Consider the following 288,358-nt stretch of genomic DNA (forward strand, 5'->3'; position numbering starts at 1 on the left):
GCAAAATGATGTCTCTGCTGTTTTAATATGCTGTCTTGATTTGTCATAGCTTTTCTTCCAACTAGCAGGCATTTTTAAATTTTGTGGCTGCCATCACCATCCATAGTGATTTTGCAGCCCAAGAAAATAAAACCTGTAACTGTTTTCCATTTTCCCCCATCTATTTGCCATGAGGTGATGGGACTGGATGCCATGATGTTCATTCTTTGAATGTTGAGTTTTAAGCCAGCTTTTTCACTCTCCTCTTTCACCTTCATCAAGAGGTTCTTTAGTTACATCACTTACATAGGCTTAATTCTTTTTTATTTTTCATACAGTTTTAAAGGTTACTTTCCATTTACAGTTATTACAAAATATTGACTATATCCCATCTTGTACAATACATCCTTGAGCCTATCTTACACCCAACAGTTTGTTTCTCTCACTCCCCGACTCCTGTATTGCCCACTACTGGTAACCACTAGTTTGTTCTCTATATCTGTGAGTCTGCTTCTTTTTGTGTTCCATTCATTAGTTTGTTGTGTTTTTTAGATTTCACATGTAAGTGATATCACATACCGTTTGTCTTTTCTCTGATTTATTTCATCAGGCATAATGTCCTCCAAGTCCATCCACATTGCTGCATATAGAAAAAATTTCTTTCTTCTCTATGACTGTGTACTCTTTTTATATATGTATGTATATGTCTATATATCACATCTTCTTCATCCATTCATTTGTTGATGGAGTCTTAGGTTGCTTCATATCTTGACAACTGTAAATAATGCTGCTAAGAACATTGAGGTGCATGTATCATTTTGAATTTGTGCTTTTTTCCAGATATATACCCAGGAGCAGGATTTCTGGGTCATATGGTAATTCTGGGTGGTTTTTTTTTTTTCCAAGCAATTTCTACACTGTTTTCCACAGTGTCTGCAGCAATTTACATTCCCACCAACAATATATGAAAGTTCCCTTTCCTGCACATCCTCAACAATATTTCTCTTTGTTGATGGCCATTCTAACAGGTGAGAGGTGATATCTCATTGTGGTTTTGCTTAGTTTCCTTGATGACTGGTCATGTTTTTCATCACCAAACCAGAACCTAAGAGTCCTTCTGGATTCCTTCCACTCTTCCATTTTCACATCCAATCCATCAGCATCCAATCCCTTTTTCATCTCCAAAGTGTGTCCTAGAATGTCCACATTCACTTCCCTCTATCCAAGTCTAAGAATTCACAATCAGTTCTCTCCTGTACTTTTTAAAAATGAATTAGTTAATTAATTAATTTTTAAATGAAACCAAGCTGCTTCCAGTGCCTCTAGCCCTGTGGTGAGCCCTTGCCAAACCACGCCTCCACAGGAGACCCTCCAACACTAGCAGGTAGTTCTGGTTCGGTCTCCTGTGGAGTCCACTGCTCCTTTCCTGAGGCTTGGCACATGCAAGGTTCTTGTTTGTGCCCTCCAAGATGGGAGTCTCCGTTTCTCCCAGTCCTGTGGAAGTCTTCTAATCAAATCTAGATGCCCTGGGGAAGCCCAGTTCCTTTGTCGGGTCCCCAGGCTGGGAAGCCTGCCTGACATGGGGTTCAGAAACCTTCACAACAGTAGGAGAACTTCTTTGGTATTATTGTTCTCCAGTTTGTGGGTCACCCACCCGACGGGTATGGGATTTGATTTTCTCGTGATTGTCCCCCTCCTACCCTCTTGCTGTGGCTTCTTCTTTGTTTTTGGATATGGGGTAACTTTTTTTGGTGGATTCCAGTGTCCTCCTGTCAACGATTATTCAACAGCTAGTTGTGATTTTGGTGCTCTCGCAGGAGATGAGCGCATGTCCTTCTGCTCCGCCATCTTGAACCGGAAGCCTCTCTCCTATAACTTTAACAAGAACCTTTCGAGAGCTCTTTTCATTTTGCCTCTTACCCACCTCCAATTTATTTTCCATATAAATGCCTTATTTTATTTTTCTTCCAAATTTTGAGTAATAATTGATATTTAGCAATAAGTTTAAGGTGTTCAGCATAATGCTTTGACTAACATATATGAAATGAATACCACAATGTTTAGTTGATATCTATCATTCCATATTGATACAAAATAAAAAGGAAAAAAATTTTTCCTTGTGATGAAAGCTATTAGAACCTACTCTCTTAGCAACTTTTATATAGAGCATACAGCAGTGTTAATTATATTAATTGTGCTGTTCATCTCTAGTACTTATTTATCTTATAACTGGAAGTTGATACAGTATAATTAGGGTAGGCTAACTGTTGTAGCAAAGGGATCCAAAAATATATAACAGCTCATACACAATAGTTATGACCTAAATGACCAAATATATCAGCAAGGTAGCCCCTGCTACCTCTAAGGAATCATTCAGACCTTTTTAAATACATGGTTTCAAAGATATGCTAGGTTGCATTTCCTGGAAGCAGACCCTGAAACCAGGATTTATATGAAAGTGATCTATTAGAAAGTTTTCCTGGGAAAAAAAATTTGATATAGAAATGGAGAAGTGGGACCATGCGTGGAAGGAAATTAAGCAAGTGTGTGATATCAAGCAAGGTACCAGGGAGATAACTTTAGCCTCACCCTACAAGGGAAGATCTAAAGATGCCATAACCCCCACCTCACAAGTGCCCCATCAGGAGACAGGAGCTGGAATACGAGCCCATGCCTGTCATTCATTGGCAAAGGCCTGCCTCTAGGCCTTCCCCAGGTACTCCTGGCAACCTGTGTGTGCAGAAAGAGGGGTTCTGACACCCTGAAGACAGTCGACTGATTAGGGGATGCAGGTGCTGGCATTTGGGAGAGAAAGACCACTCAGAGTTAGTGTGTAGGAAAATGATAAAGGGATCCAGGGGCAGATGGGTGGAGCCCTGACTGCAACTGCTACGCAAAGGCATCCCAGGAGCTTCTTGCCAGCAAGAAGCAGCAGGAATGGGAAGTGTCAATGGGCCCATGTTCAGTTACAGTGTGCTGGCTGTATCTTCTGCTTACAGGTGGCATGGCTGTATCTAACTACAGGGGAGGCTGGCAAGGGTGGTACAGCCGTGTGCCCCAGAAGCAAAAGAGAACACAGATGTTCTAGCATAGATGATCACTCTTCATAGTGGAATAAAGTTCCAACCTCCCTACCAGGACCTACAAATCTCTCCAGGCCTGCTTCTCAGTCCATGTCACCTGCTACTCTCATTGCATCCCACCCTACTTCAGCTGCACCAAGCACTGCTTTATCCTATGCTGGGCTTTATTAGCACAGAGTGTGGAGAAAATTAGCAAAAGCTTTTGGCCTAGAATTACAATGTTTTATGATGTTGATAAAAGTGTTCATTTGACCTTTGAATAAAGGTATTCAATGGATGGCCATAAAGTGGATAATGAAACAACTGGTGACTTTTAGTGGAGGCTGTGTGAACCATAGCTAGTCTCAGATAAACTCACAAAAAGAAGAGTGTGTGCAGCCCAGAGTGGCCAGACACGCTGGGCCAGCTGCATCATTGCATCATCACTACTGCAAAGGCAGAGCCTCTGACCCTGGGCTGGCTCTCTCTGGCTACCAGATAGTAGCATGACCTTGGGCAAGGTAGTTAACCTATACTTGCCTTGCTTTCCTTATCTGTAAATCAGGGCTAATAATTGTTTCTAATTCATGAAATTGTTGGGAAGGTTAAATGGGTTAATACAACAGAAAATGCTAAGCTCTTGAGATGGTTGGATGGCATCACCGAATCAATGAACATGAGTTTGAGCAAACTCCTGGAGATAGTGGACAGAGGAGGCTGACATGCTGCAGTCCTCAGGGTCACAAAGAGTCAGACACAGCTTAGTGACTGAATAACAACAAAGCTCTTGATAACTTCTATTATTACTATTAGGGAGCCCGGACAGTCTACCCGGACAGGCTTCTCTCCAGCTCCCCTGCCCTCTCACTGGAGTGAGACTCTGAAGGACATTCACCTGTTGGCAATTTCTTTTCTTCTACTTCTTGCAGCCCCACTCCAGGCTAAGGGATATTTGGGGGTAACAAATAAAAGCAAGCTCCTGTATACCATGAATCTTGTGTGTACGTGCATCTTCCTAGTCATTGGGCACAACTTAAATCAAAATCACATTAGAACAGCTCCAGCATTAGTAGGAATCTGCTGTTACCCTGGGAATAGGGGTAACCCAACCCCTTTCTTTATCATCCTAAGACTATCCCAGGCTTACACAGCCCCACTGTAGATTAAAAGAGACCCAAGAGAAAAATAAATAAGATATATAGTATGTCAGATGGTGAACATGATTAGGAGAAAAGCAGAAACGATGGCTAGGAAGTTGGGAGGATTAAGGGAAAAGTGAGAGGAAACTAGATCTTCCAATTATGATGTGCTCTCTGTAAGATAAGCTTAGGTAGGTCACTGTCAATCCATTTTTGTATTGATAAACCATAAGCAGACATAGGACCTGAAATGATGCCCACATCTTTTCCCAGAGTTGCCATTTTCCTTAGCCCACCTATCCCTTGAAAACAAAGCTCATGTTTCCCCATTGGCCAGGGGTTTGCTTTTCTTTCATCCCCCCAGGTCCTAGGGCTGGTGCTATCTTTGACTGTGCGTCTCACAACTCAGTAGGTGCCATCCTCCTAGACTACGATGACAGCCCTGAACTGGGCACAACCTCACTATCTCAGTGTCGGATGCAAAGTACACATGTTTTAGAGTCATAAGGTTTAGGATGTGAATTCTGATTCTCATGATTCATGTGACCTTTTATACATTATAAATCACCTTGTATGCATAACCTAGCTTCTCTGGGTCTCTGTTTCTTCATCTTCAAGAGGGTGAAAATACCCATCTCACAGAGTTGACTTTGAAGGACTCTAGGGAGTATAGGTGAAAAATCTAGATAAGTGCCAACCAACATCACAACTCTTCAGGGTTCTGGTTGTCAATTGCCATGTAAGAAATCACCCTAACACTTGCTGGCTTAAAGTAGAAAAGATCATTTCTTTGCTTGTGATTCTGTAGTTGAGACAGGGTTCATTGGAAACAGCTCCTGTTTCTCTGTGTGGTGTTGGTTGGGGTAGTTTATCTGAGGCTTGAAGATCAAAGACAGCTTCTTTCACATGACTTATACTGCAGTTGGGTGTCTCGAGTGGGTGGTTCCCACTGCCCCCGCCACCCCCCCCCACCACAACCCAGTCCCTCTCTGTAATCTTTCATCTACTACAGCCTCTTCCTTTTCACATGCCCTCCCTCTCCCCTCTCCAGAAAGGTGATCAGACTTCTTAACATGGCATCTCAGAGCTCCCAAGAACACAAAACTAAATCCCACCATGCCTCTTAAGGCCCAGGCCTGGCACCAGCATAGTGTCATTTCTGCCACATTCTGTTGATCAGAGTAAGACATGAGGTTCAAGGTGGGGTAGACTCTCCTTGTTGATTGGAGAAGGAGCATGCATAGACAAGATGGAGGGGATCGTTGAGGGGTCATTGTGTGGATAATCTGTCACACTAAGTGGCTCTTTCTTAATGTTATTGGATTGATATGGGGGACGAGGGACAGGGGCTGTAAAATCACATCACCTTTTAGACAAAAAGCAAGCCCTCAGGCCCAGGAGGACTCAGGTCAGCTAGATAGAGTGATGTCCTTGGATTTCTTCTTTGGAATGGGAAGACATTATTTCTGGGCTAAGTGCTACTAGAAAAAAACTGTAATTTACAAATGTTCAGCACTTTTCTCTATTTCCCTTTTCATTTTCTCATTCAAACTGTGGCGTCTGGTAGACAAGAACTATGTCACTGATATTTAAGTTGTAGAAACTCCTTTATTAGCTGTCTATTATCGCATAGCAAATTATCCCCAAACTTAGTGGTTTCAAGTAGCAACATTTAGTATCTCACAACTTCTCTGGATCAGGAATCTGGGGGTGGTTTAGCTGGGCTTTCTGGGTTCTGGGTTCTGGCTAGGGCTCCAGTATTAGACAGGGCTGGAGTCACCTCCAGGTTTGGCTGGAGTCACCTCCGGGTTTGACTGGAGCAGGACCCATTTTCAGATTCACTCAGTGGATATTGTTTATTCGGCTACTGGCTGCCAATGAGACTGAGGGCTCAGTTCCCCTGGCTGTTGGGGAGAGATTGCCCTTGTTCCTTACCATGTGGGTCCCTCCATAGGTAGCTTGCTTCATCAGAGCAAGCAAGCAAGAGAGCCAGGGATAGCAAGTGACTGCCAGCAAGACAGAAGTCACATTTGGAAACAAATGGCTGGAGCAACAGTCTATCATTTTTGCTGCATTCTGTTTGTTAGAAGCAGTTGCTAGAGCCAGGCTACAGTCAGGTGGAGGGTATGACACAGGTGCATGCAGTCCTGGAGGGATTATGGTGGTCACACAAGAATCCCAACACTTACCCTTCTTCAGCAATTTTAGAGTCTTTGAATTTCACTCTATACCTGGATGTCACACCATCATGTGTGTGGGTTCCAATTATGGTGATTGTGTGTCCCGGTTTTTTGGATTAGGCCCAGGCTAAGTGAGTTTTTTTTTAAAGGTCACTCCAAGCATACAGTAACAATGTAAAAAAAGTGAAAGTGTTAGTCACTCAGTCATGTCTGACTCTTTGCATCCATGGACTGTAGCACGCCAGGCCTCTGTGCATGGAATTCACCAGGCAAGAATACTGGAGTAGGTAGCCATCCCCTTCTCCAGGAAATCTTCCCAACCTAGGGATTGAACCCAGGTCTCCTGCATTGCAGGAAGATTCTTTTACTGTCTGAGCTATCAGGGAAGCCACATAACAATGCTTGAATTTTTTTTTTTTTTAAGCCAGTAGAAATTTCTTCATTTTAAGGCTGATTAACTTTTTCATTCTTGACTGATGCAACAGAAATTTATAGAGTGCTTTTCAGATGCCAGGGCTACAAAGTAGAATAAAAATACCATCCTTTTCCTTGAAGAGGTCAGATGAGAACAGGCACACTATTAATACCATGAAAAAATGGTATGAGTGGAAAGCCCAAGGTGTCCCAGAATCAGAGACAGTAATGCTGGACTGTTCTGAAAGATGAATAGGAGTTGGCTGGATGAAGAATACTGCAGTGAGAAACAAGTGGTATACTAAAACAGGACCATTGAAAGAGGGTTTTTTCCCAAAGGTGAGAATATAAGAAAACCAGAAGGAAGAGGGTAGGCATGTGGTACTCAGCTAATACCACCCAGACCCTGAGATGAAGAAAGTAAGTAAAGCACTACTCAGTCAGTCATGTCCGACTCTTTGTGACCCCATGGACTGTACTCCACCAGGCTCCTCTGTCCATGGAGTTCTCCAGGCAAGAATACTGGAGTGGGTTGCCATTTCCTTCTCCAGGGGATCTTTCTGACCCAAGGATCAAACCCACATCTCCTGTGTCTCCTGCATTGCAGGAAGGTTCTTTACCTACTGAGCCATCAGGGAAGCCGAGATGAAAGGAGGCTGCAGTTACCAGAATTGGGAACTGTATAGCCTTGGTCTCCTTGAGAGGTAAGAATCTTCCGTAAAGGGTTAGCTTTACAGAAGCTCTCATTAGACATTTTAGGAAAGAGCCAGGGGAATAAATACTCGACATCACTCCCTTCTTTGTCTTCATTCCCTGCCAAATCCAGCTGGAAACCAGAGGACCTGAGGACTCTCACTGTGACCCAGATAGATCAGCCTCCAGGGGTGCAGGGCAGAGTGGAAAGGTTGAAAGTGGTCCTGAAAGGACAAACAGAATCTGGCTGATGCAACAGAGTTAGGCAAACCCATTCCAGAGAAAAGGGTGCTAGTAAATTGAGGCGGGTGTAAAATGTCTGGATACTTTGGTCTGCAGTGAAGAAAGTGAAAATGAAAGTTGCTCAGTTGTGTCCATTCTTTGCGACCCCATGGACTATACAGTCCATGGAATTCTCCAGGCCAGAATACTGGACTGGGTAGCCTTTCCCTTCTCCAGGGGATCTTCCCAACCCAGAGATCAAACCCAGGTCTCCCACATTGCGGGCAGATTCTTTACCAGCTGAGCCACCAGGGAAGCCCAAGAATACTGGAATGGGTAGCCTATCCCTTCTCCACGGATCTTCCTGACCCAGGAATCAAACCAGGGTCTCCTGTATTGCAGGCAGATTCTTAACCATCGGAGCCACCAGGGAAGCCCTTACCATATCCTAGGGGATATGGAGGTAAGGAAGAAATAGTCCTGACCTTTAGGAGATTATAATTATGAATGCTTAGGTCACCTAGATCAGGACTGTTTATGATAACTTGCACTCGAATCACCCACCTGGTCTCTTGTTAAAATGCAGATTCTGCCTCTTGTCCTGGAGTCTGGCTAGTGATTCTGCAATCCTAACTTTTTCACAGATGATGTGGATGCTGCTGGTTGGTGGACCATACATTGAAAAGCAGAGTTTATAGGGTCAGATTCAGCACAAACACATACTCACACACACACACACACCCTTTTATCAATACTTGCAGTCATGATAAATTGATGCAGAGGGAAGCTCTCTTTAGCAATTCCAACTTTAGGAGACAGAAAGCAAAAGGGAAAAACCATATGTCCTAATATTTAACTGAACCGCAGCTTCTAAGGCCTGGCATTCTGCTCCAGAGTCTAAACCTCCCCTTGTTTGGGCTGAGCAGGATATTGTTTTTCTGCCCCTTGGATATATCCCATTATGAGCTTTGATCAAAGCAAACCTTTCCCTTTGAGGCTTAGGGCACATGTTAATGGCTTTGTTACTCGCATGTATCTGCATATATTTGCAAAGCAATTCAGCTGCTTCTGAGAGGGAGGGGGGCAGCATGTGGTTGAGCCTAGGGTTTAAGCATCTCTCTAATGCTTAGTCCTTAGCATCCCAACTTAAAAGAAATGCAGCATCAGAGAGCTGGAGTTTTTAGCTGCTGAGCTGGTTGGGTATTCCCAGCTCCCAGCACTTCATGGGTGATCTTTGCCATGGAGAATTTTGCCCCATTTCAGGTCCTGCACCCTCCCTTTCCCATCCACTTTACCCACTGCTGCCCAAGTGTTAAAGCACTTCTCTGCACAGGGAACTCTCCTACCAAAGACTTCCCATTGTTTCATTGTATCTATAGCTTCTGCCTCCCTTCCACTACCTTCCTGAGGTCTAACCAAACTGAAGTATTGGTTATTTTCTCAAAGCCTTATAAAGTCCCTCCTTTAAGGCTTTGCTTATGTTGTCACCTTCATAAGATGCCTTTTCACTTTTCTTACTCATATCCATCCTTCAAATGAAAAGTATCTGTCGCTTAGTTGTGTCCAACCCTTTGTGTTCCTATGGACTATAACCCACCAGACTCCTCCTCTGTCCATGGAATTCTCCAGGCAAGAATACTGGAGTGGGTAGCCATTCCCTTCTCCAGGGGATCTTCCCAACCCAGGGAAACCTAGCTCAAATCCTACTTTCTCCAGGGCGCCTTCTCAGGACTTCCTACTTGAGGAAATTCTTTACTCTTCTGAACTCCCTTAGATTTTATCCATAACTTGTTTTTAATTGTATGATGTTGTTTGTTTGTGTTAGAGGACTCTCATGGATCATTGCATGTCTTGAAAGTAGACTGTCCATGCCTACTCATATATATGTGTATGTGTGTATACATATATACTTAATGAAATTTTGAATGAAATGAATGAATGAGATATAAGACAGATGACTTCTGAACTGTGATTTTACGGCAGCAGATTTCCCCATGCATTCATCCTTTCCATACATATTTCTTGGGCTCCTGCCCTGTTGCAGGCACAAGGTTCTGTCTGTACAAAGGTGAACAGAGGAGAGCCCTGGTCCCCCAGGGGCTTTACTGGGGATGGGGCCATCTCATGTTCTTTGTTTAATTAAGTTGGCTACACTCCAACTAGTTGCTTAATAATAAATGATTTGAAAAATCTGAAAACATCTGATATTTTTACAGATCAGTGGCCTGTTAGATGAACAGGCTAAATCTTGTTTAATCTGTGCTTCTGTTCATCAAAGCAGTCTTTTGGTGTGGAATGTGACAGCAAATTGGATCGTACTTTCATTGTGCTATTTGCCTCCCCATCTTAAAAATAATAATAGTATATGTTTATGATGGAAACATTGTAAATTAAGAAAAATGAATACAAACCATCATACTCTCACAAATAATCAGTGATTGTTAACATTTGGCCTTTTGATTTTTTGTTTGTTTTTTGGAATACACACATACAGAAAGACAGTTTGAGTCATGCTTTTTGTACTCTGCTTTTACTTTTTTAAACTTAATATTGCACTTATTGCATATTTTTGCAGGTTGTTAAAAAATTCTTTAAAATTATTAAGATTACATTTAGTATCTTATTGTATGGATATATCATAATTTTAAAACCAATTCCCCATTACTTATAAAAGCTAAAAATTGAAAATAAGTACACTGTAAACATTTTTGTGTATTAATATTTTACTTTATTTGATCATTTTCTTAGCATTCTTGAAGTGGAATTAGTGACTAAAAGGGTATGAGTGTTTTTAAATCCTTTCTGTCCCATTTACAAGTTCTTTTTATCAGAGATGGTTAATTATTTTGATCTTCTTTGGATGAGTCTGTTCTCAATTATTAAACACCCTTTTGTAATTAACACGAAATCAGTGGGCTCCAAGCCCCCTCCCTCATTAAGGCACAGCAAGTAGCTTGAAGATGGTTTTGGAGACAATACCCTCACTCATTATATCCACACTGCTGGCTAATGCTCCTGCTGTTTATTTTTTGTGGTCTTGGGTGATGGATTTTTGCAATAGCAACTGTAAATGAACTTGACATCAAAAAAACTTTTTTATTTTTATTTTTTTTTAGTGCATACAACCTGCATTTTGATCTTTTAACTAAAATATACTGTAAGTACTTCTTTTGCTCTTGAAACCCTGGAAGAGCAGCCCCATTGAGGCTACATTGAATTAGTTTGAATCCCCCGCTTCTCATCACTTGCTGGGATAAGGGTTACCCAGCCATGGACCTGTCAAGGTCCTGTTTCTATTCTTGGTCTCTTTCCACTGTAGGAGAAAAAGGAAGTTCATTTTAGTTGACCTTAATGCTAGGTAGTGTAACTTCACTTTAATTGAACCTACTTATAAAACTTTCTCACATTTGTATAATGCTCTACAGTTTACAAAGCACCTTCTAAGGCATCAGCTAATTTGATCTTCAAAATCTTTCTGTGAGTTAGCTATTCACACCCCTCCTGTTTCATAGAGTAACTAGGACACAGGCTGTTCTAGGTGCTCGAGTTAGTAAGGAGAGAACATGGGTCTTTGGAGATGTATACATCCAATTTCAAATTAACTTAGCCATTAAGTAATTGTATGACATAAATTCTTTGAGCATTAGGTTCCTCACTTGTGAAGGGAAGAACACAGTTGATTTTTATTTTTACAAATTATTTATTTAGGAACATGACTACTTACTAAAATTTAATTATAATCCCAAACTCTATGCTCATGACACTTTGGGGTGGTCATTAGCAGAGCAAGATGCACAGAGCAACAAAAATCTGAGTTACCCAACATGTATATTTCCAGATGAGGTCCAACAAGGTGAGGCCTTGCCTTCTTGTCTCAGCTCTTATGCTGTGAACAAGTGTCCTTTGCATGGTTTGTTTAGTGTCACGTGTTTTATGTTTTTGTGCATTTTTTAAAATATAATTTCACTGTTTAACATGGCCCCAAGTATAGTGCTGAAGTGCTGTCTGGTGTCTTTAGCTCAGGAAGGCTGTGATGGGCTTTATGGAGTAAATATATGGAGTTAGAGAAGTTTCATTGAAGATCGTGTTACAGTGCTATCGGGGTGGTGAGTTCAATGTTATGAAGTCAATGCTATATATTAAATAAGGTGTCTTTAGACAGAAATACACAGAAAACAAAATGTTTATTGATTGGTTGATGGAAATGTTATGACCAGAGACTCACAGGAACCTAACCCTGTGCTTCCCTTAGGAGCAATGGTTCAGCATTCACATGGCTTTATACAACATCACTGTTACAAATGATAATTGACTATATCTATTTCATGAGATTGCTGCGTATGTTAGGTAAGGACGTGTTTAAAATGTGTAGAATGCTAGTGTTCTAAAATGGGAGACTGTATTCTACCATATGTGGAAACAGAAGCTCAGAGAAGTCGGCTGTCTTATTTAAAATTATTAGACCAGAAAATGGCTCAGGTGAGTAGCATCTCAACCCAGTCTGTCTGAATCCAAAAGCAGTAGACCTCATGGTAAAAGCATACCATGTCTAGGAAGAATCCCACATGGGGAAATTAAGTGCTTCTTAGTTCCATCTGAGTTTGCTCTTCATTTAAACATTTTATCTACATGACTGAATTCTTGAAAACCTCTTTAACCATCCACCATTCCCATCATTGTTCCAGGCTCAGTGCTAACTACATCCCTTCTGATATCTCTTTCCATCACAAGAGGATCCTGCAAAGTGAGCATTTATTGTCATTGTTTCCATTTTAGAGACAGAGAGAAGTTATATAAATTCCTCAAAGTTATACAACGTGGAGAAAGAGCAATGATATTCTGGCTTTCCTGATTTCAGAGCCTCTGTTCTAATCTTGATATTCAGTTCAGTTCAGTTCAGTCGCTCAGTCGTGTCTGACTCTTTGCGACCCCATGAACCGCAGCACGTCAGGCCTCCCTGTCCATCACCAACTCCCTGAGTCCACCCAAACCCATGTCCATCGAGTCGATGATGCCATCCAGCCATCTCATCCTCTGTCGTCCCCTTCTCTTCCTGTCCTCAATCTTTCCCAGCATCAGGGTCTTTTCCAATGAGTCAGCTGTTCGCATGAGGTGGCCAAAGTATTGGAGTTTCAGCTTCAACATCAGTCCTTCCAATGAACACCCAGGACAGATCTCCTTTAGGATGGACTGGTTGGATCTCCTTGCAGTCCAAGGGACTCTCAAGAGTCTTCTCCAGCACCGCAGTTCAAAAGCATCAATTCTTCAGTGCTCAGCTTTCTTTATAGTCCAACTCTCACATCCATACATGACTACTAGAATCTTGATATTAGAGAGTCCCAAATTCTTACTGATTAATATAGATCAGTAAGGAAAAAAACAAACAGACAAACAAAAGACATGCAGAAGGACCAAGAGTTGTCAGCTACAGTTGTCCTTTACCTGCATAAGGATATTAAAAATTTGGTAATGTCTATCATCATTGTATAAAGAAAAGTAATCTTAAATCATAATAGTATAAAGAACTTAACCTCAGATTTGGGAAATCCAACCCAGTCATCTTTATTCACCTTTATGAGAACCTCACCACGGTGACTTCTTTTTCTCATTTCACCCAGAACAGGGCTGCTGTCTTTGTCACAGGCAAGCGGCCCTTGGCAGCCACAGCTCTGTACTTGATTCTACATTATTTCCCCCGATCTAGGCCTGGGAGCATTGTCATGCGTCCAGGGCAGTGGATTAGATCAAATGGCATCTAAAATCACTTTTTCAATTCCAAGGATGACTTTAGAATTTGGTCCATTTCTCCTTCCAGCCCAGAGACAGAGGGGAGGCCGAGTCCAGTGCACTGGCTGTCAAGTCAGTGGCCGCTGGTCCATCAATCTTGTCCTCGACAGGAGCAGGCACCTTGCGAATTGACCTCCAGGAAAAAGAAAGAATGCTTAGCAGTGGCAAATAAGTTGCTCTAACTATTGGGAAACAGAGCACACACATAAATCTCCTTTGGATCTATATTCCTTAAGGAAATTCATCAGGGGAGAGAGGCAACCCATGGAAGGTGAGGGCATAACTCTTGGGCTTTCTCTCTTTCCTCCCTCCCCCGCCCAGGTGGATACCCTTCCGAAATGGAAATAGGTACGAGATAAGTTAGCTTGAGGATACTCTCACTTTTCTACTTACTCATAAAGCAGGAATCTTTTATCGTCCAGGTGGCTGGTGTTCGGTGCCAAGTTCGTGGTCTCTGAAGGAGAAGATTTAACCCCGGAACCAAAGATGGCTCTCAGTCTTTCAGAGCTTTGTGTAGATACTTATTTAAAGTGAAAGTGACAGAAAAAACTTCTGACATAGACATTAGAATCGGGTAGGAGAGTACCCACCCTCCCTAGTTTAAGCAGGGCCTTATGTACTCCCCAACTGGCTACTGAGAATAGATAAAAAGAATACCTCAAGGTTTGTAAAAGTTCCACCAGACTCTTTCCCAAGGCATGCATCCTGAGATAACTTTGGCACAAGATTAGCCAGGGAGAACAATTTCCACTGCATTCTCTGGGCTAGATATACTGTCACTGTGTGATCAGGGGTACAATTTGAGAAACAGGTTCCCAGGCAAGATTTGTTACAATTATAATCATTAACATAGAGCCTAAGAAGAGCATTTCCACCAGTAAGACATTGTGCTGTTCAGTCATTAGTTCTGAACCTAAAGAAAGGCCAGTTCTCAGGTAAGATACATTGTTGCACAAGGCTTAAGGAAGGCATGAGAGAGAATGTTCACCTCCTCCTTAAAGGGCCTCGGACTGACTGTCCAAGCTTTAACTCTTTCACAGGCCTGTGCTTATTTGCTAAAACACTGATAAAATAATAAGAAGGAGCTAATAACTAGTACAGCTTATTAAGTAAATATGATACATTCTGATGACATGCTAAGTTCTTGGCATATTTAATCCTCCTAACAGCCTCGTGAAGTTATTCCATCAGCATCTTCACTTACAGATGAAGAAGTGAGACTCTGAAGGTGAAGGAGCTTGACCCTCTGGGTTACTAATAAATAGGAGAAGCTTGAATTGAAGACCAGACTTCACTTTCACTTTTCCCTTTCATGCACTGGAGAAGGAAATGGCAACCCACTCCAGTATTCTTGCCTGGAGAATCCTAGGGACGGCGGAGCCTGGTGGGCTGCCGTCTATGGGGTCGCACAGAGTCGGACACGACTGAAGTGACTTAGCAGCAGCAGCAGCATGTCTTTCCAAAGCTTCTGCTTCTAACTGATATACTCTGCTGTCTGACCTACAGTCTATACCCTCTTTCTGTATCATTTCCAAATTTTTCAACTTTTTCATTTATCTTTTTTGGTAACCAAGTAGGAAAATAGCCTGGATCAACTCAGTTCATGTATGTGAACCTTACCGTGTGCCAGATCAGAGGTCTGGGGGCACAGATGTGAAGGGTAGACCTCTGGTTTCAAGAAGTTCCCATTGTATGAAGGAGACATGAGCACAGTGACTTTGTTAGGAAACAGTCTGTAGGAGGGGTATTAGAGAAGCTGCATGAATAAAATACCATTTGAGCTAAAACTTAGAGGATAAGGGTTAGGAGTTACCACGCCCTCCAGGTGGAGATGAGAGCAGGAGCAGTGCATGGTGTGAGAAAGGGACCCATGAGACCTTTGTGCTAGTTGGACTGTGAGATGGATGTGGGTGATTGTCATGAAGGATGATGCTCTATTTATCCAGGGGTCACATTATGAAGGGACTTGGATGCTATTCAAGGGATATTGGATTTTATTAAGCAGGTGATGGGGTGACCCCAAAGTTGTTTAGGCTGAGAAGAAATATTATCAGAGCTGAAATTTAGGGGCTTCCCCGGTGGCTCAGTGGTGAAGAATCTGCCTGCCAATGTAGGAGATGCAGGAGACATGTCTTCGATCCCTGTGTCAAGAAGAGCCCCTGGAGGAGGAAATGACAGCCCACTCCAGTATTCTTGCCTGGAAAATTCCATGGACAGAGGAGTCTGGCAGGCTACAGCCCATGGGGCCGCAGAGAGTCGGACACAACTGAGCACACAGGTGGGCATATTTTAAATTTATGGTTAAAGGCTTTGTGCATTATCTCTCCAGCTCATCTGCATTTAACAAGAGACAAGAGAGAGAAACCAAATCTGCGAACCTCGGGTGATGGAATTTCAGACACCAGGGCAGACCTATGATTCCTAGTTCCCTCAGTCAAACCAATTAGATGTGTTGTTTCCAGATGTGGTTGGTCACTTAGCTATTAAGAAGATGGTTAGAAATCCAGATTCCTGGGGTCTACCTTCTCCAGGTGCTAATTCAGAAGATCTGGTCTTGGGACTTGGAATCAATCTTTTTAAATCTAGCCAGCTGAGACTAGTAAGCACTGGCTTACATAGCTACTTCTCACATTGGTTGATTTAGTCATTAAGTCATGCCTGCCTCTTTGCGACCCTCTGGACTCTAGCCCACCAGGCTGCTCTGTGCATGGGATTTCCCATGCAAGAATACTGGAGTGGGTTGTCATTTCCTACTCTAGAATTAGTTTTCATGTATGCGCTGAAAATACTGCTACCAACATCAGTAATTTTATTTAAAGAGAATTATCTCTGAAACCCCTCTCCTCCCAAAGAAAAGGTTTATGTTGCTAGAGGCATGTATTAGCCAGAGAAGCAGAACCAATAGATGTGTGAGTTTAGGCATATGTGTAAATATATATTTAAACCTATATATATATAAACAAAACCAATACGATGTGTATACGCACACACACATCCTATTGCTTCTGTTTACATATCAATATATAAAGAGATTTTTATATCTACTTGTATATAAATATTCATTTCTATTTATATATACAAAGATATTTATTAATTTTATAAGGAAATGGCTCATGGAATTATGGAAGCTGTTAAGTCTCAAGATCTGTAGTCGGCAAGCCAGAGTCCCAGCGAACTGATGGTCAGGTTCCAGTCTGAAAGCTGGCTGGGCTGAAACCGTGTTTCAGTTCAAGTCTGAAGGCAGTGGAGAAAAAAAAAAAAGAATATTCAAACTCAGGAAGTCAGGCAGAGAGAAGTGCCCTCCCCCTCAGCCTTTTTGTTCTCTTTGTTGTATTCAGGTCTTCACCTGATTGGATGAAACCCACCCACATTAAGGAGGGCAAAATTTGCTTTACTCAGTCTACCAATTCGAATGTTAATTTCATCCAGAAACATCCTCACAGACATATCTAGAAAACATTTGACCAAATATCTGGGCACCCCATGGCCCAGTCAAGATGACACATAAAATTAACCATCAGGAGATACCAAAAGGACTTCATATTAATAACACGATCCCTATGATAACAACAAGAACAGGAATCATTATTATTTGTACCCCTTTAGAACCTGACAAGATAGATGTATAACCAGTGTTTGAAAGTGAATGAATGAAACAAGCATATTAGCATCAATGTTTATTAAGTATTTTTCTCAACCTATTATTTTATTTCACACATAATAACTCTGCTGGGCAATTGAAATAGATTTCACTATAACCTGCCATTTTTGAGAGGGTTTGTGCAGGGCACAGAGAGGTAAGCTTACCTGTCCAAGGACACAGAGTAAGTGACAGGGACAAACTCAAGCCCAGAGCCTCCTTTGTGATCTTTCTACCCTCATTCATGGCAGATTAATTCCCAGCAAAAGCATGCAAAGGCCTTCATATCTTCTCCCCTGACCACCAGCAATTTTCTGATCTACATCTATTGCTAGCTCTAAATATAGGAGAGGCGCAAATTAACAAGCGAAAACCAAGAGATATGTTTGCACTTAACGCTACTAACAGGCAGGATAATTACAAGAGTGCTGCTTGACAACAAATTAATAAAAAAAAAAAACTCTCCTGCCAGTCTCAAGTACAAATTACACAGCAGAAGGCAAGGAGAACCTGGGTTTGACAGTTGTAGGATAACAACCTTGAAATATATCTACATTATACAAGGGGTCTTTGGAGGTCTGTCTTATGTACTTGGTTGCAGGCCATGCTAATGAACTGTCTAAATGTTCATCTTTCTGTAGGACCCATCTGTATATCTTTTAGGGTCAAGTTTTGCCATGATTAGGAAAACTGCTTAGTTAGTTGTGGGCTTCTAGTCATTTTATGTGTTTCATATGGTTAAATAAACCTGTCCAATTAATCAGAAGGCATTATATTAATATATAGCTGTTTATCTCACAACCGTTTCTAAGAAACTTCTATGAATAGACTTACATAAATTATTCTTTATTTTCCTATTATGCTTCATAGTTCATTCACTTGACAACTATTTATTCCACGGTAATTTTTGCCAATAACTACAGAGTTGCAGAGACAAACTATAGTCCTTGCTTTGTAGCAGCTCACTATTATAATATGGTGGTTCTCAATTCTGCTTTGTATTAGATCACCAAAGAGCCTGATGCCCAGGCCCCAACCTGGAGATTTTTATTTGCTTGGTCTGAAATGGAGCCCAGATATCAGTATATTTATTTTTTATTATTTTTTAAAAATTTTTGTTTTTTTATTTGGCTGCACCAGGTCTTAGTTGCAGCATGTGGGATCTTTGTTGAGCATGCAGGATCTTTAGTTGTAGCATGCACACTCTTTAGTTGCTGCTTGTAAGATCTGGTTCCCTGACCAGGAATCTAACCCCAGCCCCCTGCATTAGGAGCAGGGAGCCTCGGCCACTGGACCACCAGGGAAGCCCTATCAGTATATTTTAAAGCTTCCCCAAGTGATTGTAACATTCAGAGTCCAGGTCTGGTGAGAGAAACAATTACACAGCCAGATAAGGTGTACCACTTAAAGTAAAAGAAGAGAGATACTGTACATGTAACTGGGTGTGGGATGAGAATGCTAAATGCTTCAGGGAGGGTCTGGAAAGGTCTTGCTGGGGCTGTTAATTTATGTTTGAGGATATCAGAGAGGTTTATTTTTAACTTTTAATACAGTTTTATTATCGTATTATTTGAACTGCATCCTGGAGAATGTAGATGAAAAGGGAAGGGAAAAGAATATAAGGTAGTATTGGTGCAAAGGTTCTTGGGGAAATGATGTCTGTGTCTTCAGAGAATTTTGAGTTGTTTAGTTGAGCTGAGCTTCCCTCATAGCTCAGTTGGTAAAGAATCTGCCTGCAATGCAGGAGACCCCGGTTCGATTCCTGGATGGGCAAGATCTGCAGGAGAAGGGATAGGCTACTCACTCTAGTATTCTTGGTCTTCCCTTGTGGCTCAGCTGGTAAAAGAAGCTGACTGCAATGTAGGATACCTGGGTTCGATCCCTGGGTTGGGAAGATCCCCTGGAGAAGGGAAAGGCTACTCACTCCCGTATTCTGACCTGGAGAATTCCATGGACTGTATTGTCCATGGGGTCGCAAAGAGTCGGACACGACTGAGCGACTTCCACTCACTCACTCACTCAGTTGAGCTCAAGTGTTGAGTGTATGAATTCATTGTCATTAATTCTTTCATTCAAGCACTGTTTATTGTGGATCTCTGCTGTTTGAGGCATTGTGTTAAGTGCTGCCAGGGATTCGAAAATAAGACAAAAGAGATCCCACCACCAGACAAACTCGTAGGCTATTCAAGGAAACACATTGTGAATGATGAAGATGTTGACTATGGTAATGGTGATGATGGTAATATAGAGTGTTCAGTCACGTCTGACTCTTTGCCACCCCATGGACTGTAGCCCACCAGGCTCCTATGTCCATGGGATTCTCCAGGCAAGAATACTGGAGTGAGTTGCCATTTCCTCCTCCAGGGGATCTTCCCAACCCAGGGATTGAATCCACGTCTCCTGCGTCTTTCGCACTGCAGGCAGATTTGTTACCACTGAGCCACTTGGGGGGCCCCAGTAGTACAGTAACCAGAGCTTAAAATTTAAACTTCGACCAGTTACTAAGTTATAATACAAATGAAAATTTAAAGTGAAGCGCCGAATTGTATTATTGCAGATGTATAGAGGAAATGGCCTAAAGTTGAGAGAGTGGAAAGGGAGATGAATAATGAGATATCCTTTAAGGATGTTCTTGGAGAATCTCCACTTTGCAATAAGAGAGGAAGAAAGGGGGAACTGGTCTGCCTCCAACTTTCGCACCAAGTGAGACGGAAAGGACCTGCCTCCACACCCAGTCTCAAAGAGAACAGCCTGTGGTGGAAGCTTTGAGAACTGGGAACTGGCCTCCTTTCTCCCCCAGAAGATAGAGAATAGGGATGAGCACATATATACTGCAATGGATCAGGTAGCAAATTAGACTTTGCAGGAGGCATGTTAACTCTGTCACATATTTGTTTTTTCCATCTTTCAAAAATGTAAAAACCACTCTTAGCTTTGGGGGCTGTAGTTTGCTGACCCTTGTTCTAGGGAAAAAATGGCCTGACCCTTAGAGTAGGAAGCCTGGAAGCAAGGATGGGGATAGGGCCATTATCTCCCATCCAGAATAGAGAGGTACAGCCAGGGTGACCATTTGATTCACTAACCAAGCAGGGATGCTTGGAAGAGTGAAAGGGAGCACTAATAACCAAGTAAGTTAATGAATGATAAGTCATGGCAGTAGGACTAAACCAGAACTCCCCAGGAAAACTGGAGTGTCTGGTCTGGTCACCAAGTGTTTGGGCAATGGCACTGTAAGCCTGACATCTCCAGGCAGTGGGGCCTCTAAACAGTGCTGTCCAGTATGGTAGCCACTAGTCACATCCAATATGGTAGCCACTAGCCAACATCCAGTATGGTCACCACTAGCCATATCCAGTATGGTTGTCACCAGCCACATGTGTCTAATGGGCACTTGAAATTTGGTAGCTGAATTGAAATGTGCTGAAAATGTAAAATATAACCTTGGTTTCATACTAAACACTTAGTTTGAAAAAAGAGTATAAAATATTAATATTTTTATATTGGTTACATACTGAAATGATAATATTTTAGATACATTGGGTTGAATAAATTATTTATGCTAATTTCACATGTTTCCTTTTACTGTTTAATGTGTAGCTACTAGAAAACAGTAAAATTTTCATATGTGGCTCATGTATGTGACCTGCGTTATATTTCTACTGGACAGCACTGCTCTGAAGAGTTCTTCTCAAAACTGTTCATTAGACCAAGAGGCAGCCTTAAACATCTGCCAGACCCAGAGCCCCTAAAGCCAGTTTGCCTTGCTCTGACAAGTCCAAGTAAGACCGTCCCTAACTCTTCTCCCTCCTCCTTTCTCACTTGCAGCTCCTGTGGGTGAGGGGGTGGGTGGGCATGAGAACCCGTATTTATTTAGCTCACAAGCAGAGGCATATCAGAGAAACCAGAGGGCAGTTCTATCAGTCATGCCCTCTCCCTTCCCTCTGTGTGCCTCCATCCGCAAATGGCCAGAACTGGGAGACACGGGATAGGCATGAAATCATGGTGGGGTTTGGTTTATACCTTGTACTGACATTCTCATTTCTGAAGTGGAACTGTGCTTGTGACTTAAAGATCCTATAGAACTGTTTGTTTTCTAAGAATAAGCAGCAAAGTCATGGAGTTTTAATCTGGGGGCAGGGAAAGACTACCCCCATTGAATATATTTATTTTCTATTCCATTATTTATTTAATGTTTTACTGTGAAGACTTTAAAGCCTGAATTAAGGTGGAGAGATTACTGTAACAAACTCTCATTTACCCATTACCCAGAATCAACAATTTCAACTTTTTGCAAATCTTATTTTATCCATTATAGGAGGAGGGACTCAAGTATTTTAAAGCAAATCCTGGACATTATGTTATTATACTCATAAACACTTCAGTATATAAAGGATAAAGATTATGCTTTTAATGTAGCTGATTTTATTTTAAGAGGACAGCAGGAAACTTACAAGTATGTATATTTCAAATATATCATGAATCATGCCTATCAGCACACTAGTATCAATAACAATAATAGGTAAACTGCAGGAACTTTAGAGGTCATTTAATCCTGTATTCTTGTGGAAGTTCACAGTGAGGAAAGGACTTTGCCTCGGGGGCCCAGGAGGCAGATCTGGGACTCAGACCCAGGTCCATCCTCACAAAGTACAAGCTTGCTCATTTGAATCTCACTTGGAGAGATCTGAACCTGGCTTCCTGAGGGCCTCAGCTGAGTCTCTCTAGCATCTCCAAGACATTCCCTTTGCATTTCTATTCTGCAAACCGAGAATCCAAGAGAAACGTCTCTAATATCAGTTGTAATTTAATCAGCAGATTAAATTTGGAGGTCTGCATGGAGCAATAGTTTGACACTTAATGTCTTGGAGAGCCCTTGAGTGATACTTCAGAGAAAAGTCAAGAGCAAACAGATCCTCAAGGTATCCAGGTGCTTTGAGGTTAGAGAGTTGACTTGTGAGGAAGGGTTTTATTAAGGGTTTTGCCCGTGGGCTCTCTGTAGATCCCAGGTCAACTGATAGTCTGAATTCTCTAGCAAGAAGAACCCTTCTGCCAACTTCTTGGAAGCTATCTTTCCCTGACTGTCGGGAATGCTTTGCTTTTTAAGAGGAGAACAAAGACTATCTAAACCAACTATTCTATGCCCCTGGTCCCCAGCCCCTTAACTGCTTCTGAGCATAATGGCAGCCTCAGCTCCTGGGTTCACATCATCTCAATTTAATTGGATGCCTCATATTGCTTAGAATTGATCCAGATCATTCCCTGTTGCTCCTTTAAATCCACTGCTCCCTGTTTCCATTTTACGTGATTTTTCAGTCTTTCCACTGTACCCACCCCTAAATTTGCCTCCAAACTTCCATTTTCTTAAGTCAGTTCTGCTCTGATGGTTCAAGTTGCTCTCTTGTCATCATTCTCTGTTTTGGTCTTTCAGTCACATTCCATAGTTTTCCCATTTTCCAGCTATCAGTGTCATATACACACACCCCTCTCATTTTTCCACTTAATCCCTTGGGGCTCTATTCTTATTGGTATGCATTTCCTTATTTTCCTTTAGAAGTCTCCCTTCCAGCAGTTTTATCTGAAATGTCTAGAGGTCTGTCTAGATATCCGCCCCTTGTTAGTCATGGGAACTTGGGCAAATTACTCCACTATCTTCAGTTTCCTCATCCTTAGAAATCGTGATAATCAAGTGACTCCCTCATAGGGTGGAAAGTCAATGCATGAAACACATTTATAACAGTGACTAGCACATAACAAATGATCATGTGGATTATACACACGTGCTCAGCTCTTGTGGCCAAGAAACGACCTCCATACTAGGAAGATTAAGCCTGGAGGGACTCAGGCTTTCCACCACGTGCTGGGTTCAAACCAATGTTTCCTGTAAGCCTCCAAGCTGTGGATTTGAGCTTAGGCCACAGGCTCAAATGATCTTTTTTGAACTTCATTTCTGCAAAACTTGTTTTGTTGGTTGACATCATTTGGGAACTGGCAGGATCCTGGCCTTTTAATCTCAGGAGACCCCTTGACCCCAGCAGTTTTACCCAGTTTCTCAATGGAAACCAGCTGGGCTTTCAGGGCACCTTGAAGAGGAAAGCTTTGTCTACAAGGTCTGCTATCCTCCTTCCCTGAGAGGAACCATTTGTAGAAGTCAACGTTGAAGTCACCCATTTACTGCAGAAATAGCTGGCATTTCTCTTGATTAAATACTAATAATGATGAAGACAATGGTGCTGAGTTAATCTCATGAAGCAGGCTGTTACACAAAGTTCCTCGTATGGAGATGTAATCTCTGTCCGTGGTTTATCGTTGAGTGAGGAAGCTCAAATATATTCAAAGCTCCTTACAAGAATTCTAGCAATAACAGCTGTAAAAAGCAGAAGAAAGAGTTATTTTAGGTGATTAGTGGCCATGCTTCATGTAGAAGTGGTATTTAAGCACTTTCTTGAACACTTCCAGTTAAAAGGAGAGAACTCATTATTAAGCAGGGTAACCCAGTTTAATGTTGCCTGGGATTACAGGTGGCTATTTCCTATGCTGTTGAATTAAATTTCACATTCCTCATTCTCCCTCATGAGATTATATAGACAGGTCTTAATGCAGAATAATAATTCTATGATTCTAGTGCCTCATCAGAAGAATGGAATAATGATAGCATTTGCTGGGGGACTGGTTGTGGACTTTTTGGAATCTAAGAGAGCTGTTATTCTTCTTGGAAGAAATGTGGTCATGATAAACATTAAAAAGAAAAACAGATCACACATTGCAACTTTTCCGGAAAGGGGGGCTTAGTAATCTGTGCTTCTTCTTATTCTGCTTGCAGTGACTTCAGGTCATAGAATCATTGACTCTTTAAGTTGAAGGGCATTTAAGAGATTTAAATCCAGTTTAATCACTCAGGAGCTACTCCAGAATGGTGATTCCTCTTAGAGCATGTCTAACTGATGCTTGATTAGTTTCACCAATGGGGAGCTCTCTGCTCAGTAGGCATATTTCAGAAATGGTACAATAGGGAAAATATTGGTCAGAGTATCAGACAGAACTGGGCTCAAATTTACTTTACTGTTTATATCGGGAAAGTCATATCATGTTGGTTCTCAGATGTGTCATCTGTAAAATGGGGAAAACATTGCCTATCTCATGGTGCCGTTATATATATGAAATGTTAATGGAAGAAATCTCTCTAATCTCATATCTAGCTTATGGTGGTATTGGATAAATAGTAATTAAAAGTATGTAGGCAATAAATTTTATTTATTATCTTCTTCCTGGGCTGAATATTTTCTTGCCTTCTGAGACTGAAAAATGGACCACATTACTGATGACGTAAAATTGTTAATAAGGCTATAAATGGGAAAGCACACTTTTATTCCCTTTCTATTTTCTAAATTTAATACCTAGTGTTATAGCTTTGAAGTCATGGGCATTTGTTCCAGAAGTGAATGGGGCCTCTGTTGCTGGCCAAAAGAACTTTCCCATAATTTAAAAATAAATAAAATATGAATTGCTCTTGTAGTATGAATCACCTGTCATTTTTTTGGCCATCAGAATGTCCTGAGCTATTTTAACATCCCAGAATATTAGAGCCGGGAGTCATCTTGGAGGTTGTTATACCTAGGGCATTCATTTTATGGATGGAGAAACTGAGGCCCAGACAGACTGTGACTTGTTCAAGGTCTTGCAACCAATATGCGGGGAAGCTGAGATTTAAGAAGAGGACTTCTAACTCCAAATGCCATGACCTGTCCATTGTATCACATTGCTGCTCCCTGGAACAAGACTATTTTCAGGAGACAGTTTTGGTCTCTGCCCAATTGTCAAGACAGTCATTACACATTGCAGTTTTTTCTCTCCTTTATGCATCATCTCTTACCCTGAAGCCTGCCCATAGGAATTTGACAACTGAGTACTGCTTTGAATTTCTCAGGGAAGACAAGAAAGGGTCTGGAGAAGGGAGAAATGTCAGTGGGGATTTGGAAATTGGAAATGATTATAAAACCAATTAACACCTTTTGATTCCAGAAAAGTGATTAAGAAGAATTTAGATAGAGATTGAAGGTCAAGTGAAATGTGTACTAACATGTTTGCAAAGATATGTTGACTCAAATATTCTGGAACATGTTTCATTCTCTTAGAGAAACACATAACTATATTGTAAGGCTTAAGACTCCATGTCATTTAACCAAGGCAACCTGAGACCTTGCTAGTCTGTGTGCAATGCAGCAAACATCAGCTTATTGAGTAATGTTTAAAAATGCCTCCACTTGCTTTGAGATCCAGGCAGGGGGTGGGGGACAAGAATGACAATTTGAGATGATGATGAAGGCCCTGTTGAAATTTGCTCATTCAACACATGTTTACCTACTCTGGGCTAGGCATTGGAGTGGGTATCAAGAATCACACTGTTCTCATTCCTTTAGTCATTTGATAATCATGTAGCATGCCTGTGAGATGCTCGAAATAAGATCCTGTATTCTTTAATCATACTATGCTCTAACCTATTTATTCCATAAAAATTCACCATCTGCTATGTGCCAAGAACTGTGCTAAGCAGTGTACACATCATACATTGCAGGCTTTCAAGATAAGATTGTAGGAATGAAGGATCTATCTACTTAAGCCATGTTTAGCCTGGCTCTAACCTCATCACTGTCACCAAATCTGGAGGAGGATGTTGATGCTACCACCAACTGGGTTTAAAACCAGCTCCTGCCATATATAGGCACAGTGTCCCAAGTTGGGATTCATGACTTTTTTCCAGTTCACAGAACTCCAAACTCTCTTTATCACTCCCCAACTTTGTCTCTCTGAGGAGATTGTGAACTCTCTTAGAATAAGGACTTGGTCTTATTCATCTCCGTTGCCCCCTCCTATAAGACCCAGGGCAGTAGATTACACACACTTCTTTCCTCTGCTTTATTTTACTCATCCTCCAATCTTTCCTCATTCTTTCCCTTCTTCTCTAACTTATTTCCTCTTTCTTTTTTCCCTCCCTCCTTTTCTTTCTTTCCCTTTTTCTATTCCTTCTCTCTCTTACGTCTTTTCCTCTGTTGCCTTTCTATCTGAAAACACTCACTGGGTTCTATGCATTGTACTACGACCTGTGGAATCCATACTACTTGCCCTTGCTGAACTTATAGACTTATAGAAGAGACAGCCGTGAGCATAGGAAAGTCCAGCACTATCTAATGAGTAGTTGATGGAAGCAGCACTCGATATAAGAGCACAAAGATCAACTCAACCCTGAGATAGGGTATGGGGACTGTCAAAATTTCTTATGGAATGAAGGCCCAAGAGTGAGAGTTCACCAGACACACCAAAAAGTTGGAGTGTAGTCAAGGTGGGATGGGCCCAGGCAGAGGACACCATGTCCCCAAACCCATAGAGGAGTGCTCCTTAGGGGAGCTACAAATGTACATTATGCCTGGAGTCTGAATACTAGTGAACACTGGCGAAGTAAATTCCTGATTCTGGAAATTCCATGTCAGCTGGCCCCTAGGCCTTTCCTTACCAGCTATATCTCTAAGGTCTTAGCCTTGGGCAAATGCCCATTCTGAGTCCCTGACTCCAATGGCCAGAAACTTTATACTAAGTGGTTAAAAGGACATCCTAGAAGGGTAAGGGAAGTGACTGAAAGTTTACTGCAAACAGCCTGGGGAGGGACTTATGGGTCCGGGAAGGGGATTGGGAGATAGGGATAAAACCAGGGTTTGAGAACTCAGCATATTAAGATCTGTGGTCATTAGGACAGGCTGGATTCAGACATGCCAGCAGCTAGAAAAGAGCCCCAGCTACTGAAGTGAAGCTAGAAAGAGAAAAGGAGGGAGAGGGAGATAGGGGCAAGAGAAGGAGGCAAGAACCAAGAGAGAAGAAAAGACAGACAGAAAGAAAGAGAATATGAGTGTTGAGTTGGGGGTGAAAGCACTTGGAATGGACGCATTATGATCATCAGTTTTACTTTTGAAATTCCACCTGTGTACACAAGAGCTGTGGTTTCTGAGCCTTGGTCTTATCTGAAAAATGGCTTGATGATGCCTAAAACTAGGCATTATTATGTGGAGTAAATAAGTTATATTAAAGTGCCAAGCAAATTGTCTGACTATTAGTTGCCTTGTAAGTGGGAGTCCTTTAAAGTTTTAGCTAAACAGATAAGTGGGCAGACATTGGCTAGGGAGGCGGGATGCTGCTGATAAGAATGAGGAAGAGCCTCAAATTTCTCCAAATTACCTGGTAAATTAAATAGGTTGGGGATACACATGGCAAAGACAGGGACTACTCTTGGTGGTTAAGAGTACCATCAACTACCCACCTGATAATAAGCAGGGCAGGGATTGAAGATGGGAGCCAGAGTGGTGGCATGGTTAAATGCCTCAGCTCTGGAGCCAGAAAAGCTGCGCTCAAATGCTAACTCCACTGCTGGTAGAGATGGCAGGTTACCTAACCTCTCTGAGTTCAGTATCTTTACCCATAAGGTAGGGATGATTACCCTGTGTGTTAGTCGCTCACTTGTGTTTGACTCTTTGAGACCCCATGGAATGTAGCCTGCCAGGCTCCTCTGCCAGGCAAGAATACTGGAGTGGGTAGCCATTCCCTTCTCCGGGGGATCTTCCTGACCTAGGGATCAAGCCCAGGTCTCCCACACTACAGGCGGATTCTTTACCATCTGAGCCACCAGGGATTACCCTGTAGGACAATAATAAATTCAGTATCATGTGCCTGGGAAGCAGTTAGCAGAATATACAGAAAGGAGAAGGCAGCAGCCTCAAGGAGGACTGGAGCTCCAACTGCATTGGGCTGAGACTCCTGAGCTTCTACGAGATCCTCCACATATATACTCTTCTCAGCCAGGCCCACCTGGCCTCCAAGAGGGCACCACCAGTTGGGAGCCTATTACCCTGGTGACCACAGCAAGGAAGATGACTGCCACTTACTGAGCCCCGGCTCAGGTCTGCGCCATGCTCTCCTTTCTTCACAAACCTCATTGACTCCTACATCCTGGGTCACCCAGGTAGGTAGCATAATTCCAGTTTAGAGGTAAGGCAGGAGCAAGGGGAGACTTGCTGACTTGCCGAGGCCTCAGCGGGATTTAAACCTAGATCTGCCAGGTTCTAGAGTTGTGCTTCTTTAATCAATCTCCCATCTCCAAATTGGCAGTGTGACAGAGGATGGCAGGGCAGAAGCCTTTTCAAAGAGCATCTTGTTGAGACTCTCCAGCCCCCCCATCTCCTGTAACTTAGGTTTTTGTTGTTTTCTGGGAGAAAGCTCTGGCTGGGCACAGGTGGCAGTCCTATTTGGCAGAGAGTGACGGGTTTCCAACATGAGTGGTTTAACAGCCTGTCCCTAATTGCACAGATCTTCTGATGAGATGTTTGTCATGGGCATTTTGCTAAAGTGTGATCCAGGTGTCATCTTAGGTACTCGCTGATCAAGAATTCCCGAAGTGACAATGTGGTCTAGAAAGCCACTCCAGTCCAAGGGTGGACAAGCAGTGGGCAGGGGTAGTGAGGAGATCCTGGGCTTTGGTGTGAAGACGTATCTACCTCCCATTCTGGTGCTGCCACGCTGGGCCACTATGACCACAGCTCTTAACCTCAATTCCTTCATCAACTGTGAATAAGAGAAAATTCTGTGTGCATACAGGTGTGCCTTGAAGATCAGAGGTCTAGCTGCAGAATGTCTCGTACAGACCCTGGTACATAGGAGGTTCTGAGTAACAGTGGGTACCTGCTGTTATTTACTATACATCAAGAACCTTATCCTAAGCTCTGTGAGGGCAGGGATGGCACCTGCTCTGTGCACTGTTATATTCTCAGCTCCTGGAATTGTGCCTGGCACATAGGAATGACTTTGGATGGATAGAGGATTGAAGAATGTTGATATTTTGTAGGTAGTTTGGACAGAACATGTGGCTGGTTGACTAATGATGACAGAGGCAATGAAGATAATGGGGGAGTGGTTAGTTTGAGCAGCTCAGGGTGATGGTGCCACTTGCTACGCGGGGAATGCAGGAGGTAAAGCAGACCCGGAGATGGATGAGGGAAAGATGAGATCATGCTTTTTGTTGTTGTTGTTGTTTACATGTTACTTTTTTTTATTGAAATATAGTTCAGTTTAGTCGTTCAGTCGTGTCTAACTCTTTGCGACCCCATGAACGGCAGCACGCCAGGCCTCCCTGTCCATCACTAACTCCCTAAGTCCACCCAAACCCCTGTCCATCGAGTTGGTGATGCCATCCAGCCACCTCATCCTCTGTCATCCCCTTCTTGTCCTGCCCCCAATCCTTCCCAGCATTAGGGTCTTTTCTAATGAGTCAACTCTTCGCATGAGGTGACCAAAGTATTGGAGTTTCAGCTTCAACATCAGTCCTTCCAATGAACACCCAGGACTGATCTCCTTTAAGATGGACTGGTTGGATCTCCTTGCAGTCCAAGGGACTCTCAAGAGTCTTCTCCAACACCACAGTTCAAAAGCATCAATTCTTTGGCGCTCAGCTTTCTTCACAGTCCAACTGTCACATCCATACATGACCACTAGAAAAACCATAGCCTTGACTATATGGACCTTTGTTGGCAAAGTAATGTCTCTGCTTTTTAATATGCTATCTAGGTTGGTCATAACTTTCCTTCCAAGGAGTAAGCGTCTGTTAATTTCATGGCTACAGTCACCATCTGCAGTGATTTTGGAGCCCAGAAAAATAAAGTCAGCCACTGTTTCCACTGTTTCCCCATCTATCTGCCATGAAGTGATGGGACCAGATGCCATGATCTTAGTTTTCTGAATGTTGAGCTTGAAGCCAACTTTTTCACTCTCCTCTTTCACTTTCATCAAGAGGCTCTTTAGGTCTTCTTCACTTTGGGAAATGGCAACCCACTCCAGTATTCTTGCCTGGAGAATCCCATGGAGAGAGGAGCCTGGTGGGTTACAGTCCATGGGGTCGCAAAGAGTCAGGCATGACTGAGCAACTGAACAACAACAACATAGTTGTCTTACAATGTTGTGCTAGTCTCTGCTGTACAGTGAAATGAATCAGCTCTATGTATATATATATCCCCTTCCTCTTGGACCTCCCTCCCACCCCGCCCACCATCCCAGCCATCTCAGTCATCACAGAGCACTGAGCTGAGCTTGCTGTGCCATGCAACAGCTTCCCACTAGGTATCTATTTTACACATGATAGTGTATATATGTCAGTCCTATTCTCCCAATTCACCCCACCCTTCCCTACCCCTCCTATGCCCACATGTCAAGATGAGATCAATTTTAAGTAAGTGTCTGCAGGACATTAAAGAGAATATGACTAGTAGATACAGAAAAATGTTCATATGGGATTTAGCTGGGTAGAGGGGGCTAGTATTGCAGCCTTAACTTCAGGAAGTCATCTTTGTGTCTCAAGACACCATCAGGTGCAAAGAACAAAACACAGTGACTCAGGATGACTTCAACTACAGATGGGCAAACTGGGGCCCACGGGCAATATCCAACCCAACTGCCTACTTTTGCAAGTCATGTTTTATTGGAACACAGCCAAGCCATGCCCATTCATTTATGTGTCATTATGGCTGTTTTCATGATCCAGGGGCAGAGTAGCTATTTCAGAGACTATATGACTGGCACAGCCTGAAATATTTACTCTTTGGCCCTTTACAGGAAAAAAAATGTGCTGATTCCTAACTTAAACAATGTATTATCTCAACTGAGTGTTTTCTCTCATTTGCATCATGTTTTTAGATTCTAAATATAAGTGATATCATATGATAACTTACCCTTCTCTGTCTGACTTACTTCACTTAATATGATAAGGTCCATCCATGTTGCTATAAAACAGAAACAGACTCACAGACATAGAAAACAAACTTGTGGTTATCAAAGGGGATAGTGGGGGTTGTGGGGAGATAACTCAGGAGTTTGGAATTAACATATCCACACTACTATATATAAAATAGGTAAACAACAAGTCCTACTATATAACACAGGCAACTGTATTCAGTGTCTTGTAGTAACCTGTAATAGAAAAGAATCTGAAAAATTATATATATATATATATATGTATGAATGAATCACTTTGCTATACACTTGAAACAAATACAATGTTGTTAGTTAACTATACTTCAATAAAAACAAAACAAAACAAAAAACCCCAGTATATTTCCTCATTAAATACCAAGGCTCAGGTTGGTTCCTTGGTTCAAGGATGTGATGGGGATCCAGGGTCTTTCCGTTTCACTTGACCTTGTGTCCATCTCAGTGTTCAGTTTCCATCTCACTCTGCATCCTCAGTGTATCAGCTCTGTCCCATCATTACACGGTGGCAGCAGCAGTTCCCTGCTTTATATCTGGACATGACGTATCCTGATGCTGAGGAAGGACCATCTGTTTTTCCTTGTGTCCTTCTTGCAGACATCCTCCTCCTCCTCCTTCAGTAGGGCAGATCCGTTCCCTCAGTTCAATGACATGTATCAGTCAGTCATTAAACAAACATTTATAAAATGTCCACCACGTGCCAGGCGTCTACACACTTTTCCTCCTGTCTCTTGCTCCAGGGTTTCCTCTGCGGTCCCTTCCCTAGCAAGGGAAATGGGATTGACAGGCTGGTGTAGACCAGTGATTCTCAATGCTGGCAGTCCATTAAGTGACCCCTGAGACTTTTAACAAGAGAAATGCAGCAAGCCTACACATATTGGATTTTTTAAAAGCATCCTGGGTGATTTTTAGGTGTAGCCAGGATGGAGTGAAACCTGCCTCAGACAAATCATTTTAGAAAGGAATAGATGTTGGGAACACAGATGTTATGACCAAACACAGTCTCCATGGAGAAAAAAATAGAGGCCATGGAGACTAGGTCTCTGCTCAGGACAGGCTTGTCAGGAGTAGCCTTGGCAGGAAGGCTGGAGCAAACAAGATGTTAGTCCAAACAAGATGTTAAGACCAAAGGCAGCATAATCAGAAATATACAGTGTGACCAAGGAGTAAAGCCAGACTTTAGAGCTAAGAAACAGAATTAAGTAGGAAGTTCAGGGGACAAAATGGAAACTGAAAGTGGGAAAATGAGCCAAGAGTGTGAAGAAGTATGGAGGGCTAAGGAGGATGGTAGAGAGGTTCAGAGGCATATGAACAATAGTGGGCCAGAGTCCAGAAGTGATGCCAGGCGGACTGTGAGTGGAAAGACGGTTGTTCTACAGAGTCAAAGGGATGGCGCTGGACCAGAATGGCCAGGACATATGTCTCTCTCAGGCCCTTGGGCTCCATTTGGCCTCTATCAGGCCTGTATAGCTGAGGTCAAGCTACCAATGGGCAGCTGCCAACAAAATTCCTTCTTATTTGACGCTGGATTTATAAAGGGAGCCTGCAGTTTTATTAATTAAAAGCATCAAATTCACAATAGGTTTGTGAGGGCTGAACTTAGCATAGACCCAGCAAATGCTGAAGAGAGGCTGAAGTTGTTCTTTGATGTCCAGTGCTTACCTGTCCTGTGTCCCCTTCCTTCCTCCTCTTTTCTGTTGTCCCTTCTTTTCTTGGAGGCTTTCTCTGCCAGCATCTGTGTTCCATCCCTAGCTTCTTCAGTCGGGCAGCTCTGTTCCCTCAGTTCAGTGACATCCATCAGTCAGTCATTAAACAAACATTTATAAAACGTCCACCACGTGCCAGGCACCTACATGCTGTACTCCAGAGGCAACAAGACGGAAGACTGCTATATCAGCTGTCAGGAGACTCGTGCTGGATGGACCGAGGCAGATTCATAAACAAGCAATCATAATTTATGGGGACAAGATATGGCCACTGTGTGATTCTTCAAGTCCTAAAACCAAGCAGTGGCTGGAAGACCCAGGGTCCAGGAGTCGTAACTATACCTGCTATCTTTGTTTGGTGCAGGACAAATCACCCAACTGCATGAACTCAGCCTCCTGATCCTGCCAAAATAGCAGGGCAATGACTGCTTAGAATCACTCACTGTGACTGCTAGTGGATTGATAGCTATAGCATGTGAGTATTTTTACAAAATCATGTATCCTTAGACAAAAACAGTGGTATTTTGGTATTTTATTATTCTTACCCATCCTGGGTAGAAATAAACTTACAATAACTCTTAAGAATTTAATTTTGAAGCTCAAGCTCTCCTTTTGTCTAATGTAATAGCATAGGAATAATATAAGCCTTGAGTTAGGACTATGTTAAAAACCTGATTCTCCCGATTCATTGCTCTGTGTACTTCAGCAAGTTGCTTAGCTTCTCTGAACTTCCGTTTTCATGTTAGAGGAGCTATAACACAGTAACATCTATTTGCATGGGTGTTATGAGGAATAAGTAAAGTTATACACGTTTCATTTATTTTTATTTTATTTATTTATTTTGGGGGTACTCCATGTGGCATGTGAGGTCTTAGTACCCCCGTGCTATTCTGCATTTAGTCGCTCAGTCATGTCTAACTCTTTGCAACCCCTTGGACTATAGTCCGCCAGGCTCCTCTGTCCATGGGGATTCTCCAGGCAAGAATACTGAAGTGGTTTGCTGTGCCCTCCTCCAGGGGATCTTGCCAACCCAGAGAACAAAACTAGGTCTCCCGCGTTGCAGGCAGATTCTTTACCTTCTGAGCCACCAGGGAAGCCCCTTAGTACCCCCTACCAGGGATCAAACCTGCACTCCCTGCAGTGGAAGCACAAAGTCTTAACTACTGGACCACTGGGGAAGTCCCTGTATTTCTTTGTTAAGTCTGAAACTCTGGCACATAGTGAGCATTCAGGAAATGATAACCACTATTATTATTATTATCGTTATTATTATTAATTGCATTATTATCAGTGCTGGTCCAATTTTACACTACAGCCTTCTTGCCAAAAGGGAAAAAAAAAGAATGAATAAAGCTTGATTTGCACATTTGTTGATTTCCATGTTATAACCCTGCCCCTATGGCTGGTTTCAAGCTAATAGGAGGTGGGAAGCGATGTACACAACTGAACCCAGTGTCTGCTCTCTTGACCTGGTGTGTGAGCTGCCTCCAGGACACTACTGATGGTTATTAACATTATTTACATAAATAAGGGCAATGGGACAGAAGCTGGGAAAAGCTGTGGGTTGGAAACAACCATCCGGACGTATGGGAAGGAGTCTTACCGGGACTTTATCTGACATTTACCATCTGACATGCTTTGCTCAGGATGATCAGTCATATCTTAATTAAGGAATCAATGCATGTGTATGTACAGGGTCATTATTATTAAAGGAAGCTCAAGAAAAACTCCATTGCCTTTATGGAGTATGTGATTCAGGTCAACACTGCTCTGGTTTCTGGAAGAGCCCGAATCTCCCATCCAGCAGCCCCCCATGAATCAGAGAAGTTTTCCTTGCTGTCTCTATTCCTGGGATCCCAACTTCTTCTAGGGTCAAATAAGTAATGGTAACCATACTACTTTAGATCATTGGGAGTTTTCACATCCATTTTATTATTTGATCCTCATGGCTGCTGCTGCTGCTGCTAAGTCGCTTCAGTCGTGTCCGACTCTGTGCGACCCCATAGACGGCAGCCCACCAGGCTCCGCCGTCCCTGGGATTCTCCAGGCAAGAACACTGGAGTGGGTTGCCGTTTCCTTCTCCAGTGCATTAAAGGGAACAGTGAAAGTGAAGTCGCTCAGTCGTCTGACTCTTAGCGACCCCATGGACTGTATGTAGCCTACCAGGCGCCTCCGTCCATGGGATTTTCCAGGCAAGAGTACTGGAGTGGGGTGCCATTGCCTTCTCCGATCCTCATGGCAGAGTACTGTTTATTTCCACTTTGAAGGAAATGAGATCTCTATTAGCCAGGATAATTTAGCAAAAGCTACTGTAACAAATAATTCTCAAATCCCAATGGCTTAATATAACAAATGTTGATTTCTTACATTATAGTCAGAGGTGGGTTAGGTGACTCTCCTCCAAGGGGAGACCCAGGGGCATTCCATTGGCCAGAACCCAACTACATGGCCTGTGCCTCTAAGGAAAGCTGAGAAATGTAGTCCTCTTGTGCACCAAAGAAGAAGCACAGTAGGCATATAGTCAGTCTACACCCCAGAGGTGAGCCTAGCTACATAGCCAGTGGCAAGTGGCATGTACTCCTCATCCCGGCCTGGCTCTAAACCTTCTCATACTATCTTCCATACCCCCTTTCTTCCTGCTCACTGTGGGCCAGATGGGGGGACCCAGAAGAGGACTCTGAAGAGGTTCCAGGGGTGGCAGAGATAGAAGCTGTAAAAGCCTGAGTCCCCGAGTCACCCCATGGAATACGGCACCCTCCTAACACATTTCTGATTGTGATGTGAGAAGTAAACCTTTGCTGGGCTAAGCCACTGAGGTGTGAGAGTTGTTTATTTCAGCAGCTATGTTGATGGCCCTGGTTAATTCCTAGTAGATCCAGAACTCAGCTATTGTACTTCCCCAACCCCCTGTGTCACTGCTGTCAGAACCACATTGTGTTTTAATTGTTTTCTTACTCATCAGTCCTCTTCACAGCAAACCATAACCTCCTGGAGGCAGAAGCTGTGATTTGTTTCTTATCTCACAGTCCCTGTATCAGGCTCGGAGAACATTTGTTAAATATTAAACACGCAGTCTTATATTTGTTAAAAACATAGATATGTGCTCAACAAAATATTTTTAAGAGGAAGTAAGAAAGGAAGAATGTGACATAAGAAATCAATTATTTTTGGTTGACTACCTTAAATATTTGTTCTAGAGGGAAAAGAGAGAGGAGATCAGGAAAAAAAATATTCAATAAATATTCAGGCTTATGATGTAGGAAGACCTGAGTTTGTATCTTGAATGTCACTAAACTAGCTGTGTGACCTTGGGCAGATCACAGAACCACTCTGTGCCTTAGCTTCCTGGTAAAATGAGGACAATAATGGCTACCTCAAAGATTAGCAGTGTAGGATTAAATGAGATGATGTTGGACCTTGATTTAAAATGAAGAGCTTGAGGGACTTCCCTGGTGGTCCAGTGGGTAAGGCACTGCACTTCCAGTGCAGGGGGCCTGGATTCGATCCCCCGTCAGAGGACTAGATCCCACATGCTGCAACTAAGACCCGGCATAGCCAAAAAAAATTTTTAAGTGAAAAATAAAGCTTAAATAAATAAAATTAAGAGATTGGACTAGCTAATCACTTGGACTCCTTCCAGATCTGCCCATTTCATTTATAAAATACAGACTAAAGGTTGCTCTGCAGAATAATGTGAAAATGATTATCACTCAGGATTAACCTGGTAGAGACTGTTTTTTCCTACTCCCTTTTGCATTTTCCTTTTGAGGCTAGAGGGCTTCCCTGGTGGCTCAGATGGTAAAGAATCTGCCTGGAATGCAGGAGGAAAGGAGGAAAGCAGATCCAGGCTGGGCCAGGCACGTAAGCCCTCAGAAAGCGACGTCTGGGTGAAGGTTATACTAAATGTAAGAAGACAGGGAGACTCGGCAATTAGTGTGATATCTAGCATTTGGGTAGGAAATGGCAACCCACTCCAGTGTTCTTGCCTGGAGAATCCCAGGGACGGGGGAGCCTGGTGGGCTGCCGTCTACGGGGTCACACAGAGTCGGACACGACTGAAGCGACTTAGCAGCAGCAGCTAGCATTTGGGTAGGACTCTTCACTTCTGTGAGCAGGTTACCTTGTGTGTAAAAACAGAGATACCACTGCCTCAAGAGAATTAAAAGAAGGAAATTTGCAAGAAAATGTCAAGTGTTAGGATGGCAGACAGTTTTTATTTTCCCCATGTCAGCTTCAATCAATTGATAGCGATTGTTTCAAAGAAAGGTTCTGCAGTTTCCCCTTCACAGGCTGGGCGTGCAGTGGGGGAGGTACACTGACCAGGAACCATGTTTGTGATGGACCCTGGGTGGGGGCCGGGGAGAGGTAGTGGAAGCCTGTGGGCCGTGTTGCCGAAGGCCAGAGCAGGATGGAACACCAGTAAATGTTAGTTGAGTCGAATGGAATTTGAACACAGTCATTGTGCCTCTCTCAATTTTTAAGCAAATAATTGAAGTGGAGTATAAAGAAACTGAAATGGAATATGGGGACATTAACATGGAAATCACATTGCAGGCACTTGACAAAACTAATTAAACTAGGAAATGCAGCTAGATTTTTTTTTTTTTTTTTGGTGCATAAACATTCTTCTTCTCTTGCAACAAGGGGGTAAAACCGACAAGTGTTCAAATTACGCTTTTATGTGTGCACTCTTCCAAGCATGCGTGGCACTTTGAAGAAGGTTCTGTTGTGTTTGTACCAAGAGATTCTGTAATTGCTCTGAGGATTCCTGGGATTTTTCAGATACATATATATATATATAGTTTTTTCCCTGAGTGAAGGCAAAACCTAATGCTTCTTTCTGTAATAAAAGAATACAGCTGCTTTCCAATCAAGTATGTGGCCTGGAGCCTTGGTTCTTTCATCTCTAAGGTAGGAATAATCCTGCCTACGTTATAGGGTTGTTATGAGCATCAGATGAGGGAAGGGGTGTGATGGAGCTTATGAACCATACCGGACTGTTCACACTTTCTGGATAAGGGTTGTTAACAGGGTGTAGCTCTTGGGACACATGACAGACTGCCAAACCTGGAATCCCAGTTCTGCTACTGACTAGCAATCCACATCACTTCTCCCTGTCTGTTACATTATCGGGAAAATGGGGGAAATAATAGTACCTCCAAGGTTTATTACATTAACAGAAATCTTAAGAATTAATAAATATCAAACATTTAACATAATGCCTGGCATATAGTCAGTGCTCCACAAATTTTAGCAGTCCTTATCAGCATCACTATTAAACACGATGGATTATCATTTAATTAACTGACCTGAGTTCCTTGGAAATATCTGCTCTTCTGGCTGCTATGACAATGTCAAAGACAAGGACACCATGTGTTCAGCTGTCAGGAAACTTCTATCATAGTAGTGGGAAGCAGAGAGCAAGTGAGCTAAAAGCTAATTTATCTTACAGATGTTTTTAACTTTTCCTCTGAAAGGGGAATAGAGGCTTTTTTCTTAAAATAATTTGTATTACCCAAAGATCTTAACATGCATTGTCTCATTTTATCCTCCTAATAACACTTTACTCCTGGGGTCCCCGACCCCCAGGCCACTGACCTCTACCAGTCTGTGGCCTGTTAGGAACCCGACCACACAGCAGGAAGTGAGCAGCAAGCTTCATCTGTATTTACAGGTGCTCCCCATCACTTGCATTACCACCCGAGCTCCTCCTCCCGTCAGATCTCATTAGATTCTCATAGGAACACCAACCCTACTGTGAAGTGTACACGTGAGGCATCTAGGTTGCGTGCTCCTTTGAGAATCATCCCGAAACCACCTCCCTCCCCTGGTCCATGGAAAATGTCTTCCACAAAACTGGTCCCTGGTGTCAAAAAATATGGAGATTGCATCTTTATCCTATAAACAAGCATATACCCTGTAAAATACGTGGGCTGAATCTCAATGATATGTGACACTTTGCACAATGCCCTTATTTTAGCATTCCTCTGACAGTTTGGAGTGTATAACAAAAATGAAGCTGGGATATTGTTTAGTTGGACACTTCTGCAATGTTCCAGAGTACACAGGTTGAGAATCACTAGAAATTTAAATGGCTATGGTACTAAGTCAATGGTAACATATTAGAAAACACTAGATTTCAGATAACTGTATTTTCCCCACTTCCTAGAAATATGATCTTGGACTTAGTATCAAATTCTTGGATTCTCAGTTTCCTCATCTGAAAAGTGGTGTAAATGCTATCTAACTTTCTGAGTTGTTCTGACATTGAAATGAGAGAGGCTTTGTGTGTTTCTGGCCTTAGCACGTATTTGTAGGTGTGTACACGTCGTTCCAATTCCAAAGAAAGGCAATGCCAAAGAATGCTCAAACTACCGCACAATTGCACTCATGTCACATGCTAGTAAAGTAATGCTCAAAATTCTCCAAGCCAGGCTTCAGCAATATGTGAACCGTGAACTTCCAGATGTTGAAGCTGGTTTTAGAAAAGGCAGAGGAACCAGAGATCAAATTGCCAATATCCGCTGGATCATCGAGAAAGCAAGAGAGTTCCAGAAAAACATCTATTTCTACTTTATTGACTATGCCAAAGCCTTTGAGTGTGTGGATCACAATAAACTGTAGAAAATTCTTCAAGAGATGGGAATACCAGACCATCTGACCTGTCTCTTGATCAGGAAGCAACAGTTAGAACTGGACATGGAACAACAGACTGGTTCCAAATAGGAAAAGGAGTACGTCAAGGCTGTATATTGTCACCCTGCTTATTTAACTTATATGCAGAGTACATCATGAGAAATGCTGGGCTGGAAGAAACACAAGCTGGAATCAAGATTGCCGGGAGAAATATCAATAACCTCAGATATGCAGATGACACCACCCTTATGGCAGAAAGTGAAGAAGAACTAAAGAGTCTCTTGATGAAAGTGAAAGAGAAGAGTGAAAAAGTTGGCTTAAAGCTCAATGTTCAGAAAACTAAGATCATGGCATCTGGTCCCATCACTTCATGGGAAATAGATGGGGAAACAGTGGAAACAGTGTCAGAGTTTATTTTGGGGGACTCCAAAATCACTGCAGATGGTGATTGCAGCCATAAAATGAAAAGACGCTTACTCCTTGGAAGGAAGGTTATGGCCAACCTAGATAGCATATTTAAAAGCAGAGACATTACTTTGCCAACAAAAGTCCGTCTGGTCAAGGCTATGGTTTTTCCAGTGGTCATGTATGGATGTGAGAGTTGGACGGTGAAGAAAGCTGAGCGCCGAAGAATTGATGCTTTTGAACTGTGGTGTTGGAGAAGACTCTTGAGAGTCCCTTGGACTGCAAGGAGATCCAATCAATCCATCCTAAAGATCAATCCTGGGTATTCATTGGAAAGACTGATGTTGAAGCTGAAACTCCAATACTTTGGCCACCTCATGCGAAGAGCTGACTCATTGGAAAAGACCCTAATGCTGGGTAGGATTGGGGGCAGGAGGAGAAGGGGACGACAGAGGATGAGATGGTTGGATGGCATCACCGACTCGATGGACATGGGTTTGGGTAGACTCCGGGAGTTGGTGATGGACAGTTAGGCCTGGCGTGCTGCAATTCATGGGCTCGCAAAGAGTCGGACATGACTGAGTGACTGAACTGAACTGACACATCGTTTCTGGAATACATGTGGACAAATAATACACAATAGGTATTATTTAAAGGTTCCCATTAATAGTCCTACCATGTGACCTGCTCATGATACATAACCTGGCCAATCTTTACTGCTGTGAATCTTTTGGAAGAATGTAAGCTATCAAGCACCACCACCTGGCTGTAACAAAATAAGGTGACATGTTCAGGGCTGAGTTGATAAACTCGAGAACTGGAACTTGAACTCAAGTCTTCTGATCCTGGATTCCCTTCTGGGACTTGAATAGATACAACAAGGAGATTTGGCTTGAGGTGCATTAAAATGTCTCAGATTGGTATAAAACTATGCCTTTCTTTAAGTCTACTCTAGGTGGAAGATAGAACCAATTTTCTTTGGCCTTTCTTTTTTCTCATGAAAAATACTTCATGTAAAATTGGAAGGTCTGAAATCTGATTCCTTACTTCATTTCTACACTTATTTTTTATCGTCTGTCTTCATTCACACTGAGAAGTATTTAGATTTCCTTAAATGTAATCCATGCTTACTACCTCCATGTTTTTTGCTCAGTCTGCTCTCTATCCTATAAATGTCCTTTTTAATGTAAATCCCTAGATGCTTAACCATTTTAAGGCCTAGATAAACTGTTTCCTCCTCTAGAGATCCTTTCCGAACCCTCCTAGGTCCATAAACCGGTCACATGCTTTCTTTCCTCCAACTTTCCAAATGCATTATCCACTTGTTGTTTAAGCAATGTTTACTTTCACCTTGCATTACAAGTGTATGTTCCACAAATCCTATGAATTTCTAATTTGGGATTGGAAAAGATCTTGCATTAGGATTATGCTGATTCTGGATTTGAATTTTCTCCACTACATCCTCTCTGTGTAATCGCTGGCAAGTTAGTCAGACTTTCCATGCTTCAGATTTCTTATCTGCTAATGAAGTTTATATCTACTTCTCAGGGTAGGAGAGTTACTGAGAGTTCTCTGGACAGTATCTAACACATAGTAGGCACTCAGTACATGGTGATTCTTCTTCTTCCTTCTCCTAAAGAATAGGATATTTGTATGTTACTTGCTAAGTCCTCTACACAGTGCTTGACACAGAGTAGGTACTCCATACCTACTATATAGGTATTATCATTATAAAGTAATATAATTTATTCAATTACAAGTGCATAAATGGATGGGCAGATACATGAAAGAGTGAAATAGAGTATGGCCTTCAAAAGATACAAGTAAATCTGAACTTTATAAGTGCATAGCTTCCAGGTAATTGTTATTTTATTGAAGTGTCTATTTTACTGTTTTTCTTTTGGATCCACCATGAGAAATGAACATCACCTAGGTCCTTATGTAGGAGAGGGTGTTATATATCACTATTGCTTTTATTCCTCCTTCACCTGTCTCTTTCCCTTTGAGCAACTCTCCAATGACTCCACACCATTCTGTCTTGAGTTCATTGGCCAGGAGATGCTGAAGACAGGTTTTCTCCTGAAAGGATAATGCCAAACATGATTGACATGTTTTCCATTTCTGAGCCCAGTCTACATCACCCACCCTTGAGCGACAAACACCAAAGATGCAGCTGACACACTGAACTTAAACAAGTTCTGTAGCTTACTCACTGAATTAAGTCTACATCTGCAGCTGGTAAAGTGGGGAAAGATTAATAAAGTACATGTTGAAGCTTGAAAGAATAATTAGCGGGATGTTATATGTTTTGGCTGCAAATCCGTCTCCACATTTAGTCTAAAGTAAAACCTTTCTTCTAATCCTTCTGTGGATGAAGGATTGGCTTGAACTAAATTGGTTTCCTTTGAGCATCTTGAGATTTTTTTTTAGCGTTATCATTTTTAAAAATTATTATTTTCCAAATTTCAAGTAAGCTTTTAATCAGCCTCTTTGTGGGATCTGCGTTGTTTCTGGATTTGCCATCACTCTGCCACGCGATTAGCTGCCTCTTGGGCCCTGATAAAAGAAAGCGCTTGAATTGTGGGCTGCAAAGAGCTTAAATCATATCTTTCATGGGGGCGCATTCCGTCACTATCTGGGCTGCTAGGGTGGCTGCCAGCAGCCCACCTCACCGAGATGGAGGGTGAGTTATTGGTGTACATAATAAACTAACATCTGTACAGTGCATCTCAGAATGGGTGTCAGGGAAACTGGAAGACAAAGCAGGATGGCATCATTAGGGCCAGATTTAAGACTCCAATTTGTGTAACATTTGCATAACAATGCACAAGAGCAAGGATTCACTGTTCTCTTTCAGAATTCACGTGTTTCACCTTCACAAGAACATTCCTGAGGGAGGAGAGGCAGAGATGGGGTGCTTGCCAGAGGGATTCAGTCTGAGAGAGCATCCTTTCTGGAGGCCTGGGATTCACAGAGTAGGTTAGGAGTCCCCTGTGCCCTGGATGCACTGAACTGCCCCATGAAATCTCTTCTTTGGCCCTCATGGATGCTCTGGGACTTCCTTTGTACTGGTACATCTTTTCTGGCTCTGAATTAGTGCCTGTCAGTCAACAAACATGCCATGAGCATCATAAGGCCAAGAAAAAGCCTTGAAGTCCCTTGAGGTCCAGAGATAGGAATCCAGATCGTGTTTCAACCACTTTCTCCTTTCGACCCTTTGCTAAGGTGATTCCCTTCTATGAACTGAAATCTCTGGGGTAGGAATGCTCTTAATACTTGTATGAGTTAACAGTTACCGAGAGCTGATTTTATGACATAAGACACTAAGCGTGTTTCATTCTCACAACAGTCCTCTGAAGTTGATGATTTTGGTTTTTTTCCATTTTTTTTTGTTTTGTTTTAGCTGACATATAAGGTGTTAACTGAAAAAAAAAGCACAGTGTGAGAGTTGTGAGTTAAGTTTTATTGGGGGCAAAATGAGGGCTATAGTTTGGGAGACAGCATTTCAGATAGCTCTGAGAAACCGTTCCACAGAGATAGAGGATACACTGTTCCACAGTGTTATAGACGGATTTTAGTGAAGGGAGTATGTGCAGTCAAGCACACATTTTAACAGAGGCTTGCTGCTAGTGATGAGGAGCAGATGTCCCCGTTAGTGATTTTTAATGGCTTTCTAGGTACAAGGAAATGCAGGAATTGGGCTCATAAAATCATCTCCTGAAAATATCTCTCTGAAGGCCTGTCCTGCCAGTTTTTCCCAGCACAGAGTGCCTCATTCCTGATCTCCACCGTGAACTCCTCTCAGGGGCTGCTGAAGGTCAGCAGCTGCAGGACCTTGTGATTTCATGATTTAATCCTTGTAGAGGTAGATGGCAAGTACAGTTTGTGGTCAACAGAGGAAACAGAAGCACCAAGAAGTAACCTATCACTCACACAACCTCTGAGTGACAAAGCCAGGGTATTTGAGCATCTTTTTATCTCTCATGGCGGAGGCTCAATAATGTCAAATTGGTAAATGCTTACTGAGACCTCTGGGTGCTAGGCACTGTGACAGCAGGTACTGGGGACTCAGTTGTGCAGGGAAGAGAGCACAGGCTTTGACTTCCAGGGCCTCCCAGAGGAATTAAGGGTGAAGGGAAATAGGACACAAACCCCAAGTGCCAACGTTCTGATTCTGGGCTCCCTGCCACAGCTTCACCACTGCTGTGGTTATGTAGGGAGAACACAGGCTTTGGAGCTAAATAAATTTGGTTTTGAATACTGGCTTGGTCAGAATTCTCCTTACTTGTGTGTATTTGGGCAAGTCTCTCAACCTCGCTGAGCCTTAGTTTTCTCCTGGAAAAAATAGCAACTACAAGTGTTTCAAAGAGCTGTTGTGAGAGTTAAGTGATGTGCTTGGCCCATAGATTTCTTAGCATACTGTCTTGCCATAGATTAATTTCTCAACAATGGTAGCTATTATTATTAATCAACCACTATGACTCACATGAGGCTGAACTCCAGTAACCTGAAAGGTCAAAAGGGATCTGCTTTTTGTATCTTCTTCAGTATTCTTGGATCTTGAAGCACCGATTTGTTTTTTCCTTTCTCACCAAGGCCAGGTACACAGAGTTCCTCCTGGCCATAGCCAGCTGTCAGGGCATCCTGACCGAGGACCCCCAGGAGGCTGTAGTCTGTTTGCTGATTCCTCTTCAAAGCAGCCTCCCTTGAAGTTGTAGATGTAGCAGAGTAAGTGTCCTCTGGCCAAACACTCAGCAGGCACTCGGCACTGTGAAGGGATGCGCCTCCTAAATGACAATGCTCTGCCCCAACCCCAGACACTGGCCCTGGGTCCTGTGTCTCAAACTCTGGCCTGGGCCTTTAGACAGACTCACGAGTTTCTGCTGTACCTATAATGCCAACTCCTTCCCCCAACCCTTCCAACTCTGGTACCAACCGTGCCAGGTTAGAAGGGCAGGAACATGAGAGATCTTACAGGGTGATGCAAATGTTTTAAAGTTGATTCATGGTGATGGTTCCACAACTGGGCAAACTGACTAGGAATCATTGAATCGTTGTGCAGATAAAGTGGGTAAATTCTATCATATATATTGGGTTGGCCACAAAGTTCGTTGGGGTTTTTCTATAACATCTTACAGAAAAACCTGAACAAAATTTTGACCAACCGAATAAAACAGTGTGATAAAGTTATAAACTAAACAGCATGTGGGGATGCTAAAACTCTCTCTAATCAGACCAAAAAAAAAGTCTGTTTCCTCATCTGGAAAACAGGGTAGCCAATGTCTTACAGGTGGCTGAAGATGCTGATATAAATTTTATTTTCAGTGAGAGGAAGTATGACTGTGTTAGAAGAGAAAAAAAGCTAGGTTGTTCATAGGGGGAGACACTATAAATGTGTTTATCTTCCATGCCTCAGGAGACTGGTTTTAAGTTTGAAATGCATGTAGCATTTCCTGAAGAGACTTTTTGAGCACCTCTCTGCAATAGGGCCTGGCTGCCTCCACCCTCCTCACAAGTCTTCTGTGAAATGGTAATGGAAGAGCAGTCTGATTGAATATATGTGAAATGTTCACCAAGCTCCAGGCATGTGTAGACACTTTCCCCCAGATAATCTCTTTCAGGTCTCACAACAGCTCTGCCAGGAAGCTTCCACTCTATAGATGGCGAAACTGAGGCTCAGGGGTAAGCAGTACCCCCTGGCTAGGAGGAAGCAGAAACAGATCTCCTAGGCCTTTCTCCCCTCTGCAGGTGGATGGCTGGGGGGCACAGCTGTTAGAAATGCAGATTCTCAGGCCCCACACAGATCTAGCAGATCAGGAACTCTGGGAATGAGGCTCAGAAACCTAATGTACATGACAGTTTCAGAACCACTGCCTCAGCCTTGCCACTCAGTCCTGTGCTCAGATGGCATCACCAACTAAAGAAAATTCCCCCATGACTGCTGACTTTGGCTAGTTTCCCCCATAGGGAGAGGAGTAGGTCTCTGTTCCCTAGAGCACCCCCAGTGTGCCAGGCCTGTGCCCCAATAGCAGGTCTTGGGCAGCCTATAGGATGGCATCTCTGCCTGAAGCTAGACCAGTCCTAAAGGAAACTCTTTATAAAAAACAACCTTGGCATAGAAGAGTTGGTCTGCTGCAAGCAAGCTCTAAGGACTTTAGATGCATTATTTAATCATCCTATCAACTCTAGGAGGATAGTCCTTTTTTAAAATTATTTGTTGTTCAGTCACTCAGTTGTGTCTGACTCTTTGTGATCCCATGGACTGCAACACGCCAGTCTTCCCTGTCCTTCAACATTTCCCAGAGTTTGCTGAAACTTATATCCATTGAGTCAGCGATGCCATCCAACCATCTCACCCTCTGTCATCCCCTTCTTCTCCTGCCTTCAATCTCTCCTAGCATCAGGAAATCTTTCCTAGCATCTTTTCCAATGAATCGGCTCTTCACATCAAGTAGCCAAATTATCGAAGCTTCAGCTTCAGCATCAGCCCTTCCAATGAATATCCAGGGTTGATTTCCTTTAGGATTGACTGGTTTGATCTCCTTTTGGTCCAAGGGACTCTCAAAAGTCTTCTCTAACACCACAGTTCAAAAGCATCAATTCTTTGGTGCTCAGCCTTCTTTATGGTCCAACTCTCATATCCATACATGACTACTGGAAAACCGTAGCTTTGACTAGACAGACCTTTGTCACCAAAGTAATGTCTTTGCTTTTTAATATGCTCTCTAGGTTTGTCATAGCTTTTCTTCCAAGGAGCAAGCATCTTTTAATTTCATGTCTGCAGTGACCATCTGCAGTGATTTTGGAGTCCAAGAAAATAAGATCTGTCACTGTTTCCATTGTTATTTCCCCCATTTTACAGGTGAGGACATTGAGGCAGAGAGAGCTAAAGTAGCTTGCAGTGTTGGTTAGTGGAAAAACCAGGAGGTGAATCCAAACAACCTAGCTTCCTCTGCTCCACTGCCTCTGCCCCGAGCATCTGTCTCTATCTCAGCCAATGGAAGCCACCGAGGAACTGCAATTCAGTTGTTTTTTCTTTGAACTTGTCTCAAAGCCCCTCCATCCTTATTAATAACATGCTTCATCCAGAAATTACTGAGTCCTCTGCTTTACACTATGTGTCCAGTGAACTCCACCTGTGTCCTTTTGCTGGCCCATGGGTTGAGGTCAGGGACTTCGAGCTAAAACAAGAGCTTCCAATGGCAAGTGGCACAATATCCCCAGCCCTGGCCCACTCTGGAGTCTGAGCTGTATTTGAATCCCAGCTCTGCCATGAACCATCTGTGTGACCTCGGTCAGGGCACTTAGTCTCAATTTCTGCAACTGGATGGTATATTTGTATTTGTATAATGGGCATGCATTGACACATATACATGTCTGATATATGAAAAAGAATACATATTGCTACTGATCTCTGTGGTAAAGGCAATGGCAACCCACTACAGGATTCTTGCCTGGGAAATCCCATGGACAGAGGAGCCTAGCAGGCTACAGTCTATGGGGTCGCAAAGCACCAGACATGATTTCGGGGCTGAGCATGCATGCACTGACCTCTCTGGGGTGATTGTGAAGAATGAATGTAAGGATGTAAGGGAGAGGGGCTTTCAGAAAACTGAGAATTGCTCTAAATCATGAGTGAAGCCTTACTTCTGGTTTCCCCTGCCTGTTTCTCCCAGCTCCTAGGTTCTGATTCTTTTTGTGGCTCCTCTGCCTTGGCAGGAATCTATCTCCATTTCAAAAGCAGAGTTCTGGATGGCCTAGCACCAGGTCTTGGATGAATTACATATGCTAATTTAGTCCTCAGGTCTTTTGACACCCACCTCCCACTTTCCAGAGTTGAGCTGGGGGTGACCAAGGAAGACAGAGGCTGGCATAAAAGAGAGATGGTTTCTGGACTTAGAACCAGGGAGAGCGAAACACCCAGGCAGAGCAAAACTAGACAGTAGCTTGAGAAGGGGCCGCGTCAGTTTCTGCTTCCTGTTTGTAAACTTCAAAGCCAACAGGTGCTCGGAGCAGTCATCTGACAGTGATGACCGGCAACATCTCCCCTGTGGCCACCCTGTACGGGAAGCATCCACAGATGCCAGTCAGAAAGCAATGACCCAGTGGAATTTCAATCTAAGTTGAAGGCACTGACATGAACCCAGGGTGCGGGAGAGACAGCTTGGATGCTGAAGCTGACACACAAAGAGCAGAGCAGTCCGGACCCACGCAGGTGAAATTCACAAATCAAAGAGGGCTAACAAGTCGGGTTAATGACAATTTCTTCATTTGAGTCTTATGTTAGAAGAAAATAGTGAATGGCATGTTTAAAGAAAAGCTTGAGCACTTTGGCTAAATGAAGAATTGCCTGGTAAAATGAAGTTTCTCCCATTCACAATGCATGTTTTAAGGAATGTCAATTAGATTTCCATAAAATTGAGGGCTGACTATCCAAAACATGTCAGGATAGGGAAACCATTAAGCTGAGGCTTCTTCTTTGAGGTTTCTTTCATCAGTGAAGCAGAGAGGCACACGATATACTCACAGTTGGAAGAAGAAAGGAGTTAGATGATGCTCACTGTGCTGTGGTCCTGATGCCAACCACTGGCACACATGTGACTTCATCAAACCCCTAACATTACCCAGAGATGGAGGGACAGGTGTACCTGTGTCACAGTTGGGCCCTGTAAGTCTCCCAGGTTTTAAGAGATTTTTTCCAAGAAGATAGAGATAATAAAATGAACACAAATATGATGAGGTTTGTTAATTACACTCATAGGCAAACACGTCTTATGTGTCAGACACTGTCATGAGCACTTCCATGTATCTTAATTAATTCTTCCAACAGTAATCTAATACACTTGATAGTATTATCCCCATTTTACAGATAAGGAAAAAGATTCAAAGGTTACATAACTAGCCCAAACTTAGAGAACTTGTAAGTGGTTGAGTTAGGATTCAAACCTAGGTCGGTCTGATCAGTGGCTTTGGCCTGCAATGCCTTAGAGCAGGTCTTGGCTTCCCAGCCAGAGATGGGCTGGGTCACAGTGGAAAAGCACCAGATCCTAGCCGCTAGACCAGTGGTCAGTGACAAGGACCCTGGTCCTTCAGTTTTGCAGAAAAGATTTTCTACAAATACGGAAATTAGTGAAGCAAATATTTATTCCTAATTAGAGTACAGTACATGTGGAGAGACACATGGGTGGACTCAGAGGAATAATCCCTGAGTTGCTCCCGTGTGGCAGTTTAAATCACTTATGTGGGGCATTTCCTCCAGACTTCCTTTGGCCAGACATTTTTATTTGCCTAGTTCACAGTCCATGTTTGGTATATCTCAGCATCCTCCCTTCTGTGCTCACACATCTCTTAGCAAAGATGGATCCTACTGAAAAGGCGTCTGGGTAGAACATCCCTTGACATGACTCCCCTTTGGCCTCCAAGGAGCCTCTTCTGCACATGTGTGGTTGGGGAGGTCTCCTGACTTTGGGACCAAGAAATATGTGGTCTGTGCAGGGTCCAGCCTCCTCCCTTAATTGCCCTGTATCCTTCTCTTGGAGTTTTAGTCAATAGAGAATGAATCTCCGATTGTTTTACCCTGGGGGGTCCATCTGCCTCCTGCCTCATATCTTGGTCCAAACTTTCTTATTTTTGTGTGTCTGTCTGTTTGCTAGATATATGCTCTCTAATGTTCTCTGTATTATCTGTGTCATTTGGTGTCAGGACATTCATTTATTTAAGGTGCTGTGGGTCCCTCTGTATAAGATGCCTTGCGTTTTATCTGCTGATTTCTTTGCCTCAGGTGCTCAAAAAGAAGCTGTTATCCCTGCTTTATAGATAATGATTCTGAGACTCAGAGAGATGTAATATTAATAACTGTGCAAATCTCATAGATGATGATCCATAAGCCGGGCCTCTCGGACCCAAAGCTACATCCTTGTAGAGACCAGAAAAGAAAAGGATGTGGATTTCAGGCTGATGGACATGTATAAAGTGGCTGGAAATAGGTAGGTTTAGAAGCATACTATATTTCAGAACTATAAAATTAATTCATAACCTACAGATACCAAAATATGCATAGTATCCACAAGTTTAAAAGAAAAGTCTCCTAAGATCAGAACGGAGGGCCTTGTCAATTCATCAGCTAAGGAGGGAGTCACAGACTAATAGGAAAAAAAAGAGACAAACTGGGACCTAAGTGTTTTGGATGACTTAAGACAAGGTCAGCGTATAAGTTTCCTGTGCATGCTACAACAAATAACCACAACAATAGTGGCATAAAACAACAATAGTTTATTCTCTTACAGTTGTGGACATCAAAAATAGAAAGCAAGGTGTGAGCAGGGCAGCACTCCTTATAGAGACTGTTACAAGAGAATTGGTTCCTTGCATCTTCTAGCTCCTGGTGGTTGCTGACCTTCCTTGGCTTATAGACATATCATTTCACTCTCTGCCTCCATCTTCCCATTTCCTCCTCCTCTGGGTTTTTGTTGATCTCTCTCTGTCACCTTCTTATAAAGACAGAATGATTGCATTTAGGGCCCACAAAGATAATCTCCCTATTTCCATGTCCTTAACTTAATCACGTTGCAAAGAGCCCTTTTCCTTATAAGGTAGCATTTGCAGGTTCCAGAGATTAATGCTTGATGTCTTTGGGGTCATCGTTCTGCCCACCACCATCAGAAACAAGGCCATAGTTCTCCTTGACAGTGGAGGGATCATCTCCAGTCTTTATGCTTTCATATTTGGGGGTACCCCTCTTCCCCCAACAAAGTGATAATACTCCCTTCCCAAAATCACACATCCTCACAGCTGCTTCTCACACTTTTCCTGGAAGGCAAGGTGCTGGCTAAGACTTTACTGAGACAGATAAAAGTGGACGTAGGGGATGGAGAGAGCAAATGAGGGGCTGAGGCAAGGACTGGAACACTGAGGGGGCAAGGAGAGGAGAGAGAGAGAAATTAAGGAACAAAGAGAAAAGGGAAGAGAGGACAGGATCAAGAGCAGGAAACAAAGAATGACTTAGACAAAACTGAAGAAACATACAATAGAAAGTTTGAGAAACTGGTGAAGAAGAAAAGAGGGAGGGCAAAGAGAAGCTGATGGGGGAAAATATTGAGAAAAGGTGGGAGAGAAAGAGATTTGACAAGAGCTGGAGAGATAAAAGACCTAAGACAGACGGAAGAGAGAAACGAAGAAGGTGGGAAGGCAATAAATAGGAGAGGAGAGAAGCACTGAGAGAGGAGAGAGAGACTGAGGGTGTGGATGGAGCAGGCAGAGAGGGGAGAGAAGGACAGCCGACTCGAGCTCACGCTGTGAAGGAAAATATTAAAGGCGTTTGGTAAGGTGACAAACGTCTCGATGTTAATATGCTACAATAAATATAGCAGCTGCAAGTTACAAATCACATTCATCGGCTGTTACAGTCTGGTAATTGTCCATACAGATATTTTCTTTCTGGTTCCAGACCCTGGCTTATCAGAGGACAACATGCTTTTGAAACGCCACATTATTTTGTAAGTACATTTCACGTCCAAAAGTTCCACTAAGTATGATATACTGAAGACTTATTTACTTTCCATTCTGCGTAGCTCCCAGGCTCCAGCACAATGATTTTAAAATGGCCATTTTGATCATCAGTTTCCTGACATGCAAGGGCAGCACAGGCCTTCCCACTGGCTGCTCTCCAAATCCATCATTTAGCCCCTGCGCTCCCTTTCTTCCTTCCTCCTTCTCTCAATATTCCCCCTCTTTCTTTCTTCCTCTTTCCCCTCCCCTCTTTGCCTCTCTTTGTTTCTCTCTCTTCCTCTTCTCCTTCATTTCTCCCCTCTTTTAAGTGCCTTTTAACCATGAGAAGTGTCTTTTCAATGTGAAACTGTAGACCAGCTTTTCTCAACCTCAGCATGACTAACATTTTGTGCTGGGTAATTCTTTGTTGTGAGGGCTGTCCTGTGCTCAGAAGGATTTTAGCAGTCTCCATGGCCTCTACCCTTAGATGGCAGTAGCATCTCCATCCCCTAACTGTGACCACCAGAAATGTCTCCAGACTTCACCGAAGGACTGCTGCAGGTCAGGGAGCAAAATCATCTTTCATTGAGCAAGACCCTATTCTGTAGTCAGATAGATTCAAACTCTAATACCACCCCACCATTCCCTGGCTGATCATAGGCAAATCCTTTAAACTTTTAAATGCAACAGAATCACCTGCAGGGTTTGTTAAACCATAGAGTACTGGACCCCACCAGTAGGACTGGGCTGGGACCCAGTCCCAGGTGCCATGGATGCTAGAACAGGATTGCATTTTGAGAACCTATGCCCTGCCTCTAACCAAGCAGGTCTTTACTATCTTCAACAAAATTTGTTCTACAGATTAGGAGAAATAATGTGTCTAAGATACCTAGCACAAGATTCTGGTCCACCCTAAGTGATAAATAAACGATAGCTCATAAAGAAAGTTTCCTTAAAGGAGGGTTGGTCTTTGACAGGAACTGTGAGGATTAAAAATCTATATGGATATATTCACAGCAGCACATAGATATTAACCATTTTTTAAAAGAGGCTCACTGGCTTTTTAGCAACAAAGCACATGTGCTTATTAATAAATCTCTCTCGGTGGGATTACTCCCCTGCAGTGATGGAAGATTAAATGATGCGAGCCAGCATTGCACCTTGGATCCTGGGAATCTAAAATTGATATACCCACACACATACTTGTTAAGTCCAAGGAGGAGTATCTGTGATTAGTGTTGCCTAAAATTCCTCTAATTTCCTCTCTCCAGTGAAAGATAGTGAGCATTTCTTGTATCTACTATATGCCAGGCAATATGCTAGATTACAGGTGTATGTACATTTGTCCCTCAAACAAGGAGAAAGTTGTCTCCTTATTAAGAATAAAGAAACTGGGGTGCACAGAGAGGTCAAGTAATTTGCCTGATGCCATCCAGCTAGCAAATGCAGTGCCAAGATTGCACCTCTGCTCCACATGACTGCCTCCTGTACTCTGTCCACTGCTACAGGCGCTGGTGGGCACAGATAAGCGCCTTGCTGTTGAATGCTATAAGCTATAAAAATGCTAGAAGCCCAGTGTCTTGAGACTCTTGTTCTCATGCCTGTTTCTCTAGTTAGAATCTTAGTTTCCTTTTTGAGAGTAAAGGCTGTGCTCTCTCTGTCATCCTGGAGCCTAGTCTAGCATAGTGAAATCATAATCAGCACTCAGTGCCTGGAGGGTAAATGAATGAATAAAGGACTCGGCCAATCAATGGATCAGGCAATCAGTCAGTCAGGAAATGCCACTGAAGCACCATCACACTACATGCCGGGAGTTTTGAGTTCTGGTTTCAATTTCCTGCAAGTTTATGTGCAATCTTAGTGAAGAAATCACTTTTTCTTCCTGAAATTTACATGTTGAAGCCCTAACACCAAAGTGAAGTGAAGTGAAGTGAAGTTGCTCAGTCGTGACCGACTCTTTGTGACCCCATGGACTGTAGCCTATCAGGCTTCTCTGTCCATGGGATTTTCCAGGCAAGAGTACTGGAGTGGGTTGCCATTTCCTTCTCCAGGGGATCTTCCCGACCCAGGGATCGAACCCGGGTCTCCCGCATTGCAGGCAGACGCTTTTACCCTCTGAGCCAAAGTTATGTAAGGACCTCATCTCCAAATATAGACATGTGTCTATATTTGGAGATGAGGTCCTTACATAATTATGGTTAAATGATGTCCTAATCTTAAAAGTAGGGATCCTGATCTGATAGGACTTGTGGCCTAATAACACAAGGAAGAGAGAGAGAGGAAGGAGAGACAGACAGATGGAAACAGAGAGATAGAGGCAGAGAGAGAGAGATGTCTGTTTCCTTGTATGCACAAGTAAAAGGCCATGTGAAGATACAGCAAGAGGGCGGCCAGCTACAAGCCAGAAAGAGAGCCCTTACCAGAAATAGAAATCTGCTAGTACCTGCATCTGGGACTCTAGCCTATAGAAATGTGAGAAATTAGACTTCTGTTCTTCAAATTGCCCACCCTATGGTATTTTGTTATGGCAGCCCAAGCAAACTAATAGACTCCCCCAGCCATATTTTTCTCATTTGTGAAACAAGAAGAATTTAAATTAGATTAAACTATTTCCAAAGAATTTTTTCAACAGCATGTCAGTTTACAGCAAATATTAATATGTATGCCATCAAAAAGAGTTCTATGGTTAAAAGAGTTAGGAAATCCCCTTCCTGAAAAAACCATGAGTGTATATAAAGTCGGTTGTAAGAAGTCCTCTGAAAAGTGAAAGTGTTAGTTGCTCAGTCGTGTCCAGCTCAAAAGAAACCAAAAGCAGAAACTCTTTGATCTATTTAACCCAACAGTTTTCTACCTTGTTAAGCAGGTAGTATATTATCCCCCCATCTATCTCCTTCTTTGTTTGTTATTTTTTGTTTGTTGTTAATAGAAGAGGGAATTGAGGTTAAGACATATTGAAAATCTGCCCCCGGCACATAACCACAGGTGGCAAGTTCAAACTTGTGTCCAACTGTCTTGGAAACCTAGGCTCTTTTCAATGTATAATTTAGCATCTGATTTCAAGCATCGAATCCAGATGCTTCTCCTGTGAAGGATCAGAAATGGCAGGTTGGGGCAAATGAGTACAGTGTTAATAATATTATTTGCTACCATTTACTGAGCATTTGTTATATTACAGGCACTGTTCTGAGTACTTTAGACATATGAACTCATTTGAAATTCACAAATAGTAAGGAAGGTACTATTATTATCTCAGATTTACAGCTGAGGAAACTGAAGGATCCGGTGTTAAATAAGTTGTTCAAAGTCACATGGAAGGCTAGAAAATGGTGAGATCTACATCTGAACCCAGCCTGTGCTGGTTCCAGGTCTGACCCCATCATATATGTATATATGTGTGTGTGTGTGTGTGTGTGTGTGTGTGTGTGTGTGTGTATACATACATATATATATATATATACACTTCCTCTGGCAGTATGCATAGCATTTCTACAAGGGCCAAGGAGAAGTTATAAAGAGTCAACTCAGAATAGGCAAGAACTTTCTAAGAGAGTCTATGAAGGACTCCCATTCTTCTCCTACATTCATTTTTCAGAGGACAGACCAGATAAAGGGTTTTGCAAAGATACCATTTTGTTTCTCTTCTGGCACTGATCATATTTAATACAATGATTTGCTCACTTGCAAGGTTCAAGAGAGAAGAAATGATGTATTCATCCCTATATTCCCCTGCCTAGCTTGGTGCCTGGTAGACAGCATACACATGGAGGTGTTGAATTGAATTAGAGACCTATGCCAGCCGTGGGGTCCTTATCTGGGAACTAAATGAGATCGGAATGACCCTGATTCTGCATTCCATCTCCCCCAATGGCTCAGCAGGTAAAGAATTAACCTGCTAATGCAGGAGATGCAGGAGACAGGGGTTTGATCCCTGGGTTGGGACAATCCCCTGGAGGAGGAAATAGCAACCCGTTCCAGTGTTCTTGCCTGGAGAATCCCATGGACAGAGGGGCCTGGTGGGCTGAAGTCTATGGGGTTGCGAAGAGTCAGACACGGCTAAGCAACCAACACACACACACTAGTATTCTTGCCTGAAAAATCCCATGGACAGAAGAATCTGACAGGCTACAGTCCATGAGTTCACAGAGAGCTGGACACGGCTGAGCACGCATGCACACTGCATTCTGTCTGCTCTCAGGGTCAGATTTTTCTGCTGGTTGGAAATTCCTACATCCTTCTGCCCTCAGCCCCCAGCCCTGCTCTCCTCAACCCTCACCCCCAGCTCAGCAATATTTCTCAACTTTGAGTTGCATTAAGCTAATCACTGGGGGTCTCCTACCCCCGTCTTGATTCTTTGAACTCTCCAGGGTCACCAGTAGCACTGTTCTTCCCAAGAATAGCTTGCCTTTAAAATAAATCTGTAAAGAAGAGAAAATACTAAGAACTCTCTGTTTAAGAAAAAAAGGGCTGTAAAATACTTACATGCGAATAGTGAGAGAATCCTAGAAATTATTTGTCCCAACCTATGATAAGACTGAAGCCCAGTGAGGTGAATGATTGACAGAAGCTTATGCAGGGCTGGAATGGGAATTCACTTTTCTGAATTCTCTGATGTACGGTTTTCTACTCTTCTGTGTTATTGTCACGATCAGAAGTAAGATGCTGTCAAAGTGATTTGACATCTATGAAAACAGCTTGGATCTGCCAGAAAGGAACAATGTAACGACTCTTAAGTGATAGTCATGATTTTGAGTAAAGATGAGGAACATGAATTTCAATCCAACAAGTGAAATTAAGTTTCTGAAATTTCGGATCCTTAAGAAACAGGACTTCTCTACGTTAATAGAATACACTTTGTTATTGATGGAATTTAGCCTGAACTCTCATTTATCAAACATCTATTATGTGCTAGGAACAGCCCTAGGTTTTTAAAAAATAGATAATCTCATTTAATTCTCACTACAACTTTTAATGGGAGGCAGCATTATCCTCATTTTTCAAAGGAAGGAAGTAGGGTGTGTAGAAACTCAATGACTTTGCCAAGGTCACTCTACATAGTTATGGTTAAATTCAAGCTTCTATCTCAGATCCTCCAGGTGCTTGGGCTTCTGTTCCTTTTTATCCCTGAAATATCTGATACTCTTAATAACAGTTTGATGATATCTTCTAGCCTCAATTTCCAGTCTTTAAACTTCCAAAGTTTTCAAGGTTACACTCTAACTCCCTAGTCCCTTTCCCCAGAGGGTCTTGATTTTGATAACTGCGAGTTAAGGTTTGTTTGAATAATCCATTACCGTAGAGAAAATTACCTTCTCATTATGAAGTATTCTGTGTCACTTTCATACTAATTACTCTAACAGTATTTATTGAGGATTAATGACTGAGCAATATTTTATTAATAACCAACTGGCATTTATTATTGCATAAATAATAAATAGACAGAGTGCCTCATTAAATATAAATGCATTTTTTATTTGGGCACCTTCATCAAAAGTGTTGCCCAAAAATGTTTGCATTGATTAAAAATCTCATTAAAATGGTTGAGTAATCTTGCCTTTGTGCCTCAACCCCAACCCCAAAATAGAGTCCCTGGCAATTCTTACACAATAGGTAGACTTTACGATTATTCATCAGCCTGTTAGGAGAGGCCCCTTTAACAGTGCAAGGCTCCTATGCATCAGTTGCCATGAGAACCTTAACTTTTTGCCCATCTCTCATTTTGTTATAGTTACATCTGCAGTGCTCACCTGGTGTGAAGGGGTTCCTGTATTTACAACCTTGAGGAACTATAAGTTGTTCCTCTGAGATCATGGACTTAAAGAAGAAATATACTGGTGAAATGGTCTTGCCTCTCATTTATAGCCAAGGAAACAAGTCCAGGGAGGGGTAGTAACTTCACAGATGTCACCCAGACTATTATCAGCAAAGCAGGTCCTCTGACCCACAGGGTTCTTCCCACTGTTCCACACTGCTCGGTTCCAATAGTTCTTCTGGCATAGTCTCTGCTTGAACCAAGGGGCTTAGCCATCTGCCAGGTTTTTCTGAGTTCTTTCCTTTTTCCTTTTCTTTTTTGATTTATGGCTGTGCTGAGTCGTCGTTGCTGTGTGGGCTTTTCTCTAGTTGTAGTGAATGAGGGCTACTCTTCGGTATGATGCTCGTGCTCCTCATTGCAGTGGCTTCTCTTATTGCAGAACACAGGCTCTCGGGCGTGTGGGCTTCAGTAGCTGTGGCTCCCCGGCTCTAGAGCACAGGTTCAGTGGTTGTGGTGCTCGGGCTTAGCTGCCCCACAGCATGTGGAATCTTCCCAGATCAGGTTTTGAACCTGTGTCTCCTGCACTGGCAGGCAGATTCTTTACCACTGGCCCACCAGGGAAGACTTTCTTTCTTTCTTTCTTTTTTTCCTTTAATCACTAAATAATCCAAATATCACATAGCTGCCTTACCTTGTTAATAGTTACATTCAAAATTTTCAGGTTGAAAGCCTCTCCCGCCAATTCCATCACCTTTCAGGGTTGCCCACCCTGAGAATCTCCAGGTATACTGAAGGGACACCCACTTGTTCTCATAAAACTAGTCTATCTGCTACACCTGTTGTATCTGCCCCCCCTCTCTCGCTGGTCCAAACCCTACCTTGTTGCTCTCCAGTCTCCAAGCCCTGTGAAGAACCCTCTCTACAGCTTCCACAGTCAGGCCTATTAGGAGAAGGCAAGTGTCCATGAACAGCTGCTTCCTTCCCATGCCCCAGATCTGCTGGTCCTGCAGATGGTGGAGCGAGCTGGGCATCTGTGAAAGAGCAAGGCCTGTATCCCAACTCCTGCCTCACTCTGAGCATCTGGGCCCCATGCCAGCTTAGCCCACATTCCAAGTCTCACAGTCTCTTACAGACACAACTGCTTAGCTTCTGCCTCTGCTTTCTGCCCACATGGACTCCAACCAAGGCTGGAAATTAAGTGCAGGGCAGATACCATCCTTTTCCACTTTTGTCCTCCTCCTCACCCCAAAGGCTCTGGTTCCAGATTCCTTTCTCTCTCAAGGAAAAACAATAAAAGCTTTTACAGATATAGAGAACAAGCTAGTGATTACCAGTGTAGAGAAGGAAAGGGGAAAGGGGCACTATAGGGGAGGAGGGTGGTAAGAGGTCCAAACTATTAGGTATAAAATAAGCTATAAGGATACAATGTACAGCATGAGGAATATAACCAATATTCTATAATAACTACAAATAGAGTATAATCTTTGAAAATTGTGACACACTAGACTGTATACCTGTAAGTTACAGAATATTGTACAGTAACTATACTTTAAGAAAAGTTCTTGTATATGTTATCAAAATCAGTGGATGCCCAGAGAAATCTCCAGCCCATCACTTCCCCGTCCAAACTATGCATCACTTTTGTCTTGACTGAGATGCCTTGCTCTACATACACTTCAGTCCCTTTACCCTATACCTTTAGCTGCTAGTCTTTCCTTAATAATCAGAGGCCCTGCAGCTTCAGCTGTTACTATTGTTAGTTTACACCGGGAATTAAAGCATGCTTCCTCTAGTAGTAGGCTTGCCTGTGTTCCCCAATAGACTGTGATTTTTTTTTAAAGCGGAGATTGCTTTGATTTTAAATATTATTTGTATTATTTAAATTCTGTAACTTCAGTACTTAGCCCAGGTCCTGGTACATAGTAAGACTTTCAGCAATACCAGTTAAATATTATTGAACGAATGACTAAATGCCTGTTTCCACTGGAGTTGAGATGGTATGAGTCAGTCCAGCCAAGCTTTCTTTGACCTAAGCAATGGGCTGAGCTGTTGAATAAAGGTCTAGTCCAATTTCCAGCTTGAACCAGCACAATGAGCTCTAAAACGTGACATTTGCATCTATTTCACTAAGAATCTTTCACTCTCCCTATCTCCCCAAATCCTGTAACAATAGAAGCCCTCATTCCACTAAAACTGTGTCATTTCTTTAGCGTTTTGAGGGTTAGAAACTAGGACAAGACTATCAGCCAAATGCAGCGGGTACCAGTGTACTGGCTGTATATCTTATCAGATATTCAAGAATGCGGCAAGAAATGTCACGGGGAGCTTTCAACAAAAATATTTAATTAATAGCAACAGCTACAGAAATGAATAACAGCATCCAGGCAATTACAGCGTTCAATAAAGCAGCTCTCCGAGGATGGGGTGGCAGCAGATTACTGACTGATGGACTGCATTTAAATATGTTATCTGCTCATTGGAAAGACCCCGGTGAGTCCCTCCCCTCCAAGACATGGCCAGCAGTAGTATTATTATTATATCTTTCTTCTTTTTAATGGAGTAACAAATTGAATTATCTGGGAGAGTGGTCAGAGATTTCTGACCCTCTCAGAAATATCCATAGATTCTGTGGTCCTCCCAAACAATATTGGGGTGACTGGAAGAATAATAAAAAATACCCTAGGGCTTCCCTTGTGGCTCATTGGTAAAGAATCTGCCTGCCAATGCAGGAGACACAGGTTCTATCCCTGGTGCAAGAAGATCCCATATGCTGTGGAGCAACTAAGCCTGTGTCCCACAGCTACTGAGACTGTTTTCTAGAGCCTGGGAGCCACAGATGCTGAGCCCATGTACCACAGCTACTGGAGCCTGCAGGCCATAGAGCCCATGCTCAGCAACAAGAGAAGCTACCACAATGAGAAGCCCACACCTGAAGAGTAGCCCCCAGTCACTGCCAACTAGAGAAAAGCTTGCACAGCAATGAAGACCCAGCAAGCCAAAAATTTTTTTTAAAAATAATTATTTTATAAGCACTCTAAATGTGGTGGCTTAGTGGTAAAGAATCCACCTGCAATGCAGGAGACACAGGAGACGCGGGTTCGATCCCTGCGTTGGGAAGATCCCCTGGAGGAGGGCATGGCAACTCACTCCAGTATACTTGCCTGGAGAATCCCATGGACAGAGGAACCTGGTGGGCTGCAGTCCATGGGGTCGCAAAGAGTCAGACACAACTGAAGTGACTGAGCACACATACACGCAAATGTGTTTGCTTTAAGGTATGTTCAGTTTAGTTCAGTTCAGTCACTCAGTCATGTCCGACTCTTTGCCCGTGGACCCCGTGGACCCCAGGGAAGCAGCATATTAAGGTATGAGTGCTCATCAAGTGTTAACTGAGAGTCAGTAGGGAAACTTAAAGTTCCAGTCCTCGGTATATAACCTTGGATAAGTTTTGTAAATTTTAGCGTATTTTTCTTACTTGTAAAATGATATAGTCCAGGTTTGCATGTGTGGGGAGAGGGGAAAAAGTATTTAACGGAACTTCTAATAGTGATACACTGGCCACCAGGACACCTTGGTTTTACTCATGATATGGTAACAGAACCTTACTTCATATTTCGCATCACCCTTTCCATAAGCATTTTTTTAAGGTCTCAAAACAGCCAGACAGAGTTGCAAAGGCACTTCCAAGAAATCTGAGGAAACTGATGGATGGGTGACTGTAAAGTCTCTAAGCCTCAACTTGTTGTTGTTTAGTTGCTAAATTGTGTCTGACTCTTTTTGTGACTCCATGACCTGTAGCCCACTAAGCTCTACTCCTCTATCCATGGGATTTCCCAGGCAAGGATACTGTAGTAGGTTGCCATTTCCTTCTCCAGGGGATCTTCCTGACCCAGGGATGGAATCAGCATCTCCTGCATTGGCAGGTGGATTCTTTACCACTGAGCCACCAGGAGTCAAGGAAATCAACCCTGAATATTCATTGGAAGGACTGTCGCTAAAGTTGAAGCTCCAGTAATTTGGCAACCGGATGCAAAGAACTGACTCATTGGAAAACACCCTGGTGCAAGGAAAGATTGCAGGCAAAAGGAGAAGAGGGTGATAGAGGATGAGATGTTTAGATAGCATCACCAATTCAATGGACATGAGTTTGAGCAAACTCCAGGAGATAGTGGAGGACAGAGGTGCCTGGCATGCTACAGTCCATGGGGTTACAAAGATTTGGATACCACTTAGCAACTGAACAACAACAATCAATGACAAAAACGTATACTGAGGTTTACCTAGTGTGTGATTGAAATGATGAAGGATGTTCTTGCATATGGTAGCAGTTCAATATCTGTAACCCTTTCTCTCTTAGGTAACTCAATCAGGGGTGGGGAGATAAAATTTGATTTCCTGATCACTGGAGGCTCCAGGATTAGGACATGGACCTATGTCCTGGATAAATAAGAGGAAGGCCAGTCTAGCAAGGAGAACACAGCATCTAGAACTATAGTAAAATATTTTTATAAGGATCCAAGGGAGTCTAAAGCCTCCATGTGAAATGCAGAGTTGTATTATTGTAAGGTTGACATGATGCCCAGGATATGTGTCCTACAGAGAATGAACCAACCACCAATCATTGTCTAGCTCGATTTGCATTCCATGGGACACATTGTTGTAGGATGTTACTGTAAAGGAAGTGTTAACTGGTAGGAGTTCTAGAAAGTCTCTGGCACCAGGAGATTGTAGGTGGTCCAAATATAGTACATTAACACTTGGGGGACTGGTGAATTTCTCTGGATAAGGACGTAGGTTTAGAGTGTCCATCAGCAGTCTTTGTACTGAAACATGTTCATTTGTGTCTGTCATCTGCTCAGTTGTAGTTTTCTCCTAGTCATTCAACAAACATTGAGTGGGAAAGATATAGTATGCCAAGCAAAATATTAAGCAGTAGGGATATTAGGGTATGTAATGACCTAGCAGGAGCCACAGATATTAAACAAAATTTTGTACAAATAATTAAATGTCATAAAATCCTTGAAGGGAAAGTAAAGTATGCTGGAGCACATAGAATAGGGCAAGGCTATAAGCCTTGGTCCAGATGAGTCTCTCCTATCTAGAACTCATACATAGTAAGTGCTTAGTGAATTCTCATTGACCTGAATTAAATGGAAGCTCCCCTGTTGTCTATAAGAGAGTGAATTTGCTCTCACAGTACTTCTTGTAGACACAATTCTGAGAGTTATTTGGGTGATGACCCAAATCAAATTCTAAACAAGAGACTACAAAGAAATATAGGAGGGTTGCTAGACATGTATATTCTATTCTAACAGCAGGAAGAAGCATCTGCCTGAAGTCAATGTGATGGTGAGGGATGTAACAGACAAACTATAAGAAACAAGACACAGGACCTATAAGCCTAGTAGGGTTATTCACTTAGTATATATCAAACATATCCTTGTGTCATATACTAAGTATATGTGCCTACATATCGTCATGAGTCCTAAGTGCCTCTCCCTGAATACCACGATTCACAATTCATGACAAAGACCTATCAAGTTTAAACTATTTGCATTGGTTTCAAAGCAAATGGAAATACAGTAAGTTTGGTTCTGTTCCAGGCATCACTGCTTACTCCTCACGTGGCTGATATGAGACACTCAGCCACTTTGAACCTCAGTTTCTTCATCCAGGGGAACAGACTATTCAGTTATAATCAAATGGGTGGTGAGAGAAAAGTGGAGTAGCAAATGTGAAAGTACTTTGTATGCAATAATACTTCAATTACATCTCTCCATTCTGGAGCATTCCTCTAATCTTCAGATTTGGACTTCCAGCTGCCTTCTGCCTGTTTCCATGTGGATGTTGCCCAAGTATCTCATATTAGCATGTTTGAAACTGATTTCCAAGTTCCCACTCACAGTGAGTTTTTACTCAACCTTCCCACTGAATCTGCTTAATTGCTTAACAATTCTTCCCCATCCCTCATCTCCTATTTCCAATCTACCAGCTAGTCCAAGCCACTGTCTTGACCCTGTTCTGTTCTTTCCATCTCCTTTGCCTCCTTCTCAATTCAAGCCATCTTAATCACTCTCCTGGACCATTGCAATGGCATCCTAAGTGGTCCTTCTATTTTCCAGCTTGTATTCCCCCCACAGACTCTCTTTACAACAGATAAGATGATCTTTTTAAAACATCAACCCATTTATGTCACTTCTCTTCAAAAGCCTACAATGACTTCTTACTATACTTAAAATCTAAACTCCTTCCCAAGGTGTCTGAGGCCCTGTGGCACCAGGGTCCTGCCTGCCTCACTTGCCAAGTCTCCACTCCCCCCCTGCATTCACCTGGCTGCGGCCAGCAGCCTTCCTGTGGCTTCGTCTACCTGCCAGGCTCACCCCTTCCTAATCAGGGTTTCTGGAGCATGGAAGGGAGCTCACTCTCTCTAGGATAGGTTAGGACAAGAAGTGGGAGAATCCACTCAATGGAAGCTGGTCCTTTCCCTGAAAACCATGATTCTCCTCCTTATAAAGGAAACTATTCAAGGGCAAATAATTAAACTCAGAGGCCAGTTCTCACCACCTTCCTCTGGGCTTGACTGAGAAACACAGGGAGCAAAATAGTCTCTTTGATATTCCTGCGTAGTCAAATTATACTTTCTACTTCATCTATCTGCACTGCTTTAATTATTTTTCAATATTTCACATTCTTTTTTTGAGTTAAGATTTACTTTGAAGTATTACACGTACATCCAGCTGTTGCTGCTGCTGCTAAGTCACTTCAGTCGTGTCCGACTCTGTGCAACCCTATAGATAGCAGCCCACCAGGCTCCCCCGTCCCTGGGATTCTCTAGGCAAGAACACTGGAGTGGGTTGCCATTCCCTTCTCCAATGCATGAAAGTGAAAAGTGAAACCGAAGTTGCTCAGTCGTGTCTGACTCTTCGCGACCCCATGGACTGCAGCCTACCAGGCTCCTCCGTCCATGGGACTTTCCAGGCAAGAGTACTGGAGTGGGTTGCCATTTCCTTCTCCACATACATCCAGAGGAGTACACAAATCATATCTATAGAACTGGGTAAATTTTCTCTGATGGACACACCCTTGTCACCAGTATACCCTTGTCACCAGTAAGAAGCAGAGCATTCCAGGCACCCCTGAAGCCCAGACTAGCAACTGCCAGTCCACACCCCACCAAGGTGACCACAATGCCAATGCCGTCTTCTAATAGGATGGGCTAAATTTGTCTGTCTCGAAGTTTATATGCATGGAATCATCATCCAGTATGAAATATGGAAATAACAGCTTTCATTTAACATTATTTTTTAAATTTATTATCAGAAAAAAGCTATTCCCAGCATTATTTACAAAATTGCCAAGATATGAAAGCAATCTAAATATCCAGCAACAGATGAATGAATAAATAAGATGTGGTACATGTACACAATGGGATACTACTCAGCTGTGAAAAAGAATGAAATTTTGCCATTCACAGCAACATGGATGGACTTGGAGGGTATTATGCTAGGTGAAATAAGTCAGAGAAAGACAAATACTATATGATATCACTTATATGTAGAATCTAAAAAATATAGCAAACTGGTGAATCGAGCAATATGAAGCAGATTCACACATATAGAGAACAGACTAGTGGTTACCAGTGAGGAGAAGAAAGAGGGAGGGCAATACACAGGTAGGGGACTAAGGGATACAAACTATTACGTATAAAATAAGCTAAAAGAATCTATTGTACAGCACAGGAATGTTGTACATAGTTTATAATAACTCTAAATAGGCTATACTTTTTAAAAATTATGAATCACTGTATTGTACACCTATAAAGGACTTCCCTGGTAGTTCAATTGTAAAGAATATACTTGCCAATGCAGGAGACATGGGTTCAATTCCTGGGTTGTGACGATAACCTAGAAATGGAAATGGCAACCTATTCCAGTATTCTTGCCTAGAAAATCCCATGGACAGAGGAGTCTTGCAGGCTGCGGTCTATGGGATCACAAAAAGAGTGGGTCACAACTTAGCCACTAAGACAACAGCAATGTATATAATATTCCATATCAACTGTACTTCAATTAAAAAGAAATACTTTCTTAGTGATTGATTATATTCTTTGCAGCCAAAGATGGAGAAGCTCTATACAGTCAGCAAAAACAAGACCAGGAGCTGACTGTGGCTTAGATCATGAACTCCTTATTGCAAAATTCAGACTTAAATTGAAGAAAGTAGGGAAAACCACTAGTCCATTCAGTTCAGTTCAGTTCAGTTCAGTCGCTCAGTCATGTCCAACTCTTTGCGACCCCATGAATTGCAGCATGCCAGGCCTCTCTGTCCATCACCAACTCCCAGAGTCTACCCAAACCCATGTCCATCGAGTTGGTGATGCCATCCAACCATCTCATCCTCTGTTGTCCCCTTCTCCTCCTGCCCCCAATCCTACCCAGCATTAGGGTCTTTTCCAATGAGTCAACTCTTCGCATGAAGTGGCCAAAGTATTGGAGTTTCAGCTTCAACATCGGTCCTTCCAATGAACACCCAGGATTGACCTCTTTTAGGATGGATTGACTGGATCTCCTTACAGTCCAAGGGACTCTCAAGAGTCTTCTCCAACACCACAGTTCAAAAGCATCAATTCTGCAGCGCTCAGGTTTCTTCACCGTCCAACTCTCACATCCATTCAGGTATGACCTAAATAAAATCCCTTATGATTGCACAGTGGAAGTGTCAAATAGGTTCAAGGGATTAGATCTGATAGAGTACGTGAAGAACTACGGACAGAGGTTCAAAACATTAAACAAAAAGTGGTCATCAAAACCATCCTCAAGAATAAGAAATGCAAAAAAAGGCAAAGTGGCTGTCTGAGGAGGCCTTACAAATAGCTATGAAAAGAAGAGAAGCAAAAGGCAAAAGAGAAAAGGAAAGATATCCCCATCTGAATGCAGAGTTCCAAAGAATAGCAAGGGAAGATAAGAAAGCCTTCCTCAGTGATCAATGCAAAGAAATAGAGGAAAACAATTGAATGGTGAAGACTAGAGATCTCTTCAAGAAAAGTAGAGATATCAAGCGAACATTTCATGCAAAGATGCACACAATAAAGGACAGAAATGGTATGGACCTAACAGAAGCAGAAGATATTAAGAAGAGGTGGTAAGAATACACAGAAGAACTATACAAAAAAGATCTTCATGACCCAGACAACCATTATGGTGTGATCACTCACGTAGAGCCAGACATCATGGAGTGTGAAGTCAAGTGGGCTTTAGGAAGCATCACTATGAACAAATCTAGTGGAGGTGATGGAATTCCAACTGAACTATTTCAAATCCTAAAAGATGATGCTATGAAAGTGCTGCACTCAATATGCCAGCAAATTTGGAAATCACTGCAGTGGCCACAGAACTGGAAAAGGTCAGCTTTCATTCTAATCCCAAAGAAGGGCAATGCCAAAGGATGTTCAAACTACCACACAACTGCACTCATTTCACATGCTAGCAAAGTAATGCTCAGAATCCTTCAAGCTAGGCTTTAACAGTATGTGAAATCAAATTGCCAAGATCTGTTGGATCATAGAAAAAGCAAGAGAATTCCAGAAGAACATCTATTTCTGCTTCACTAACAATGCTAATGCCTTTGACTGTATGGATCACAACAAACTGTAGAAAATTCTTAAAGAGATGGAAATACCAGACCACCTTAGCTGCCTGCTGAGAAATCTGTATGCAGATCAAGAAGCAACAGTTAGAACTGGACATGGAACAACAGATGGTTCCAAATTGGGAAAGCAGTATGTCAAGGCTGTATATTCTCATGCTGCTTATTTAATTTATATGCAGAGTACATCATGCGAAATGCCAGGCTATATGAAGCACAAGCTCAAATCAAAATTGCTGGGAGAAATATCAATAACCTCAGATATGCAGATGACTCCACCCTAATAGCAGAAAGTGAAGAGGAACTACAGAGCCTCTTGATGAAGGTGAAAAAGCTGCCTTAAAACTCAACATTCAAAAAACAAAGATCATGGCGTCCGGTCCCATCACTTCATGGCAAATAGATGGGGAAACAATGGAAACAGTTACAGACTTCATTTTCTTGTGCTCTGAAATCACTGCAGATAGTGACTGCAGCCATGAAATTGAAAGACATTTCCTCCTTGGAAGAAAAGTTATGACCAACCTAGATAGCATATTAAAAAGCAGAGACATTACCCTGCCAGCAAAGGTATGTCTAGTCAAAGCTATGATTTTTCCAGTAGTCATGTATGGATATGAGATTTGGACCATAATGAAGCCTGAGCACCAAAGAATTGATACTTTTGAACTGTGGTTTTTGAGAAGACTCTTGAGAGTCCCTTGGACTTCAAGGAGATCAAACCAGTCTATTCTAAAAGAAATCAACCATGAATATTCATTGGAAGGACTAACGCTGAAGCTGAAGCTCCAATTCTTTGGCCACCTGATGCAAAGAGCTGACTCATTGGAAAAGACCCTGATGCTGGGAAAGATTAGAGGCAGGAGGAGAAGGGGATGACAGAGGATGAGATGATTGGATAGCATCACCAACTCAATGGACATGAGTTTGAGCAAGCTCTGGGAGATGGTGTAGTACAGGGAAGCCTAGTGTGCTGCAGTCGATGGGCTTGCAAAGAGTTGGATATGACTGAGTGACTGAACAGCACAACTCTGGTAAAGGGACAGTGACTCCTCACAGGGGGCTTGGACTGACTACTTATAAATCCCCTCTCTGCCTTATATCTCTTTGCTTCTCTACCTAGAAGTCTCTCTGCCCAGGATGCCTTTCCAACTTTATGTTCTCATTTGGTGCACATCCAAGTCCCTGTTTAGCCACCAACTCATCTAGCGTCCAGTCCTTTCACCTCTGGGCTTCCCTCCCACAGTTCCTGTGATTGATTCCTCCATCTCTGTGCTGCTCACACTGTGGTGTCCTGACTGTTACAAGTTCACCTAGCCCACAATGGATGACTGACTCAGAGACAGGAAACTTATTTTATTTGTGTCCCCAGCGCTATGACCCACAAAAGGTATATAATAGTTAATGCTTGTGGAACTTAACTCATTGAATTAAAGCAAGGTAACAATGATATCTACAAGACCAACTCATGTAAGACCAACTTTCAACTAAATGTAAGACCAGAAACTATAAAACTCTTAGAGGAAAACATAGGCAGAGCACTCAATGACACAAATCAAAGCAAGATCCTCTATGACACACCTCCTAGACTAATGGAAATAAAAACAAAAGTAAACAAGTAGGACCTGGTTAAACTTAAAGGCTTTTGCACAGCAAAGGAAACTATAAGCAAGGTGAAAAGACAATCCTCAGAACAGGAGAAAATAATATCAAATGAAACAACTGACAAAGGATTAATTTCCAAAATATACAAGCAGCTCATACAACTCAATACCAGAAAAACAAACAACCCAATCAAAAAGTGGGAAAAAGACCTAAACAGACATTTCCCCAAAGAAGACATACAGATGGCTAACAAACACAAGAAAAGATGCTCAACATCACTCATTATTAGAGAAATGCAAATCAAAACTACAATGAGATATCACCTCACACTGGTCAGAATGGCCCTCATCAAGAAGTCTACAAACAATAAATGCTGGAGAGGGTGTGGAGAAAAGGGAATGCTCTTGCACTGTTGGTGGGAGTGTAAATTGATACAGCCACTATGGAAGATGGTATGGAGATTCCTTAAAAAACTAGGAATAAAACCACCACATGACCCAGCAATCCCACTCCTAGGCATATACCCTGAGGAAACCAAGATTGAAAGAGACACATGTATCCCATTGTCCACTGCAGCATTATTTACAACAGCTACAACATGGAAGCTACTTAGATGTCCATTGACAGATGAATGGATAAAGAAGTTGTGGCACCTCTACACAATGGAATATTACTCAGCCATAAAAAGGAACATGCTTGAGTCAGTTCTAATGAGGTAGATGAACCTAGAACCTATTATACCGAGTGAAGTGAGTCAGAAAGAGAAAGATAAATACCGTATTCTAATGCATATATACGGAATCTAGAAAAATGGTACTGAAGAATTTATTTACAGGGCAACAATAGAGAAACAGACATAGAGAACAGACTTATGGACATGGAGGGGAGGAGAGGGTGAGATGTATGGAAAGAGTAAGAAAAAAAAGACCAACTCAAATATAGCTCAAGTCTTAGCTTATTAGAAAAGTTACTGATTGTTAATACTTTGGGGATGTGTTCAATACTCGCTGGAGGTAAGGCAATGCTTCAGTAACAGCTTCAGTTTCTATTAATTTCTCCCTGGCCAGCAGAACTGAAAATGGTTGAATTAATTAAATCCACATGTTATTATGATACATGTATGCGTACCAAACACTGTGCTAGACATGAAGAAGTCAAAGAGTGAAGGGAAGGTAACAGATTTGCTTTGTAGAGTTGTTTTAAGAATTAAATATGACAACATAGAGAGCACGGTGCTTGATCACAGCAGACCCTCCATCAATACTTCCCCTCCTTTCTTCCCAGCACCAGGCATGTCCTGGAATAATGTTGTGACCCTGGTGTCCAAAGAGCCTGGTATGAGCCCTAGGCACATATCTGGGTATCCTAAGCCCTGATATGAATTAGTACGAATAATTGAGTGGGAGTAACTGACCTCATTTGTCTCTTGGGAATTCCTCCTGGGTTTGCCTTACCAGAGGCCCCATAGTCTGACAGTCTGTTTCTGAGCCCTTCCTCGAGAACTTGATCATGGACCTCCTCCCTGAATGTGTGTTGTGCGTATACATATATGTGTGTGTGTGTGTTAGCCATTCAGTCATGTCCGACTCTTTCTGACTCCACAGACTGTATGTAGCCCTCCAGGCTCCTCTGTCCATGGAATTCTGTAGGCAAGAATACTGGGGTGGGTAGCCATTCCCTTATCCAGGGAGTCTTCCTGACCCAGGGATCAAACCTGGATCTCCCAGATTGAAGGAAGATTCTTTACCATCTGTGTCACCCCATATTCTCCAGACTGTCCACTTCCTTCCCTCCTGCTGTTTGTCCTGTCTTCAGTCTGTACCTCTGGGGAAAGGCATCGGGTCTTGTAGATGGAACATCACTTCATTGCTCAGAAACACCTGTGTTTGGGTTTTCCTTTGTTTCTTAGGGCTGGATTCCCTTCATGAGTGGATTGATTGCCCTAAGCTCAATTTCCTCCTCTGTGTATGGTCCTGCTAGGCTTGTTGTAAATATAGAAACAATGAACATATGTAAGACTCCTAGAGTTGAATCAGAAGAGGATCTAACTATGCTTGAGAAAGAAAGTGAAGTCACTCAGTCGTGTCCAACTCTTTGTGACCCCATGGACTATAGCCTACCAGGCTTCTCCATCCATAGGATTTTCCAGACAAGAGTACCAGAGTGGGTTGCCATTTCCTTCTCCAGGGGATCTTCCCAACCCAGGGATCGAACCCGGGTCTCCCGCATTGCAGGCAGAGGCTTTACCCTCTGAGCCACCGTGAGGCTATGCTTAGACCTAATATAACTATGTTATGCTTTGGAGGATGGTGAACAAAAGGAGGCTTTGATAGTGTTAAAGAGCATGGTGTTTGTAAGGAAATATTCATGGAGTTGAATCCCATTTCTGTCATTTTGGGCAAGTCACTTATCTTCTCTAAGTCTACCTTATAGAGTTGTTGTAAAGATACATGTGACGACATGTGTATGGAGTAAGAATTTAGTAAGTGCTGTCTCCACATCAGCATTGCCGCTATTTTGGACTCACATGAAGTCTCAATTTACCATCACCCTTGGGCACCAGCTTCTGGGAACCGATAAGATACCTCTGCCATCCAACCAGCTCCACATTCTTGGCCTTGGTTTCCTCCTTCCACATCCTCACATTCCCGAGGTATGTTGCAGCCTGGCTTGGTTGAATTTTAACAGTCAGAGTTGCAAATGACAGATAAAGGTCCTGTCACATTATGGAGAAATGGCACATCATTTGTCTCATTCCCACCAATACTTTGAATTTTGTGGGGGAAGAAGGTAGAAGAGGAGGGTGTGAATGATAATGCAAAGTCCCAGAAATGAATGAGGTAATGGGTGAGCACATCTCCATCCCAGTGAGTTGGGTCATGTTCCTGAGAAGCAGCGACAAAGAGGAATAGCTGATGAAACAAGCTCAGAGTGGAAATCAAGCAAACAGGCTGAATAAATCAATGTCCAGTTGAGTCTTATTTGTGGCAATTACTTCTCAGAGCCTCCGGTCCCCAGTGCTCCATATGTGGGCTACAGATGCTCATTTAGCTGCCCGGAGGTTGACATCCTAATGGTTTCCTTCCCACATCAAAAATGGAGATCTGTTTCAAAACTCATATATGTCGTTACTGGTTCCATCCACATCTTGCCATTCAAAGAAACGGAGTAAGAAGAAGGTCAAAGATGAGGGAGGGTATGCTGGTGTGAGGGAAGGGCAGCTACCCTAGGAGTCAGCATTCAGCCCAGAGGTCTGGTTTCATCTTTACTAGCTGTGCGACCAAGGGCAGGACACATCACTCATCTGAGTCAAAAGAAAAATGGATTTCATCATCCCTGCCCATTTGTTCTTTCTGTCATTTGTATCTCATATGTTTGTTAAAGTGCTTCCTTTCCAAAACACAGTGAATGAGGCATGTTGGCAGGTACTACCGAGTGTGAGGGGATAAGAGGACAACTACATGCTAGAGCTGTACTAAGCACTTGGCTTATACTAACCCTCTAATCCTCGTGTCTACACTATCAGGTATTAGCCTCGTTATCTTATTTGTATATAGGGGGAAACTGAGGCATAAAGAATTTAAGTAACCTGTTACTGGTAAGTAACGGAGCTAAGATTTGGAGGCAGGCTCATCTGACTCTGGAATCTGTCTTACCCTCATAGACAGGTGACCTCTGAAAAAGCTTTGAGCAGAGGAAACCGGGCTCTTAAGACGTGCGGCGATCGAAGGGCCCAGCACTGAGGCTGTTGAGGTCCCTTCTGCTTCTCAGCTGCCCTGAGCAGAGCCAATTTGGGAAACCTCTGGTGATTCTAAAACAGCATCTGTATGTATTTAACTTTGTGAGGACTTTGGCTGTTTAGCCATTGGAAGTCTTGGGAATGCTGATTGCCTGAAGTCTCCCAACTCATCCCTCTCAGTTCCCCTCTATCCTACCAGGAAACCTGTGGACTCCAACAGTCTAGCCAGCACTGTGCTGTGCTTGAGTTACATTCGTGGGGCTTGTGGGCTCTGGGGATTCAACCTCACTGGAGGCCAAGGAGAACTCGAGGGAAAAATGAGTCTTGGTGACAGGAACCTCTCCTAGCTCAGTATGAGAGTGTCTCCCAAGAGGAAGGAATTCGGGTTTCTTAAATACCTTTCATGTGCCAGGAATTATATGTACATAGTCATCTATGAGGAGAAGGAAATGGCAACCCACTCCAGTATTCTCGCCTGGAGAATTCCATGGACAGAGGAGGCTGGCAGGTTACATACAGTCTATAGGGTTGCAAGAGTTGGACACAACTGAGCAACTAAGTACACACCCACAGTCATCTGTGATAATCAAATCACCTACCTGAGATGCATTTCATTGGAAGGAAATGAAGCTCAGAGAGGTTAAGCGACTTGCCCAAGATGACACAGACACAGGTGAATGAGGATTCAGAAGTGGATCCCAGGCTTGTGTGATGGCAAACACTCTGAGTTTTTCGCTGTGGCATCCTGCCTCTCCTTGGGTAATCTCGGGGCTCTTCTTCCCTGGCAAGCTGAGTCTGGATAGGAGCAAGCTTTTGGTTTTCTCACTGCATTGCTTGCAACACTGAAATGGGCCAGTTGCTTCACATATTGACTCCCTCTAGGGCATCTTTGGGGCTTTCCAGGTGGCACTAGGGATAAAGAACCCGCCTGCCAAAGCAGAAGACATAAAAGATACAGGTTCGATCCCTGGGTCAGGAAGATCCCCTGAGGGTGGAAATGGCAACCCACTCCAGTATTCTTGCCTGGAGAATCCCATAGACAGAGGAGCCTGGCGGGCTACAGTCTGTAGGGTCGCAAAGAGTTGGACATGACTGAAGCGACTTAGCATGCACGCAGGCAGGGTATCTTCATTTTTAACACGATGAGTCTCTTTTGGGTGGAACTGGACTTGTAAGTATTCACCTGGCCCCAAGCTCAGTGGGACAGCCGGATTGTCAGTTTTCTCTCATATTAGCTACTTAATTGCAATCTCAGGAATGAAAGGACAAGCAAATGCTACCCACCAGATGCTCCAGGCGTGCAGTCGCATCCCAAGTATACTTGTTATCTTTGTGGTCTGTTTTTTTTTTTTCCCCCCTCCCAGTTACTAACCTCAGTGTTTCTCTGCACAGAAATCTCTCTGCTTTGGAGAGGACACTTCACAGCACTCCCCATTCCCTCCCCCAGCTCTTTCACTGGCAAATTAAAACTTCTCTCAGCACCAGCAGAGGCAGCAGGCATCTTATATAAATGGTAATTAGTGCAGCCTCACTAACGGTGGGAGAGACAAGGCAGCTCTTTCTGAACTGAGTGCACTTCATGTTTGTTTGGACCTTTCTTAAGTTGCTTATTGCACTCTGCCATATAGATTTCATTTTTTCATTCATTCGTTCATTTAGAAATGTTTCATAGCACAGTGAAAGGAGAACATGCCTTGCCTTTATTTTTTTAATATTTATTTTTATTATTACTTATTTGGTTGTGTCAGGTCTTATTTGCAGCACACGGGATAATTCATTGCATCTCGTGAGCTCTCCAGTTGTGACATGACAGCTCAGTTGCTCCATGGCATGTGGGAATATCAGTTCCATGGCCAGGGATCAAACCTAGGTCCGCTGCATTACAAGGCAGATCCTTTTTTTTTTTTTAAAGAAACTCTCCATTTTCTGTCCACTGAATCTCCATTTTAAGAGTTTGTGGAAGAACAGCTTAAGACCACTCAGTGGTTGTTCCTACTCATTCAGTGGCCTGAGCAGTGGGAGCTGCAGACCAGTCCTCAGTGGCAGGCTGAGCACTCCAGTCTTCAGTGGGGAACTGCTGAACAGGCACAGCAGGCATCTGCACACCTGCAGACAAGTCGGCCTCCTGAGGTTGAGGAGCAGTGAACTCCAGAGCTGGGGCAGTCCATTCACCCTGAAATTCCTCCTTGGTCACAGCTTTCTCAGCTGCCAGCAATGCAGATTCTTAACCACTGGAATGTCAGGGAAGTCCCTGCCTTGACTTTACATATAGCCCAATTGGAATCCTGGGATTCTCAGCTCTGGTCTTTGAACAATAGACTTCTCCTTTCTGAACCTCATTTCTATAACTAGGGAACCAATGTATGTATGTGCTGTATGTTTAGTCACTCAGTAGTGTCTGACTCTATGCTGTCCCATGGACTGTAGCCAGCCAGGCTCCTCTGCCCACGGAATTTTCCAGGCAAGAATGCTGGAGTGGGTTGCCATTTCCTACTCCAGGATTTCTTCCCGATCCAGGGATGAAACCTGTGTCTCTTGCGTCTTCTGCATTGCAGGTGGATTCTTTTTTATTTTTATTTTTTTCAGGTGGATTCTTTACCACTAGCACCACCTGGGAACCAATGTTGTTATTCAGTTGCTAAGTCGTATCTGACTCTTTGTGACTCCATTCAACATTGTAGTGGAATTGAATGGGATCAGGTCAATGGAATGAACTGTGTGAAAGGTAAACCAAAATCTCCCAAAACAAATGTAACTGTGAGTTACCATTATAGAAAATAAAATCCATATACATCTGTGTGGTTGGATGGAATTGTCTGCTGGAAGGAGCTGGAGTTCCCATTATCTGAAGATCATCCTCTAAACCAACTTGTTTTGTATGGGTCCAGAGGGAAAACCATGGCAAGGAGATGGAAGCTCCGGAAAGACAGATATTAGTTCCACTAACAAAATGTTTTATAATAACCAGAGTCAGAGGTGATGTTGAACAGTTCCTGTATGGGATCTGCAGGTAGAAAACCTGATATGGAACCTTAACTCTACCTTTTTCAAGCTGAGTGACCTTCATAGATTGCTTTAAACTCTGATCTTCAGTATCCTTATCTATGAGTTAGAGATAATAATAACCATCTCATGAATTTTTTTGGTGATAAGGTCATACATGTAAAGCCCAGTGTCTAGCATAGAGTAAATATTCAATAAATGGTAGCTAAGTACAACATGAATAATAATTTTGGAGGTACTAAGCTCCCTGCAGAGCCTTGGAGAGAATGTGGCTTTGGACTCAACCTCAGGATATGGCTTTGGAAGATGACATCCTGATGAAGTCACAAATAGAAACTTTCAGAATTTGGGTGTGCCACCGCTGTGGACCCTATTCCACACTGGAAAGGAAAATGACACGAGAGAACATGTGGTCCTCTGCCAGGGAGACTGCATAAAAGATGGGGTGGAAGGCATACTAGGGATTTCCTTCCCTTCCCCCTCATTCAATGTCCAGGCTTCCTTGGGGAGCTGTGCCCCAATCAGAGTACAGCTTTATACATCCTGTACAGGTCTCAGTGCCAAGCACAAGGGGTGCTGCCCAGAAACACATATGATTAACTGGTGTCAGTTTGACCAAACTGGCTCATCTCTGAACCTCAGTTTCCCCATCTATTAAAAGAAAGGATAACAATCTCTACCTTACAGCATTGTTAGGATACCACATGTGTGTATATGTTACGTTTGTAGATGGATGGGAGTTACGTTTGTAGATGGACGGGACTCCCCAAACCCCAAATGCCTCCCCAGCCCATGCAGTCTCTGGTCTGTGGCTTAACATCCTCTCTGACTACACTGAGCACCCTGGGTCACAGGCAGCATTTGAGTCTCTGAGCTGATGCAGCAAATGAGGAACTCTGGCCACATTCACCCAGTCTTTTGAAATTACTAAGTTCCACTTAGTATACTTATTAAGCACATATTGTGTTTCAGGCACAATGGTAGGTAGTAGAATATGGGGATTCTACTACCTGTATCCTGTATCCTGTATCCTCTGCCACCCTCTAAAGGAGTTCAACTAGTAAACACAAAAACTGTAATACGAATGTTGTTATTTCCATATTACAGACGCAGAAACAAAGACTTAGAGAGATACAAAGATACTAAAGCAGAGTTTCAATCCAGTTTCTACTCTGCCTCCTCTAACTCTGCCCTGAAAACTGGAGTTTCCAAAACCCTTCTCCTGAACTATATGCTCTCCAGGTTGGACAACTGCATTGGGGAAGAAAAGAAAGAGACAGGGAGGGAGAGAGTAGACAAAGAACAGAGAGATGCAATTTAATTGACTTACGGACCCTTTTAAGCAACTGACCTCCATGCTTTTCGCAAAACCTGTTGAGCTAATAGCATGTTGGGGTGCCCAAATTATTAACATCTAGTTGGAAAATGTGTCTCAAATGCAAAGTAAAAGTACCTTGCCTCCAAACTCTAAGATCTCATTAAATGAGCTAATTCACCTACTGCTTAATTTGCTGGAAGCCCTATGAGTAATTAGGCTGCTGACACCTTCCAAAATTATATTCTTAATTGTTGCATTCTTTTGCATCACAATGAAGCTGCCCAGCCTTCCTCCTTGAGAGCCTTCCTCCTCTCCCTGCCAGAGCTCAGTGCTGGAACAGGAGTGAGTTTGCATTTAGCACACTACCATCCAGAATGTAATTAGTGGGAAATATTAATTAGAAACACAAGACCACCCTGGAGATCCAGCAGAATATTTGAAGCAATGGATTTAGTAGTTTTCATGTTTTTTTTCTTTCTTTCTTCTCTCAGGCTGGTCCTGAGCCCTGAAATCATGCAGCTATTATTTCACCAGGGTGAGCTCCTATTTCTTGATATTGTTTGCAACAATTTATAAGTGTTTACTGGAGCGGTGCTGCCTGGCTTTGGCTGGTAACCCACAATACTATATTTCATTCTCGATATGTTGCATCCATTTGTCATGGTAAGAGTGTGTGTGTGTGTGTGTGTGTGTGTGTGTGTGTATTTTTGTACTTTGGGAAAGAGCAGCATTTTCCTTACTCTTCATTACATAAATAACAGTATTCCGAGGAAAATGTCCACCAAGCCATTTCCCAGAGAACCACCACAAACAAATATTTTGTTCGCTGGAACTAGACTCCCTAATTGCTTTGAATGTACTTTAGTACTTTACTGGGGATGGCTTTGAGGTAATTATCAAAGAATAAGGAGGCTTCTGCAAGGAGAATTTAGGAAGAAGATGCTTAGGAGACATTCTGTTTTTAAGTTTTTATATGAGCAAGCCTCCACTTGCTGAATAGTGACAGTGGTAGCCCTTCCACCTGGAATCATGAGGGCTGGGGTCCTCCGTGCTGACTCTTATTTTTGTATGACAAGTTCTACTGTGCCCTCACTGCCTTGCTCTTTCATTGCCTGGGAACCTCTGTTACTCTTGCTGTCAAGGCAGCTGGAGGGCTGTTTGGCATTCGTGTTTGTACTTTGGAAGGCAGCTCTGTGCCCAGGCTGTGCTCTCTTCCTCTACTCTGTTCAGTGAGCTCACTGGCTGCCTGGGATTCTCATTATTCAATGCCCAGAATATGTTGGCCAGATTCTTCCCCATCCCAACCCCTCCCCCTGAATTTTTCAAAATGGCTTTAAGAGGTTGCTCCTGTGTTTGGGAAAGTCCCTTTCTGGTTGTTACTCCACCACAAGCTTTCTGTCTGGGTTCAAACTAGTCTTTGAAGTCCTCAAGCCTTTTCTTTTCATTTAATATGTTAAAGGTCCAGGCTCTTCTCAGTTACAAATTGTAGAGAAGGTGTGAAATCTGACTCAGAAATCTGACTCAGATAGACTGAGCATTTGAAGACTTATCTCTCTGTCTGCATTCTGTTTTCCTAAGACAGAAAAACCAATGACCTAACTGAGTAAGAGAATGGGCAAGAGGCTTCAGGGCACAATGAAAGAACTGGAGTTTGTATTCAAACAGACTTGGCTGCAAACCAGCTTCACAATTTAAAAGCTCTTCGACCTCAGGCCCCTCTCCATCTCTGAGCTTCCATCTCCAAATCCTGGCAAAGCAGGGCCATAATACCTACCTGAAGCCCAGCTGCAGAAATTAAGTGAGAAAATGTTGGTAAAAGGTATGAAGACAATGCCTGGCAGACACAAGACTTTCAAGAAAGGTTAACTTCCATCTCACACTCTGCTCCATCCTCTTTGAGGGAGGAGATAACAGAATTAAAGTCATTAAAGAGTGGAATTTTGAGATGTCTTTGGAAATGTAGGGATGGTTTACTGGGGCCTTAGATGGTATAGCGGAGAAGGCAATAGCATCCCACTCCAATACTCTTGCCTGGAAAATCCCATGGATGGGGGAGCCTGGGGGGCTACCGTCTATGGGATCGCACAGAGTCGGACATGACTGAAGCGACTTAGCAGTAGCAGCAGTAGCAGTAGATGGTGTAGTGGGATTCAGTTGGTGAGGTGTTAACAGAAGGGCCACAACCTGTGCTTCTTCTGTGGACAATGGGAGCAATGAATACTCATAGCAGGGCAGTGGTCAGAGCTGGAGTTGGCATGGCAAGCTTAGGCAAGACCTCAAGAACCTTGAATATCAGTCCAAGAAAATTGAACTTGACTTGTAGGTAAATTGATTCCATCAACGTTTGCTCCCACTCATGATTTGAGGGGAGTGACTTGATCAGATTTATATTTTAAGAGCATCTCTGGGTAAAGGCAACTAGGGAACAAGACTGGACAGAGAGTCAATAATTAGGTAAAGTCAAAATGATCTAGGCAAGATAGAAGAAACTGCTGACTTTTACTTCAGAAAATAGAGAGACTGTAGCTGTAATAGTAGTACATATATTTTAGGCGGGCCCAACATACAGATTAATCAATTTCTACATATAGGAAGGGTAAAGGGAAAATGTTTTGGAGAACTGACATGTTCTCAGGTGAGTGAAATGAGACTCAGGTGGGTCAATCAACCTATCAACATTATGCAGATAGAAAGTGAAAGTGTTGCAGTTAAAGCCAAGTATAGTCAGACCCTTGGGACTTCCAAATATGGCTCAGACAGTAAAGAATCTGCCTGCAATGCAGGAGATCCAGGTTTGATCCCTGGGTTAGGAAGATCCCCTGGAGAAGGAAATAGCAACCCACTCCAGTATTCTTGCCTGGAGAATTTCATGGACAGAGGAGCCAGGTGGGCTATAGTCCATGGGGTTGCAAAGAGTTGGACACAACTGAGCAACTAACACACACACATAGTCAGACCCTAAATCCCACTCTGCTTCACTATCTGTCAAGGCATCATAAAGGAAGTAGCCTTTCAGCTTAACCTTGAAGAAGACACAGTCTTTCTCCAGATAGACAATGATGGGTGAAGAGAATTCCAGGGAAAATGGCCTGAGCCAAGGCATTGCATGGTGAGAGTCTGTGGTCTCTTTAAGAATGTGCAAATCTGTCTTCAGAGAGATTTATGCGCTGGAGTTGGTACTCAGTTACTGAATATTTACTGTGTTCCTAGTATTATCCTCAGCACTCAACATTTACTGAATCTTTCAATCTTACCTGTAGTTTCTATGTAGAAATTTATGCTACCTTAGGATGCCCACTTTAGAGAGGATCAACCTGAAAACACAAAGCCCTTAAGTGGATTTCCTAGATTCTTAGAGATAATAAGAGATGGAGCCAAACTTTCGCCTAAGATGCCCTGGCTCAAGAGTTCTTAGCCACTTTGCATCCTTGCCTTTTACTTACAGTGTGGAGGCTAGGAGCCATTCTTCTGTGGCACCAAAGTGGAAGGAAACAGTGGAATCAATTTGTTTTTTCTTCCCCCCAAAAGTTGTGGATGCCTTTGATGAAGACAGAGATCAACCAGGGTGACCCGGATAGCATTCTATCTTTTATAATGAGTATGACAATAACAATGATGGATCCCATTCCTAGAACCATGCTGCTGGCCAGACACCATGTGGGATCCACTCTCTCCTGTGCAAACCCCACTGGGATCAGAAGATGTGTTGCAGCAACAAAATGAAGACTGACTGGCATATAGGATGCTGATGTGGAAAGTGTGAAAGTAGAGTGTTAAGTTGCTCAGTCATGTCTGACTCTTTTGTGACCCCATGGACTGTAGCCTGCCAGACTCTTCTGTCTATGGAATTTTCCAGGCAAGAATACTGGCGTGGGTTGCCATGTCCTTATCCGGGGGATCTTCCCCATCCAGGCCTCCCACATGGCAGGCAGATTCTTTATCATCTGAGCCACCAGCGAAGCCCAAAGCTGATGTGGAAACAGAGGGAAAAAATAGGCATTCTTAACCATGCTAAACAACGTGGACCTCATCTTTAGGGCAGTGAGGAGCACAGGAAGGCAGTGACTGAAAAAATCCTGCAGGGAGTTGAAACTCCATCTCTGTTATAGTTTGGGAGAGGAAAGGGAAATTGATTAAGGAGCATTAAGAGGTCAGAGGCAGCTCATGCTAATCCAGACTTCCTATCCTGGAAAAGGCCTGGACTAAAACAGTGGCAGTGGGAATGAAGAGAAGGGAATGAACTCAGAGTCAATAGGACTTAATGTCAAGTTGCATGTGAAGAGTGAGGGAAAGAGGCTTTAGGGATGGTACCTGACTTTCCATCCTATCTCACTCAAATCCACAGACTACTTGCTTTCTTGCTTGAATGGAAAACTGTCTTTCTATAAAGAAGTGTATCTCATGTTGGGGCCAGTAGCAATATGCTTGTTTTCTCTTTCCGAAGCAGAGAAAGCTAAAAGTGTCACTTAGTGATATGCACAAGTAATAAAATCCAGATTCCCTCCTCCCCCGTCCCGCTTAAGGAGAAAAATTATTTTGCTCATAACTTTGATGAGCTTGATGAATGTTTGGATATTATCCCAAGCACACAAACTGCCCAGGCGCTGGGGAAATTATTAATATTTTACTGATGGCCTAGGTTGAGCAAACACAATAAAAACAGGCCCGGTGTCACTGCGCATTGGAAAAGCAGATGGCAGTCGGAAGCAAAGCTGCATCCGGCAGTTTGAAATTTCAAATTACATCAATTTGAAGCTTTGCTTGTGCCTCAGGCAAGATTTCCCCTCAAATGAAGGAGACGGGGGAGGCGAACCCTTTATTCCTGGGCTGGTTGGCAGTAGCTACTGATTTTCTGCAATTTCTGTAATGCTGTGACCTGAGAGAAGAGAAGGAGATGGGTTACTTCTTCTTGTTGCAAGTTCCAGAGTATGATCCAGGGGAGTGAAAAACAAGAGAAGTCCTTGGGTCCCTAGTATCTCATTTACCCAGACCCCGTGGTTTGGAGCATATCAAGACTATAAGGACCTCTATCTGGGGAGGCTTGGTGCTCGCTGACTTGGTCTTGCCAAGAAGTGGCCCCAACTTGCCCAGGTCAGGAATTAATAGTGACACAAATGAAGCAAAGAAATCCATGATGTTATCAGTGTGATGGTTCTCAGAACTATTATTGACTATCAGAGTAGATAAGAATGTAATGATGATTGTCTTTGGAGTCCTTAAACTTGTCCACATTTTCAGTTTTGAAGACTGGCTAGCTTGGCTTCTGTTCCTTCAGTGCCTTTATATCTTTTTTTCTGGAAATTAGCAGCATGAGTTCATGTAGATGAGTGGTTCTTAAGTTTGGCTGGTTAATCATCTCAGGAAATGGAAGGCAGCTTATAATAATACATTTATTAGAGATTTCAGTACCATTAGTTTGAGATTTCATTCTCAGCTGTATTCTTAGGGACCAGTACAGTTCTTGAGCCATGATAAGCAGTGACATTTACTTATTGCAAAAACAAATAGAGTGAGTAACAGCAGGTCCCTGTACAAACCATATATTCAATATATTCATGCGTATTTTGTTCCCATACCACAAATACTCTTATTTTTTTCATTCCCTCCTCCCAATCTATATAACTTGTATCCTTTGGATATACACTTTAGATCATACAAAGTGTTGTAGGAAATAATTAGAAAATTTATTAGAAATGATTGAGAAACCATATTAAAAGGGTTTAAAGTAGGAAAGTGACATAATACCATTTGTTGTCGTTGTTGTTGTCCAGTTGCTAAGTCATGTCTGACTCTTTTTGACCCCATGGACTGCGGCATGCCAGGCTTCCCTGTCCTTCACTGTCTCCTGGAGTTTTCTCCTTCGTGTCCATTGAGTCAGTGATCTCCATAATCCTATTAAGGATTTTAAAGATCACTATGGGTGTTGTCAGAAACCACAGGGAGATAAGAAAGACAGCAGAAAGACTGGAGGCTAATTTAGTTGTCTGGGAAGCATGTAGCAGTGAGTTGAAGTGGATGGGGCAGGGGAGGTGGAGAGAAGTGAATGGATTGGGGTGTTTTGCAGGTAGATCTTGCAAGACTTGTTCATAGACTAAGCAGGTTTGAGGGGAAAAGAGAGATTGAGTATAACACCTGGATTTTGCTCCAGGAGTTGGTGATGGACAGGGAAGCCTGGCATGCTGCAATCCATGGGGTCACAAAGAGTTGGGCACAACTGAGCAACTGAACTGAACTGAACTGAGGTGAATGGTGGAATAGTGATGCTATTTTCTAGGCTATTTATAAGAGGGGGCCATTTCAGGGAGATGTGTTTATTGTATATAAGGGTTTTGTGCACTTAAAGTTGATGTACATGTGTAAAATACGTATTGAGGAGAGATATATTGTATTGTATATTGTATTAGTTTCCTGTAGCTGCTGTAATAAATTGCAACAGGTTTTTAGGCTTTAAAACCACAAAAATATATTCTCTCAACAGTTTTCAAGGCCATAAGTCTGAAATCATTTTCACTGGGTGGGAATCAAGGTGTTGGCTGGTCTGCAGTCTGCTGGAGGCTTAGCTTCTAGCAGTTGTTGGCATTCCTTGGCTTGTGGCTGCATCATTCCAGTTTTCAAAGCCACCACCTTCCCTCTGTTCTGTCTTTATATCACGTTGGTGTGTGTATGTGTGTGAAGTCTCCCTCTTCTTCCATTTTATTGGGATTTATGTGATTGCATTTAGGGTCCACATAGATAATCCAAAATAATCTTCCCATCTCAAAATCTTTAACTTAATCACATCTCAGAGACCCTTTTCCCAAATAAAAGAAACATTTACAGATTCCAGGAATTAGAGCCTGTATACTTTGGGGTTCATATCATACAGGAAGAGTACAAACTATAGAAATGATTCCTGAAAGTATACTCTTCAGAGAAGAATACAGATTATAGATCCATGGTGTGTGTGTATACACAGGTCACATGTACACATGCTGTCTAGGACTGTATGTGAAGGCCTGGCCCTCTGTGTGTGGTATATACCTCTTCTTTCCTATGTCCCTGCATCAGGAGACTCTGGCAGTCACATGGTTACTGTTAAGAAAGTGTTTATAAATATCATAGATCTTTGTTGCTTTCCCTACAAATCCAGGTTAGTGTTATATCCTCAGGCTATCTCAAGAGGAAGCCTTCTATTTTGACTATATAACTGGTTATGCTAACTTATAACCTTTAGGTATCTAATTTGACTTTGAAAATGGATTTGTTTTCCAACATCTAAGCTTAGAAGCCCCCCCTTTAAAGTAAAAAAAATAATGTGTTGCCCTCTGCTACCATAAGAATAGTTATATGTGCTTAGAGTCCATTGATCAAGACCTATACACTAACAAAAAGTTAATATGAATTTGCTTACACTCTAAAATATATGTATACTTTATTAATTAATCCCAATATCATCTACCTACATTTTAAAATGCTACTATCTGGATGTACATGGCATTTACAGGTGATAGGTGATGCTTAGGACATATTATAGTGGAAATGGGATACACAAATTATTGTTCTACAGATCCAATTTGACCAGCAGATGTGTTTGGATTGACTAGCAGGTTATTATTATTGTGTAATGAAAGCATAATGCCTTTGGTGGGACCAGCAGTCTCCTATGAATTCTGGTCCCACCATTCACAGTTTTACTAAACCTACCAGTTCCATCCCTTTATAACCCACATGGCCCTTGAAGATATTTGATTTGTGATCCCAGGTATAAAAATGATTTATACCTTTGACAGAATGCAGCTATCTACAGTTGGTACTATTTGATATCTCTGACTTCATTTCAGCTTCATAACTCCCCCCCCACCCCTAACTACCACCCTTTGATAGAGATGGATACATCATTTCCTGCCTTAAGATGAGTTAATTGAGACTCAACAGTTTTAACTCCTTGCCCAGTGTCACCCAGATCATAACTAGAATTGCTAGGGCTGGAATCTCGGCCTCTTGACTCCTAGAAAGATGTTCTCTTTTCCTCACACTATACTGTCTTCTTTGTAATTTGCCTGAACTCTGGACAAACCAGCTGTTACTTCGAGTGGATAGCCATAAAATCAAATCTGAGCAAATAGTGGTAAACAGCTGACTTCCAAAAAAGCAAGGGAGAAAATCTGTTCAATTTCTGTTCAAAACACTTGTAAGTGGAGATAGGTAACATACAAGGAAACAGATAGGGAGTTAGTTGGTAAACAGCAGAAAAATTCTATCCACGCCATGAGTAAATCAGAGATTGCTGAAGGCAGAGAGCAAATAATAGTATAAAAAAATACAATTGAAGAAGCCAGAAGATCTAAGCCTTTACTTGCTTGTATCTAGACAGAATCACCTCTCACAGTATCTGTTCTGTTTTGTTTTTCATCTTTAAATAGGGATGATCATATAATACACACTTCTTTGGGTTGCCATCATGAAGATCAAACAGAATCATGGAGGCAGAAATGTTCTGAAATCATATAGTGAATAATAACTCTATGGTCTGAAGCCCAGGAGGCTTTCAGATAACTTTTTTTTCCTCCATGGGGATTAATTTTCAATATATGCAGTCACTGAAGATTTTCTTGTTGCTCATAGAAAATTGTGGGTTTCTTGGAAGGCTCTGGATGTCTGTGACAGACCTCAAGGACACTGGTAATTTGAAAATTGCATAGTGAGTTTCCCTAAAGACCATTGGGCCAGACATCTAATATATCCAAATTCCTAATGGATAAAGAATTATAAATGTTTACTTTAGGCAGTTAGGTTCTGGGAGGTTTGATTTGAAACTGAATGACTGTCTCAGTCCATTCAAGCTGCTACAACAGACTACCACAGACTGGGTGGCCTAAACAACAAACCTTTATGTATCATAGTTCTGGAGGCTGAGCAGTTCAAGATCAAGGCACTGGCAGATTCAGTGTCTGGCGAAGGGCCACTTTCTGGTTCATAGATGGTTCATTGCACTATGTCCTCACATGTCTAAAGGGCTGATGGATCTCTCTGAAACCTATTTTATAGGGTGCACATCCCATTCATGAGATCTCTGCCCTCATGACCTAGTCACTTCCCAAAGGCTCCACCTCATAATACCAATCACAATGGGAATGAGACTTGAACATCAGTTCACTTCAGTTCAGTCGCGTGGTCGTGTCCGACTCTTTCGCAACCCCATGAGCAGCACTCCAGGCCTCCCTGTCCAACACTAACTCCTGGAGCCCACCCAAACTCATGTCCATTGAGTCGATGATGCCATCCAACCATCTCATCCTCTATCATCCCCTTCTCCTCCTGCCCTCAATCTTACCCAGTATCAGGGTCTTTTCTAATAAGTCAGCTCTTCACATCAGGTGGCCAAAGTATTGGAGTTTCAGCTTCAACATCAGACCTTCCAATGAACACCCAGGACTGATCTCCTTTAGGATGGACTGGTTGGATCTCCTTGCATTCCAAGGGATTCTCAAGAGTCTTCTCCAACACCACAGTTCAAAAGCATCAATTCTTCAGTGCTCAGCTTTCTTTATAGTCCAACTCTCACACCATACGTGACCACTGGAAAAACAATAGCCTTGACTAGACGGACCTTTGTTGGCAAAGTAATGTCTCTGCTTTTTAATATGCTGTCTAGGTTGGTCATAACTTCCCTTCCAAGGAGTAAGCGTCTCTTAATTTCATGGCTGTAGTCACCATCTGCGGTGATTTTGGAGCCCCCCAAAATAAAGTTTCTCACTGTTTCCACTGTTTCCCCATCTATTTGCCATGAGGTGATGGGACCAGATGCCATGATCTTAGTTTTCTGAATGTTGAGCTTGAAGCCAACTTTTTCACTCTTCTCTTTCACTTTCATCAAGATGCTCTTTAGTTCTTCTTCACTTTTTGCCATAAGGGTGGTGTCATCTGCATATCTGAGGTTATTGATATTTCTCCTGGCAATCTTGATTCCAGCTTGTACTTCCTCCAGCCCAGAGTTTCTCATGATGTACTCTGCATATAAGTTAAATAAGCAGGGTGACAATATACAGCCTTGACGTACTCCTTTTCCTATTTGGAACCAGTCTGTTGTTCCATGTCCAGTTCTAACTGTTGCTTCCTGACCTGCATACAGGTTTTTCAAGAGGCAGGTCAGGTGGTCTGGTATTCCCATCTCTTTCAGAATTTTCCACAATTTATTGTAATCCACACAGTCAAAGGCTTTGGCTTCAACATATTGGGACACAAATGTTCAGTCTATAGCAGTGATTACGTGCTCTGGATCTGAAAGGACTGTATTTCTTGTTCATACTGAGGAAGCTCCAGTATCTTCTGGGTAGTCTATTGGTTTTAGCTGAAATGCTTTCCAAAGTTAACAGTTAAGACCATGTTGCTGAAGCGCATGGATATCCTTTTTTCATGCTCTGGTTTCTAGATTTTATTGTGGTTTCAGAATACCTCAGTAAGGAGCCTTGGAAAAATCAGTGAAAAACATGGTGGAAGTTTCTGTGTGTTGCATGGGTTTATGGGTAATCTGACTGGCTAAGCTGAGCCTCTGAAAGAGAGGAACATGGGTGGCTGTGATATTGTCTGCCCATGATTTTTTTTTTGCTATTTCTTAAGCAAAACTCGCTCACCTCTACCTGGGAATCTATTTTTCTTAACAGTCTTAGGATTTATTGTCTATAGTCGCAAAGCACAAGCCTGATCTAACATGAAAGGTAGTAAATTCCCATTTTTCCAGCATCCAACCAGGCAGAAAGGCAATTCAGTGCTCCATGATTATTGTTGGTTTGATTGCAAAAAATTGAAAGAGACAACATATTTTTATGTACCTTGTAATCTTGTATGTTAAGAGCGGTTCTAACCCATCTTAGACTGAGGACTCCTTTTAACATCAAGAAAAGATGTGATACATAGCAACTATTTGATATTTATTAGATGAGAAAAGACATGATGACTAAAACTCACAATAAATAGCATGGTGCCATTTTTAATGAATTCAGATGTTAAGTACATACAAATATTAGATAAAGAAACATCTACACATTAATATTTATGGAACTATGCACACACATTTGAAAAAATATCAATTTATGTATTGCGAAGATTTCCTTTTTTTCAACTTACAGAAATATTTGATGGATATTCAGAGACTTGAACTCACTGTAAAAATTCATGACTTCTGGGTTCCATTGCTACTTGTTGAGAAATACTGAATACTTAAAATAGTTTTTCTAACTCTTGAAAAGTGAACATTCATGTAAAATATGTACAATTATTAAATGATCAGATTATTCAGCTTATTCCTCAATTATTCCAGATCAACGGGAATGATGGAGACAGGTTTAAGAACTTATATGTGGCATTTCTTTGCCTCTGAGCAGCCAACGGTTCAACAGCATGCAAATGACACAACACTTATGGCATTGAAAGGGGTTTTAAAGATGAGAGGTCTTATTATGGAGCAGAAGAATTTAGAAAGAATTAGATACATGACTGCTTGAGTTCCACTGTTTCCAAGCTGTGCATCCTTGAGGAAACTGAGCCTTCTAAGTCTCAGTTTCCTGAGGTGAAGTTTGAGTATAAAAATACCCATTTCACAACATCGCTGTAAGGCTTTTCATGTGACAGGCATTTGACAAAGTGTAGCTCTATTCTGATACAACCTCCATGTTATACGTAAGAAAATTATGAGTCAGAAAGATTGAGACTTAATGGAGATTTTAAAAAACTAATTTGTTACACCTTAAAGGAAAGACCTCTTGACTCATGCATCCATATTCTACCACAATTGTAAAATATATATTTTCATGCCAATTTTCTAAGCTGTAATTGGCAATGGGACAACAGAGAGAGGTTTGTTTTTAAAAGAAAAACTTGCAGCATCCTTTATCCAGATTCTCAGAATGGTTTCCAGTAAATGCTACTTTATCCCAAGAACTGAAATGGTAGGTTTCTGTTTTTCCTGCCTTCTCTGATTCTGTTACTACTTGAAAAGCCCTAAGGTTCACAACTAATTAAAGACAGATGAAAGAAAATTATACCTCTGTTGATGCTATTGTTTTAATCTATCTCAAAAGCTTCTTAACAGCAAAGGCAACAAACAGTGGACTGAGAAGGAGTTCTCTCTGACAGATAGGACACAGGAGACCCTAGAATGATATTTATGAATCCATTATCATTTCATTAAGTGATTCATACTTTCTGTTGTTACACATTCATATACACACACACACACACTCTTTTAGATAATGTTCCAGGATTTTCCAAGTCTTAGGAGAACAGGGACATCCAGAAGAGAATAAATAACATTTATATTATGTATTAATTATATGACTTGCACTGTGTTTTCTTTTTATTTGTTCATCTAATCACCACACCAAGTGTCCCCATTTTATACAAGAAAATACCAAAACTTTGTGAAATTAAGATCATATAGCTAATAAGTGTCAGAGCTGAAATTCAAAACTATATCTTTATTCTCATCATTACAGTCATCATTCACTATCCTCATTGAAATGATTAACATTTATTGGGCACTTATATGGATTGGCATTTATATGGTTCCAAATTGGGAAAGGAGTACATCAAGGCTGTATGTTGTAACCCTGTTTATGTAACTTATCTCCAGAGTACATCATGAGAAACAATGGGCTGGATGAAGCACAAGCTGGAATCAAGATTGCAGGGAGAAATATCAATAACCTGAGATATGCAGGTGACACCACCTTTATGGCAGAAAGCGAAGAGGAACTGAAGAGCCTCTTGATGAAAGTGAAAGAGGAGAGTAAAAAGTTGGCTTAAAACTCAACATTCAAAAAATGAAGATCATGGCATCTAGTTCCATCACTTCATGGCAAATAGATGGGGAAACAGTGGAAACAGTGAGAGACTTTATTTTCTTGGGCTCCAAAATCAATGCAGGTGGTGACTGCAGCCATGAAATTAAAAGATGCTTGCTCCTTGGAAGAAAAGCTATGACCAACCTAGACAGCATATTAAAAAGCAGAGACATTATTTGCCGATAAAGATTTGTCTAGTCAAAGTGATAGGTTTTTCCAATAGTCATGTATGGATTTGAGAGTTGGACCATAAAGAAATTTGAGTACCAAAGAATTGATGCTTTTGAACTGTGGTGTTGTAGAAGACTCTTGAGAGTCCCTTGGACTCCAAGGAGATCAAACCAGTCAATCATGAAGGATATCAGTCCTGAATATTCATTGGAAGAACTGATGCAGAAGCTGAAGCCGAAGCTGCAGTACCTTTGCTAATTGATGGGAAGAATTGACTCATTGGAAAAGACCCCGATGCTGGGAAAGACTGAAGGCAGGGGGGATGACAGAGGATGAGATGTTTAGATAGCATTACTGACTCGATAGACATGAGTTTGCGTAAGCTCAGGAAGTTGGTAATGGACAGGGAAGCCTAGTGTGCTGCAGTCCAAGGGGTCACAAAGAGTCAGACACAACTGAGCAACTGTACTGAACTGACTATATGGATTGAGCCCTCTTCTAAATGTTTTCACTATATTAACTTATTTATATTATGTATGTATTTAACAGTTTACTCCTCACAAAAACCCTGTGAGGTGGTTATTATTATTAGTATTCCAAATTTTTCTAAGGTGATGTAGCTGATAACCTAGCTAGTTTAATTCCTAAGCTTCGCTCTGAATCACACTGCTCTTTTTAAATCCAAACCAGGTATTTCCCAACTCTGTCCCTTGCCTCACTAGGGCTTTCAGGACTAAGAGGTCTTACTTATTCCCTCATGGGAATAAGGAAGCGCATCTGCTTGAGAATATGATCCAGTTTAGATATACCTGGATTAAAATCTTCCCATATTTATCACAGTGGTCAATATAGTAGATAGTGACAATAGTATAGGTACTGTTCAGGATCAAACAGATGAGCATTATTAGGTCATTGTGTTCTTTGTCGCTTTGAAAAGCAAGACATTTTAATGTGATTTAGCAGTGTGAACAAGTATTAATAGCTACCTATAAGGGAGTGAGTGAAGTAAAAGTCACAGTCATGTCCAACTCTTTGCAACACTGTGGGCTGTAGCTTGCTAGACTCCTCTGTCCTTGGAATTCTTCAGGCAAGAATACTGGAATGGCTTGCCATGCCTTCCTCCAGGGACTCTTCCTGACACAGGGATTGAACCCGAGTCTTCAGCATTACGGGCAGATTGTTAACCATCTGAGCCACCAGGGAAGCCCTATAAGAAAGGACAGTGCCTATTATCTAGAGATGGGCAACACAATCCGCACCTAGGACACGTAGTGATGCTGTTCTCCCAGACAAAGGTGAACTGCAACTGGCAGCTTTCTGCGATGCAATTCAGTTCAGCTGCTCAGTCCTATCTGACTCTTTGTGACCCCATGGACTACAGCACACTAGGCTTCCATGTCCATCACCAACTTCCGGAGCTTGCTCAAACTCATATCCATCGAGTCGGTGATGCCATCCAGTCATCTCATCCTCTGTCGTCCCCTTCTCCTACTGCCTTCAATCTTTCCCAGAATCAGAGTCTTTTCCAATGAGTCAGTTCTTCCCATTAGGTGGCCAAACTATTGGAGCTTCAGCTTCAGCATCAGTCCTTCCAATGAATATTCATGACTGGTTTCCTTTAGGATTGACTTGTTTGATCTCCTTTCAGTCCAAGGGACTCTCAAGAGTCTTCTCCAACACCACAGTTCAAAAACATCAATTCTTAATTGCTCAGCTTACTTTATGGTCCAAATCTCACATCCATACATGACTATTGGAAGAACCATAGCTTTGACTAGACGAACCTTTGTTAGCAAAGTAATATCTCTGCTTTTTAATATGCTATCTTTGTTGGTCATAGCTTTTCTGCCAAGGAGCAGCTCAGTTCAGTTCAGTGGCTCAGTTGTGTCCGACTCTGCGACCCCATGGACTGCAGCACGCCAGGCCTTCATGTCCATCACCAACTCCCAGAGTTTACTCAAATTCATGTCCATTGAGTCGGTGATGCCATCCAACCATCTCATCCTCTGTTGTCTCCTTCTCCTCACATCTTCAATCTTTCCCAGCATCAGGGTCTTTTCAAATGAGTCAGTTCTTTGCATCAGGTGGCCAAAGTATTGGAGTTTCAGCTTCAGCATCAGTTCTTCCAATGAACACTCCGGACTGATCTCCTTTAGGATGGATTGGTTGGATCTCCTTGCAGTCCAAGGGACTCTCAAGAGTCTTCTCCAACACCACAGTTCAAAAGCATCAATTCTTTGGTGCTCAGCTTTCTTTATAGTCCAAGTCTCACATTCATACATGACTACTGGATAAAACCAAGGAGCAAGCATTTTAATTTCATGGCTGCAGTTACCACCTGCATTGATTTTGAAGCCCAAGGAAATAAAGTCTCTCACTGTTTCCATTATTTCCCCATCTATTTGCCATGAAGTGATGAGACTGGATGTTGTGATCTTTGTTTTGTGAATGATGAGTTTTAAGCCAGCTTTTTCACTCTTCTCTTTCACTTTCATCAAGGGGCTCTTCAGTTCATCTTTGCTTTCTATCATAAGAGTGGTGTCATCTATATATCTGAGGTTACTGATATTTCTCCTGGCGATCTTGATTCCAGTTTGTGCTTCATCCAGCCTGCATTTTCCCATGATGTACTCTGCATATAAGTTAAATAAGCAAGGTGGCAATATGCAGCCTTGATGTACTCCTTTCCCAATTTCGAACTAGTCCTTTGTTCCATGTCCGGTTATAACTGTTTGCTTCTTGACCTGCAAACAGATTTTCTCAAGAGGCAGGTAAGGTGGTCTGATAGTCCCATCTCTTTCAGAATTTTCCAGTTTGTTGTGATCCACACAGTCAAAGGCTTTAGCATAGTCAATGAAGCGGAAGTAGATGTTTTTCTGGAACTCCCTTGTTTTTTCAATGATCCAACGGATGTTGGCAGTTTGATCTCTGGTTCCTCTGCCTTTTCTAAATCCAAGTTGAACATCTGGAAGTTCTGGTTCATGTACTGTTGAAGCCTAGCTTGGAGAATTTTGAGCATTACTTTGCTAGTATGTGAGATGAGTGCAATTGTGCAGTAGTTTGAACGTTCTTTGGCATCACCTTTCTTTGGGATTTGAATGAAAGCTGACCTTTTCCAGTCCTGTGGCCACTGCTGAGTTTTCCAAATTTGCTGGCATATTGAGTGAACCACTATAACATCACCTTTTAGGGTTTGAAATAGCTCAGTTGGAATTCCATCACCTCCACTAGCTTTGTTCATAGTGATGCTTCCTAATGTCACTTGACCTAAAGCTAGAACCTTGAAAGCATTTGACATTCTTGCCCTAGACTTAAAACCATGATTATTCACTTTATTTGTGTATACAATGACCTAAAGTGGCAACAATGTATTATTTATCATGATTTTATGCTTGGTTGAGCAGTTCCTCTACTGGTTTCCACTGGCTCATTCATGAAGCTGCATTTGGCTGAAGGGTCACGGAGGCGAAGATTCACAGTGGCTTTCCTCATGGGTGCAGTAGTTAGTACTGTGTGTTGGCTGGGCCGCCTCATTTCTCCTCCAGGTGGTTTGTTAGTCTACAATAAGCCACACCAGCTTCTTTACATGGTGGTGATAGAATAGCTTTCCTCCTCTTGAGATCTCATCTCCAGAACTCACAAAAAGCCATTTCTCACACATTCTAATGGTCAAAGTCCATTCTAGTGGCAAGTTTGTCACAAATTCAAGAGGTCAGAAAATTGACTTCACTTCTTAATGAAATAAATTTCAAAGAATTTGTAGCCTTATTTAATTTATCATGGCCTCCTTAACCGCTTGAGATAGACAACAGTTAGAAGCAGCAAAGATTTTCCCTGATATTTCAATACAATCCCATCCTAGAACATTCTCCAAGTAGCACTGCTATGCTTTTCTATGTACCTCTATTATAATACTAATCCATTTGTGCACTGAATAAGCAATTATTGAAGATCGTTTGTGAGCCAGGAAAAGTGCCAGGTTTTTTTTTTTTTTTACATTAGCTCATTAGGTTATTATAGGAATCTATCAGATTTTATCTTTCCCCTCCACCCACATTTAAAGATGAAGACACAATCTCAGAAAGATGAAGAAATTTGCTCTATGCACTGTCAGCACATGGCAGTCTTCCATTTTAGTAGTTTATCTGTTTCTCATTTGTACTTAGTCTACAGTATTACAGTTTTCCATATACCTATCTACCTCCCCTAGAGACTGTGAACTTCCTGAAGACAGACTGTCTATTTCTCCTTTGTATATTATCAGTTCACAGAATACTGCTAGAGATGATTTGTTGTTTCACAATAAATGTTGTTGGATAGAAGACTGAATGGACTCCCAAATTGTGGGTACTTTGTTCTTTCCTCTATAAGTGTCTCTCGTTTTTGTTATCTGAGTTCATGTGGCTGAGAATAATATGATGGGAAAAATAATCAACAACATCAATCAAAATGTATTTTATGCCAGAAAATATTAAGAATCTTTGCCTATGTATTTCATATATTCTCACCACTTCTGAGGTACATACTATCATCTTGATTTTACATGTGAGGAGCCAAGGGGTTAGAGAACAGATTTAGATTGCCCAAGGTGATACAATTATTCAAACTTGTACTCAAAACTGTCTGACCTGTTGCCTTTCTGCCTTATTTTCTAAAAGGAAAGTTTAAAAGTTTATGTGAAAGAAAAGTTTATGTAATAGAAGGAAGCTCAAGATTCTCCATGATCTGGCCCCAAACTGCTTTTCCAGCCTTATTTCCTACTCTGAATTATAGAATCAATAGATTCTATATGTCTACCATCTTACTAACTCTTCCTATGACTTGGACTTCACCACCACGTCTCTTTGCCATTGCTGATAACGTGCCTTCCATTAATCACACACTGAAATTCTCCTTAGTCTTTATGAATAGCTAAAGTGATTTTTCTCTGGTAAAACATTCTTTTTATTCCTCTAGTTGCCATTAGCCACCTGTTTGTCAATGTTTACCCAAGCAAATAACGTGTACCTTTATTTAGCCCAGTTCACTGTGTACATGTCTGTCTGCCACTAGACACTCATTCCTGCCTCCATCTCTCCTCCCTTTCTCTTTTTTCCAGTAGATTTCACATTTCTGCTCTTGTCCCAGGCACTATACTGTAGCCTAGGACTATAGAAATAGCTATAGATATAGCTGATGCCTATAGTAAGAGTTCAATATATTTTAACATACTAGTATTTTTTTAAATGCATTTGGCCGTGCCAGGTCTTAGTTGCAGCAGGCATGATCTAGTTCCTTGGCTAGGGATTGAACCCAGGCTCCCTGCATTGGGCCACTAGGAAAGTCCTTAGTTTAGCATTCTAAACTCATCCCTAACTTAAATCCAGAAAGAATATGTATCTGATGAACCCTGTGGGACAAAAAGGCATCAACTCCCTTCTTAGGAGCTCTGAGTCACTAAAGCCCAGGAAAACACCCTCTTCTGTCCCCCTTACCTCTCCTAAGGGTCATGTCATTGCTCCTCCCCTTCACAGGGGGCCCAAACAGCCTGTTTTTCTCTTCTTTGTGTGTTGCAGATATGTGATTTTACTGTCAGCATGGTGTTTCTAATGAAAGGCAAATGGTGTCCAATGTGACTTGGAAAAAAACGTACAAACAACAACAAAATTATATGTTCTTTTTTCCTGTAGTGTTCGCAGGGAGAATATGTGACTTGTTTGCTGTCAATACGGCTTATAATGACATGGTGCACAGAAGCACTGCCAAATGTGTGCGGCATTCATTATACACATGTATTAAATGTAATGTGATACGGGTTTGGTGGCAGAGCAGATGAGAGCTGCCCTGGGGCTAATTTGGAGTTATAGCACTTCTTCCCATGGGATGATTAAGGGGGAAAGGGGAAGTGGGCAGCAGCATAGGCATGTCACAGGGTGTCCTGAATTTTCTGGACTGATTCTGGGCTGGGTTGAGAGTAAAATGTTGTTGCTCAAAGCATCCTTAAAGATTTATCTTCTTTCGGCAACAACGGCAGCAGAATCAGTTCTTGAGCTTCTACTAAGTGCCAGGCTTATAACAGCCTCTGGGAATAAGATGTTCACCAGGTTTCAAACAGTTCAAACGGGTTTCAAAAAGTTCACAGGTTGGTAGAAGAGAGAAGCAAGTAGATAGAATAACAATGAAAGCATTAGTTACTCAGTCATGTCCAACTCTTTGGGACCCCATAGACTGTACCCCACCAGGTTCCTCTGTCCATGGGATTCTCCAGGTGAGAATACTGGAGTGAGTTACCATTTCCTTCTCCAGGGGAGCTTCCTGACCCAGGGATGAACCCGGGTCTCCTGCATTGCAGGCAGATTCTTTATACCACGATCAGTGTGGTAACAGCTACAAGATAAGTATAACATCAAACTGCAGAGGAGGACATCTCAACCAGCATGATGTCGCTTGTGCTGAGATGCCTTCCCTGACCCCTCCTCTAGGGCCAGGTCACCCTGTGATGTGCTCTTGAGGCACCCTTGGCATTTCCTTAATGTCATTTATCATGGTAGCTCAGCTGGTAAATAATCCACGTGCAATTCAGGAGACCTCGGTTAGATTCCTGGGTCAGGAAGATCCCCTAGAGAAGAGATAGGCTACCCACTCCAGTATTCTTGCCTGGAGAATCCCCTTGGACAGAGGAGCCTGCAAAGCTACAGTCCAAGGGGTTGCAAAGAGTTGGACATGACCGAGCAACTAAGCACAAAGTTTCTTGTGTGTGTGTGATAATTTCATTAATGTCTGGATCCGAGACTCTAAGCCTCATGAAGTCAGGGACCCCTTTTATTTTGCTTACCTTATATCTCTGGCACCTAGAACAGTATCTGGCACATAGGAGTTGTTCCAATAATGCTGTGGTTGCATGAATGGATATAGTTGTATAGGAAGTTAATCTTGAAAGACATGATAGAAATAAGCCAGGTAAAGAGGGCGTGGGGAAAGGTGAACCAGAAAGTTGAAACATGAAACATTTACAGAGGTATATAAAAGCATGGAAGTGAAAAAGTGCAGGGCAGAATTGAGAGAAAGGAAGTAGGAGTGAACTTTTGAGATTCTTAACTGTATTATTCATATTTTCTCTTGTAAGGCAAAAACTTACATGAGAGGCCAAATGTCACTGATAATGTCTGGGAGGAAACACTGGACTTAATGGAGATGTAATTTGGGAGGCCGATGGGAGACGAGACAAGTATTTTGGTGATGAACGAGACAGTAAAGGCATAGTATGGCTGTTGAACAAACCATGTGAGAATGAGAGTTTAGCTAAAGAATGTTTAAGAAATTCTTCTCTAAGTGGTGAGATGGTAATAGGAAGGGGCATATCTCTTGCCTAGTTGATGAAGGTTATTGGAGGAAATAGCTAGACAACATTGTCCTGAATGAAAATGTCTCATTAAATGTACATCCAGATCTATGGACTAAGAAGAGGAATAACATGAACAGTGACTAATGTTTCTGAGAAATGATTATGTGCCAGAAAGGTACAGTAATACTCAGCTTCCGTGTGCTAGTCCATGGAATATTCATAACAAAACCATAAGATAGGTACTAGGAATGTCCCACTTAGAGACGAGATAAGTAGTAGAGCTAGTGAGGTTAAGTAATTTGTTCAAGGTCATCTAGCCAAGCAGAGGTATAGCCAGAACTTGATCTGAGATCATTTGACTTCTGAATCCACTCTTTTAACTACCAAGTTGCTGAACCAGGCTTTAAGACAGCCACAACAGATTGAGTCCTTCATTGTCTGGACTTAAATTTGAGCCTGTAATCTCAGCATTCTAAGACTATGTCTTACCCATTTTTTGACCTTTTTGGAAAATAATTTGGGTCTTAGTTCCATGGCGGCTCAGATGGTAACACGTCTGCTTGCAATACCGGAGACCCAGGTTTGATCCCTGGGTCAGGAAGATCCCTTGGAGAAAGAAATGGCAACCCACTCCAGTACTCCTGCCTGAAAAATTCCATGGACAGAGGAGCCTGGGGGGGCTATAGTCAGTCCATGGGGTCACAAAGAGTCGGACACGACTGAGTGACTTCACTTTCACTTCCAGTTCTTTATGGACTTTGGATGTCCTTGCTGTCATATCACGGAGAAGGCAATGGCACCGCACTCCAGTACTCTTGCCTGGAAAATCCCATGGACGGAGGAGCCTGGTAGGCTACAGTCCATGGGGTCGCTAAGAGTCGGACAACTGAGCGACTTCACTTTCACTTTTCCCTTTCACGCACTGGAGAAGGAAATGGCAACCCACTCCAGTATTCTTGTCTGGAGAATCCCAGGGACGGCGGAGCCTGGTGGGCTGCCGTCTATGGGGTCGCACGGAGTCGGACACGACTGAAGCGACTTAGCAGCAGCGGCAGCAGCAGCTGTCATATCAACCCTCATGATTTGGAGATTTGAAAAAGTTCCAGGAAGTGACTCTTGGGAACATTCAGGTCTACTATGATTCAGCATGATGGTTGAGGGGGTGGGGATTCAGTTGGTCATAGATAGTACTGTCAGTGGGTGAGTCAGATCATGGGGAGCCTTATATGTCACAGGGAGGAGGCTGACCCAACTGATAACTTAAAAAAAGGGAAACTGAAAAGTTTAGAAGTTAAGGGTTTTCCACAGTACTTTGTAAAATCTATATGTGTTTGTATACATTACATACATATGTATATCATATACACACATATACACATGTATTTATACATATATACACATAAAATATATATTATATGTGCTCACACATAATATATGTTTTTGTTGTTGTTTAGTTGGCAAGTCCTGTCCAACTTTTTGTGACACCAAGGACTGCAGCACCCCAGGCTCCTCTGTCCTTCACTGCCTCCTGGAGATTGCTCAAATCCATGTCTATTGAGTTGGTGATGTTATATTTACCTGTCTATCTATCTAATATGTAATGTATATGGTATAAATGTATAATATATAATATATATTACAAAGATATTATATACAAATATACATTATATACTGGGCTTCCCTGATGGCTCAGTTGGTAAAGAATTCACCTGCAATGTAGGAGATCCAAGTTCAATCCCTGGGTTGAGTCCCTGGAGAAGGAAATGCCAACCCATTCCAGTATTCTTGCCTGAGAAATCCCATGGACAGAGGATCCTGGTGGGCTACAGTCCATCGAGTCACAAGAGTCAGACATGACTTAGAGACTAACCCACCACCATACATTTATATGCTCATGCATATGTTATCATTATTAAAACATATGTATGCATATATTTACCTTGAATTATGCCAGCTAATCTTTATTGACTTTTATGGACCAATGCTACCTTGTCTTCTCAAGCATTGTCATTTAACCATCACCACATCCCAAGAAAGTAATCATTTTTGTTTTAGTTTTTCTAATATGGAAAACAAGGCTCAGAGAACTTAGGACACTTGGCAAGACCTCAGTGTTAGTTAGTAGCTGAGCTACTTATTTGGTCCCCAGTCTTTCCAGCTCCCCCAGGCCTATTCCATTAAAGGCCATGTGATTCTGTCTCTCTTACCTGCCACTACCTCTTTGCAGATAGCTCTGCCAAAAGCTGCTCCTTTGCGACTTCTGAAGGTCAAGGCTGGCATCTACTCATCTGTGATTCCATGGCTTAGCCCAAGCCCATGTCAACACCTGTGAATGTTTGTGGAGTGAATGAAGGAATGAATTGCCTCAGGGTACCCAGATGTTAAGTCACAGAGTTGGGCTAGAACCAGACTCCCTAAGCAGAGCCTGAGGATCTGTCTTCCAAAAGTCTCTCTCCCCTGTGAAATCTAGTATCTAGTACCATTTCCTCTTTCTGAGCGCATCACCAGATTCTGTCCTGTGCCATCTTTCACACTACTCTATTGCTTAATATTTAACACTTGCGTGAATTTGCTTCTTTCTCTTAATGGATCAAGAGCACCTCAGTAGTTAAAGGGAGATAAAGGAAATTCACATTTGTTTAGCTTGTATAGCATGCCAAGCATCATATCAAGGCTGTCACATGTATGAGTTTATTTGATCTTCATGACAATTCTTAGAAACAGTTATTATCTGCCTTTTACAGGAGAACCAGTTTGGGCTCAGAGAGTAACGTGATTTGAATGATAACACACAGCAATAATACAGCAAGCTGGGATTCAAACCCAGTTCTTTCTGACTCCAAAGTCCATGACACAGGCACCGACTTTCCCACCTTCACCTTAATTGCCACATGGCCCAGGCTTTCTCTGCCAAAGACACCCTCCACCCCTCCTTTCCCACACGCCTCCCCATAGCAGGACCTGATGGCAGTGAGCCCGGGCAGCATGGAGGGCTGCAGAAAAAACGCGCTCTGGCATCTTAGAACGTGGTACAAGGTATGCCAGCAAGAGGAAGAACAGTTGGTGAACAGTTGGTGAATGGATATTTTTATGCAAGGGTTGCCTAGAGAGAGGGGGAAAAGAGTGAAAAAAAATTGTTTATAAAGGAGCCACAATTAATAAGGTCTTTGTTAGCTTTTTTGATTTTGATTTTCAAGTCCATTGCTTTGGGTTTGAAAAGGAACAGAAAGGTCCCTGAGGAGTCAAGCTCCCCAGCTTCCAAAGCGTGAAAGCATTTAGGAAACCAGTTCAAGCCTGTGTGTGTTGAAGATTTTAGTTATTCAGCAAGGAGTGCAAAGATGCTCTGAATTCCTTTGGACAGCTTCTCATCTGAATTGTTTATGTTATGGCATGTTCGGTATGTGGGCTTAAGAGCTGCAGAATGACAAAGGAGGAAAAAAAAGGGGGAAGGATTATAGAGCATCATGTTTAGGATATCTGAGACACTGCAGCTACTCTAATCCCTTGCCTACCATTTTACATCCCTCTCCGTGCCTCAATGTTCTCATCAGTAAAATGGGAATAATAGTATTCATCAAAGGGGTTATTGTGAAGACGTGAAACATGCCATGTAGACCTTGAAACTGTTTAGAAATAAGAATATTGGGTTTTATAGAGCACTTTTTGATATACAGACCTTCACATCTCTTTTTGCACATAAATTTATTTTGCAACTATTTATAATACAGACTGATGGCTACCATTTATCAAGAAGTAAATATGCAAGGTCCATATTTTGCTTTATTTGATCTTGCAATAATCCTATGAGGTAGATTCCATCCCTGCATCCCTCCCACCCCCCATTTTCCAATTGACGTAACTGCTGAGAAAGGTTAAGTAATAAAACCCAGGTCTGTGAGAAGCAGCATCAGCACTCAGAGACTGTTCTGGAGGCACAAGTTGATTCAGTGTGAGTGCCAACCACTCTGCTGTCCAGAGCCCCAGAGCCATCCTTAGAGCTGGCACAAGGCCAGGTATTCTGTTGTGGATTGAATTGTATCACCCCAAAAAACAATATATGCTGAAGTCCTCACCCCCAGGACCTCAGAGTCACAGAGACAGCTACGTACAGAGGGAGGAAGCACAAGGAGAAGATAGCCATCTACAAGTGAAGCGGAAAGGCCTGGACAAATCCTCCGCCTTGTCACCTTCAGAAGGAACCAACTCTGCTCACTCCTTGGTTTTGGACTTCCAGGCCCACCCCCAACCCCTGAGAGCTTTCTTTCTAGCAACCCACACGTGGGAGTGAAAGGAGAAATGGGGTGAATGACCATGGGGTTTCTCAGGCAACCATCCAACCATCTCATTCTCTGTTGCCCCCTTCTCTTGGTGGCTCAGATGGTAAAGAATCTGCCTGCAATGTGGGAGACCTGGATTTGATCCCTGGGTTGGGAAATACCCTAGAGATGGGAACAGCTACCCACTCCAGTATTCTGGCCTGGAGAATTCCATGGACAGAGGAGCCTGGCAGGCTACAGTTCATGGGGTCGCAAAGAGTCAGACATGACTGAGCGACTTTCACAGCACAGCACAGTGTCCAGACTCGTAAGACAATATATTTCTGTTGTTTAAGCCACCCAGCCAGTGATCCTTGGTTATGGTCATTCTAGAAAATTAATGCATATTCTGGAGCCCCTCTTCTGGATGAGACAGTGGGAAAGGAAGGTGACTTGCTCAGGTTGGTAAGTGGGATTCCGAGATTTTCACCCCATTCCTCCTTTTACTCCCATGCATGGGTCGCTGGAAAGAAAGCTCTTAGGGGTGGCGGGGGCCTGAAATTTCTCTTGTTCATTGCTGTATCCCCAGCATTTATATCAGTACCTGGCATGTCATTAACTGATACTTGTTGGATGGATGAATGAATGAATGGATGTCCTTTCTAATTACTTCCCCAGAATATCACAATTAACTTAAGATGATTAAATACAGAAAAAGTGCCTCACATTGGAAAAAGAGTTCTGACCACTCAAGGTAATTGTCACAGCGAAGCATTTTATGCTTTGTATTCAAATATTCTTCCAACAGTCAGACACAATTATGACCAAGTTTTCAAACCAATGCCTCAGAAGTCTGGTTTTATACAGTCAGGTACAAAACTCCAAGATCCTAATTCTTCTTTATATTTGGAAGCCATGGACTTCCGTAGCTTCCTTCATCTCAGGTTACTGCCCATGTAAGAGTGTTACCAGGCGATTTCCTTTCCCCCTCATCAGCTACTCCTTGGTTTTCCTTTATCGGGTCTTCCTCAGTTTCCCAGATTCTAAACTCTGGAGTGCTCCGGGATTCTGCTGTTCTCTGTCAGCTCACTCTTTTGGCAGCTTCATCCTGTCTGTGGGTTTAAATACTACCCGTGTGCTCTGTCTTTGCTGTTGTTTAGTCGCTAAGCTGTGTCCAACTCTTTTGTGACCCCCTGGACTGTGGTCCACCAGCCTACTCTGACCATGGGAGATTTCCCAGGCAAGAATACTGAAGGGAGTTGCCATTTCCTTCTTCAGGGGATCTTCCTGACCCAGGGAATCAAACCCGTGTCTCTTATGTCTCCTGCACTGGCAGACAAGTTTCTTTTTTTTTTTTTTTTTAACCACTGAGCCATCAAGGAAGCCCTTCTGAGGGTGAAGTCTCAGTTTAATCTTGTGAATAACCAAGCTCTTCTCCACATCCTTGTGCCAATGCTTCCCCAAATCTGCCAGGCTCTCTCCCAAGACAGGGTTTAACTAGATCTCATGTAGCTCCACACCTCATTAAAATATCCACTTCATTTGCATGTGATTTTTAGAATCATCATATTGCTAACAGGAGGAATAAGCCAACTTAAAGTGGCACAGTATCCTTCAAGCCTCTTACACTTCATCTCAGTGAAGCTTACCTCATTCTTAAGTTTTCAAGAAGGTACATCAGCTGCAGTCTCCTCCTTACCTTGTCTGTTTCTCTGAACTTCTTGGTGTGCTGGATGTCCTCTCTTAAGTAAATCGCCTCTCAATCCTTCTCTGCTCTGTCCCCTGCCCCCAGGAGACTGACCTACAAGAAGCACACCAGTGAGCTCCAGTGACCTAAGGTTTATGGACGAAGTGGGGAGAGAAGAGAATCAGTGTCAGTATTTTTTTCTGGTTCCCTCCCTGTGAGGTCACCTTGATCAGGCTGTGTCCCAGATGCCACTAATCCTTCCTGGGGGGGCTGCTCTACAGAACACCCTCACACTTAGGTTCTGATAATGGCTCTCTCCCACCTCTTCCCTTCTAGCCTGGGGGTGGTAACCTCTGGGTTTCTTCCCTCCTACTCCTTAGGGTTCCCGTCCCTTGCCTACATCTTTATAATTAGTTCCTCACTGAGCTATGCTCATATGAATGTGCTACCAGTTTCTTGCTGGGACCCTGACAGAGATACCTAGTGATCTGTAAACGTTTCCCTAACTTAACGCATTTTGTCTATGGTAATCAGATCTGATACATGCCCTTCCTTTAACACACAGATTCTTTTTCTGAGTCACACTACTCAGCTGAATAACAGAAAAGTCAATCTCACCTTTGGGGATTAGAGTAATGTGGCCAAATTGATCCATTTTGTAATCTTGGATTAAACCATGTCCAAGTGCTGCATGGACAGAGGAGCCTGGTGAGCTACAGTTCATAGTGTCACAAAGAGTCGGGCACAACTAAAGTGACTTAGTATGTGTACACACAAGTGCCATAACTTCTTGATGTTTCATTTTCCATCTGATCTTGAACTCTTTTAAATGGAATTTATGTGAGTGATATAGACTGGTGCATAGTAGGCAATTTAAAAATATTAATTTATATTCCTTCTTCTTCACCTTGATGCCTTTGTTTTCCTAGCTTTTTTTTTTTTTTTCTGTTTCATTTTGATTAATGTAATACCTTAAACTTAAGTGGAGCTGGTGGAGTAGCACAGCGTGTAATTTGCAGTCAGATAATTTCCTCATCAGTGGGAGTTGCGCTGGTGCTAATTCGGGCTGTATCCTCTATTTCAGTCCTTTGTCTCATTTGTAAAGAGCACGCTGTATTGTTCCAACTTCTACAGTTTTCTGTATGAGATTCTACATCGTGACTGAAAGTGAGACGAGAAAATCCATTCCACCCTCAGACTCTTTGATTGCAGGGCACATGTACAAAAAGGCATCCTTATTAGGGAAAATCTAAGTGCACCAATTTCTGAACACAGGGTCTTTCTCTGTTCTTAGTTACAGCCTTGATTTGTGTTCAGTGGAGTCATTGTGGAAAGGACACTGGACGAAGGTTAAGTGGGATCCCCGATTCCATGACATTCTGGGGCTGCAGCACTAGTTCACACCAAGCAGTGCCCGTTAAGCCTGCTCAGAAGAGTGGTTTAAAGAGGGAGATGGATGAGCTGATGCAAGAGAGGTGAAATCAGGAGGGAGAAAACCAGTTACAAGCCTCAAGGTCAACAGCACATCACAGAGGCTAAAATGTGGAACACTGAGTGCCAGAGTTCAGGCTGGAGATTTTTGTAGACCAGATTGTATAGCCTAAAGGTCAAAAGCATAAAAATAGTTTCAAACCTAGAGAAGAGAGTGGCAAAATAAGGTGTGGATATAAGCAAGGTCTACCTGGGAACAAATTGTCTGAACACAGTCATGTGCCTCTCTAAGGGAAGGCTTCGCATGGTCCCACCAAGTCAGAGACCAGAGCTGAAAGCGGCTTTACCTTTGGGACCTTGACGTCTCTGAACCCTTGGACTCATGTAGGTTACAAGGGGGTAATGCTCTCTGCCCTATTCATCACCCAGGATTGTTGTGAGGACAAAATGAGAGAATAGATGTGAAAGCATTTCATAAACCCCAAAACACTACACAAAAGTGAGGATCCAGCAGACATTTCACCATGTAGAACTGAACTCTTTTTAAGAGGTCCCATACCTGATCAGTTGGAGTTAGACCAATCCTGAACTCCATCTTCATTAGGAATGCATTCATTGGGAAATAAACTATACTCAAAGAAATTGAAACAACAAAGCCAACCAAAGGCAAATTGCAGGAAGATTGGAGTGGGCTTGACTTTGGGATGAGAGGAGCCTGGTCTTCAAACACGAACCAAACTTGCTCCTTGTGAACTTTCTACTTCTTCCTATGGTTCAACTTCACCGGGTTCCTATTGCAGCCCAACTTTCTCCTTGAGGCTGAAACTCAGTCATAGCAACTCCCCATGGATGCTGCCACTTCCTAGCATCACCAACTGAAAGGAGAAATCCCTCATTTCCATTTCTGAAAAACCCTAAGAGACCTTCTGCTGCCTTGGGGCACATGTCCATCTATGACCAGGGCAAGGGGGCACTGTGATTTGTCCTTCGACATATTTTGGATCAAGGAAGCAGCTATTGTTCAATTATGCCTGGAAGGTGGGGTGTTAAAAGGACATAAAAATAGATGACCATTATAAGCGTGTAATTAACATGATATCCCATAAACTAGGTTTTGGAGACCAAAGCATCTGGACTTTTCAGAACAGACCCCTCTCCTCCCATTGGAAGCACATCAGGAAGAGGGTTGATAGTGAGTTAGTCTGTGTCCCCACAGCGGGCATGGTATACTCAGAAGGGGGATCTTAGGAGGCTTTACAGAAGGCTCTGCTTACAGAGGTGTGGGAAGAATGAAGAAAAACCAAAAAGGATGGTGAAGTATCCAAAGGCTGTCACCAGTGGGAAGGTATTTCTGTTCTTGGCCTGAAAGGGAAAGGATGAGGGAGGGGAACCTGAACCCACTGAGACAGGTAGCTTAGGGAAGGAAGGGCCCTCCACACAGGGACTTAGCTGTACCTGATGGACAAGTTGGGAAGGAGCAGGGAATACAACCACCTTCCTCTCCTTCCACCTGCCCATTCCCTGCTGTGCACCTCCTTGGCCAGTCCCAACTAGAAGTCAGAAGTCAAGGCACTCAGTTTGACACAGTCTTTAACAGATCCCCAGGGTGAGGTGGAAAGAGACGGCAAGGGAACCTGGAGGGGCATATGGAGGACATCCAGCATGGGGTACCTCTGCTCCCTTTGGCCCAAGAGAAGCTCATTCTGTAAAACGGGGCAGTTTTAAAAGAGCCATGGGAGTTTAGGGTTTATAAGGGCTGTGAGGCTCATTCAGACCTGAAGTCACAGACTTGTCTATATCTAGCCTCAGAAGTGTTTCACACATCTGACATAGCTTTAAGGGCAAAACAAGACAACAATGGGCAAACAAGCTCATATCTTCAAACTAGCATCCTTAAGGTAAGGATGCACCTTCCAGCTCCCCACAGACATCACCATTCCTAACTGTCTACTGCCTGCCAATGTGTACATTGATGTTTCCTAGAGTACTTGATTTGAGAACTAGTCAAGGCTATGGTTTTTCCAATAGTCATGTATGGATGTGAGAGTTGGATTATAAAGAAAGCTGAGCGTAGAAGAATTGATGCTTTTGAACTGTGGTGTTGGAGAAGACTCTTGAGAGTCCCTTGAACTGCAAGGAGATCCAACCAGTCCATCCTAAAGGAAATCAGTCCTGGGTGTTCATTGGAAGGACTGATGTTGAAGCTGAAACTCCAATATTTTGGCCACCTCATGTGAAGAACTGACTCATTTGAAAAGACCCTGATGTTGGGAAAGATTGAAGGCAGGAGGAGAAGGGGATGACAGAGGATGAGATGGTTAGATGGCATCACCTACTCAATGGACATGAGTTTGGGTAAACTCCAGGAGTCGGTGATGGCCAGGGAGGCCTGGCGTGCTGCGATCATGGGGTCGCAAAGAGTCGAACATGACTGAGCGACTGAACTGAACTGAATTAGAAAAGTCAGATTTCTTCATTTTTCAGATAAAGAAATTGGGCCTAAAAAGGAAAAGTAGTTTGCCCATGGAAACACAGCCTTGGCAGTAATTCTGTCTGCACAGACAAAAATAGGAATATGTAAATAGGAGGAGTGAATGAAAGAGTGGTCCATATCCATTAAGTGGTATTTCCAAAATCCGCTCTGTATATTGGTACTGAATTGAATCTCAGAGAGTTTGAGGTGAAGTAGAAAAGAATAGCTTTATTGCTTTGACAGGGAAGAGGGCCACAGCAGGCTTGGTTCAGTTCAGTTCAGTCGATCAGTGGTGTCCAACTCTTTGTGACCCCAGGGACTGCAGCATTCCAGGCGTCCCTGTCCATCACTAACTCCCGGAGCTTGTGCAAACTCACGTCCATCAAGTCAGTGGTGCCATCCAATCATCTCATCCCCTATCGTCCCCTTCTCCTCCTGTCTTCAATCTTTCCCAGCGTTAGAGTCTTTTCCAATGAGTTAGTTCTTTGCATCAAATACTTCAGCCAAAGTATTGGAACTTCAGCTTCAGCATCAGTCCTTCTAATGAATATTCAGGACTGATTTCCTTTAGCTAACACCTTCAAAACCGTGGGTCCCAACCTGGAGGGAGTAGTGAGGAGTTACATAGTAATTGTTCAAAAAGGAGGGCATGATTAGCTTGTGACCATTCTTCTGATTGGTTGGTGGTGAGGTAATTGGGAGTCAGCATTTAAAACCTTCCGATTCCAGCTAGTCTGGTGATTCTGCTTGTGGGAAGCAAACAGTTAACTTCTCCCACCAACTGGGGATTTCAGTATCTGCAAAACAGCTAAAAGATATTGTTCTGTCTATCTCTTGAGGGGGAAACCAGGACCCTGCCCCAAGGTTGCACTATCATTTCTTGACTGCTCATCCTTTGTATGTACATCCCTCTCCTTCCCTGAATAGCAACTGTTTGAACTTGTCCTTGGCTTCCCAGGTAGCTTAGTGGCAAAGAATCTGCTTGCTAATGCAGGAGACTCAGAAGACAGAGGTTGGATTCCTGGGTCTGGAAGATCCCCTGGAGGAGGAAATGGCAACCCACTCCAGTGTTCTTGCTTGGAAAACCCCATGGGCAGAGGAGCCTGATGGGCTATGGTCCATGGGGTTGCAAAGAGTTGGGCACAACTTAGTGACTGAGTATGCATGCACATGAACTTGCCCTTTGGAACTCAGGAAAGCTCTTGCAGGCTGAATGAAGCCTATTTCCTACAAGCAAGAAAAGGGGGACACAGAAAGACTTTTGTGCCCAGCAGCCCCACAGAGTCCTGCTAGGTTTCAATGGGAGCTACCTTCACACGTGGAAGCATGGATAATGCAAAGATTCTTCTCCCTCTGTGTGGCCCCAGGAGGTAGAGAGCTAGGACAGTAGGGTGATGATGGTCAGTGCAGGTCAGAGCTTGCAGAGGGCTCTTCAGAATGGACTGAGCTGCCTCTCTTCATCCTGATTTCCCATCTGTGCAGATGGTCCATTAATAGAAGCGGACTGCCCCTTGGTGAGGACGCATTGGACTCTGTCCTCCGAGCCCCCCTCCTACTCTATGAATTGAGCTGATGCTGAGTTGAATTGGAATGAGAGGAATGTGTCTGGTTGGCTCTTTTTCCTGGATTATCTTTAATTTGATTCCATTCTTTTTTGGTGGCAGGTGGGTGGGGAGGTTTTATTTTACCCTCAATTCAAAATTCCTAGCCTTCCTCCCTTCCTTTCTGTGTGAAGGTAGAGATGAGCCTGAATGTGTGGGGACAGAGGAAACTGGTCTGAGTGGAGGAGGAATGAGATCTACTGGTGGTGACTTAACAGAAAGAAAGGTGTGCTGCTCTCATGTGTAGTGTTGGAGCTCTTCGCCTGTCCAAATGGGAAGGGTGGCTGTGTTCCACAGGGTCACCAGGAACTCAGTTCCTTCTGTCCTATTGCTTTACCATCCCTTATTGTCTGCATAAATGTTCAAAGAATGACTCTCCTCTACAACACCCTCATGCCAGTTCTCACAAAGGTGGAAGAAGACTTGCAGTACAAGCAAATTCATTTTAGGAAGTGCTCCATAGCAACTTCTTATCATGTCCCATCATTCGTAAATTACTCGTGTGGTCATATCTAGTCAGAGGGAAGGCAGGAAACAGTTTCTAGCTGGAAGCCACAGGTCCATGTAAATAAAGGAAGAAGTATATTAGTTATGGGAAGTCAGAATTAATAGATGTTAGGAGCCTGGTAACACATTCAAGACATATTTTATAGCCAGAAGTTCCTCCTTTTGCCCTCTATGAAACCAAAGCTCATCATCTTCCAAATATCAGTTTAAATCTGCCCTCTCTTAAAGCTTTCCCAAGAAAGCCATCCTTCAAGACTGTCTTCAGCATTCTAAGAAGATCAAGCTAATATTGTGCCTCCACTCAAGGAATACATGAAGTGTTGATTCAGATGCAAACCCCACCACCACCACTACCTTTGCCATTATCCCCAGTTCAGCAAAGGTGAGGAATGATACTACAAGCTAACATTTACTAGGTACCACCTATCAAGTACCAGGTAATCTGCTGTGTTATGAGCATCATTTCATTCAATCATCATAACTGCTCTTTGAGTTAGATACTGTTGTCAATTGCCAGATAAGGAAACTAACACACTATGAAGTTTCTTTCCCAAATTCTCCAGCTACAAAGTGCCAGATTTAGAATTCAAATATAAGACCTCTGGCTCCAAGGTTTATTGCTCTTTTCATCACATTTCAACTTTCTATAAAGAGCTTTGCAATAGGGGAGCTTCCCAGAACTGAAACAGCTGGATAACTCAGAGTTGATACACTGATCAGGCTGATAACTTGAATATGATACACAAGGCAACACATTCTAGCTAACTGTCCACTGTGCTCCTTTAACTTTCTAGGTGAGTGTATGTTGCCTCACAAATCAGGCCATTTCTTTGCTCTTGTTGTTTTTTGTTGTTTAGTTGCAAGTTGTATCCAACACTTTTCCCGTGTACTGTAGCCCACCAGGCTACTCTGTCCGTGGGATTTCACAGGCAAGACTACCTGAGCTGGTTGCCGTTTCCTTCTCCAGGGAATCTTTGTGACCCAGGGATTGAACTTGTGTCTCCTGCTTGCCAGACACCTTCTTTACCACTGAGGCACCTGGGAAGCCCTTCTCTCTGTTTCAGAGGACTTACTTCTCCCCTCTGTTTCCATCCTTTCTTGATTTCTTCAGTGACTTTCTCTTGGGGGAAAGGAGCAGATTGAAAACTGTGGCTATGTATGTAACCATTAAAATAGATGCTCTGCCCATAAAAACGAGCTTGTGCCAGGGTCTAATAAATTATGTGCTAACATGCCAGCTCCCCAGTCTACAAGGGAATTGCAATCATTTCTGATCAGAGTAGCATACTTCCAGCCTCTCCATTTGTTAGTTCCTCAACCCAGCACAGCTGAGGACTTCATCTGCATTCAGTTCAACATTCTTGACTACCACAAGGTGCTTGGTTATAAACTAGAAATTGCAGATCAGAAGTGGAGGAAACACAGGGTTTGCCCTCAGGGAGGTAAGAGTCTATAGTGGGAGAACAAAATAAAGGCAACAAGTAATTGTAGTGCCGTGAGATTACCCAAGTTGCTGTTGGTTTAAAAGAGCCTCTTAAGTTAAAAGGAGGAGGGAAGGTAAGGTCTGAGCTGAATTTTGAAACCTAGGATGTAATAAGAGGCAGCATTCTGGAAAGAATGTTCCAGGCAGAGGGAACAGAGTATGCAAAGAAGGCAGGAAACACATCATGTGCTTCAGGAACCAGAAGCAGATAGAGAATTTTGCAGTATCAAATTATCATTCCAGTTTAAGGACCTTATTTGATTGAAGCCAAGGAGTTTTAATATAACTATAATAACTTTGGGCTTCCCTGATAGCTCAGTTGGTAAAGAATCCGCCTGCAGTGCAGGAGACCCCAGTTCGATTCCTGGGTCGTGAAGATCCGCTGGAGAAGGGGTAGGCTACCCATACTCCAATATTCTTGGGCTTCCCTTGTGGCTCAGCTGATAAAGAGTCTGGCTGCAGTGTGAGAGACCTGGGTTCGATCCCTGGGTTGGGAAGATTCCCCTGGAAAAGGGAAAGGCTACACACTCCAGTATTCTGACCTAGAGAATTCCAGCAATTTTTAAGGGGCTTCCCTGGTGGCTCAGACAGTAAAGAAACTGCCTGCAATGCAGGAGACCCAGGTTCGATCCCTGAATCAGGAGGATCCCCTGGAGAAGAGAATGGCAACCCTCTCTAGTATTCTTGCCTGGAGAATGCCATGGACAGAGGAACCTGGAGGGATACAGTCCATGGGGTGCAAAGAATTGGACATGACTGAGCAACTAATACATATCATACCAAGGAATTTTAAGTAGGAGAGTGAAGTGGCAACATCTACGTTTAGAAATATCCCACCTGGTGATATCAGGAGAGCCTGGAGAAATCAGAGAGGCACGTTAAAAAGCAGTTGTAATTATCATAGAGGAGAGATGATAAAATGTAAGTGTGTGATGTCTCAGAAATAAAACTGGAGAATCAGCTGACATGTGTTAAGGATTTATTAAGTGCCAGGTATTATTCTATGTTCTTTGTTATAATAACTTATGTCATCCTCACACGACTCCAAGGAGGTGGATACTATTATTGTCCCTGTTTTAAAGATGATGAAACTAGGTGTTGAACCCAGATAAGAAATGATAGAACTAGGATTTGAACTGGCCTAGCCCCAGAGCCTACTCTCTTAAGCACTGAAGGGAATGCTTTCATTTTATTTTCTTACTGAAATATGAGGTTTCCTAAGTTTCTTTTTGAAGGTGATAAGAAGAGCAGTCTGGCAGTGAATTAGGAAGAAGACTGAGAAGTTGACTAGCTTGATAATCTTGAAAGCATGGTAATCTATGTTCCCGTCTGTGACATGGAGATAATCATATACACTTCATAGGATTTTTCTGCAGATTTAAGGGACAGTGTACATACTGTGACTAGCACAGGGCCTTAGAAAACAGTTCTCAAATGTTAGTTTCTTTTTTTTCCTTCCCCTTGGAGGATGCTGGCAATTTGCAACTCCTATTAAGATTCTTTATAAACAGAGATGAAAATCCTTAAAGTGCTGGAGATAAATGAACTACCACTACATGTAACAATATAGATGAATCTTGGAAAACTAATATTGGATAAGAAAAGCAATTCTCAGAAGACTACATATGGCATTCTATTCCATTTTTATGAAGCCCAAAACAACAAAATCTAAATAATGTATTGTTTAGGGACATGTGGATATGTGGCAAATTTTTTAAAAGAAAAGGACTACTTAACACAACATTAAATAGAGTTGCAAAGAGTCAAGACACGACTGAGCACACACACACACACACACAACGCAACATTAAGGAGGGCTGTTCTTACTGGAGAGGAAAGCAGGGAAACAGGACAAGGAGGGGCACATGGTTGGTGCAGTGCTAAAGACAATGGTGTTGGTGGTGAATTTATCATCATTTATTTTATTATCATTATTAATCTCTTATGGGCATTAAATACCACATATATTTAAACAGGTAATGAAGGGAACAGAGAATAGGCTTCAGGCTTGGTTTGACTCAGGACTCAAACAAAAACGTAGGGCTCTGTCTCTTGGCTCTGCTTCCTCTAGATTAAAAACTTCCTTACTCTGGACAGTGTGGCTTTACTGGCAACTGCAGTCATATCATTCTGGCACTCAGTTCAGCAGAAAGCATCTTCTTCTCCATTAGCTCAAGTAAGAGACTCAGAACTGAACCTCGTCTTTCCTACTGGCCTGCTGGGTCATGCTCAGTGTTGGAATTAATCCCTGAGGCTAAGGTTTGCGCTGATTGATTTAGTCAGGGTCATATGCTGGAATCATACAGCCTGGACTGGAATAGACTCAAAGCACAATGGTTAAGAATAAGAGCAGCACTGGCTCCTTCAGAGTCAGACCGGGATATTCATGACACGCCAAGGATGGATGTCAGTGGTAAACATAGTAAATGGCCAGAGGAACTATTTAAAATACCTATGATTACATTACATGTGTTGACTATAAACTTTTTGGAAGGTTGAGAAAATTATAAAGGCACAAATAGAAGTCACCAGCCATCTCACAACTCTGAGAAAACCAATGTTAGCATTCAAACCTAATTCTTTCCTGTCTTTTTTTTAATTTCTTTCATTGCATTGATGATTGTAAATTCAATTATGTAACCTGTCTTCATTTAACAAATATATTGTTGATGTTTTATTAGGCTAATAAAACTTTAAGTGCTCCTTTTAGCCATTTAGGTTTTATTTATCAGCCATTAGTGAGCACCTCTTAAATTCTGGGTACTTTATGAAGTGTTTGGAATACTGAAATGATTGTCATATTTCTTGTCCTCAATTATCAAGATAAACTCATAAGCTACTACTAAATAAGTAGTTAATGGGGGAATATATATATGTATAATATATATACACACATATATAGTGGATGTGTGTATATAGTATAATATACATGTTTTAATACATATGTTATATATATATATACACATATATATAAATTATGAAAGCCTTAAGCAGGGCCTCATTTGAAAAGACCCTGATGCTGGGAAAGATTGAGGGCAGGAGGAGAAGGGGACGACAGAGGATGAGATGGTTGGATGGCATCACCGACTCGATGGACATGGGTTTGGGTGGACTCCGGGAGTTGGTGATGGACAGGGAGGCCTGGTGTGCTGCGGTTCATGGGGTCGCAAAGAGTCGGACATGACTGAGTGACTGAACTGAACTAAGCAGGTCCTCCTACCTAAGCAAGGGTTTCTAGCCATATGTCTGAGCTCAGTCACTAAGGAGGTATAGGATTTCAGTAAGCCTGGGAAACAGCTGACAGGCTGAGGTTGCAGAGTAAAGGTCCAGGCAAAGATGATAGTATAAGCAAGGACACAGGTGAAGTCACCATAGTGTTTCTTGAGCCGAAGATGCAGGGCACAGAGTGAAGGGAGATGAAGCTGGAGAGAAGGGAGCTGGAAGGCCTTACACTCTCTGCAGGAGAAGCTGGACTTCTCAGAGGGAGGCCACAGTTTATTCTAGTTTGGGGATGCAGTCTGTGCTCCTGCTTGGGACACACCACAATCTGAATTGCCTTTCTTTCAGGCTCTCTATATGCCTGGCTGAGTCTTACATATTCTTCAGGGCAGAGTAATGGACTGCCCACTCCATATAGCCTCCTTCCCCCAGCTAAGGGGAAGCCAATTCCCTCCAGCCTCCATGGGTACCACCCTTCCTCTGCTGTCATCTTGGGCACTTTGATGGTGATGTGTTAAGGCATGTATGAAAGTTGGTTCTGTGCACACCTCTAGATTGCCCTCCCTGGACGGAAGGCGTGCTGAGGTCCTGGTTTGAATCATCTTTGTGTTTCCTGCTCTGTCTAACACATGGAATGTGAGTTAGTTAAACATTGTGGAACTGAACTACATACGAGGAACTTTCAACTGAGAGAGATTTTTCCCTCCATGAGGCATCTGGAGAGGTTTAGAAACATCTTTAGGTGTCATAACTGATGAGGGAGGAGATACTGGACATGTAAATGGGTATAGCCAGGGATGCTGCTAAACATTCTACTATGCACAAGATAGCCCCCGCAACAAGGAATTATCTAGTCCTAAATGTCAATCATTTTGAGATTGAGAAACCCTGAAATATACTGAGTGAGGTATAGGGGTTATTGGTTGGGTTGTCCAGAGCACTCATTTTTTTTTTGTCCTAGCTCTGTAGCTTTTTCCTTAGGTGACCATGAGCAAGTAAGTACTCTCTGGGTCTCTGGGTCATCTTTTGTAGGATGTGTAGACAGCATACTAAAAAACAGAGACATTACTTTGCCAACAAAGGTCCGTCTGGTCAAAGCTATGGTTTTTCCAGTAATTATGTATGGATGTGACAGTTGGACCATAAAGAAAGCTGAGCGCCGAAGAATTGATGCTTTTGAATTGTGGTGTTGGAGAAGACTCTTGAGAGTCCCTTGAACTGCAAGCAGATCAAACCAGTCAACCCTAAAGGAAATCAGTCCTGAATATTCGTTGGAAGGATTGATGCTAATGCTGAAACTTCAATATTTTGGCCACCTAGTGCAAAGAACTGACTCACTGAAAAAGACTCTGAGGCTGGTAAAGATTGAAGGCAGGAGGAGAAGGGGATGAGATGATTGAATGGCATAAAGTCCATCACGGACTTGATGGACATGAGTTTGAGCAAGCTCTGGGAGTTGGTGATGGACATGGAGGCCTGGCGTGCTGCAGTCCATGGGGTCACAAAGAGTCAGACGTGACTGAACAACTGAACTGACTGAACTGATAGTACGGAGACCATATGCTTGAATCAGTTAAAGGTGAACTCAAAGTTTCACTCAACTGTCTACCCTCTATGAGGTCCTGGGCAAATTAGTCTTTCTGTCTCTGTTTCCTCTTTTATAAACAGGGATTATGGTGCTTACCTTGGAAAAGTTTGAGGAATTTTATGCAAACCCTTATATAAAATTTTATGTAATTTTATGTAAATTACATGAGGAACTTTATGTAAATAAGATAATTTATGTAAACCAAGACCCATAGCACTTGACCCATAGAAGATGCTCAATAGTAAATATTGTTATGATACCACTACCATTGCTGTTAATAGAATAAAGGGCTTAGTAATGGACTCTAGGGTCTTTTCCAACTCTAACAGATTTTGGAGGACTCCTGCATCTGTTTTCTCTGCATGGAAACATTCAGTGTTTTTGCTCAGCTGGAATAAAGGTGGTGGCCAGGCATGGGTATCTGATGGGGTTTCAGCAAGTAACATATCGCATGCTCAAACTGGGAAACTTGCGTTTATGAGTAGTTAGTTGCTCAGTCATGTCCAATGCTTTGCAACCCCATGGACTGTAGCCTGCTGGGCTCCTTTGTCCATGGGGGGATTCTCCAGGCAAGAATACTGGCATGGGTTGCCATGCCCTCCTCCAGGGGATCTTCCTAACCCAGGGATTGAACCCAGGTCACCTGTATTGCAGGCAGATTCTTTGCCATCTGAGCCACCAGGGAAATTTTGAGGACAGTTTATTAAAGGGATTATTATGAAGAGGTAGGCAGTTTTAAGAAGCCAACAAAGAGTAATTCAGGGTTACACTGTCCACCTAAAAGACTTAAGGAGAAAAATAGTTATCAGGACCCAGGGAAGGTAATTCTGGGGAGATGGGCCCCTTATAGTAGCTACAGTGAAGCTTCGTGGAGAGAGCCAGGGAATAAATGTTAGGCTTCCTCTTCTTTCCTCTCCATCTCTCGCCTGTGCCTCCCATTGTCCGAATCCAGCAGGAAGCCAGAGGGCAGAAAGCCTGTTGATGCAGCTGTTTTGTCAGTTTCCAAGTTCATGGGTCCTGTTAAGAAGGTGTGTAGAGTGGACCTGAAGAGGCAAAAAAAATATCAGTTACAGCATAGTCTTAGAGTCTGTGGAGTAGCAGTAGTCTGGGGTTTGAGCATCATGACCTGCTGTCAGATCAAAATGTTATTACTGTAGCTCTTGGCGGGGGAGAGATAGCACCAGGTGTGACCATCTGTCCCACTCTGAGTGCATCTCACTCCCCAGAGTCAGGGGGAAATACAATTCTGATCTGATAAAGATGTCTGTGACTTCTTTGAGTAATGCCTGCCTCAGAGAAGAGAAAGACACAGAGACTTTACATGCTGGGATGTGGAACATGATGGCGGCTGCTTTGGGAAACAGCATGACTTGGTGGAACCCTGGTGACCTGTGTCCCAGTTTTGACTCTGTCCCTTGCTGGCTTTGTGATCTCTGGGACTCAGTTTTTTTGCCAGTAAAATAGGATAGCAGTCTCTAGTTTACAAACCTGTTTTGTGGATTAGGAAGACTTGAAAGAGTGTAGAGCCCATCCTTGACACCTTGTCAGGCTCACTAAGATCAGATTTCATTTATTTAACATTTATTGAATGACCAGTTACTGGGTGCCAGTCTTGTGCTTGAAGTAAAATCAGGATGACTAAGGTAAGGCCCCAAACTTTAAGAAAATTGCAGTCTAGAATAAGAGTTTCTATCCTGGGATGGATAGGTAAACTTTGGAGATTCTGTACGCTTGAAACCAAATGCAGAAAATTGTACATATATTATATAGGTCTGTGCATTTATCTAGAAAGATATCATTAGGTTCTCCAAGTTAAGAATCACTGAAGGAGAACTTTTAGGCGAGAATTCCTAAGAGAGCAAATTACAAGCCTGTGATTCAGCAGAACAATTAAATAAACAAAAACCCCAAACAGTACTCAATGTTGGGAAAATGCAATTAGAGGATGCCTCCATAATCACGTCTTTGGTGGCCCTATCTGGAAGTGTTTGGGCTTCAGATGGAAATTTCAGGAAGGAGATGAAAGCTCCACGTAATAGATTACTTTCCAGTAGTCAGATGTCAGGAAGTTGATTGGGAGTATCTGACACAGTTAAGAAGATGCTGAAAGATTACTTACAAAACATTCTATATAGGAGTATGTGACCTGGAAGGCCCCTCGCAACTCTCAGGTTTCACTATCTCACCAGGAGAGCATGTAAAGATAATGGTGGTGAACTCGTAAACCACAGACACATAGAAACACATACCTCTTCTCTTTTGAGACATGTGTTTCTATGTGTCTGTGGTTGCGGTGCTCTGTGTGTGAGGTCTCATGATTACATGTAAAGTGAGATGTAACAAGCTGGGGAAGTAGGTCGCTGATAAGGTACGGGAAGATAGATGAGATAGTGCTTTTTGGAGTGTCTTGTTGAGCTCACAGGTGTGTCCATGTGGAAAAGTTGTTTACACAAGCATATATTATTAGATACTTTCCAAGCCAACTGGAGAACTCTAATCTGACCAAGGCTAGATTCCAAGATTAGGTTCCATGGAAGTTTCTCTTCTCTAGTTCCAAGGGCTGAGGGCAATGATGAGTAATATCTTTAAAACATCTTTACAGCACACATTCCAAAATCACAGATGACTATTGATGTATTCACTCATTGGATATTTATTGAGCACATTTCATGTGTCCAAAAGTGTACCAAGCATTAGAGATACAGGTGTGGATATGAGTGAGGGATTGAGCTAAATTTACTGAATGAAAGGTACTTAATAATCATTATCTGACTTAACCCAGATACTACTCTTGCAAGATGGATATCGTATGCATTTTAGCATTTATAGGAAACAGACTAAGCAACTTGTCCAAGGGTTTTGAAGTTGTTAGATGTTAGACTCAAGGCAGAATCACTCCAAAGCCTGTGCCTTCCCCCTTCCATTGAGTCTCTGCCCTTACGGTGCTTACAGCATCCCGTGGGCCCCACATGCCATAAAGAAGTACCTGCTGGCCAATGGGGAGTGGTGTAGCACGATGGGTGGGCTGAGTGAGTGCTGAGGAGCCCGCCAGTTCTAGTGTTACCCCATCTCTCAGGCAGGAGCAAGCTGGGTCCCTATCGGCCTTCTTCTTTTTCTTGGCAGAACTCTCACTGGCCCTTTCTCTCATTCTGAATGTCTCCTAATAAATCAGGAGAAAATGCCCTAGGGCCCACACATGGCTCTCTTGTTACCATAAATCTCGGGTGTGAGTGTGGTGAATGGTGGGTTTAGGTAATTACATAATATAAAATGGCTCTTGCCTTTCTCAAGTCTGAAGAATTGTTATCTGTGTATCTCCTTCTGCAATTTATGGCCATTCTGGACAAGCGGGAGCATTCTCACTGCCATTGCCTGTAAATTATGTGCTTTCCCACTGGTGAATATTCCTGATGGTTAATGACTATTATTTCTATTTCTATAGGCTGTACTCATATGTACATAATAAATATAGGCATGTTAGATGATGAGAGCCAATTTATCATGACTCCTGATTTAGAGGGGAGGGGTAGTGGGGGCAGAGATAGGATTTGCGCTTCTCTAAACATCCCCTTCCGATGGAACAGGGGCTTGTTTCGAGGGGACTTCTGGGAACTTTTGCCTTCCAACACATACCAGCTTATTTCAAGGTGGTTCGGCTGTAACAGCTCAAATAATAATTGCTTGTGTTGATTTTACCACATAATTAACTGTGTAATTGGGTTTACTCTTGCATTATACTCTCATTGTTTCTTGATTCTTAATCACAGCATCATTTCTCAAAATGAGGACAATGTCTTCATGTCTCCTGATTCAATATCCCAAGCTCTTGTTTGGTGTTCTGTAGACACAGTGGAAGGAGTGTAATTTTTTTAGGCAGTCAGTCAGTCTCCATTTTGTCCCTGATCAGCCCTTTATTAGCTGTGTGTGTGTGACCTCCAGCAATTTACTGTATGTCTACTGAGCATTACCATCTCCTCATCTGTATATGAGGATGGCAGGAACCTTTGGCTTCCTTCTGTGGACATTTCAATATTTGTTTTCATCATTACTATGGAGGGATCGGTCTTCTGTATAAATAATTGTAATAGTCCAACCTTTCATGGTGTTGTGTTAGTTTTGCTTAAGGTGGATGAAGTTTCTTACAGTAGGTTCTGAGGCTGTTTGTTCATCTAGCACTTACTGGAGCCCTAATGTGTTTCCCAGACACAGTGCCAGGTGGATGGGACAGAGCCATTAGAAACGCACAAGCCTGGCCCCAAACCAGACCTCAGCGCAAAAGTTGGCTCCTGTATTTACCAGATGTACACCAGGCATGTTCCATGGCCTCATGTGGCCCTGCCTCCCACATCTGTATAAAAGGACGATGAAAAAAGAAAAAAAGGGTGGGAGGGGACTTCCCCGGTGTTCAGTGGTTAAGACTTCACCTCCCACTGCAGAAGGCGCAGGTTCGATCCCACATCCCACAATGTAGAGGATTCTGATGCTTTGTGGAGAACCATACAAGTTCATTCATCACCTTCCAGGAGCTTGCAGAGGTGGGGAGACAAGACCAGTGGGGGAACAAGACTATAGGTTCAGCCCTTTCCTGACCTGCAGTGTTAAGGTTTCCTGGAAGAAATGACCTGAAGGCTGAGACCCCCAGGGACAATGAAAAGCTGGCTAGATGAAGGCAAGAGTGGAGAGCAGGTGGGGCAGAAGGGAGACGTTTTCTGAAAGAATGCTCAGCATTTCAAAGTTTTGAAGATGAGCCAGAACATGGTGGATTGAGTAGCACCAAATTCCTAAATATATACCTGGCTTGTTAGATAGATCTTATGGGACACTGACTGCTATGAACTGAATGCTTGCAGCCCAACAGATTTCTATGTTGAAGCTTAAATCTCGAGAGTACTAGCCTTTGGAGATGTGGCCTATGGGAGATAATTCGGTTATAAAGGTGGAGCCCTTGTAAATGGGATTAGTGTCCTTATAAGGAGTTTCCCAGGTGACTCACTGGTAAAGAACCCATCTGCCAATGCAGAGACATAGGAGATAAAGTTCAATCCCCAGGTCAGGAAGATTCCCTGGAGAAGGAAATGGCAACCCACTCCAGTATTCTTGCTTGGAGAATCCCATGGACAGAGGAGCCTGGTCCGCTATAGTCTATGGGGTTGCAGAGAGTCGGACACGCCTGAGCATGCAACACTCAAGAGGATGACGAGACCAGAGCTCTGTCTGTCATAAGAGGATACAAGAGAAGACAGCCATCCAGCGATCTGTAAATCAGCAAGAGGGCTTTGGTCAAAAACCCAGCCATGCTGGTACCCTGGTCTCAGACTTCCAGCCTCTGGAACTGCAAGAAAGAAGCATTTATTGTGTAAAAACCAGTCTATGATAGAGATCCTGTTAGAGCAGCCAAACTAAGACATTCACCTCATTGGAATTTATTTGAATAATACTGTTTGAATACTGAAAAGTGATGAGTAATTAGGGGGCACTGAAAAGATTTAATAACAATCTGTTTGGCCCAGCATTGAGGAAGCAAAGGGAAGCAGCAAGAGCAAGAGCTGGGACCTGCCCTCCCCCTCCCTCAGGCAGGTGTTAACCCTTCAGTCACTGGGTGTGAAGAGGTCCTAGGGAGGGACAGTGGCTGCCCCCTGGCCACTGGGGGCAAGTAGGGGCTTGTGTCAGTGGCTGTGAAATGGATGATATGAAAATATTTCAATGTTGTAAGAACCAGTGTGATTCCTACCAGTATTTACTGCCTGGATCAGTCCTGATTGTAGCTATATTTCACGTTAGTTTAAATCCCTATACTGAGCATGACTTAACTACAACCCATTGTCCTGAGAAATTGCTCCTGTCCTCAAGAATCTCATAATTCAATAGAGAAGACAGATTTGAGAGAGAATATTTCAGGAGCAATGTGATACATTCAATAACAGAGCACTTCCCATCTCACGACCACTGGGGGAAGCGAGTGTACAAAGTGTCATCCTGCTTATACAGCAAGAAGCAGGGGAAGTTCAGGAGCATCCTGCGCCATGCCTGGAGTTACACAGCCAACAAGAGCTGGAGCCTAAATACCTCTAACTCTAAATCCAGAAGATCCCATGAAAAGGGATTTCCATGACAGGAGGAGCTGATTAATTCTGCTTAATCACAGCCAGAGGCCCAGACTGTTCTCTGGACACAGCACAGTCAGCTGGCCCTCACTCTGGGACCATCTGAACAGGAGCTCATCTCTGCCCATGGGCAATGTCATGCACAGGTCCCATGGCCACTGAACCAGCTGACCTTGAGGCTTGACAGCAGTAGGGAGGGCCCTGGTGTCCTCCTTTTCCCAAGAGAGAAGGGCACTTGGGAAGGGCATCAGACTGGAAAGGGCAGGTCCTGCTCTGTGACATCAGAAGCCAGTAAGGCATGGCCACTGAGAAGCAGGAAAGAAAGATTCGAAATCTTCAGGCCACTGATCTGGCCTGGGTACTTTTACATGATCAGCAGCAACCTTTAAAGCTTTTGGTATTTTAGGTTGGAGATGCTGTTTTGCTCAAAGCACTTGATGTGGCCAGGGGATATAAAAACTACACCTCTGATTTCTGGCTCTTGTCCTGTTATTTCTCTAGACCACCTCCCATCTCCTTTTCTCCAGCCTCCTCTCTGCATCATCCTCACCTGCCTCTTTTGGTATCTGGATTCCCAGGAGTCACCAAAGACTCTGCTGTAGAATCTGATGGCTTGTTATGGACATGCAACTCTAGCTCATTTTCCCCCTTCTTTCATGAGCAGTTTTGCTATTTGTCTTTTGGTACTTGTGGGATGCTAGCTAAGAGGCTCCAGGCTGGATTGGTTTGGCAGGCGTGACTGATTAAATTGATTTCAGGCAAGCCCTTCTCTCATCCCCATTTCTCCCACCCCCAGCAATCAGAGAGATCATTTAAGAGAGGCTTGCTGTGTTCCTTCTCCATGTGGCTGCCCCCATTATCTCACAGTTCCATAATTAGAAATATTTATTTGTACCTTTCATAAATATTGACCAAATGCCAACTATGTGCCAGACCTGTTTTTAAGCCTGGGAATACTGAGATATTAAGGTAAGGCCTCTACTCTCCTGGAATTTACACTGTAGTCAGGCAAGACAGCCATCAGAAAGTAAAAGAAAAAATGACCAACCCTGAACAGTATCAAATAGTGACCACAAAGAAATGAATCAAGGTGATGGAGTTCAGGGCAAACTGGGGGCATTCACCAGGGAGATTCTTTCTAAATAGATATTTGGGCCAAGATTGAAAATGAGAAGGAGTAGCCATGTGAAAATTTACAGGGAGTGCATCATGGATGAAGGGAAGAGCTGGTGCAAGAGCCCTGAGGTAGGGGCAGCATGGCTGAGTTACAAAGAGAAGGAGGGCCGTGTGGCAAAGATGAGGAGCAAAGGCAGTCAGCAGCAAAGGCAGTCAGCAGCAGAGGGAAGGGTATTGGATGAGGTTGGTGGGGTCCGCAGGGCCCTGAACATGATGGTGCTTTAGGCCCTTTGCAGAGAGTTTGGATTTAACTGTAAACGCAACTGTAAACAACTAATAGATTCCGAGCAGGTAAGTGACATAATCTACCTTGTAGTGGGGTAAAGAAGCAAAGAAAAAAGCAGGAAGACTGGTTGGAGTCTAAATGAGTGACCTGGTCAAGAATTGATAGTGGCTTGGACTGAGAGAGGCAGGGGAATGGATCCATTCAGAATATAGTGTGAGTTAAATATGACAGAGGTCCAAGTTCCAGCCAATGATCACAGACTATAAGTCAATTAGCAAATGTGAGTTACAGCTGTGAAGCCTTTCTTTCTCAAGGCTGATTATGTATTTAAGGGCTGCTGTCTTCGTGGGATTAATGTGCCTATAAGGCTTTAGATTTCACTATATAGTTGCCTTTGGGATCCTCCAAAAATGTGCTCACTTTTTAGATAAGAAAACCAAGGTTCAGGATGGTTAAGCAACTGTCCCAGGGTCACTTGTTTAGATAGCATCACTGACTCAATGGACATGAATTTGAGCTGGAAGATAGTGGAAGACAGAGGAGCCTGGAGTGCTGCTGTCCATGGGGTCACAAAGAGTTAGACTGTTAACTGTTGTTCAGTTAGTGACTGAACAACAACAACAACAACCAAGATCACCCTTCAGGAAAGATATGAAACCTGAAATTAAAAGCAGATCTTTTAATGATTGAAGGCATCCTTTGATTTATACATGTTTCTTTCACATTACTTTCCATCCACTACAAAACCAGATCCGTTTCAAGTTTCCTTCTCCACCTACCAAGTGAAACAGAGTTAGTCCCCAGAATTTCCAGCAGCTGTGGATAGCCCAATATAGCATCCGCCTAGGGCCCTTTCTTATGAAGTCTTTTTTTTTTTTTTTTCTGATGATGATCCATCCTGACTCTGACCTCCTTATTGCCCTTGGTAATGTTATTTAGGGCTTCTCTGGTTGTTCAGTGGTAAAGAAACCACCTACCAATGCAGGAGAGCAGGTTAGATCTCTGAGTTGGGAAGATCCCCTGGAGAAAGAAATAGCAGCCCACTCTGTTATTCTTGGCTGGGAAATCCCATGAACAGAGGAGCCTGGCAGGCTACAGTACATGCAGTCACAAAAGAGTCAGATATGATTTAGAAACTAAACAACAAATGTTTCTTAACCACTTCATGACTTGCTTTTCTCATCTGTAAAATGGGAATGTTAACCTCCCTCCTGGAATCATTATAAACATGAATATAGTTCAATATTTTGCTGGTGATGGATAATTGATTGTTCTCTTTTACTTCTGCTACATTCACCTGTAGACTGCTCTCTACCCCAGCAGTAATGCTTTCATTTGTTAATAATCTCAGGTGAAGACGGAAAACATTAGACAGTCATCATAATAATCATCAACATTTCTTGAGCACTAGGTCATGCACTGTGATGAATAGTTTAATCATTACCTCAATTAATCCTCAGAAGAGCTCCATGATGTATGTATTAGGATTATTATGCGCATTTTACAAAAGCCAAAAGTGAGGTTCAGCAAAGTAAAACAACCTACCAGGAGTTACACAGATAGAATGTGATAGAGTCAGGGATCAAATGCAGGTCCCTCTGACTCTAGGAGAGATGGTCCTAACTGCTGAGCTCTCCCGCCTTCCATGCAAGGCTCGCTGTGCTGTGTTAAGTGCCAGGTTGCTTTACTAATTATCCTCTGTAGCCGATATTAGTCAGCGTAGGGCCTGAAGCCGCTGGCAGGGGATGTATGTCTCAATTCCACTTTGAGTTTAACTTCCAGAGAAGGAACAGGAGATTGAGTCTCAGAAGTTGCTAAGTGAATGAAATTGAAACAGCCAGAAATGACTTGCCTTAAGGGAGACTGACTTCTTGGGTCATAGAAATTTTGTTTCCTCTCTGGTAGTGTGCTGAGTTAGCAAAAGTCATACCCCTGTCTTACGGTTTGCTCAGATGGAAACTTTAAGGAAGCTTGGAAATCTGGGCAGAGAGAAGGATCCAGCACAATGTCCCGCATCTCAGGGTGACTCTAAGGCAGAGTGAGGCAGTACCAAGCCCCCAGCATGGGTCTTAGGTGGATGTGGGTTCTAGTCCTGTACCCACCATTTACTGGTCTTGAGTGAGCCAGATTCTTTATCTATGAAAAAAAATGGCACCCAAAACTGACCGGCAAGGCTGTAGAGAAGATTAAGTTAGATTAAGTTAGTAAAGTGCTGGGTACTTAGCACATAGTAATCACTTGATACATCCTAGTTACTGGGAATTTATGCATGTAAAGAGCTTAGAAGGGTGTTCTTAGAACATAAGCATATTATATCAGCTATACTTATTATCTTTGTGCTTTCAACATTGACAGAACATGATTTTTTTTTTTTTCCTCTAACCCTCTAGTTCTGCACATCCAAAAATAATACAATTAGAAATAAAACTCCTTGAAAACTTCTGGCTTGAAGATGTTTCATTTATTTTCACACAATTTTGAGTCTTTTAAAAAATCTGTTTTCTCACAAGACATCACTAGACACCCACCCAAATGGCTAAAATTAAAAAGACTGACAATGCCAAATGCTAGCAAGCATTACAGCTACTACTGCTTGTTGGTAGGAGTGGAAAATGGCACCAAAAGACAGGGAAAAGGGCCTGTTAGCTTCTTATAAGACTGAACATACACTAACCTGTGACCCAGCAGATCTGCAAGGTGCCAATTACCAAAGAGAAGAAAAACACACATCTGGAAAAGACTTGTATAAAAATATTCATAGCAAACTTGTTCATTCTAGCCAGAAATTAGAAATAGGTGCCCATCAGTGAGAGAATGGATATTCAAAGAGAGGTGTATCTATACAAATAAACACTGGCCAGCAATTAAAAGGAACAACTTATTGATACATACAATATCAAGGGGGAGTCTCAAACACATGCTGAATGAAAGAAGCCTTGCATAAGACTACATATTATATGATCCCATTTATATGAAGTTCTAGAACAGGTTAAACCTGCTATGAAAATTAAAAAGGAAGCATTGCTGCCTCTGGGGTCTGAATGATAATGGGCTTCTGGGGTGATTGCATTGTTTCGTATTTCAGTCAAGACCTTGATTGTACAAGTATATGCATTTGTCAACACTTATTTAGTTAGAATGTTCATGTAAGATTTGAGCATTTCATTGTCTCTAATTTTTCTTCAGGAGATTAAAAAAAACAAAAACAAATGTTCCACTCTAGTTAATGATATTCATGCTAAAGTATTTAGGGAGAAAGTATACAGATGTCTTCAATTTAATTTAAAATGCATCAAAAAATAAGATTGGTGGTTGGCAATAAGAATGTATAGATGGATATCTAATGTGATAAAATAAGCATAGGAAAATGTTAAGTGGGAGGTACATGGGTGTTCATTATAAAACTAATCTGTATGCTTTGAAAGTTATAGTACTGTTGGAAAAAAATAAATCCTTCAACATTTACTAGCCTTCCGAATAAAAAGAGAATTCTAATGCTCATGTTGTTCAGTCGCTAAGTTGTGTCTGACTCTTTGCAAGCCTCTGAACTGCAGCACGCCAGGCTCATCCCTACTGGTCATACTGGTAGCCCCAAACATGTGCGCTGTGCATTGAAAGGAATGCACTTTCAGGTTTGCTGTTAACTTTTAAGTTGGTAAACCTTGATTTATAGGGCACTTAAAATCAGAATGAAATGTGATTTAGTGAAAGAATTGAATGAACAGTTCACAATCCCACATTCTAGCACTGCTAGAAAAAAATTTAAGACTTCTTCTGAGTAGTTTTAGAGTAGTTTTCAGTAAAACTGAGTGTAAGGTACAGATTTCCCATATAACCCATGCCCTATGCATGTATAAACTCCCCCGTCATCAGCATCACTCACCAGAGTGGTGCATTCATTGCATTGATCTACCTACACGGACCCATCATTATCACCCAAAATCTATAATATACATTAGGATTTATTCTTAGTGTTGTACATTCTGTGAGTTTGGACGAATGTGTAGTGACATATGTGTGTGCGCTAATTCACTTCAGTCATGTCCAACTCTGTGTGATGCTATGGACTGCAGCCTGCCAGGCTCCTCTGTCTATGAGATTCTCCAGTTGAGAATACTGGAGTGGGTTGCTATGCCCTCCTCCAGGGGATCTTCCCAAACCAGAGATTAAACCCATGTCTCTTATGTTTAACCTGCATTGGCAGGTGGGTTCTTTACCGCTAGTGCTACCTGGGAAGCCCATTTATCCACCATTATAGTATCATACAGAGTAGTTTCACTGCACTAGAGAAGTTTTTGCCACTGATTTGCTCCTGTTAAATCAGGAGAGGACTCTGGTAGCTATGCATGGTTTCTTTAAGCCTGACGATTATGACTCACTTGCCCATATGAATAGTCATGGAGGGGGACTGAGGCTGGAGCTCTCAGCCAATGGGGAAGCTGACCTCTATCCCCACATCTCAGACTCTTCAGGAGAGGTTGCTGTAAAGCTGAAGGAAATTTGCCTTCTTTATGGAAACGAAAAGAGTTAGCAAATTCTTCATGTATAAAAAGGGAGCCATTCTGGATGTAGTGCTTACTCTGAGCTTCATTTACTAACCACGAGGTGGTCATCATCAATTGCATTTCACAGATAAGTAAACTGGAGATCAGAGAGGTTAATTCATTTGCCTGTAGTCAATTAACTATGGAGTATCAAAGGTGGGACTTGAATCCAGCCTTTGTGGTTCCCAAGTTTGTGACCCTCTTTCATTTAAGGCTGTTGGGAAGGAAAATGTCTTCTGGGGGATTTAGAATCCAGAATATATTTTTCTTGAGAAACTGTGTTTGAAGGTGATTAAGTATAATGCAATAGTGCCTTTAATACTGTTGTTTTGTTTTTAGTTTTCAGTTTTGTGCAATTTGGGGCTAAGTGGGATTCTCTAAGCTTGCCTGGGAATCTAACTCCTAAACATGACATTATTTTGAACGGTGTTGGTGCCCCAAGATTTCACTCTATGAGTTACAAACTTTGGAGACAAGTTTTCCATAACTAGAAACCATCTGTAATAGTCACATCTGATGCTCATACCTGGCTGTGCTATTTGGAAATTACCTTCATGTCTGTGTCTTGTGTGAGTCTCACATCCATACTGCAAGGCAGGGAAAACAAGGATAGGATCATTATTTCCATTCAATGAGGGTCAGGGAGACCAGGAGAGAGGTCCAGAAGTTTGTCCAAGGTCACACAGCAGGGAAAGGGTTTAAGCTAAGTTGAGAACCCAAGCCCCTTGACACCTCATTCACCAATGCCTCACACCTCCCCTACTTTGCATCTCATTTTGGCTCCTAGACCCAGGCTAATTTACATGTGAAATCTTGCAAATTCTTGGTAGGTGACCAATATATAATGTGTAGCTAATGAGATAAAGTACAGTTTCACTTTGGTTACAAAGGAAGGGGAACTCTCGGAGGGATCATAATAATCGGGCCTTTCTCAGCGGAACTCAGAATTTTATAGGCCTGGTGAAACGATCCATCCTCTCAATGGACCAGTGTGTCTGGGACCTCCCATTGTCCCCGCCATTCTGCGGAGGAGGAAAGAACATTAAGAGATTTGGTCCAGGGTCACCAACACCCAGGTCGTCAATCACACAGTCTCAGTGGCAGAGCAGGGAGTGGACCCAGGACTCTGTGTAACCATCCGTGAGAATGTGCTCCAGCCAGTACATCGTGTGATGTATTTTTAAATACCCCAAAGAGCTCTTGTCAAGGAGCAGAAATGGACATCCCCTACGATAGCCTTGAGACTCATCAGCAAGCCCCATGTCCAAGGTCAAAAGGAAATCAGGGTCAGCCCCAGAGAAACCTGCACCGCTTTATATCACTAACATATGAGCATTTGTACTTTCTATGATCATGCTTTTGCTTAAGACATCTAGTCAAGCCCGCTGTTTACTTACTCTGTGACCTTGGATGAGTCACGTGACATTTGGGGGCCTCAGTTTATGCCTCTGGAAAAAGACAGTTGGACAAGATGGGCTATATTTTTTAGAACCAGGAGGAAAGAACAGTTTTACCCATAGAACTTATTTTTCTAGTCTGAAACTCTGAGAACAAGGACGGTGTTCTGTTCTCTGTGGCCCCAGCATTCAACTCCATTCCTGACACGTAAAGGCTGTCTGATGAATGTTGAGTGAGTGAATAAAAATGGCACAGCCCCTTTGCTTAGGATGAGCAATGTTTCCATAAATTCTGTACATTGCTGGCAGTGTATTTCAAGTGTGGCACATTTCATGCTGGAAACACAGCTTGTTAATCATCCCAGAGACGTGTCAGAATATAATCACTGGCTCCAAAAGGTCCTCGTGGCACAGAAGGCCAAAGCTTGCTCTTGGTGACTCTAGAGGTCTGAACAGTGACTCAGAGTGACTGTGAGATCCAACTCAGGGCACACTTTTCTAACTGTCCTGAAGGGTTAATGTTTTTAAATATTTATTTATTTGTTTGGCTGTACCGGATCTTAACTGAGGCACTCAGAATCTTCAGTCTTTGTTGTGGCATGAGAACTCTTGCATTCAGGATCTTCAATCTTCATTGCAGCATGCAAACTCTTAGTTGCAGCATGTGGGATCTAGTTTCCTTATCAGGGATTAAACTCGGGCCCTCTGCATTGGGAATTTGGAGTCTTAGCTATTGGACCACCAGGGAAGTCCCAGGGTTAATTTTTAAAGTAGGGAGTAAAAATCTTGATGAGAAGCAGGATGACCACTAGATTACTTGGAGAAACCTGAAATTGATGGTAGCTGAGTTTCCTTCTAGACCTATGATCTTATGTTTCTCAACCTATTCTCTATTTTGACATGGAAAGTACACAGATATTCATCTGAAAGGATATGGCTTTGAATCTCATTCTGAAATGTATTGATCATATGACTTAAAGTAAATCTAATATTGGCACTCAATAATAGCATTAATTAAAGTTATAATGTACCAGCATTTAGCTTTACCTGTCAAGAGCTTTGTTGGTGTTTTTTTAACTTTATATTAACTCACTTAATCCATTTGAAGAAGGCTCATTGTTACTATCCATCAGATGAGTAAACTGGGACACAGAGAATCTAAGGCATCCATGCTCCCAGGTCTCCTAGTGAGAAGTGGCAGGCCTGGAGACTCACTCTCCTGTCTATGTGGCTCCAGGTTTGGAGTCCTCAATAAGTAAATCTCTGTTCGTCAGTTTGTTCAACTGTAAAATTGACATTGTGATGTCTCAGCATTCTTACAGGTAGTTACAAAAATCAAATGAGATAGGTTTCCAATTGTTTTTCTCTTACATCAGACAGTCAGCTCATGAAGGTGCAGGTTTCATATAGGTCCCCTTCAAAGTGGAGGATTCCTAAATAGCACCCATTAAATACTGTCTGAATAAATGCATGAATTAATGAAGAGAATACTTACAAACTGCCTGATGAAGAGTCAAGGTACTATATGAGGGTTATTTGCTTATTTTTTGGTGTTTCAAACTTGTATTCAACCTTGTTTGACATTTTTAAATTTGCAAGGTAACCATAGACAGAAAGCTGCTGGACTTCCCTGGTGGTTCCGTGGTTGAGAGCTTGCCTGCCAGTGCAGGGGACAGGGGTTCAATCCCTGGTCTGGGAAAATCCCATATGCCACAGGATGGTGGGCCACAGCTACTGAGCCCATATGCCCTAGATCCCATGCTCTGGAACAAGAGAAACTACTTCAGTGAGAAGTCAGCACACCGCAACTAGAGAGTAGCCTCTGCTCCCCACAGCTAGAGAAAAGCCTGAGCAGCAACAAAGACCCAGCACAGCCAAAACTAAATAAAAATTTTTAAAAAAGAAAGTTACCTGTTGGTTCAGTGACTTTAATGCCCAAATGTTACTCCGTTAGGAACGTTTCTAATTCTTCTCATATCACTTGAATTGTGTTTGATTTGCATCTGATGAAATTTGAAAGTGAAAATTATGACCTGTGTTTGCACTTTATTCATTCCTACTAAAATCCCATTCCTATTTGGGAAGTGTTTATTATTAATGCTATATCTAAGTAAACAGAAGGGTTTAATACTTAACCTATAAAACTTCTCGGAATAACCCTGTGAGGTTGATAGTTTAGCTCACTATACACTGGCTGACCCTGAGATTGAGATTCCTTCAGTCCTATTGTTGATTCTTTCATTCATTCATCCTCAGGGTCTGTACTGAGGTCCAGGGTTTGTACTAGGGTCTAGCATATGAAGTCACTTCAGACTCCTCTGCCCTAAAGGATTTTTTGTGGAGAATAGCTTAGAGTTCAGTGAGGGAGCAATTTTTACCTGTCTAATGGATTGCTAATTGCCGGTTGTAGATCCAGGACTACACAGAAGACTATGGCTTGATGTTTGTGATTATTGGTGCCTCCAGGTCATAAACATTAAAATGGAGAAGTGTGACTTGCTTAACCTATGCGATCAATCCGGTTGTCCTTCCCTTCTCATGAAGTGGCTCATGGATGTTTGATCACATATAGCCAACCTATTTATGGCTTCCTAGGTGGCAGTAGTGATAAAGAATCCACCTGCCAATCATGGGTTTGATCCCTGGGTTGGGAAGATCCCCTGGAGTAGGATCCACCCACTGGCATCCCACTCCAGTATTCTTGCCTGGGAAATTCCATAGGCATAGGCGCCTGGCAGGCTACAGTCCTAGGGGCCACAAAGAGTTGGACACAACCGAGTGACTGAGCGCACAACACAGCCAACCCATGTAGACAGTGCACATCCACTCACCACCGGGAGATACGCTTCCTCACTCTGACCTTATTTTCAGGCATCATCATTTTTCACTTCTGTTTGATAACTGTGGGACAAACCTGTTTCAGTTTCTGTATGCAAAACTGACAGAGGTCCATAGATCTCTCTTATTCTTCTTGTTCCACTTCCTTATAGACGGGGGAGGCATGCTGAAAGCTTCAGGAGATGGTGACTGGTTGGGCCTGTGATTGGTCTAGAGTTTCAGCCTGAGTTTCCGCTCTCTCTATTCTCTTAATGGTCTTTTCTTTTTCCGTTCAGACAAGAGAGAAGGAAGGAAAGAAAGAGGAAGGAAGGGAGGGAGGGAGGGAGGGAAAGAGGAAGTAAAAGAAAGGAAGAAACGCTATAGTCAAAAGAAAGCTTGGAGCATATAGATAACAGAACCCTTCACTGAAAAACTTCCCAGAACTGTATTATGCTTGTGCGTGAGCATCATTATTTCCACAAAGGTTTAATCGTGATGAGCATTTCTCAGCTTCTGATTCATGGAAATTCTTTAATGGGACAAACAGGACCATTTGTTGGAATGGTGGTTCCTCAGAGCAAAGCTTCCCTAGACATCAGGCTTCCGGGCTATTCACTCTACTCAGCATCTGTTTTTTTGTCTTTAATTTCTTTCTCCATATTTTTCAGTAATTCCTGAACATTTTCCTTTTTTCCTTCCTTCCTACCTCTCTCCCTCACTCTGTCTTTCCCTCCTTCCCTATCTTTAACTGCAAGCCTATACCATTTTCTAAAGAGACACATGATTGACACGAAGCCTATGACTTTGAGGGGTTCATGGTCAATGCAGGGGACAGACACATAAGGAATACATGATGTGCATTGTTTGGGGTGTTGTAGTAGAGGAGTATGGGGTATGGTCAAAATAGAAAGGAGGAATGAAAAAGGGTTGAAGGAGATTAATTTTTTAGCTGTCTTGAGAAATGAGTAGAGGGTATTAAATGAAAATGGGGACAAGTTCATTTCTGTCCATGGAAACAAACAAACAAACAAAAAACCAAGAAGTTGTGCATCATAGAACAGCCTGGGATATCTGGAAAAGAGCAAGTTTGACTGGAGTGTAGGGCTCAAGGTGTGGATGGAGCAGTGGACGAGTGATAACTTGAGAACCTCAGGAGTGGGAACCTCAGGAGTGTTTGAAGACATGATTAAGTCCTTTCTCCATGTATCATAACAAAAACTTTTCTAACTGCCTTTGTTCCACGTGAAGAAATTAGTATTATCCACTGACTTTGTCATAGCTAGATAATAATCTAGCCTTTTCCAGTGTATAATGTGTTGAATACCCGTCTTTTGAAATGAACCACACCCATGCACCCACACATGCGTGCAAACACATGTGTATGAAATTTATCTGAGAAAAAATAAATTTGGAAAATGGCCCATTGGCACATTAAAAACTGAAAGAAATGTTTTACCTTGGCACTCATTTTTTGTTGAGGAACGTATATTAGTATTCCATAGCACACACTTTAGGAAAATATTTCTAACTCTTTGGAATTCTGATAATGGTGCCTTGTGTCAACCTTCTGAAACCACCAGAGGCCTAGAAACCCTGGGCTGGCAGCCATTACTACCATCTGAGGCTTAGAGAAGGGAAGAGATCTGCTTGATGTCATCAGGCATAACTGAGCAAGAACAAGAGTTCAGGTTTAGGTCTCCTTTTTCTGGTCCAGTTCTCATTTTATTGTGCTAATAAATGGCCCATCTAAAGTCCACAGGCATTTATCAGTGACTCCACATGTCTACCATTGTGCTTTGTGCTAATAACACATGTCGAAATTCTCACTAGTGGGGGGAATGATACTACACAAACCAATGAACAGATAGTGCCAGGGGGAATGTTGCCATGGAGAAGAACAAGGCAGGAGGAGAGAGTGATGAGTAATAGGGGTGTTATTTTGCAAAAGTGAGGAAGGAAGAGATAGGGTGACATTTAGGGAAGTGAGAGCCAGACATGAGGATCTATGTGGGGAGTACCTTCCAGGCCAAGAAGAAGTTAGTGTAAAGGTAGGAAAATGTTCTAGAAATGCCAACGGGACGGTGTGGTTGGAGCAGAATGAGCAGGGGAATGAAGTTAGGAGATGCAGTCAGTGGGGTGGCTGGGGCCATAGCCATGTGGGTCCTCAGGGGCCATGGTAGGGATATCCGTGCCGTTTGTGGGTTCTGAGCAAAGAATTCAGTTCAGTTCAGTTCAGTCACTCAGTTGTGTCCAACTCGTTGCAACCCCATGGATTGTAGCATGCCAGGCCTCCCTGTCCATCACCAACTCCCGGAGTTTACTCAAACTCATGTCCATTGAGTCGGTGATGCCATCCAACCATCTCATCCTCTGTGTCCCCTTCTCCTCCCACCTTCAATCTTTCCCAACATCAGGGTCTTTTCAAATGAGTCAGTTCTTCGCATCAGGTGGTCAAAGTATTGGAGTTTCAGTTTCAACATCAGTCCTTCCAAATGAACACTCAGGACTGATCTCCTTTAGGATGGACTAGTTGGATCTCTTTGCAGTCCAAGGGACTCTCAAGAGTCTTCTCCAACACCACAGTTCAAAAGCATCAATTCTTCAGTGCTCAGCTTTCTTTATAGTCCAACTCTCACATCCACACATGACTACTGGAAAAACCATAGCCTTGACTAGACAGACCTTTGTTGGCAAAGTGATGTCTCTGCTTTTTAATATGCTATCTAGGTGGGTCATAACTTTCCTTCCAAGGAGTAAGCATCTTTTAATTTCATGGCTGCAGTCACCATCTGCAGTGATTTTGGAGCCCAAAAAAGTAAAGTCAGCCACTGTTTCCCCATCTATTTGCCATGAAGTGAGGGGAACAGATGCCATGATCTTAGTTTTCTGAATGTTGAGCTTTAAGCCAACTTTTTCACTCTCTTCTTTCACTTTCATCAAGAGGCTCTTTAGCAGAGAATTGGTCTGATCCAAATTAGTTTTTCAGGAAGTTCAGATGGGCTCTTTCTCTGTTCAGGAAGAGACTACAGAGTGAGAATGGAAGCTGGGGACCAGTGGGGACGTGAGCACAGATTCTGATTCTGGATCCGTGTGAAAAGTGCAATGGATAGAAGTTGTAGATAGTTGTATCTGAGAGGAGGAAAAGACATGACGGTTCTGAGGATAGACACAGAGTGGCCATGTTTTGAAACAAGGAGACAGATGTGCTTCTGCTCCCTTGGAACTTGATTTATAATTTGAGAATCAGCATCTTTATTGTACTTTTATTACTGTTCCTATAAAAGACATATATCTACTGGCAAAGACAGTTTAAATGTACCAAATTCATCCAGTAAATATCATTTCCCTGGTTTCTTTCCCAAGAAGCAACCACTGTTACCAACCTCTTGTGTATTTTTCTAGACCAAGAGTACAGATGTGTATATGTGTGTGCATATTATATTCACTTTTCTTTTTTAATACAGTGGTCCAGATGGCATATCCTGTACTGTAGCTTACCTTTTCCACTAAATAATTTATCTTAGAGATTAGTCCATACCAGTATATATAGAAAGACTTCTATATATGTTAACAATGCCACAGTGTATTTCATTGTACTACCATATTATGATATTTAATTAATAGTGAATTAATTCCCTACTGAAGGACCTTGTTTACAGTGTTTTTAAATTACTAATGATAAAGTGATGAATAATATTATATTACAATAATATCTTTGAACATATTATATACATGTAGATGTGGATCTGTAGAATAAATCCCTAGAAGTAGAATCTGTGACTCAAGAAGAATGTGTATATTTAAATGTTGGTTGATAGAGCCACTTTGTCCATCAAGTTCAGTTCAGTTCAGTTCTGTTCAGTCACTCAGTCGTGTCCGACTCTTTGCGACCCCGTGAATCACAGCACACCAGGCCTCCCTGTCCATCACCAGCTCCCGGAGTTTACCCAAACCCATGTCCATCGAGTCGGTGATGCCATCCAACCATCTCATCCTCTGTCGTCCCCTTCTCCTCCTGCCCCCAATCCTTCCCAGCATTAGGGTCTTTTCCAATGAGTCAACTCTTCGCATGAGGTGGCCAAAGTATTGGAGTTTGAACTTCAACTTCAGTCCTTCCAGTAAACACCCAGGATTGATCTCCTTTAGGATGGACTGGTTGGATCTCCTTGCAGTCCAAGGGACTCTCAAGAGTCTTCTCCAACACCACAGTTCAAAAGTATCAATTCTGTGGCGCTCAGCTTTCTTCACCGTCCAACTCTCACATCCATACATGACCACTGGGTTGTGCTAATTTATAGGCCAGCAATAATGCATGATGGTACCTGCCAAAGTGAAAGCCTTTGTAGTAGTGAAGTTAATGGTAACTTACAAGTAAGTGGGTTGCTTTATATTTGCCAGAAGTGCCTTGTTACTCATTATTTATTTATTTACCAAAATAGCTCTTGGAAGTAAATCTTTTGTATTCTAATTTTATACATAAGGATAGGGAACTTAGATTGATATTTGCCCAACTAGTGAATAGCGGGTCTGGGATTTGAACCCAGGTCTCTCAGACATCCAAGACCATACTGCCTGCAATTTAGCCTTGTCAGATAAAGGTTTCTCCAAGTCCACACTTAGATTCCTCTCTCTTACAGACTACATTCCCCACCCCTGGAAACATTCAGGTATTTGCTGGATAGGGCCTTGGCAAAATGCTGTTGAAAGCATTATGGCCCCAGCACGAGGATCTGACTATAACCTTTAAGGCCCGTTTCTGCCCCATCACATCCATGGAATAAACTGCTTTCCTCTCAGGCTTAATAGCTGCATTAACAAAATGAAAATAATATCACCTGCCTCTAACTGCATTGGAATGTCATAAAGGTAAATCAGATAGTACACCTGAAGCACTTAGAGCAACTGAAGAAAAATAAACTCTATAAATCTGTGTTAGAGTGACTGCAGTGCCATGGAGATGCTCAGCCCACCCAGCCTCTCCTGGACCTTTATTAGGAGCAAGTTCCCTTAACTGGATTTGTTTTAAATGCAAATACAAGTATGCACATGTGCTCACACTCACACACTGAAATACTTCTTCCAATTCCCTGGCCCATTATTAGAGATTCACAATTTTTTTTTAATTAAAGTATAGTTGATTTACAATATTATGTTAGTTTCAGGTGTACAGCTAAGTGAATCAGTTATACATATACATATATCCATTTTTTTTTCAGATTCTTTTCCCATACAGGTTATTACAAAATATTGGGTATAACTCCCTGTGCTCTACAGTATATCCTTGTTGGTCACAGATCTTTTCATTTGTGTATTTAAAACTCCTCCTAATCTGACATCTAGTGTAGTCCCTAAATTCATTTCAAGCTTAACCGTCAAAACAAGTTTGTTCATTATCTCTTGTAAACATCAAAACAATACTGCAAGCAAAGTGTATTTGCTGTGCTATGCTTAGTCATTCAGTCGTGTCCAACTCTTTGCAACCCCATGGACTGTAGCCCACTAGGCTCCTCTTTCCATGGGATTCTTCAGGCAAGAATACTGGAGTGGATTGCCATGCCTTCCTCCAGAAGATATTCCCAACCCAGGAATCGAACCAATGTCTCCCACATTGCAGGTGGATTCTTTACCATCTGAGCCACCAGTTATTATCGCTTTTTTTCTGGACAGACATCAAAGCTCAGAGAGGTGAGGTTCCTTTGTCAAGATCACACAGCACATTGGGGGTGGAGCAGGGACTCGAACCAGGTTGTCTGATATGGAGTCTGTCCTTTCATTTGCCAAGGCTTCACTCAAGCTATATGCCCTCTGGCCTCTGGGAGGACACCCCTGACTGCCCTTCCCCCCATGTTGTGAATGGTACCCCATTCACATGCTTTGCTAGACCTATTTAGGTGTCCGAGGATGCTGTGTATGTTCATATAGAAATGTACATTTTCATAAGCTCCAGTGAACTGGAAAGCTCCTTGAGGGGAGGGATACTGGCTACTCCATTTCCTAAGCGACCATGCTTGCATAGGAAGGAAGTGCCAATTTTAAGTGCCTCTTTGTGTCAGGCATTTGTGAATGTCTTGAATTTTAACCCTCCCACCGAAAAGAGGCAGTCCCATCAGTATTTCCCAACAGGGGAAATTGAGACTTAGAGAGCAAAGTCACATGTCCAGGGACACACAGTGAGTGAAAGGACTCAGAATTCAAACTGAGGTCTGTCTTTCTCCAAGTCCTGGGCTCTTGCCAAGACACCATCACCCCCACAACCACCCCATGTGATTAGCATGAAGCCTGAAATTAGTTATAGATTGTTTTTGCCTTTGTATGTAGGCTTTTGTTGGAGCATAGCCACATCTACTTGTTTACACATTGTTTGTGGCTGCTTTCTTTTATGTTAAAAGCAGTTCTATTGAGAGACAATTCACATAACACTCAATTCAGCCATTTAAACTGTAAATCTAGTTTTTAAAAATTATATCCCACTCTTTCAGGACAGGAGGACGGTAGGAGACTTTCTCCTGATGGGTGTCTAGAGACTGAAGCCATGTTCCCTGGCATATCTGTGGTATTGAATAGGACAGAGCATGTAGGGAAGGGAAGGCCAGGTGCAGCACAGTCAGCTCCTGAGCCAGCCTTTCATCCTAAAGACTCGAGGACAACAGCAGATGAGTTCTCGGAAGTACACGGACAGCTAATTTCAGAGCATCCAAGGCCTCCCCTCTTTGAAAGAAAATATACTAACACAAGTCACTTACCTAGGTGCCTGCCTCTTTAGTATGCAGCTAGGGAGAGGCTGTGGAGAGGAACCAAGGATGCAAATAGGCATAGAGAAGGGAAGAGAAGGTTTCAGTAAAGCATGCTCTGGGAGTTCAAAGGAAGAGGACATTGCACAAGTTGCTAACACCTTTACATCCTTTTCTCATTGAACCTTGTTTCCAACTGTACGGGGCAGGACTATTCTCCTCAATTTACAGACGAGGAGCCTAAATGAACCCTCCTCTTTCAAAACTTAATGGACTCTAAGCCCAGAGCCCTGAAGCACTGTCAAACACTGTTCCCTCTGGGTTCCCGTGGGGACACCTCCCTCCATCCAAGGTTGCCCTAGGCTCAGATTTGGCCATGGACCTGGGGACCAACACATCATGTTTACTCAGTGGGGGGAGGGAGCACAAAGGAGAAGAAGGGGGGTCGGGCAGACCCATTTAGAGAAAAGAGTTCAGACCAGTCTGGTTGGTAGGGACCATGCTTTCTAGGGGTGACTGGGGAGCACGGTGGTTACAGGTGTGCATGTGGAGTCACATTGCCTGGTTCCAACTCTGATTCTCCCACTTATTAGCTGTATAATCTCAGGTGAGTTCCTTGACTATTCAATCTGTCTGTACCTAAGTTTCCTCATCTGTAAAATGGGGCTCATTATTGATTTCTCATGTTTTTTTATTGAAGTATAGTTGATTTACGATGTTGCATTTGTTTCAAGTGATTCAAATATATGTGTGTGTGCTTGTGTGTGTGTGTATGTGTGTGTGTGTGTGACACATGCATGCACACTCAGTTACTCAGTTGTGTCCAACTCTTTGTGACCCCCTTGGACTGCAATCTGCCAGGCTCATCTGTCTGGGATTTTCTTGGCAAGAATACGGAAATGGGTTGCCATTTCCTTCTCCAGGGAATCTTCCCAACCCAGGCATCAAACCTGTGTCTCTTGTGTCTCCTGAGTCTCCTACTTGACAGGAGGATTCTTTACCCTGAGCCACGGGAGAAGGTATAGATGGAGATATTCAGATTCTTTTCCACTATAGATTATATAAGATATTGAATATAGTTCCCTGTGCTTTTTTTATTTTATTTTATTTTATTTTATTTTAATAAATTTATTTATTTTAGTTGGGGACTAATTACTTTACAATATTGTAATAGTTTTTGCCATACATTGACATGAATCAGCCATGGGTTTACATGTGTTCCCCTTCCTGGACCCCCCACCCACCTCCCTCCCCATCCCATCCCTCTGGGTCATCCCATTGCCCCGGCCCTGAGCCCTTGTCTCATGTATCGAACATGGAATGGTGTTCTGTTTCACATACGATAATATACATGTTTCAATGCTATTCTCCCAGAACGTCCCACCCTGTGCTTTATAGTAGGTCCTTGTTGTTTATCTATTTTACAAATAATGGTGTGTATCTGTTAATCATCATAGGGTTATTTTGAAAACTAAATGAACTACTTTGTTTTAAAGCACTAAGAATATTGCCTCGTACCTAGTGAGCACTTGAGACAAGTTGGTTGCTATTATTATTACACTGTAAAAATTATTGGTTGGAGCTAGAATATGAAAGGACTTGGATCCCAGGCCGTGGCATTCTTGATTTTGTAGCTCTTGGTTTTTGAACCAGATGAAATCTGGCTTTAGGAGAGGTTTACCTATGTTAGAATGAATTAAAGTAGTAGGAAAATTGGAGTCGAGAGACTGGCGAAGGGGTTGCTGCCAAGGTGTTTATGGTAATTTCATTGTCTGAGAGGGAGGCTGGCCTGCTGACTGCACCTGGGCTTTGTCAATGCCTGTCAGATCATCTGCTCCAAGGTGGTGGTTTGGCTGTTATGGCCCGATTCCACTGTCGGGGAGCACTTTTGCCTATTACCTTATCAGAGATTGGGAGCATTCTCTTTCACCTGCCTGGGAAAGGGACTGTCTTTATGGAGCCTTGAGGACTGCAGGCCTTTGGCCTCTGTGTGGAGTTGCCAGCTCAGGAACTGGCAGCAGGCTGGAAGCATCATCCCCTACCAGCAGCTCAGCTCAGCTGGTCTCTATTTTAAGGACGTTAGAGGGCTCACCTAAAATTTTCCTCTTGGGAGACAGCCTAACAGCGTACCATTATGCTGTTCCTAGGTAATGGTAGGCTCTGGGCTTGGCTGCAATGAGAGGGTCTCTCCCAAGATCAATTCCAGCCACACTTGCCATCCTCTCGCTTCCTCCTCTGGCAGTAATTGTTGCAGCCTGTTGGGGATTGGACTCTAAGGGCTCAGAGCTGATCGACTGCTTGGTTTCTTTTTTCCCCTCCTGGTTACTCGCATAATATATTTATATATTTAATATATTGTGCATGGGTTCTCTCCTACTTTGCCTCTCTAGTCTGAGCGGGACTTTGGCTGAATGTGGTGCCCAATAACTTCAAGGGATCAAGTGCTTTTGAGAAATTTTTCTCCTAAGAAGATGAGCTGGCGGGAATTGAAAGCAGGGCTGCTGGCTTTGATGTCTTAAGTATGAAATTTCAATGGCTTATCAGCTTCCAAGCTCTGGTTTTTGTGCAGACGGGGTAAGATTTGAGGAAATGATCACATCACAAGCCCGATGGGTGACAAATAATGATTGGGAAACTGCCCAAGGAACCCAGGGAAGGAGAATTCAGAGAGCCTAACCTGGAGTTTTCAGCTGGAATGGGTGCTCTGATGAAAATCTCTTTTCTTTTTTTCTTTTACAGAGATGATTTGGATTCGTATTTTTCCATTTTAAAATACTTGCTTATTTTCAGATATTCGGACACTATGAAAAATCAGGTGGCTCAGACAGTAAAGAATCTGCCTGCAATGTGGGAGACCTGGCTTTGATCCCTGGGTTGGGAAGATCCCCTGGAAGAGGGTATGACAACCCACTGCAGTATTCTTGCCTGGTGAATTCCATGGACAGATAAGCCTGGTGGGCTATAGTCCATGGGGTTGCAAAGAGTCAGACACGACTGAGTGACTAAGTACGTGGAAGATCAGAAAGACAAAGATGAACAGTGATTTTTGCCCTTCCCCAAAGAAAACCATTTTGGTATATTTCCTTATAGTTCTTTACTTATGATTTTTTTTTAAATATTTATTTATTTGACTGTGCTGGGTTTTAGTTACACCATGTAGGATTTAGTTCCCTGACCAGGGATTGAACCCACGTCCCCTGCATTGAGAGCTTGAAGTCTTAGCCACTGGACCACCAGGGAAGTCCCTTCTATGATTTTTTTTAAAGTTATTCTATTAGTTTTTCATTTACCTGACTGTTTACTTCTCAATGTATCTAATTGAATTATATCCTTGTCCTTGTTTTTTGTTTATTTGATTGGTTGGTTTTATCTTTGTTTTGCCTAGCCAAAATGATAAAATACATCTTTCAAGTAAGTGTAAAATCTCTGTACTTTACATGAATCCTGGTTGGTCTAGGGGTTCCCAAAAATTAGGGTACATAAGGATGACCTGAAGAACTTATGAAAATATGGGGGTGGTGCGTCTGATTTTAAAAACCGTTTGTGGTGATTTTGAGAAGTGTGGCTCATGGACCACACAGAGGGGAATCTTTATATAGGCTAATTATGGTGGTTATATTGATCCATTGAGTAGATTCTCCATGTGCTTATCCATTTTCATCATAGTCAATATGTGGGGTGTTTATTGCTTGTCATTAAATATAAGCTGAAACTCCAATACTTTGGCCACCTGATGTGAAGAAGTGACTCATTTGCAAAGACCCTGATGCTGGGAAGGATTGAGGGCAGGAGAAGGGGACGACAGAGGATGAGACGGTTGGATGACATCACTGACTCAATGGATGTGAGTTTGAGTAAACTCTGGGAGTTGGTGATGGACAGGGAGGCCTGGCATGCTGCAGTCCATGGGTCACAAAGAGTTGGACATGACTGAGCGACTGAACTGAACTGAACCAAACCAAAACAATGTCACAGTGAATATCTTTGGGCATTCATTTATTTATTCATTCAACAGATGTTTTTTGAGCACCTGAATAAGGTAAGCCTTCCCGGGTACTGGAAAGACCAGTGACCATACAGACCTGGTTCATGCTCTTATTGACCTTTTACCTAGTGGAAAGAAAGACAAACAGAATCACAATATTAGATTATGGCAAATCATAATGCTTGTTGTGAAAGGAAGATTCACACTGCTATGGTGAGGCAAAGAATTTAGCTTCAGTGGCCACGAAAGCCTCTGAGGAGGTAACATGTAAGTGAAGTTTGAGGGAAGAATAGCATTAGTTGATGTCACTTTTAAGACTTGCAGAATTACTGGATTAAAGGGTGCTGACTTTTAAGACAATGTCCTTCATCTCCCCCCCCCCCCACCTCAGGTTTCAATGCCCAGGTTCCAATCTGCAGGGTATACATCAGTCAGGGTCTAGTGGGAAAAGACCAACTGCACGTGGGATTTCACATGGAGAGAGTTTGGTACAGAAGATAAGTTATAAACAGTTTGAAAGGTTGAAGGAACAAAAGGGAAAGGTGAGGTAGATCAGAGATTAGTGAGTAGCAGAAGTAGCTACAACACCTAGGCTAAGTGAACAGAAGGAAGCCAGGCAACCCCTTCCTGCTGAGCTGTACTGCCCAGGGATGGGGAACCAGCCCATACTGGAATCAGCGAGAAGGCACTGCTGAGGCTAGAACCAAAAAGAAGGCACAGCGTGGCTTGTCCTAGGATATCCAGGTGGTGGGCTATAGTGCTGAGCTGAGGAAGAATTCCATAAGTTGGTGATGAGAATTCAGGGCTAACACTGCCTGGCTGGTGCTGGAGTCTCAGGGGGTATCACTTCTAAGACTGAGATTGTGGAGGACCTTCTAAGTTCTGGCCCCAGGATCCAGAAAGAGGCTTTGCACTATGAGAGAGGAGACTGCCCAAAGATACTGGAGAATCCTAGCTGTCCACTGCTACTGGAGGGATGCTGGCAGAAACTGGAAATAGGGAATGAGATCCTGCTCCCTTCCTCCTGCCTTGTAATGTTCTACCAGCTCTTCCTATTGATAAAACTGAAGCAAGAGCCACCAGGCAAAAGGACATCAGAAAACCAGATTTGGGAGTCCTAGGCAGAGAAGGGCAGAAATGGGACCTGAGATGAAACAGGTATATGGCCAGGACACAGAGAAAGGAGACATCCTTTTACTGGTTCCCCTTCCTCCCCAACCTTCGGTACTGCTCCTAGGGGGAAATTAAACCAGTTCAGTGGTTATCAATTCCATGACTCCACTATCCTCAAAACAGTCTTTCTTTTCCAAACGTCTTTGGGCATAAATCTGAATAATCGAAGTCAACACTTTATAAAAGCTAATTGTGTGGATGGATGAATAAATTGTAGCTGCTCCTGCTGCTGTTTAGTCACTAAGTCATGTCTGACCCTTTGTGATCCCCATGGACTATATCCCTCCAGGCTCCTCTGTCCATGGGGATTCTCCAGGCAAGAATACTGGAGTGGGTTGCCATGCCCTCCTCCAGGGGGATGTTCCTGACCCAGGGATCAAACACTTAGCTCCTGCTTGGCAGTCAGATTCTTTACCACTGAGCACATGGGAAGCCCACTGATGCTCCTAGATATTGCTTACAATCTGGTACGGTGCTAAATGCCTACACTTATTCTTTTAATCAAGCCTCATATCTGTCTCTACAGGTAGGCATTGTCACTCTCAGGCAGTGAGACTGAAGCTCCAAGGGGTGAATGGACTTGCTCAGCATCACACATCTCCTAGGTAGTGATAAGATCCAAACCCAGGTCTGTTGACCTCAATAGCTTCAGAAACTTTCACAATGTAGACCCACATTTAAAGGCCATTTTTCAGTGATCTTTAAAGGCAAGTGGAGAGTGGATTGTTGCACATACGCAAGTTTCCATGAGGCTATACTGGTAGTAGCCTAGAAGCTAACTGACCCTGGAATTCCAATGGAAATGACAGCCTCACCATTCAGGGCCGCGACATGGCTCTAGGCTCCTGTCTGAAAACCCTCCCCTGACCTTTTTATAACACTTGGCATTTTATTGTTCTGTTGATTACAGATCACTTATGTGCAGCACACAGTTGACTGTTTGTTAAAATGAAAAGTGAAAAAAAATAGAAAGTACACGCTTGCCAGAGCGGTGCTGTGTAACGGTTGTTCCCTAGGTATTCATCTCTGTATGTCTAAACACCTATAATTAAACCAGCTTTGGAGCAGTGCCTCTTGGAGAGGGTGGAAGAATCAATTCTGCAGCATTTGGATCTTGTTCTTTGTATACACTGCTCAGCAGTGAAGATGTTCAAAAAAGACCAGACGCTGTGACTCGAGAATGCAATTACCCACCTATCAGTGTGAATGGATGATGATCTAGTCTTGGGGACATCTGAGCTCAGGGTAGCAGAGGCAAAAAGACAAGTGATGAATATGGTGACCTCCAATTCTCTGTGTCCGTCCCCCAGTCTCATTTCCTGCCTGAGAATTTTATTTTTGTATCTTGGATGCAGTGGTCACTGGGTAGCTTTGTGTTAAGCAGCTAATTAATGGCAACTCAAGTCAGTTCTCCCGTTTATGAGACTCTGGAGCAGGCAGAAGCACTTTGCTCATCTGGAAAAATAAGTTGGGATCAAGTTGCACCAACTATATAAATATGTGAGGCACTGCTGTCAGAATCCAGTGCCAGCCAGTGCTGCCTGGCTTCACATGAATCATTGAAATGACCCAACCCTCAGTCTGAGTTGATTGTAGCTAATGTGTGCTATATAATCTCATATGCTCAGAATGTCTTGTGAACCACACACGCTATCAAGATACAGTTTTAATTAACATTTGCTTTTTAGATAATATACGCAATTTATTTTGGCAAGAGTTCATTGAATGTAAAATCTACATAATTAAGATACTAAACCTGTAATATTTTTTCTTTGCAGTATTTTCTGCTAAATGACACAGATTCAGCAACATTTATTACTCTGTAGATAGCTGCAACTGGCAATCTCAATTTCATACTCTCCTCCTCCCCCGCAACCCCCCCTCCCATTTTTCTTCTCTAACTGAAGGATACAAAGTCATAAAGTTGATTTTGTTCACTTTTTAGATTTGAGGGTATCAGATTTTTTTTTCTTAGTTCAATTTGACATTAAAAATAAAGCAAAAGGGACTTCCCTGGAGGTACAATGGTTAAGACTCCATGCTTGCAATGCAAGGGGTTAGATCCTTGATCAGGGAACTTAGATCCCATGTGGCGTGTGGCAAAATAAGTAAATAAAAGATCATCATAGATCACTCATTTAAAAAAAAAAAGGAATAAGAATCTTAAAAAAAATAGAGCAAACATTCATTATTCTCTTGCACAAAAAGTCTAATAGAAATAAGATTTATTTTAGACATGAATATTTTCTTATGAGCTTATATCACTATGCTTTTCACCACTGTAATGGGACTCTCTGTCATGATCAACTGAGGCTAGGAATGCTGGGAGAGACTGCAAAGATCACTGAGGTAACTCCTCATTTTACCGAGATAGCCTAGGTCCCCGAGTTTCAGAGTGGAAATATGACTTGTCCAAGGTCACACCACGCAGAAACAAGACTAAAACTCATGGCCTTTGACCAGTATAACTTGTTTTCTACTGTTCTAGCTGCTTCTGTTTAAAAGTATCTGCTCCCTCTGCCCATAAAGAGTCTTGTCCCCCATCTGCTAAACTTAGAAGTGCCTTGGTATCACATAAAATAGGCATATCTGGGGGGAAAAAAGTGGAAAACAGACGTGCATCCCCAAACTCTCTTCTAAAGTGAAGAGCAGCACAATGGCTGAATCCCAACTGCTTTGTTCTTTGTGATAATCCATATAATTGGGTCAGAGGGCTAATGACTTGGCTTCAGGAATCTGAGCCATATGCCTCCATGATTTGCAGCCAGCTGCATGCCTGCAACGAGGGGCGTTCACGACGGAAGCCTAGGGCCGCAGCTGATGGAAGCCATGGCCAGACCAGAGCTGGGAGCAGGGAAACAGAACGGCCTCCGGTTATGAGGCCATTTTCTAGACCCTCCCTCCACCCCTTCCAATCTGCTTGGTTGCTGAGCTGCCAAGTCCTTCCCAGACAGGCCCTTGACAAGGGCCTTTCCCGAAGACTCTGCACCCAAAATATGGTAGGCAGGGATTGTACGGTGTCAGTCTCTTCCCTCGGATCTGTAGTAAGCTGCTAATTAGTGTCAGTAATTGCTGGAGGAGAGGATCGCTGGCTGCCCATCAGTCCCGGGGAAGGGGGATGCTAGGGCCCGCCTCCCTCCCTCCCAGCTCCCTCCTCTCTAGCGTTAAGCAATAAATCTATATCGGTTAAATCGGCTGTTGGGCTGCTTGTTGAAAAGGATGTCAGTGGAGTCGTGTCAGGTTAATGGGTTTAGCTAATGTATGGGCATAAGGATGAGTAACCCGATCAGGCATCGTAGCCAAAGGCAGCAGGCTGGAGGTCTCCAAGAGTCATCAGAGTGGAGGGCACACCGATACACTTTTCAAGCCCTGGTTTTCTAGGAGAGAAGTCCCAGAAAAGCTGTTCCTTGGGCAGCTCTGTTAAAAGAAGAAGAAAGTAGTGCTTTATATCTGCGAGCAACATGCCACCGATGGTGGGGAGGAAGAGAGGGTTCAAATTTCATGCAGCTTCGGGTCCCACTACAGTGCTACCACTAATAGTTGTCACCTGGGGCAAAGTATGAACTTCTCTAAGCCTCAACTTTCTCTTCACTACAATGGGGCTAAAAAGAGCATCTAGCTCACAGGGTCATTGAAAGTTTGAAATGAGCAGATACACAAACAATGCTCACTGCACACTTATGTAATCACTGTTCTGAAAGTGAGCACTTAGTAAATATTGTGAATTAAGTTGGGCTTCACTGGTGGCTCAGTGATAAAGAATCCGCCTGCCAGTGCAGGAGATGTGGGTTTGATCCCCGGGTCAGGAAGATCCCCTGAGAAGGAAATGGCAACCCACTCCAGTATACTTGCCTGGAAAATTCCATGGACAGAGGAGCCTGGCAGGCTACAATCCATAGGGTTGCAAAGAGTCAGAAATGACTTAGCGATTAAACAACCACATGAATTAGGTTAAAGTAATGAGACAACGGGCACGTGGGTGCTTGCGTGCTAGTCAATTTCATTGTGATTTTGCACAGATCTTGGGGTGTCTTTGTGGTCAGGTCCTGAAGGAGACCTGCAGTTTCTGATTACCCCATGATCAGTTTTTTTCTTCACCACCCCTCTCCCACCTTTTCAGCATGGGTGTATGTTATGTCAGCTTCCCATGTATGTACATACATTATGCATTAATCCCAGTGTGGCAGTACTGAGAGCCCTGCTTATGTCCTGATAAAGCATTCTAAGACCTACTGCAAAGCCTCAATCATTTGGATACAGAATAGCCAATGATTCACAGCAGTGTTTTCACTTTATGTGATATAATCGTAAAATAATGTTGTTGATATGTGTGTCTGTATGTTTTTACCTTCCGTTTTTCAAAGATATAAGTATTTTCTTTGCCTATAATATTCATTTTCTTAGCAAATGTGAAATATATATTCTTATTTTTATATGTATGTTTGCTAAGAAAATGTGTTTTGCCTCTGTGAATACAATGTGTTCATTTATTCATTCAACAAATATTTATTGAGCACAAAATGAATTGTAGAATTTTAAAGCTAGAAGGGTCTTAAGCGGTCATTGTATCCAGGACTTCCAGTTTGTAGAAGGGGAACCTGGGATCTTAACATGACAAAGTCTGCCCTCCTTCTGGGTACCCTCCTTGCCTGTTCACCAATATAGTCAGTGGAGTAACAGGCCTCCATAGCTTTCACTCTCCTGCTCTGTCTTGCTATAGTCCAAGCCAGGTATACTCACTCCACTGGTGGTTGGTGGTGAATACCCCACTCAAGCTGGTGATCCCCAAATTCCCATCTCTAACCCAAATTTATACTCTGAGCCATACACTCATACCTATTTGTCATCTCTTCTCTACTTGTTTATTGAATAGCTACCACAAAATTTACACTGAAGCATAACTTTTGATGTCCCATCAAATGTATTTCTCTCCCAGACTTCCCAATTTCAGCACATGGACATGACACCCATCTGCTTGCAGTTCAGCACTTTAGACAGTATCCTTGATGGCTCCCTGTCTTTTTTTAGTTTTTTATTGCAGGATATTTGCTTTACAATATTGTGCTGGTTTCTGCCATACATCAACATGAATCAGCCACAGGTATACCTATGTTGCCTCCTTCTTAAACCTCCCTCCCATCTCCCACCCCATCCTACCCCTCTAGGTTGTCACAGAGTACTGGGATGAGCTCAATGTGCCACATAGCAAATTTCCACTGGCTGTTTATATATATATGGTGATGTATATGTTTCCATGCTACTCTCTCAGTTCAGCCCACCCTCTCCTTCCCCCCAGTGTCCCCCAGGGACATGAACAGGACAGAGAATAACAGAGTCTGTTCTCTATGTCTGCGCCTCCATTGCTGCCTTATAAATAGGTTCATCAGTACCATTTTTCTAGATTCCATACACATGCATTAATATACAATATTTGTCCTTCTCTTTCTCACTGACTTCATTCTGTAACAATAGGTTCTAGGTTCCTTGTCTTTTAACATCTCCAAATCTGTCTCTCTCTTTTCACCTTGGTGATCACTGCTGTGGTCCAAGCCAGCAACACTGTTACTGAATGCACGTTCTTGTGCTCGACACAGTGAGGCCAAACAAAAAGGTTTTTTTTTTTGTAGGGCCATGCAAGGAAACTGGTGACTTGTGCCACCCCAACACCCATGGCATTCCTGGGAGTTTCAGCAAAGCACTTTGCTCTAGATACACAGGTTTCAGTAGTTGCAGCATCAGTTCAGTTCAGTCGCTCAGTCATGTCCGACTCTTTGCGACCCCATGAATTGCAGCACGCCAGGCCTCCCTGTGCATCACCAACTCCCGGAGTTTACCCAATGCAGGCTCCATAACTGTGGCTCTTGGGCTCTAGAGAGCTAGCTTTGTAGTTGTGGTGCATGGGCTTAGTTGCTCTGCAGCATGTGGGATCCTTCAGGACCAGGGATCAAATATACATCCCCTGCATTGGCAGAAGGATTCCCTGGGCCACCAGGGAAGCCCTCAGCAAAGCACTTTTAAAGGCAAGGTGAGGAAAGGGCATGGTTAGTTGTTACAAACTTCTTGGTGTTGGAATCCTTTGTTCTTGCAGTTGTTTTCTGCTCCTGTAAACCCAATAAGACCCCATGTTATTCTCTGTTCTGCAACTTTTTATCTCTATATGAATGGACTCTTAAAGATCACAACCCTGAGAGTAGGCTATCCTGAATATTTCAGGTTATAGGGAACATTCTTTTACAAAAGGTACAGAGCCACCACACCTAAGCACCAGCAATAGAACAGATCTAATATGGAGTCAGGTTTGTTCTCCCTTTTACAGTATCTACCAACTTGACAGGCTGCAAGTCTGCCCTAATGCATTACCCTGCTTCCATGCTTTCTCTTGAGGTAGAGTGATGTAGTGCCAGAACTCTGGAACCAGGCTGCCTGTGTTCAAGTCTTAGCTCCAATGTGTACTAGCTATGTGACTTGAACAAGTTTATTAACTTTTTTCTTATCTAAATTTCATCTATAAAATGAGAATAATAACAGTACCTGTTTCATAAGGTTATTGAGAGCACTAAATGCATTAATATATGTAAGCACTCAGAGCAATGCCTGGTGTGTAATAAGCACAATCAATAAGTGTTAGCTATTATCATTAGCTGTTATTACCATACATTTTTCATGAAGCAGCCAGAGTGATCTTTTAAAAACATACATTAAATCTTATCGTTCTTGTGCTTAAAACTCTCCAGTGGTTTCCCATTTCAGTTGCAATGACATTCGAGCACATTACCACGGCCAAAGGTCTTACATGACCTAGCCCTTGACTACTCCCATCTCTGTTCAGAGCTTCCTCCCATCTCTCGCTATCTTTAAGTCACACCTGCTTTATTTTAGGCCCTTTAACATTCCAAACTCTGGGACATTGCCCTCCTTCTCTTTTCTCTGCCTCAGATGCTCTTCCCTCCCTCCAGTTTTTCATAGGGTCAGCTTCTTTTTTCAGATCTCACCTCAATTATTTTCCCTTTTGAAAGTTCCTCCCTGACTAGGCGCCTAAAGGATGGCCCCTCGTTGATCATTCTTCCTCTTCATTTTCTGTGGCACCTATTGCAATTGCCAGTGTTCGTGTTGGTTTGTGTGTTTGCTTATCTTATAGTCTCTCTCTACTGGACTGTGGAGTTGTTGAGAGGACAGACTGTATTTTTATTGTACACTCATAGATTCCAGAGCCTAAACCAGCAATGGCACATAGTAGGTGCTCACAAACCAGGTGGCAAAGGAAAGAAGAGATGACCCTTGAACAAGCTTTTAAAGAATGAATGGGAATTTTCCAGACACACAAGGAGAGATGGGGACTTGAAGCAAAGAGAACAGCATTTGCAAATGCATTCTGATATGAAGCAGAGTAGTTCCTTGCTGTTACAAACTGCAGTGTGGTCCCCAGGGCAGTGGCATCAGCCTCACCTGGGAGCTTGTCAGAAATGCAGAATCTTAGTCCCTAGCTCAGACCCACTGAATCAGAATCTGCTTTTTAAAAAGACTCCTAGGTGATTCCTTTGAGAAGCACTGGAGTAGTGTGTTCGAGGAACCAGAAATAGCCATGACTAGAGTGTACAGTAGGGAAATATGTTATCTGGGATACAAGTTCAGCTGTATATGACAGACCCAGAATGACAGTGGTTTAAAAACATCAGATACCTTTACTTGCTTCTCATGTAAAAGTCCAAGCTAATATGGCAGCTTTTTGGTAAGTTTGTCAGGAACTTGGTACATTCTAAATATTCTGTAAAAGTGAATTTTCTTTCACTGCCCTCTGATAAAGACTGTCTGAGATTGTGAGCTGCTGCTTTGCACTCGGTTGAAGCAATCATTCTTGGGTTCCTTTCATGATAACCAGGGAGAGTATACTAACATCCAGGTACCATGCTAGGTGCTGGGGACACAGCCATGAGATGTGACTCCATCCTTCAAGGAGCTCAGCATGGTAGTGGGCAACATGATGCAGTTTCAGATCCTTCTATATGACTTCTCAGATTTCCCTGTCAGGAATACAGTCCAGCAGGGAGTAGAAGGGACCAACATGTGAACTCTCAAATGACTGAGATTGGAGAGAATGAAGATGGGAAGGAGCTAGAAAAAACTTAATATTTTCTCCTTCCAAGATCCTCGATTAGAGCAACAGAGTGAAGATTTGCAACAAGGGGTTCTAACATACTTGTTGTTATTCAGTTGCCCAATCATATCCAACTTTGTGACCCCATGGACTGCAGTACGCCAGGCTTCCCTGTCCTTCACCGTCTCCCAGAGGCTGCTCAAACTCACGTCCATTGAGTTGATGATGCCATTCAACCACCTTATCTTCTGTTGCCCCCCCCCTCCTGCCCTCAACATTTCCCAGCATCAGGGTCTGTTCCAAAGAATCTGCTCTTCGCATCAGGTGGCCAAAGTACTGGAGCTTCAGCTTCAGCATCAGGTCCTTCCAATGAATATTCAGGGTTGATTTCCTTTAGGATTGACTGGTTTGATCTCCTTCCTGTCCGAGGGACTCTCAAGAGTCTTCTCCAACACCACAGTTCAAAAACATCAATTCGTCAGCCCTCAGACTTCTTTACGGTCCAACTCTCACATCTGTACATGACTACTAGAAATAATACAAAAAGGAATCCATGAGTCTTGAGTGATACTAAAAATTAGGGAGAGGGAAAGTTTTTTTTGCAAAAAAAAAAAAAAAAGGAAACTTTTGTATGAGGAATGATAAAAACAGAACACTACTATTTTGCAACCACTCTTATAATAACTGATTTAGGTAAGTATTATCAATGAATGCTTAAGCCATTATATTAAAGTTGTTTGGGTAAAGGATATTCATATGGTCTCAAATATCTTCCCACAGAATACTGATTAATTACTCAAAAACAAAATTCAACTGAATAAATTTTAAAGATCTTATTGGCTTTATTCAATGATTCATGAATCAGGCAGCATCCCGTCTAGCAGAATGAAAGGAGCTCTGAGGAGCTGTACAAAATGAAAGAATTTTATAGGCAGAAAGGAGCAATGACAAGGAAGTTATACTAGGCAAAACAGTGGATTGATTATTGCAAGATTATTGTCCTTTAGGGGATGCTAGGGGTATATCAGGTAGATTACCTACCTAGTGCTGATCAGGCAATTGCTGATTGACACATTTAAGATTCCATTTCTGGGATAGCTGAAACTATAATGAAGTCTCTGTTTGGTAATGTGGGGCTTAGCATAAGTGACTCCATTTCAGGCTTGCTGCTTTTTTTTTAACAAAAGAGGAAAGGTAATTTTACAGTGAACAAACCTGATACATACCATATTTAATCATGTGATAAATTTAATATCTCCAATGATGGGGTGAACTGGAATCATGTGACTCAAGTTGAAGACCATTCTAAAAAACAAACCTGGCTTATGCTGTTCAAAAGCATCAACACCATGGAAAAAAAGAAAAGGCTGAGGACCAGTTTCAGATTACAGGCTAACAAGAAATGGTATTTAAATGCAGCACGTGATTCTTGATTGGACTCCACATGGGAAAGAAAGATTTGAAGGACGTTATTGGGACAGTTGGGGACATCTGAATATAGACTGTACATTAGATAACAGTTCTCTAATATACCAAGTAAGGTTAGTATTTTGGCTGTGGGGGAATATCCTCTTGTTTTTAAAAGATACATGCTAAAGAATTTAGAGATAACACTTCATAATATTGCCAACTTATTCTCAAAGGGTTTAAGGAAAAAGTAGAATGTATATAAAGATAAAACAAATGTGGCAAGCTTTTGAGTGGATGAGTCTAGGTACTCAGATATTTCTTGTTTTTTAACTGCAACTTTTAAGTAGCTTTAAATTTTGTTTTAAAAGAGTCGTTTACTATCCTTGGTAACTGATCCTGTGTAAATCAAGTTCAGCATATACAGTAGACTCCCTAAATTCACATCATAAGATTCAATTTAGTCTGGCCACTGGCCCATCAGCCTGCACACCGGGAAATGGGGCTGGCTCTGAGCAGAAGGGACCATGGGACCCAGGGTTCTGTGAGCTCAGATTTAGCCTCTGTCTGAACCTTACATCCTCTGCCTTCTCTCTGGAGAGTCTGAACTAGCAAGCCATGCATACGGCACCGGGCAGATAGGGAAACATGGAGAATGAAAGCCTGCTTTCCTTTTAAATCAAAATTGAGACCTAAAGCCACCACTGGATCTGATCTCTTTCTTGCTGACTAGGGAGGATCTGGGAAAGAGAGGCAGATCAGCAGTTCTGAGGGTTTCATTTTCCGGAGTGGGGGTGTTAGCATGGGGAAGAGAGATGAAGATGAGATGAAATTCTAACTGTGAGAGCTGGGGAAGAGCGCATTTCAAAGAACATTTTTAGTCACAGATGGTTGAGGAGAAATAGAGAGAACAGGCCCCAGCACCTCGTCTTCCTGGCTGATGGCAGGGAGGGGGAGCTTGCTAATGAACACATTGATTTCCCAGCTCCTCGGAACAATAGCAAATGTTTTTTGCAGTTATTAATTGGGATCCCACAGCAGGTGTGGGGGATGGAAGGTGCTGTGATTCTAAGTTTATCTTTGGGGGTTTGGTGAATAGAAAGAGAATTTAAAGAGCAAGGAGAAAGAGCTGGGTTGGGTGGTCCTGACTTGATGAATTCTCAACTTTGCTACTGGGCAGTTTCACTGCTTCAATCCTTCATTTTCCCTTTGGCAAAAATTCGAATACTCTTCCTTCATATGGATCGTGTGAGAAATAAACAACATAATTAACACCTGTAAAAAGTACTTTGGAAGCTTTCTAGGTCTATAAACTATTGTTCATTTAAGTGATTTATTTATTTATTTAAATGAATCTAACTTGTGCTAGATTCAAGGAATATGGCAGTGAGTTGGGAAATATAGTCCCCTCATCTCCTTGTAGAATTAGTGGCCTAGCAAGGAAGAGGGGAATTGACCAAGTGATTACAAATGCACTGAGATATACCTGCTGTCTCCCAGATGGCAGAGTGGTAAAGAATCTGCCTGCCATTGCAGGAGATGCAGGAGACACAGGTTCAGTCCCTGAGTCAAGAAGATTCCTTGGAAGAGGAAATGGCAACCCACTCCAGTATTCTTGCCTGGAAAATTCCATGGACAGAGGATCCTGGCGGGCTACAGTCCCTGGGGGTCACAAAGGGTCAGACACAACTGAGCGACTGAGCACATGCACACATGCCAGCTGCTATGCCAATAGGAAACCTAAACAGACTGGCTGGGAAAGTCAGGAAAGGCCTCTGAAGAAAGCAACATCATTACAGAGACCCATCATACACAGTGATACTACATACTTCTCCATGGAGCAGGGTCAGGGACTTAAATGCTGACCCAGGTTGGCCAGATGGACAAAGGTCTGAAACTTAGAGACAAGCCAGTTTGTCTTCAGAGTAGCCCCTCCTGCCTTGTTAAGCTTGCCTTGCCTTATCTCTGTGCACACTCCTTGGGTACTGGCTGATGTCCTAGAACAGAGTGTTCCTCATTCTTGTGAGGCTTTCACCCTGATAACAAAGCTCAAACTTTACCTAAGTGGCCTCCTTGCTTCCAAATAAAGAGGCAGCAGGGAATTGATGTCTTTTGGGGTCCAACATGCTCCAGTACACAGCTTCTGTGAGAGACTGCCCCATCCCACTAGCTAAGGGCCTGCAGTTTTCCCTAATAGCTCTACCGTGAGCCTGTGCCCCATGGCACTTGTAGTATTTATCTCCAATTCTCACATAAAGGGCTCAACACTGCCTTTTATAAAAACTATCCTTGAAAAACAGGACTTCTGGAAGCTGGCAGGGTAGTCTGGGATGGAAAGTGTGTGTTAGGAGATGGGAGGTTTGCATGCAATTTCATTGGGGATATATTTCCTGAGCAGCCACTGAGAGATAAACTCTCAGTGGCCAAGAGCATTCAGAGGTAAATATACTTCCAGTCCAGTTAGGGAGAAGGACTGTTAAATGCTGCACATTGTGCAAGAGCTAAAATATAGATTTGATGAAAGTATCATGAGGGTTCAAAAAAACCTTTTTGCCTGCCATGCATTCTGTGGGTAGCTTTGTGGCAATCAGCAAATAATTGCCATTTTATGGACCTTGGTGTTGGTGGTAATGTTGGAGGTGGTGGTAATGATGGAGGTTGTAGAGCTATAAGTAATGATAGAGTCAGTAGAGGTGCTGGTAATGATGAAGTTGGTGGCAATGATGATGTGGTGATAGTAATGATGGAAGTGCTGGTAGTGATGGAGGTGGTGGTAGTGATGGAAGAGGTAATGGTGATGGAGGTGGTAGTAATGATAGGGGTGGTGGTAGTAATGATGGAGATGGTGGCAATGATGATGTGGCGATGGCAATGATGAAAGAAATGGTATTGATGGAGGTGGTAATAATGATGATGGAGGTGGTGGTAGTAATGATGGAAGTGGTGGTAATGATGATGGTGGTGATGGTAATGATGGAGGTGATGGTTGTCTGTGCACTTGAGTGGTTTGGGGGTAGGGAATGGTTTAGAGTGGGGGGATGTGAGCCCAATAACACCTATGACATCTTGACAGCTTTGATTTTTATTCAGTTAAGCCTAATCATTTATCAGTCTATAAAACAGGTATAAGCACTGCTTGTTTCTTTAGAGAGAGATTCCTTGAACAGGGCAAAAGGAGAGAATTTTCTAAGATTTCCACATCTAACAACGGGATCAGATCAGGATCCTGAAGTAATCTCCAACCCTATTATTAATAATTTAGAACACATAAACTAGGCACATAGATGAAATTAGGAAATAGCTTCTATTTCATGAGGATTTAAAAAAAATCATGTACTCTCTATTCAAAACTTCCCAAAAGAAAAGAATAAAATTCACATATTTGCAGGAAACTCCTGGTATCTTTGAATATCTTCCCATAAGCAGGGAAATTGGGTATTTTTTAAAAATTTGGATTTTCCATGCATGAAAGAAAATGTTTATTAATGATATGGATTAATCAAATCATTAAGTAAATGTTGTATAGGTTTAAACAAAAAAGCTGTACCCTCATTCCCAGTTTCTGAAACAATCTAATCCCCACCCCTGCTCTGCCCCCAAAGGGAAAGGAATAGGTGGAAAAAGATTGAGCTTTTGTTTTCCAAGTCAGTACATAGGCAAAAATATGTAGATACATGCCAAGAATATGAATGATCAGTTGACTATATGTTCTAAGCACTTTATGTGCATTAACCCATTTAATCCCACAATAGTATTATAAGCAATGTGGCTATGACCATCCTTTTTTTCCACAAGCGTGGAAACAAAGTGACCCAGTCACTCACTGGGGATCAGAAAACAGAGAAGTTGTGGTGTTGGATTTGACCCCAGGCAGCAGAGCTTTAATGCCTCAAATGTATACCACTTATAAATGAAAGACTTGTAAAGAATTATAAGGTTTATTATATCTAGATCCTTATAGTTCCCTTGGTCCAGGGTCTTTCATGCCTGGTATAAAACTCATATCAAAAAGTTGACTATCATATATATGGGACCTCACTATTATTTCCTATAACTTCCTGTGAATCTATAATTATCTCAATAAAAATTCCATTTAAAAAGAGTTGATTGACACCATATATATCTCTAAGCAGTTTCTACTGGACAAGTGAATTAACACTGAAGATGCAAAACTACTGATTTTAGAGGTAAAATCACTTTGTAAATGTAAAGAAATATTTTATGGAAATATCCCAACATTTGGAAGTAGAAGGCTTGGAAATGAGACATGGGTCAAATGAACTGCCTTGGGAAAGCTCCCTGACTTTCTAGGCCACAGTTTTCTAAATATGTAAAATGGGGTAGTGACACCTACTTCACTGTCTTGTTAGGAAAAGGCAGTTTTCAAGTCAGGTTTGTCTGAATCCAGAGTCACTTGCTCTTAGCCACTTCGTGTCACACTGAATGGAGGGGCAATGGGTACCAACTGCAGGAAAGAGGGCCTAATGGAGCATGTCTGTAGCTCCCCTGTCAGTTACGCCTTCAGCCCCTTTTATCTAGCAGTTTCCCCAGAACCTATTCCTTCTGGCAGGGCCTGATCTCAGATTGTCAACTCCATTGAATCTTCCCAGCTCAACTTGCTTCTTTCTCTGGATTTGGAGTCAGCAGATCTCAGTTTAAAACTTGCTTTTGCTGGGTAGCTTCTGGAAAGCCATTTCCCTAGCAGGGTCTCAGGTTTCCCACCCATAATGCGAAGCATCCCTGACAGGGCACCAAAGTCACGCCTCCTCTAATGCTCTTCATGCTACCTGAGGAAAGAGAAATGGCTCCTCCCTCTTTGCGTGCAATCCCAAAGCTGCACTCCCTTGCCTTTCCCTGCTCCCTTTAAAAACATTGTGACTAGGGCACATGAAAAGATGCTCAACATTGCTAATTACTAGAGAAATGCAGATCAAAACTACAATGGGATATTACCTCACAGCGGTCAGAATGGCCGTCATAAAAAAGTCTGCAAATAATAAATGCTGGAGAGAGCGTGGAGAAAAGGGAATCCTCCCACCCTGTTGGTGGGTATGTAAATAGTTTCAGCCACTATGGTGAACAGTACGGAAGTTCCTTACAAAATAAAAAGAGGACTACTGTATGACCCTGTAGTCCCACTCCTGGGCATATATGAAGAAAAAAACATAATTTGAAAAGATACATGTACCCCAATGTTCATTGTAGCACTATTTACAATAGTCAAGATGTGGAAGCAACCTAAGTGTCCATCAATACATGAATGGATAAAGAAGATGTAGTATACACACACACACACACACACACACACACACACACACACAGAGGAATATTACTTAGTAATAAAAAATGAAATGTTGCTGTTTGTAGCAAACTGGATGGACCTAGAGTGTATCATACTAAGTCAGACAATGACAAATGTTATATGATATAACTTATATGTGGAATATAAAAAGATGATACAAATAAATTTATTTCAAAACAGAAATAGACTCATAGACATAGAAAACAAACTTATGGTTACCAAAGGGGAAGGGAAGAGGAATAAATTAGGAGTATGGGATTTAGAGATACATATTACTGTATATATATATATAACAGAAAAACAACAAGAATTTACTTATGGCACAGGGAACTAAAGTTGTTATCTTATTATAACCTATAATGAAAAAAACTCTGAAAAAGTATATGTATATACATATATATCCAAATCACTTTACTGTATACCTGAAACTGACATAATCTTGTAAATCAACTGTATTTCAATTTTTAAAAATTGGCCCAGGCAAGGAGGGGGGAAAGTTACGAGGCTCTAGCATCCAGGACGGAGAAAGCAATGGCACCCCACTCCAGTGTTCTTGCTTGGAGAATCCCAGGGATGGCAGAGCCTGGTGGGCTGCCATCTATGGGGTCGCACAGAGTCAGACACGACTGAAGCGACTTAGCAGCAGCAGCAGCGTCCAGGAAACGGTGCTTGCTGGGCTGTGTGAGGTTTCTATCAGAAAGGCATGAGGCAGCCTTTCACCCAGGGAATCAAGAAGATGCTATAATTGGAGAGACTCGGTGTTGCTAAACTGAAAATTTTGTGAAATCAATTGAGAGAAAAATCAATATGGGATTTTTTTTTCCACGATGAAAAGACAAGATTCCCACACAATTAAGAACTGGGCCGCGGTTTCCACACTCTGCCTGTCATGTTCTCATGGTTCTGTGCCACAACTGTTCATCAGAAATAATTAAACATGTTCCCATGGGCAACAATTACTTGCTTAAAATATTATGAGTAAGGAGAATACATTTATAATTACCTAACCTTTCTGAAGGTGAAAATATATATTATCCTTTGATAGAAGAGAAAAAGCAGTTTCTGGATTTGCCAGCTGTATGTCCTGAATACACTAATTGCCCTGAGGAATGGAACAATACTTTTTACACACCCCAACCTTCTCTTTTATTTTCTGTAATGTTTAGGCATCAAATAACTGTTCCTCTTTCTTGTTGTCTTTGTAAGTCATTAAATAGTCAGCCTGTACCTATTAGGATGGCCAGACAGCCTCTCTGAACTGCCTCAGTGCTGTGATATAATGAGAATGGCAGCGTCTTGCTTTTCTTTGGAGTTCGTTTCACTGTGAGCCACAGGCAGACACAAACCAGGAGCCCCGCATCTCGTGTTGTTACTAGTTTCCTGATTTTGCGTTAAATACCCACACAGTGAAAACAGCAACATGATGATCGCAGTAGTTAACACTTAACTGAGTGCTCACATCCTGTCAGGCATGTCTAAATGCTTTATGTATTCTATCTTATTTAATGCTTATGATAATTCCATGAGGCAGGTTATTATGAACACTCTCATCTTACTGATGAGAATGGACCGGAGATGTTATAAGTAACTTGCTCAGGATCACATAGTTAGTAGGTGGTGAAGCTGGGGTTTGGTCCAGGGTCTAGCCCTTTAACCACTCTACTGAAATATCTCTCAGATGTCTCAAGTCATTTTGGTCTAATATTATGTTAACTGACAAAGAATATATTTCCTGTAAGATATGTCTCAAAAGCTAGACTGCAATCATGCTTTTTGTTAAGGCTTTTTTCCTAAGTTGTTTGGCCTTACTGCCAATTTTCAAGTCTATAAGCATGTAATAATAATAGCAGTAGCAGTAGTAATAATCATATTAGCAGCAGTTACCACTTACTGCGGAGAAGGCAATGGCACCCCACTCCAGTACTCTTGCCTGGAAAATCCCACGGACAGGGAAGCCTGGTAGGCTGCAGTCCATGGGGTCGCTAGGAGTCGGACATGACTGAGCAACTTCACTTTCACTTTTCCCTTTCATGCACTGGAGAAGGAAATGGCAACCCACTCCAGTATTCTTGCCTGGAGAATCCCAGGGACGGCGGAGCCTTGTGGGCTGCTGTCTATGGGGTTGCACAGAGTCGGACACGACTGAAACGACTTAGCACCACTTACTGATTATATATCCTGAGCTAAGCACTGATCTAAGATCTTTATTTCCATCCTTCCCCTTCCCTCATATGCATGGAAAAGATACAGAGTGGATAATATCATCTTTGATTTACACACAGGTAAACTGAGGCCTGTGAAGGAAAGTGACATGACCAAGGTCACACAGCAAGTATAGCTGGAACTTCAAGGGATCTGCCCATCTCACTCAGCCAGTTTTATCCCATATATTGATGCTTTTGAACTGTGGTGCTAGAGAAGACTCTTGAGAGTCCCTTGGAACAGCAAGGCATTCAAACCAGTCAATCCTAAAGGAAATCAACCCTGAATATTCATTGGAAAGACTGATACTGAAGCTGAAGTTCCAATACTTTGGCCATCTGATGTGAAGAGCCAACACTTTGGAAAAGACCCTGATGCAGAGAAAGACTGAAGGCAAAAGGAGAAGGGGATGACAGATGGTTAGATAGCATTACCAACTCAATGGACATAAATCTGACAGATTCCAGGCGATAGTGAAGGACAGGGAAGCCTGGGATGCTGCAGTTCATGTGGTTGCGAAGAATCAGATATGACTTAGCAACTCAACAGAACAGAACAGATTTTATGCCAGGTACTTTCCTTGGCTCTGGCAATACCATTGTGTGTTAGGCCTCATCTGTGATGCCAGCCAGGGGCTTAGATGACTCAACACCCACCATGTTTGGGGGATGATAGTTGGTGCAGCTACATGCATGCTTTCCTCTGGAACTTTCTTTCCCTTATTTTAGAAAAACTGAGTTTGGGTACCTCTTCGACTGTATCTAAAGTTACATGTAATTTTGTTGAGATTCTGCAGAGTCTTTTAACAACATCAGCATGCATTTTTGTGTTTGCGTATGCCATTGGCATGAGGATATTATCTGAGAACTCAGTTCCTGCCTCTGACTTGGTGTTTTTTCTTACTCCATTATAGTGGGCAGTGAAGCTCAGTATCCAGGTTCAGCTCATCCTCAGAGACAGATTATTCTGTGTCAGACATTATGCTAGGGATACAACAAAATTTAAAATGTGGGGCCTCCTTCTCTCAATAAGTAAACTCATGTCTCATATTGAAAATTCTCTAGAAGCAATAGTATGATGGTTAACACTCTGGAGCCACAACTTTGGAGCTAGAAGGTCTGGTGTCAGGCCTCAGTTTAGTAGTTATCAGCTGTGTGATCTTGGGCAAATTACTTACCCTTTCTGTGCCTCAGCTTCCTCATCTATCAAATGAGAATAATGGACTTATAGTGGTTACTTTGGGTGTCCTGTGTGGCCGAGCTGGTAAAGAATAAACTTGCAATGCAGGAGACCCCAGTTTGATTCCTGGATCGGGAAGTTCCCCTGGAGAAGGGATAGACTACCCACTCCAGGATTCTTGGGCTCCTCTGGTGGCTCAGACAATAAAGAATCTGCCTGCAATGCAGGAGACCTGGGTTCGATCCCTGAGTGGGGAAGATCCCCAGGAGGAGGAATGGTAACCCACTTCCAGTATTGTTGCCTGGAGAATCCCCATGGACAGAAGAGCCTGGTGGGCTACAGTCCATGGGGTTGCAAAGAATCAGACAAAACTGAGCAACTAAGCACAGCACAGCACAGTGGCTACTTCATGGGTGATTTGAATGAGTAAATATGCATCATCGCTTAGGACAATAGGACTTGGTGTGTGGGCACTATGTAAGTGTTGACCATTGTTACTGATGGTCATCCGTGGATTTGAATTTCATTATAATTTGAAAAAGACTTATTTTGTAAGAAAAGAAAATAGCACGTCACTGTCTGCTTTTTCAGCTCTCAAAGGGCCACTGTATTCTTTAAATCTGCCCTTCTGGGGTTTATACACAGCCATTCTCTTGAGAATATTCTAAAAAGAAAATCTTCTATGGACTTTTCTAGCAAGCTGAACGCCTGCATTGCAGCACCTTGCTACAATTAGCCTAGACCAGTTTAGTATGTCGGAGAAGGCAATGGCACCCCACTCCGGTACTCTTGCCTGGAAAATCCCATGGATGGAGGAGCCTGGTAGGCTACAGTCCATGGGGTCGCTAACAGTCGGACACGACTAAGCGACTTCACTTTCACTTTTCACTTTCATGCACTGGAGAAGGAAATGGCAGCCCACTCCGGTGTTCTTGCCTGGAGAATCCCAGGGACGGCGGAGCCTGGTGGGCTGCCGTCTATGGGGTCGCACAGAGTCGGACACGACTGAAGCGACTTAGTAGCAGCAGCAGCAGTTTAGTATGTTGTCTTTAAACAGTGCAATGCAAGTGGATTTTCTTATCAGGCTGTAAAGCTTTATATTGGTACCAACTTTAAACTGGTACACTGATAAACCTCTCCCTGCTCCCATCCCCCCTCCCCCTGCCCCCACCCGCTGTTAGGTGTTTCAGGTAGCCTAGTACTTGGAGAAATTAACTCATCCTTTCCCTTTTGCTGTTGCCCCTTACAAACCTTTCTCCACAGGACAGCCAGAGTGACCTTTTTCAAATGCAAATGAGATATGACACTTCTGCTGAAATCCTTCTGTTGTGCTTAGTTGCTCAGTCATATCCAACTCTTTGAGACCCCATGGACTGTAACTCACCAGGCTCCTCTGTCCATGGGGATTCCCCAGGCAAGAATACTGGAGTGGGTTGCCATGCTCTCCTCCAGGAGATCTTCTCAACCCAGGGATCAAACCCAGGTCTCTCACATTGCAGGCAGATTCTTTACCAGTTGAGCCATTAGGAAGCCCTAGTTTTTTCCTATTACACTGAGAATACAACTCAGAATCTCCCCGTGTCATACAAGGCCCATCTCACGCCTGCTCTCCTGGCACCTTGGCTTTGACTGAGCTCCTTCTGATATCATGGTGTTGACCTTTGTGATTCTCTCTATCTGCAATATTCTTTTCTGGCTATTCACAATGCTGTATATTCTCATTTGTATGGACAAACCTAGACAGCATATTAAAAAGCAGAGACATCACTTTGCTGACAAAATTCCAAGTAGTCAAAGCTATGGTTCTTCCATTAGTCATTTTATGGATGTGAGAGTTGGATGATAAAGAAGGCTGAGCACCGAAGAATTGATGCTTTTGAACTGTGGGGTTGGAAAAGTCTCTTGAGAGTCCCCTGGAGAGCAAGGAGATCAAACCAGTCAATCCTAAAGGAAATCAACCCTGAAAATTCATTGGAAGGACCGATGCTGAAGCTGCAGCTCCAATACTTTGGTCACCTGTTGCAAACAGTCGACTCAGTGGAAAACTCTCTGATGCTGGGAAAAATTGAAGGCAGAAGAAGAGGGTGACAGAGGATGAGATGGTTGGATGGCATCAATGACTCAATGGACATGAGTTTTAGCAAACTCTAGGGGATAGTGAAGGACAAGGGACCTGGCATGCTGCAGTCCATGGGGTCATGAAGAGTCAGACATGACTTAGGGACTGAACAACAGCAATGAGCTCAATTTAAGACAGCTGATTTAGTTGCTTCTGGAGCATCTAAAACCAAAGTCTACATTTGCTTTTGACTTCTGCTTTAAATGTCACTTGCTAATTCACCTGATTTCTTTCTTTTCCAATAGAAAACAAAACCAGTTACTGGGTGGGTTGTTAGTAAACTGCTGCGGTATTTGATACTTTTTTCATGCTCCTAAACAGAAGAGGTAAAAATTCCCTTTGATCTCAGAGGATTTTGATAGTCTGTCTCTGAAATATGGCATGCTGTTGAGTGCTTTAGGACTTTGTGAAAGAAAACTGAGAATTTACAAGGAGTAAATGAAGCAGTCGTTGTGAAAGTGTGGTCCTCAGTCCCCTGGCAGCAGCACTGTCACCTAGGAACTTGTTAGAAAAGGCTTTCAGCAGCCTCCTAAACCTACTGAAGCAAACTGGGGGTGGGGCCCAGCAACCAGAGTTTTAACAAGCCCTCCAGGTGATTCTTATGTTAGCTAGTGTGAGAAGCAGAAACAAAGTAACCTTTGTCAGAGAGAAATGGAAAATTTACTAAATTCTGCAAATGTTTATGCAGGCCAGTAGTTCTTTAAAACATGTAATTAATATCACTTTTATTCCAGGAATTGCCTGGGGGTGCCTGAGATTCAGAGTTAAGGCAGAGAGGAATTCTTGCCTTAACTTGAGGCATTTGCTTTAACCTGAGGATCTTGAGGAATTCACTGTCCAATGGCAAGTAAACAGTCTATTGCAATATATTGTTGTGTGAGCTGGGATGGAGGAAAGCAGAAAGAGCTGAGGAAGCAGAGGCAGGACCCTGTCAGTTGAGAGTCTCTGAGAGTAGCATAAGACTACTCTCTTCAGAGCCTGGCTTGAGTTTAAGCTGGCTTCGATTATTTACAAACTATGTGACTCTGGGTAAGTTACTTAACCTCTCTGTGCTTCAGTTTCCTATTTTAAAAATGAAAGTAATAATAGTAACCTATTCCATAGGGTGGTTGTGCTGGTTAAATGAGTTAATAAATGAAAAATACTTTGAACAGGGCCTAGTTCACTGTAAGCACTGATTACAAGCAAAGGCTATCAGGTGTGCCTAATCATTAGTGCAGGTGAGTGAGGGGGAGGTTATTTAGGCAAGGTTTCCACTGTAACTGTTAGCAGATCTTGCTACTCAAAGTGTGGTCCCTTCACCAACAGCATCAGGGGGCTTGTTAGGAATGTGGAACCCCCGGCTCCTCTCAGACCTCCTGACTCAGAATCTGCCTTTTAACAAGATCCCCAGGTAATTTTTTTTTCCTCTTATTTTTTTTATTGAAGGATAATTGCTTTACAGAATTTTGTTGTTTTCTGTCGAACCTCAACATGAATCAGCCATAGGTATATGTATATCCCCTCCCTTTTGAACCTCCCTCCCCCTCCCACTCCTCTAGGTTGATACAGAGCCCCTGTTTGAGTTCCCTGAGTCATACAGCAAATTCCCACTGGCTATCTATTTTACATATGGTAATGTAAGTTTCCATGTTACTCTCTCCATACATCTCACCCTCTCCTCCCCTCTCCCCAGGTCCGTAAGTCTATTCTCTATGTCTGTTTCTCCGTTGCTGCCCTGTAAATAAATTCTTCAGTACCATTTTTCTAGATTCAGTATATATGTGTTAGAATATGATATTTATCTTTCTCTTTCTGACTCACTTCACTCTGTATAATAGGTTCATCCATGAATCAACTGACAAAGGGTTAAATTCTCAGGTAATTTTTTAAAGCAGATTTTCAAACTGGAGAACCACTGGTGTAGGAAAGTGATTCTGAGACCTGACTGCACATACCTGAAGAGGGGATATACAGGCAAAGGCACTGAATCCTGGGACAGGAACACCTGCAGGTCTGTGTTGTGGGACAAGAGCTGGGATTTAGGGGGAGAAGAAGAGGAGATACACATGAGCAAGGCCGTGGCAGAAGGGCCGAACCTCATCACTGGGCAGGTTTGCAGCAGTGAAGTCAGGGCTGTGGTCCCTTTTGAGCTCAACATGGTGACCCTGCAAAGGCCAGAGGGAGGAGGGCTTTCAACTGCCCTGAAAGAAAAGCTGAGACTTGGAGTCAGTGAAGGTGGAGAGGAGGAAATGAGGTTGAGGATTATAAGAAGACTCAGGCAAGCAGGACTAAGCATGGGAAATGAGGGAGGCAGAGGAGTCAAGCGTGACTCAGCCTTTGAACTTACGTGACTAAGTTTATAAAGCTGCTCTTTGGAAGTTTTTCTTCACAACTCCTTTCCAGGGTTTCTCTCTATTTCAGTTTCCTAAAGACCACCCAGCGTAAGAACCTTCTATTCGTATCCACCTACAGACTTCTTGCAACACACTGAACAAGCTTTTGGCATTTTTTCCAGCCATACAATGGTTTGGGACAAAATGTCCCATCGGATCCCTAGAATGATGGTGGAGTTCTTCCATCTTTGTCTCATGTCTCTAAACGTCTGTTCAATTCTACCAAAACTTCAGTTCCCCAGGTCACTTACAGAATGAATTGTTCCATGTAAGCAAAGTTTTCAAGTAGCTGAGAACTAATCTTTTATGTGTGCAAAAAAATTTATTGAAAATATTACCCTGCTTTTGAGGACATATTTTAATGCCTTAGTTTTCACACTTTCTTAAAGCAGTGGGACCTTTCTAACAAAAAGAATTATAGGATCTTAATATATAAAACATAATAGAGTTCCTTTAAAGAAGTAAGGAGCAGGCCAAGCCCCTGGCATTTGCTTTCTGATTTCTGCATAATTTATTTCCTCAGAGTCTTCCATACACACCTTGGACCCTGTCAAACAGTTTGAACTTCTTTGTTTTAAAATGAGCTTATTCTGTGCTGATTTCTTAAACAGAAGAATCAAGTGTAATTTTTTTCTGACTGGAGGCTTTGTCATTGGTATCATTATCATGGTATGATTGAGCTGGTACAGATATCTTTCACTGTAAGTGATAGAAATCCAGCTGTAATACCAGCAAAATGATGAATTTATTGGCACATATAACTGGGAAGTTTTGAGTGATGATAGAGATACCAGGTCTGGTTGTATCCAGGTGTTAAAATGTCTTCATCAGGGTTCATCCTCTCTCTTTATCTGTTAATTTCAAATTCTTTCTAAATGTGTAAGGGAGCGCTATATTTGCTGCATACAAGAAAATTTTGGCAGTCTCAGGTAAAATCTTTATTGGTCTTGGAACAGAAAACCTCTATATAGCATTTCTTGTGGAAGATCTCTTTAGTTACTCTGCCTGGTTCAAGGCCATTGAGATTGACAAATGCTCTAGAATCCCATAGGATGGGCTAGCTATGAAATGGATGCTGTACAGACAATGGCAATGTAAGTCTACCACTGTGCTGCAGTCTCTTTTAAAAAAATACTGAATTTGTACTGGGACCTATGGCAGAGACCAAGGATGAAACAGAAAAACACCCAGAATTGAGCAATAAAGGCATCTGTGTAAACCACAGACTAATGTTAATATAAAGTGAAGAGTTGTGTCTGAGAGGAACTGTCCTGGAAGAAATGCTTTGGACTGAATAAATGAACAGTTAACTGCGCTGGAGGAAATCAGGAACGGCTTCATGCAGGAGGTGATATCCAATAGCATTTGCGTGGGGGAGGAGAAAGGTGATCTCAGGTGGAAGGATCAGAGCATGGAAAAGTTTTCAAGAGGTTGGGGCGGTCAGAGGTGAAAAGCTGGGGCTATAGACTTGTCAGTAGAAGTCACTCTCTTCCCTCACTTTATCCATACACCCCTTCCCCCTTCACCCCTTGCTGGTTCTCCCACCTGTTCCCAAGAGTGGTAGTACTGTCTCAAAAGCTGGAGAGATGGCATGTACGTCCATGGCTATGTCCAGCCTCTCCTCCCCCAGACTGCAGACCTGCTCCTGCTCTCATCTCCTCCATCCTCAGGGCAACACCACATGCTGCTTCAGTTACCACCTACCCAACCAAGACATTCAGCTCGTTCTTCTGCTCTCCATCTCTTCTTTCATGTGTTCCATTTGTCCTCTGGTTGCTTCCGCACTTTTCAACCTTCTTATGTTAAGAAAGATCACCAGTTTTAGAGACCATCAGCCAATCAGAACATTTCTCTTTACTCCAGTGAATTTTTGAAACCTGGGCTCCCCATTACAATAACCTGGAACACTTGTAAAAATTTCCTAACGTGCAGGCCCCACCTCTAGAGGCTGTGATTCAGTAGGTCAGGTGGAGCCTGATGGTCAGTAATTTGTGAAGTTCCCAAGGTGACTCTAATATGCAGTTTGGGAACCACTGCTTCACTCAATATGTAGAATGCCTCATGCACTCACAGGGGCTTTAGAACCTTCTCATAGAAGCCTGTCTGTGACTCCCTTGCCCAAAGATCCTGCCACAGCAGAAGCCTGGTGCCTTGATGGTCACAAAGACTTTGCTATAGTCAGATTTTAATGAGATAGTCCCAGGCTTGTTACACTGTTGTCTTGTTCATAAAAAAATTATGTTTTAGCCTTCCGGACATGTAATTTTGCAAATCAGTGTCAGGTACAGAAAAGATCCTGTCACTTGAGAGCAAGGCATTCAGTAATTTTAAAGGTCAAAGACCCACGTAGAAATTAGCTTTCAGCTATTGAAATACATTGACTTACACACAACAGAAAATGTGGTCTCAGGGCACACTGGCTATTTACACATCTATAAATTAGTCCATTAGTTGTGTGGATCCTGATATCTCAAGTACTCAGTGATGATCCCGGTAGTATGGTGAGAAACACTCATAGATGAAGAAAGGGGCTCTGTTTAAAGGCTATTGTAATAATAGCTCTCACGGATGGAGCACCTGCCTTACGATAGGCACTGCAGTGCATGGTGTTTACCTCAGATCCTCACAACAGCCCTGCAAGCAGGAAACTCAGGCTCATTTGAAAAAGGGAATTTACCTAGAATAATACATTTACAAGTGCAAGAACTAAGCTTCCATGCCAGGCTGATATCGACCAGGATTCTTGACTTTCCCGAATCCATAGAAACTAGAATCCACGCTAGAAATTCAGGCAAGGCTTTACTGGGGCCCCTGCTGCAGCAGGCGGCGGGGAGTGAGAACAGGTGACGGGTTCCTTGCTCACTTGCTCCCTGACAAGGGGGTGGGGAGCTTCTTTTTTATATGTGGTGAGGGAAGGGGCGTGTCCAGGGATTGGGCCCAAGGGGTGACTTAGGTGTTTTGCCTACCTCTAGGGCTTCCATCAATAACCTCAGACATGCAGATGACACCACCCTTATGGCAGAAAGTGAAGAGGAACTAAAGAGCCTCTTGATGAAAGCGAAAGAGGAGAGTGAAAAAGTTGGCTTAAAGCTCAACGTTCAGAAAACTAATATCATGGCATCTGGTCCCATCACTTCATGGGAAATAGATGGGGAAACAGTGGAAACAGTGTCAGACTTTATTTTTCTGGGCTCCCAAATCACTGCTGATGGTGATTGCAGCCATGAAATTAAAAGACGCTTACTCCTTGGAAGGAAAGTTATGACCAACCTAGATAGCATATTAAAAAGCAGAGACATTACTTTGTCAACAAAGGTCCATCTAGTCAAGGCTATAGTTTTTTCAGTAGTCATGTATGGATGTGAGAGTTGGACTGTGAAGAAAGCTGAGTGCCGAAGAATTGATGCTTTTGAACTGTGGTGTTGGAGAAGACTCTTGAGAGTCCCTTGGACTGCAAGGAGATCCAACTAGTCCATCCTAAAAGAGATCAATCCTGGGTGTTCATTGGAAGGACTGATGTTGAAGCTGAAACTCCAATACTTTGGTCACCTCATGTGAAGAGTTGACTCATTGGAAAAGACCCTGATGCTGGGAAGGATTGGGGGCAGGAGGAGAAGGGGACGACAGAAGATGAGATGGCTGGGTGTCATCACTGACTCGATGGACATGAGTTTGGGTAGACTCCAGGAGTTGGTGATGGACAGGGTGTCCTGGCGTGCTGCGATTCATGGGGTTGCAAAGAGTCGGACATGACTGAGCGACTGAACTGAACTGAGGGCTTCCCTGGTGGCTCAGACATTAAAGAATCTGCCTGCAATGTGGGAGACCCAGTTTCGATCTCTGGGTCGAGATGATCCCCTGGAGAAGGAAATGGCTACCCACTGCAGTATTCTTGCCTGGAGAATTCCATGGACAGAGGAGCCTGGTGGGCTATAGTCCATGGGGTCACAAAGAGTCACTTATGACTGAGCAACTAACATGTTCACTTTTCACTGGTGGTGGTGAGTGCAGAGGGCATGCTCATTACTCTGCTTTTGCACCTGATACACAGTTTTTGTTCCTGACTTTTCAAAAGTGGCAGTTGGGAATTTTGGTCATTCTATAGCTTTTGTCCATAATTTGCCCCAGCTGTGCATGCACCCAGTTATTTTTAGCTCCATAAAGTTTTTCGTATTTTGTTGCTTGAGAGGTTTGCCCAGGTGCAAGCATTACAGCACTGCACAAAAGGGTGCCAGGTCCCAGCCTATCTCAAGACTATCTGAGCAAAAAAAAAAGCTACCATCTCTTGTACCACGTGTTCTGATCAGTTCCTGATAGTCAATGACAGCAGTGTGCCGGGCATGTGCTGTGTGTGACCCGGGAGCAGGGTTGCTCCCAGTGCCGAGAATCTGTCCCCAGAACCCTCGCCCACACTGTGTATTATTTTTTTAAAGAGTATTGTTGATTTGACAAGTGGAATATGATAGCTCACGCTAATTTTTTTTTTCAGATGTTGGTTCTGACCAGTTTGCTTAATTTTGAACAATCTGACTCCAATGCATTTTATCGGGAGAAATTCAGAGGACATGATGGGTTGGTTTGTTTCTCTGAGCTGTTAACTGGGGAAGGGGAAGAGAATTGCAAGCTTCTGAGCACTGACTTTCATATTTATCAACATACCAGTCATTAAGGTAGAGAAGTAGAAATTTCCAGTCACCTTAACCAAAAGATTACAAAGCATGTTTTGCTTTTTTCTTTCAGTTGGCCGAAAATTATGTCTCCTAACTGTTTTGCATTTGGGAGTAAAACTGAGCTCGCTAGCAAAATGTCTGTTTTGATAAATCGGGAACAAAAAGACCAAAACTAATGGCTTCCACAGTGGAAGGTGCCCTGGGAAATATAATATAGAATAGTGGAATCGGGAGCTTGTTTACCATGATTCTGTGTATCCATCTGATGGGGAGTATAAATAGTTTTCTTTGCACAAAGGGACCCAGGGAATAGTGAATCAGGGAATAATTGACTTGTCTTGGTATGTTTGTGAATGTGCATTTTTATCTGATGGCAAATATGCTGTTGGCCTTTGAGTCAGTCACTCACCATAAAATTTCCTCAGCATCACATGCACTAAGATAACATGCCCATCCACCTCTCCCCAGCTCCCAAAGAAAACATTTGAAATTAGCATTAATCAGCCAGTGTTGCATTTGGGGCCCTACGTGAAAGCCACCTACTGCAGCTGACTGCCATTCAGCAGGCAAGAAGTGATTTGCAATATAATTTAAATGAAGAGTTGGTTTCCTTTCCCGTTTAGAACACACCAGTATGGAAAACTGACTGTCAGCCATTCTGGTGATGTGCATCAACTTGGCTATTCACTCAGAAAATGAAGTTTCCTGAGACACCGGCACATTTAATTTATTTTTTTTCGCTGTGAAGTTAACTTCAGCTTGTTAAATACAATGACGATCCAAACCACCGAAAAACCAACACCATTAATTTTAATGCTCATAATGTAATGGAAAGAGATTATATTCATTTGGGACTTTTTTCCTTTTAATAGAATGTTTACTTGCCCCTTTCCTTATGAGTTAATTATTATTTTCCTTCCGTAATGCTCTGCTTATATCTGAGCAGCCAGTGTGTCTGTTAATGTCTTTTTTTTTTTCTTTTTAAATAAATTTATTTATTTTAGTTGGGGGCTAATTACTTTACAATATTGTAGTAGTTTTTGCCATACATTGACATGAATCAGCCATGGGTTTACATGTGTTCCCCATCCTGGACCCCCCTCCCACCTCCCTCCCCATCCCATCCCTCTAGGTCATCCCATTGCCCCAGCCCTGAGCATTTGTCTCATGCATCAAACATGGAATGGTGTTCTGTTTCACATATGATAATATACATGTTTCAATGCTATTCTCCCAGAACGTCCCACCCTCACCTTCTCCCTCAGAGTCCATAAGACCGTTCTATGCATCTGTGTCTCTTATTCTGTCTCGCATATAGGGTTATCGTTACCATCTTTCAAATTCCATATATATGCATTAGTATACTGTATTGGTGTTTTTCTTTCTGGCTTACTTCACTCTGTATAATGGGCTCCAGTTTCATCCATCTCAATAGAACCGATTCAAATGTTTTTTTTTTTTTTTAATGGCTGAGTAATATTCCATTGTGTATATGTACCACAGCTTCCTTATCCATTCGTCTGCTGATGGACATCTAGGTTGCTTCCATGTCCTGGCTATTGTAAACAGTGCTGTGTTGAACTTTGGGGTACACGTGTCTCTTTCAATTCTGATTTCCTTGGTGTGTATGCCCAGCAGTGGGATTGCTGGGTCATATGGCAGTTCTATTCCCAGTTTTTTAAGGAATCTCCACACTGTTCTCCATAGTGGCTGTACTAGTTTGCATTCCCACCAACAGTGTAAGAGGGTTCCCTTTTCTCCACACCCTCTCCAGCATTTATTGCTTGTAGACTTTTGGATAGCAGCCATTCTGACTGGTGTGAAATGGTGCCTCATTGTGGTTTTGATTTGCATTTCTCTAATAATGAGTGATGTTGAGCATCTTTTCATGTGTTTGTTAGCCATCTGTATGTCTTCTTTGGAGAAATGTCTGTTTAGTTCTTTGGCCCATTTTTTGATTGTGTCGTTTATTTTTCTGGAATTCAGCTGCAGGAGTTGCTTGTATATTTTTGAGATTAATTGTTTGTCTGTTGTTTCATTTGCTATTATTTTCTCCCATTCTGAAGGCTGTCTTTTCACCTTGCTTATAGTTTCCTTTGTTGTGCAAAAGCTTTTAATTTTAATTAGGTCCCATTTGTTTATTTTTGCTTTTATTTCCAATATTCTGGGAGGTGGGTCATGGAGGATCCTGCTGTGATTTATGTCAGAGAGTGTTTTGCCTATGTTTTCCTCTAGGAGTTTTATAGTTTCTGGTCTTACGTTAGATCTTTAATCCATTTTGAGTTTTTTTTGTGTGTATGGTGTTAGAAAGTGTTCTAGTTTCATTCTTTTACAAGTAGTTGACCAGTTTTCCCAGCACCACTTGTTAAAGAGATTGTCTTTTCTCCATTGTATATTCTTGCCTCCTTTGTCGAAGATAAGGTGTCCATAGGTGCATGGGTTTATCTCTGGGCTTTCTATTTTGTTCCATTGATCTATATTTCTATCTTTGTGCCAGTACCATACTGTCTTGATGACTGTGGCTTTGTAGTAGAGCCTGAAGTCAGGCAGGGTGATTCCTCCAGTTCCATTCTTCTTTCTCAAGATTGCTTTGGCTATTTGAGGTTTCTTATATTTCCATACAAATTGTGAAATGATTTGTACTAGTTCTGTGAAAAATACCATTGGTAGCTTGATAGGGATTGCATTGAATCTATAGATTGCTTTGGGTAGTATACTCATTTTCACTATATTAATTCTTCCAATCCATGAACACAGTATATTTCTCCATCTATTTGTGTCCTCTTTGATTTCTTTCATCAGTGTTTTATAGTTGTCTATATATAAGTCTTTTGTTTCTTTAGGTAGGTATATTCCTAAGTATTTTATTCTTTTTGTTGCAATGGTGAATGGTATTGTTTCCTTAATTTCTCTTTCTGTTTTCTCATTATTGGAGTATAGGAATGCAAGGGATTTCTGTGTGTTAATTTTATATCCTGCAACTTTACTATATTCATTGATTAGCTCTAGTAATTTTCTGGTAGAATCTTCAGGGTTTTCTATGTAGAGGATCATGTTGTCTGCAGACAGTGAGAGTTTTACTTCTTCTTTTCCTATCTGTATTCCTTTTATTTCTTTTTCTGCTCTGATTGCTGTGGCCAAAACTTCCAAAACTATGTTGAATAGTAGTGGTGAAGTGGGCATCCTTGCCTTGTTCCTGACTTTAGGGGAAATGCTTTCAATTTTTCACCATTGAGGATAATGTTTGCTGTGGGTTTGTCATATATAGCTTTTATTATGTTGAGGTATGTTCCTTCTATTCCCACTTTCTGGAGGGTTTTTATCATAAATGGATGTTGAATTTTGTCAAAGGCTTTTTCTGCATCTATTGAAATAATCATATGGTTTTTATCTTCCAATTTGTTAATGCGGTGTATTACATTGATTGATTTGCGGATGTTAAAGAAACCTTGCATTCCTGGGATAAAGCCCACTTGGTCATGATGTATGATCTTTGTAATATGATGTTGGATTCTGTTTGCTAGAATTTTCTTAAGGATTTTTGCATCTAAGTTCATCAGTGATATTGGCCTGTAGTTTTCTTTTTTTGTGGCATCTTTGTCTGGTTTCGGAATTAGGGTGATGGTGGCCTCATAGAATGAGTTTGGAAGTTTACCATCTTCTGCAATTTTCTGGAAGAGTTTGAGTAGGATAGGTGTTAGCTCTTCTCTAAATTTTTGGTAGAATTCCGCTGTGAAGCCGTCTGGTCCTGGGCTTTTGTTTGCTGGAAGATTTCTGATTACAGTTTTGATTTCCGTGCTTGTGATGGGTCTGTTAAGGTCTATTTCTTCCTGGTTCAGTTTTGGAAAGTTATACTTTTCTAAGAATTTGTCCATTTCTTCCAAGTTGTCCATTTTATTGGCATATAGCTGTTGGTAGTAGTCTCTTATGATCCTTTGTATTTCTGTGGAGTCTGTTGTGATCTCTCCATTTTCATTTCTAATTTTGTTGATCTGATTCTTCTCCCTTTGTTTCTTGATGAGTCTGGCTAATGGCTTGTCAATTTTGTTTATCTTCTCAAAAAAACAGCTTTTAGTTTTGTTGATTTTTGCTATGGTCTCTTTTGTTTCTTTTGCATTTATTTCTGCCTTAATTTTTAAGATTTCTTTCCTTCTACTGACCCTGGGGTTCTTCATTTCTTCCTTCTCTAGTTGCTTTAGGTGTAGAGGTAGTTTATTTATTTGATTTTTTTCTTGTTTCTTGAGGTGTGCCTGTATTGCTATGAACCTTCCCCTTAGCATTGCTTTTACAGTGTCCCATAGGTTTTGGGTTGTTGTGTTTTCATTTTCATTCATTTCTATGCATAATTTGATTTCTTTTTTGATTTCTTCTGTGATTTGTTGGTTATTCAGAAGCGTGTTGTTTAGCCTCCATATGTTGGAATTTTTAATAGTTTTTTTCCTGTAATTGAGGTCTAATCTTACTGCATTGTGGTCAGAGAAGATGGCTGGGATGATTTCAATTTTTTGGAATTTACCAAGGCTAGATTTATGGCCCAGGATGTGATCTATCCTGGAGAAAGTTCCATGTGCACTTGAGAAAAAGGTGAAATTGATAATGTCTTGAGTTTATAAATTGCTGGTGAATCTGTCATTTTGCTGTGTCTGTCACTAAAACATCAATAGCTTGGCCGTGTGGTGAGCAAAGATGTGGCAGATAGGAATGCAATGGGTCCCTTACAGAATTTTCTCATCTATTTTTGTAAAACATTTAATTTTAGCAGTTTCTGTTCTATGCTTTGATAGGGAGATTGAGTGACTTTTCAGTGAATTATATAGTAGTGAGTTAAGAATTGGTAACTTTCCCTTGTTTATCGTTCAGGTTTGTTTGTTCATCTTAATTTTTTTTTTTAACTTTTTTGAATTAAAACTTTAAAAATTTTTATGAGATATAGTTGATTTACAATGTTGTGTTAGTTTCAAGCATATAAAAAAGTGATTCAGTTATACATATATATTCTTTTTTAGGTTCTATTCCATTATAGGTTATTATAAGTTACTGACTATAGTTGCCTGTGCTATACAATAGGTTGGTCATCTCATTTATGTATAGTAGTATATATATTTTAATCCCAAACTCCTAATTTGTACCCTCCTTCCTCTTTGGTAACCACAAGTTTGTTTTCTATGTCTGTGAGTGTATTTGTGTTTTGTAAATACTTTTTAAATATTTTTAAAATCTATTTCTTCATTTAATAGACACTTAAAGAGCAGTTAGTTATGCAGGTAGTGTGCTAAGTATTAGGGATTAAAAATAACTAAGGCATCGTCCACATCTTCTGGGAGCTCATAGTTCTGAACGGGACTGATAACAAGAAACTGGGTGAGTGGTGCAGGTGAGCCGGAATATGGTTATGGAGGGAGCTCTCTCTCTGCAGAGGGGACCATTAAAGAAGGCTTTACAGAGCAGAAGATGCTAGAGCAAGATCCCAGAGACCTGGGCTTTGAGTTCTTCAGGTTGGCAGTGCAATGATGGTGAGGGTGGGAAAAGACAGCACAGACAGAGGGAATAGCAAATTGAATTCGAAGGTGTGATGGACAGGAGCCTTTTGTTAGAAACCAACTACATGCTATTTAAATAGTAATAATAGGAGCTGATATTTAAGTGCTCAGCACATGACACACACTGTTTGAAATTCTTGCATGTGCAAACTCAAGCCTCATAATGACTCTTTGAAGTTGGATTTATCAGCATCTCCTTACAAATCCAAATCAGTGCCTGGAGAGATTTGGTAATTTGCTAAACATCACACAGCTGATAGGATCAGTACCTACACTGGAGCTGATGTTCTTTGACTCCAAAGTCTACAAGGATTATGCTCATGGCCTCTTTGCCCTTTAGAGCCTTCAGTCCAGCTATGCTGATAAGACACTTAATAGTGACTGGCATTCAGGACTAAGGGGAAATAATAACAGTACCTATCACCTGTGGAGAGGATTAAGTGAGATATAGAATGTGTTTAGAACAATGCCGGATACATAGCATAGCATTTTTAAACTGGTATTATGATGACTAATTTCCTAAAAGTCATGGAGCTCAGCAAATAGAAATTCGATAGTACTTAGGAGTTAAACCCCTTAGGGGTAGTTTATTGCAGGGGTTATTATTCAAGACAGTGACGAGTTGGTAGCATTTGATACACACCTAAATGGCTTCATGGTAGAATTCCTATAGGTAGGACTTGGAGACAGGGATGCATTTCAGTAAGAGAGAGCAGAATGCAGAAATGCAAGCAGACTTGAAAATTCCATCATGATTGAGAAAAGTGAATAAACCAATTTGATGAGAGCAGAAGGTCTTTAAAGAGAAACAGGAAGAATAAAATCAAACATGTAGTTAGAAATTGCTTATAACTAGTGATATTTATCAATTGTTTGATACTGTTTATCTTTTACATTATTTAGTCATCATACACATTTTCCTGGGATTATAGACTCAGTGTTTTCATTTGAAGAAAATGAGGTTCAGAGAAGCAAGTTATATAATAATTTGCTTTACCATCATCCATCTAAAAAGTAGTAGAACTTGAAATTGAACCCAGGTCTATGTTACTTTCAGTACCATGCTTCTTCGACCACACCATGCTTTCATTTTTGTAGCTCTGACCTTTCTACATATCATGAACATTGAAAGAATAATTTTTTTGGTGAAAAGAGCAGGGGGAAAAAGTAAGAAAATGTATCATGTTGTTCTTAGAGTTTTGCTTATCAACCACTATAGCCCAATATTTTCCCACTTAATAGCCTGTGTATACTTCTGTTGAGAGGGAAAGAATTGATCTCCCTGATTCCCTGGACACACACCCTCCCTCTTGTTTCCTATCTGTGTGTACCTGTTACAACAAGTACCATAGATAACACCCCACCTCCTAGAATAAGAGCTAATATTTTGGTATTGAAGAAATGCCAGGTACCAGGGCTAGAACCCCAGTTCCACCCTTCATAGCTGTGGTCAAGAACAAGATTCTTATGCTCCCTAAGTTTGTTTCCTTATCTGTTTCATGACAATAGTAATGGTTCCTATGTCAGTGGGTTACTACTACAAATAAATGGATTATTCCATATAAAGACTAAAAGTGGGCTTAAAATACTACAATTGTTCATTAAATAGTAGCATTATCATTGTCATTGAAAGTGAATGAGTGTTAATAACTCAGTCTTGTCCAACTCTTTGCAACCCCATGGACTGTAGCCTGTTAGGCTCCTCTGTCCATAGAATTCTCCAGGCAAGAATACTGGAGTGGGTAGTCATTCCCTTCTCCGGGAGATCTTCCCGACCCCAAGGATCAAACCTGGGTCTCCTGCACTGCAGACGAATTCTTTACTGTATGAGCCACCAGGGAATTCCTATTGTTGTAATTATTATGCCTTATATCTTGTGTCTCTCCCCCAAAATAGTGTGACCAGCTCTGTTGGGGAGGACATGAGAAAGTTGTGATTTCATACTTTGCTGAAGAGAGTGTAAAACTGCATAGTCATTGTAGATGGTATTTTGACAATGCCTATCAAAATTTATAAGCATCTTTTTTTACCCAGTAATTCTACTTCTAGGCATTTATCGTAGAGATAGATTCATACAGTGAAAAATGTAGAATTTGAACCTATTGAATTTTAGCCTGCATATAACCTAGTCCAAATTTTTAGAATACAGATTGATGAATGCATTATGTTTTCTTTGTACCCACGTACCCACAACATTATCTGGGGGCTTCCCAGGTGGCTTAGCAGTAAAGAATCCACCTGCCAATGCAGGAGATGTGGGTTTGATCCCTGGGTTGGGAAGATGCCCTGGAGGAGGAAATGGCAACCCACTCCAGTATTCTTGCCTGGAGAATCCCAGGGACAGAGGAGCCTGAAGGGCTATAGTCCATGGGGCCACAAAGAGTTGGACACAACTGAGCAACTGAACACAACACAACAACAAGACCGCTTAGTCTGACATAACATGAGGCACAGAGACACTGACAAATGCCCTTTTGTCTAGCCCAGTACAATTCCTATGGATCCCTGTGCCCCTGGCCCACATACATGTACCACATACACTTTAGATGATGCTTCGTTCTGAGCCACGTACTTTAAACGCCACTGTGACCATTAACTCCAAACCCTGGCCGCCTTCCCCCTCGTTGGTTTGCTTTCCAAACTGACATATACTTCTTTCATTACAGTGATGTCCTTGGCTTCTCTCCATGACAATTCCTGATTCGTGGCTCTGGCAATCTTGGGAAAGCAGCATCCAATTTCTTCCATCCAGATTCTGGGGTCTACAGTTTCTAGCAGCACCCTGATCCAGCCTGGACACATTGGCCCAACCTTTTCCTCGGACACGTGTGAGTAAAATACTTGACTCTTCCATGGAAATAGTTTAAAGTATCCCCTCCCCCCACTGCACCCTTCATTTTGGAGCAGGATTTTGTTTCTCTCAGATACTGTTCCAATTCTCTCCCTTTCTGGAACTGACTGTCTCATAGTGAATGTCCTCAGGTTCATTATTTGTTTAATCACTGACTTATTCAAGGAGCCGGTAGCCAGTCCAATCTGAGAACTGAAAGGCAAAAGCCTTTGTTCTCCTCCTGTGTGGTTCCATTCAGGGTTACTTGTCTCTGACTCAGACTGGAGACTAAATGGATTAGAATAAAACCAATTTAAGGGAAAAAAAGAAATGTTCACAGACACAGAAATAGAGATTCCTGCTATCTTGGCTGTCTAGAAGATCTGCGGGCCTCACCAAGGAATTTAAAAAGTAATGTTTCTTATCATAAGTGACAGAAATATGCTTCTTTCTGCATCAGTAGATATGAAGATTAAAGGGTCTGACTGTATTAAACAATTTTGCACAGCACCAGGCACCCTGGGCTCTGCTTTCTGCCTTATTACCCTTCATCTTGTGGCTATTTCAGGCCCAATTTAAGAATACAATGCAGTCTGGCTTTGCAAATTGACATCCTTTAATTTAAACTGTCTTGTGGGAGAATTAAGAAATTATGGAACAATTATTCACCTTGAGTTGAAAGCTGGATGGCATCCTGAGATCCTTGTACATCAGCCATTTGAATTGATTAAGTCACATAATTGAATTACACCTTTGCCCCCCATAATATCTTGTGGCAAATATGTTGGTATTTCGTGTTGGGAAAATGCTTCCATAAAAGTAAAATAGGGGTCGGGGTTGAAGATTGACTTGGGTGTCAAAGAAAACCTAGGGGCAGGGTGGGCTGACGTTTTGAAATTTTGTGGGGAAGGTTGATTAGCAGAGCAAGTGTTCCATTTGGAGTTTAATTGGAAGTTCACAGATCAAAACGATGTACATGATACATGGAGAAATATGCTTTCCCCTTTTGTGATGTCCTTCAAACTTCAGCTTAAGGGTGCTTCACTCATTCTCGAAGCTTTTTTAAACATCTCGCATGAACAAAGATGCTGTGTCTGATATAGCTTCGTTTGTCCCCTCTGTTTTCCCATATATCCTTCAATCAAAGCACCTCCCACAATGATGACAAGTCTCTTTTACCCCAGGCCACGTGGCTGAGCTGGGAACTGTGTCCAGCTCACCTAGCATGGTTGTAGTACTCTATCAGTATCTGTCTATTGAGGCTTTATTTGGAAACCTCCATGGTTTAGTTTCTAAACTCAGTCTTCTTTTGTATGATGGAAATCAGAAGGACATGGAATCTGATACTAATTTTTAAAGCATCATTCTTAAGAAGGGGTTTTTGCCAGCATTTCCTCAAGGACTTTTTTTTAGATTTTTATGATCTAAAAAAATTTTTAGATCATTTCTCAAGGATTTCTTAAACACCAACTCTGTCCATTTAACAAATGTTTATTAGGCACTGATTATATACAAAACTAAGGTAGTTGCTGAGGGGAAAAATATCCAAAAATATTTATTGTTCTTTTGAGGAGCTCAGAGTCCATTTGGGAATTGGGGAGGTAGGTGCAAGAAATAGCCTTGGTGACTGAAAAAGTGAGCAGGAGGCTGTTGAATGGTCCAGGACTATGATAGGGGACAATGGTCAATTCCATTTTATTCCCCTCTGAAGTTTGTTCTGCCCTTGGTCTGCCCTGCCCCCTCCCCCCTCCCACATCATTCATTTTGGAACCCAGCAGAGAAGAAAACTCTGAGACAAATGGCCTTTGGTCAGGCAGGATGTGTGCCTTTCACTGGAAAACTCCTCCTAGGGAGAAAACTTTTAAAGCAAGATTCCCTGGACCCCAGCTTCCATCCTCCTGTGCATTCTGGGTCTTCATAGTCCTTGTCTATTCCTTGCAGCACACGAATCTCTCTGTTTTTAAAAGCGCTTTACCTTTTCTTTACCTTTATCAGAAAACACTCTTGGAGCTTTAAAACCCAACCACAGCTATCCTCCTGAATATATCTGTGTGGAAGGGATTAATCAAGTCTGTCAAACATTGAGCTGTGAAACCTTTAATATTTCTAAAAGTTTTAAAGCCAGCATATTTATCACATGCATCACTGAGGATAATCTTTCTTTTTCTTGTAAAAAAAAAAAAATTAAATGCTCACTGTACAATATTGTGGTGATGAGCCCAGTAGGTGACAGGCTCAAGCAGGGGCCCGATGGTGATACTGAAATGGAATTTCTGGTAAAATCTTTCTCTGACACCACTCCCCTAGAGACCACCCATTGTCTACCCCACATCTGTGTGGATGAATATTTCATATTGTGGAATTCTAAAATCTTGGTGCTCAAAGGGAGAGAAAAGGAGAAAGGGACTGCTCTTTGTTGAGTGCCTGCTGGGTGCTGGGTGTCCTGTCGGTGTGCTTTAACAGAGTTGCCACGTGGTCACTTTCCTAACAGTTCCTTATAGTGAGTGCTATCACAGCTGATTTATAGAGAAGGAAACGAAGATTCAAAAAGTAAAGCAATTTTCACAGGATCACACAGATATTCACTTGCAAATCTAGGACTTGACCCTAAATTAATTAGCCTCTCTAATTCTTTACTCTGTTTGTGTGGCAAAAACCTGGGAAATGCATAACACAAAGTAGGATCTACGAGAGGATTCCCAGAGTTGTTCAGACTGTGACTGTTAAGGTTCCTGTGGGATTTTGATGAAGAATCTTTGTTCCTCAGACCGACAGACATTGTAGATTACTGGGCATGATTCTGAGAATCAGAGGTGTTAGGTTTTAAAATGTTTAATCCAGCAGTGGTGTAGTTTCTTTAGAATAGGGAGAGAGTCACTCAGGGCTTTTTCTTGAAATAACTATTATAAACACTATATTTCACCATTTATTTACAAAATACTTTCACATGCACAGCCCAATTTACTTTATTCTGCAGTCTTGTGATATCACATCAGCATTATTGCCATTTTACAGATGCGAGAACTGAGGCCCAAAGGCATGGTAAGTCTTGCCCAGCCCATTCAGCTAGAAGCAACTCAGTTGATGTTCCAACTCAGTTCTTATAGTGCTGAAGTGAAAGTCGCTCAGTCGTGTCTGACTCTTTGTAACCCCATGGACTAGACAATCCATATAATTCTCCAGGCCAGAATACTGAGGTGGGTAGCCTTTTCCTTCTTCAGGGGATCTTCCCAACTCAGGGATGAAACCCAGGTCTCCCGCATTGCGGGTGGATTCGTTATAAACTGAGCCACCAGGGAAGCCCAAGAATACTGGAGTGGGTAGCCTATCCCTTCTCCAGCGGATCTTCCTGACCTAGGAATCGAACCAGTGTCTCCTGCACTGCAGGAGGATTCTTTACCAACTGAGCTATCAGCGAAGCCATTAGTGCCAAAGCACAATCCTACCACTATACTATACTGTTTTTTTTTTTAAAGCATTTGATTATTATTCCTAAGAATGCAAAAGATACAGTTTCAAAAAGAAAAACTTGAAAAGACCTTAGAGACCCATCAGCCTTGTTTTCCAGATTTGACAATAGATGCACAGACCCCAAAATTAGTATAAAAGAGGCCCAAACAATGTGTTATGATAATATTGAGGAAAGGTGAGTGTATTCATATGGCTATGACTAGTATACAAACAGGGAGGGCTGCCTTGAGGTGGTAACCCTTGATAATGTCCTGAAAGGAGGATAAGGATTTTAATAGAGGTTGAAAATTCAACAAGTGATGCTAAAGCAGAAAAAAGGAATGATTGTGTGGCAAAATGGCAATATGGTGGTCCCATGGGCAGGGGCCCTTCAAAGAAGCTTGAGTTTCTTGTTTCAGTATAATTAATTGTGTAAATATGTTGCCAAACTGCCCCAGTAGCACCACACACAGGTAGCACCCCTGCCAGCCAGGTAGTGTCTTCCTCATGCCTCCACTTCATGCTCCAGCTTCACATCACAGCCAGGACCAAGAGAAAGACCCCGAGGTTAGGATGATTTGCAAGTCCAAACTCACTTTGTCGCCTCTCTGAACTGAACTGAACTGTGTTTACCTGTCTGTGTTGTGGTGGGAGGAAGAAAGGATACAAGACTTAGGAGGGAGCGATTTCTGCTCCCAGGTTACTGTGAAGACCACGGGCCCATCTCTGGAACTCCTTTGGGTGGGCGAGATGTTTCCCCAGTTTATGTTAGCAAACTGTAATTAGCATCAGCAGGAGAGGAGAAATGACTGTTGGGAAATATCACTTTCCTCTGCACAACAGCCTCTGTTCTGAAGAGCGATCCCCAGCATCAGGCTTTCTTGTGGGTAGGCAATGTACAAGTGCCCTGAGTAGCTGAATGGACTTCTTCTGGGGGTGAAGCACTTATGTTTCGTAGGGGTCAGAGGCCAGATGATGAGTCACTTCACTTGGCAGAGTGCACCTTGTTTACATGTCAGCCACTTGGAATCATAAAGCTCTTGTATGGTTTCATTCATTCCATAAACACACATAAAACCACATGCAGGTAAGTTTTACAATATGCTGAATACTAGGTTGGATGGTAGGGGCTACAGATCACCCATGCCTTTGTGAAAAGCATGCTGGTCAGAGGCAGATTCATGGCTGGATACACAGAACCAGCTGAGGCTTTTTGATTTGGAGATCACTGAGTAAATCAGACACTCCCTGTGGATTAGTTAAGATAAGTAATGCTTGCTGTGTTAACCACAACACTTCCCAGGCTAGATAAGCAGAGTTTTGTCTTAATATCCCTTAAACCCGGTTCCTACTCAAACAAGTGCAAGGTCACCTAAAAGATTACCCTTTATTACCACTTTGAGGGATGCTTCCAGGAAAAATGATCTTCCATTGTAGAATGGAACTGTACTGGTGAGAATGTAATTAATATCGATCGCCTAGAAGAGCCTAAAATGACTCCTAGCTTTTGGCTTGAGTTCCTCCTCCAGTATTCTATCCTAAAAACAGAAATTACAAAGGTACATGAGCAAACAACTTTATTTCCAATTACTTGTAGTTTTTATAGACAGCAAACAACCAAAATTTCCAAAAAGGAGGAAAATGGTTCACTGAAATTTTCACATATAAATAATGTAGTCATTAAATAAAATATATTTGAAAGAATTTTTTATTGTTCTTAAAGGCATGTGGACATGAAGGTAAGCTTCAGGACTTTATGTACAACATTATTCCAAACTGTTGCAAGCATATCTCTAGATGTGTAGACGTTGACCCCTAAAAAGGCTGAAGACAAGGCATTAAGATATTGGGAGTGAATTTCTCTGTGTCATGGGATAAGGAAGACTTTTATTTCACTCTTTATATTTTTTCTTCTAAATCTGATACTATGATTGAGTGTGCATCACTTTTATGAACATTAAAAAGTAAATCATTAAAAAATTAAACTGAAAGGAGGAATGGCTTTGGATCAGTACTGACTCATGTAGGGGAGAATTATCTCAAGTATCTCAGGAGGGAAGAGGCTGAGAGCATGTGCAAGCCAAGTCCTAGCACTGTGTCAAGTCCAGAGAGGGAACCATGGCCTGGAGACCAGAAGACATCATGAAGATCAGGATTTCTACAAACTAAGGGGACCACAGCTGGACTAGAGAGCATAAACCTCAACTCTAACTTGTATTCAAAATGGGAAAACTGCATTGATTTAAAAATATAAGATTAGGACTCTGGGTTCAAGTCCTGGCTCTCTTGTTTACTAGCTGTGTGGCTTTGGGAATGCATCTTAACCACTCTGAACCTCATTTTTATAATGGAAATAATATTATCTTTTTTTTACAGTATTGCTGTAACAGTAACTGTGACCATATTTTGAAATATTACATACAACAAATATTATACACACACACACACACACACACACATGCCAGGTAGGGCTTAGGGTCAAAATAAGAGGTGCTTTAATGGTTGGACCTATAGACACACCCCTTTGAATAACTAGAAAACAAGATAAGGATGGAATTATGGTGTAGTGTCACTGACAGTATTGATCAGTACCTTTTATTAGCTGTGATGCTTTCCACATCTGGGGAAAGAGAAGAGACAGGGTCCAGCCTGGTTCACAGAAACTTGGGGTAGATTATCTCTAATACCATGGAAGCTAAAGCCTGGTACCTCCCACCAAGTTCAAACAGACACACTTTGAGATAAATCCCCTTCCTCATTGAAGCTTTTCATAATCCTCTCCAGCCGTTGTTCCCTACCACCATTCCTACTCCCACAGAACCATTACCAGGACAATCTGGAGCACATGTCTGGTGGAGCCTCTGTTGCTGTGACCCTTACCTGAAATTTGGAGATATTCATGCTGAGAAGTCTCTCCTGTTTTTTCTCTGCATGTTCAGCTTGGCATCCAGAAAATCATGGCCCACTACATTTCCAGCCTGCATCTCAGCTAGAGAAGAGGTGAGGTGTCCTGAATGAAATGATATAAAACATTATCAGTGCTCACCAAATGATTCTGGTAAGGGGGCACTCAGGCTGTGATACTGCACCATCCTACAGAATCAAAGGAAATGAGAGACAACATGGGAAGCTGTGACTTCACCTTCATCTTTGTTCAAGCTGATGTTACAAAAGCACCATAGATCAGGTGGCTTAAACAGCAAATATTTCTTCCTCACAGTTCTGCAGGCTGGGAAGTCCAAGATCAATGTGCCAGCAGATCCAGTGTCTGAGGGCCCATTTCCTGGTTGGCAGGCGGCAGCCCTTTCCTTGCATCCTCCCCTGGCAAAGAGAGGAAGCCAGCTGTCCTGTCTCTTCTTTTAAGGGCTCTCATCCCATTCACGAGGATTCCTTCCTCATGACCTAATTACCTCCCAGAGGCCTCCCCTCCTAAACCCATCACTTGGGGAATTAGGATTTCAACATTATCAATTCTGGGTTGACACAAGCACGCAGTCCATATCAGCATCTCTGCTGCTTAACCAAGAGGTCCCGAATCATTATCCCAATTCTGTTTGAAAAGTGCAAGTGTTAGCTGTTCAGTCGTATCCAACTCTTTGCGACCTCATGGGCTGTAGCCCGCCAGGTTCCTCTGTCCATGGAATTCTTCAGGCAAGAATACTGGAGTCTAAGTGGATCATTGCATCCAGCTCCTCAAGTGATGGAGACACCTATGTGCCAGATACTGAGCCCAAGCATTTGTCACATGTGGTACCTCTGGCTCTGTCATTGCATTGTGCTTCCTCCAGCAAGAAGAGTTTTGTTTTCATCCTCTACTAACTGCTTTTTCTCCCTCCTGGGCACATCTTTAATTATATGGTTACTATACTGAGCAAAGATGGGATGGGAATTTCTGAGATGTATTATTTTGCTTGAATAGTTGAAGAGGACCTGTTTGCTGATTACCTTAGAATGTCTTTGACAGTCAGCCTAAAGATCTTTCCTCTGTCCATGGAAATTGTACAGGCTAGAATACTGGAGTGGGTAGCCATTCCCTTCTCTAAGGGATCTTCCTGACCTGGGGATTGAACCTGGATCTCCTGCACTGCAGGCAGATTCTTTACCAAATGAGCCACCAGGGAAGCCCCTAAATGTCTTCAGCTTAATTTAAATGGTGCTCAGTGACTTCTAAGAGAAAAGAGCATGAAAGGAAATTGTGCTGTTTGCAGCTTAGTGATTCCTCCAAATTCTAGGCTTGTCTCTGATTTATCCTGCCAAGAAGCCTGTTGCTTATTATGCTGGGTGCCCCATAAATTAATGAGGGCTGGACTTAAAGGTGACAGCAATCACTGAGTCTTTGGAGCAGAAAATGCAACACTAATACATATGTTTCAGAAATGTCCTTTTGTCTATATGTTTGGAGAAGAAAGTGCTGATGAGGATCAATTTCATATTGACTTTAAATTTTTCAATTGACCCAGAGCCCTTTTTATTAAGTAATGTGCACAAAAACATTTCATCCCAAGCCAACCTGATGGCTTGGAGAATTCCCTTCAGAATACAGCAACCTGGAAAGAATTAGAAAAGCAATTCATTCATTTACTCTTTTATTCATCTTTTAATAAACATTTATTGAGCACTTGCTACGTGCTCAATTCTAGAAACTTCACTAGACTGTGAGCAAGACCCAATCTGCCCTCAAGGAATCTAAAATCTAATGAGCTCAACAGACACATTGATAAACAAACCTGGCCTAGTGTTTTGTGTTTTGTTAGATGTAAGTGCAGGGTATGTAGAAGTAATGAGGAAGGAATCAGAGGCATCCTGTGTACTTGGTGAGTACTTAACTCTTTTTGATTGAATGAATGAGTGAAGGAATGAGTGAATAAATGAGTGAGTGAGTGAGTTAGTGAATGAGACGGCCCTCTTGAGCAAACCCTGGGAGATAGTGGAGGACAGAGGAACCTGGCGTGCTACAGTCCATGGGGTTGCAGAGAGCCGGACATGACTTGGTGACTGAACGAGAAATGAAAAAGGGTGTAAAGGGCCTTTAGAGCTGAGGAAATAGTATGTGCCAAGACAGAGAGGTGTGACATTTTAAACACAGTCCAGGTGTGAGGGAAAGCAGAGGTGGGCTCCAGGGCGTCAAGAACGAGACATAAGGACCTTGGGTGCTGAGCTGCAACCTGTGAAGACAGACATCCGCATAGAAAGCAGAGTGGACCCAAGGGGCCTTGCCCCACTTTACAGGACAAGTCTCACCATACAACGAATTCCTCATCCTGCTACATTATCTTCTGTGTTTAGAGAGGAGATCATACATCAAGGAGGTAGTTGCCCATGAGCTCTTTTGGACACTTTCCTGAAGAAGCATAGCCCAGTAGTTCCAAAGTGCCTGTTCTGAGACTCAGTTTAAAATCGTGGTCCTGCCATCTTGCACTGAGAATATATTCCTGCTTGCTGCAAAGCCAGCCTATATCTTCTGCCCTGACTGAATGTTGGGCAAAACAATGTGAAATCTCCCTCTGTTCACTGCCTTCCTTAATTTTCTCAGCTAATCTTTCCCACATTCTTAGTTAGTTTCTTTCTGTTCATTGGTGTTGCCACTTTGTTTTCTTTTGTTTTGGTCTTGTTTGGATCGTCAAGTCAGTCTGGGGAATCTTGAGCATCACTCTTGTGAGCATGTACCTCTGGGACAGGGTCCCTGGGTTTTGACTCACAGGTTAGAAATTCTGTTGCATTCCCCTGAACTTGACTCAAGGGCTGCAGTGGCTGGGCTGATTTACAGCCATTTCTTTCCATGTTTGATCTTAGCAAACAGACAGCTGTGATAGAGCAGCTTCATTCTACTCACCTGCTGGCATCTTCATGTTTGGTCTAATAGCTTGTTAACTGTTCTGAGGACAGGCACTGCCCTTCCTGGCTACCGTGGAGAGTGGTCTCTATGGTAACCACATCACATCAGAGACCACGCTCATTCTTCAAGGCTTTCCTTCTCCATTTTTCTCTGGTGGCTTCTGGGTAACCTGTAATGGTAGGAGCCCTGCCTCACCCTGCCAGGAAGCCACTGCTGATTTAAAGCCTCTCAAAGGAACTTAACAAGACACACTGCTTTCCGTTGGCCTTGTTGCTTATTCTGTGTCACACTTGGTCCAGACCTGCAGGGAGCTGTCACCTCTCCTTTATCATCTCTCTTTTTGGCATTCCCCAGGTATTGTTCACACACTCTCTCAGAAAGCTTTGACATGGTTTCTCCCAGATCTCTCTGCTCATTAGTATCTTGCAACAATTCTTTCTGAATCCCAGCATTCAATATGTTCTTTTTTTTCCTCATTTCTTTTTATTTATAGTCTTTTAGTCATCTTTTCAGAAATGACTCCCAAGCTGTCTGGTCTTCATCTGTACCAAAGAAATTTATGTCAAAGAGACTCATGTAGACTGTTCAGTTATAATATATGAAGAAAGAACTGATTTGTGTGTAATAGGACTCTAGAGTGTTTGTTCTGCTGATTGCATTCAGGTCTCAATGATACTACTAGTAATTGTTAATATTTAATTATTTATTTAGAGCTTATTATATTGCCCAGCATTGTGGTAGTAAGTACCTCTATCTTCACAATAATCCCATAACTTAAGTACTCTTATTATCCCCATTTTATAGAAGAGGAAACTGAGACCCAGAAAGTTAAGGAACATGCTCCCAGCTCTTAAATGGCAGGGCTAGCACTTGAACTCTGGCCCTAGAATCCATGTTCTTCACTACCATACTGTACACTGGGTAGGCAGTGACCAATGATCTGTGTACGTGTGCTCCTCAAATACTCCATTTCTGCAAAGCTAAGTTGTGCTCATCAACCATGCCAAGATTGTGTCACCTGCTTTGTGAAACCACTAACTTTCCTCCATAGTCATGATATATGTTCATTTAATCATTTGAGTTCAGTCGCTCAGTCATGTCCAACTCTTTGCGACCCCATGGACTGCAGCACGCCAGGCTTCCCTGTCCATCACCAACTCCCAGAGTTTGCTCAAACTCCTGCCAATCGAGTCAGTGAAGCCATCCAGCCATCTCATCCTCTTTCATCCACTTCTCCTCCTGCCCCCAATCCTTCCCAGCATCAGGGTCTTTTCCAATGAGTCAGTTCTTCGCATCCGGTGGCCAAAGTATTGGAGTTTCAGCTTCAACATTAACCCTTCCAATGAATATTCAGGACTGATTTCCTTTACAATTGACTGGTTTGATCTCCTTGCAGTCCAAGGGACTCTCAAGAGTCTTCTCCAACACCACAGTTCAAAAGCATCAATTCTTCAGCGCTCAGATTTTTTTGCAGTCCAACTCTCACATCCATACATGACTACTGGAAAAACCATCTCTTGAAGAATTTTCTATAGTTTGTTGTGAATTTAATCATTTGATAAATATCAAATATAGTGATTATAGCCTATTCATTGATCCATTCAATGAGAGTTTGTCAAATGCCTACCACATTACTGTGCTAGATGCTATGGCTACAATGGTGAACAAAGAGCAAGCAGACCATGCTCTCATGCTACTTATTACTGAAAAAAGAAAAACAAGGCAGAAGACAGGCAGACAGACAAAAAGAAATAGGGACAGTCAGCAATAGCTGTATACATATACATATCTATAACTATATCCATGTATCTATATTTCTATGCCTCGTTATCTATTGATGAATCAGTCTATTGATATTAGGGGTTTTTTCTTATCAATTTCTCCAGCCTCTTTATGTGATAAAACTCACCATCTTAGCCTCACATCTAAGATCTTCCATAATCTAGCCTTAGATACCTTTCTAGGCTTATATCTTACCAGCTCTTGCTTCCTGGTTTTTCAAATACCCACTCCAGCCCCATCTCCCAGAAAAATATTTCCTCATTGGAAACCATCCAGATACAATCACTGAGCTTTAGCTCAGTCTTTTTTCTTCTGCCTCAAGTTTCCTTTTTACATTTCCTTTGTCACATTTCTCCCTGAAAGTGAAAAGTGAAAAGTGTTAGTTATGTCCAGCTCTTTGAGATCGCATGGTCTGTAGCCCTCCAGGCTCCTCTGTTCATGGAATTCTCCAGGCAAGAATATTGGAGTGGGTAGCGATTCCTTTCTCTATGGGATTTTCCTGAGCCAGGGATCGAACCTGGGTCTCCTGCATTGCAGGCAGATTCTTTACCATCTGAGCCACCAGGGAATTTCTTTCTAAACACCAAGTTCCAACACCCCTCCTCTGAGGAACTGCCACAATCATCTCGTCACCCATACTCCCACCAGCAAGGAATTGGTCTGCACTTCTTCTGTGCTCCAGCAACACTGGACACACCCCTCTGTGACAGTGCCTATGACTCCATGCCCAGCTGTCCATGTGTTTGTTTATTTTCGTGACTACGACTGCTGGTCCCTCGACCATAAGAAACAGGCCTTATTTCTTGCTGCATTTGAAGAACCTTGCCCAGTGCCTAGTAGATACTAGACTTCTATTACTATTAAACTATTATTAATAACAATAACTTTGAAAGCATTTAATTGCCATCTGTATCTGACATTCTGTTAAGCATTTCACTTGTTTTATTACATTTTTCCATCATAAGACTCTTATAATGTAGATGATGATTAAAAAAAAAAACAAACTCCAGTTTACAGACGAGAGATTAAGACTCAGAGAGTGTGTGGTACCTGCCCCAGGTCACGCACTCCAAAGCATCAAAGCCTGGTGAGATCCCACATAGACTTTCTGTAAGGGATATGAGGGTGGAGTCTGCTTGCACCCTGCTCATCATTCTTACCTCAGCACCTAGCACAGTCACCTTGAAGGCACTTGGATCAAATCCTATAGACTGGATGAATGGATGTTCTGTAACCACTGCCCTTTGATGATGTTGGAATGAACAGTGAACGTACATCTTGAGTCTGGAGTAACAAAGAAATATAGAAATGCTTTTACTCCTGTAGGTAGTCTTAAACACACACACATAAGTGGAAAAGAAAACCAGAAAAGTATTCTATAAAATTATGATATTCTGATAAGATGACCACTGGCTGCCAGCTGTATGTTTTTATTTTTTGTAGTGGTTGCCTCTGAGTTTAAGTGAAGTTGATGGCAGATCCAGAACAGTCTTTTAGATGTTTGTGGGCTAGAAGGGTCAGACTTTGGAGTCAATACAGCCTGTTTGAATCCCATCCTTGCCATGACCTCTGTGTGACTTTGGGCCAGACAGTTAACCCCTCTGAAGTTAAACATAGTGATTAATGTGTGAGTTCTAGAATCAGATAGCCTGACTCTAAGCATACTAACTGTGGGATCTTGGGAAAGATACTTCCCTGTGCTTCAGTTTTCCTACCTGTAAGATGGGTACAATAATAGCATTTTTCTCATAAAGTTGATATGAGAATTAAATAAATCGGTTTATCCAAAGCATTTAAAATAGTACCTGACACCCAGAAAACTATATTTAGCCCTTAGATAATTGTATCTATTTCAGAGGTATGTAGTGAGAATTAAATGGTTAATATACACATGAAGCATTATTACTCATAAAGCCTGGGCTCAGAACTAGCACCATATCACTTTCACCCTATTCTTTTGGTTGAAGTTGTAGGATGAGACCAGATTCAGGGTTGTGGAGGGAATGAAGTAGGTGCCTAAATGCAGGAGGAGTGGCCCATCAGGGGCCACAGAGGAGTATCCTGTCCCAGTGTTAATAGAAGAGGTGATATGGCTTTAGATCCAGGTTGGTATCAGTGGGTATTAAAGAAGCAAAATAGATATCAGTGATTTCACCCTTCGACACTCATCTGTTCTGCTCTCAGAAGAGCCCTCGGGCCCTTCCCTCAAAACCTGTTTCTCATCTTCTACAACATTCTCACCAAGTGTTAGGATATGCTTCACACAAGAAATCAGAAGTATCTTTGAGAGATGGAAGTGTTTCTAGAAACAGGTGCCCTGGCAACAAAAAAGGGGAAATGACAAAAGACAAAACATGAAAAACTATAATAAAATGAAAAAAAAAATCCTACTATGAAGGGCTAATGAGGGCATTTAAAGCACAGACTGGCACACAGACAAGCATGTGTATTTTGCACATGTCCTATTTCTTCAGATGCTAGGTGGGTGCTGCAGACCCTAACCTTTCCAATCCCTCCATCAATGATAATGAGGAATGGGTCGATTGCTGATGCTCCTCCAGGGAGGCAGGGGGCGTCTCATTCACAATGGAATCCCCATGACTGGCCCTTAATGGGTGGTGTAAGTATTTGTTAATGGTATTGTCAGCCATTTATTTGAATGGTTTGCTATTTGCTGGTGCTGTGTTAAATGCTTTCCAAATACCATGTGATTCCACATTAACTCTGTAAATCCTTTTCACCAATGTCAATGTTTTTTTTTAATCTTCATTAGGATCTTTTTTTTTTTTTTGATATGGACCATTTTTAGTGTGTTTATTGAATTTGTTACAATATTATTTTGCTTTAAGGTGGGTTTTTTGTTGTTGTTGTTGTTTCTTTTATTTATTTATTTATTTTTTTGACTGTGAGGCATGTGGGATCTTAGCTCCCCAACCAGGGATCAAACCCGTAGCCTCTGCATTGGAAGGTGAAGTCATAATCACTGGACCACCAGGGAAGACCTTAGGGTTACTTTTTTATAATTGAGAAGATTGAGACTTGGGAAGATGGGTGTTTGCTGACTTGGCAAAGTTGGAAATATAAACTATTATGGTTCTGTCTCCTAATCCACATTGTTTCCTTTTGCAGATTATAAGGAGCTCCATCCAAATCATTTGTTCATTGACCACATTTACTGAGTCCATGCTAAGTGCCTAAGAGTCCTGGACCCAGTGGTTTTGATCTGACTCTGTGCTGTGCATTTTTGATATGAATGATATAAATTCATCTTAATAGTTGCCACATGAAGTAGGAACTTATGCTAGTGTTGCTAATGAGAAAACTGCACTCAGAGAGGCTAAATGAATTTCCCAAGGTCCTGTGATTGGAAGGTGCCAAAGCTGAGATCCCATGGTCTTTCCATCATATCATGATGCTTCCTCCATTTCCCTCCTACAAGATGACCTTTCACTTGAACCCCGGTCATCTTCCCATTATGCTGAACCCAGAGCCCTTTCCATACCTGAATGCAGAGCCTAATTGATGCTGAAGCATTCACAGGCAGGATCGGAGTTTTCTATGACAAATGCCTAGACATATACATTTGTTGCTTGTTGTTCATTCACTAAGTCGTGTCCAACTCTTTGCAACCCCATGGACTGCAACACTCAAGGCTCTTCTGTCGTTTACTATCTCCCAGAGTTTGCTCAAATGCATGTCCATTGAGTGGGTGATGCTAACTATCTCATCCTCCATCACCACCTTCTTCTCCTGTTCTCAATGTTTCCCAGCATCAGGGTCTTTTCCAATGATTTGGCTTTTTGCATCAGGTGGCCAAAGTATTGGAGCTTCAGCATCAGTCCTTCCAATGAATATTCATGTTTGATTTCCTTTAGGATTGACTGGTTTGATCTCCTTGCAGTACAAGGGACTCTCAAGAGTCCTCTTCAGCACCACAATTAAAAAGCATCAATTCTTCAGCCCTCAAGTCTTCTTCATGCTACCATCCTCTGCTGCCCCTCCTTTTCTTTTGCCTTCAGTCTTTCCCAGTATCAGAGTCTTTTCCAGTGAGTCAGCTCTTTGCATCAGGTGGTCAAAGCACTGGAGCTTCAGCTTTAGCATCGATTCTTTCAATGAACATTCAGGGTTGATTTCCCTTAGGACTGACTGGAGGAGGGAATGACAAACCACTCCAGTATTCTTGCCATGAGAACCCCATGGACAGTATGAAAAGACATATATATAGGTAGGGGCTAATATTTACTGAGCGCCTCCTGTATGCATCTGGCATTGGGCATGCCATTTACATACAGTGTTGCACTGCAACTTTATGTCAGACTTACAAGGTTAATACTATTGCCCCATTTTACAGAGGAGGAAACAGGCTAAGAAAGGAGAAGTACCTTTCCCAAACTCATTCCCTCTCCCCAACTCCACAGCACTATTTACTCTTCAAGGTGCCTCAGAGAGGGTTTGAATTATACAGAACATTGTCTAGGAAAACTTTATGAAAAAGATGAAGCCTGAGCTGCACCTTGGAAAACGAAAACACATCATGCAGCTAAGATAAGTCTGCTGAGGGCCAATGAGCTTGTTATTACAGTTGTGATTAGGTTTCTATGTGCTTCTCAAATAAGATGTGTAAATACAATCAAAAAGATTTCTCTGCAGCACAGAGCTCCAGCAGATTCCACCCAGCATCCTAGTTCTGAAGAAAGATAATAAATTAGCTCTAATTAGCTTTCCCTCACATTGAAGCCAGTTTCTCCTGTTGCCACTTTGCAAGCAGGAGCCAGGGAAGCTCTACTGGGATTCTCCTAAGGAAGGTGGTCTGCAAGGGGCTGGTTGTCACAGGTCTGGCACGTGGCTTTTGTTCTATATCACCTTGTGATGCTGTGCACAAACTATTTGTCCTCTCAGCCTTTGGTTTTTCCCTCTTGTAGAAGGAGGAGCTCAGACTGAAATCTTTCTTTTCTTACACGGTAAGAGTCCACGAATCTTTCATCCTGGAGGATTTCCTAGCTTGAAGCATTCACTTCATTTGTGCATGTAGAGTTACCAAATATCTATTGTTTATCAGGAATTGACCGAGATACTGGATAAGGAATCCACCTGCAATGCAAGAGATGCAGGCATATGCGAATTCGAACCCTAGGTTGGGAAGATCCCCTGGAGAAGGGCATGGAAACTCACTCCAGTATTCTTGCCGAGAGAATCCTCATGGACAGAGGAGCCTGGCAGGCTACAGTCCATAGGGTCACAAAGAGTTGGACACAACTGAAGTGACAGCACACACACACAACCTAGTTACTGGGGGTATAAAGATGAGTAAAAACTGGTCCCTGTCTTTAAGCAATTTTCATTCTAGTAGGGAGAATAATAACATCCACTACTTATTCCTACATGCCAGGGTCTTGGCCATGCCCAGCAAATATGTTATCTCATTTAATCCCTGCAAGAGACCTTTGAGATGGTACTTTTATCCATCTTTTAGAGATGGAGAAATAGTCTCAGAGATACTGTCACTTTTCCACAGTTTCATTGCCAGGATGAATGGAATTCTAATTTCAGTTCAGAGCCTGATGTCTTAACCACTAGATGAGATTATCTCTTCCAGAAAGTGTTAGAAGCCATTAAAGTATGAACCTAACAGAAGCAGAAGACATTAAGAAGAGGTGGCAAGAATACACAGAAGAACTATACAAAACAGATCTTCATGACCCAGATAACCATGATGGTGTGATCACTCACCTAGAGCCAGACATCCTGAAATGTGAAGTCAAGTGGGCCTTAGGAAGCATCACTACAAACAAAGCTAGTGGAGGTGATGGAATTCCAGCTGAGCTATTTCAAATCCTAAAAGATGCTGTGGAAGTGTTGCACTCAATATGCCAGCAAATTTGGAAAACTCAGCAGTAGCCACAGGACTGGAAAAGGTCAGTTTTCATTCTAATCCCAAAGGAAGGCAATTCCAAAGAATGTTCAAATTACTGCACAATTGCACTCATCTCACACACTAGCAAAGTAATGCTCAAAATTCTCCAAGCCAGACTTCAACAGTACATGAACCGTGAACTTCCAGAGACCAAATTGCCAACATCTGTTGGATCATCGAAAAAGCAAGAGAGTTCCAGAAAAACATCTACTTCTGCTTTATTGACTATGCCAAAATCTTCGAATGTGTGAGTCACAACAAACTGGAAAATTCTTAAAGAGATGGGAGTACCAAACCACCTAACCTGCCTCCTGAGAAATCTGTATGCAAGTCAAGAAGCAATAGTTAGAACTGGACATGGATCAACAGTCTGGTTCCAAATAGGGAAAGGAGTATGTCAAGGCTGTTTATTGTCACCCTGCTTATTTAACTTATATGCAGAGTATATCATGAGAAATGCCAGGCTGGATGAAGCACAAGCTGGAATCAAGATTGCCAGGAGAAATATCAATAATCTCAGATATGCAGATGACACCACCCTGATGGCAGAAAGTGAAGAAGAACTAAAGAGCCTCTTGATGAAAGTGAAAGAGGAGAGTGAAAAATGTTGGCTTAAAACCCAACATTCAGAAAACTAGGATCATGGTATCCAGTCCCATCACTTCATGGCAAATAGATGGGGAAACAGTGGAAACAGTGACAGACTTTATTTTCTTGGGCTTCAAAATCACTGCAGATGGTGACTGCAGCCATGAAATTAAAAGATGCTTGCTCCTTGGAAGGAAACTATGACCAACCTAGACAGCATGTTAAAAAGCAGAGACATTACTATGCCAAGAAAGGTCTGTCTAGTTAAAGCTATGCATTTTACAGTAGTTATGTATGGATGTGAGAGTTGGACTATAAAGAAAGCTGAGCATTGAAGAATTGATGCTTTTGAACTGTGGTGTTGGAGAAGACTCTTGAAAGTCCCTTGGACTGCAAGGAGATCCAACCAGTCCATCCTAAAGGAAACCAGTCCTGAGTATTCATTGGAAGGACTGATGCTGAAGCTGAAACTCCAATACTTTGGCCACCTGATGCGAAGAACTGACTCATTGGAAAAGACCCTAATGCTGGGTATGATTGAAGGCAAGAGGAGAAGGGGATGACAAAGGATGAGATGGTTGGATGGCATCACTGACTTGATGGACATGAGTTTGAGCAAGTTTCTGGAGTTGGTGATGGACAGGAAGGCCTGGCATTCTGCAGTCCTTGGGGTCACAAAGAGTCAGACACGACTGAGCCACTGAACTGAACTGATTCCTACATACCAGGGACTTGGCCATGCCCAGCAAATATGTTATCTCATTTAATCCCTGCAAGAGACCTTTGAGATAGTACTGTTATCCCTCATTTAGAGATAGAAAAATAGTCTCAGACATATTGTCACTTTTCCAGTTTCATTGCCAGGATGAATAGAATTCTAACTTCAGTTCAGAGCCCGATCTCTTTTTGTTTGTTTGTTTTTTAATAAATTTATTTATTTTAGTTGGGGGCTAATTGCTTTACAATATTGTAGTGGTTTTTGCCATACATTGACATGAATCAGCCATGGGTTTACATGTGTTCCCCATCCTGAACCCCCTTCCCACCTCCCTCCCCATCCCATCCTTCTGGGTCATCCCGTTGCCCCAGCCCTGAGCATTTGTCTCATGCATTGAACCTGGAATGGTGTTCTGTTTCACATATGATAATATACATGTTTCAATGCTATTCTCCCAGAACGTCCCACCCTCACCTTCTCCCTCAGAGTCCATAAGACTATTCTATGCATCTGTATCTCTTATTCTGTCTCGCATATAGGGTTATCATTACCATCTTTCAAATTCCATATATATGCATTAGTATACTGTATTGGTGTTTTTCTTTCTAGAGCCTGATCTCTTAACCACTGGATTAGATCATCTCTTCCAGAAATTGTTAGAAGCGATTAAAGTAACAGATAACTGATCATAGGGAAGCCATGGGACGGTGGGTTACATCCCACATGGGTGATCAAGAATAACTTTAGTTAGAATAGTGTCTGAATGGAATCTTAAGTGAAAGATAAGTTTTTAATTGCTCAGGATGGAAGAGGAAAAAGATTTTAGGTGAAAGAAACAGAACAGAGAGGAAAGAAAGGCAAACAGTGATAGTGGATGAGGAAGAGAATGCTGTGTGAAAGGGAGCCTAGTGGATGGTAAGGCTGGGTTCTGTGCTACGTTCCTTCAATGACAAATTGTTACTGAGTGCCTGCTACCTCTGAAATCACATTATGAACAATAACAATTCCAATACTCCAGGGTTCTCAACAAAGGGCACCTTTGTCCTCAGGTGACATTTGGCAATATCTGGAGTTAATTTTGGTTGTGACAACTGGGGTAGTACTATTGGCATCTAGTGAGTAAAAGGCAAGGATGTTGCACGATACTCTACAATGCATAGGACAGCTGCCCACAACAAAAAATGATCAACCCTTTTAAAATGTCAGTAACTCTAGTGGAATGACAGGCTGGGGCCATCTCATGAAGAACCTGGCAGGCCAGGCTGAAGAATTTACCCGTGCCTTTTTCAGATCAGGTGGCCTCATGTAGCCAAACATAATAGTAGAAATGACAACAATAAACTCTTTCCATTGCAAATAACCTCCCAGCACAAAAGACATCATTCCAGTTGCCTCGGCTATTTTATTATAGGCCTGGGATGACCTGGAAATGCAATTCTACCACCTCTGGTTCTGAACCACTCAGAGCTTATGAGAATTTATGGTCCCATCCCCCCTCCCCTACATACATACACACACACACACACACAAAGGGATGGCTTCTTCCTTCTTAATCAAATTAAGTAAATAGTGTCTCCTCAGAAACTCTGCACAGCTGAGGAATTTATTACAAATGACTCAATCTCATGGTTCTCCTATGGAAAGGAAATGGACTAAACCCCGTCTAACCCTCTTCACCCTGAGCATTTTGAAGTACTAGACCAGAGCCTGTTTATTAAGTTAAGCAGTATTTACTGGATGTAACTTGTGAGTGTCAATATGGTGGAACTTAACTGCCTTTTAAAATGAAAGTCTACTTTTCATGATTATCTCGAGCATCCAGGGCTATTTTGCTTTTCTGCTGCTGGTCAGGAGGAAACAGGAATTCAGCTGTGGCTTTGAGGAAGCTTCAGATGTCAGTCTAGGAAAGACAGGATAACTGTGAGACACTTTGAGGTGGGCATCTCAGAAACAGCACAGGCTCTGCAAACTGGCATGCCCATTTCAACACCAGTTTTGCCTTTCACTGTGCAACTATGGACACCTCTCTTAACCTCTCTCAACCTTAGTCTCTTTACCAATAAAAATGGACAGCCAAAAGCCTCTTAGAATTGTTATTAGGTTAATTGTGGTGAGGAAATGGGCATAAAGCACCCAGAACAAACGCTTAGTATTTAAAAAAAAAAAATGATGATGTCATGTCATTTTCCCACCCAGATCTATCTGCAGGAACCTGGAGTCTGACAACACACACAGACACACACACACACACTGAGGATCTGCTAATGAGATTTAGTTACTTTACTTGTCAAGGGCAGGAAAGAGGGGAGATTTCTTGTGGACTAGAGGCTTCTTAGCAATTCATACAGTTCAGACCAAGTCTCTGGGTCCAGGCAGAGGCTGGCAGGTAAGCTCTCTGCCAGGTCAGAGAGAATAAGAAAGAAAATCAATTAAAAGAGCCTTTCAGGGAATGAAGGGTGGCAAATACCCAGGGTTAGTCCCAATGGGAGATGTGTATTTCCATAACAGGCGAGGCCTTCCCTTTAACCCACTGGCACCGTGAGTTGGAGTTTTCCGGGGTGAAGTCCATTACAGGCAATGGGTGTGCCGTGTGTGATTAATGACCCTGGTTACGGGCCAGTTAGCAACAGAGAGCTCCATCCATCTCACTTCATGGAAGCATCACACACCATTTATTGTCTGCAGCCAGGATGTGTTCCTTTGCAATTACGTAAATGCCTTCTTTTGGAATAGCCGTGATAATTCCTCTGTTACTGCCCCCATGCCTCTGTCCTGCACCCATTGGGAAGGGAAAACAAGCCAAAGGGGGTCAGAGATGGTGAGTGTGTCAGGTGCTATTTCATGGCCTCAAATAAATACAGTCCAGGATGTTTTGCCTGCTCTTAGCTACCTCCTTTCAAAGAAATGTTCACTCCTGGGAAACCGCAAATATCATGGCTTTAAAATCCCCTCAAGGGAAATAAGGAAGGGCATGGCGTGTTAAATGGATCCTGCATTCACTTTCTGTTGTCAAAAGGAACCCCCACAACTAATTGTTTTAAATAGCAACTATCATTTCTGGGGGCTTCCTCTGTGTCAGGCACTGTGCTCACCTCATAAGAGCTCCATCAGGCATGTCCCATTATTGTCACCAGTTTACAATCAGGAAAACTGAGGTGTAGAAATGAGAGGAAAATGTCTCTGGGTTGGGCCCCTAAGAAATAACTGAGCCAGGCCCCACCAGCTCACTCCAAAGCTGTGGGCTTCACCACTCAGCCATGCTGTAATTCTGACTCATCCACAGAACGTGGACCAGCACAGTAAGAGGGATGAGCCACAAATACTTGTTTCTTTAAGGTTTCCCACCATGTACAAGGAAAAGGAGAGTGTTACTTTATTTCACAGTTCTTTCTGAGATTCCCACTATGGCCAGGCACTGTGTAAGTTCTGAAAATAGTGAATAAGAACAGTGGTAACAGAGCTCAACCCTATGGCAATAACAACAATGGCAACCAATAGTTATGGTTTATTATACCCCTTGGGCTGCACTAAGTATTTTATATACCTCATCTCATTTAATCTTCACCATCATCAATGAAGGATGCATTATAATTATCCCTATAATTCAAATGAGGAGATGGTGGCAAAGAAAGTTATGAACAGTCTGGCCAAGAGTTAAGGCCACCAATGGGTCGTTGACAGATGCTTTGAATCCACAGTCTGATTCTAACCGCACTTTCAGAAACTGAATAAGTCATTGCAAGTGTGTTGAGATTTCCTGAGAGCATGGTGGGGGACAGACAGTGGGGTAGGGAGGCAATGAGTCCTTAGAACAGGAGGAACTAGCCTTAGTCTGGAGGTAAGAGGAGAAAGCCAAAAGCAAAAGAGAGTGAAAGGAAATCCCATGAAAAAATAGGACTGATGAAAAGAGAAGGAAGAGGAAAGAGTGTCTGCCCAGTGAGCCTTGAAGAGCATGAAATTTTATAGGCCTAGAGAGACCAAGGCTATGGTTTTTCCAGTAGTCATGTATGGATGTGAGAGTTGGACTATAAAGAAAGCTGAGCACCAATGAATTGATGCTTTTGAACTGTGGTGTTAGAGAAGACTCTTGAGAGTCCCTTGGACTGCAAGGAGATCCAACCAGTCCATCCTAAAAGAAATCAGTTCTGAGTATTCATTGGAAGGACTGATGACGAAGCTGGAACTCCAATACTTTGGCCACCTGATGTGAAGAGCTGACTCATTTGAAAAGACCCTGATGCTGGGAAAGATTGAAGGCGAGAGGAGAAGGGGATGACAGAGGATGAGATGGTTGGATGGCATCACCGACTCAATGGACATGAGTTTGGGTAAACTACAGGAGTTAGTGATGGGCAGGTAGGCCTGGCGTGCTGCAGTCCTTGGGGTCACAAAGAGTCAGACACGACTGAATGACTGAACTGAACTGAACTGAAGAGAGACCCCTGACACTGGAGCATTGAGACCAGAGGGAATGGCCTGGTATAAAGTGGGGTATGTAGGTCAGGAGGCAACTTAAATAGATCTAGTAGGCTATGTTAAAGATTTTTGTATTTCATCAGATAGAGCTTAAGCCAAAGTGGAAGGCACTGTGTGAGAGTGTCTAGGAAGCCACCACGGTGTTGTCCTTACTCCAAAATATGGGCTTGGCCCTGTGGGAAGCTGTCTAAACAGGGACTCCCTTTTCTGTCCCACTTTCTTGTTTTCAAGATATGGGCATATGATTGTTGCTTGACAAGGAATGTAAATGGAAGTGATGTGTATTGCATCTAGACTGGGGGTTTGAAGAGGCAGGTATGCCTTCTCTGGTTTCTTTTGATGTCTCTACTTCCTCAAAGCAGGTAACTCTGAGTTACAAAGTGGAAGGAGGCTGGATCCCTGACTCACCATGGGGCTCATAGCTCCCTGAGGATGGGACTGCTTTGTGACTGAGAAATGAACTTCTACAGGCTTAAGCCATTGAAGTGTTGAACTGTATTTGAGACTGTAGGTAGCATGAGGATAACTAATTACAGGGACTTGATTTGTATTCTAAAGGGATTACTCTTAACACAGTAGAAAGAATGGAGAAGAGCAAGATGGGATTGGAAGACCCATGGTCTTGGTGAGTAGTGATGGTAGCTTAGACTGTTCCTAAGATTCCAGCAGTCATATGCTCCATGGCAAGACTTTAAATCTTCAGTCTGATGGTACATGAAGCAGAGGGAGTGAATTGCAAAAAATGTCAAATTCCATTTTTCCAGAGTATTTCTAGGTATTTCACCTTTATGTGGTATTTACTTCCATGATTCACATGAAAGCATTATTACATGAAACCACGACAAAGCATTGTCTCATTAGAAATAAGCAAGGAAGGAACTGGATACAGGGCAGATAATTGTGAAGTAAGATTACTCATCCCAAATCCACTGCTGGGGCTTCACGAACCTATGTACTCTGACATGGCTACTTGGTGGTTATGAGCTCAGGATCCAAGGTCAGACAGATCTGGTGGATCTGAGTCCTTCCCTCAGCTGATTGTTACTTCTGGGTTTTCTGCACCTTACAGGGTCTCAGGCTCTGTTTTATCAGCGGCACTATGAAAATAACATGAGCACCTGCCTCATGGGATTGCTGTAAGGATGAAAGCTCTTAGTCAAAATCATGTTGCACAGAGAAGACTCAATAAGCAGAAGTGGTCATTGCGTTATTGTTATCACTATCCCATTATGGAAAGACTTACTGAGCCCTGCCTTCACCTCTTCAGTCTCTCTCTCTTTTTATAGTTGCAACATATAGGACCTTTCGTTGCAGCTAAGAGTGGGATTAGTTCCTGTGAAATAGTTCCATGTGGGATCTGATTCCCTGACCAGGGATCGAACCGGGGCCCCCTGCATTGGGAACGTGGAGTCTTAGCCACTGGGCCATCAGGGAAGTCCCTTCGGTCTCTTATTAATAATAGCCCTTCTACTTCTCCAGAAAGGGAGTCTTCTTCCTCAACCTCCGCCTGGCTTACTCTGGCTCATTCAGGTTTCTGCCGACCTCAGACAGTGCCCAGCCCTGCCACCTTTCTGCCTTGCTACTTTTTCTCCCCAGCACACATTGCTGCTGACATTATACATGTCTTCCCTGATGTATTGATGTTCTGTCTCATTCCACTGGAATGTGAGCTCTATGAAAGCAGGGATTTTATCTCTCTCTCGGAGCTGTATCTCCAGCATCTAGAATAGTGTCAGCCATGGAGTGGAAGCCCAGTACACATTTGATGAATATGTAGAAGAATAAATGATGATTTTATCACATGTGCACTATGTTCCAAGTCCTAGCTTGACTTCAGATCTTTCTGTTTCCTTTTTCCTCAGCGTTGCCCTAGTGGATCATTTGTCAGTCAGAAGCCTGTGTACAAATTTATTCTTTTTCTCTTCTCTAAAAGCGCCGACCCACCCCCTCCCCTGCCCCACATCATGTCCAGTTCCTAACCTGCTTCCATAGAAACCCTGAGACAAAGACTCTGCAGCCTTCCCAGAAAGGGTGACAGACCCTGTCTTAAGTGCCCGGCAGTTCCCTATGGCATTCAGTGCTGATGCTGCAGAATTTCCATGCTTCTGCATCACCCAAGTTATCAAAGCCTACAGACTAGATTTATGGCTCAAGAAGCTGCACTGGACCACAGGACCATCTTGTTATGTCATCACGTGCTACCGCCAAGAAAATGTTAACAGGCTTATTGAGGTATAATTGGTATATAATAAATGTACATGTTTAAAGTGTACAATTTGATGAGTTTTGACATATGCATCCACCTGTGAAACCATCACCATAATTAAGATAATCAACATTTTCATCAAAGCCCAAAATTTCCTTATGCTCCTTTATAACCTAACTTCCCTCATTGCAACCCCTGAAACATAGCTCCCATACCCAGGCAATCTCAGGTTTGGTATCTGTCACTCCAGTTGCTTTGCCTTTTCTAGAATTTTATATAAATGGAATCTTACAATATAAAGTCTTTGGATTCTTTCTTTCACTCAATTGTTTTGAAATTCATTCATTCATGTGGTCAAGTGTATCAGTAGTTTGTTCCTATTTATTGTTGATTAGCATTCCACTATATGGATTTACCACGTTTGTTCATCTGCTCAGCTGTTAGCTACTTGGACAGTTTCTCGTTTCTGGTTATAACGCATAGTTACTATGAACATTTGTATAATGTCTTTGTGTCAGCATATGCTTTCATTTTCCTTGGGCAAGTACCTAAAAGTGGGATTGCTGGTTGTATGATACATGTTCGTTTAACTTTTAAAGAAATAGGTGAACTCTTCTTTCCACACTGGTTGTACGGTTTTGTATTCCTACCAGCAGTGTTTGTGAGTTGCAGTTGTTCTTTATGCTTGCCAGCCCTTGGTATGGTTAGTCTATTTATTCTTTTTACTCTTACTTTAGTGGGTTCTCATGGTATCTTATGCTTTTAACTTGCAGTTCCTTAACAGTGAATGATTTTTTGCATGCGTTTGTCATTTTTATCTTTTCTTTGGTGGAGATTATGATGCTATCTTATTTTTGAGTGGTAAGAATTTTTTTATATATTCCAGAAAGAAGCTCTTTGTCAGATAAAACTTTTACAGATATTTTCTTTTTATTTATTTGTATTTTCCCCTTTGTTTTATGTCATTTTTCAGCTTATTTTTTTTATTTTATATTGGATTGTAGTTGATTTACAGTGTTGTGTTAGGTTCAGGTATAGAGCAAAGTGATTCAGTTTTACATGTACATGTATCTATTCTTTTTCAGATTCTTTTCCATTATAGGTTAGTATGAAATACTGAATAGAGTTCCCTATGCTATGGGCTTCCCAGGTGGCACTGGAAGTAAAGAACCTGCCTGCCAATGCAGGTTAGTCGTAAGAGACACAGATTCAATCCCTGGGTTGGGAAGATCCCCTGGAGGAGGAAATGGCAACACCCTAGTATTCTTGCCTGTAAAATCCCATGAACAGAGGAGCCTGGCAGGCTACAGTCATAGGGTTGCAAAGAGTTGGATGTGACTAAGCAACTGAGCACACACACACACTGTGCTTTATAGTAGGTCCCTGCTGATGATTCTGTTTTATATATAGTGTTAGCTGCTCAGTCGGTCTGACTTTTTGTGACCCCATGGACTGTAGCCCACCAGGTTCCTCTGTCCATGGGATTCTCCAGGGAAGAATACTGGAATGGGTTGCCATCCTCCAGGGGGTCTTCCCAACCCAGGGATCGAACCCTGGTCTTCTGCATTGCAGGCAAACTCTTTACTGTTTGAGCTACAGGGAAGACCTTAGTATATATTTTGTGTATAGTAGTGTGTTTATCACTGGAGGAGAAAATGGCAACCTGATCCAGTATTCTTGCCTGGAAAACTCTGTGGACAGAAGAGCCTTGTGGGCTACAGTCCATGGGTTCACAAAGAGCTGGACACGACTAAGCAGATACACACACTCAGTGTGTTTATATTAATCCCAAACTCCTGATTTATCCCTTCTGTCCCCCTGCCTTTCCCCTTTGGTAACCATTAAGTTTGTTTTTCTTCCAGTCTGTGACTTGCCTTTTTAGTCTCCTTTCCAAGTTCCCTGAGTGGAGCAATTTTCTTGCATTCCCTTGCATAATGCTAGAAACTAGAATACAACAGTCTTGTATATTGAAAATATTCAGTAAATTTCAGTTTAATGAATTGAAACAAGTCACAACTTTAAATATTTCAAGCCAGACTCATAAAAGGTGGCTTTGTTTCCTCAATTTTCCAGTCTGTAAAGTTAAGATAACAGCAAATTCAGTGGATTGTTTTAAGAATTGAGTAAATGTGAATATATTTCTTTGACCAATGCTAGGAATAGAGTAAGAGTTCAATAAGAATTAGCGTTATTTTGTGCTGTTGTCCTAGGGAGGAGAAGTGGGGCCAAAGTGTTGAAATCATAGGGAAGCGGATTGTCTCAGTTTAGTAAATTATTTTCCATTGCTGTCTAATAAATGGAGTGAAATAAATGGCCACATGAGCTTTTGGGCTGCACATCACTGAGAACATTTAAGCAGAGAGCAAATAACCATTTGGTCAACTTCTAGAAGAGAGGATTGCTATCTTGAGGAAAGTCCTGGGCCTTCTGTATGTCTCTGGTTGCTAAAAAATGTTTCACTCCTGGTAAAAAATAATGGTAATAATAATAGCAACTTGTTATTATATATATATCTGGTAAAATAAGCAACATATTATAACGTATAATATAGTGTTTATATACATGTCTATTTATATTATACTTGATATGCATAATATATAGTGTACATTATATAATTATTAAGGATATACTGTTGTGCTAAGAAATCTCACAACAACCACCTAAGCTAAGAGTGACTATCATCTCTATTTGATTGATGAGAAAAATAGACTCAGACATGGTAAATAACTTGCTCCATCATAATACAGAATGTGGAGAAGCAGATTTCTGAGTGTAGGTGTGTTTGAGTTAAGTCCATGCTGGCAACTCGAGTACTCTGTGGCCATTTTCCTTCTACTTACTTAGTCATAGCCGAGTGCTGCTAAAACAAAAGGCTGCTCAGCACCTTGTGTCCCCCCACTGCCCCATCCTCACTGCAGCATGTCACTGAGCCAGTGGGAATAAGTATTTAGGTCTTCGTCCAGGGCTGCCTATCCAGGCCATCTGCCAGTGCAGGAGACGTAAGGGACATGGGTTCGATCCCTGGATCGGGAATAGGCCCTGGAGGAGGGCATGGCAACCTACTCCAGTATTCTTGCCTGGAGAATCCCATGGACAGAGGAGCCTGGCAAGCCACAATCCATAGGGTTGCAAAGAGTCGGATACCAACTGAAGGGACTTAGCATGCATGCATGCATGTACACACACCAGAGCTGCAGGATTCTCCTCTGTTGGCTCAGCAGGTCACCCAGAAGTGGCCTGAGACAGGACCATGTCAGCCACCTGGCTTGCTCTCCACCAGGCACAACCAGCTTCCTAGGGGAATGACACTCACAATCTCCAGTTGGAACAGGCCTTTGCTGGGCTTTTTCTTCTGGCATATGGAGTGTTTGTTTTGGAAGTACTTACAAGTGGCAGCTTTCTCACACGGCAGTAGGGAATATCCCTGTTTGGTGCTTGTCCGTCCAGCATACCATATTTATGCTGTCACTGCAAAGCTGTTGGACTCTGGATCTTAATCATCCAAAGATACTTCCATGGCTTTTCAAAACCAGGCACGGTCTTCTGAAAATGAATGGCTGCCTCACCACCATCCTGATTACCCACTCCTGTTGGCAAGATAACTATGAGGATATTTACCAGATAGTGCCAAACAGACATTACCTAGCAACAAGCAGGAGCAGGTGCTGGGTGCACCCTTGTGTTCTAAACACTCTGTGCAATTCTTTAGGCATTTTGGATACAATGGAGAATAAAAGCAGCCTTGAGGCTTTGGACTCTGACACTTCTTTGTGCAGCCCTGAGTGGCTGACTCCTATGACCTTAGGCAAGTTGCCTAAAATTGAAGAGCCTCAGTTTCCTGACCTAGAAAATGGAGAACAATAACACTACCTACTTCATGCTAATGTTCTGAACAAAATGGATGAATGTAATGCATGAAAATAAAATATTACAAGGGACAATATTCTGTATTAAGTAGATATTCAACAAATATTAGTTCCCTTCAAAATACCTTTTTTTTCTGTGCTGCATTTGATAAAAATACAAATTTAAGCATGTGAAGGGTCAGAATCTAGTTACTTCTTCCCTTTACTTGAAAGAAAGTGAAAGTGAAATTCTCTGTCATGTCCGACCTTTGCGACACCTTGCACTATAGCCTGCCAGGCTCCTCTGTCCATGGAATTCTCCTGCCAGGCTCCTCTGTCCATGGAATTCTCCAAGCCAGAATACTGGAGTGGGCAGCCATTACCCTCTCCAGGGGATCTTCCCAATCCAGGCATCAAACTCAGGTCTCTTGCATTGCAGGCGTATTCTTTACCATCTGAGCCACCAGGGAAGCTCTCTCTTTATTTGATGACATAGTAAATCACTGTGTCCTTAAGGAAGTCTCTTAACTTCTCTTTGAAATGAACTTCTCTTTGTTTGAATTATGGGGATGATAATAAATGTTGTTCTGGAATGCAGTTGAAACTAGTGATATGAAAAAGCTCTGAATATCGGAATATGATTGCAGCAGGTAAACCAAATATATTGCTGGTGTTCTATTTAATTGAAGAGAGGTTAGCACACTAGAAGGCTGACTAGACACCTTTATTTTAACAGTAGTTTTTACCTTCATCCAGGTATGGCCCTGGTACTCATATTGGTGAAATGGATATTTGAAATCATGTTGAAGCTTATCTACCCAACTCCCTTATTTATTTTCAGTTTAATCTCTGTGTTGGTTTCAGAAAATGTATTCCCAATACTAATACCAGAAGAACTCATTGCCAGGGCAAATAAAAGTTTTCCAGGGAATATAGTTGTACTAGTTAGCTTGGAGAAACCAAGGGCAGAATGACCCAAAGGACAAATGTGAATTATGTAGCATTATGAAAAGTATTGGAGCAAAGTAGACCTGGCTTAAAGGCCCTCTGGTCTACTACTTCTGAGCTCTGAGGACTTGAATAAATCATTTACCTTATTAAGCCTCAGTTTTCACATCTGTAAAGTGGGTGTGATACAACTTAACTTGTAAGGTTGTTGAAAGAATGAGAGTAGTGAATATAAAGTGCCTATTAAGTTGATTGGCATATAGAGTATTCTTAATATATAACTGGACTTGGAACAACAGTCTGGTTCCAAATAGGAAAAGGAGTACGTCAAGGCTGTATATTGTCACCCTGCTTATTTAACTTATATGCAGAGTACATCATGAGAAATGCTGGCCTGGAGGAAGCGCAAGCTGGAATCAAGATTGCCGGGAGAAATACCAATAACCTCAGATATGCAGATGACACCACCCTTATGGCAGAAAGTGAAGAAGAACTAAAGAGCCTCTTGATGAAAGTGAAAAAGGAGAGTGAAAAAGTTGGCTTAAAGCTCAACATTCAGAAAACTAAGATCATGGCATCTGGTCCCATCACTTCATGGCAAATAGATGGGGAAACAGTGGCTGACTTTATTTTGGGGGCTCCAAAATCACTGCAGATGGTGACTGAAGCCATGAAATTAAAAGATGCTTACTCCTGGAAAGGAAAGTTATGACCAACCTAGACAGCATATTGAAAAGCAGAAGCATGTAAATTATCATATGTGAAACGAATCGCCAGTCCAGGTTCGATGCATGATACAGGGTGCTCGAGGTTTGTGCACCGGGATGACCCAGAGGGATGGGATGGGGAGGGAGGTGCGAGGCGGGTTCTAGAAGGCGAAAACATGTACACCCATGGTGGATTCATGTCAATGGATGGCAAAACAAATACAATATTGTAAAGTTAAAAAATAGATAAATAAACTAAATAAAAAAATTAAAAAAAAAAAGAAAAACAGAGACATTACTTTGCCAACAAAGGTCCATCTAGTCAAGGCTATGGTTTTTCCAGTAGTCATGTATGGATGTGAAAATTGGACTATAAAGAAAGCTGAGCGCCGAAGAATTGATGCTGTTGAACTGTGGTGTTGGAGAAGACTCTTGAGAGTCCCTTGGACTGCAAGGAGATCCAACCAGTCCATCCTAAAGGAGATCAATCCTGGGTGTTCACTGGAAGGATTGATGTTGAAGCTGAAACTCCAATCCTTTGGCCACCTGATGCGAAGAGCTGACTCATTGGAAAAGACCCTGATGCTGGGAAAATTGAGGGCAGGAGGAGAAGGGGACGACAGAGGATAAGATGGTCAGATGGCATCACAACTCAATGGACATGGGTTTGGGTGGACTACGGGAGTTGGTGATGGACAGGGGGGCCTGGCGTGCTGCGGTTCATGGGGTTGCAAAGAGTCAGACATGACTGAGCAACTGAACTGAACTGAATATGCATTAAATACAATATTAATAATGGTGATAGTAACTATAATTGTGCACAAAAGTAGAGCAGAGGAACAGTTCCAAATGTTTGGTCTAAGCAGCAAATATGAATAAATAAAAGGAAATAAATGTGGGAATAGATAGGCAGGGAAATAAGAAATATGTCAGCAAGTGAACTGACGGAGATAAATAATTTGGAGTCCAGGTTAGGAAGATGGTCCAAGTTTTGGGGTCCCAGTTAAGCGACACAGAGCAGGACAGATGTGTCTGCCGCTTAGGAAAGATTTGTCCTCATGTCTTTGCCTTTACAGGCCATCTTTTTCTCTGTCAGGACTCAAATGACAACCCCCTGCAGAAGTGCCTGATGGAAAATAGTTTGTTAGCTAGAGAGGAGGCTAGGATGCGCCAAGAAGAGGGTCTGACCAATGACAGGTCTGCATTCCACATTTGGAATCACAACTCTTGAATGTCAGGGAGTGGGATTTCCCTTAAGAGTTGCCCATGTGACTAAGTACCCCTCAGGTTAGTGGGGTGAACAGTTACCCCAAATTCAGTTTATACTTAATCGGGTAACATCTCTGCACATCTAAGATGCCTTTTGGCCATTGTCTCCCTGACTTCTTACCTCAGGGAGACCGATTGGAAGGAGTTGCTCGAAGCAAAGAGGGAGAGAACTTGAATTTCGTCCATCATTCAGTCCTAAGTCTCAGGTTTCTATCTGGGTTGGCTACCACAGCCCCCAGGAAGCATCTGTCCTGGCAGAAGTTAGGTCCAGCAGCTCGAACTAGAGATGTGTGTCAATGAAAACTTCAGAGAGAGTGGCTTTCTTCTGTTAAATGTGGGCACCAGTTATCACCTATCCACATCACAGAGCTTTGGGAACTCACAGAGCAGCCAAGATCAATACTGCGCAGAGGTGCCTTATGTTGCAATAGCTGGTCTAAGAAAAGTGGTTCAGAGTTCATTAGTGCTGCTGTTAGGCAGGTGTTTTACTCCACTATGGGCTTCTTATGTGGCACAGTGGTAGAGAATCCCCCTGCCAATGCAGAAGACCCAAGAGACACGGGTTCAATTCCTGGGTCAAGAAGATACCCTGGAGTAGGAAATGGCAACCCGCTCAAGTATTCTTGCCTGGGAAATTGCAGTCAGAGGAGCCTGGCGGGCTGTGGTCCATGGGGTTGCAGTGACTGAGTGACTGAGCACACAGTGTGTGGAAATCCTCTCAGTTACCAGGAAACTGGGGCAGGTTATTTAAATATGTTGAGTGATAACTTCCCAATATTTTAACTAGGGATGTAAACAAATAACTCCTAAAGCTCTCCCTTACATTCTAAAAAAAAATATGTACTTTCAAGTGAAATATTTGTCAACCAGACTTGAATGGATGCACCAGCGATAGATCTAAACTCTTCCATACAAGAAAATCTCCGATCATGCAGGATGTTTCATTTGTTCTTAGTTTGGAAAGATAACATGGATAAGAGTTAATATATCTAGACTCTTGATCTTGTTTAATTACTAATTAGCTGTGTGTCAGTGAGTGAGTCACCTCCCCTCTCTGGGCTTAAATTTCCTCATTGGTAAAATAAGAACCTTGGACCAGGTAATGTCTAAGATCTTTTCCTACATGAACTTCTGTGACTCCATATTGACAGAATTGCAATACTTTTTTAAAAGTCATTTATTTATTTCTGGCTGTGCTGGGTCTTCGTTGCTGGGCAGGCTTTTTTTCTCTAGTTGTGGAGAGCAGGGGCTGCACTCTAGTTGCAGTGTGTGGGCTTTTCATTGCTTTGGCGTCTCTCGTTGTGGAGCATGGGCTCTAGAGCGCACAGGCTTCAGCAGTCGCCTCGTGTGACCTCAGTAGTTATGGCTACTGGGCTCTTGAGCACAGGCTCCGTAGTTGTGGTGTGCCCTTTCTCTGTGGCATGTGAGATCTTCCCAGATCAAGGATCAAACCTGTGTCTCCTACATTGGCAGGTGGATTCTTTACCACTGAACCACCAGAGGAGCCCCTAAATTGCTATACTTTTAAAATGCTTTCATCTAGATGAGTGATTTTTATCAAACCTTCAACATTTCTCAATAAAGCCCAAGTCCAACCTCTAGTAGAGTGCCTGTACCCAACTACTATTTGGTAAATGGTAGTTGGGTGAATGGATAACTCCCTCCTATCAATACATCCATCTTATATTTTTCCCTTGCTTCACATTTTGGTGTGACCATTAACAAATTTCTGTGTGACCATTGCTTAACTTCTGGACTCAGATTCATCATCTTTAAGGTGGAGATCATAATAGTACCTGTGTCAAAGGGTTGTTATTAGGATAAAATGAGTAAAGTGTTTACAACAGTGCCTGGCACACAGAAAGCCCTATATAAGCATTAGCGATCATCACCATCATCACTACTTATTCTATTATTTCTTATATATTTCCATGGTCTTCAGAACTCTTCTCCACATGTCAATGTCACTGAGTTATCCAGATGTTACTTCCTTGAGACTCCTAATGATGATATGGTCGGTGTTTTACTTTTATGGTTTCTCTTTTAGCTATATTAAGAATTAAACCTAATACTTTTCCTCAGCACCTTTGGAAGTGAATTTTCCTTAGTCTGATAATGCCTACTTGCCTTTCTGAAATTATTTCCAACTACAGTGTCATATAGTTGCTTTCCTCTCCAGTTTTTCATGCCTTCTATACTCTTACCAACTTCTTATTTGGGTTAAACAAGGCCCTTCCTCATTCCCTCTGACTCCTGAGACAATGTCAGCGACACCAACAAACACTTTTAGAGACGCTTGGTATTTTAGATGAGTGGGGCTCCCATCCAATACCTGCATATGTCACATGACCACAACAGCTATCATTCCATTGGTGAGAGCATATTTATGGAACGTCTTCTGTGAGCAGGCTCTGTTCTAAGTGTTGATGATTAGATTTACACCCTGAGTGTATCATCCACAGTTCCTCATAGACCCAGTGCTCTGATGAACACATCTCCACTGAGACCTTTCTATGAAAGGTATAATCATCACTTTTATAGATGTTGATCATAAGCTTTTTGTATGTACAGTAGCTCCTTCATTGAGAGGGTCAAGGTGCTGGAAATAAAAAACTGTGTACAGCATGCCAGTTGTCCTTGAGTAGCTCTTTGTTTCCTGGGGTGAGAGCAGATTTGTGGAAGGATTGTGGTTTGCCATGGTAGTCATCTTGACTACCATGCTTGACAGATACTTCTGGAGAAATAATTTTCATGTCTGAAAAGAAGCATCCTGCTTATCTGAGGTCACCACCTTCAATCCATACAGTGGACATAATCTTTTTTAAAACATATTTATTTGGCTGTGCCAGGTCTTAGTTGTGGCACATGGAGTGCAGGATTTAGTCGCAGCATGCAAATTCTTAGTTGCAGCATGTGGGATCTAAATCCCTGATCAGGGATCAAACCCAGGCCCCCTGCACTGGGAGCATGGAGTCTTAGCCTCTGGACCATACAGGGAAGTCCCAAAGTGGACATAATCTTACTCACCTCCTTGGATTCCTGTGAGGCAACCCCCAGCCTTTGCTCTCCCCTGGCTACACTTCCTGTTTAGGAGATCTTCTGCAGACCCATGGTTGTAGACGCCAACCTTCTGTAGATGACTCCAGACCAACTCCAGTTCAGGCTCAAGTCCTTGTAGTTATTCTCCATGCTTCTCTTCCTTCCACATCCATCCAACAGCAAATCCTGCCAACTCTGTTTTCAGGATGTGTCCTGATTCCCGGCACTGTACATAGAGTGCTCTTCCATCCTCATGAGATGATTCCAATGCCTCCAGGGTCTCCATTCATCTGTCCCTGCCCACTTACTGTCAACTCTCAACATAGCAGAGTGATGGCTTCAAGATTGAAGTCAGATATCATTTTCCGCTTCCCAAGTCCTCTGGTGGTTGCCATATTGTGCCCAGGAGAGAACTCAGTGTTCTATGAAAGGCCCTGTAAGACCCACATGACCTGGCCTCACCTACTGCTTTTCTCCTTGTTCACCCTGAGCTCTTGATTCCCTCATCTTCCGTACACATGCTCCCTCAGGTGTGTACACCTTTTCTCTCCTCCTCCCTCACTTCCCCTCCATGTATTTGTCCCGTCCTCCTTTACTCCATGTCAGTCTTTGCACTCTGTCATTTTTTTCCGAGCCTAGTACTTTCTCTGACTAGACCACCATCAAGTTCCATAAACTCACTCATAGCATCTATGGTTGTCAAACATTACAGTTGTTGTTCATGTCTCTGCATATGGCACACTTTCGTTCCTTTTTATGGCTGAGTAATATTCCATTGTGTATATGTACCACATATTCTTTGTCTATTTCTCTATTGATGGACATAGTTATTTATTTTATATGCTTATTATTAATAAATGCCCTTAGCTAGAATATAAGCTCTGTGAGGACAGGAACATTGTCAGCCTTGTTCATTCCTGTGTCCCCAGGAAGATACAGCCATATGGTGGGCACTCAATGAGTATCTATTTAATGAATAAATAAATGAATTAGGATGAAATAAGAGCATATATGTAAAGTGCCAAGTTTCAAACTTTGTGTTTATAGCACTGGCTGCTTCTTGCTCCCACCTCATTTTACCTCTTTATGTCCTCTTTCAGCCAGCTCCCTTGACCTCCAGCCCTGCTAAGAGTGCTGTGCATTCATGGTCTTCTTTCTGTTTCACAAGGAAGTGTTCAAAATCCTCCTGCTATTCCTCTTTTTAGGCTCATTCATTCTGAAATGCCCTGCTCCTCTTTTTTTATTGAGGCCATGACATCTATTCCTCTGAGTTTAAGAAAGAAAGTAAAAGTACAGAAAACTGTAGTAACCATTACATTTTACAAAGAACTGATAAGTCACTGGCTTTTCTTTCATTTCTTTGTGTCTTTGGAGATTTGTATCCTAGACTCGAGCATAACTATCTTGGATGAACAATGCACATAAATGGCCATTCTCGGGGTCTTATTGTTGGAATTCCTGGTCATGGCCACCCTGGCCAGACCTTCTCCAGATAACCCCACACATCAGTCTTCTACTCACACCTTCTAATGGAGCTCATTGCATTCACTGGTGCATCAAGTGTGGTCAGTATGTTACGGAGCAAGAGGCAGCCAGGCCATCAGGTTGCAAACCCTTGACTGTTCCTGAGTGTGGTGAAAAGAAAAGGGCACTGGTGGCAGAGACTTGGGTTCAGATCCAAGAGTATCATGTTTATGATCTTGGATAAATCATTGACTGTCTGAGACTCCTCATCATCTGTTAAGTCTCCTCCTCAGGGTTCTTATGAAGATTAGAGTAGACATGCATTACAAAAGTACATTGCTCAGAGGGACTTCACAAATGCAAGCCTCTCCTTCCTACAATGGGCTCTTCCTTGGACCATGGTGACTTCGTGCTCCATTTTTTCCCCCAGATAAAGGGGCATAGGCCCGGTCATGGGACTTTGTAGATACCAGACAGCAGTATACTGGGTAGTAATTTTTACTCAGCTTGTGGAAACATCATTGTTAGAGTTGGAGTCTTAGACTTCCAGTATCATTTCATTTTTTTTTTTAAGTTGAAAACTGTTTTCATAAACAGTTGCAGGGCACAGGGAACTGTATTCAATGTCTTGTAATAATCTATAATGGAAAAGAATCTGAAAAGAATATATATATATATATAGGAATATAGAAATATATATATATATGAGTCATTTTCCTGTATACTTAAACATTATAAGTCAACTATATTTCAATTAAAAAAAAAAAGAAAGTAAAACAAAACAGACTTGCAAAGAACCAGTATAGTTTTGGCAAATAGAAGACATTTAATATTAACATGTATGTTGAATGAATGAATGAATGAATATGTAATACAATTTAAAAATAGCTGCTCTGGTTAAGCAGACACTGAGTTCTCTGAAGTCTGCCTTCTGGGCCCATTCTCATCTCAGGAAATAACCTTTGAAGCACAACCTCCAGAATCTTCTAAGCTTCTTAACACAGTTTGGAAACCTCTAATCTGGTCTAATGCCATTTCTACTATGGACATTTCTGCTACAGCATTTTTGATGAAATGAGGGATGGCCTAGAGTCATGTGCTTATTTGTGTGTGTGTGTCTGTGTCTGTGTGTGTCTGTGTGTGGTATTATTTCTAATGGCCTCAAGCTAGATGGCAGTAGTGAGATGGTGAGTGATGGGGCGGGAGGAACTGGGGTCTATGGGTGAGCCATCATTTTTTTTTCTGCCAATGGTGATACAAGGGCTGGCAAAGTGGTGTCCTCTTTGGATCTCATGGGTCCCTCCTGATTTTTACCAATGGAGGGAAGAAGGAAAACATGAGGAGCTATGGAGATATGTATGAAAGCATTTGGAATATAGAGGTGGGAGGAGGCAATTAGGAAGGATGCTTCAAAGTAGGAGACAGCATAGGAGTTAGCCATGTGTGGGATGTCAGGGCAAAATATCTTCTGCTGGCCAGAGGAAGCCATGCCTGCAAAGACCTACAGGGATGAAGTCATCTGGTAGGTTTAAAAAAACTGCAGATATCAGGCTACAGGCTACAAGGCTTCACCTTGGCTGGAGCCCAGGATGCAAAGTGAAGTCAGGCGCTACAGTGGAAAGGAAGAACTATCATGAAGGAATGTACATATCATGCTAGGATTGTAGCTTTTACATCTCCAGCATTGGGAAAACATTCCAAGCAGAAAAATGAGATGACCCGATCTTATGTTTCAGAAAGGGTCTCCTAAGTACCCATGTTTTTGCAGGGAAAAAGACTCATTGGGAGGAAAGAAATGAGCCAAGAGCAAGGGTAGAAGGTATGTAGTAGAGAGGGAGAGGTAGAAACCAGCCCAGCCATCCAGACCAACCCCAGTCCTCTTCTTCTCAACAGCCCAGCAGCTATTCCAAGACTTGCCCAGGGTCTTCTCTCCACCAGACCACACCTCACAATTGCTAAGGTCAGCCCTGCTCAGAGATGTGCACTGATAAGTGGGACTTTAACTGCGGGCTGTGGATCCTGGCAGCTGCCCTTTGTCTTCACGATCCTGTTGTCCTCATGCAAAAGTCAACGTCAAAGTGAACAGGTGTTGCTAATGGTACTAGAGACTAGGAGAATCAAGAAACAACAACTTCAAGGCTGAAATAATAACATTTTAATTGGTAATCTACTGTGAAGAGACTAACCTATGTAGATATATGCAAATCCTATGCAAATACACATGTGGTCTTTCTAACTATTGCCAGAACCTCGATCTGACCCGTGGGAATTCTTAACAGTAGATGCTAGCTTTCAGCAGAGTCTCAGGGCTGTTGATGAACAATTCTAGGTTTTACCTATGTTTAAGCCATAATTAAGGAATATATTGATGGCAACCTGAACTTAATTAGCTTAATTGAATGTTGGAATTGATTGGGTCTGGAGAGAGCCCTGTCTCTGAAGCTAAGCCTTAGGGAGTTTGCAGAGGGTGGAAGGAAAACTGAACTTGAAAGCACCTAGCAAAAATGAAAAGGAATGGGCGAGGAGCCACTGGGAGCATTATTAAAGGGAAAAGATTCTTATCAGAGAGTTGAAAGAGGAATGCTTACATTTCAAGTCACGCATAGCTGTTCTAGGTCAGATCACTCAGTCAAATGGGAGAAAAATGACGTTGGGAAGGAAGATTGTGGGAGATACAGAAAGGGTGTCAGGCATCCTTGTGTGGGAGTGTATCACACTGAATACACAGACTGATGGGGCCCAGGCCAGGCCACTTGGTTCCATACAAAGCACCTGGGGAGAGGACAATGTATCTAATGGTTAAAAACAGAGGATTTCAGCTATGATGTATCTGTCTTTATTTAAGAACTAATTTTGTAAGCTATCAAATTGTATTTTACAATAAATGATTTAATTTTATTATTTCAAAACACCTGTATTATCTGGAGTTAGGTGGTATTGAGCTTCAACCCCAGCTCTGCCCCTTTGTACACTGGGGCCTTCATACCCCGGAGCCTCAGTTCCTGTACCAGATTTGATAGTACCGACCCAGGGCGATGTGATGGTAGGAAAGTGCTATACCACTGAGGCACTGATCAGTCCCTGCCTCACGTTCCTGTGAGGTCCTATGGTTTATAAGTGGTTGAGCTGAGGTGCAAACCAGGTGGCTGGTTCTATTATATGTTTCTGCCTTAATACCCTTGCCCTCTGCCCTGGTTCTCCCCTTCTCTTCAGAGCAGCTCTCTGAGTTATGTGTCCAATGATGTAGTCTGCCACACTTGTGTGCCCCCACCTCATCAACAGGGACCTTCTAGCTATATCCAGCATCAGCGTTGCTATCTGTGTGTCACCGTCCATGCTCATTTCTTCTGTAAAATCTCCTTCTTCCACCCTAATGATGATGAAATAGAGCATAAATTAGAACATAAAACATGAATGATTAGTTTCCATTTTGTTTTTATAATTATGTACATATGTATACACACACATCTCCGTACTCAGAGAAAATAAATTATTAGAAGGAAAAAAGCCAAAATGTTACCAGGTGTGAATTCCTGGTGTTGTTGGGATTTCCAAAAGTGTCCACAAAGGATATGTTATTTTTAATTGGGAAAAATCAACATTAAAAACATGACTGTAAAAAAAAAAGACTGTATTCACCTAGGAAGTCAATGAATCTGGGTCTCAACCCTGCTCCTTACAGCCTGTGTCCTACCCTTGTGAGGGTGCTTTCAGGGGCATGGTCCTCCAGGACTGGTGTTAGAAGGAAAGTGAATTCCTCTGACCATCTCTATCATCCTCTCTCAAGTTTTAGCTGCACAGGAAGCAAACTTATTTCCAGGAGAATGGCAACTCAAATTTACAATATTGTAGTAACAGAAGCCCCTTTTGTAGAAAATCCAGATTCCCTTGAGGTAACATCTGACTTTCTAGGAATATCTGCAGGAATAACCTCCGGACTTGATCTGGCATTTTCTTCCTTCAAGTGTGAGGATTACATCTTGGAGTGGACCTCCTGGAATTTCCAATTTGTGTTAAGTGTCTAACCTCACAGGCATCCCCTTCACAAACTGGATCATGTAGTTGCCCCCAGCCATGCCCATACACAAAAACACACTTCTCAGTCCCACCTTGTCCATAATGACCATATACAGCTTCAGATCCAGAGCAAGGCCTTGACCTTGATTTGGGAGAGTTGTGAACCAACTGAGATGGTTCCACCAACTTTAGATTATTTTGCAGCTAGTCTGCCGTAGGCACTCCTGATCACTCCTGCACTGTTTGCTTGTGTTTGAAGGGTTGCTTTGGGTAATTCATGTGATGTAGTTGCCCCTTCTGTCTGGCCTAGACCTCTGAACACTTGCAGCCCTGCTCCCCCTGTTATGAGGCTATAACTCAGTAGGAACAAGTGATCTATCAATATGACCATGTGGTTGTTCCCTTTGAATTACTGGTAAGAGGCGTTATATTAATATAGTTATCCTCGGTGGTTCAGATGGTGAAGAATCCACATACAATGCTGGAGACCTAGGTTTGATCCTTGGATTGGAAGGATCCTGTGGAGAAGGAAATGGCTACCCACCCCGGTATTCTTGCCTGGAGAACTCCATGGACAGGAGTCAGGTGGGCTACAGTCCATGGGATCGCAAAGAGTTGGACACAGCTGAGTGACTAACATGTTCACTTTTATTTATCCTTGTATTCCAGGAAAAAGTCATACTTGGTCATGATAATTCTTTAATAAGTGGGTGAAATGTTAATATATTTGAAAATGTTTGTGGAATTTTGGGGCCATGTTCCTGTGACTTACCTACATGGTGTTGTGTGTGTGTGTTCATGTGTGTGTGTGTGCATACACATGTACATACACACAAGTTCTATCTTGGTCAGGTTTTTGGTGTTATAATGTCTTGATTTACTACATTATATCACTATGTCAGATTATTTAGACTATACTTTCCATCCATTCCTATTTTGTTGAGGGTTTCTTTATATCCTGGCATACAATTATCTTGGATGGTCAATGTACTGGTTTGCTTTAAAATGACAAGCATTCTTTCTTTGATATTAACATAATAACTAAAAGGGCAGACTCTGGGAATACCTGCTACAGTTTAGAAGTAAGCTTGACCTCTATGACGATGCAGTTGTGTTATAAACTTGGGTGAATTAGTTAACCTCCTTGTGCTTCAGTTTTCTTTAATACAAGGATAATTATTCTCTAACTCACAGCATTATTGTGAAGATTAAATGAGATAATAGTCCATGTAGATATTTAGAACAGCATCTGGAATGTTTTAAGTACTCAAGTTAATTCTTAGCAATTTTTAGAGATGGATACATAACTTGATAAAAATGGTATTCTAGTTTTGTCTTTCTTGTTGTTAAAGTCAATTTCAAGAAGGTTATTTCTATCACTATCTTTTTATATTTCTAAGAATTTTTGCTTTATATATTTTGCCATAATGTATCAGCACATCTCTTATTGCTTTATTGTAAAATGAGCTGTTTATCAATATAAAATAACCGTCTTTGTCTCATAAAATGCTTTTTGCCCTGAATTCTACTTTGAAATGTTGCCAGTTGCTGCCTTCTTTTTGTTTGCTTTCTATGCTTGATAAATATTTGCCCAGCTTTCCCCCCTTCTCTTTCTTGTTTTTGTTTTACTGCTCTTGCAGCATATGGCTGAATTTTGCTTTTAACCCAATCTGAAAGACTTTAGCTTTTATTAGGGGAGACTTAAACCATTTATATTTACTGTCATAACTGATAGGTTTGGTCTTATTCCTGTCTTTTTGTTTTATGCTTTCTCTTCTTTATACTTTCTTGGGGCTTCCTTTGTTTACTGTCTTTTTTTATATGGGCTATCTCATCTTCCTACCTTTTTTTTGCCTTCTAGTAATTTAAAAGCTGAATATCTGTTTTTAGCCAGGCCTAGGTGAACCTAAAAAAAATGATCCCTGAGCTCCAGCAGTGACAGAAGTGTAATGGTGGGTGAGCAGCCAGGCCACTGAGCATAGAAGTCAATAAAATCGGACCTAAACCTCGGAGGAATAGTGATGGCCATTCACTGAGCACCTTATCACAGCTGTAAAGCCCAGGCTTCTTAAATCTGTGTCACATTCTTGTGCTTCACACTTGGGTTCTAGCCTACCTATCTGGCCTCATCTCCTGCTAGCCTTAGTTAAACATTCTGTACTTCAAACATATCTCAACTAACCACCCTCCAAACCAGACAGATTCTTAAACATCTCCACACTTTGGTTCAGGCTGCTTCCTTTTTGCCTGAAAACACCCTTTAAGACCTGACGCAATGCAGTGTGTGTATATGTGTGTGTGTGTGTGTGTGTGTGTGTGTGTGTGTGTGTGTGTTTCCTTCTCATTCTCCTGCCCCATTCTTCTAGAGATCCAATTATGTAGCAGAATTCATTGGACCACCCTACCTGGATTTGAAGTTAAGCTCCATTCCTTGTAGCTCTGTGTGCCGTGGGTATAATTTTTTACTTAGAGCCAAAGTTCTCTCATTTGTAGAATAGGGATGCTAACATTATATCTCCCTTACAGTAAGACTGAATGAGATGAGAGAACTATGGGAAGAGCTTCGCAGAGTACATGGCACAGAGTAGGCATTCTATGTATTTGAAATAAACAAGAAATACACAAGGGGGAGAGGAAGGATTGATTTTTAAATATGCATGATGTCCTTTTAAAAATCAAGGTGTGCAATATCTAGGCTGGCTTTAGAAAGGACAAAGCTTATGTGTGTGGCTACCACTACTGGTTCATTTTAAGTGAGCCTCCCCTGGCTCCTTTCCATCTCTGGGCAGAGTGGCAGGTATGTGGTCCACAAAGCATTTCATGTGCAGACATCATCTTCATTTATATTGTCTGCCTTGCAAAGGCCTGCAGGCCTAGAGAAAATTTATTAAAGTGGAGTCTATTTATTCAGTTTATTAAACAGGAATATTTGAAGGGTTTTCATTTAGAAGAGCGAGTTGATTTATTCTGTTTGGCTCCAGAAGGCAGGTCTAAGTCCAATGGGTAGAAGTTAAGAGAGGACAAATTTTATCTCACCCTAAGATAAAACAAAAGGTTTGTTGAAAGAGGGTCTGTTTGTTCATTCATTCACTCAATTTATTCATCACATGGGAACCAGAGAAGAGAAAACTGTCTTTGCTCTAGCTCTTGCTCTGTCTGGGACACTGTGGTTGGCTCCCTTACATTCTTTAACATCTTAGAATTCTCTTAACTGTGTAAAGTGAAAGTGAAAGTCTCTCAGTCGTGTCTGACTCTTTGCTACCCCAGAGACTATACAGTCCATGGAATTTTCCAGGCCAGAATACTGGAGTGGGTAGCCTTTCCCTTCTCCAGGGTAACTGTGTAAGGAGGCATATTATTCCATTATATAGATATCTAAAACTGAGGCTCAAAGTGGTAGTAACTTGCCCAAGATGAACAACATCCAACCTATAACTGAGCCTGGCTTAAAGTACAACCTCTCTGTTCTATGCAGAACTTACTCTCTTTCCACTTGATTGTGCTGTTGGCCAAAACAGATAGAAGATCAGATTGGCATGACCAACAGAAATTGGAGACAAGACTGAAAAAGCCATCAGCTCACCTCTCCCATGTTGTTCTTTCTCTTTTCCCTTCCTCCTGTCAACCCACCCATCTCTGCCAACCCCTAAACCAGTGCCAGTGAGCTGCACAAAATTAGACATTCCACAGTCCTAACCATCAGACTGTGAATGTTGCCAAGACCACTTCTCAAAGTGTTCCTGGGTGGGCACAGCAGCTGCAGACGAGGATCTAAAGCAGAGCAGGAAAGGGGAAGAAATACCCCAGCCTCTTTTCCTTCCTGCCCCTTGACCTCCCCTCAGAGCTTCCCATTGGCAGGACCCAGGTAAGGGCCTCAAGTCAAAGGAGCTCCCATGAAGCTGTCCACACACATCAGAATCCTGGGTCACCCCTCACAGGGCAGTGAGGGGTGAAGAAGGAATGGGGCTGGGACCCAATAGAAATAACCAGCTCGTGAGGGGAGACTGGGTGAGTGATATAGCAGGCTGAATTGAGGAGAAAACCCACACTGTATCACCATGGCAGAGACTCTGCTTCTCTGGGCCCAACTTTCAGAAAGGAAGAGGTTAGAGAATTTGGTAATGATTTCTTCTCGAGGCGGCCACCATTCACACTGCAGCCCCTGTTAGACGCCGCGCTGGTTTCAGTGTTTCTGAGTCTCTTGCAGGATTGCTCCTGGATGTTAGAATTCATTCATTCACCAGAGATGTGCCATCCTTTATTCTAAATATTGATACAAAGATGAGAAAGGGTTTCTCAGGTGACCCAGTGGTGAAAAATCCTCCAGCCATTGCAGGAGACACAGGAGATGTGGATCCAATCCTTGGTTCAGGAAGATTCCCTGAGGTAGGAAATTGCAACCCACTCCAGTATTCTTGCCTGGAGAATCCCGTGGATAGAGGAGCCTGATAGACTACAGTCCATGGAGTCGCAAAGACTTAGACACGACTGAACAACTGAGCATGCCTTTTCAAAGATGTGAAAGGGAGGACTCCTGTATTTCAGCATGTCACAGGACACTAAGGGAAACAGATCTAGGAATCAATTATTTCAGGGTTTTAGATGCAGGATGAAAGTCTGAGTGCTGGTCTGTGGAGTCACAGGTAGAGTGAGTAAGCCTCCCTGAGAGAATTTAGAAAAGTGATGCTTGGGTCTTAGAGGTTGAATTGGAGTTTTAGAGGGCAGGATGGAGCAGGACCATCTCTAGAAGATGGCATGGCAAATGCCATGTTGTGTATTGCCGTGTTGTGAGACCATGTGTTCAGGGAACAGCTAGGGAGTAATCGTGTCTGGAGCAGTGGACACAGATTGTATGCTGGGTCATGGGGCTAGAGGGCTTTCTGGGAGGTCAAGCCTGGTCAAATGCTTGCTTCTTCCAATACAGCAAGCCAGGAAGAAATGTGTCCCAAAAGGCAGGCACTGCTATGTCTGCCTGTTTTCTCTCACAGACTTCTGAAAGAAAGCCAAAGGGAATGGTGTCCCAGGGTCCAGATTGTTCACCTGTGGGGATGAAAAAGCTTAAAAATACACAGGGGAGGCTCTTAGGTGAAGTGACCAAGGAAGCCAAGTTCCTTTAATTTGGCTGATCTTTCTCCAAAGGTTTCTGTTTGCCAACTCTTTCTGGAAAATACCAGTACAGGATATGCCCCTTTCCTGAGGTAATTTCTAAATTGGTGAATCTTGGAAAGCTTCCTGGGAGAGACAGATTTTGCACTGATAACCTAAAAAGTATAAAAGGAAGGAAACCTATCATTTTTTGAGTCTCTGCTCTGTGACAAATAATGCACTAGGTGATTTTGATATTTTATAAAAGTTTCATGGTAATCCTATGCTGCTGCTGAGGCTAAGTCACTTTAGTCGTGTCCGACTCTGTGTGACCCCATAGACGGCAGCCCACAAGGCTCCCCATCCCTGGGATTCTCCAGGCAAGAACACTGGAGTGGGTTGCCATTTGCTTCTCCAATGCATGAAAGTGAAAAGTGAAAGTGAAGTTGCTCAGTCATGTCCGACTCTTAGCGACCCCATGGACTGTAGCCTACCAGGCTCCTCCGTCCATGGGATTTTCCAAGCAAGAGTACTGGAGTGGGGTGCCATTGCCTTCTCCGGGTAATCCTATGAGGTAGGTATTATTAGTTCCATTTTTCAGATAGGAAACTGCAAAGGCACTTGTCAAGATCACTCAGATAGATAATAACCAATGCTGAATTCAGACTTGACATGAATCCAAAGCCTGTATTCTTGCCATTGTGCTATGTTTGGCCACTAAAGAACAGGACAGGCTGCATGCAGCCAGGGGTAGAAGGATTAGGGCGGAAAGAGGCTTTTCTTCTGTAAAGAGATAGTGTCTACCTAGCAGGGCTATTGGGAGGACTTCATGAAACATGTGAAGGACCTCTTGTTTCATACTTCTTCACCTTTGTATAGGTTGATCACACAGCCTGGAATATCCTTCTCTCCTGTCCCCACAGCTCCGTATGGCTCTCTTTAATTTTTAAAAATATTTACTTATTTGGCTATGCTGGGTCTTCTTTGCGGTGTTCAGATTTTCTTTAGTTGTGGCGAACGGGGGCTAACTCTCTAGTTGTGGTGCACAGGCTTCTCTTTGCAGTGGCTTCTCTTGCTGTGGAGCATGGGCTCTAGGGTGCGTGGGCTCAGTGTTTGTAGCACACAGGCTTAGCTGCCCTGAAGCACGTGCGATCTTCCCAGATCAGGGATCGAACCCACGTGCCCTGTGTTGGCAGGTGGGTTCTTTACCACTGGACCACCGGGGAAGCCTGTATTCCCTTCGTCTTTCTAAACTTGCCTTAGATAGTCCTTCCACTAGGAAAGCCTGACACTCATCACATAGTATTGGATGTACCTTAATTGTTTGTTTGCCCCTCTCACCCCATGGTGAGCCCCCTTCTTGCTCTTCCACGTGGCTTCAGCACCATTTGCAAAGTGTTCCCTGCTGAGTGAAGAAAGGGCTATCTGAGAGAGCCCACAGTATAACAAGGGCTCCATAAATAATAGTTTCTCTTTTTTTTTCTCCCCTCTTTTTTCAGGAGGCAGCAGACATTTCTAATCAAGACTGGAAGGCAAACAGGAAAACAATTATTTTATTTGAAATGAGCATCTTACAGGAAGCTTGAGCATAAGGACAGCCTCCCTCTTTGAAGGAGGGGAGCCCTGGGATGCTGTGCTTTTTCTGGGCTGACTCTGCCCGACAGGTCCCAGGTCTCCTTAACCTCAAAGGGAGAGGCTGGGGCCCTGTGGCTCCTGGTGGCCGCCTCTTACCTGGTAAGATGTGGAGGCTCTTCCACGTACGGGGCAGGGGCCGGGTTAGCTGATGGACTGACAAGAGCACGGTGGCACACAAAGTAACAGTAAAACAGAATGATAATGCATCTCCTAATGGCCTCCTTCACAGCTGTGTACACCAATTTAATCTTTGCAAAGCACTCTATTGTTTATGAGGCCTTTGGGTACAATTTTATGCCTGACTGAAGAGGTTGCTAATAGCTGCCATATTTGTGTTTAAGGACCTGCAAAGGATTAAAGGAAGTATTTTAGAGCAATGAGCCATAATAAACTAATAATATATTGCAAATAATAAATGTTTTTTAGCCAATAATTGACTACAAATCTCGTGAACTTTAAATGACAAAAATACTAATTACAAATGTCGTTGTTCCGTGTATCCTTCCATGAGGATAAAGGTCAGAGAAGGGTAGGGGGCCTGGGACCCTTCAGGTCCCTGGGGAGGGTGGCGTGGATGCTGATCTCTTCCCCTAGTGTCATGGCTGAGAGCTGTCAAGGTCCCTTAGTGAAATGCTGGGTTTTATTTCCATCTTGTGGGTATGCATGAGCAGGAACTGGGGCCTAAGCCACCCACTTAAGTTGGTGGGTTTTTTTTTTTTTTACCATTCATTTTCTAGTCTTAATGTTTCTAACGCTTGGTTTGCATTTAGGAGAATTGCAGACACATCCCTCAGAGGATCTTGGAAACAGGCTGGTTCTTAAGAAAAGGAGTTCATGTTTTGTTAAGCTTCTGCAATGAGCCACATTATCTTTTTTTCTTTTTTTTTTTAATGACAAACCTGAGACACAGAGAGATGAAGTGTTCTGCCTGAGGTGTCATAGTTGGTAAGCAGCAGAGACATAGAGCCAAGTGCAGAACTCCAAAGCCCATACTCTTTTCCTGCAAATCTTATTGCATTTCTGTTTTGCTCCTGAGTCCTTGTGGAGCATGAAGGGAGAGTCACTTCCTTTGAAATGATATATTTCTGTACCTTCTATATCTTTCAGTCATACCAGCTTTTTTGCAAATGGGAAATATATAACTATGATCTAAATTTTAGATATTTTTAAAAACTCAAGATGAGAATTAAAATCACCCATAATTTTGGCATCTAAATAAATCACTGTCAACTTTCTATTTGCATTTTCTCCAGGAATTGTATATTGTGTAAATGTAACACAATATTGAGATTGTATTTTATGATGCTTTGGTATCCTAATCTCTTAAAAATAGTGTCTTTGATGTCAGTGAAGATCCCTGAGAAATAACTTTTTATAATTGCATAATAGTTCATGGTATATAGTCCCTATTGATCAGCGTTTAAGCTATTTCCCACTTTTTCCTTACAATTAAAAATTCAATAACTATTGAGTCTAGCACTGTGTGTGGCATCGGATAGACATTCCATGTATTTTATGAATGAGCAAATCAGTCTTTGCATGCATTTCTGATCATTTCTTTTGAACAAATTTCCAAAAGTCAAAGGAACAGAGCAAATTATGTAAATATTGCCAGACTATTTATATATATTCCTAAATTTCTTTCTAAAGGGGCAATACCAATTTCAAGATAGGCAGTCATAAATTCTGGAACCTGTTTTTTAAAAGCTAACTTAGTTACTAATATGTTTGTACTTATCTCCCTTACTGTCATAAATTGAATAGAATACAGTTAAAAGACTCATTCCTGAGACATTCCCTATTAAGGGAGACAAATTATAGATATGTGTGTGTGTGGGCGGGGGTGGTCTTCCCTGGTGACCCAGCGGTAGAATATTCACCTGCAATGCAGAGGACCTGGGTTTGATCCCTAGGTTGGGAAGAGCTCCTGGAGCAGGGCATGGCAACCCTGTATTCTAACAAGAATCTCCAGTATTTTTGCCTGGAGAACCCCGTGGACAGAGGAGCCTGGTGGGCTGCAGTCCATTGAGTTGCAAAGAGGCGGATGCAACTGAAGCGACTTAGCACACATGCACGTGTGTGTGTGTGTGTAGTTAACACTTATTTAGGGCTTACCATATACTATGAACTGTTCTAAGCACTTAACATATGTTTGATATGGTCCAATAGAGTTGGACCATAAGGAAAGCTGAACAGCAAAGAATTGATGCTTTTGAACTGTGGTGTTGGAGAAGACTCTTGAGAGTCCCTTGGACAGCAAGGAGATCAAACCAGTCAACCCTAAAGGAAATCAACCCTGAATATTCATTGAAAGGACTGATGCTAAAGCTGAAGCTCTAATACTTTGACCACTTGATGTGAAGAACTGACTCACTGGAAAAGACCCTGATGCTGGGAAAGACTGAAGGGAGAAGGAAAAGGGGGTAACAGAGGATGTGATGGTTAGATGGCATTACCGACTCGATGGATATGAATTTGAACAAGCTCTGAGAGTTGGTGATGGAAGGGAAGCCTGGCGTGCTACACTCCAGGGGGTCAAAAAGAGTCAGACACAACTGAGTGGCTGAAATGAATTGCACTGAATGTATATTTGTGCTTTTAATCTCTTGATAGTCCCATGAGGTAGATAATAAAACTCTGAGATGTTTATTAAGTTGCCTAGGGTCAGATAGCCATCTTACGATGGGGTCCACACTCTATTTCACACTCAGTGGTTATAGGTATGAATAAGACAGTCAAATGAAGAGTTAATTATGATCTGGTATGGTGAATATTATAATAGAAGAATATAAACAAATCAGAAGAACACAGAGGACTCTGAAAGGTTCAAGGAAAGATTTGCAGAGAATTTTGAAGGATAAATGGGAGTTGGCCAGGAAAACAAAATGGGAATGCACAGCAGGCAAAAACAACAGCAAATACCAAACATAAAATATAGAAAGAAGCTGATGGAGCACGGGGGGTGGGGGGAGGGATAGGGAAAAAACAGCCTAGGACATTTAAGTCAGTAATAAAGGAAGGGAATAATAGTTAATGTTCTAGACTTGAGAGTTACAGGGCCTTGGTTCAAATCCAGCTCTTATAATTGTTTGACCTTGTGATGCTTAATGTGCCAGAATATGTAAAGGCTTAGCTGAGTGCCTGACAGAGCACCCCCGGTGTTGTCTGGTGGTGCTGGCAGTGGATATGATCTAACTTGGGATGAGAGAGAGATTTTAGGACAGGAATCCCTGAAATTCCACCATCTGGGCATCCACCCACTCTGCAGACATTTAAGGTCAGGTCTGATTTGGAACAAAGAATAACCAAGTTTCAGGCCAAAGGATCACAGCCTGGAAGTTACCTTGGACAGACCAAACAGGATGATATGAGGACTGGAGGGTGTGGCATAAGGGTGGAGAGGTGAGTATACAGAAGATGTCCCACCTATCAAAAAAAGAGGATCTAGGGACACATGAATGAATAATCAATGAAAAACACCTGGCCCCATGTCCACACTAGCCCACAGTGAATGGCAAGAATGGAAATGGCACAATCAGATTTCGGTTTTTTCGAAGATAAATGAGTAATGGATAGGGGAAGGTGGAACGGGGAAGGAAACAGAGGTAGGGTGGGGAAGAGAGGTACCTGTTGCCAGTCTCTATCCAAGGGAAAAATGCTCCCAGTGTGGATGGTGGCAGTGAAGATGGATATTTGAAAAAATATCCAGGAGGTTTCGGTTCAGTTTCAGTTCAGTCGCTCAGTGGTATCTAACTCTTTGTGACCCCATGGACTGCAGCACGCCAGGCCTCCCTGTCCATCACCAACTGCCAGAGGTTACTCAAACCCATGTCCATCGAGTCGGTGATGCCATCCAGCCATCTCATCCTCTGTCGTGCCCTTCTCCTCCCGCCCCCAATCCTTCCCAGCATTAGGGTCTTTTCAAATGAGTCAGCTCTTCGCATCAGGTGGCCAAAGTATTGGAGTTTCAGCTTCAGCACCAGTCCTTCCAATGAACACCCAGGACTGATCTCCTTTAGGATGGACTGGTTGGATTTCCTTGCAGTTCAAGGGACTCGCAAGAGTCTTCTCCAATTCCACAGTTCAAAAGCATCAATTCTGCGGTACTCAGCTTTCTTCACCGTCCAAATCTCACATCCATACGTGACCACTGGAAAAACCATAGCCTTGACTAGACAGACCTTTGTTGGCAAAGTAATGTCTCTGCTTTTATTTTATTTTATTTTATTTATTTATTTTTTTAAATAAATTTATTTATTTTAGTTGGGGGCTAATTACTTTACAATATTGTAATAGTTTTTGCCATACATTGACATGAATCAGCCATGGGTTTACATGTGTTCCCCTTCCTGGACCCCCCACCCACCTCCCTCCCCATCCCATCCTTCTGGATCATCCCATTGCCCCGGCCCTGAGCCCTTGTCACATGCATTGAACATGGAATGGTGTTCTGTTTCACATATGATAGTATACATGTTTCAATGCTATTCTCCCAGAATGTCCCACCCTCACCTTCTCCCTCAGAGTCCATAAAATTGTTCCATGCATCTGTGTCTCTTATTCTGTCTCGCATATAGGGTTATCGTTACCATCTTTCAAATTCCATATATATGCATTAGTATACTGTATTGTTGTTTTTCTTTCTGGCTTACTTCACTCTGTATAATGGGCTCCAGTTTCATCCATCTCAGTAGAACCGATTCAAATGTATTTTTTTAATGGCTGAGTAATATTCCATTGTGTATATGTACCAGAGCTTCCTTATCCATTCGTCTGCTGATGGACATCTAGGTTGCTTCCATGTCCTGGCTATTGTAAACAGTGCTGCGATGAACATTGGGGTACACGCGTCTCTTTCAATTCTGGTTTCCTCGGTGTATATGCCCAGCAGTGGGATTGCTGGGTCATATGGCAGTTCTATTCCCAGTTTTTTAAGGAATCTCCACACTGTTCTCCATAGTGGCTGTACTAGTTTGCAATCCCACCAACAGTGTAAGAGGGTTCCCTTTTCTCCACACCCTCTCCAGCATTTATTGTTTGTAGACTTTTGGATAGCAGCCATTCTGACTGGTGTGAAATGATACCTCATTGTGGTTTTGATTTGCATTTCTCTGATAATGAGTGATGTTGAGCATCTTTTCATGTGTTTGTTAGCCATCTGTATGTCTTCTTTGGAGAAATGTCTGTTTAGTTCTTTGGCCCATTTTTTGATTGGGTCGTTTATTTTTCGGGAATTCAGCTGCAGAAGTTGCTTGTATATTTTTGATATTAATTGTTTGTCTGTTGCTTCATTTGCTATTATTTTCTCCCATTCTGAAGGCTGTCTTTTCACCTTGTTTATAGTTTCCTTTGTTGTGCAAAAGCTTTTAATTTTAATTAGGTCCCATTTGTTTATTTTTGCTTTTATTTCCAATATTCTGGGAGGTGGGTCATGGAGGATCCTGCTGTGATTTATGTCGGAGAGTGTTTTGCCTATGTTTTCCTCTAGGAGTTTTATTGTTTCTGGTCTTATGTTTAGATCTTTAATCCATTTTGAGTTTATTTTTGTGTACGGTGTTAGGAAGTGTTCTAGTTTCATTCTTTTACAAGTGGTTGACCAGTTTTCCCAGCACCACTTGTTAAAGAGATTGTCTTTTCTCCATTGTATATTCTTGCCTCCTTTGTCGAAGATAAGGTGTCCATATGTGCGTGGGTTTATCTCTGGGCTTTCTATTTTGTTCCATTGATCTATATTTCTATCTTTGTGCCAGTACCATACTGTCTTGATGACTGTGGCTTTGTAGTAGAGCCTGAAGCATTTCCCCTAAAGTCAGGAACAAGGCAAGGATGCCCACTTTCACCACTACTATTCAACATAGTTTTGGAAGTTTTGGCCACAGCAATCAGAGCTGAGAAAGAAATAAAAGGAATACAGATAGGAAAAGAAGAAGTAAAACTCTCACTGTTTGCAGATGACATGATCCTCTACATAGAAAACCCTAAAGACTCTACTAGAAAATTACTAGAGTTGATCAATGAATATAGTAAAGTTGCAGGATATAAAATTAACACACAGAAATCCCTTGCATTCCTATACTCCAATAATGAGAAAACAGAAAGAGAAATTAAGGAAACAATACCATTCACCATTGCAACAAAAAGAATAAAATATTTAGGAATATATCTACCTAAAGAAACAAAAGACTTATATATAGAAAACTATAAAACACTGATGAAAGAAATCAAAGAGGACACAAACAGATGGAGAAATATACCGTGTTCATGGATTGGAAGAATTAATATAGTGAAAATGAGTATACTACCCAAAGCAATCTATAGATTCAATGCAATCCCTATCAAGCTACCAATGGTATTTTTCACAGAACTGGAACAAATCATCTCACAATTTGTATGGAAATATAAGAAACCTCGAATAGCCAAAGCAATCTTGAGGAAGAAGAATGGAACTGGAGGAATCAACCTGCCTGACTTCAGGCTCTACTACAATGTCTCTGCTTTTAAATGTCCTATCTAGGTTGGTCATAACCTTCCTTCCAAGGAGTAAGCGTCTTTTAATTTCATGGCTGCAATCACCATCAACAGTGATTTTGAAGCCCCCAAAAATAAAGTCTGACACTTTCCAAGAGGTAGATTTTGCCTTTAAGATGGACTTAATGAGATTAGTGAAAGAGAGAGAGGAACTGGGGATTATTGCTAGGTTTCTTGCTTAAGGACCTGAGGGGATGGAGATGCATTTTCTGAGATGAGGACACCATAGGGAGATTGTGTTTTGGAGCTATGATGCCATATTTAGTTTGTTGAATGAGTGATGAGACTTTATGCTGTACATCAAAACCTATTTCTGGCTTCTCTCTCTTAGTACAGACATGGGAAGGGTGTAGGAGGAAGGTGTGAAAGGCTCTGAAACAGGCTAAAAGACAAGATCTCTGTTGGCTATTATGTGCAGCAATAACCCTTGCTGTGTTTATTGCCCATTTAATAGAGTGTACATTACAACCCACAGGGATAATCAAGAGATGGGGGTTGTCAAATGAGATGCGGAGATACCATAGGTGGGAAATTTGTTTCACTGTGAAAAGGTTCTCATTTATGAAAATGGATTCTGGATAAATCTCAGCCCCTGCCTCCCTCCTTCTCCCCTTTCCTCATCCCCCAAAGAGTGAGCACAGATGCTTTTCTGCTAGAGTGCTGGGAGGCAGGGAACCATTTTGAAAAGATGGATACCATAGGAGAGAGAGGGAGGGGGGGATAAGGAGGGACTCTCCCAGGGATTGTAGAGTCAGTTATTTTATCTCAAGGGGGATGACATGCTAAGTATTGAAAGTCATCTTTGCAGCCATTTTCCTTGAAAAAGAACAGTCATGGAACCCTTCAGACCAATGGTCAAAACTTTCTTGACCCAAGATTAACTGTGTTACATTTTGATGCTTTTGTTCCACTTTTCTAGCCTTGGTTTGCTCGTCTGTAAAAGGAGGATCATAGTAACTTCTACACAGAGTCGTTGTGAAAATGAACCTTCATTAGACACCAGTTGTTAGATGCCAGAGGCAGTGATGCTCATGTCAGAAATGTTAATTCCTTCCTTTCTCCCTCTCTTTTCTTTCCCTAGTTTAGAGAATCAGACTTGGCCATGAGGCAAGACTGGCCTTCACCTGGGTTTTGAGGGAACCCTGTTGAAAATGGGGAGTCCATATTCGGGATCACTATCTATTTTATTGGCTAATTATTCTGGACCCTTGACCCAAGTGGGCAGAGTGTCTCTACTGGAAAAGATTCAGGATGGTTCCTGATGACCATCATGGGGTTTTGTTGGCTCAGGCAGTCCTCCCTGTGTGTCCTCGGGAGCTTGGCTGCTTTCAGGTGTCTTTGGGGACAGCAGCATCTGGTGGCTGCCTGAACAGTAACCTGGCTGCAAGCTTCAGGGGGAACACATCACAGCATCTGTGTTTCTCCAGCAGAACAGCAGGGCTATTAAAATAGCTCTTAGGCACAATCTATCACTGCACTGTCTTCCTTGTTTGCACAGGCTGCAACTGGAGACATGAGAGTCTGGAGGTCCTGATGTGTTGGTGGAACACTAGAAAGGGAATCAGGAGACGGCTTTGCCAACCACTGGATGACCTTGGACACGTCATTTAGACTCTGGGCCTCGTTTCCTGATCTTAAATGTCCAGAGAATTTCTTTGGTTTATAGTGACAGTTGCTGCTTGGGGAATATAGGTAGCATTCAACACAGCAGGCTTCTTTGTTATGACACTAGAAAATTTGTTTCATCTCTCTGACTTAGTTTCCTCATCTGAACACAGGAAGGGTGATTGCACCATAAAAAATGTTTCTTAAAAATTAACTGGGATGCTGATTAGAGAGTCCTAGACATGATTTCTGAAATGTAATGAGCAAGCAACAAATGTCAGATGCCTTTCTACCCTTAAGTCATATTACTGCTTAATATCTGTGCTGTAGTATAGGGCTACTACTGTTTAGTCTGAGCATAGAATCTGAAATCACGTTAGCAGTCATTATGATCAAGTGTGATGTGTATATTCCCACTCTACACTCTAGCATGTTAATTTCTCACAGATGCTTCTGCACGTATTGATCCATCTGCCAAAGAACACACCTCCTTTACTCATTCTACAAGGTTGAGCACAAATGATTCTCCCTCGTGAAACTATGAGCCCTCTCTAAGGAGATGTGATGGCTCATTTAGTGAAAATGAACCCAGACCCTGTAAGTTTAACAAAGAATGGAGACAATAGACTTGATAAGGAGTGAGTGGATTATCCTCCCCACTCAGGACATGTATTATCCTGTACTCATCTGGCAACCATGTGAGACGATGGGAGTGGGTCTCAGCCCAGGAAGATGCGCTTGTCTATCTTTTTGTTTCTTCTGCTTCCCTGTGTGTACTCCCTTTTTATGAATAATTTAGTGTCTGGTACATAGTAGGTATAATGAATGTGATGAATGTTTGGAGAATGAATGACATGTGTATCTAATTCCTCAATAATTTTTCATTGAGCATCTACTGGGTCAAGGAGGCAAGCAACGTGAAGTTTCTCTCCATATTATTTAGCTATGTGCATTTTATTTCCCAGATGAGGTTAATTGATTCTTAATGGGATGGTGGGAATACAGGCAGCACAATTTATATTTCCTTAAGGCTTCGTTTTATACCTCAAACAGGCATTCCTTACCTCAGTGTGATATTGTAGACAATACTGTGTGAATTTATTGCAATCTGAAATCACTGCATCACAATTACAGTGCTTATTATTATGTTTGCAGTTGTTTAATGCTACTTTATATTTCCACATTTTGTATTCTAATGCATTAGATTGCAGAAGAGTCCAATTCATCTTCTTCTGCTTGGGATTTTAAATAGGTTAATAGTATGCAAATACAAGGCACATTTTTGCATTCTGTTATAAATATCGTACACAGATATTGCTATGCTGTTTGGGCAAAATGTAATGAAATGTAATTTAATATGATACTTTCAAGCACATTAGATTGTTCCTGAGGGCTTTGTGACCGTGGTCCTAAACTGTGTTAAACCATAGCTCAAGCAAGTCTGAGCAAAATGAGTTTCTTTCCTCATTTTACTGCCCTTTCTGAGTTCAATGACTTTTTGTTGCCCATGCTGAATGATGTTTGGAGTTTTCTGTGGTTAGGCTAGGCTAGAAATGAGTTTGAAAATATTCATCTCTCCTTGTGAGAATATATTGCTGTTTCCACTTTTAGTCAGCTCCTCAATTCACCAGCCATTCTATTTATTTATTAATTCACCAAACTCACTCACTCGTTCATTTATTTATTCAACTCTACATCTTGCTCTGTGCTCCCAACATTAATCTTTCTGTTTCTCCACCCTCTTCCTCGAGATGGAAAATGTGTGGTCCTGGGCAAGGCTGCCTGACTAGAGTGTAAGGCAATGCCTGGCTCTTAGAAGCAGCTGCATACCAGAGAAAAGGAAGGATGGATGTAAGTTTTCTTTTTTATATTGTGAAGATTTCTTCAAGGATGAAATGAAATAAAGCTGTTAATTATGTGATGCCATGAGAGACATACAGCACTCAGTGTTCATAGGGAAAACATATAAATGAACCCATTTCCAAATTTATAACAAATGGACTAAATGCCTTGGTTTCTTTTCAGATTTAAATAATTTGACATTAGCACCTAGAAGAGTAGGTGTACATGCTCAGTTACTTCTGTCATGTCTGACTCTGCAATCCTGTTGACTGTAGCCTGCCACGCTCCTCTATCCATGGGGATTCTCCAGGCAAGAATACTGGAGTGGGTTGCCATTTCCTCCTCCAGGGCATCTTCCTGGCCTAGGACTTGAACCCGAGTTTCTTACGTCTCCTGCTTTGGCAAGCAGGTTCTTTACCACTAGCGCCACCTGGGAAGCCCAAGGAGAGTGACTAGTATATAATAATGATTTAATTTTACCTCTTTTCTAAAGAAAGATAGTAGAATTTACAAGCCATAATAAGGAAGAATAGCAATGATTAGGTAAGCCCATGAGGGTCAGATTTATAAAATTCTGACTTTTGCATATCTTGGGAGAGGACTGAGCCCTGGGCTTCTTTTGGCCCAGACATGACTGCTTAGAAAGTCTTCCCGGGCGTGCTTTGTTCCCTTTGTGCTCTGCTCTAAAGAGCTTCCGTCCTCCTTCCCACCTGACTTCTCATGAGCTGTGTCATATATGATCAGGTATGTTATGTCACTATTCACAGTGGAGAAGGAAAAGAAGAGAGTCTTTGCAGCTCTTCATCCCTCTCTCTCAAGCCCACAGCAACCCCGTTAGGCCAGTTCTGGATGGACCCCAGCCCATCTCTAGGCCCCGTCCTATCCCTCTCCTTCTCCTTCCCAAATGCCCGGGCATCTGAGCTCAGTTCCCTTTGAAATACAGACAAATCCTCTGAATAACTGAGTACTTGGAAGAGAGCAAATAGAAAGTCTGAAGCTACTTGGACTCCTTCTCTCTTTTTCCTCTTGGCCCCTCCACAAATTGAATCCTCTCCATTGACTGCACATCTGCATTTCAGCAGGCAAGCTGCAATTATTCAATGACAGCAGTCCCCGATTTCCACCGTGGAAGAGCCGGGGCTGGCTGAGATGACCCAGGCGTGACCGTCCTCTGTCAGCAGTGCTGGAGGGAAGTATCTGACTTAAAATCACACGGCAGTGGAGAGCACCGTGTCTGCCATTCTCCTAAGTCACTCAAAATGCTAGGATAAGATTGCCCCAAGAAGGGCTCACAGAACATTCCTGAAGATCCCTTTTTCCTGACCCAGTTGTCCGTGATACCCAATAAGGTATCACGGATGGCTCTTATACCTGTCCTCACGACAAGAATGGCTAGTTGGTGGTGTGAGTTTTTTCCTTTTACTTATTGTCCTATATTTTAAAACTTGGAAGGGAGATAAGAGGTACCCCCACAAATTCTACTCCTCTGTTCCCCATCTGCCCTTCACCTAGGTAAGTGGACTTGTTGTTCAGGCTGAAATATCATTTTCTCAGGGGGCTCTTCTATGATACCTGCATCTGAGTCAGACAGACCTGCCTTGGTCTTTTGTTTTTTCAACTCTTATTTTTTATTCCTAAATGTTTTCCAACTAACAAATATAATTTACTTTTTTTTATTGTGGTAAAGTCACATAATATAAAGCATACTACATTAGCCATATTTAACTCTGCAGTTCAGTGGCACTAATACATTCATATTGTTGTGCAACTCTCACTATTACCCTTCTCCAGAATTTTTCACCTTCCTAAACTGAAACTTTGTCCCCATTAAACATTTCCTACCCCACCCCACCCAGCATCTACTAATGTACTTTCAGATTCTATGAATTTGACTATTCTTCTTTTAATTAATTAATTTTAATTGGAGGATAATTACTTTACAATATTGTGATGTTTTTGCCATATGTCAACATGAATCAGCCATGGGTACACATGTGTCCCCCCATCCTGAACCTCCCTCCCATCTCCCTCCCAACCCCATCCCTCTGGGTTGTCCCAGAGCACTGGCTTTGGGTGCCCTGTTTCATGCATCGAACTTGCACTGGTCATCTGTTTTACACATGGCAATATACATGTTCCTGGAGAGGGAAATGGCAACCCACTCCAGTGTTCTTGCCTGGAGAACCCCATGGACAGAGGAGCCTGTAAGGCTACAGTCCATGGGGTCGCAAGAGTCGGACACGACTTAGCAACTAAACCACCACCACCACCACCACCAATATACATGTTTCAATGCTATCCTGTCAAATCCTCCCACCCTCGTCTTCTCCCACAGAGTCCAAAAATCTGTTCTTTACATCTGTGTCTCTTCTGCTGCATTGCATATAGGATCATCATTACCATCTTTCTAATTTCCATATAGATGCATTATTATACAGGACTGGTGTTTTGAATTTGACTATTCTAGTTATCGTGTATAAATGGAATCAAACAGTATTTGTTTGCATCTAATGCATATAGGAATGCATTTTTAAGGTTAACTTAATATATGTTCTATAAACAGGTTTACCTTTCCCCCCTTATGCTATACAGTAGGTTTCATAGACTTATACGGCTCTTTGTACTTTCCCTTGGTATCTCAGATCACAAAATTATTTTATACATATATATATATATATATATATACACACACACACACACATATATATATATATACACACAGTGTGTTTATGTATGTATGTCTGTGTGTATGTTTTTACTATTGCTATTATGTGTATGATTTGTCCTATTGTGTGATTAAAGTATATCTTCTCCACTAGAATGTGAATCTTATTCTCCGGCACAGAGTAGGTTCTTGATGAGTATTTCTTGAATGAATAGTTGGACAAAGAAAAAAAATATGGTCAAAATAAAAATAATAACAGAAAGTGGTTAAAATATGTGAACTTCAAGGTATAAGATAGATAACTTCTGGGGCTATAATGCACAACATGATTATAGTAATTAAGAATACAGTATCATATATTTGAAAGTTGGAAAGAGAGTAAATGTGAAGTTTTTATCACAAGAAAAAAAATTGTATCTATGTGAAATGATGAATGTTAACCAAACTTATCGTAGGAATAGTTTTGTTATATATATATATATGTATGTGTGTATATATATATATATATATATATATGTATGTGTGTGTGTATATATGTATCAGTTCAGTTCAGTCACTCAGTCGTGTCTGACTCTTTGCGACCCCACGGACTGCAGCACATCAGGCTTCCCTGTCCATCCTCAACTCCTGGAGCTTACTCAAACTCATGTCCATCGAGTCAGTGATGCCATCCAACCATCTTATCTTCTGTCATCCCCTTCTCCTCCCGCCTTCAATCCTTCCCAGAATCAGGGTCTTTTCCAGTAATTCAGTTCTTTGCATCAGGTGGCCAGAGTATTGGAGTTTCAGCTTCAGCATCAGTCCTTGAAATGACTATTCAGGACTGATATGTATATATATACTGATACATATATACATATACATATATATATAAATATATATATATATCAGATCATCATGTTGTATACTTAGAACTAACATAGTGTTGTATGTCAATTATTGGACAAAGAAATGGCAACCCACTCCAGTATTCTTGCCTGGAAAATTCCATGGACAGGGGAGCCTGGCAGGCTATAGTCCATGGGGTTACAAAGAGTCAGACATGACTAAGCAACTGAGCATATCAGTTATATCTTAATTAAACAGGAAGGAAAAAATTAGGAGTGTAAAAATATATTTACTAACTGGTTAATCCGAGGAATTTTTTTCATAGCCTATGAGTGAGGCATTGTTTTAGGGGTATGCGCACATTCATTAATTCACTAGGAGAACTAACAAGACTCCACATATAGTCCTACACATAGCTAAGACTTCTTATAGAGGTGCAACAAGGATACACAGCTGGATCAATAAGGGAAAAACTTAATGGAGTCTGAAAGGATCTGTGTTCAGTCTTCCTAACTTCTCTCCCTCCCATGAGAAGTCACAGAATGCATTCTACCCAAGCAGTGAAAATGCAGCAATGTTTGTTAAGACATTTCTGGTCCAAGGAAGCTCATTTGAGATTTAGTGCCCAAGGGCTTTACTGGGGAGCTGGTCACATATGCACCCTCTGCCTAACAACTACAAAATTCCAGTCTCCAAAGGAAGAAAACAGGTATTGAGAATAAATCAAATTATTTGCATTAATAGTCTAGGTACAGTGGACCAATCTTAACATATAAGCACCATTTTCAGAGCCAAGTTCCCAGTCATCAGTCAGGGACTAATCTTGCAAGCATATCCTTTATTTTTTTTTATTTCTGTCTTTTTTGCCTTTATTAATTGAAATATAGTTGACTTATAATATTTCATGTATACAGCATAGTGACTCAATGTTTTTATAGATTATACTCCCTTTAAACTTATTAAAAAATAATGGCTAGATTTTCCTGAGCTGTAAAGTATACCCCTGTTGCTTATCTATTTTTTTTTTCAAATTTACTTATTTTAGTTGGGGGCTAATTACTTTACAATATTGTAGTGGTTTTTGCCATACATTGACATGAATCAGCCCTGGGTTTACATGTATTCCTCATCCTGAACCCCCCTCCCACCTCCCTCCCCATCCCATCCCTCTGGGTCATCCCGTTGCCCCAGCCCTGAGAATTTGTCTCATGCATCGAACATGGAATGGTGTTCTGTTTCACATATGATAATATACATGTTTCAGTGCTATTCTCCCAGAACGTCCCACCCTCACCTTCTCCCTCAGAGTCCATAAGACTATTCTATGCATCTGTATCTCTTATTCTGTCTTGCATATAGGGTTATCGTTACCATCTTTCAAATTCCATATATATATGCATTAGTATACTGTATTGGTGTTTTTCTTTCTGGCTTACTTCACTCTGTATAATGGGCTCCAGCTTCATCCATCTCAATAAGACTGATTCAAATGTATTCTTTTTAATGGCTGAGTAATATTCCACTGTGTATACGTACTACAGCTTCCTTATCCATTCGTCTGTTGATGGACATCTAGGTTGCTTCCATGTCCTGGCTGTTATAAACAGTGTTGCGATGAACATTGCGGTACACGTGTCTCTTTCAATTCTGGTTTCCTCTGTGTGTATGCCCAGCAGTGGGGTTGCTGGGTCATATGGCAGTTCTATTCCCAGTTTTTTAAGGAATCTCCACACTGTTCTCCATAGTGGCTGTACTAGTTTGCATTCCCACCAACAGTGTAAGAGGGTTCCCTTTTCTCCACACCCTCTCTAGCATTTATTGCTTGTAGACTTTTGGATAGCAGCCATTCTGACTGGTGTGAAATGGTACCTCATTGTGGTTTTGAATTGCATTTCTCTAATAATGAGTGATGTTGAGCATCTTTTCATGTGTTTGTTAGCCATCTGTACGTCTTCTTTGGAGAAATGTCTGTTTAGTTCTTTGGCCCATTTTTTGATTGGTTCGTTTATTTTTTTGGAATTGAGCTGCAGGAGTTGCTTGTTTATTTTTGAGACTAATTGTTTGTCTGTTGCTTCATTTGCTATTATTTTCTCCCATTCTGAAGGCTGTCTTTTCACCTTGCTTATAGTTTCCTTTGTTGTGCAAAAGCTTTTAATTTTAATTAGGTCCCATTTGTTTATTTTTGCTTTTATTTCCAATATTCTGAGAGGTGGGTCATAGAGGATCCTGCTGTGATTTATGTCGGAGAGTGTTTTGCCTATGTTTTCCCCTAGGAGTTTTATAGTTTCTGGTCTTATGTTTAGATCTTTAATCCATTTTGAGCTTATTTTTATGTATGGTGTTAGGAAGTGTTCTAGTTTCATTCTTTTACAAGTGGTTGACCAGTTTTCCCAGCACCACTTGTTAAAGAGATTGTCTTTTCTCCATTGTATATTCTTGCCTCCTTTGTCAAAGATAAGGTGTACATAGGTGCGTGGGTTTATCTCCGGGCTTTCTGTTTTGTTCCATTGATCTATATTTCTGCCCTTGTGCCGCTACCATACTGTCTTGATGACTGTGGCTTTGTAGTAGAGCCTGAAGTCAGGCAGGTTGATTCCTCCAGTTCCATTCTTCTTTCTCAAGCATATCCTTAAAAGATAGCAGCCTCAGGCCTGAATGTTAATTCTTTACTGCACAGAGGACTAAATATTTTTTTCCCCCCACATGTGTGGGGAGATATACATACTCACATCTGTACTGCATGAGCCAATACTTAGGCAAGACAAACTATTACAGTTAGTGAAGCAGTGAAGAGGGTCAAGTTTGGCATCCAGCTGCCTGGGTTTAAATCCTGGCTATACTTACTCTGTTGCTTTGGACATGTTTCTTTACCTATCTGTGTCTTTCACCCATGTGTAAAGATGGAAAAAGTAATATACCTATCTTATAGTATTGCTGCCAAGACCAATGAGATCCAGCACTCATTCAACAGCACTTGAGAGGGAGTAAGTACATGTTAACTGATGGCTGCTGTCATCATTATCATTATTATTATTATTCAGAGGTTGCCCAGTGTTTCATGGTGCCTCTTAGTGCATGTGAGCTGAGGGACTGAAAGACTATGCAAGTGATAAAGCACCTGGTTTCTAATATCGTCTCCACCAGTCACTTAGAGCATTAACAGTGGGCATGTTAGTTCCTCTCCCTCATCTCGGTTTCCTCATCTTCACAACTAAGATTCTGGTCTTTCTGTCCAGTTCCCACAGCAGAGAAGGAGAGAGTGTAGAGAAAGCATTGTGGGACAGCATTTGACTTGGGGAGTTAGATAGATTTGGACATCTCTCTCTGCATCTCAGCCTCCCAACCTGTAAAGTGAGGCTATCAATCAAGTATCATCCTTCTAAAATGCAGGCTGTTGTTATCAGTGGCATCACAGTTATGCCCACATAAGATAAAAGAGTGTAAGCGTCTTCTGTATTTATCCACGTAAGGGACTGTATTATTGTCAGACAGAGCAACTGGGGCTGTAGTATTACTACTTGTACTGGAAATAAATCTTTACCAAGGACTTACAGAACTTCAGCTGGGGTAAGAATCTCTAGGTTGAAGAGGGCAGGCTAAACAAAGAGATAGAAGAGAGAGAGAGAGATAGAGTGAGTGACTTCGAGACTGTTTTTTCATATTGAGTCTCTGGCATCTAGCACAGTCTCTATTATCTGGCAAGAAGTGCTCAATGTTTATTACTGAAAAAAAAATGACTACTGGGAATTCACTGGCAGTCCAGCAGTTAAGACTGTGCTTCCACTCCTGGGGGTGTGGGTTCAATCCCTGGTCTGGGAACTAAGATCTTGCATGTGGCATGGTACAGCAAAAAAAAAAAAAAAAGCGGAAGGTACTTTTACTCATGAAAGAACCATTGATTGAGTGCCTACAATCTACCAAGCACTTCATGCATTAATTTTTTGCAGCATGATAGCACTCATGTGAGCCTTCCCAGGTGGCTCAGTGGTAAAGAATCTGCCTGTTGATGCAGGAGACACAGGAGACTTGGGTTTGATCCCTGGATTGGGAAGCTCCCGTGGAGAAGGAAATGACAACCCACTCTAGTATTTTTGCCTGGGGAATTCCATGGACACAGGCACCTGGTGGGCTATAGTCCATAGGATCACAAAAAGTCAGACACAATTTATAAACTAAACAGCAGCAACAGCACTCATACACAGCAGGCATTATTTTGTTCATCTTACACAGAAAAATGGGGGTCCTGTGACCTAAAAGGCAGAAGGCAGGTGGGGATCAAGCCCAAATCCAAGCTCAGTTCTGTGAGGCTTTAAAGCCACAAGATACTTTCAATTATCTCATTCTGAAATTGTCAAGATTTTCATACTTCATACATAATTTTCCTAAATGAAAATTTAGATATATTAATAAAATTGCTAGTCAATCACAAAACACATTTTCACCATTCACTTTTTAAAGTTTTCATGCAACCTGCAGAAAGAAGAAGGCTCACTGCAGACACTGTGAGTGGACCTCTTGTCTGTGGTTTAAGGCTATTGCTCTAACAAGGTTATCACTTGAGGCAGGGGGGAGTTGAGAAAAAAATGAAACATTTATTAAATTATCCAAAAGAGCGCTCTGCTAGGCTTCCTTAGCATGTGCTTTCAAGGTGATAGATTAACTGAAATAAAATTATTGAATTGAGAAGCCATTCATTACAAGGGAATTTCAGGAAACCAGAATGCTTTTTATAACATTACCGCCAGAGCTGCCTATTAATGAAAGTTATGTGTTCTCCGGCGTTATTGAAACCTCTGGTTTGTCATCCTTTCCCCGCAGCCTCCTTTCTAATGGTGTGAAAACTTATAATTTACAACTTCTGACATAATTGGAAAGTTAATTAGTTTTCTTCAGACTTCACCTGCTTTATTTTAACCACTAGTTTCATAGCCTTTGTTTTTTTCCCGATTGTCATTTATGTCAGAATTTTGATACTTTTTTGTCTCTGTATCCTTGCTGTCATTTGAAATCTAAGACTCAATACGTTAGCCATGTCAGTCTCTGCTGGCAGACATGGCTGCATCCGTTTTTCTTGTCTCATTTTTTTTTTTTTCTTTAACTTGATTCTAATACCTCAATCAACAGGCTTTAGTTGAGTCTATCCTATGTGCTATGACTGGAACAGGTGAGAGGGTAGAACACAAAGAAGAAGAAACAAAGGCCCTCTTCTGATTCCCAGGATTGCTGGGCCGGGAAGATAAGATAGAAATGCATCAGAAGAAAACCCATAAAAAATGGGTGCTCAGAATGGCTGTGTCAAACTATGGGTTTTCAAATCAAATGTCTGCAGAGCTACAGTGTGTGAGCTGTGGGAACAACAGCCAAGTAGTAAACCTCTCCAAGCCTCAGTTTCTTCCTCTGTATAATGGGGATAACCACACTTACATCACTGGAATGTTGTAACACTGAAAAATAATGCAAGTTAGGGCCTGGCCTAGGATCTGGGGCAAAGAAAGCTCTTGTGACTTGTCAGTGAGTCCCTATTCTCTACTTCCTCGCCCCCAACCTAGTGCCCACCTTGTGTCACCTACAAGCAGACCAAAGGCAGTGCCTAGAGAAGCACGCTTTGTGTGTTATAGGGAAGTAAGGGAAGTTGGAAGACATGGATTTGAAACTAGACCTTAATGTATTAAAAAGACAATAGTCATTGCCATCATCATCATTATCATTATCAAAATTGGAGGAGGAGAAAAAGAGAAAAAATAATAGTTTGAGCACCAATACTAATTACTGAGCACTAAATACTGCCTCTGTCTGTGTGTGCTCAGTTGCTCAGTTGTGTCCAATTTTTTGCGATCCCGTGGACTGTAGCCCACCAGTCTCTCTGTCCCTGAGATTTTCCAGGCAGTTTATTTTTCCCAACAGAACTCAATGATCAGATGGATGGCATCGTTTTACTTGTTTTTGAAGATGAAGAAACCAGTCCAGAAAGTTTCATTGTCCATGGTCACAGAGTGGCTGCGTAGCCAAAAGCTGGAATTCAAACATGGGTATGTTGGACTGCAAAGCTAGGGTTGAGCCACCTCTTGAATTCTCCTGGGTCCAGACAGTCACCTCTTTTATTGACCTTGTTCCCCTTGACCACTGGGTCCTGGTTGCTTTTCTATGGTAGAGGATCCCTTCAACAACGACTGAAGCCATCATTCATCCTGACATGTGTTTGATGTCCTAGGAGAAGGGTAGATTATGAAGGGGAAACAGGCAGGAACATTACAAACACAAAAAGAATCAAAAGCTGAAACTGGCCTTTGGCAGCATTAATTTTTCTCCCGGTAACTTATCTAAGATTTAGCTAGTCTTATATTAAACAATAAGGAGTTACCATAGCAACCTCATTGCCATGTAATAACACTCACATCCTTCCCAACTGTAAAATCAAAGACAGAGAAGCAAATAGAAACCATCAAATTACCAAATAGCCGTCTTCTCCGTCTCTCCTTTTCCTTCGTGGAATGATTATTGATTGCTTTCTTTATTGCGGGTCAGTGACACTGTTACTAATTTCTTGCCCTCCCCCCTTTCTGTTGCCCTCTCTGTGAACAAGGAGGGTCCAGAGAGGAGACCTGGGCGAGTGCTTCCAGTTCTCCGAGTGGCAGAGCAGCTCTTATTCCAGGAGGACAAAGTTTGAGTCTGTGCCATCTCCTGCCAGCTGCTGCCAGTATTGCCCTGGGGGCATTTATTTCTCTTGCTGGCTGCAGAATGCTTGATTAACCCCATGCACTTGCCACATCTGCTCTGACGCCTGTTCACTGTGCCTCTTCACCTTCTGGCAGAAATTCGCTGTCCATGTTGGAGCCCTGGGTAGGCTGATCTGTAGCAGAAGCTTTGTCCTGGTGCAGGAAGTGGGGAAACTTGTTCCCCACCCCCACCTACCCAACCCTGGCCACCACTTCCACATGCTTGCCCTGCTTTTTCCCTTTTCTACTTCTCGGTGAATTCCTAGTTTCCCTTCAACATTCAGGTTAGGCATTACTTTTACCAAGAAGCTTTCCCTGATGTTTTCAGCTTGGATAAGATGCCTCTCCTCTGATATCCAGCAGATTCCATTTATTCCTCTACACATCACATCTGCTAGCATGCCATGCGCATAGTAGGAACTCAATAAACGTCAAACAGCCCCACTTCGTTAACTGTGGATGGCATGAAACTGTTTATTGGCACCAGGTCTATGGTCAGTTAATCAGGCTGACTGGTTCTTTGTTTTCTTCTTCTGAGATTTTCCTGTGTGAATAAAGTAGATGGGCTGAGAAGCAAGTTTGGTTTATCTGCTGTATCTCTAGCAAGCCACATCTTTTTAATTTCATGCATCGATGGAATGATACGTCATGCCTGTTACAGTGTGACAGCTAGCTACCTTGTACAACTCAACGTGCTGATGCAGCTGGCCATGTGAAATTATTCCAAGAGGAAGTCAGAACCAGGAAATCAGAAATGGTAGCACATTTCCCAAGATGATGTTTCTTTACCCTTTCCCTGTGACCTCATCCTCTGTGGGACCTGACCTGAACAACATTCTCGCATTAGCTCAATGAAGGGCAATTACATTTTTACTGGACACTAGGTGCTAGGAGCAAAATGCCTAAGGAAGAAACTTATTTTTGTTGGGGACCAAATGGTCACTTATTCAGTCAACAAATATTTATTGAAGATATCAATAATTGTACTACAGTGAGTGAGTGAGTGAATGGGAGAGTAAAGTCTGTCTCCATTCCTCAGTCCAACTTCTGCCCTGCTACCAGATCTTTTATTCTAAAACCCATTCAAGTCACCCCTTCCATGGCATAAGCACTTGTGATGACATGTCATCTTTTACAGAATAAAATCCAAAGGTCTCAACTCAATGAAGCATTCACATACTTTCACCATCTATTGGGTTGGCCAAAAAGTTCATTCAAGGTTGTCCATAACATCTTATGAAAAAACCCAAACAAACTTTTGACCCACCTGATAGCTTCAGTTCTTCCTATTGTCCCATGCTCCTTCCCCAGCATAGCCCTGCCTCCTCCAATGTTTTCATTTATTGCTCTCTACTGGATAGGCAAAACTCTCTTGAAGGGTAATACTCTTGAATTTGAGAGTTGACAAAATAAGTTGCCCTTGAACATCCAAAATCTACTGTCTCAGGCTGGATGCATGTCTGCAGAGATGGTGGAGATGTGAGTCTCCCTTCTGGGCAAGCCGAGAGTCCTAAGCTCTGACTTAGCCTGGGATTCTTAGAGTCCTGGCCTTTGTTTGGGAGTGGGAATGAGATTGAACAGCTTTATCATAGAACTGGAAGTATCTTGAATGAAACTGAGTCAGCCTCTCAATGTTACTTCTGAGAAAGCTGAGACCTGGAACAGTTAAATGCCTTGTCTGAAGTCACAGAGCTCAGGGACCATAAGAACACTAATCCCAGAGTAGACCTTTCCCCAGTCCATCCTGGTTGATATATGACTCCCTCGTGGAAGGTGCTCTTTTAGACCCCTTGTCAGCCTGAGGTCAGCCATGTTCTCCTCCAGGCAGGTCACCTGTCAGCTCCTTCTCCCACTCTAAAGTGGTGGATTTTTCATGAAAATTTTACAGCTCTTCCTCCTGGCTGCTGCTGGAATCCCTGAAGCTCGACAAAGCTCTCTCTGCTGGCTAGTGCTGGGGATGAAAGCCATAAATTTTAGCTGGGGCAACGAATGACTGACTCGGGAACAAATATTTGTTTTTTCTCATAGTTTATGCTGTGCTATTGGTTAAGAGGCACATCCTACTGTTGGCTTCAGGCAGGATGCTACTGAATATCTGGCATATCTCAGTCCCTGTACATGCTATTATTGAATTGTGTGTGAAAGTCACTCACTTGTGTCTGACTCTTTGCAACCCCATGGACTGTACAGTCCATGGTATTCTCCAGGTCAGAATACTGGAGTGGGTAGCTGTTCCCTTCTCCAGGGGATCTTCCCAACCCAGGGATCGAACCCAGGTCTCCCACGTTGCAGGCAGATTCTTTACCAGCCGAGCCACAAGGAAAGCCCAAGAATACTGGTGTGGGCCTATCCCTTCTCTAGCATCTTCCAGACTCAGGAATTGAACTGGGGTCTCTTTCATTGCAAGATTCTCTACCAATTGAGTTATCAGGGAAGCCCCCGCTATTATTGAGGTCAGATATAGTTCTTGTGCTGAGAATATCTGCACATGTCACACCCCCATCAGTAATGAGGCTCTTAATGCATTTTGAAGTAACACAACTTGGATGACCTATTTCTCTAAGTCACATCCTGGAAGAACAATGAGTCAGATTTGAAAAGTAATCAACCCTAGTCCCAGGAACAAGAACTTGTGCTTCAGTGTCCAAGGCAAATTCCTATCTTCTGTCGTACAACTTGACCAAATTTATGAAAGTGAAAGTTAGTCACACAGTTGTGTCCAACTCTTTGCAATCCCATAGACTATAGTCTGCCCATCTCCTCTGTCCATGGAATTCTTCAGGCAAGTGTACTGAAGTGGGTTGCCATTTCCTTCTCCAGGGGGTCTTCCAGACTCAGGGATTGAACCTGGGTCTCCTGCATTGCAGGCAGATGCTTTGCCAACTGAGTCACTAGGGAAGCCTGACTACATTTATACCATATAGCAAAACCATCCCTGATAGGTACTTGGGGAGGAAAGGTGAAACTGTGGACTCTTGAACCAAGCAACCAAACCTGGAATCCCAGCTTAGCCACCAACTTCTGTGTGACCTTTGGCATGTGGCTTAAATTCTCTGTGCCTCAGCATCCTCTGTAACGTGGAGATCATAATAGCATCTACCTCCTGGGGTGATTATGTGGACCAAATGAATTAACAGAGAGTAAGTGCTTGGAACTGTGCCAGAAACTTAGCAAGTGATATAGATGTGTGAGCTGTGAACAGCATCAGCATTGTCACTGTTATTATTATTATCAGAAAAAAGTCACTGACCGGCTAGACAGCAGTGGTATCATAGAAAGAGCACAGGCTTCATAACCAAATAGTCCTAAGTTCAAATCCCAGCGTTGACAGTTCCTAGCTGGAAAGGCCTTTGACAAGGTAATTGACCATTTTTGGCCTCTGCCTCCTCATCCTTAAGGTGGGACCAGCATTTCCAACCTCAGTGTCATTGTATATGAGATGACATTGTTCATTTGGTGCTAGAATGTGGAGGTGTCCCACAAATGGTACTTACCTGCCCTTCATTCCAGGCCACTTTCCTTGTACGCATCAGAACCTGGAGGCTGATCCACCCAAGAGTTATGGCGTTACTACTCTGCACTGTGGCTGAATTATTTTGGGGGGCTCCAAAATCACTGCAGATGGTGACTGACACCATGAAATTAAAAGACACTTGCTCCTTGGAAGGAAAGTTATGACCGACCTAGACAGCATGTTAAAAAGCAGAGACATTACTTTGTCAACAAACTCCATCTAGTCCAGGCTATGTTTCTCCAGTGGTCATGAATGGATGTGAGAGTTGGACTATAAAGAAAGCTGAGCACTGAAGAATTGATGCTTTTGAACTGTGGTGTTGGAGAAGACTCTTGAGAGTCCCTTGGACTGCAAGGAGATCCAACCAGTCCATCCTAAAGGAGATCAGTCCTGGGTGTTCACTGGAAGGTCTGATGTTGAAGCTGAAACTCCAATACTTTGGCCACCTGATGCAAAGAGCTGACTCATTGGAAAAGACCCTGATGCTGGGAAAGATTGAGGGCAGGAGGAGAAGGGGACGACAGAAGATGAGATGGTTGGATGGCATCACGACTCAATGGACATGAGTTTGGGTAAACTCCAGGAGTTGGTGATGGACAGGGAGGTCTGGCGTGCTGCAGTTCATGGGGTCACAAAGAGTCGGACACGATTGAGTGACCGAAATGAACTCTGCACTGGCTACCATGCTATATGCTGGGAATACAAAGATTGTGTGCTCAGAGCTCACGGAGCTCCAGGGCTAATCCAGGTCCTGTTTTATTCTCTTTTCTGGTCAAAAAATGCAGGATGTGTTCTTCTGTCTTCCACGGGTGCATCACCTTCTCTTCCTCCCCCAGAGGTTCAGCTTTCTTTCATTATGAAGACCCTCATGCTTGCTTCCCAGGATCTGTGTGCCATCTCTCCCTCATCTCTTCCTCTGAGTCCCACCTCTAACTCATCACCCTTCCTTCCAACCCAGGTTTAGAATCCCCTCTACTTGTTTAAAACCTTGTGGTTCTTATATGTCAATATGTCTCAGTAAAGCAGGAAATATGTGGTTCTCACCTTTTAAAAAATGTTGGCATCATTTTCTTCATTCTATGTGGAAAGCATAGACAGTCTTTTTCTCTCCTCTCCTTCTGGGAGCTCTCTATCTCAGCATATTCAAAATCTACTTATTCTCCAAGGTGTGGTTGGAGAAAAAGAATGCAAACATTAACAGTCTGTTCGTATTGATTATATACCGAAATGGTAGTGATTTAGGTATACTGCACAAAAGCAAATATTTTATTAAAATTAATTTCACCAGTTTCTTTTTACTTCTTAACTGTGGCTACAAGAAAAGTTAAACTTTACATCTGTGGCTTGCATTGTCTAGAATAATAGCAACCTTTTTAAACCAGAACTTTGCTTGAATGACTAATCTTTCGAGAGTGATACCTTTTAGCCTATTCTCAAGACCCATTTAATTTAACATCTGGTCTTACATGTAACTACCTTATAGATAGGATCAACATTCTTCTGGATTTGTCCAGAAAAGTCTCAGTTTATGCTTATTATTCAGCTATAAAGTATTAGTTGTGTCTCCTTTCATTATCAGAAAGAGTCTTGGTTTAAATGATAGATTACATTGTGACCCTATGTATAATAATACACCTAGAGCTCTTAGGTTACTTTTGCAGATCCTTCACTCTGAAGAACGCTTACCCAGTGTGGCTCTGTCCAGACTAACCTGTTTTTCTGTGGTCTTCACTGCTACCTCTGTGCCCCATTAGCACTCCCCTTTGGCAAGAAAAGACACTTCCTACTTTTGGATTCTCAACTAAAACCATGTTGCTGTTGTCATTTAGTCACTAAGCTGTGTCCAGCTCTTTTGCAGACCCATGGATTGTATGCCACCAGGCTCCTCTGTCCATGGGATTTCTCAGGCAAGAATACTAGAGTGGGTTGCCATTTCCTTCTCCAGGGGATCTTCCCAACCCTGGAACTGAACCCACATCTCCTGTATTGGCAGACAGATTCTTTACATTGAGCCACCAGGGAAGCCCCAACTAAAATCATCATCCATTGCTAATTAATGCGGCCAGCATGATGCTTCCTGTCCAATACCGTTTAATATTTCCTTGAGGGTGGTGGCTGGGGCAAAGCTAGCTTGCTTCCACGGGCAGTATACTTTAGGTAGTGCATGTTGCATTTTGGGTAGATTGTATATGTTGTTGTTGTTGTTGTTCAGTCGCTCAGTTGCGTCTGACTCTGTGACCCCATGGACTGCAGCACGCCAGGGTTCCCTGTCTTTCCCCGTCTCCCAGAACATTTTCAAACTCATGTCCATCGAGTCGGTGATGCCATCCAACCATCTCATCCCCGGTCGTCCCCTTCTCCTCCCGCCTTCAATCTTTCCCAGCATCAGGGTCTTTTCTACTGAGTCGGCTCTTTGCACCATGTGGCCAAAGTATTGGAGCTTCAGCTTCAGAATCAATCCTTCCAATGAATATTCAGGACTGATTTCCTTTGCGATTAACTGGCTGGATCTTCTTGCAGTCCAAGGGTATTCTCAACACCACAGTTCAGAAGCATCAATTCTTCAGCGCTCAGCCTTCTTTTTGGTCCCACTCTCACATCCATAAATGACTGCTGGAAAAAACAAAGCTTTGACTAGGTGAACCTTTGCCAGCAAAGTAATATTTATGCTTTTTAATACACTATCTAGGTTTGTCATAGCTTTTCTTCTAATGAGCAAGCATCTTTTAATTTCATGGCTACAGTCACCATCTGCAGTGATTTTGGAGCCCAAGGAAAGAAAGTCTGTCACTGTTTCCATTGTTTTCCCATCTATTTGCCATGAAGTGATGGGACCAGATGCCATGATCTTTGTTTTTTGAATGTTGAGTTTTAAGCCAGCTTTTTGACTCTCCTCTTTCACCTTCTTCAAGAGGCTCTTTAGTCCCTCTTCACTTTCTGCCATAAGTATTGTATCATCTGCGTATCTGATGTTATTGATATTTCTTCCAGCAATCTTGATTCCAACTGTGCTTCATCCAGCCCAGCATGTCACATCATGTACTCTGCATATAAGTTAAATAAGCAGGGTGACAATATACAACCTTGATGTACTCCTTTCCCAGTTTGGAACCAGTCCATTGTTCCAGGTCCGGTTCTATCTGTTGCTTCTTGACCTGCATACAGATTTCTCAGGAGGCAGGTAAGGTGGTCTGATAGTCCCATCTCTTGAAGAATTTTCCACAGTTTATTGTGATCCACATAGTCAAAGGCTTTAGCGCAGTCAATGAAGCGGAAGTAGATGTTCTTCTGAAAATTTCTTGCCTTTTCTATGATCCAATGGATGTTGGCAATTTGATATCTGATTCCTCTGCCTTTTTTAAATCCAAGTTGAATATCTGGAATTTCTCAGTTCACATACTGTTGAAGCCTAGCTTGGAGAATTTTGAGCATTATGTTGCTAGCATGTGAAATGAGTGCGATTGTGCAGTAGTTTGAGCATTCTTTGGCATTGCCTTTCTTTGGGATTGGAATGAAAACTGACCTTTTCCAGTCCTTTGGCCACTGCTGAGTTTTCCAAATTTGCTGGCATATTGAGTGAAGCACTTTAACAGCATTATCTTTTAGGATTTGAAGTAGCTCAGCTGGTATTCCATCACCTCCACTAGCTTTGTTCATAGTGATGCTTTCTATGATTTACTTGACTTTGCACTCAAGATGTCTGGCTCTAGGTGAGTGATCACACCATTGTGGTTATCTGGGTCATGAAGATCTTTTTTGTGTAGTTCTTCTGTGTATTCTTGCCACTTCTTCTTAATATCTTCTGCTTCTGTTAAGTCCATACCATTTCTGTCCTTTTTGTTTGTTTGTTTGTTTGTCTTTGCACATGTTCCCTGGTATCGCTAATTTTCTTGAAGAGATATGTAGTCCAATTTTTTTGAAGAAGTCTCTAGTAGATTATATATGCAAACTCCAAAAATGGTCACTGACTCTACCGTTGGCCATTCCACTTTCCAATTGTGCCAGACTAAAGAAGCCTGGTGTTCGAAACAAGATTTAGCCCTTGCTGAAACTCAGCAGCCTCATCTGTAAAGCGGATTTGAGGATAACCTCGGCCTCATAGAAATTGTGAAAATTTAATAAGCTCATAGTTATTAAATCCCCATCAAAGTATCACCATATAGCAGAGACTTAGTTAACATTTTTTCTCTGGCCCTTTCCTCTATGCAAATTTACTCTCTGAAACACAGGAAATGTGTGACATATAGTCTTGGATTTTTGTTTATTTGTGTGTGTGTGTGTGTGATAGTACAGTAACACTCACTTAATTGATTTGACTTTGGTTTGATTTTCTAACCCTGTTTTTTGTGATTATCTCATTTTCTTTTAATTTTTATTTTATACTGGAGCACAGTTGAGAAACTACATTGTGTTAGTTTCAGGTGTTCATTTATACATATCCATGTATCTATTCTTTTTCAAATTCTTTCCCCATTTAGGTTATTATGTTGAGCAGCATTCCTTGTGCTATACAGTAGGTTCTTGATGATTTCTGTTTTAAATATAGCAGTGTATACATGTCAGTTCCAAGCCCCCAACCTATACACCCCACCAGACTTTTGTGGGTTTTTTTTTAACTTATGGTAGAAAGGCTGCTGGCAGTTTTGCTTCTTTCCTGGCTCTTGGTACAAAACAGCCTTGACCTCATTAGACTCCTCTGTGTCTGACCTGTGGGGTGAGTTCCCTATTCCATCAAGTGAGAAAGTCCTTCTTGTGTTTTCCCTCAATCCATATACTACTCATAAATCCCACTTGGTTTCCAAAGCAAATGCATCCCTTAAGTTTCTTTGAGTTTGATAACCTGGAGAGCTGCCTAAGGAATCTGTCCCTTTGGTCATCTGTGCCTCCTAACTGGCTGTGAACATTTTACTTAAACCTGTAATGGGAAAGGGAGAAATCCACTCAAATGCATAACTTGCCACTACCATCATAGCTGTGACAAATGGACATCTGACAGTTTAGATCCTGCCAATTAGAGAGCTGCTTATTGCATCTGCTTTTGATAAACATCAGTCATTATAGGGGTTGGAGAAGCTGTGTTTCCCAGTGTGCTTCTTTTTTTTTTTTTTTTCATTCTCTCTATCTCTTGCTTCTTGAGTGTACCTTCTGGCACCAGCCATACGTGCTGGCTGCATCGTTAAGTGCTGAGACTTTACATCTTAATTCTGTGTGAGAGGTTTTCTCTGGGGGCGATGGTGCATCTGTGGAAAAGGAATTTCAGTGTACAATGGAGGTGATATGTTGGAGGATGTTGATGACATATTTAAGGAAACAGCTGTCCAGAAACTATTTTGTGTATGTGTGTGGGGGTGGTGAGTGGGAGGGAAAGAAGGAGTCTGCTTGCTTTGGTTGCCCACAGGCTAAGTAAGGTGGAATGTCTTGCCTTGGCTTAGAGGTCTGCTAAGGAAAAGCTTTGAAGTACTTAACTCAAGCAGGAAAGAACACGGATTTAGGATGTGGGATTATTTGCTCAACTTGTGTTCTCTTTCTATCTGTGAGGCTCATAAGCTATCGAGCAATGCACCAATTCCCACTTTCTTTCAGATGCTTCTTAACGTTATTTAATACTCTTTTCGACAGAATGGGGACTAACCCAGGATGAAATTATGGCTTAATTTTTTAACGTAATTCCTTGTGAAACAAAAAGATATCTGTGTTCAATAGCTGGATAGATGTATGGCAAAATAGGAGAAAGGCAAGCTGTGTAACATCAGGACCAGTTTCTATAGCAACAAAAATGTCAGCCATCCTTTTGGCTGATCCTATTAATCTGGAGTAGAAGCAATGATACTGACACATTCGAAATGTATTTAAACCAGAAGGTGAAAATATAACCCAGTTGTGGATTTAACATAGAGGTAGAATTAGGTACCAACATTATTCAGCTGAAACATATAGGATGTAAGGGGAAGCAGAGAGTTCTCAAGTACAGTCTCTGCATTTTTTAGATTTTTTTTTTAAATGATTAAGCTTTTCACCAGAAGTTATTCCAAATAGTCTCAGATCCAAGTATAAAAGAGGAGGGTAGAGGAAAGATCTAATCAGCTTCTGATATCCAGAGCAGGCGTGTCTTTTTCAGAGTGTTGGCTCAGAGTAAACCCTTGAAATTAATTGTTTTGAAGATGATGAGATTTGTAACTTTGAGAGCTGCTGACATTTGTGCATCTTCTCAGAAAGGCAAGACTAGGCTTCTAGAAGAAGAAATCTGGCCTTTGGACCAGAGCATGTGGTCGTGGTTTCTGCTCTTTTAACCACGAAAAGGGCTAATGTGAGACTTGTGAACAAGTCCCCCGTATCTATTAATGGAGGTGATGGTCCCAGCTCTGTGTTCTTCCGAGAGCTACTCCGAAGACCAAATGAGATAATGGATGTGGAAGTACTCTGAAAGATATCTAAAGTGCTCCAGGAGTGTAAAGAATGATTATTATTATTACGGATGAGCCAAGGAAATACTCTGTCCTAAAGAGCACCAGTAGCAGACAGAGTTTAGGAGGCGAGTTATAAATTCTGACTATCTGGGTCAGCGGTTTGAATTCCTTTTTCCAAGGGAGACTGTAAAGCTATTATTCTGTGCTCTTTTCCTTTGGTGCCTCTTTTTACTTTCGAATTATTTAAATGACTAAATCTTTTCCCACTTTGCAAAGCAGAATGACAGTCCCCAGTATATTTTGCTGCTGGAGCACAAAATAAATGGGGATGCAGATCCGTGTCATTATGATAAAACACCATCTTTTCATCTTTATCTGAGAATTTCAGACTCCTCAGGAAAGATGACCGCCTCTCGTTATGGAAAATGAATTTGCCAGCAAAGAAAGATATCTCTTAACTTGTTCTTGGGGTTTCCTGTTTCCAAAAGCATCAAGGAAAATTAGACCTGTTAACTATTCTTGGTTTATTAAAAATGGTTTCCCTTTCCTCACCCACTCACCACATGTCTGAAAATGATTGTAGAATAACAGAAGAGAATGCAGACAGGAACCAGCAAGGAAAATGAAAAGAGTATGTAACGTTTGATTAATCAAGATATCTTCTGTAAAGGAATAGAATCTGCTTTTTGAAATGAGTAGCAAAAGGTCTGGATATTTCTAACCCCTGTCTGGATACACTTTCTTACACTTCAGAAATAATTAACACTCTCAAAGCAAAGGAGATGCTTTCAACTATGCCTTGAAATAAAATGTTATTTTTGTACAAACCGTGGCTGGGGATATGTTGCTGTCACCTTCAAGCCCTGCATTGTGACTGATGACCTGGGAGGGTGTCCAAATCTCAAATTTTGTCTCCATCCATCAGCCACCAGTCAAATATGTGTCTAGCACTATGATAGGCTCATGGGGATAAAAGACTATAAGAGTAAAGCGAAAGAAAGTAGATTTTCTTTTATCTTTACCGAATTTCAGGCACCAAATTGCTGTCTCTCTCAGTTCTTTAAATTAATAGAAAATGAGCTTCATAGGTTGTAGGACCAGGGAGGCTAGTTGATTAGTTAAGACAAATAGACTTTTTCATTCTTGTTTGTCCTTTGGCACTCAACTCTTCTATAAAGCTTTTTTGATTACCCTGTTATGCTCCCAAATCCCCCCTTTGTAAAACAATATAATGCAGTTATGAGGGTTGATTTAACAGTGAGGTACAGATTCAAGTTAATCTCCATCGCATACTAGCTGGGTGACTCTGTGCAACTACCGTGAGCTTCCATGGCATCGTTTGTAAAGTGAAGAGCAGTAGATCCTAACACACAGGGGTTTATGAAGACTAAGTAGGAAATGGATGTAAAGTGCTTAGCCAAATAAGTCGCATGTAGTAAGACATCAATAAGTTCTAGCAATTGTGATTATTTTCATTTCTGTGAACATTATAGACTATTTTGAACTTTTTTACTTAGCCCATAGAACAAAGAAACATGTTTTACTACCAAGCAACAGGTACAATAAACATCCTCAGGTCTCTGATGTTGAGCCCATTCTGGGGAGCCCTCCAAGGTGGGGCAGGGATATTTAGGGACATAGTTGCGTCAGAAATGTGCTGAGACTCAGGATCAGGAAGGGGCTCAGCCGTGAAGGGAGGAATGTGCATGTCTATTGCACACCTTCTTTTGTGTTTTAAAACAGCATTTTTATATTTGCCTCAGTCCTTTTGATATTTCCATTCCCAAGGGCCTGGCACATGCCTTGATATGTCCTGACCATTATTATAACACTCATCACACTCCAGTGTTTTGCTCTCTTTCTCTAATGATCAGCCTGTGATCGATAGACAGCAGGGATTATGTGTGTGTGTGTATATATTTTTTTTTCTTTTTTTACTTATTCATTTAAATACCAAGTACTGTTACAGGGTTTCAAGAGGTATTTGTCTGATGGATAAATGGATCAAGCAATGAACAAACAAATTAATAAAAGTCTTTATTAAAACTCGTGGTTGCCAGTGGGGAGAGGGAGGATGGGAGGGGCAAGAAAGAGTAGGGTATTAAGAGGTACAGACTACTATGTATAAGTAAGTCACAAGGATACATTGTACAGCACAGGGAGTATATCCAACATTTTATAATAACTTTAAATAGAGTATAATCTATAAAAATATTGAATCACTATTGTTTACCTGAAATTAATAAAATATTATAAAGCATCTATACTTCAATGAAAAATGAACCCTAAAGAAGCATTTAAGCCCCTGTATGAACACATGGTAATAAGTAAGTATTATTATATATACTTTTCGGAGAAGGCAATGGCACCCCACTCCAGTACTCTTGCCTGGGAAACCCCATGGATGGAGGAGCCTGGTAGGCTGCAGCCCATGGGGTCGCGAAGAGTCGGACATGACTGGGAGACTTCACTTTCACTTTTCACTTTCATGCACTGGAGGAGGAAATGGCAACCCACTCCAGTATTCTTGCCTGAGAATCCCAGGGACGGAGGAGCCTGGTGGGCTGCCGTCTATGGGGTCGCACAGAGTCGGACACGACTGACGCGACTTAGCAGCAGCAGCAGCATATATACTTTTAACTGATCAGTTTTCAGGTTGGCAGGTGAATAGGGCGTTGAGACTTATTGTACTGAGGGCTTGTCCTTAGGGGAAGAGTAATGCTTTCCTGGCCTTGAGAAAAGCCCAGACTGAGATCCTCTGAGAGGCTGTGAACAAAGAATCTCTCAGATTATTCCAGTTCTATCAGGGATGAGTAGCAGGCCCCTTTGCAACTCTAATCCTCATTTCTAAATCACACACTCAAATCAATAATTTTGAGTGGGCTGCCAACAAAATGGTCACTACATCAAGAGTTGCCCGAGGAGCCCTTCAACTTTGGTTGGCTGCCGTGATGTGTGACCCTCTCCCTTGACTTTGGCAGCCAGAGCAGAAAGACTGAGGCAGCTCCTATTGAAAGGCCAGCACAGAAAATTCCTTCCAGTTTGGCAAGGAGACTGGGGGTAGAGAGAGAGGACAGTCATGATGTCTAATCCTTCATGGGCAGCTGTTCATAGCTTGGGCCAGACATCTAAAGAAATCATAAGTATGTTTCTAGCATTATTTGTTTTCATTCCCAAACCATCTCTTTCCTTTTCCACACCTGGACAGGCCCACTGCATCTGTTCCTCCTCTGTTTGAATGACAAATCTCAATGCCTTGCCCTCTTGCATCTTTGCTTTCTACTCCGATTCATCTGCTCAGATGCCAGTTATAAGTATAATAATAATAATAGCTAATATTTGGAAACAGTGAGAGAATTTATTTGGGTGGGGTCTCCAAAATCACTGCAGATGGTGACTGCAGCAATGAAATTAAAAGACACTTGCTCCTTGGAAGAAAAACTGTGACCAACCTAGATAGAATATTAAAAAAGCAGAGACATTACTTTGCCAACAAAGGTCCGTCTAGTCAAAGCTGTGATTTTTCCAGTAGTCATGTATGGATGTGAGAGTTGGACTATAAAGAAAGCTGAGCACCGAAGAATTGATGCTTTTGAACTGTAATGTTGGAGAAGACTCTTGGGAGTCCCTTGAACTGCAAGGAGATCCAACCAGTCCATCCTAAAGGAAATCAGTCCTGAATATTCATTGGAAGGACTGATGCTGAAGCTGAAAACCCAATAGTTTGGCCACCTGATGCGAAGAACTGACTCATTGGAAAAGACCCTGATGCTGAGAGAGATTGAGGGTGGGAGGAGAAGGGGACGACGGAGGATAAGATGGTTGGATGGCATCACTGACTCGATGGACATGAGTTTGAGTAAGCTCCGGGAGTTGGGGATGGACAGGGAAGCCTGGCATGCTGCAGTCCATGGGGTCACAAAAAGTCAGACATGACTAAGTGACTGAACTGAACTAATCTTGAAACTGGTACAACTTCAAGAGTTTTAGGTCTGTTTGCTCATTGTATCTTCCCCATAAGCTATGAAAACAGAGGCACAAAGTAAAACATGTGAACAAAAGAGAGAAGTCAAGGTATGAAAGCACTGAGCATGTTGAGTTAGTTTATGAGAGGTTGATAAGAAGAGGCATAATAGAATTTGTGAGTGAATTTAATCTTGAGCTATAAAGAAGAAAATGGGAACAGGACATGCCAGTGGTCAAGGACATAGATGTGTACAGCACACCCTGATTTACTGGTCATGGTAAGCATAGTACATGGTTCATAGCAGGCATTCAATAACCCTAGGCTGAAATGATTCAAATAACATATTTGGGTGAGCATTGCAAAACTTTGCAAAACAGAGCAGGAGACCAGAGGTGGGAGGGCTAGCCTGGTAGCAATCATTTTCAAGAAGAGTGGGTGAATGATGAAGCTTTCTATAAAAGCAAGAGCAAATTTTATGACTGCAACTCACAGATTTCTCATCATAATGAATTCTCCATTAAATGCCCTCCTGATCCACACTGGCTGATAGATGAACCCCTGAAACAGAGAGTTCCCAGCAAGATCTATGGGAGTAGCCACATATCAGAGGAGATGAATGCAGTTAGTCATCAGGAATTGCAGGAGTCAAAAGGAAGATGGGACCATTTGCCTGGACTCTGTTTGAAAGCCAGATAACAAATGAATCCCCCCGCTTGTGTCGTCAAATGTTTCTATTCATATCAGCCACTGCCTCCGTCACTGATAGCTTAGCAGGCTTTGGAGAAAGGATGTAACAGTTTAATGACGGTGTTAGAGCGTGCCTGAGAGAGCCCCACCCTGGGGGTCCTGGGGTCTTTGAGTGGCAGATCTAGGCCTGGGGTCTTAGATATCACCTCATCAAATGAAATCTTCAGGTAGAATCTGAATAAATATAACAGGTAAAAGCAATAAATGGGATTTTCTGGCAATTTAAATCTACATCATTTGGCAGACAAGCCCTTTCTTTGTTTGTGGATTTCCTAGAGCACACACATGTATGGAAAACATTGGATTGAGTCCATTGGTTTGAGTCTTATTTTACCAGGGAAGGGAAACATAGCCACAGAGCAGAGAGATGACTCCCTCAGTATAACCCAGGTAGCCAATGGCAAAGTCAGAGCCCAGAAATTTTGACTCTGCTTTTCATGCACCAGTAATGTTCTTTTGTTCAAGAAATATTATTGAGCAGCTACTATGTAAAGGACACTGTTAGCCTGGAGCATACATTGAAAGTTCAGTTTCTGTTCTTAACAATTTCAGGGACAGTTGCAAAGACAATTCTAATTCAGGGTGAAAAGTGTAAAACTAGACCTATGTACATATTATGATTTACCCAGATATCACAGGGATTCCCAGGTGGCTCAGTGGTAAAGAATCCACCTGCCAATGCAGGAGATGCAGGTTAAATTCCTGGGTCAAGAAGATCCCCTGGAGAAGGAAATGGCAACCCAGTCAAGTATTCTTGCCAGGATAACCCCATGGACAGAGGAGCCTGCTGAGCTGAAGCCCATGGGGTCACAAGAGTTGGATACAACTGATAGACTGAGCATGTATGCACACAGATTATCACAAATTCAGAAACTTTCAGGTGTCAAGCAGGTAACATGAATGAAACATGCTGAGAATAAAGTATAGTGGCAGTTGAGGGAACTGGAACATAAATGTCTATTGAGTGTATCAAATTTTGTTCTAATTTTGAAACCTCAACTTGATAATTTACCCCCAAACCCCCTGCAGTTAACATTATACTAAATACCAAGAGTGCCAAAGCTTTCCTACAAAGCAAAGATATATTTCAGCATCATACTAGAAGTCCTAGTTAATGCAATAAGACAAGAAAAGGGAATGAAAGGTAATACAGATGGTTAAGGAAGAAATAAACCTGACTGTTTTTTTAGATGACATGATTCTCTGTGTAGAAAATCTTAAAGAATCAATTAAAAAATCTCCTGGAACTAATGAGAAATCATAACAAGTTTATAGGATTCAAGCTTAATATACGGAAGTCAATCACTTTTTTATATTAGCAATGAATGCATGGGATATTCAAATTAAAAACACAATACAATTTACATTATCATCCCCAAAATAAAATACTTGGGTATAACAAAATGTTTAAGAGCTATATAAGGAAGATTACAAAGCTGATGAAAGAAGTGAAAGAACTAAACAAATAGATATCCCATGGTCATGAGTAGAAAGGCTTAACATTGTCAAGCTCTCAGTTCTTCCAAACTTGATCTATAAATTCAGTAGAATCCCAGAAAGTTAATTTGTAGATGTTGGCAAATTGATTCTTAAGTTTATAAGGAGAGGCAAAAGACCCAGAATAGCCAACACAATATTGAAAAAAAAAAAACAAAGTTGGAGGACTAACACTACTCAAATTCATGACTTAGTATAAAGCTACAATAATAAAAATAGAGTGATACTGTTGGAAGAATATATGATAGATTAACAGAATAGAGTGCCCTGAAGTAGATCCACATAAATATAGTCAACTGATCTTTGAGTAAGGAGAAAAAGCAATACAATAGAGAAAAGATAGTCTTTTCAACAAATGGTGCTGGAAAACTGGACATCCACATGCACAGAAATGAATCTCTTCATAGACCTTGAAAAGAAAGTGAAAGCGTTAGTCACTCAGTTGTGTTTGACATTTTGTGACCCCATGGACTGTAGCCTGCCAGGCTTCTCTGTCCTGGGATTCTCCAGGCAAAAATATTGGAGTAGGTTGCCATTCCCTTCTCCAGGGGATCTCCTGACCCAGGGATTGCATCTGGGTCTGACACACTGGAGGCAGATTCTTTACCATCTGCACCACCAGGGAAGACCTTAAACTCTTCACAGATATTAACTCAAAATGGATCATAGATCTAAATGAAAAACCATAAAACTCCTAGCAGATAACATAAAAAATCTAGATTAACTTGGATTTGGCAATGACCTTTTAGATATAATGTCAAAGGTATGATACATGAAAGAGAGAACTGATAAGCTGGACTTCTTTAAAATCAAAAGTTGCTGCTCTCTGAAAGATACTGTCAAGAGGACAAAAAGACAGGCTACAAACAAGGAGCAAATATTTGCAAATGACACATCTGATAAAGGATTGTTGTCTAAAATAGACAAAGAACTCTTAAAACTAAACAATAAGAAAGCTACCCAGTTAAATGTGGGCCAAAGATTTTATCAGATACCTCAGCAAAGAAGATATACAGATGGCAAATTGATATGTGAAAAGATATATTCTCCTTATATATGTTTTCAGGAAAATGCAAATTAAAACAACAGTGAGATACCACCACATATGTATTAAATGACCAAAATCCAAAATTCATTTGACTGCACCAAATACTAGTGCAGACATGGAGTGACAAGAAGTCTCATTCATTGCTAGTGGAAATATGAAATTGTACAACCTCTTTGGAATATAGTTGGGTAGTTTCTTATGAAACTAAACATGATCTTACCATATCATCCAGCAATCACACTCCTTGGAATTTACCCAAAGAAGTTGAAAACTTATGTCCACATAAAAAACTGCACATAGATGTTTATATTAATAGCACCTTTATTCATAATTGCCCAAACTTGGAAATGACCAAGATATCCTTCAGTAGACAAATGAATAAGTAAACTGTTGTACATCCATACAGTATCTAAGAAATATTATTTAGCACTAAAAAGAAATGAGATGCCAAGCTGTGAAAATATATGCATATTACTGAGTGAAGGAAGCCAATCTAAAAAGGCTATATATGCTGTCTGATTCCATCTATATGACATTCTGGAAAAGGCAAGTTATTATAGTGGTAAAAATACTGGTGGTTACCAGAGGTTAGTGGGGAGGAAAGGATGAATATATGGAACACTGAGGATTTTTAGGGCAGGGAAACTACTCTATATGATATTATAATGGTGGATTATTGTTGTTTAGTCACTAAGTCATGTCCCACTCTTTCTCAACTTTATGGACTGTAGCCCAGTCAGGCTCCTTTGGTCATGGGATTTCCTGGAAAAGAATACTGGAGTGGGTTGCCCTTTCCTTGCTCTTTCCAGGGGATCTTCCTGAACCAAGAACTGAACCCACATCTCCTTCATTGGCAGGTGGATTCTTTACCATTGAACCACCAGGGAAGCCCATAATGATGGGTGCATATTATTGTATATTTGTCCAAACTCAGAATGTACAACACCAAGAGCAAACCTTAATATAAACTAGAGACTTTGGGAGACAATGATGGGTCTATGTAGGTTCATCATTGTAACAAATGTATGAGGATTGATTAATAATAGGGGAGGCTGTACATTCATTGGGGGCAGGAGATATATGGGAAATCTCTGTTCCTTCTACTCAGTTTTGTTGGGAACCTGATTCCTCTAAACCTAAAGACTATTTTTTAAAAAAATTGAAAACTGTGCAGTCAAAACAAAACCCATTTGTAATTGCTGGGCCACTAGCTTTCCCTGAATACCTTCCTTTACATTTTCAAAGCTCTTTCATATAATATAGCCATAATTTACAAAAAGAAATGAATTTAACATAGTAACCTAGTCCATACATGCACACATGTAAATGAAACAAAAACTTCACAACCTTGTCCTTACTCTTGTGATGTGTGAACTATTTTCTATTCCATTCTATTCTCTTTTATTCTATTCTAATTTTATTTTGTTTAAAAATAGTAGTTATAATCCACTAAACTAATTTCCAAACTCACTAATGACCATTAAACCACAGTTTGAAAACCATTGCAATAGCACTGGAGTCTTAAACAACCCTGGGAGGCAGGGAGGTTTTTCCCATTTTACTCATGAGAAAATGGGCTCTCAGGAATTGTGATTTGCCCACCCTTGTACAATGAGTGAGTGGCGGATACAGACTGGAACCGAATCTTCTGGTGCCCCAACTGTGTGGCTCTTTAAAGAAGCCACGTTGCCTTCCAGAGAATGCCGATTAAGACCGAGTTCCAACTCTGACCTGAATCTTTATTTTTGCATTGCTCCTGGTAACAGGGTGTCCTTTATTTCCCTGTACATATCACTTATTCCCATTAATTTGCTAGATTTGCCTCCTCTTGGACGATCAACACGGAATAGACTTTCAAGATAGGAATGGATTTAAATGTGGACTTGACAGCTCATACATGCTCTGTATGCAGTTTGAGAACTTCCAACAAGCCACTTTCCTGATGTTTTCATACCATTTCCTGGTCTCAAGCATCTGGCAAACAAGCGTATACTTTTCTAGAAATTTCAGGCATCTGCTGTCAGGGTGCCGGTCAAGGGAGCCTTCTCAAGCCCCATACGTAAGCCCTGCTGCTGCTGTTTTCCTGCAAGTTTAATAAGGCCAGGGCCATAATTGTAAATATTTAATAACTTGATGTGTGGCCAGATGGATTCATTATAGACCATATCTGTGCTTAGACTCATTTTCCAGTTCGGCGCTGGAAATGTCACATAGGAAGACACACATGGTTCAGGATCAGACCCACATCTAAATGCCAAAGGTAGAGCATTCATTTGTGTCCTCGCCTCCGATTTTCCTAACAGTTCTTCTTATTTAGTCTTGCCCAGACTGAGACGGGAGCCTGATGAAAAAATAATAGATATAAATTGTGCTTCAGTCATTGGCTGTTTATCTTAAGAAGAGAAACTTGTTTCCAGGGTACCTGATAATTGGACATCCAAAAAGTTCACTAAGAAGGGGAGAGGATGGGACAGTACTGAGTGGAGAGAGAGCAGACTGTTTATTTTCTTTTATTAGAAGAAGCTGCTGGTCCTTTCAGTTTCCCCAAGTTGTGGGTTTCTTTGTTTATTGAGTATGACAACCGCTACCTCAATAGTCTATGAATTATCTATGAATTCTTAAGGCTTTGAAACAATAAATTCTCATACTTGACTCTATAAAGAGGGGGGAGGGCTGGCAGGGTTTCCAGAGGAAGAGATCAGACCCATGGGGAGAAACTGGAGTCCCCTTCATTCTGGTTGATTCAATCCACTATTCATCCACTGGTTGATTCAATAAACATTTATTGAACAATTTTCATCTAGACTATTCTTGCTTCAGCCCAAGCAGCACTCTACTAAAAAATTTCCTATGAATGAAGTGTGATTTAGATGCCCTGGCTGTGTGTTCCCAAGGGATAGACCAATGAAAGCACTTGTCATGTTGTAGGATAATTGCTAGATTTACACAACTGCCTGTCCCTCTGCTGTGGGCTCCTTGAAGGCGGACACTATGTCTTCATTTGCCTCTCTGTCCCAACACTATGTGCAGTGCTTAACTCAGAGAAAGTTCTTGATATTTGAGATATTTGAGAATATAAGGATGAACGACTCCTTTCTCTGGAAGAGTAAGACACACATCCTCATTAGCATCTAGCCTTTCAATCCAAAAACTATCCAAGTGCTCTATAATGGTCTCTAAGAATTTGTCCTCATTTCCCATTCATTTAGTTATTAAGAATGAAGAAGGGCTTCCTTACCATTATTTCATTTGAACATAATTCTTTTCTCTTTGCAATCTCTCAATGCTTTCTCAAGTGTTTTCCTACTAGGTCTATATGTTATAGGTGCATAGAAACACGTGGATGTGTAGAATATACAATGATATATATGATATTATGTAGATATGTGTATATCTAGGTGGTTGTGTGTATAAACACATACAAGATACAATCATAATGTGCTATGTGGCATGGTCCTTTAAAAGAACAGCCTGAAGAATGAGTCTTAGGTGTGTGGTGATAGTACAGACAGCATCACCCGGCAGAAGTTAGAACAATCCACCTAGATTAACTCAGTATGTGACCGTGAACAGGAATCCATGTCCTCTCCGAACCTCTGTTTCTTCATCTGTTTCTTCATTGCAAGAGTTTCTCTACCTTCCTCCAATGAGTTGATGTGAGTCTCAGTGGATGGAAAAACCCTTTGCTGGTTAAATCAATATAAATGATCAAAAAATGCCAAATGAGTCATGTATATGACAAGATTGGGTTTGATCATGCTGTTTACTGTTTGGGATCATGAATGAGAAAAAAAATGCACTCTCAAAGGTTCCTGGCATCAGGCAGAGATTCTGACAGCAATACTGGCATTGCTCGGTGCATTTTTCTTTGAGTGCTGAACAGATTCACATTTGCTTGGCAGCTGCAGAACTTCCTGTAAAAATTCTTTGGTATCTATTAATATTCCTTTTCTTTCCCTCCCCCCACCTCTAACTTTCCCCTCTTTCATCCCCTTCTGTGTCCAGCTTTGTCAGTAGTCACACTCATATAGCTTGGTTTACCTAGAGCATCTGGTTTTCCACCCATCCACTGATTTAATAATTCCTTTTAGCACATACCCATTGGGTCCAGTAGGTACATTTCCTAATTTTTCCATTTGGGAAATTTCTATTCATTACTCAAGGTTGCTCCAGCACCATCTCTCCCATGTGTCCCCTTGCCTCCTCTGGAGAGTTCAGCAATCGGCCCTCTTAAGGAGGCCCCAGTCCTTTTTATCAAAGCTCTGAAATCTTAGAAGCAATGTATTACGGAAATCCCTAGGTAGAATTCAGTGGTGGACCTTGCTACTACATTTTCTCCTCCTCCATTGGACTCTAAAAGGCCCAAGAATCAGAAAGGAAGCTTCAGCAGAGAGCCCTTTTGGCAGGTGGCAGCTGGGTTGAAACCCCATCAAGAAAGTTTCTATGGTCTCCCAGCAGATCCCCTTAGGCTGGTGCATTAAGGTCCTCGGTACAGATGTCCTCCAGCAGGAAATTTAGAAAGCCCCAATAAATGCTTCCTGATTAGTTGGTTCTCCCAGGTCAGGGTGCATCTAAGTCCTGGATGCTACTAGCATAGGTTCTGCTTGTATCTGACACCTAAGAATAAGAAATCAGGCTAATTAGCTCTCTCTCCTTCCTTCACCAAGAGTGTAAGCAAACAACTATGATGAGTAAGATTCCCTCCTTCCTTTCCCCTTCTTTTCTTCCTTCTCCCTTCTTTCCTTCCTCTCCCTTCTTGTCTCTCTCCTCTCCCTCCTTCCTTTCTTCATATTTCAACTGGTTGCTATGGTGTCATGTAGGGAGGACCCATCTGCAGCTCTCATTGTTTTGTATCAGAAGGCAATTGTCAGTCCTCAGTTAATTTTGCATGTTTTCATTAGGAGCAGTAATGAGAAACAGTTGAAATGACAGGTCCCTAAGATCACTGGGAACCCTAAAATATTCTTTTATTTTTGGATTAGCAAACTTTTTAAGGTAGAAGGAGCACTAACTTTGAAGACAGATCTCAGTTTGAATCCTAGCAGTCACTCACCAGCTGTGTTGTGATGTGACATTCCTTTACCTTTTTGAGCATTAGTTTTCCCATCTGTAAAATGGAAATAGTGATACCTACCTCCTAGGAATACCTTAAAATTACGGATAATGAAAATAAAACATTTAACACAGTGCCTGATACAGTATTTGGCTCAGACTATCCACTTCATAAATAAATAGTATCTTTTAGTGACAGGGAAGCTGAAATGGGAAACGTACCCTTCTGGTCAGATTTATCTCAATTTATAGCCAGCCATCTTGTTGGTTTTAAATGACGTTTTTCTGCTCTTGGGTAGAGAAATTTTTGAGTATGTGGAGATGGAATTGCTAATCTGCAAATGGACAGGTTATTTCTATATGGAGTGTGTTCATCCTAATTTTTCAACTTGAGGGCATTATGTTGCATTTACTAAATTCCTTTCTGTTCAGAGATTTATATTTTCAGTTTTTGTTATTTTACTGGGTGCTTGTAGTTGATAAAATGCCTTTTAGTCTGTGTAGTGTCTTTGATCCTGAGGAACACTAACCCTGTATATTATTACATTTGTTGGGTAACAGAGAATGTACACCTTATCCTAAAGCTCACGCAAACATTTGAGTATCTGCCTGGTTCACAAGCAGCTGAATTCGGGAAAGAATAAATGACAAGAAACCTGCTCATGTTACATGATCTGACATAAATGAGCCTATGACTTCTTTGTCCCTAAATAATTGGAGTTGAGTCAAAAGAGATAATGCATGTGAAAGCATTTTGAAAACTAAAGTTTTCATTGTAATGGATCATTATTATTCTAATTACTACTAATATGAAGAACCTAATATAGCATGAACCAATTATCAAGATAAGAGTATTTCTAAAGTTGTGAACATAGAGTACCCATTTGGTATTTGGTTTTACACTGTTTTGCTTTGTTCTCTAATTGTTTCATGCACTTAAATCTCCCCCCTCTACCCCAGTTATAAGCATCTATATAAGCATTTAGTCAATTCTGTACAATTCATTATTTCAAAATCATCTACTGAATGCTTACCATGTGCCAGGCAGAGAGCTGACAACTGTAGCCAAATCAGTGAATAAGATGCTTTTCCTGCCCTCAATGAGCGTTCTTCTTGATAGAGAAGACAATAAAGGGGTGACTAGAAGACAGCGTGCTGAGTGCCCTGACATGGGGATTTCAGGAAAAAATGAGAGGAACTACAAACGGTGAAAGTAGCATAAGGAAAGGCTCTGGGGTGTGTGTGTGTGTGTGTGTGTGTGTGTGTGTGTGTGTGTATGAGACAGAGAGAGCAAGCGTACATAATGTATTTGTGGAGCTGCCATAACTTGCTACTGTGTGCTGTGCTTAGCTGTTCAGTCATGTCTGACACTTTGTGTCCCCATGGACTGTAGCCCACCAGGCTCCTCTGTCCATCGAGGATTCTCCTGGCAAGAATACTGCAGTGGGTTGCCATGCCCTCCTCCAGGGGGTCTTCCCAACCCAGGGATTGAACCCAGGGTTGGAGTCCCTCATTGCTGGCAGATTCTTTACTGTCTGAGCCACCAGAGAAGCCCAAGAATACTGGAGTGTGTAGCCTATCTCTTCTCCAGGGGATCTTCCCAACCCATGAATTGAACCCATGTCTCCTGCATTGCAGGCAAATTTTACCAGCTGAGCTACCCAAGAAGCAGACATAATAAGTGGAGGCAGGGGCACTGTGTGAGATGGAGCTAAAGAAGTTCAGTCATCTGTCTCACACAACAAGACACCCCAAAACTATGTGCTAGAAACAGAAAAAGCCATTGAGTTGCCCATGATTCCTCAATTAGGTCATGTTCTAGGGAAAAGTTTGTCTCGGCTTCAATTGGTACCGGTCACTGTTTAGTTTGCATGTTCTAGGACTCTGTATAAATGGAACCATATAGTATGTATTCTTTCTTGGTCTGGCTTATTTAACTCCATATAATTATTTTGAGATTCATCCAAGTCGTTGAAGATATTATATCAATAGTTCATATTTATTGCTGAATGGTGTTCCACTGGATAGATACACAACAATTTGTGTGTCCATTCACTTGTAGATGAACATACGGGTTGTTTGCAATTTTTGGATATTACTAATAAAGCTGCTACAAAAATTTATGTAAGAAGGCATATAACATCACTTCTATCACATTCTATTAGTTAAACAGGTTGGGGGCCCTCCCAGGTTCAAGGTAAAGGGCAGTAAACTTAGGAGGAGAAGGACGCAGTACAGGGACAGGAGGAATAGTTAGTGGCTCTGGCTGCAGACAGTCTATAGAACAAATATACCATGCTGTGGAGAGCTTGGCTGTATCCAGAAGCCTATAGTGCAACCACTGAAGGACTTTTGACTAGGGAAAAAAGACGGTATGTATTGGATTGACCAAGAAGTTTGTTCAGGCTTTCCTATATGATGTTATGGATGGGTTAGGTTCCCAAGTGCCAGGAGCTATTTTCCAAAGGAAAGCCCATGCCTCTGCAGATGGCTATAGCAGCCTCATAATCCTTGCTCATCCAGGGTTAAGAAGTGGTTCAGAGAAAGTCCACAGCAGCGTGCAGAGGGTTAATCCTGCACCATTGGGGATGTGCAAACCAGGAGCCCATCTAAATCTCAATACCGCTTGCTGCCTTAGGGATCATCAGGTACTAAAGCCCAAGATAAAAAGGCCTGACAAAGATTATTGACAGTTTACCTTTTAATGAGCAGCTGGGATTGATTCCGTTCCCCTCTGGGATGGCTTTCTCTGTCCTTCCTCCACCTGAGAGGCTATGGGGAACATCAACAACAACAAAATACTGATCTCCAATTTGAATAATTGTGAGGCTTTGCTTTCAAGCAAATAAAGTTTTCTAGAAAGTGAGTGAGAAATGGCTCGCCACTTTCAAAATAGATATATGTAGAATTGTTATGATTATCCTGATTATTATTAAACACTCCTAGTACGTTGGGTTATTTTCAAAGAGGCTGGTTGCCTCTAATCGGATATTCCTTGTAATTTCCCTCTGGGGGTAGGTCAGAAGTGTTAACTCTTAATCATCCGAGACAATTAGATGCACATGGTTCTAACCTAGGTACCAAAGGCTGCTGAATTGTTAATGTAGTTATAATCGTAGATCTCAGTGTCAGGGAGCTGTTAAAGACCAAGAAGCTGGCAGCGAGTTGTCTGAGTTTCTACATATATATTTTGAGAAAGGGAAATCATACCTCTGCAAATGGCAGTGGACAACAGTCGTAGAGATACTGACTTGCAGGCACCTCCCAGTGTGCTCCTCACTGGATCTTATCTCTCCCGTCGCATGAGGCTAGAGCTCCATCTGAGCCTTGTTTACTTTGCTGAGCGTAGAATGAGGTCTTCAGTCACCTTTGGGATGGAAATGATGATTCCAGGAAGTAGTCTAGGAAGAACAAAAGAAGAAAAGCAGACATTTTGAGATAATCTTCTGGACAATTGGAATAGGTTGTGACCCTAAGAAAAACAACAATTAAATCTGTACTGGCTTTACTACAGCTCCAATACTTTGGCCACCTGATGTGAAGAGCCAACTCATTGGAAAAGACCTTGATGCTGGGAAAGATTGAGGACAGGAGGAGAAGGAGATGACAGAGGATGAGATGGTTGGATGGCATCACCAACTCAATGGACATGGATTTGAGGAAACTCCGGGATATAGTGAAGGACAGAGAAGCCTGGAATGCTGCAGTTCATGGGGTCCCAAAGAACTGGACACGACTTAACAACTGAACAAAAAAAAGATAGGCTTTACAATCTTGAATCTCCCACCATCATTGATATTCATCTGTGCACCCTATTCCTGATCCCTGGTAGAAATGAGATGAGATATTTGTAATACATGTTTCTTGGTAATTATCTTCTACAATCTCAAACTAACTAGGATAGTAGTTTCAGACTTCTTATTGGGACTTAAGAAATATGTTTTATATTTTGACTCAGTGCATATATACCTAAGCAAATCAAGGTTTCATAGAACAATAATAACCTTTTTTTCTTTTAAACATACAGTGCACTCCGATAGAATCTGTCCTGTGCTATTTTTTTAAAAGCCTTGGCCATGAAAACTTGATTTCATAGCCTGCTAATGAATTGTAATGCAGAGTTTTAAAAAAAAAAAATGAGCTAGTGGAGGAAGCAAAGAGGCCTTTGGGTCTTAAGGATCAATCTTAAGGAAGATGTGGATGGAGTACCCTGCCTCAAGAAATAGAGCCAAACCAAGTAGAGACCCATATACCCTTTTTTTTTCTGTAGCCTTTTCCAAGTCAGGGACCAAGTCTAATACACTAAAACTGTCATTGAAGGGGTTACAGAATTTCACTGTGGGCTCTTAATTTTGCCCAGACTCTGTCACCATGATCTTGATCTTCCCAGATCATCTAACAACATTTTAGCTCCTAGATCTGGTATCAGAGACTGATGGTTATTTTTTTCTTGCCCCTCTAGATCTGTAGTCTGCCCTTCCCTACTGCTCTGTACCAGGGATTGCATTCAACTGACAGTGGCTTCTCTGGCTTCTGTAGGGTTTGCCTACTGGTAGCCACGGCAGGGGAAAGGAAAATAAGAGGAAGATGTCAGAACCTTTATTTCCCCAGCTCTCTGCTTATTTAACTTATATGCAGAGTACATCATGAGAAACGCTGGGCTGGAGGAAGCACAAGCTGGAATCAAGATTGCCAGGAGAAATATCAATAACCTCAGATATGCAGATGACACCACCCTGATGGCAGAAAGTGAAGAAGAACTAAAGAGCCTCTTGATGAAAGTGAAAGAGGAGAGTGAAAAAGTTGGCTTAAAGCTCAACATTCAGAAAACTAAGACCATGGCATCTGGTCCCATCACTTAGTGGCAAATAGATGGAGAAACAGTGGAAACAGTGGCTGACTTTATTTTGGGGACTCCAAAATCACTGCAGATGGTGATTGCAGCCATGAAATTAAAAGATGCTTGCTCCTTGGAAGGAAAGTTATGACCAGCCTAGACAGCATATTAAAAAGCAGAGACATTACTTTGTCAACAAAGGTCCGTCTAGTCAAGGCTATGGTTTTTCCAGTATTCATGTATGGATGCGAGAGTTGGACTATAAAGAAAGCTGAGCACCAAAGAATTGATGCTTTTGAACTGTGGTGTTGGAGAAGACTCTTAAGAGTCCCTTGAACTGCAAGGAGATCCAACCAGTCCATCCTAAAGGAAAGAAGTCCTGGGTGTTCATTGGAAGGAGTGATGTTGAAACTGAAACTCCAATACTCTGACCACCTAATGCAAAGAGCTGACTCATTTGAAAAGACCCTGATGCTGGGAAAGATTGAGGGCAGGAGGAGAAGGTGACGACAGAGGATGAGATGGTTGGATGGCATCACCGATTCAATGGACAGTTTGGGTAAACTCCAGGATTTGGTGATGGACAGGGAGGCCTGGCGTGCTGTGGTTCATGGGGTGGCAAAGAGTCGGACACGACTGAGCGACTGAACTGCTTCTTAGGCGACAGGTTGACATTTGACCATGTTCGTTGACCTAAGTCTCCAGCGCAGTCCTAGAGTTACAGCCATTGCTACAATCCTTTCTCTAGGTTTGACCACCTGCCACCTTCTGTCCTTGAGGTTTATGGATGCAGTTCATTACAATTTAAAAGAAATAGTGTAGCACCCTTGTAAATTGTACCTTCTCTACACTCTCCTCTGCCATCCATCAATGCCATCAATTTCATGTTGGGTCTGGTGGAGGGCAACTTAGACATTCCTTTAAGGAAGGATGTCCTTCTTGGCTGTGTGGAGTGAGGTGGGTGGGCAGCCTCCAGCTGTCAGCTCCTGCCTCAGTGAGCCCTGTCCATCCGAGCAGGAGGTCTAGAGTGAATACTGTCTGCCCAGGTAGTCCTGAATCAGGCCCAATAGCCTGGCCTTTATATGCCTGGTTCTCTTGCTTGCATGACCTGGCCAATCCTGATCTCTCCCCTTTCTTTTTAGCTCTTGATCTCTGTTTAAAATCTTACACCCTAACTGTATTCTCTGCATTTTCCTCCAGAAAACCCCATCTGTAATGGGAAATGAACTGACACTCAGGGTTAGAGAGGACCTATTTTAGAAGTAGAGATGTCTGTTTATTGGTCTTTAACATATACAAATTACTATATCTAAAATAGATAATCAACAAGGACCTGCCATAAAGGACAAAGAACTCTACTCAATGTTCTGTAATAACCTAAATGGGAAAAGAATTTGAAAAAGAATAGATACATGTATTAACTGAATCACTTTGCCATACACCTAAAACTACTACAATATTATGAATCAACTATACTTCAATATAAAATAATTTTTTAAAAAAAGAACAGTAATGAATAATAATAAATAATAAAATAAGGTACAGCCTCACTCACCTGCCCTGTCTGGCCTCCTACTGTTAAATGCTAAGCAGAGAAAGATGCACTCCAAGTTGGAGACTTCTCCTTGGGGATGGGTGTATCTTTCAGTAAGTATTCCAGTGTTAAGATGTTTACTCTTTTCACATTGTGGCTTGATCTCTGATAGAAACCAAATCTCCCCAGCTTGTTTAAGAGTGAGTTCAAGGAATCAACTCAAATCATTATCTGAACCAGAAAGGCCTGCATCACAACAGTTTCTACTTGTGACCAGTAGGAAATTCTCTTTCTCTTGGTATATTCCCCAGACCCCCATTCTGAGGAGGAAGGACACCTCCTGGATTCCTCAGACACAGGTTCACCCAAGTGATGTAGCTGCTTTGTCTTATCTACGGCAGAGGCTTAGCACAGTTAAAGGGGAGGACACAGCTGTGAATGACTTTATCCAATTTCCTTCCCTTAAAGTACCTTCCAAATATAAATATACTTTCCATCTTTTTCATGACACTACACTGTATTCCACAGGGTTGTGAATTTCCCCTTTGTGAGAAGGAAAGGATGGGGAGAGGGGGAGGCTCTGTCTCCAACACCTCTCCCAACCCCTCCCCAATTCAGCAAGTGTCTCACCTTCGTGTTCTATACATAGCTATGGCTAACCCAGTCCGTCATCTTACAGATAAGAAACCGAATGTCTAGATAAGACAAGGAATTTGTTCAAGGTCTCTCAACAATTCATGTCAGAGCAGGAATGAATGTAGATCTCCTTGCTCTCTCCATTCCTTACAGTCCAGTCTGACATTTTCTTATAGATTTACTCATCCAAATGTTGGCAGCATATTCAGTCATAAGTGAGTAGAAGGTGAAGAGGAATGCCATGTGTTAGTGATAGAGGGAGTGAGGGGTTGTGTTTTGATGATACATATGGGATCTTCTGAGCCTATTTAAAATCATACGCTAGAATCAGCACTTTATCTGTAGGGAAATGGTTTATTCTCCTTTGGACTTCTAGCATCAATTTCAGGCCTGGCATAGAAAAGTCTCTCAGTAAATTCTTGTCTGTAGGTGGATATATGAATAAATAAATGAATTTGTAAAAATCCCTAATACCAGCTGTTGCCAAGTTAGAGCCGTTACATCCATTGTCCTACTTTAAGTGTAGTTCTTCTCTCGGCTGATGCTTAATATTTCAGGGGGCAGCAGGAAAAAAGTCAACTTATGCTACTAGCAGGTCCCTGGGTCTGATGAGAAGGGGTTGGGTAGGGATGAAAATTAGGCATAGACTACCATTAAAGCAAGCGATCATGCGATGTGACATATTTCTTTCTGAGACTGTAGCTTAAATCCCAATTACCTCCTGGTGACAAATGAACTTGCTGAGTAATTCATTTTGACTGTTGGAGCTTCCATCTTCTGTGTTACCGTCACATGGGGAAGGTGTATGACAAATTTCCAGATTTAATTTTAGTGCTTGGGAGCTCAAGTGGCACAATTACCAGATCAAGAGAGATGGAACCATATTAACATGAAGAGTTCGTGTGAAGCTGAGTTTTTACTAAGAATGCTCAGACTTGGACCCTTGCAAGCAATGTGGAACACCAACTGGTCCCAGGCATCTAGACTTTGGGATACTTTCTTCTCTAACTTTATCCTGATGCTTGACATTCAAAAGGCCTCTGAGTACTATTGATGGTATCTCTAACGTTATCTCTTGGATTCTTCCCTTTCTGTTCCTCATCATCTCTCACATTGACTGTTAAGGGCAATGTACATTATGATTAAATACTCAGATCCTCTGGTCCATTGATAGGAGCTCAGATTATGCCTCTGATTGTCCTCCCTAAATAACCTTGGTCAAGTTACTTAGATGCTGGAATTGGGTTTTCCTGAGTGTTAAACATGTTTATATAAATAAAATGCATGTCAGATAGTAAACCCATAATTGATGGTAGTTTTACATTAGTATTCAGTCAATTCAGTTCAGTCACTCAGTCATGTCTGACTCTTTGCGCCCCATGGACTGCAGCACGCCAGGCTTCCCTGTCCATCACCAATTCCCGGAGCTTGCTCAAACTCATGTCCATGAAGTCGGTCATGCCATCAAACCATCTCATCCTCTGTCATCCACTTCTCCTCCCACCTTCAATCTTTCCCAGCATCAGGGTCTTTTCAAATGAGTCAGATCTTTGCATCAGATGGCCAAAGTATTGGAGTTTCTGCTTCAGCATCAGTCCTTCCAATGAATATTCAGGACTGATTTCCTTTAGGATTGACTGGTTTGATCTCCTTGCAGTCCAAGGGACTCTCAAGAGTCTTCTCCAACACCACAGTTCAGAAGCATCAATTCTTCAATATTAGTATTAGCATCCCCATCTAGCTCCTATCTACTGTTCAATCACTCTCCTGTCCAGTGACCAGCAAACATTATTTGTATAAGATCGGATACCAAGTATTTCAGGCTTTTCACGCCTAAGGTCTCTTTTGTAACTACTTGATTCTGCCATTGTAGAAAAAATAGCCATAGACAATAAGTAAACAAATATGGCTGTGTTCCAATAAAACTTTGTGAAATCTGAAATTTTAATTTTATATAATTTTCACACATCATGGACCACTATCGTTTTGGTTGTTTCCCCAAACACCTAAAACTGTTAAAACTGGATGAATGAAGTGAGTAGAGGGAGTCAAAAGTACAAACTTCCAGTCATAGAATAAACAAGGCATGGGGATGCAATATACAGTATGGCGACTGTAGTTAATGTTACTGGACTACATATGTGAAGATTGCTGAAAGTAAATCTTAAAAGTTCTCATTATATTAAAATAACAATATTGTGTAGCTGTGTATTGTGACATGTCAGCTAGGTTTATTTTAGTGACCATTTCTCAATATATACAAATAATGGAGTCATTCTGTTCTACATGTGACGTAAGATAGATAACATGCCTCAATTTTAAAATGTTAATTTAAAAATAATAAAAATGTGAAAATCATCTTTAGCTTTCAGACTAAGCAGCCAGCCAGCCATATTTGGTCTGTGGGCTGAAGTTTGCTAACCCTGGTTCTGATCTAATGTCTACTCAAGAGCCAGCTTAATCTTCCTGAAAGATTCCAAAAAGCTACTTTTTTTCTTCCCAAACCTTCAATGATTTTATATTCAGTTCAGTTCAGTAGCTCAGTTGTGTCCGACTCTTTGTGACTCCATGAATCGCAGCACACCAAGCCTCCCTGTCCATCACCAACTCCGGGAGTTTACCCAAACTCATGTCCATCGAGTCGGTGATGCCATCCAGCCATCTCATCCTCTGTCTTCCCTTTCTCCTCCTGCCCCCAATCCTTCCAAGCATCAGGGTCTTTTCCAATGAGCCAACTCTTCGCATCAGGTGGCCAAAGTATTGGAGTTTAAGCTTCAACATCAGTCCTTCCAATGAACCCCCAGGACTGATCTCCTTTAGAATGGATCAGTTGGATCTCCTTGCTCTTCAAGGGACTCTCAAGAGTCTTCTCCAACACCACAGTTCAAAAGCATCAGTTCTTTGGTGCTCAGCTTTCTTTATAGTCCAACTCTCATATCCATACATGAATACTGAAAAAACCATAGCCTTGACGAGACGGACCTTTGTTGGCAAAGTAATGTCTCTGCTTTTTAATATGCTGTCTAGCTTGGTCATAACTTTCCTTCCAAGGAGTAAGCATCTTTTAATTTCATGGCTGCAATCACCATCAGCAGTGATTTTGGAGTCCCCAAAAATAAAGGCAGCCACTGTTTCCACTGTTTCCCCATCTATTTGCCATGAAGTGATGGGACCAGATGCCATGATCTTAGTTTTCTGAATGTTGAGCTTTAAGCCAACTTTTCACTCCCCTCTTTCACTTTCATCAAGAGGCTTTTTAGTTCCTCTTCACTTTCTGCCTAAAATCAAAATTGTTCATTTTGACCGTGAAAGCCCTCTGAGGGCATGCGTCATGGCCCTGGTAACTTCCGTGTCACAGCACAAACCTCTCAATTAATCATTGCCAAACTGGATCTTCCCAGGTTTTAAGTCACATTCCTAAAGAGTTATACTCTTCTTAAAAGTTTGTGAACTTAATTCACATCTGATGAAAAGGACTAAGGAGACCCAGAAGGCTCTGGGAAGATGGTGTTAGGACAACAGCCCGTCTTCTGTAGAACAGAGGAGCTGCGGGGTCTGTGGACACTGAGAAAACGCCTCCCTCTCTGTTCTGAAAACTGTTCTCCCTAACTTGCTTCACTGGGCCAAGGACTTTCCGTTCATTCAGTCTCTTCTTATCCTAACAAAGACCCTTTGAGGAAAATGTTTCTTCATTTTGCAGTCAAGGAAGCTCCTTAACAGAAAGGTTACATAACTGGCCCAAGGTCACACAGCTGGTACATGGTAGATCCAGAACTTGAGCTCAGGCCTGAGGGATAGGAAAGCTCATCCTCTTAACCATGATATTACATTTACTGTTTTCTTGCCTAACAGCTGGTGACCTTCTGAGAAGAGCTTCTTCCACTGACAAAAATAAACGTTCCATTATGTGCACGAATGTGTATAGGCATATGTAATACCTTCCCCCGAAGTTAAATTTCCCCTTTCTGTCAAACCCAATAATAACAGGAGGAACATAAAATACCTTATTTAGCATTGCAAAACCATCCCGTTCCCTAATCCACACAGACAGTCTTGAAAGTGAGCCCAGGCATGGAAGAAATGCTGCTTTGAGTGTATCCTAATCCACAGTGAAGGAGCGATCACATTAAAACATTTCCCATCTCCCTGCATTATCGTCATCAGAGGACATGTTTTAGGCAGAAAGGGGAAAGCTGCTAACATGAATTAGTTACCTCATTTTACAGCAGAGAGAGGTGAGACCACGTAAATGCAATGTGCCATGACACAGAATGGCCAGCTTCCTTTAACAAGACTAATTGGAGCTGAATCGGCACATTGGAGGGGGGAAGTGTGAAGTGTTTGCATCACTCTCCCCTCTGGACCTTGAGACTTCTGAGAAGACTTCTTGGGCAGAGCAAGCCTAGAAGACAAAATGCCCAAGGCTATCTGTCTTTGGCTCCCTGATCCCTGTCAAAGCAGGCAGCCAGATGTGGTTAGAAAGATCCGCACAGAACAGAAATCATGCACACTATTGGCGCTAGTGGTAAAGAACCCACCTGATAATACAGGAGACATAAGAGACCCAGTTCGATCTCTGGGTCAGGAAGATCCCTTGAAGGAGGGCATGGTAACCCACTCCAGTATTCTTGCCTGGAGAATTACATGGACAGAGGAGCCAGGCCGGCTATGGTCCATAGGCTTGCTAAGAGTCGCACACATCCTTCACTCAGCTTTGCCCTTAACCTGCTGTGTGATTTTGCCCAAGTTCCCTCAGTTCTCTGTTTTGTTTTCCTTGGTATTGATATGAATATCACCATCATTATATCCTTGGCCTTCCACACAGAGCAGAAGGCCCTACAGCATGGTTGTTAAGAGCTTGAAGGCAAGCCATATGGCTTTGAATACTGGGTTTATTGTTCATTGCTGAATGCCTTGAGGCCAGTTATTTACCCTCCCCACGTCTTGATTTCCTCATCTGAAAAATGAGAATAATAATAATAGTAATTGCAGAGACTTCCCTGGCAGTCCAGTGGCTAAGACTTTGTACTCCCAGTGTAGCGAGCTCTGGATTGATCCCTGGTCAGGGAGCTAGATCCCACATCCCACTGCTAAGGATTCACATGCTGAAACTAAAGATCCCACAAAAGATTGAAGATCCCATGGGCCTCAACTAAGACCTGGCACAGCCAAATAAATAAAGAATATTAAAATACTACTACTACTAATAATAATAATAATAATTGTTTCATATGGTATTGCTAGAATTGAATAACTTAATCTACCTTAAGCCCTCACCAGACTTTTTGGTGCATGCTAAGCACATTAAAATGATGGCCATAATTATCATAGTCTTCTCCAAGCTTCTAATTAGAGAATAATAATTATCATGCTTATGACTCTTTATAGTTTTCTATATGAACCAGTTACATTTAATCTTCATGAAATGTTATCCCACACTACGTTATAGGGATCTTTAGTCCCCATTCAGATAAGGAAATTAACAGTCAGAGGAGTTTAGAAACTAATCCCAGGCCAGACAAATTGTTATTGTATGTTATTGACTTGATAAAAGCATTCTTTCCCATGTTCTTTTTCTATAGTTTGTAAACTGTAGTCTTTTGATACATGTAAAGAACGATTACTATCACGGAAATTAAGAATCAGGTATCTCTAGGTTTCATCATTTTCTGGTGTCTGTAGGTTGCTTTTACATAAAGTTAAAAATGTTTTAAGGCTTCCAACTAAATAAAGGAAAGGATAGGGTTTCCTAAGTGGCTAAGACATACATTTGTTTGCACTGAGATTAGATAAAATGTGTTAGAATGTGAAGAGAAGAGGGAAGGTATTATGAAGTTCCTGATTTGCTAAGGAGGATTATACATCAAGACAATAGGCTTGCAGACCAGACTGTTGTCTTTGGTGAGAAGTTCCCACATGTCTTCGTTCTCCCCCTTTAACCTACCTAGGGCTGATTCTTGTGGACCCAGTTCTGAGTATCTGATAGGAAAAGCAAAGGAGTAGCTACTTTGGGAAGAGGATTTAACTCAGGAGAATTAAAGGAGAGCCTTTGTCTAACCTGGAGGGCTGTTTGAAAGGAAGAGCAAGAGAAACTAGGTGAGGCAGATGGGTTCTGACATTCTTCTCTCCAAGCCAAAGCTGGAACTGCTGTGGACATCTCTGGGTAATATTGAAGGCCAAAGCACTTTATTCCACTTCATTCTTAGGACTCTAGAAAGAGAGAACCTTTGGGGCTGCCCCACATGACTCTGCAGTACAGTCTAATGTGTTCAGGTAGAGAGATGCAGAAGGGGGAGCCAGAATGCTGACACCTGAACTCAGCAGACAATAAACCCCCTACAGGTTGGGAGGAGAAGGAATGATTGGTGGGCTGGATGCAGGGAATGACATAGACTCAGGAGTCTGCATCCAGGGGAAACCTAGGACGGGGCAACCAGGTTTTAGACCAAGCTGAGGGAGAGACCAGACTATGACTCATACAACTCACAGGGATAGGAGGGCCAGTAGAACCAAGAGGTCAAGAGTCATGGCCCCAGAGACTAAAACAGGCAGGGGATGCTCCACCTAACAATTCTGGCTCCCCTTTGCCTTCTCAAAAGATTCTCAGACAGGCCTGCCCAATGCCTCTGGACCTTACACTGAGGGAGGGCAAAAGAAGGGAAAACCATGCCCCCAGTGGAACAGTATTACTAGTTTTTTAACCAGAAACACTGGGTACCACCTTAAAAAGAGCTTAAATTATTGACTTTGGATGAATTTAAACAGAATTGGGCATTTACTTTTACTTAGATTGTGTTTTCCCTCCCAATCATCCTAGAAGAGTTTGAGGGGAAGCTCAGACTAGGCTTAGAAAATAATAAAGTACATTCTATCTGTACACGTGAGTTGTGGAGTAAGTTAAATTGGCCACAATAGATGGGGAAACAGTGGAAACAGTGGCTGACTTTATTTTTCTGGGCTCCAAAATCACTGCCGATGGTGATTTCAGCCATGAAATTAAAAGATGCTTACTCCTTGGAAGGAAAGTTATGACCAACCTAGATAGCATATTTAAAAGCAGAGACATCACTTTGTCAACAAAGGTCCATCTAGTCAAGGCTATGGTTTTTCCAGTGGTCATGTATGGATGTGAGAGTTGGACTATAAAGAAAGCTGAGCACTGAAGAATTGATGCTTTTGAACTGTAGTGTTGGAGAAGACTCTTGAGAGTCCCTTGGACTGCAAGGAGATCCAACCAGTCCATCCTAAAGGAGATCAGTCCTGAGTGTTCATTGGAAAGACTGATGTTGAAGCTGAAACTCCAATATTTTGGCCACGTGATGTGAAGAGCTGACTCATTTGAAAAGACCCTGATGCTGGGAAAGATTGAGGGCAGGAGGAGAAGGGGACAACAGAGAGTGAAATGGTTGGATGGCATCACCGACACAATGGACATGGGTTTGGGTGGACTCCGGGAGTTGGTGTTGGACAGGGAAGTCTGGCGTGCTGCGGTTCATGGGGTCGCAAGGAGTCAGACACAACTGAGCTACTGAACTGAACTGATATGTATGTGTCATGATATCTAATTTTATATAGCTCTTTATAGTTTTAAAGCACCTTATGTATCAATGACATTGGATTCTATGACTTTGACAGGGTATGAATTATTTTCCCCATTATAATAACTAAGAAACTGAGGATTGGAAAAGGCAAATTATCTTCCCAGGATTACAGCTGTAAGTCATAAGGAAGGATTAGATTTTATTTTCTTAATCTGAAGCGAGCATTTCCCTCCCTATATCATTTGCTGAAATACATATACGTGTTATATATATATATATATATATATATATATATATATATATATATATATATATCTCCAAGCATTATGTTTCGTGAGTGGTTACATTTTAAAGAATAAAATAAAAATTCATTCAGGCTGTGTGTAAGGGAAAAATCCATTCAGAATGTTTGTTTAGGACTCTGCAATACCAGAGTTTTTAAAATGAGGAAAATGTAGGAGTAATTTATAATAAATATACTTTGGTATTTCATGGCCTTCTATGACCTGTTCTCTACCTGTGTATCTACTTCTATCCTCCTTTGCCTAGAAATCCCTCTCCTTGAAGATGCTCCCCTACATCTAGGGGAGTTTCTTAATCCAGCATTTCCCAAAGCCTGTTGTGTAGAATGTTAGCTCCCTGGGATGTAAATAGGTATAACAGGGAAAATGATTTCTAATGGTAAAATAAGTTTGAAAGGCACTGGTCTAACAAATTAAATAGATGTCTTTATCAACAATTTTTCTCTGAACCTTTGATGTGATAAATAAAGTTTATGACTCCTAGAGGAAGAAAAAATGTATTGCATTTCCTACCTTGTTTTACCACGGAACCATTTTTGTCAGTAGTCTCCCGTATCATTTGTGTTCTTTAAAGCACATGTTAGCACTGCCGCCTTAATCAATAATTCTGATGGATGGGAGAGGGTCAGGCCATGATATGAGTCATTCCATTGACCATTAGGGTTGATTCAGCTGACTGGACGGATGGATGGTTACATCCTGGTGCTACATGCTCCAGCAAACAGCACAGTCTTCCTGTAATGACCATTATTAGGTCAAGTGCCTGTGGTCCCCTACGATCCCGATTTCTGCTTGAGCCCTACTTGCCATAATTCGGATATCTACAGCCATGAGTCATGCTGGGAGAAAACCAGGTCTAAGTGAGAACAGTGCTGTAGAAATTAATTTTATTCATCAGATCAACAAAGACTTTTGAGCACCTAGTAGGAGCCAGATACTGAGCTGTGTGCTAGAGACACAGAGATAAATAAAGCACAGTCACTGTTCTCCAAGGACTTACAATCTGGGAGGAGAGAGAGGGTTGGGCAATGACAGATGCAGAGACTGAAATAGTAACTCAATATGGTGTTAGAGACAACATATATGCTCAGCTACAGTGGAGGCATGTGGAAAGGAAGGCCCTGGTCTACCCAAAAGGGTCAGGGAAGGCTTTGAAGAGCAAATAGTGGCAAGGCTGCAGCTTATAGAATGCTAGTGGTTTTGCCTGGTGAAAATGTGGAGTATCCCGAGAAGAGAGAAGAGCATGCACTCCAGTAGAGAAGTCTGAAAAAACACAGCACTGTCAGAAAACAAGAAGTGGTACAACATGGGTAAAATACAGAAACTGAAGAATACATTGGAGTAGCTGATGCCAGAAAGACAGAAGCCAGATCATTATGGGCCTGGTGCCCATGTAAGGAGTTTGGACTTTACCCTGTTGGTAATGAGGATCTGTCTGCTACTTTCCTAGACAGTTTTGATCTCCTTCTTCTTTGCTAATGTTAACAAAAAAAGTTGGATTGTGAGAGTAGCAACAAGCAGCCAAAATCCCAGGTTCATGGGGATGAGAGAAGCTAGGATTCAGTCCATCCAAGGAGACCCATCTTACTTTTGGAATACAGTAACCACTCTCTTTCAGGTCAGAGATAGGGTTTATGGTTAAGGGAGGATCTGGCACTATGGGGCCAAGTCAGTGAGGGGTATCAGGACCCCACCTATCACCAAAATTGAGGCTGGGCCCCAGTCTTATCAAGGCATCCAAAACTAATGAGGACACCAAGACAGATGCTGAGCCCTCTCAACAAGGCAACACTCGGTGAATTCAGAAATGGACTGCTGATCATGGAACGTGCAGAGGGCTGAGTGACTCTTTCCAGAGGCCACATCCTCTGGGGACTGAACCTTCTTGGTGAATACCTTATGATTCACAACTGTTATCTCACTGAATCCTCACAATCTTAGAAGCTGGTTTCACTATCATTGTTTTGTAGAAAAGGAATCTGAGGTTTTGAGGCTTAGTGAAACTTGTGTGAGTATACATAGGAAGTTAGTAGTCAGGCCAGGACTTAATCCCTAGTCTTCCCAACTTCAAAGTCCAACACAAATCAGCCAACAGTCTACACTGGCTTGCTGTGCTAACTCCCTGCCTCTCTGCAGCCTTGGTCAATGCTGACCAAAGGACTGGTGTGGCTGAGACTTCTTGGAAATTCCTCTGTGCCGTTAACAATGCAGTACCAGAGCAAATTATGGCCGCTGTGTTTGCTGGCCTTGCCACTCAAAGCCCACTTGTCTCTTCTTCCAGAACTTTTATTCATCCGCATGTTCATTCCTTGTGAAATGTTATCAGGTTCAATATTCTTATGATACCTTCTTTGAGGAACTCAGTAGATCATGAAAAATGTATTAACCCCCAGCCATTCCTATGAGGCAGCATTCATTTCTAGTCCCTTATATCCAGGTTTCCAAAGAAAGATCCTAGAGACAATTTTCCGCAAATCTGACGACTCCCAAATCCTGATCTAGAAAGTATATCCTATTCATTTACTTTCTCTGCCTACTTGAAGCTATGCACCCTTTTCTCTGCCTTGGGGCTGTGACCTAGACAATTGTATTTAGATCAGTAGACTTGCTTCATGACTCCATCAGCAAATCCCTCTGAAATACCACTCAGGCAGGATGGTGGACCTAAAAGCTGACTCTAGGTAAGACTTCCCACTTGGAGCCTGATAACCTATGAAGGTTATCTTTGTGATCTATAAAATCCTATTCAACACTGCAATTCATATGCATTCTACAGATGATGAAATTGAAGATCAGGAGCTTAATGGTTCAGCTAGGAAATTCCCAAACTGGGATGCTGGCCAGTTGGCATCATATTATCTTCAAAGAAATTAATTGTCTAAAAATATTTGTTGAGCACTGATTATGGGCAAAGGCACTGTGCTGGAAGCTAAGAGTACACAAGGAAAAATAAATCGTCCCTGCTCTCTAGACAAGTATTGATATTTTGGAAGAGAGAGATGCATAAAAATATTCCAACATGTTGTGAGAGGAATAGCAGGGAAAACATGAAAGAGGATTCCCAAGAGCAGAGTTGTTAACCCAGGTGCCTAAGAAAGCTTACAGCAAAGTGGCACCTCAGCTGGGGAAGGAGAGTTGACCTATGAGTTAATGAAATTGACTCATGACCATTTGCTTTTAGGCAGCTTCTAGAAAAAGACAATCTACCTTCATTTTCACTGCATTGGAGTCTAAAAAATTCCCACAAATAGCATCTTAGCATCTGCCTAATGGAAGAGCTGTAAAGAGATTATATGAATGGACAAATAGAAAAGGGCTTCAAGGATGTAGGGATGTCTGCCTGGAATGCTTGCCTATCATCTAGCAATAAATAAGATAAAAATAAATACACACATCTGACAAGAACTAAGGGAAATAAAAGGGAAAGTCATTGAAAATAACAGAAACCTGCCCAGTGTCCAAGCTGTCCACAAACGTGGTGAGATTAGAATGATTTTAAGAGACAAAAGCAAACTGATAAAGGGATACCAAGATGAGAAGAGGGGAAGACGACAGTAGGGACAGAGGTAAATAAGCTGTTTTTCAAGTCCATCTCGAGTAAGTTTGCAAAGGAGTGGGTGGCCAGGCCACTGAGACTTGCCCAATGTAATTTATTGACAAGGAAAAGTAGACATTCTTTTACAAAAATTAATTCTTTGCCTCAGTGACTGTTAACAGTAGAGGTTGGGAGATGAATGCCTGAAGTGAGCGTAAATTCCCTTCTAGAGAAGAGAGTGTAGCACTTGGAAGAAATAAAGGTGAATCCTGACAAGAGGAGGTTGATTAAGATAGCAAGTGTGCTCAGAGATTGAGAAAGTAGTCAAGCCTGGGTGATGGATGGGAGAGTCTTCAACCACACATCCTAAGTTGAGTGTCTGAGCATCCATGGAGGATGGAGGGTGGGGAGATGAGGGGAGGAAGCCCAGGTCTCATGCACACAATGAACTGCTTCCCTCTGGATGTACAGGAGGTGGAGAATGAATATTTGTTGATAACAAATTGCTGGGCACTGTGGTAGGTGCTTTACATATATTGTCTCATTGATTTCTCATCATCCCCTGCAAGGTAGGTGTTATTATAATAAAACTGAGGGTCAGAGAGGTTAAATTACCTGTCCAAATTCTCAGACCCAGGATTTGAACTCTAGTTTCTCTGATAACAAAATCTATAGGCTCTTTTCTCTTCATTCCAATGAAATAGTCATAGCCTTTTACATTTTCATAATGGATGTGGCATGCCTAGTAGCTGATAGGAGTTCAAATAATGATAGCAGGTAAAAATAGAACTAGGAATAGCAAGACTAAGGGGGCAGGGTATATATAAACAGATCATAAGACTTATCTGAAAGGGCTGTTGTGAGAAACGAGGTAAAATAATGCCAAATTCCATCATAGGGCCAGCAGCATAGGGGAAATTCAGAAGCTGGGGCGGGGGGGGGGGTCTTTCTTTGGTACTCAGTGCCTTGTGTCATACTTCTCTGTATGTTTTCATGTTTTAATAACCTCTAATAGGCTATAAGCTACTTGAAGGTAGAGATTTACCTAATGAATCTCTGTATTTCTCAGAGGACTTTGTATAAAAAGGATTTACTGAATGTGGGCAAGTGCATAAGAATGCAGATCAGGACTATGTAACATAAAAATGCCATATTTCTCTTTACAATTACCCTTGTTATATTCATTCTTCCTAATAGCTCATCTACCAGACTATAAATACATGCATACGCATATGTGTGACTAGGTGCATGGTGTAGTGTACCAGGTGTTCATATAGATATATAACTGGTTTATTGAAGAACCCAAACTTGGTGATAGATAAAACTGATTTTTTTTTTCTTTATGTACTGCTTGCAGCAGGCTCATAAAATTTCCTTTTCTCATTCCTTATATGGGGCAGAATCCATAATCTTCCAATCATTTTCTGGTATTAAATGTTCATCCAACATACAACGCCAGTCTCATACTGGATTTCATGTCTGCCCCTCCCCTGTGCTGGCCAGAATTGTGGCTCAGGGGTCATGGTGGGAAAAGAGGCTTGGGGTTAGTTCTGGAATGCTTCTCCCTTTTCCTTTACAGTGCTTATCTCCTCTGATGTTTGGAGCCAGTGGGGCAAACATAACTTTCTTATCAGCTCCTGATAATTGTCCTTCCCTGCTGGTTGCTTTTAGCTGATTCTGTGGGGACTCAATATCCCTCATCACCTTCTGGAAAACACATACCCAAATGCTGGATATGTATGGGGTTCTTGAGACGCCCCAGTGCAGTAGACACACAACACTGTTTGACCTCTGTCACTGCACACTGTACCAGGTCACATCAGAGCCTCTTGCTTTGGGGACCACTTGCCTCCTGGTGATCAAGTCAGCTCAAGCCTACCCAATTTCCATGACCTTTGACCCACAGGACATCCCTCATCCTTGCCACATCTAAGCAGGG

At 42.0% G+C, this 288,358-nt stretch overlaps 3 long non-coding RNA genes and 1 pseudogene across 3 annotated transcripts; 1 reads left to right on the forward strand and 3 right to left on the reverse strand.

Annotated features, from left to right (window-relative positions):
• Positions 1-11,854: 11,854 nt before the first annotated feature.
• Positions 11,855-13,995, reverse strand: LOC145504530 (uncharacterized). The gene is made up of 2 exons (XR_014052271.1): positions 13,870-13,995; positions 11,855-13,609 (listed from the first exon to the last, which is right to left on the reverse strand). It is a non-coding gene; the product is annotated as an uncharacterized LOC145504530 (long non-coding RNA).
• Positions 13,996-59,185: 45,190 nt separating this feature from the next.
• On the forward strand, positions 59,186-182,167 carry LOC145505055 (uncharacterized). Its single transcript, XR_014052796.1, has 2 exons — positions 59,186-59,386; positions 178,476-182,167. It is a non-coding gene; the product is annotated as an uncharacterized LOC145505055 (long non-coding RNA).
• LOC145507999 (small nucleolar RNA U3) lies at positions 82,956-83,114 on the reverse strand (annotated as a pseudogene).
• Positions 182,168-183,783: 1,616 nt separating the features above from the next.
• LOC145505056 (uncharacterized) lies at positions 183,784-187,994 on the reverse strand. The gene is made up of 3 exons (XR_014052797.1): positions 187,923-187,994; positions 184,970-185,099; positions 183,784-183,913 (listed from the first exon to the last, which is right to left on the reverse strand). It is a non-coding gene; the product is annotated as an uncharacterized LOC145505056 (long non-coding RNA).
• Positions 187,995-288,358: the final 100,364 nt, after the last annotated feature.

Source organism: Giraffa tippelskirchi, chromosome 5 (genome assembly GCF_054371585.1).
Source record: "Giraffa tippelskirchi isolate mGirTip1 chromosome 5, T2T-mGirTip1v1.2.pri, whole genome shotgun sequence".
Lineage (NCBI taxonomy): Eukaryota > Metazoa > Chordata > Mammalia > Artiodactyla > Giraffidae > Giraffa > Giraffa tippelskirchi.